The 288,358-nt window shown below is 37.5% G+C and overlaps 11 protein-coding genes and 1 long non-coding RNA gene across 20 annotated transcripts; 7 read left to right on the top strand and 5 right to left on the bottom strand.

The window, feature by feature from the left end:
* The first annotated feature begins 8,581 nt into the window (after positions 1–8,581).
* LOC110677088 (zinc finger protein 583-like) lies at positions 8,582–10,656 on the top strand. The gene is made up of 5 exons (XM_021847752.1): positions 8,582–8,855; positions 8,918–9,243; positions 9,582–10,079; positions 10,143–10,349; positions 10,412–10,656. The coding sequence occupies exons 1-5, from the start codon at positions 8,709–8,711 to the stop codon at positions 10,500–10,502; spliced, it is 1,269 nt and encodes a 422-aa protein (XP_021703444.1). The 5' UTR covers positions 8,582–8,708; the 3' UTR covers positions 10,503–10,656.
* Positions 10,657–17,324: 6,668 nt separating this feature from the next.
* LOC110677087 (zinc finger protein 782-like) lies at positions 17,325–18,934 on the top strand. The gene is made up of 4 exons (XM_021847751.1): positions 17,325–17,786; positions 17,848–18,042; positions 18,109–18,339; positions 18,397–18,934. Exons 2-4 carry the CDS (start codon positions 17,867–17,869, stop codon positions 18,650–18,652), a joined length of 663 nt encoding a protein of 220 aa, XP_021703443.1. The 5' UTR covers positions 17,325–17,786; positions 17,848–17,866; the 3' UTR covers positions 18,653–18,934.
* Positions 18,935–25,712: 6,778 nt separating this feature from the next.
* On the bottom strand, positions 25,713–34,635 carry LOC5569876 (zinc finger protein 791). Its single transcript, XM_021847750.1, has 8 exons — positions 34,329–34,635; positions 33,952–34,257; positions 33,635–33,888; positions 29,904–30,359; positions 27,117–27,506; positions 26,422–26,628; positions 26,131–26,358; positions 25,713–26,063 (listed from the first exon to the last, which is right to left on the bottom strand). The coding sequence occupies exons 1-8, from the start codon at positions 34,473–34,475 to the stop codon at positions 25,886–25,888; spliced, it is 2,166 nt and encodes a 721-aa protein (XP_021703442.1). The 5' UTR covers positions 34,476–34,635; the 3' UTR covers positions 25,713–25,885.
* Positions 34,636–46,680: 12,045 nt separating this feature from the next.
* Positions 46,681–48,510, bottom strand: LOC5569877 (zinc finger protein 34). The gene is made up of 4 exons (XM_001658719.2): positions 48,260–48,510; positions 47,668–48,100; positions 47,170–47,392; positions 46,681–47,115 (listed from the first exon to the last, which is right to left on the bottom strand). The coding sequence occupies exons 1-4, from the start codon at positions 48,407–48,409 to the stop codon at positions 46,995–46,997; spliced, it is 927 nt and encodes a 308-aa protein (XP_001658769.2). The 5' UTR covers positions 48,410–48,510; the 3' UTR covers positions 46,681–46,994.
* Positions 48,511–58,215: 9,705 nt separating this feature from the next.
* LOC110677086 (zinc finger protein 121-like) lies at positions 58,216–62,344 on the top strand. The gene is made up of 4 exons (XM_021847749.1): positions 58,216–58,482; positions 60,629–61,181; positions 61,717–61,939; positions 62,006–62,344. The coding sequence occupies exons 1-4, from the start codon at positions 58,333–58,335 to the stop codon at positions 62,142–62,144; spliced, it is 1,065 nt and encodes a 354-aa protein (XP_021703441.1). The 5' UTR covers positions 58,216–58,332; the 3' UTR covers positions 62,145–62,344.
* Positions 62,345–69,103: 6,759 nt separating this feature from the next.
* LOC110677085 (zinc finger protein interacting with ribonucleoprotein K-like) lies at positions 69,104–70,774 on the top strand. Its single transcript, XM_021847748.1, has 4 exons — positions 69,104–69,360; positions 69,419–69,896; positions 70,212–70,434; positions 70,501–70,774. Exons 1-4 carry the CDS (start codon positions 69,211–69,213, stop codon positions 70,622–70,624), a joined length of 975 nt encoding a protein of 324 aa, XP_021703440.1. The 5' UTR covers positions 69,104–69,210; the 3' UTR covers positions 70,625–70,774.
* A 12,294-nt stretch (positions 70,775–83,068) lies between these two features.
* On the bottom strand, positions 83,069–93,235 carry LOC5569871 (EGF domain-specific O-linked N-acetylglucosamine transferase). The gene is made up of 3 exons (XM_001658718.2): positions 92,380–93,235; positions 84,355–84,853; positions 83,069–83,898 (listed from the first exon to the last, which is right to left on the bottom strand). The coding sequence occupies exons 1-3, from the start codon at positions 92,859–92,861 to the stop codon at positions 83,278–83,280; spliced, it is 1,602 nt and encodes a 533-aa protein (XP_001658768.2). The 5' UTR covers positions 92,862–93,235; the 3' UTR covers positions 83,069–83,277.
* A 1,336-nt stretch (positions 93,236–94,571) lies between these two features.
* LOC110676053 lies at positions 94,572–94,884 on the top strand. The gene is made up of 2 exons (XR_002500028.1): positions 94,572–94,683; positions 94,765–94,884. It is a non-coding gene; the product is annotated as an uncharacterized LOC110676053 (long non-coding RNA).
* A 17,610-nt stretch (positions 94,885–112,494) lies between these two features.
* On the bottom strand, positions 112,495–113,866 carry LOC110675237 (apolipoprotein D-like). Its single transcript, XM_021839686.1, has 4 exons — positions 113,589–113,866; positions 113,398–113,477; positions 113,156–113,248; positions 112,495–113,096 (listed from the first exon to the last, which is right to left on the bottom strand). The coding sequence occupies exons 1-4, from the start codon at positions 113,864–113,866 to the stop codon at positions 112,924–112,926; spliced, it is 624 nt and encodes a 207-aa protein (XP_021695378.1). The 3' UTR covers positions 112,495–112,923.
* A 6,627-nt stretch (positions 113,867–120,493) lies between these two features.
* On the top strand, positions 120,494–122,992 carry LOC110677084 (zinc finger protein 432-like). Its single transcript, XM_021847747.1, has 4 exons — positions 120,494–120,608; positions 120,670–121,773; positions 122,356–122,571; positions 122,632–122,992. Exons 1-4 carry the CDS (start codon positions 120,569–120,571, stop codon positions 122,877–122,879), a joined length of 1,608 nt encoding a protein of 535 aa, XP_021703439.1. The 5' UTR covers positions 120,494–120,568; the 3' UTR covers positions 122,880–122,992.
* An 11,812-nt stretch (positions 122,993–134,804) lies between these two features.
* On the bottom strand, positions 134,805–147,962 carry LOC5569872 (apolipoprotein D). The gene is made up of 3 exons (XM_021847746.1): positions 147,432–147,962; positions 136,264–136,451; positions 134,805–135,182 (listed from the first exon to the last, which is right to left on the bottom strand). Exons 1-3 carry the CDS (start codon positions 147,701–147,703, stop codon positions 134,863–134,865), a joined length of 780 nt encoding a protein of 259 aa, XP_021703438.1. The 5' UTR covers positions 147,704–147,962; the 3' UTR covers positions 134,805–134,862.
* A 14,755-nt stretch (positions 147,963–162,717) lies between these two features.
* LOC5569869 (P protein) lies at positions 162,718–281,442 on the top strand. Of its 9 annotated transcripts, XM_021847744.1 has the most exons (12): positions 162,718–163,144; positions 176,452–176,855; positions 252,191–252,303; positions 253,831–253,893; positions 268,630–268,798; positions 269,266–270,160; positions 270,222–270,337; positions 279,387–279,525; positions 279,587–280,074; positions 280,399–280,736; positions 280,794–280,887; positions 280,955–281,442. In XM_021847744.1, the coding sequence occupies exons 2-12, from the start codon at positions 176,782–176,784 to the stop codon at positions 281,037–281,039; spliced, it is 2,574 nt and encodes an 857-aa protein (XP_021703436.1). In that variant the 5' UTR covers positions 162,718–163,144; positions 176,452–176,781; the 3' UTR covers positions 281,040–281,442. The 9 variants fall into 9 exon arrangements, with proteins under 9 accessions (XP_021703436.1, XP_021703437.1, XP_021703434.1 ...); XM_021847745.1 differs by lacking the exon at positions 253,831–253,893 and having other exon boundaries at positions 162,788–163,144; XM_021847742.1 differs by lacking the exons at positions 162,718–163,144; positions 176,452–176,855 and adding an exon at positions 216,603–216,752 and having other exon boundaries at positions 251,831–252,303.
* Positions 281,443–288,358: the final 6,916 nt, after the last annotated feature.

The raw sequence follows: 288,358 nt of genomic DNA, 5'->3' as shown, positions 1-288,358 counted from the left end.
TGGTCCAGGAATCAGTTTTACGCGGAAAGATGCATTTTGAGCTTTATAATGAAACATTAGACAAAAACGGTCTTCTACAAAGTTGTTTGTATTAGTTAAGCCCTTTGTTTGGTGTTATTGAAAATTAGGGTGGACCACATTTTCATAGAAATTGTGTAACTAACTTTCTTATTTGTAGAAATTATATTATACATGCTTCAGCAAAGTTGTAGACCATTCAATTTCAAGCAACTTTGCCAAAAAAAGTTTTTTTGTATCTCTTAAATTGACCGATTTAGAGCATTTTTCCTACGGTGACATAGGGTGGTCCGAACAAAACTGGTTTTCTGGCTCTAGAGTTTTCAATTCAAATTTCTCATCAAAGTAGTCTATGAAACACTTATAGAGTGTAATTTGGTGAGTGAAGAAACTCACTATCTCCTTCCGTTTAGGAGTTATTGTTGTTTTTCTCTCAAAAACATGCCTATATTGATTGTGAATATCTCTGATTGGGGCAAACATAAAAAATATCTTTTCACGGCGTTCAAAAGACAAAATAAAATTGTATATTATATCAAAAATTTACAGATGTGTTATTTTTGTAACTCTAATAAAATGTCGTGAAAGTCAAATATTTTTTATCACAAAAACTTTAATAACTTTTGAACTAAAATAGATATCAACAATCTTTTTGCATGAAAATTTGCGTTTTGTTAAGTTCTAAAAGTCGTCGACTTTGACGAGAAAATAATAATTAAAAAAATAGAGTTGAAAAACTTATTTTTGTTGGACTACCCTGCGATGATTAGGAAAAAATGCTCTAGATTGGTGAAATTTTGAGCTTAGCTTAGCTTAGCTTAGCTTAGACTGACTACACATATCAATGGTTGCTATTCCGTGATTGACCGAAGTCAGTGAAAATGCACAAAGAATCAACTAGTAGTTCGGCTGGGATTGGCCATAATCTTCTTCATTGTGCATAATTCAGTGCCTCTATTTATACAGGGTCAATAACGGCGCCGGCCACGTCCTTGCAGTCAGGTGGGATTGGGGGAAGGAATGTTAGTGTGTAACCTTTGCTATTTGGAGACCGTGTTTGCCTCTGCATCTCCACAAAGATTACTGGGAGGGATGTTTGTTAATGGGGAGGATCGTTGGGTCACAGGATTCACTTTGATAAGCGATTAGACCATGATAAACGATTATTTGTGAGATATAAACATACTTAGAAATATAAAATTTTCGATTGACATGAAAAATTTTCAAGTATGAGAAAATAATGCCGTTACTTGAAGTGACGAACCATTCAAAGTTTGTTGAACAAATAGCTAAAAGCAACATTCCTATAGGATATTTTACTCAAATTGAAAAAAAAAATATCGATTGGCTAGACCATCACATAATATTCTTATGCCGACACTTACAGTGGCGAACCATTCAAAGTTTTTTGAATAAAATGAACGTTTTGCAAGTCTACACTTCTAGCACAGACCAAACCATTCAAAGCCTTTTTTTTCATGTATAAAAATAAAGGTAAGTGATTTAATACAAAAAATATAAAACAATAAAGTTATGAACAAGAGTTTATGCCGACACTTACAGTGACGAACCATTCATAGTTTGTTGAAAAATCATATTTATGTAACGATTAAATGTGCGGTCATACATATTTTATAGACTTGAAAAAAAAAGCATGAAACGAGCTCACCGATTGATCCTTCATCCTTGATTGAGCAGCCACAATCCACTTTCAGCTTCACTCGTGTGCTCGGCCATATAAAAGCACTCAGAAAAAAACGCGTCACCTGAGAGGAAAAAAAACTGACGACTTCTCGGACTTTCTCGACGCACTGCCCGGCAGAAAAGAACGCGTCACCCGAGAGGGAAAAAACTGACGACTTCTCGGACTTTCTCGACGCACTGCCCGGCCGAAAAGAACGCGTCATCCGAGAGGGAAAAAAACTGACGACTTCTCGGACTTTCTCGACGCACTGCCCGGCAGAAAAGAACGCGTCACTCGAGAGGGAAAAATAATGACGATTTCTCGGGCTTTCTCGACGCACTGCCCGGCAGAAAAGAACGCGTCACCCGAGAGGGAAAAAACTGACGACTTCTCGGGCGTTCTCGATGCACTGTCTCTAGATTGGTGAAATTTTGAGCTAAAGAAAAACTTTTTTTGGCAAAGTTGATCAAAATTTCAAGTTCTACCGCTTTGCCTAAGAGCATATACCAGTATTTTTGCAAATAAAAAAGTTGATTATATGATATGTGTGATATTGTGGACCACTCTAGTTTCAAATGACACAGTATGAAAGCTTACATTTTTAGAAACAATTTTGTAGAAGATCATTTTTGTCTAAAATTTCATTTTCATGCTCAAAATGCAAAAAAAAAAGAAATACATACTATGAGAATCTTCAAAATAGTTTTAGAGCCCTATCTTTCTTATTTAAGATTTATCGTCAAAGCGGTCTATGAACGACTTTAAGAACTTAACAAAACGCAAATTTTCATGCAAAAATATTGATGATATCTATTTTAGTTCAAAAGTTATTAAAGTTTTTCTGCTTAAAATCCTTTGTTTTTCAAGGCATTTTTTTAGAGTTACAAAAATAACACATCTGTAATTTTTTGATATAATATACAATTTTATTTTGTCTTTTGAATGCCGTCAAAAGATATTTTTTATGTTTGCCCCAATCAGAGATATTCACAATCAAAGTAGGCATGTTTTTGAGAGAAAAACAAAAATAAGTCCTAAACGGAAGGAGATAGTGAGTTTCTTCACTCACCAAATTACGCATTTTTCAAAGCTCTAAAAGTAGTCTATCTTTGATGAGAAATTTGAATTGAAAACTCTAGAGCCAGAAAACCAGTTTTGTTCGCACCACCCTATGTCACTGCAGGAAAAATGCTCTAAATCGGTCAATTTAAAAGATACAAAAAAACTTTTTTTGGTAAAGTTGCTTGAAATTGAATAGTCTATAACTTTGCTGAAGCATGTATAATATAATTTCTACAAATAAGAAAGTTAGTTACACAATTTCTATGAAAATGTGGTCCATCCTAATTTTCAATAACACCAAACAAAGGGCTTAACTAATACAAACAACTTTGTGGAACAAAAGTTTCATTCTAACGCTCAAAATGCATCTTTCCGCATAAAACTGATTCCTGGACCATAGTGCAGTGGTGCTCCTGGCGGGAAGAATAGATCAAAGTAATCCAGGCTACTATGTTCTACAGCAAAAAAGCAGTGTTGCTCTGAAAGTAATTGAATTGATCATCTCAGCATGGTTTAGACTTTGAAATCAAGAATAACAAATTTTCCTTGCGTCCCAACAAAATGTGGTCTACGGCAAAGTTGTAGCTGGGAAGATTTTACATCGGAAGAGTGTGTTCACTTTTTCATATAATTTCATGGCGAGCAGATAGACGACTTTTCCATAGTAATTTCCATATAAACTTCAAATGGCGTGTGCACAACCAAATTTATTCCAAATCGCTTCAAATTTTGAGAGAATGATTTTCCATCAACGGTGTCAATTATCCGTTTAAGCATAGGGGAGCAAAAACTTCAAAATTTGCATCATTCTAATGTACAAGCTTTATACCGTTCCAAAGCACAAGCAGTTGCAATAGAATGTATTATGTATCCGGTAGAAATCAAGACCAACATTTATTTATAATTATTTTTTTCTCGGGCACCGTGCATCGCAGCTAATATTTGAATAGTGCGCTGTGTTAATAAAAATCGTAAGAATGCAGCGCCACACTAAAAAACTTATTTCAAAATGGGGCGAGTTGAGGCGCGTCGCGAGTCTCACTGGCGCGATCCGGTTTGGTGGCGGTGCGACAATATATGAGGTAAAAATGGGGAACTTAGAAGATCAGAATCGAAGAAAGTGTTGTGGTACCGGAAAATGCAGCCAGCAACAATGCTGCATGAAACGATACAAACAGGTAGACAATCATCACCTGATGACGATTGTCTACCTGATTGTATCGGTTGTACTGCTATCTTTCCCGATACCACAATATTTAATATATTATTTCATCGGAATCACTAACAACTTCCAACTTTTTGAAAGTTTAGAAGTTTGTTGTGATTTTATTCAGAATATCTCTGATTCATGGAGAAAATTACCCCTTCAAGTAATGTGTATCTTAATTTTTTTTTCCCACCATTTTAGCTCAAAACAGTTGAAAAAAGTGACCTTTTGACAAAACAAGTGACTTTAGTTAAAATGAGTTAAAAAAAAAGACTTTAAAGTGACTGCCCTAAAAAAGTGACCAAGTCACTAAAAAGTGACTCTCTACCAGTCCTGCCGAAAGCTGATTGAACGATAGCTAGAAGCTTCTGCAGGATTTTTGTCTGGTTTTGAAATTGGTACAACCATTTGTCAGGAAAATATGCCAACTGAAAACATTTGTTAAATATATCAACTAAGAATGATAAGCTACTGGAAGTTTCTTGACGAGGATGTAGAATCAAGATTAGAGTCAATATATGTTTCATATATATTCCAGTCGGCTCGAAAATAATTGAAAGTGGAGCTGATAGAATTGAGAATTGCTTCATGGGATATTTGAAATGTAACAGGTACATGATCAGAATCAAAATCAGCATGAGTAACTAATTGGCTACAAAGATGACTTCAAAGTCCATTTGACAAAGAGTCGGTTAAGACCAAATCAATCGTAGATAGATTTCTAGAAGAGGAAAAACATGTAGGGCTATCAGGGTATTGAATTGAGAAATATCCTGAAAAGCACTTATCACACAAAATTCTGCGGTTGGAATTACTTTGATAATGTTTGGCATTAAAGTCACCAATGACAAAAAAATTGACTTATTCTGAGTCAATTTTTGCAAGTTAGTTTGGAGCAAATTAACTTTCTGTCCAGAGCATTGAAAAAGCAAATAGGCAGCTATGAAAGTATATTTACCAAGCTGTGTTTCAACAGAAACACCTAAAGTTTCAAAAACTTTAGTTTCAAATGACGAAAACAGTTGATGTTTTATGCGCCTATGAATGATGATTGCAACTCCCCCACATAGGGCTATCAAGTCGATCATTACGATAAACAAAAAAGTAAGGATCTTTTTTAGTTTGGATCCAGGTTTAAAATAGGTTTTATTAGATCCATTAGCAAAACATAATCCAATAACAAATTGATTAGTAAATTTTACACCAACTTAGACTGCGTCAGGCATAGGGTGGCTTTGAACATTGCATCAATCATTTGATTCAATTGTTCAGTTAGAAAATTAAAATCAAAGGCAGACATATCACTTGAAGTGGGTACACTAGGGTCGATGTACCAATAGCCACATAGCTAAGAACAAATATTCATATAAAATCGAAAAATAACGCTAGCGTCATTATTTTTACATCATCTGAATGCTTTTTGTCTTGGTTTTGAGGGAAAAATATGAAAACTACGAAAACTCATATGTTTGTATTTATTATCGCTTGTGCCACTATAGGAATACATGTGCCTATAGCAGTACTATTTCTAGTTTTTGTTCCTATAGTAGCACTAGCATCACGGCGTTGGTAAAATACTAATCAAAAGCGTATTTTTACAAAGCTTCTATATCTTTTCTTCAAAGTGTGGATCAAAAGCTTTCGTTTGATGTAAACAAAGTTCTTAATTCATTAATTACTTCGTATAATAAAAAATAGTTTCTCTCAGTACTGCTACTATAGGAACAATAAGTTAACTATAGGCGCAAAGGAGCTCAAATTTTAAGCAAAACTAATTATTTCGATCATTTTTTGAACAAAATCCAGCTATGTATCAATGGTACTTAGATAAAGAGCTCCTGACCTCAATGTCAAAAAATATTTTGAAAGGATTTATAGCAAAACGGCCGTAAAAAGCCACTAGTGCGACTATAGGGGACTGTCCACTAAGGGAACACTGACCCTATCTGATGATTTCCCATTAGAATTTTCGGTAGACGAAGAGGCAGAGTAGAAGTTTCCTGTTGCGACAGGATTCATTTGATTTGAAATAATTAGAACTGTTACTCGTAGTATGAAAAGGAGACGAATTCAAATTACCTGCTACGATATCGGCATAGGATTTTCCTTGGGTAGATCCATTCGAAATAAAAAATATTCAAACGATCGGAGCTATAGGGTGCCGGTGCCATTAGTGGACTACCTAAGCTATAAAAAATCATAACAACATAACGAAAAGCCTTAACAGAGATCTTTTGGCGTCAACAGAAAGATTCTAACCTCTACTATATGGGAAAATACAAAGAGAGTGATAAAACTATTTTTTAACATAAAATCGCTTGAGCCACTATTGGTACACGTGTTCCAGTAGTTGCGCTAGTGCTCCAGTAGTAGACTTTCGGGAATGATACAAGGAATTTCAAACAAAATGCTAAATTTCTACACAGGTTTAACATTTTTCCCTCGGAACTTCAACTAATATCATTCGAATGAAGCATAAAGATCATCTCTGGAACTGTTATTCATTTTTACACATCCATTTTAAAATCTACTTCCACCAGTTGATCCACTACTGGAACACAACGGAAACTACTGGTGCAAGGGAGCAAATTTTTTGCATAAACTTAATTATTTATATGACTTTTTGATAAATTAAAGAGCTGAAATTTGGCAAATCGACTAAACTAGAGACGATCTATCCACCAAAAATAGCACATGTCAATTTTATCGAAAAATGTTCGTTTTATTCCATAGTCCATTCTACTGGTACATTACTACCATTGATACCGGCACGGCACCCTAACGTTGGAATAAAATTAGTTTGCGAATGAGCATGATTATAATCTTCCTGTTGGGTATGATTCTTAATCAAGCGATCGTTAACTGAAAAATGAGCATTGTTCGATACTTTACCAAGGGAATTCCGGAAACGACCGTTATCGTAACGGACATTACCGTTCGTAGCCTGGCACTAGGCTACACGTTCACAGGACAGACGTCTAGCGTGAGAAGAACCTCAGCAAATCATGCATTTAGCATTCATGCGGTAATGTTTTGTTCCATGACCCCACTTTTGGCACCGACGGCACTGAGTGGAGTTCTGGAAATTAGCTCCAGTTGTCTGGAAATGTTCCCATGTCACACAGACATCGAACATAAGTTTTGCTTTTTCTAATGCATCAATATTATTCAGATTACTTTTGATAAAGTGAACTAATATTATTCTTGAGAAAGTCCCTTCCGAATAATACCAGGGTTCTCTTTTTCATAATGATTACTTGGACTGGGGTTCCAAGTAAATTATTTATTCCATATTGGATCTCTTCAGGTGACTTAAAGTCACTTGAGAGACCTTTCAAGACGACTTTGAACAAACAGTTTTGTCTTTGTGATTTGGAAGGAGACCTTGACTCCCATACTGGAATCATCTCCCGCCTACACACTTAGATTAAATTACTGGGGTCGGTAAAATTTTACTGGGTTTTGGAACTACCGAAAAAGTCAGTAAAATGAAAACTGTTGCCACGCGTAATTGAAAAGCAAATTTCACCATGTTTTATTTTTTATCGATATATGATATAAAAAGAAAGCTCTCTGCAAAATTTCAGCGAAGAATCTATGATTTTCTATTTCTGACATTTTTTTTAGTTCACTGACTTTTTCGGTAGTTCAAAAACCCAGTTATATTTACCGAACAGATTGAGTGCGTACATCCCGCAAATTCGGAACAACTGACCACGATAGGCGGCACTCTTTGCTTCCTCACTTGAATCAAAGAGCCTGGGCTAGAGACTGCTTCGATTTGGTGTTCGAAAAATTTGTCTAGAGCATCCAACTGATTGGTCATTTCGATGCAATTATCAACATTACCCATTTTACCCTTTGAAGAAAGTTTGTAGTTGCAACCTTCTTTAGTGGATAAACGAAAGATGACGTGACATTCGAGAGGTTTTTTTTCCCAAGACGGTGTCCAAGAAGGATTACAATTGCTAGCTTTAACTAACGGGTCCAACGAAAAATCGAAAGCGGGTCCAAACAAGGATCGTACAGGGATCAATAGTAGGAAAAAAAGTACTGAAATGTAATGTTTTAGTAGCACTGAAAAGTACCGCTTTTTTTTTGAGTACAGAAAAGCACTGTTTTTGTAGCACTGAGAGAGTGAGAAGTACTGTTTTTCAGGTAGTGTAGTTTAAAAAACTTCCAAGAGCAGAGAGAATTCGTGTACGTAAAGCACGAAGGTACGATGCACGAACATCGTTATTATGATGATCAGCTTTTCAAAGCATTTCCGTTCCATGAGTCGATGGTTCCTTCAAATATCGATTCATGGATTGCCTGTATGGATAAATAAGAAGCCATTAATAGTAATTCTGGGAAATTAGCAATCCAAATCTTACTTTATTTTGTTCTCATTCCTGCTCGGGTAATCTGTACACAGCAAAAAAATCGCTTCACGAGTCGACATAGATATTTATAGCAAAATGAACGAGACGGTTCATCTTGAGAGCCGGCATAGGCCAGGGGAAATGGTTCACCTAGAGTGAATTTATGTCAAAGAAAAAGTAGATTTTGTATGAGATTTGACAGAAAAATGAATGACAAGTTCATCCACTTCTCCTGGCCTATTGCACATATACAACTGAAGCATCTTGTTTATAAGAAACAGCTGTGTTCTGTGAGATATCGAAAGAAAATTAATAGGACGATAAACAAGTTGGATACAAATCAGATGTGATAACAAATTACAACTCGAAGAATATGGCAAAATTTACCATTGAAACTAAAGGCAACATTTTCAACAACTCATCTCAGATTTGTCGTCTGTGCATGAGTAAAGAATCACTGAGTGATATGTATAAGGAATATGGGCTACATCAATGGATAGAGGACTATCTCTCGATCATGGTGAATATAGCACTCGAATGGTACCAACATATTGAACGATTTTCAAAAATATTTTTTATCAGGTGTCTGTTGAGGATAACATGAGCAAACTAATATGCGCTATCTGTCGAACTCGGTTGACTGAATTTCATCAATTTCGGAGTCGTTGTCAAGATGTACAGGGTATTCTGCTATCCATGAATCGCACTAGTGGCATTGAAACGGAACATACTGGCGAACAACCTGTGAAAGACCCGGTCATGAGCAAAGTCGAGCAAAGCGATCTACCAGTCCAGTGTGAAGTGTGCTATAAGGTGTTCAAGACCAATAAGCAACTGTTTAATCACAACAGAATTCATCGGCCGAAGAAGCACAAATGCATACAATGTGGGAAGTCGTTTGTTAGACGGTGAGAAGCCTAAAATATATTATACACTCAACTCTATATGACTCGGTATTAGAAGGTACTTTCGAGTTAGGGAGATATTTAACGAGCTATAAAACACAAAATCAGAATTCACATTTGTGGTTCAAGGGATCATAGGATTTTCATGGCTACGAAAACTAACTTTTGCAATTCTGCTGCATATTATCCTACTTAATTATCGTAACTCTTTCATGACGACAATTTTAGTAATTGCATAACTATTAATCGAAATCGAGAATTTGTGTTCCATAACTCGAGTATACCTTCAATATCGAGTTATGGAGAGTTGACTGTAATTACATATCTTATATAAATTTCAGTGAACATTTGGATAAACATATAAAGATACATGTGGAAAAAATAGAGGAAAAGTCTGAGCAAACGGATTCGACCAAAATCTGTGTAGCGATTCCAACTGCTGATATAGAACTCTCTGCTGAAGAACCTTATCATCCTCGGTTACCTGTACTGCAACCAAATGCTGTAAAACTAGAGCCACCTGATAATGATTCAACTGATGTAGCTCATCTAGATCACCAAGAAATCCATACTGAAGGCAGACTAGTGGAAGACCTTGAGGATATGATTGACATAGAGGAAATGAAAGTAGAAAATCGTTCAGATTCCGATGAAGTAACACCGAGTGACGCGCCAAAAGATACAATTTCAACTAAGGGAAAAAGCGTTGAAAAGTTGTTCAAGTGCGATTTATGCCCAAAGTCGTTTAGGCTCAAATGTAGACTAGGATTCCACAAACAGTACACACACGGCACAAAGCAACACGAGTGTCCTATTTGTGGAAGGCCGTTTGGATTTCGGTATGCAAGACAAGAAATGGTATTGTATCATATGTTGAATTAACGATATCTTGACAATTACAGGCACCATATGGAACAGCACATCCGAACGCACGAATCAATTCAAGAACGCCAACGACTTGATACAGAACAGGGCAATTCCAGACCATTCCAGTGCGATTTGTGTCAGAAGACATTCAAAGCCCAGAAAGCACTAGCGCACCATAAGCGATACAGGCATGGACCGAAAACGCACGAGTGTCACATCTGCGGTTTCCAGTTCACGTTGGCGTGAGTATCGATTCCCGAATGATGTCATTCAGTTGGGTAAGGTTTTTTTTTTCTCATTTCAGGTGTCGCTTGGCAAAGCATTTACGAAGTCACAGTCGAAGACGCGAGAGCAAAGAAGATTTCCAAAAGGATACAGCAATAAAACTAAAATAAAACCGAGGAACAGGTTAATGGAAACATCTTTTATTGGCGGTTCGATAATATGCTAACTAGTTAGACATATGAAACTAACAACACTCATGTAACATGATATGAAGGCCATACTGTGTACTATGTATTGCGCTAAAGTAAATGTCCACTTTAACGACATCTAGAAACAAATTCTCTCTATGGCGGAATTTCCGGTCCCTTGAAAAAAAAAAATACGTGCTAGGTACAGTAAACTCTTTTAAACTCGAAATTGAAACGATCTTTGGGAGGGATTATCGAGAGGGAAAATTTGAGAGATATCGAATTGTAGAACACTAAATCAATGCAAATGCGGTTCAAGGGATCGCCGAAAGTAGCCATGAAAACCAACTTTTATTATGGTTCTGTACCTCGATAACGAAATATGGAATAGCGAGTTATAGAGAGTTGCCAGTATTTCTCCTACCGACTTTGACATCAACAGTCAACTCTCCAAAACTCGATATTCCATATTTCAAGTTAGAGAGGTTTCAAGTTTTAGAACATAAAACTTGCTTTGCTTTGTGAATGCTCAGCACTATTTGCGCAAAGAAGACAGTATTTCAACAAGGGCATACTGAGTCCTTTTGAAATTTGGCAAGGAAATCCCAATAAGGTAGTTGAATTCATTTTAAGAATCATACCAGATTGGGGTACGTCGCACTATTAGTCAACGGGAGTTACTCTTAATAGTAACTTGTCGTCCTGAAAATATGCGAAAAATAAACAGGGGTAAGGTACCGCGGGGTAAGTGGGTAAATGGGGTAAGTGAAAACAATTGATATATTTTACTGAATATGTGAATTAACGTTTTAAACTCATGCGTAAACCTTCGAGGCCATTGAGAACATTACGATAGGTAAGAGATTTCTGAGATTTTTCAGCCATTTTTGCATAATAGAGCGAAAAATTGTTAACCTGTCAATTATCACTCCGTAACAAGTTGGCGACGTGCAATCTTATTTTAATATTTTCAGTGGAAAAAAGTTGCGGAAAATAATTTCCTGTACCACTTCTTAGTTGTCCTCTGTGACAGTTTCAAACTGCAATAAAAAAAGTTTTAGAATTAATTCGACGTAGACCTAAAAATAACTAAATTTAAACACCGTCAATTTTCTTATCAGGTGGGGCAAGTGAAAAATTTATCATTAAAGATTGAATTTGAGTTTTCTCTTTAAGTAGCCATAAGTAAACATGATTCGCAATTATCATAGAAAAACATAACGTGCTGATAATTCAAGAAACACTATACTCATACGTTAAAAGCTATTAGAAATCATGGAACTTCTCTAAAAGATGTTGCTAAACATTACAATATTAATATGTCTACTTCGGGCAGCCAATTAAAAGGAAGACGTTGACTGAAAAGTGTTGGCTAGTCACGGTAGTAATTAAACAGTTTCTGCCTAAAACAATCTACTTTATTTAAGTCTGCTCTTCAGATCAGTCACAAAAACAACAATGAAAAAACATATCTCGAAGGACTTCTCACATAAAAAAACATTCGAACGTGCGAAACACACTGCACGAAAACAACACTAGCGTTTCTTGATCATCTCTCAACACTCCTCCTCAAGGAAACGATTGTGCTCCTCCTGTTTCAGAACACCATTCAGCAATTCAATCTGTAGTAATGGCCATCCTTCACTCCAACAGCAATTGTCATACCATCCTTCGAAATACAACAACTATGTCCATCAAAGTTTACAGTATATCCCATTCTCGTAATAACTTGCACCGAAATCAAGTTTATTGTTAATCCATCCACTACAATCACATCCTTTAACGAAATTTCCACCGTTTCTCCTCTTCCATTACTAGCTCTGATGCCTTTTGTTCCCATTCGTCTGGATGATAAGATTTTTCCATCTGCCAGTATTATTGCTTCTTCTTTGATACGATCGCTCCAATCCAAGTTTTCAGCAGATCCAGTCATGTGTTTTGATGCCCCAGAGTCCAGATACCACCCTTGATCCGACGCGTCTTGAACGGTTGCGAAACAGATGTGCCCTCCAGGCTCACCAGTAGCTGATTTTGCCGTATGTGCATTCTTTCCGCTGCTGTTTGTGGATGCTTCACTTCGAACTCTCCGAAGCAGTTCACAATTTCTCATAAAATGATTCGGACTCCCGCAGGCATAACATACTCGGGTACCTTCAGTATCTTCTCTAACCTTCCGTGCATTCCTTGTGAACATCGCCTTTTGCTCCTCCAAAGAATTGTTTTCTCGCCTTCGCTCGAATTCATCCAAAAGTTTGGCTTTCACAAAATTGATGGTAAATACTTCCATTCGTCCTTGTATTGCTGACACAGTAGCCTCATAAGAAGATGGTAAACTTGCAAGCACAAACGCAGCCTTTATGTCCTCATCCAAACGGCATCCTGCATTTTCTAATTTCTCGAACAAGTTCTCGAACTCTGTTAGGTGTTGATGCATGTTTCCTCCTTCAGGCAGTTCCAGTTTCGAAAGTTTCTTCACCAAAGCTACTTTGCTAACAGACGAGTCCTTGACATAGTATTCTCTTAGATTTTTCCACGCCTCTTTAGCAGATCCGGAATCTTGGATGATCCTTAGTTGAGAATCCTCTACCAGATACCCGATAGTCTGCAAAGCAAGCTCATTCTTGTTCTTCCATTCTTCCGTTTGATTTTTCGTCGACGGCAAATCATCATTGATTAACGGCCACAGTCCTTCCCTCGTCAACACTTGCCTGGCGCGCACCTTCCAGATCTCGTAGTTGTCGTAGCTCAATCGTTTGAAGCTAACTTTAGATAAATCCATTCTGCAGCACTTTAGTATACGCTTCCAACTCACCGAGGCAACCGAAATAAGCAGCAAACTGTGGCTGGGCCCATAATCTGTTGGCTAGTCACGGTAGTAATTAAACAGTTTCTGCCTAAAACAATCTACTTTATTTAAGTCTGCTCTTCAGATCAGTCACAAAAACAACAATGAAAAAACATATCTCGAAGGACTTCTCACATAAAAAAAACATTCGAACGTGCGAAACACACTGCACGAAAACAACACTAGCGTTTCTTGATCATCTCTCAACAAAAAGTTGCAATATTAGAGAACACACGGAAATCTCGTGGAATGTCTACGTAAGCTAGTTCAAAACATAAAAATGGGGTATAGGTCTATCCACATATAAAAAAACAAGATTCGAAGTACGATATTGAAGGGTTCCGTTTGATTTCTCCCGAAGAGTTATCCGACGTCATATTCGACTTTCTCAAAAACAAATAACGAGCGGTGGAAATTCTACCGAGCAGAAATGCATTTGCTGTCCTATAATGTAAGAACTAACATTGGAAATGTTGCAGTTATAATGTTGTCGAATCATTTCAACTAACATAACTGAACAGAAGAAAATTCAAGTGAAAAGAATAACATTTTCTTTGTTTACATGTTACTTATGTTATTGTTCATTGGGAAGCCTTAACAAATGTTAAAGCTAATAGAAATCGCGAATATAACTGTTTGTTTTTAAAATTATTGTTCAAAACGGTAAACTTTTCACTTGCCCCACTTTTGGGGCAAGTGAAAAGTAAGAAGACATTTTTCAAAAGCTTTTTCTGTATTTTTTTCTTTAATTTTTCATAAAAATCAATTTCAGCATGCTGCTTATACTTGGTGTGAGTCAAGCTAAAAAATATACACGACCTCATTTGTTTCAATTTAAAGTCTCTAGAATTTGAAGAATCTCTACTATGCGAATTCCATTACCCACTTGCCCCACGGTACCTTATACCACAATAGATCAACTTAATGGTCGCAGTGGAACAAAAGAAAAAAAAACATAAAACTAGTCCAAATTCGATCCAATTAGACTATCGAGGTAGCCATGAAAACAAACTTTTACTATGGTTCTGTAACTCGATATCGAAATACTGAATATCGATTAAAGGCTGGTTTGCTGATGAAAAGCAAAGTAATGGCCTATATGCCTATGCGTGGGAAATTTATTTCTAGAAATGCTCAAGAAAAATAAATTGAAAAGAAATGTCAGTTCAAATAGGGCGCTATGTAGAAAATTTCCTGACCCATTCAGTGCAGGTCGTAAGGCCGAAAGGGTCGTTAGGCCGAAATGACATTTGGTCATTTACTACTATGTCAAATGGCTAACACATTCATCAGCGTTTTTTCCTTCTTTTTATCAATAGCTGTTCTTTCTAGTTATGTTTCACAGCGGATATTGTGGGCCTCTAGGTTATACAAATTATCCTGATCTAACAACTAACAATCCATTCGACCATTCGACCTGCATATCGGCCATTTTCAGCCTAAAGACCCTTTCGGCCTAACGGGATATTAGATTGTTCTAATCTTTATAAAATCTCAGAATAAGATACTATACTATGGCATAAAGCCTGTCCACGTTAAATTTCGGACACCCAAATAATGGCAGCAAAAAAAAGTTACTCATAATTCAACAAAAACAATTGTTTATTTCAGAATAAAAGAGTTATATCTACAAAATAAACAGTTGACAAGGATGTTAATCCTTCTTTCTGTAAAATTCTCGAACTTTCTGTGGTACACCCGCCATCAGTGTCCGAAATTTATCGTGGACAGGCTTTAGTATAGTATCATCTGAATCGATATGTCTCGCGTTCGTCTAAAATCAATGAAGCTCTGGAGCTATTCATCATGGGAAAGAGATTTTTAATTGTGCTTATAAAACAGATCCTACTCTAGACACAACAGGGGTTTGATCCGAATGCTATTTGAATCATATATTTACCGACAATATGCACTTTCACCCAAACTTCGAATTTTCAAGTTCAAGTTTAAAGATCTAGAGAACCTGGCAACCGTTCGCATTGAAAATTTGATGCATTGGTTGCATTATGGTGATGATGAAATGATCAAAATTTCATCTCAGAGCTCTGTTTGGTTCTCTAAAATCGTGTTCTTGAATATTAGAGGTTTGGCTTTGGTTTATAATTATCTTAAGTGCATCCTAATGCTGAATTTGAGATAATTTGGCCGACAAAAGCCCATGGTGATTAAGTAAATCATCAAGATGCCCATATAGTTCTTTACCGGAACTATTTCAATTCGTAATCCTTTGAATTTTCTGCATAAAAATAAAGAGTTCTCTAAAGCAAGTAAGTTTTAGGTATGGATGCAATAAAGCCACACATGTAGAAGAAATTACTTAGGGCTCACTCAATGTCTCCGGATCCAGATGATCAATAATCAAAATCGACACAGATTCTAAAAGTGGAGAAGGTTTTTGAGAACCTATGAAAAAATTGTGCAAACATAGCGAAAAACGAGATATTGCGATTTAAAATGTATTGTTGTAAAAAATGAAACTGCTTGTAGAAGGGTTATCTTGATGAATTTGAGCGTGATAGATTAATCTGTTTAGAATATATACAATTATCAGTAATCCTGTCTGCTTTAGTACAGCTTTTCAAAAAAAAATGTTTCGAAAATAATAGGCAAGCTGTCCATAAGCCACATGAACATCTACGAGGGGGAAGGGAAGACGGAGTTGTTTCTGGCCAAATACAACGGTCCACCATTATTTTTGTGGCTTTTTCATTATCACAATATTGTACAACACTATTCGATCGATCATTGATAAATTTAAAAGATACTTACAAGATGTCCATTTTATAAAATGAACAGTCCTTATTGACGCGTATTTAGACTACCAACTAATCTTTTTCAGTGTTAATTACTAGCATCCCCTCAAGTCTTAGTTTTTTGTGAGTCAATGAATTAACTGCTCTCCAAATTAGCACAGAGAAAAAAAATGCCTTATTTTTTAAGCTATAATACCTACAATTGGGTTGTTTAATGATGAAAAAGTCAATCTTGAAAATTGAGCCAAATTGGATTATTTGCTTAACTGCGGAATTTGTGTTGAAACAGCTCAGATGTGAGTAAAACTGCATTTACGTGCAGTACTAAAATTTCAACATCTATTGTTTGCAAACAGATGTTTTGAGTTAAGTGAGGATAAGTCAATAGCGCTCAAGGAAAAAAAAAACAATGGAAGAAATTTGCTAAAGTGTAAAGCGAATCGGTAGATAATAAATAGTTCAATAGTTAAAAAGTTCAACTGAGCTATTGCATTACATCGAAGTTAATCAAAAATTCAGAACATTCATTCGAAACTGAATGTGTTCCGAAAGTTGTTGTTAACTGTAGGCTAATCAGCTTGAGAGTAAGTAAAAAATCGATTAAATCTCGCTTTCCTCGTGGGTAGCTCTAGAGTTCCAATGATTGTCGACGAATTTAAGGTAAACCGAATCAGATGTATACTATGCAATAGTTACTGGAATATAATTCCATACTAAACGAATTAATATAACAACTAACTGAACTTCATATTGAAAAACAACTCCTTTTGGAAGAATTAGATAGGATTGTAAATCCCACGCACAGTGCAACAAAGACTGGCTCGTGAGATTCATATAGTGTGAGACCTCCATCAGATCCATATTATAGTGTGAGGCAACAACGTTCTCAAACGGCTGGTACGGAGACGTGATTTCGGTTATTAACAAAAAAGGCGCGTAAAAGTTAAACGTCTTTTTTATAATAACCGAAATCACGTCTCCGTAAAGTTACTGTCCAAAATTTCAACTATATTTGTTGAACCTTTATTGTATGTAGTATCTGCAATGTATGATACGGAGGGCAACAATAAGCAAACAGATCTACCAGACAACGTTGAAAGTGAAAAACTAATGTCGTTTTCGTTTTTAGGAACTGGGTCGGTGATCAACACATAAACAAACAAACGTCAAGCAAATTGTAGTTCGGTCGAACCTGAATCGGGTTGGGGTTGAAACTGTGATTCAGAACGGGTTGCGCCAGTTCCAACCTAGGTTCAAAAACGAATTCGACATAAGTCACGTTAAAGAGCTTCCAATTGTTGATGTAAAATTGATTATTCAACAAAATGAAAAAACCGATGAGCCGGGAGGACGATCAGACAACGAAGAGTACAGCGAGATTGGAGAATTTCTTTTGGACAACAGATTTACTGGCCACTTACAAGACCAGCATGATATACACCACAAGGTGCTGCCTCCAAACAAAAAGGAGTCAAAAGAGTGGTGCAAGCTCAAAGAAAATGGATCGAATAGACATGACGATGTGACAAAAAGTAAAGACAGACTATTCAAATGCGACATATGCTCTAAGACGTACAAGTACAATCGAACCTTGTACGCCCACAAGAGGTTTACACATGGAGCAAAAGAACATTTTTGTCCCATTTGCGAAAAACCAATCGCTTTTAGGTAAGCTGTTGAAGAAATTTCGTAATTAGGAGAAGTACCTAATAAATACCGCTCTTTGCAGGCATCAGATTGAACGGCATATGCGAACGCATAATCCCATTCACGAACGCCAAGAGGAAATCACTGGCGATACGTTCAAGTGTGACGTGTGTCAAAAAGCGTTCAGCAACAAAAATGCTTTAGGCAATCACAAGATTTACGTTCACGGACCGAGGAAGTACAAGTGCGAAATTTGCGGGTTTGCCTTCCGAGTACGGTATGGAAATCATTTTGCGATTGTCCTAAATAGAAATCATTGTTTGAATTTGATTTTTTCGTACAGATGCAGATTGATGAAGCATATGCAGGGACACGAACGAAAGAGACAGAAGAGTCAACCACAGAACACATCTCGGGAAATTTATGAGGACATTTCCTTCAAACCTGATCAAGCGGAACATTCAGATAACAACCTCCAACCTTCAAAGGAACTTGCCAAATTGAGTTCTATAAGATCTTCTCAGCGGATTGAAAAGAAACAGTCGCGCAATTATCAACTTGATAAGTCTGGAAGGTAAGCGCACTTCCCGTGCGATATATTTTTATGATTTCCAACTATGAAAATTTTCAGAAACTGTTCGAAGAAAAGCATCAACGGAAATCGTCAGATTCGTAGGACCCATTCCTGCTCGAAATGCGACAAACAATTCACATCAGAAGCGAAACTGAAGCAGCATGCCAGGGCAAAGCATCTGGAGGACAACACAAAGAATGAACATCTTGAACTAGATGGTGAAGCGTCCAACGTGGTAGATGGTACTTGGTCGGAGGAAGAGGAAGTCATTATCAAGTTCGAAGTAGAAGAGATAAAACTTGAGCCAGAATGAAATGAATAACAAAAATGCAGCCCCAATTTGCAGTTAGTATTTTTGATGTATCTTTTTCACAGATTAGAAAGATTTCACCATCTAATTGATTATCGCACGTGACTGTAACAATGTATTATTGCTAGAATTTCTTAAAATACCTTCGTAAAATATCTTAGTAAGTTTTTTTATCTCTTCAGGTATAATGACACAAGATACGCCTTAAATCCACCATAGAAAAAGATAGAATGCTACTTTACCTATTGACTTCACAGTATTAAAATCAGTCCAAGAATTTCAAAATTTAGCTTTTTTATTTTTAGGAATGTCTTTTTCATTGCCTTCTCGTCTGATGGTGGCGAACATTCGTTGAAAATGACGCTTTCCAGCACTACTGTATTTTAAAGACTTTCTTTTCTTTTCCCATATGAATACTGCTAGAAATTTCTCCGAGATTTTCATTAGGAATTCTGCGATGTAAAGAATTCCGCCATCCCTAGCGAATTCTATCATAAGGAGTTTGTCAGAACTTCCAGGATTCCTACTGGAGCTCCAAGCTATCTTTAGCAAAAAATACAGAAATCATGCTAGAAATTCCTCAGAGGATTTTGTGGAATTCTTTCACTAATTCCAAAATGGGATTTCCGGAAAATCTTCCAACAATTCTTTTAAGAATGCTTCTATTGATTTCTTCAGTAATTATTCCTGGATTCCTGGAACGGGAACACCAGCCATTTCCAGGTATTTTTTGAATGATTCTCTCTCCTAGTCCTAGTTTTTCCACCAATAATTTCTCCAGAACTGTTCAATGGATTGATTCTGTAATTTTTCCAGAAAATTCTACAAACCTCTCTCAAAAGATCTTTTAAAAATTCTTCCAGAGATCATTGCATGACCTCATGAGATTTCCCCAAGTATCTTTTTAGAAAATCCATCAATGATTCCTTCCAGAGATACACTAAAGCTATGAATTTCTTCAGAGGTTTCTTTCCAGCTTGCAAGAGCCTCATTCAATAATTTTCTTAGAATGCATCAAGATATATCGCTTGTAATTTTAACAAGATTTCATCATCAAGGACATCAAACTATTGAAAGATTAAAATACAACTTTCCTACAATTGATTCTTCCAGAAAATCATCCAGTGATTTTCACAGGGCTCCATAAAAAATCCCTCCCAACGATTATTTCAGGAATTTCAACCGAGATTTCTGCAGAAAGCCGTCTAGTGTTTTCTAAGGTATTGCCTAGGCCTCGAGAAAATATTCCAACAGTTTCTATCTATCCAGTGGATCAGCTAAATCTCTAGATGTGGTAGTCTTTTGATTCCGTTGCATGCTCCTGTGGAGTAAGCTACGGAATCAAAATCAATCGTGCCCGGTACGCGTTGTGCGAGTGCGAAAAGATATTCGAGTTCAGTCGGAAATGGATTGCCAACTGGTGATTTCGTTTCATGCTTTTGATATCGTGGTAACATTACGTTTATGTAATTTTCAAACAAATTATGAAATGTTTGTTACTACAAGTGTTGACATAAAACTTTATACATGATGCATAAAATTTGAATAAACACAAATCTTTCTTTTTTGTCATTACTAAAAATAGCCTTTGAATAGTTCGACATTATGAATGTAGACGTACTTCTACTAATATCTTTTCACAGCGGAACAAAAATGAACTGTTACTAGTTTTAAGTAACAGTCGTATTTTTCCTTCTTATCCATGGATTACATCACCGACCAGTTTCCCAGTTTTGACTTGGCCGGCGCCATTATTGATCAATAATATGAGAGCTACTAAAATGTGCGCTTCGAGAGTAAGAGTCCTTTATTTATTTGGATCAAAATGCAATTCTTACCAGTTCCAATCAATCATTGAGTAAAGTGTGTACGGAATGAAATTGCACCACTTTTAAATGGCTGTAACTTTTTACCCGTTTGATATTTTCTATTGAAATTTTGGGTGTAATTTGTTCAATGTGTATTTGTTTACGCTATGTCAGTTTCACTAGCCTATAAGCTATTTTATGAGACGTTTCGAATTATATGTTTCCCGTTTATTTACCAATTTTGAAACTTCCTGGCGGGCCCATTTATTTCTTATTTATATAGAGCCTCCTCCTGATTTTTTCTAAAGGACTCTTCATCAGAAACTCCTCCACGAATTCGTTCTTGCGTTCCTTTAAAAATTTCTCTAGAAAAATCTACAGGGAACCTACTAGAAATTCCTTTAGGTATTCTTCTAAGGATTTTTGCAGAAATTTATACACAGGATTCCTATTAAAATTTTTACAGAGGTTCCTCTACGATTCTTCTCAACTAATCTAGAGATTTTTACAGAATTTGCTCGAAGATTTTCTTCAGCAGTTCCTCTAGAAATTCATCATATTACATCTCTATGATATTAATAACTAATTCTTTCAGGTTAATTTCCATGAACTTCTTTATGATTTGCTTCAGGAATTTCTGTATGAATTACTGTAGAAATACGTCCTAAAGTATTCCCAGAAGGTATTCCTACAGAGATTGCTTTTGAAATTTTATAATCTTTCCTCTAAAAAGCAAATTTCTCTCAGAAGTTTATGCATTGATTCCGTCAGTATTCTTTCGGTATTCGATCAGTAACTATTTCTAGAATTCTCAAAGGAATTCCTTCAAAAATTTTCGTGATGAATAATTCAGGAATATCGACAAGAATTCCCATGTAACATTAATAACTGAACAATAGTTTATGCTTAATGCTACTTTTCAGCAAAATTGTTCATTGGATTGCTTCAGAAATTTCTCCAGATAATGAGGATGCACCTACCCACAGCAGAAAATCCCTCAATAAAAAAAGCAACCAAATAAATCTCCAGATATTTCCCCAGGAAATCATCCAGGAATATTTCCATGTTTTTTTCCCTGCAAAATTGCCAAAAATACTTCATGATTTTCACCGGGAATTCCTACAGATATTTTTCCAGCGATTACTCAGAAATTATTTCAGATATGTATAAAATTCATCTGGAGGTACGATGGGAATTCTCTCTTGGATTTCTTCCAACGATTTCTCCAGGAATTGCTCCGAAAATTCTTCAAGGGATTTCAGAGTCTTTCAGAAATTCCTCCAGAAACTCCTCTCAAAATATTTGCAATATTTGCAATATTTGCGAAGTTCTCCAATAAATGTATTCAAAAATTACTTTAAAAATGAATCATGAATTTTTATATAGAATCCTCCAGGTATTCCTCCACGAATGCCTACTGATTTTTTCATGGATTCCACTACAAATTCTCCAGCGATTTTAAGAAATCCCTCTATGATTAACTTTGTTTTTTTTTTCAAATCACTCAAATCAATTTATTTAATGATTTCTTCACTAACTTCTCTAGGCATTTCTTCCGGAATTTCTTCAATGATTCCATCAGGAATTTCTCATAAAAACTTTTCCGGATGAATTTCTGTGAGATTCCATCGAACTATTGTTCTGAATTGTTAAAGAAAGGACTGAAGAATTACTTGAAGATATTCTTTGTGGAATCGCTTGAGATACTTCTCTGAAGGAATTTCTTCAAGAACAACATAAGAAATCCCTGCAAATATTTCTGGAGGATTTTCTGAAAGACTTTCTAGATGAATCCCTTGCGGAATTCATGAAGGAATTTCCAAACGGAGAATCCCAAGAAGAATGGCAGGAAGAAACCCTGAAGGGATCCCAATAATAATTCTAGGTGAAAAAATCCCTAGAGGAATTCCCAGAGGAAATCTTCTAGGAATTCCAAAATAAATGCTGTAGAACAATTGTACAAACTTCTGAAGTAGTTTGTGGTACGATCTCTAAAGAAAACCCCGGTTCCTTGAAGGAATATCTGAATGAAATTCCGTAGGAAGTTTTAGGAGAACTTTGGAAATTATTCTGAAAGAATAACTGAAGAAATTTCTAAATGAAACCCTGACGTCATTTCTTAAAGAATCTCTACAGGAATTTTTCAAACTTTCCTTAGCGATTCCTAAAAAACCCTAGAGCATTTTTGGGAGAAATCCCTGGAGTAGTTTTTGGAAAAAAAGTGGAATTTATAAAACATCAGCCATTTCTGAATCCCTGTATAAAATTCCGAAGTGATCACTGGAGGAAATCCTGCCGGAATTTATCGAACAACCCCTGGAGACACGTTTGTAGGAAGCCCTGGAATGATTTCTGAATAAATTTCTTATGGATTTTCTAAAAAAATCCCGATAGTATTTTTTGGCGGAAAACTGTAGAAATTCTTGAATAAATCTCTAGGCAAAACCTTACGCTTTGAGGAATCCCTGAAGTAATATCTGGGAGAAATTCTTCAACAATAAAATTGAATCCTTGGAAAAATATCTGAAGGAATACTGGAGAAACTTCTAGAGAAATTTCCCAAGAAAAGACAGGAGGAATACACGGAGTAATCTTTGCAAATATCTCTGTCCAGAATGTCCAGACGAATATCTGAAAATCTCTGGAGAATGTTCTGGATAAATCCCTGACGGATTTTTTGAGGAATATCTGGAGAAATTTCTGGAGGAGTTTCTGAGGGAATATTTTCAGGATCTCTGGAGGATTTTTTAAAGAAATGTTTGAAAGAATTTCAAGAGAGAAAAGCTTGAAAGAATTTCAAGAGACATTTCTGATAGCAACAAGATAGTGTACTTTCTAGAGAATTTCATAGAGAAATAGATGTTTTCTAAATTTTCGAACAATTGCTTGGACGACTTCCGAGTTATTCTACATCAATTTCTGAAGGAAAGAAATACATAAACAGTCTAGTACACGACACTGAAGACGGCCTTACAGTTGAGGTCGAAATACGCGTATCTGTCAAAGGATACAAACTCTAGTGGAATTACATGGTATAGTACTAAATTCGGTTTTTTCATCTACTTATAAACAGTCTGTTTAGACTCATACATGATCATTGAGTGATTACTATTTATCAATTAAATAAAATATTCATGTTTTATTTTACTCCCTGATATTTTGAAGATGATTGGTTGAATGTGCGAATTTTGCCACATATTTGTGTGTGTCGCAATTTGATTCCGACTACCCTTTATGGATTACTTCAAGGTTTTCTCAAGTGAAACCTTTAAAAAAATCTTCTAACGATCTTTGCATGAACACTTTTAGGGATTTTCCCATGTATGATTTCAGAAATTCCTTATCCTTACTTCCGGAGACACACTATGAGGCTATGAATTCCTCCAGAAGTTTTTTTTTTTTCTAGATTTATCCATGTTCTTTGATTTCTTTTGGAATTGATCCACAGTTTCTTTTCATGATTTCCCTGGAATGCGCATCTGGAGATACCTCTTGTAATTTAACCAACGATTTATCCAGATAATCTCCAAGGAATCGTTCTAAGCATTTTTCTACTATATCTAACCATTGAAAGATTTGAGAAAAAACGTCTTTCCTACAACATTGATTCGCCCAGAAGTTCATCCAGCAAATTTCACAGCGGATTCCCCAGGGATTTTTCCTGAAATTATTTTACAGATTCTTTCAATACTTGCTTCAAAGATTTCTTCAGAATTTTGATATGGAATTATGACAGAAATTAATGTAAAAAGCGCTCTTGTGATTTCTTCAAATATTTCTTTTACTTAAAGATTCATTCAGAAATTATTCTAGCAGTTTCGATGTTTGCAGGGAATCAGCTAAATGTCTTCAAGAGTCAAAAATTTCCTCCAGAGATTTATGCGAAACTTTCAAAAATAAATTTCTAATCGGTTTCTCTGAAACAATGTAACCATTCCTGGTATAATCCTAGAAAGTATCCAGAAGATTACGATGAACTGAGGAATCTCTGAACACTTCCTGGACGAATCCATGTATGCAATCTTAGAAAAATTCAAGGGAAACATCGAATCGCTTGAATTTCTTGTTCGATATCCAGATCGATTAAAGAAGAAATATAATGAAACATACTTGGATAATAAATCTTCGAACTGTACGTGTATAAAAAAAAAACTTCAGAGTCGAAGCTAGTCTAGTACCGTAATCCGGGGTAACATTGATCATTTTTTGAATTTTTCTTAAATATTTCGTTTGAAAATGCAAATGTTGCAAATTTTATATTTTTAAAACAAGTACTGCCACTCATAGCTCGGGACTATATACTGCATTTTATTTTTTGAAAGATTTAAGCATGTTTAAAAAAATGTTTTAAGCGATTTTTTTATATGGCTGATATGGGGTAACATTGATCACCTATGGAAACAACGTTCGGTAATATTGAAAATATCGTTACTCACTTAAAACATGGCCCCTGAAGCCGAATATGAAGGCCAAACGCTTACAAGTCATTTACTTTTTGAGTTATTTTAAAATTAAAAACACCTCAAACCACGGAATACTCCTAAAGGTAGGCAATTTCCCAAGGGATTTCGATATTCTTTACAGTAATTCGTTAATATTGCCAAATTGAGCACACTTATGAAATTTTTGACAACGGAATCGTTTTCGGCGATGCCATTTTTAGTAAGAGCCGCATTTTCCTTGCTCATATCGTTTGCAGAACCTATGTGAGACATGAATCTTCGGTAGTGTCATCCTTTCTCATTGAAAACATTGTTTCGAAAAGATGACAAATTTACGCATAAAGTAAACTCAATTTTAGCAAAAATCCTCATTTACATTAGCTTATGAATATAAGAAATGGAAGCACCATTCGTGATTTGGAAATATTCTATCAATAAATGATGATACAAACTTTTTGCGAGATGAGTCATTCCGATTAATATTACCCCGCTGATCAATGATACCCCGGATTACGGTACACGACACTGAAAACAACCTTAGAGTTGAGGTCGAATTAAGCGTGTCTGTCAAAGGATACAAATTATTTTTGTAATTAAATGGTATAGTACTATATTCGATGTTTTTTGCAATCCCTAAAGATGTGTGGGAATTTTGGTCGAATCCATGGAATATTCCAGTTATTGCTGGAACGACAATTTCTTTACGGCATCAGATAATTTCTTGCAGAAATCCAAGGTTTAATGTTTGTCCCTACCCCTACACAAGACACTAAAAAATGCAGTGATATTTGTTTTATTTCAATAGACTGATAGTTTGTTTGAATAGTGTCCGTTTGTTTAAATATTTAAAATAATGTACCTTACTAATGCGAATTCAATAATTTAGTGTAAGCTAATGAACAAATAATAGATTCGAATCAACGAAAAACGTATTACTCTTACCGACCATTTTTTCCCCGAGAAATAAAACATCCACGTCGGATTGGTTATTCGACATTGGATTCATCCTCAGCCTGGCCACATTCCTCTGTCTGAATTTTAGAACTTCTAGCCCTGGTCAACGGTCCATCACCTTCAACACGAATGACTACTTCAGACTTCTCTGCCCGTATTTTTCGTTTTCGTGGATTTTCGTGACTTTTCATGTGCACCCTGAGCTGACACCTGAAAGTATAAAACGAACTTCTTAACCTACTCAACGGAAGATGATGAGAGCCATTTTTGTGCGTACTGAAAGGCATACGGCTTGTCGCAGACGGAGCACGCGTGAGGTTTTTCCTCGTGTTTCATTTTCTGGTGAGCATATAGTGAACCTTCGCGTTTGAACAACTTCTGGCAGATGGCGCACTTGAATCGTATGTCAAGGTCTTCGCTGTCTGTTTCAGATCTCTTGACTCCCTGTTGACGACGAGCGACACGATTGTGATCATTTTGATCCATATGCTCCTTCAGTTGGTACCTAAAATTTTAAAATTGATTCATCAACATTGATTCCTGAAATGTTTTGAAAATCTATACTTACGGATAAGCGAACGGCTTTCCACAAATATTGCAAACGATTTCAGTTAGTCCATGCTTTTGCCTTCGGTGGTAATTGAAGGTCTTCTTGAGACGGAATTCCATCTCGCATACTTCACACTTGAACGGTTTGGCAAGATGATCTTGGTCTTTCCGCTTTCCTCGATGGCGCGGACCATCATGCGTACGTATATGATCTAGCATTCGATGTCTACGAATGGAAGAAAAGATTCTATTATCTTACCAAGAACGCCATTCTCCCATTCCATTGAATTTCATGTCTAACTAAACACCCTTCTTGCGATGATTGTGAAGATGCAGAGGTATTCTCGGGCTCTAGAAGCAACAATCATTACACACTACACATCTAACTGACTGTAAGAACTTGGCCGGCGCCATTATTAATCAACAATATGAAATCGGCTAAAACGTGCACTTCGAGAATAAGAGGAAAGTCCTATTACCTTATTCATTTGGATCGAAGTGCAATTGAGCTGAAAACTTAATAGATTGTTCACACGCTGGTGGTGACCAGGTGGTTTACCCTCGCTGTTTTTCAATAATGAATTTTTGAAACTTATAACGACATATAGCTTTCTGGAAAACATAATTCTCGGGAATAGGGAGAATATTGTAGAATCGAAAAATATAATACCTATAAAGGTGAAATGAGCAATTAAATTTCAAACGATTACATACCGCAACGAAAAGGGCCTTCCGCATATGGGACACTCATATTCGTTGTACCCGTGGACGTACCACTTGTGGTCCAACAATTTCTTTCTGTCCATGGCGAACATTTTATGGCAGATATCACACTGCAGCTGTTTCTCATCATTGTGCCCTTCGATTGTTTGCAAAGATTCATCACCAATAGGCCCTTTACGCTCTGGGGAAGGTTCTTCAGTAGTACAAGTGTCCCCATCTTCCTTACCAACCGATTGATCATTCTCTACCTTCACGTTGGGTTTGTCTGCAGTTTCGCTTTCTTTTTTGCTGCCTACCGGAACTGTGAAAGCATCGTTTCCGAGTGAAGCATGCAGTTTGTTGAAATGTTGCTTGGTGCGTAAATGCTTTCTCAGATCCCTACTGCAAATGGAGAAGAGAAATTTATAACGCATTCGAAGATGACATTTCTCAAAGAAAAAGCTACACTACCCGTCATAAATACGGACTCACTAAAATAAGTATTGCAACACTCAGCTGAATATTGAATCACCCTGAAAAGTTTAGCATCACCTAGAAAGTTCGGGTATTTGGCAAAGTTGCTCAGGGGTTCAAGGACATACGGAAAGCGATCAGTTTAGTTCGCGATTTTGCCACTAGGTGGCGCAAATGAGCATGTAAAATTAAGCATTTCAAACTAGTTCTAGCTTGTGATCCATAAGAGATAGAAAGTTCAAGTCTTCGGCAAAGTTGCTCAGGGGTTCAAGGACATCCGGAAAGCGACCATTTTAGTTCTTGATTTTGCCACTAGGTGGCGCTACTGAGCATGCAAAATTAAGCATTTCAAACTAGTTCTAGCTTGTGATCCATAAGAGATAGAAAGTTCAAGTCTTCGGCTAAGTTGCTCAGGGGTTCAAGGACATCCGGAAAGAGAACAGTTTAGTTCGCGATTTTGTCGCTAGGTGGTGCTAGTGAGCATGCAAAATTGAGCATTTTGAACTAGTTCTAGCTTGTGATCCATAAGAGATAGAAAGTTCGGGTCTTCGGCAAAGTTGCTCAGGGGTTCAAGGACATCCGGAAAGCGATCAGTTTAATTCGCGATTTTTCCGCTAGGTGGCGCTAGTGATCATGTAAAATTAAGCATTTCAAACAAGTTCTAGCTTGTGATCCATAAGAGATAGAAAGTTCAAGTCTTCGGCTAAGTTGCTCAGGGGTTCAAGGACATCCGGAAAGAGAACAGTTTAGTTCGCGATTTTGTCGCTAGGTGGTGCTAGTGAGCATGCAAAATTAAGCATTTCAAACTAGTTCTAGCTTGTGATCCATAAGAGATAGAAAGTTCAAGTCTTCGGCTAAGTTGCTCAGGGGTTCAAGGACATCCGGAAAGAGAACAGTTTAGTTCGCGATTTTGTCGCTAGGTGGTGCTAGTGAGCATGCAAAATTGAGCATTTTGAACTAGTTCTAGCTTGTGATCCATAAGAGATAGAAAGTTCGGGTCTTCGGCAAAGTTGCTCAGGGGTTCAAGGACATCCGGAAAGCGATCAGTTTAATTCGCGATTTTTCCGCTAGGTGGCGCTAGTGATCATGTAAAATTAAGCATTTCAAACAAGTTCTAGCTTGTGATCCATAAGAGATAGAAAGTTCAAGTCTTCGGCTAAGTTGCTCAGGGGTTCAAGGACATCCGGAAAGAGAACAGTTTAGTTCGCGATTTTGTCGCTAGGTGGTGCTAGTGAGCATGCAAAATTGAGCATTTTGAACTAGTTCTAGCTTGTGATCCATAAGAGATAGAAAGTTCGGGTCTTCAGCAAAGTTGCTCAGGGGTTCAAGGACATCCGGAAAGCGAACAGTTTAGTTCGTGATTTTGCCACTTGGTGGCGCTAGTGAGCATGCATGAACATGTCATGAATCATTTGGACATAAAGCGAATCATCATCAAATGTCAAAGGATTTCTGAACAGCATTCTGAAAATTCTATCTTATCAAATTCATAGTGTTTAGGTACAGTCATCCCTCCAGAGTAAACTGTTTCCTGGATGCCCTTGACTTTCCGAACAACTTTGCCGAAGACTCAAACTTTCTATCTCATCTGGCTCGAATGATAGAATTTGTTTCATATATTTAATAAAATATGCGTACTAGTGTAACCTAGTGGCAAAATTAGGAACCAAAAAAATTGATATTTGGATGTCCTTTACTTTATTTCTGTACTTTACTTACCGAAGACTCGAACTTTCTATCTCTTGTGGATCGCAAGCTAGAACCAGTTCAAAATGCTCAGTTTTATATGCTCACTAGCGCCACCTAGCGGCAAAATCTTAAGCCAAACTATCTGTCTTCCGGATGTCCTTGACTTTCTGAACAACTTTGCCGAAGACTCGAACTTTCTATCTCATGTGGATCAAAAGCTAGAACTAGTTTGAAATGCTCAATTTTGCATCCTCACTAGCACCACCTAGCGGCGAAATTTACATTCTAACTGTTTGTCTTCCGGATGTACTTGGCCTTCTTAACAACTTCGCCGAAGACGATCTCTTATGGATCACAAGCTAGAACTAGTTTAAAATGCTCAATTTTACATGCTCACTAGCGCCACATAGCGGCAAAATCGCGAACTAAACTGTTCGCTTTCCGGATGTCCTGTTCAGGGGATAACAACTTTGCTGAAGATCGCTTCTTTGTAAGTCGTAAGGATTTCGAGATATAGCAATGTGAATTAACCTGTTTTGAGGTGATGCTAAACTTTTTGGGGGTGATTCATTATTCAGCTGAGTGTTGCAATACTTATTTCTGTGAGTCCGTATTTATGACGGGTAGCGTACTTACTGTAAGGATGCTTTGAAGTTGCAAATCTCGCACGCGTGAACCCTCGGTCCGTGAACTATCTGTTTGTGACGCTTGAGCTTATTCTTGGAGGTGCACACCCTATCGCATAGATTGCACGGAAATTGCTGAACTTTTGGTATGGGTGCATCCTCTTTTTCGTGTGGCTCAACCTTTACTTCCTCTATGACAATCGCATCTTGCGGCTCATTTGGTTGTTCAGTTTCATAATTTATCGTTGTAGGGGTCCTTCTTTCGTGCTTTTGTATGATGTCCAGTGGAATTTGTACCATAGCTGATTGCATTTCTGTTTCGTATTCTTGTTCATCGGAACAAGAGTTGTCTTCCTCGGGTGGTTCACTTTTCAAGTTTACGTGTTCAATAGGCATTGGTTCTTCCACGAAACACATACTTTGTTCTTGCTTCGGGATATTTTTCATGGTTGGTTCCAAATGGTCACTGGAATTGGTGAATAATTCGATATTAACAAAGCGTGAGTTTTAAGTTTTCATTTTTTTTTTTTTCAAAATGTGTACATGTAAGGTGGTTTATTTTTATATGAAGAAAAACTGAATAACTTCCCAATGTTAGTTCTTACATCATGAGACAGCAATTGCATTTCTGCTCTGTAGAATTTTCATCGCTCGTTATTTGTTTTTAAGAAAATCGGATATGACGTCGGATAACTCTTCAAGAGAAATCAAACGGAATCCTTCAATAAAGTATTTAGAAACTTTTTTATGTGGATACACCTATACCCCATTTTTTATGTTTTGAACTAGCTTTACATAGACATTCCACAAGATTTCCTCTTATATTGGAACTTTTCAATCAACTTATTTCTTTTAATCGGTTGTCCGAAGTAAACATATTAATATCGTAAGCACGTTCTGTTGTTCTATGATAATTGCGATCCTTTTATACTTATAGCTACCTAAAGAGAAAACATAAATTCAATCTCTAATGAGAAACTTTTCACTTGCCCCACGTGATTAGAAAATTGATAGTGTTTCAATTTAGTTATTTTTAGGTCTATGTCTAAAACTTTTTTTTATTGCAGTTTAAAACTGTCAGAGGGGACAACTTAGAAGCGGTTCAAAAAATTATTTTCCGCAACTTTTTTCCACTGAAAAAATAAATAAGATTGCACGCCGCCAACTTGTTACGGAGTGATAGTTGACAGGTTAACAATATTTTGCTCTATTATGCAATAATGGCTGAAAAATCTCAGAAATCTTTTACCTATTGTAATGTTCTCAATGGCCTCAAAGGCTTAAATCGTTAATTCACATATTCAGTAAAATATACCAATTATTTTCACTTACCCCATTTACCCTCTTGCCCCGCGGTACCTTACTCCAAGAGTTTTCATAAAGATTCCACTGAGAATCCGATCAGACATTCCTCATGACGGTTGTCCGACATTTGGCGGTAAACCATTCCGCGGTCAATCAATTCGCGGTGTACCATTTCGCGGTTAGTATCATTTTGCGGTTTACCGTTTCGCGGTTTTTACCATTTCGTGGTATGTCGTTTTACGGCCTATACCATTTCGCGGTATAAGCGCTTATTAACCCTTCTAACGGCAGCTTCATTTTTTAACATCAAAAAATTTTCATATCGCGATAACTTTTTTGTTTCTCGATATTTTTGCACCATTTTTTCACAAGATCACAAAAAACTCTTCTAGTTTAAGAACCCGTGTCGATATTAATCATTGGTGATCTGGTTTTGAAGATATTCCGATGTTCCTTGGGGAACCGACATTTTCCATATTAAATGTCATTGGCGGCCATTTTGTTTTTGGTATCATTTCAAGGAGTGAATATCCGAATACGATACAAATTCTGCAGCCTGAGATATTCGGTCCCCCAAGGATTTTTGCAATATCTCCGGATTCCGATGACCAATTATCAATATCGACACATATTCTAAAACTAGAAGAGTTTTTTGAGAACTTGTGAAAGAATGGTGCAAAAATATCGAAAAACTGTGTAATGTGTTTCTGTGCTTGTAATGTCACAGACAAACAGACGTCACACTCTCATCATTGTCCATCGACCACCTTTTTAACGGTCGATTCAAAAATATGGTAGGTGGCCAATCCGCCACCCGCAGCGCTCGCATCGCTTTGTTCGCGTTTGACGTTTACCCACTAGCGCCATCTGTTGGCCCGTCGGCCAAATACACTAATTTTAGCATTGGGCGTACATGTCCTCGTGACTATGATTTGGATCGAGATTTGTTCTAAGTGTTATGTCTGTTTGTCTGTGGTAATGTGTTTCTATGCTTTTAAAGATATTTTCTCTTGGTGACCCATATTGCCCCTATCGACTCTACAACCAAGTGAGCTCGTTTCATATGTTTGTCACATTTTACTTTCAGTTACGTTTCTCAACAGGGGGTCCGCGGACCCCTGACCATACAAAAAGCACGGTGAAACGAACACTTCACAGCGTGCCGTTTTTTCGCCGTCACCAAGGTTGAGAAACAGTGAGTTAGAGAGTGTCATTTTTGTGAGAAATGTCTTTAGTAATTCAAAACCGATTCATTAGGGTTTCGTTCAACTTCGTCGTAAGCGCTATTACTCGTCGTATCAAACTTAAAATGTTCCACTACGGTGGATATTCTAACTTGCCTGCAATATAGATTCATTTTTTTTTGTAATTTTTGAAAGCTGTTATGATTTGTACACTTGCACATCAAAAATGCAATAAAAGTACTGTATTCCGCTTGGTATTCCGTTAAATAACTTCAGTTCAATTATCCACTTTGCAGTTTTTCACCGAAATCGCATGGACGAACACGATTTGAGAGAAATGCTTAACGATCGACACCAGCCACACCACTTAGGGCCTTCACCTTCGCTTAAGCCGTAAACCACGTTTACCCATACGATTAAACCAGGTTTAAGGCCTAAGCGGTGGTGAAGAAACCGCTTATTAATGATACAAGTTTCTTCCCGCCCCCCTGTGTGACTTACTTCATCGGGAACTTATTTTCAATATGGAAAATCTTCGTACTTTTTTACTGAAGGATTTCATTCCAATAACATGCCGTAAAAATTCAATAATTCACGAAATTGTATGAAATTTCCTTAACGACCGCGTAAAACTGAGAATGTAAACAAAGTTCAATCCGTCGTACTGAGAAAAAAAAGCTTGTTCGCATCAATGTGTGCGCGATGCTCGACGTAAAAATATGGTTCCTTTGATTGTGTTGTTTTCGCTGCACTGTGAGCAAATGTCATAATTTTTCGGTCAAAAGGAATTGTGTTCATAAGTTTGGGTTGAATGTTGCTGACGAACAATGAGTTTTAAAGGAAATTAGTATATTCCATCATGCTGAAGGTATGTAGGGAGATGCCCGTTGAACTATATATTCTAGTAAAACAATTTATTAAAGCGTTGATATGTTGTGTTCTGACCACTCACTATATCACAGTGAGCCGTAGGTTGTGAGACGAATCTGAAATGTGAAATGAAAACGATACGACGTATTGAGAATACGGCAAGATGCATTTTCTTTGCATTCTTTCCAATAAGAGATCAAGATTTATCAAAATCTTATTATACAATGCTAAAGCCGTTTTGAGAAAGAATTGTTTGGCATCGGTTTGTGCTCAGCATCATTCACTGCAATACTGGGAATATTGCAGTTCTCACTGATCAATGCTTAATACGATGGATACTAGCACATCATCCTACCGTTAAATTCTGTTAAATATCACTTACCACTTCTCAATTATTGGTTTGGTTCCAAGTTCGTTCCCTCCTGCAACGAGATCCAACCCAAATGAAGGTTCATACTCAAGTTTCGAACAACTACTGATAGGCTGGACTAGTTCCTCACATTCATCTTCACCCAACATCATGGAGTGCAAAACGTTCTGCACATCCTGACAACGGATTCGGAACTGGTGGAACTCTGTAAGCTGTAATCTACAGAGAGCGCAGATGGCTTGACTGATGCCATCTTCCCGGGATACCTGGAAAATATGTTTCATGTGTTATTTATTTATTTAAAACTTAAACTACCAAGAAATCCTTACCACAATCATAAGGTAGTCTAATATCAATTGATGAAGACCCTCTTGCTTGAATATGCAGCCAAGCGATTCTACGCCCATACATAGTCGACAAACTGCACGGAAGCTTTCCCAAGTTTTCGGCTCGGTTTTGATTACGACTCGCGTCCCGTCTCTAGTAACTTGTTGACCATCATTGTTTCGTGCCAGGATCATGGATTGCAATACGCTTTGCACATCCTGGCAACGAATTCGGAACCGATGGAACTCTGCCAGCTGTATTCGACAGATATCGCAAATAGCTTGACTAATACGATCTTGGCGGGATACCTGGAATAGGAAATAGACGTTTGTGAGTTACACCAGTTAAAGAATACAGAGATCCCCCGGTCGAGAATTACCGCAATCACGAGATAATCCAATATCCACTGGAGAAGGCCTTCCTCCATAAATATATCGCCGAGAGATTCTTGGCTCATGCACAGTCGACACTCTGGAGGATAGTTTTCCCATGATTTTGGTTCGCTTTTCACCACAATCGAAGCCATATTTTCACACTTTGGGAAACCCTTGAACTTATTACCGCATTGGAATCACAAAATTTGTAAAATTGTTGTGAAAACTTTGATAATCGCCACAGATTGATTTCACTAGCAAAAATCGAATGTTTTGACAATGTCAACTTGTCAGCCGACCACTGCAACAACATCAACAACATTTTGATGCTCTCTTGCGCTCTCTCTAATCCGATGCACCCCACACTCGCTCAAACTGTTCGACCAACGAATCAATATATATAATCAATATATAAATATATATAAAGTTAGTCAAACCATTCACAAACCACACTGAAATGAATTTTATTGTAGAAACTACTGAATCCATGGTAAAATTAAGAACTGCACCAACGATTTTCAACCGACTACATTAATCTGTTAACTCTACCAAAACATAGTCAACATCACTACACAAGAAAATTTCTTCTGTTGATTTAACCAGAGTTGTAGTATTTTTGACTAGAAACATTCTTAATTTGAGAAGTTTAGCATCATACTTTTGACCACACTTTGTTGTACGGTGGGTGTCACGGATTGAAATACAATGCTGTGTAGTGGATGCTACTATGGACATAGTCAAATTTACTGCACTGCTCAGTGATTTTCACCAGATCATAGTAAACTTAACAAATTTTTGTAGTCGGTTGAAAGGCGTTTTTTCAATATTTTTTTTCTTTCGTTGAGTTTTTCATAACTGCACCCCTGAAAAAATAAAAGAAGAACCTGGAATAAATAAAGCTGGAATATATGGAGACAGTCCCAGAATACTCTCTGGATAAACTTAAGAAGAAATTCTTGGAGGAATCCTTATAGAAATTCCAGAAGACATCCGAAAAAAAATAAAAAATTTTGTGGAATTGTTGGAGCATTTGGAAAAATAGATTGCTGGATTATTGCTTAAAGGAATGCTTTAAATCCTTGGAAAAATCCTTGGAGGATTCATACAAATTCATGAACAATTTTCCATGGAAAAGTTGTTGAACTTATACTCGATGGAATTACTGGCGGTATTTTGGGAAAAAATAGAATCTCTTGATAAATACCATGACCCCACAGTTATGGATCAAATAGTGTGGAGTTCAACCTATAAAATTCAATAAAACAACATGGAAAACGAAAAATGGTGATTTAAAAGCACGAATCGAATCGTTTCAAATTGGAACTTCGGTTAGTAAACTATTTTGAGTATAATATTTACATAGGATTGCATAAAAATTAAAAATTGTATCGGTTTCTGAAAACCATGTTATGGATCAACGTTCATATTATGGATCAAATTGTGACATATTACGGATCAATGCGCAAAATCAAGAGATTTTCAACTCAATGCATATGTATTGCATGTTTTGACGAAACTTAACAATGCGTTCTATATTACTGCAAAAGATAGCAGAGTTCGAGCTGGAAACAAGGGTAAAATGCCTTTTGTTTGTGATGCTGCAATGTAATAACTGAGACATGAACTGTTTTCGCTCCACACCGAGTTTTTCACCCATTTTTGTCGGCTAAAAAATGAAATTCACAAACCTTGATATTTTATTAGTTTTATCCTTAGTGCTATTGTCTGAAAATGTCGAATCAAATGCCTAAAATGGCAGAAATCTAGATTCTTTGGAAGTGATCCATAACCGTGGTAAACAATCATTTCCTGATCCATATTATGGATCACTAGTTAGAAGTGCTAATATTCGATATTTAGAATCAACAATCGAGAAAAATGTTTTCCAAAGATGAATTCATACTCAATCGAAACGAATGAGTATGTTTTATGCTATATCATTTGAATTTTACCACCTGTGCACAGCTGTGGGAGCTTATGAATGCTGACGGCACTTCTTACAGAAAACGAACATATGATGATAGCTGTGTGGTACCAACTAAACATTTGTCAAATACACCGCTATTTAGCGGTTCAACGTTGTGCTTAACACTACAAATGGTAGAAGACAAATAGTATAACATGGAAAAAATATGTTGTGCGTCAACTTTTATGTTTTGAGCGAGTTATCCGATGTTGAACGCCAAAGTGATCCGTCACTGTGGGTGATCCGTAACTGTGTGGGCATGGTATTTGATAAATTTTGAGATATAATTCTTGTAATGAAAAAAAATAAAAAATTAAAAATCCCTAGATGAATAAATAATGATGATGATGATTATTTAGCCACCATCAGCGCAAGGATTACCTATGGCTGCAGAATCATACCGGGATGGAATGATCTACCTGACGGTTTGTTGTAGCAGGGCTAGTTAATATCTTTGAAGACCTTTGGAAGACAACACTTAGGCTGTTTTCTCATGACAAAAGGCTGGCGACCCCACGCACTTTCATCCAGTCAACAGTTCAATTAACTCCCTTAGGCTACCCCTCCCCAATACCCAATATATAGTTATATATCATATATAGTGTTATTATCTTACCTCTTTGTACCCATGTTCGTTGGCTTCGTATTTAGATTCATCATCCGTGGGATGACCCAATGTATTTGAGTATACGAATAAAATATAATTATGCAACTTACTCAAGTGTCTTCAACAGACAAGAATTCATGATATTGTTCATTGAGACAAATTCTCTATATATTTATATACAGCATACAGCAACCCATCTTCGATACTTACAGGAATTATCATTCAAGTTTTCCACTTTATTTTCTCTATACACAGTTTTTGTCACCACACCATATCCCTCTCTTCCTCCTTTCGCTAAAAAATGCGTTGAAAAAAAAAATCCCTAGATGAATAAATAAACATTTTCTTGGAGAAATCGATGGAGACCCTAACGAAAGGCGGAAACACGAAAGGCGGAATCACAAAAGGCGGAAACTCAAAAGGCAGACTAACTTAGACGTGTAACAAAAGGCGGAAAATAACATAAGGCATAATCTAAAAAGGCGGAATCATTCAAAAACGATTTAAAAATGATTACTTTAGCTTCCAAACCATAATTAGACTGAGCTGTTTAGGTTCCTATTCATATCAGCGTTTTCAAAATCACTAAGCGGACTTAGAATTTCTTTTGAAAAACGGTTTTTTTTGTTTTTCAATTTATATGTAGGTATTATACATAGATGGTAGGTAAATACCATCAAATGCCCCCCATTACGCTACGGTGCCACTATAACCGAGAAATATCTTCTCGCACCAGGTTGATGTTAGGTGAAATAACCGTCGCCTGTTTCTATTTATTTTATGTATTGTCGCCTGTTTCAGCCTTAGGTTTGCGCTAAATTTTTGATAAATCTAGTCAATTTTGTTTGTTTTTTCTTCTTGGCACTACGCCCCCACTGAGACGCAGTCTGCTTCTCAGCTTAGAGTTCAATGAGCACTTCCACCATTATTAACTGAGAGCTTTCTTTGTCAATGTTGTCATTTTCGCATTCGTATATCGTGTAATTCTACGTCACTAGCTCGAAAGGCACTTGCTCGAAAGTGACATTAGCCCGAATGATGGACAGTCTATTCTTTGAAAAAAAATCTAATATATCATCAGTGATTTGTCCTTCTTTTAATCATCGGCTATTCTTTCTGGACTTATCACCTTTAATATGTTTGGCGCCACGAGCCACTAAAGAGCCAGTTCAAATTGATTCGTCTTTGAAACATATATTGTTTCTTCGCCCAATTACTGCTGCTAGTGATATTCAAGCTGCTCATATTCGCGGTTATGTTATGGTACAGAAAAACAGACGGAACAGCTAGAACAATCACCCGTTTGAAACTTTGTCTCGCAAATGTTACTGTCCAATGCTAAAATTGCTGTGTTTGGCAAACCAAGAATCAGGTGGCAGTAGTGCGCAAAAGCGATACGAGCGCTACGACTGGCCAGTCGGCCAACCATAAAATATTAGAATTGTGCACAATTTTGCTGTACGATGCACATAATTCGAGTATTCGTCTGTTTGTCAGTGGTTATAGAATCCTCGCATTCCTAAATGCTTCATAGAAGTGCCTCCAATACGGTGCTATAATAGAAACTCTATAATTCGGACCATCGCATTGGCTCATGGAACATCGAGTCATGGAACAGAAATGCTTTGGAGAGTTGTACAGAATACAAAACTGTTAAGTCATATTCTTTACTAGTGTGAAAATCAAATTTGATTTGTTCATTCCTATCGTAGCATTAGCATCCAAACAACTAGATCATTTTTTTAACAAATTTGTTCGAGGTGGATAGGAATGACCTAGGGAAAGTGTAACAGTTATGGCCATAGTGGTTCCCTATTTGGCCATATGATAAATTTCGAAATCATTCACATTTGGAATCTTTTTGAATGGTTTACCGTGACGGCATTTTTAATACCTCACAACTGAGACACACAAAAAAAAAATCAAAATTTTAAAACAATTAAATTAACACGTATAGCGAAATAGGGAACCATTACGTCCATCGCTGGTAGACCTACTCTATATAACCTTTTTAATATTGTACACCGTAAAAAACTGTTTGAGGGCACCATCATATTAACCATGAAATTTTAGTTTTAGTATGATATCGTGAGTCGTTATAAAGTCATGGAACATCGACACATGGAAGTTTCACTGTAAAAGCAAACCACAGAATCACATAAGGCTAATTTAAATTTGACGGACTTTTTGAACCAGCAGAGCAAACGGCCGGCCGTTTGCTCTGCTGGTTCAAAAAGTCCGCCAAATTTAAATTAGCCTTATGTTGACCAAGCTGAGGGTCGTGGGTTCGAATCCCACCGGTCGAGGATCTTTTCGGGTTGGAAATTTTCTCGACTTCCCAGGGCATAGAGTATCTTCGTACCTGCCACACGATATACACATGCAAAAATGGTCATTGGCATAGTAAGCTCTCAGTTAATAACTGTGGAAGTGCTCATAAGAACACTAAGCTGAGAAGCAGGCTCTGTCCCAGTGGGGACGTAACGCCAGAAAGAAGAAGAAGATGTGATTCCGCCTTTCGTGTTTCCGCCTTGCGTGTTTCTGCCTTTCGTGATTCCGCCTTTTGTGCGTAGTCGCCTTTTGTTAGTTCTGCCTTTCGAAATTCCGCCTTATGTGTTTCCGCCTTTCGTGTTTCTGCCTAACGTAGGACACCCATCCCTCACTTCCTCCTTTCGCTAAAAAATGCGTTGAAAAAAAAATCCCTAGATGAATAAATAAACATTTTCTTGGAGAAATCAATGGAAGAACCTAATGAGGGCTTTCTTAAAAAATCCTAGTGAAAGTAGTAAAAGAAGAGAAAATTCTTGACAAAATTCAAGCATTTCGTGAAATAAATTTCAAAAATTAATAATGAAATTTCTGAAGATATTCTTAGCAGTTGTTTTTTATTAGATTTTCGTATGAATCTCTGCAAGTTTTTTGAAAAAATCCTTTTTTCATGGAAAAATTCCTGTAGTAATTCACGTAGGAATCTCCGGGAGCTTTTTGAAGATATTGTACGCACTTAAATTAATTTACAAGAATTCGTGAATTTCACCGTAATCTCAACAGCTCTATTGAAACAGAGCCTATTTTTCTGTATACTATAATCATTTCCACAGTTGGAAAATGAGTGTCGATAGTCCTTTAACTTTTCGTAATAGAAATTTCATGGACTTCCCTGACATAACAGCATTCCTGACTTCTTCCAGACAGCTTTGACAAAGAGCTCTCAGTAAGCAACTGTGGAAGTGTTCATAGCATAATACACTGAGAAGCACGCCCAGGTAACCAACAAGCATTTGAATAAGCCACGCAGCAGACTGCTACCAGCATTTTAACTGCTTGCAGCTCTTATAAAGCAGTACGATTGCTTAGCTGTCTTTCATCAGCAGAAGCACTGCTGCTCAAAATCTCATGGTTGTAAAAGAGCATTTCTACTGCACGTGCTGTTTTCGGCTTGAAACATTAATGTCGAATTCGAAATGCTTTTTTGATGCTGTATGAATGCCACGAAAGGGAAGTGCAGGGAATATGTTACTAATTTGTAGCACATTTTGTCTCTTTCATGCCAAGATTATGTGAGCTATTTTGACACGGGTTTCCTATCGAGTTAAAAACACTTCCAAAACAAACACGATTACAGGGGCATAGAGTATGCTAGTTCCACAAAATAACACATACTCTTTTTTGGTTTAGCACCTGGGAAACCAATGACTCAACTACATAATTGATATTTATGTCATTTGCCCACATCTTGGTCGTTTGCTGCTACATTCTGCATCAGAGATAAAAATAAAACGATCGTACATGAAATGCCATATATAAAAATGCAGCAAAACGTTTTTTAAGAAGGGCATAAATTCAACGCTTGGCGCTCAAACATCTTTAGCTTATTCTGCAGCCAGTTGGGATGGGAAAGGAATGTTAGGGTGTAATGATTGTAGCCTCTAGAGACCGAGAATACCTCTGGATCTCCACAATCACCACGGGAAGGGTGTTTATTAGTGAGGGAGGAAAAGTTCTGGGAGTCACCTCTGGTCGATGATGCGATCCATGGACAAAGGGGAAATATACGACTTATATTTAAAGCTAGTTTTGTATTTTTGTCTCGAGAAGTTTTTGGTAGAAGCTTTAAAAAATACGTCAACATCTATAATGTCGAACAATTCAAAAGATATTTTTATTAATGACGAAAACTGAAAATTACATGTATATATTTTAAATTATATGAAACAGGAATAATGCCGACACTTGTAGTGACGATCTATACATAGTTTGTTTGAAAATTACATATGAGTATTCCTGTGCATTTTGTCTCGATATGATAGAAGTTTTAAAAAATACGTCAACATTCACAATGTCGAACAATTCAAAAGATAATTTTTGATAATGTCAAAAAGAGAAAAATATATGGAAATTTCGTAATAAATTTCTGGACGAAATCCCCAAAGAAATTCCTGGTGCAAATCCCCAGAGATATTTCTAGAAGAAATCTTCCAATAAATTCTCTGAAAAAGTCTCCGAAGGAATTTCTGTAGAAAATCCTCGAAGGAACTTCGTAATAAAATTCTAGTCGAAATCCCAAGAGGAAATCCCTGAAGGAGCTCCCGGAAAAAATTCCGGAGGAAATCTTCGGAGGAATTTCTGGCGAAATCCACGGAGAAATTTCTAAAGGAAATACATACCCGAAGAAATTCCTGGAGCGAATCCCCGGATAAATTCCTGCATCAAATCCCCGGATGAATGCCTGAAAGAAATTCCTGGAGAAAATCCCCGGAGTAAAAGTTGGGGGATATCCCTGGAATAATCCTTGAAATCCTCAGAGGACTTCTTGGAAGAAATCTCCGGAGAAATTCTTGGTGTAATCTCCAAAGAGCTTCACGGAGATATTCCCGTTTTAAATTCTCTGAGAAATCTCCTAATGAATTTGTGGAGAAAATCCTCGAAGGATTTTTTATAATTGAATCCTTGGAGATTTTTATTAATGAATTCTTTGGGGATGCTTCTAGAGTAAATCCTCGGAAGAATATCTAGATGAAATCCACTGAGGAATTCCTGGATGGTATCCCCGAAAGAATTGCTGTTGGAAATTCCCTTTAAAATTCCCGGAAGAATTCTTGGAAAAAACTCTGGCGAGATTTCTGGAAAAAATCTCCGGAGGAATACCTGGAGCAAATCGTCAGAGGAGTTTCTGGAGGAAATTCTAGGAGAAATTGCTGGACGAAATCCCCAAAAGAATTCTAGGAGAAAATCCCCGGAGAAATTCCTGGTTTAAATCCCAAGAGAAATTCCTGGAGGAAATCTCTGGGAAAAATCTTTAAAAAATCCCCGAAAGAATTTCTGAAGAAATTCCTCACAGGATTTTTTAAATAAATTTTCTCGACAAAATTCCCAGAGAAAATCCTGAATGAAATCTCATTAGTAATTACTGCTGGAAATCCCATGAGAAATTCTGGGAAATCCCACAGGGGGAAATCTCCGGGGGAATTCTCGAAAAAAATCTCCCGAAGAATTTCTGGACGGCTCCACCGGGAATTCCTTTCGAGCTCCACTGGAAAATCCTCCGGAGATTGCTCTGGACCTCCACCGGGAATTCCTTTGGATTTTTGCCATAGTTCCTCCAAGAATTTAATCGGAGTTTCTTTAGGAATCCGCCAATAATTCCTCGGAAATCCTCTGGAATCTTTATGGAGTTGCTCGGATAATCCCCTAGATTAACTCCGGGAAATCCTCCAAAGTTCTTCCGGGAATTTCTCATGAGTTTTTCCTAGAATTATTATTATCTTTATTTATGAGTTTTTCAGCCCTAGGCTGGTTCATCTCAAGAAAAAGTTTTCCTAGAATTTCTTCAGAGTTCCCCGGAATTCTTCTGAAATTTATTACTTCCAAAATTTCCTACTTCCTTAATTTCCTCCGGAATTCCTCCACCAATTCCTCTGTATTTCATACAGCAATTCCTCGGAAGTTCCTCCGGAGTTCCACCTGAAGTTGCTGCAAAGTTCTTCCATAGCTTCCTCCGAAGTTCCTTCGGATCTTTCTCATAAGCTATACGAATGCGAACAATATTTCACTGATATGTATTCTATTCAAAATTTGTTACATTATTGAACAGGTTATTTTTAAAGAAATACCTACCTGGAAAAATCGCAAATCGATGTTTTAAGGAAATCACTGATGGTGTTTCCGAAGGAAATTTAGGAAGAATCGTGCATGGAATTTTTGAAGAGAAATGAACAAATCTCTGGTAAGGTTTTTCCACAAGACATTTGAAGAAATTCCAGAAAAGATATTTCAAGAAATTACAGTCAACTCTCCACAACTGAATTAATTTTGGTTTCGGGACCAGCTCCATGGTCCGGCAAGCTGCAATTGTATTGATTTTCTGTTTTATAATTCGATATCTCTCCATAACTCGATGATCAATTCAATATGGAGTTATACAAAGTTGACTGAATTGAAAAAGGCTAAAAAAAAAATGTGAATTCATGGTGGAAAACATGAAGATAATTTTGAAGAATTCTTGGTGGAGCACCTGAAGAAAAAATTCCAAGGAGTTCTTGTAATAATTCAGTCATCTTTCTATAACTCGATGTTGAAGGTCACTTCAAGGAGTAAGGGAGGTATCGAGTTATAGTACACAAAACCAGTATAAATGCGATGTAAGGGGGACCATCGCGATAGCAATGTAAATGTTGGTACTATGGTTTTTCAACTCGATCAAGATTCGGAATATCGAGTAAGGGAGAGTTGAGTGTATCTGATTTTTTTTATTAAATGTTCGGAAAGTATCTAACAGAGATTCGTTAGCAAGAAATTGCTTCAGGAATATGTAGTTCTAAGAATTTCTTTAGGAATTCTCACAGATGAGTAACTTCTACAAGAGAACATACATACTTTCAGGTAAATATTACCACTTAATAAATGTACACAAACTTTTACGGAAATGTCCACCGATTCTGATAGTAAATTCTGTAGTAGTTCGTTAATGAAATTCTCTAAGGATTATTCAAGGCATTTTTTCACGAATTCCGCCAAATATTTCTTAGAAAGTTCTTTGAGCGATTTTTCCTTGAAATATTTCAAGAATCATTCCTTTTGGATTAAGGTGAATACTGCAGAAATTCTTCAAACGAATCTTCTATTAGAAAACTAAGTATTTTTTCAGATATTTTCAAAGGAATTCGAAATCCTCAGGAATTCTTCTAGAAACTTCTCCACAGAATCTTTCTCCTAATTTTCTTACAAGTCTCTGAAGGATTGTCACATACATTTCTCGAGATTTGTTTAACCCTCTAATACCCAAATTTTTATTTTCGATTTAAGTATTATTTTTCGTTATCTAAAATCGTTCTAAACACGTTCTGGGCATTTATTTATTTTTATTCACAAATTTTTAAATTTTGGTTTTTGATTTTTATAATTTTTATTTTTGAACATCCCTAGCTTTTTTCATTTTTTCTTGAAGCCTTTTCTAGTTGTTGATTTTTTGCAATAATAAAAATTTTAATTGTTACGGTATTTTTAAAAATATTAAATTTTTAATTTTTTTTTTGGAGCGTATTTTATTTTCCGTGTAACTAACGGAAAAAACAGGTTTGAAATGATTTTGATACCACCAGGCTCTTCATTTGTGATAGGTTAATCGTAGAAAAATATAAAAGGTACGATTTTTTATATTACACGTTAAATGAAGCCCAGCATTTGTAGGTTATATAAGAATGCAATTTTTCAAACAATTTCTAAAAATACAAAAAAGTTTCAAAAGTCATAAAAAACTTTTCTTATATGCGTGTTATGAGTCAAGGTATAAGCCAAAAATAAAATCATTTTGATTTCCGAGCTACGAAAAAATACACAGAATTCCAAAGTGTACCCCGTCTAAAGACGGGGTTGGGTATTAGAGGGTTAAGGTGAAATCGAAATAAATCAAAGCCATACCTGGAATTACCTATAGCACAAATCTGAAGAACCGAATTGCCGACCACATTGATAAAATGAACGATTGCTTATTGGTGGATGATGACCGATCGAATAAATTTTCAGCATGATCGGCTTTTTTGTTTTCAGGATTTGTGCTTTTGGAGATTCTAAGTGTGAGTTTAATTCATCTTCAGCTTAATGTTTTTCTCATGATTACCATCGAAAGTCCTTCAAAACCCCCGAGATTTCTCTAAGTATTCTTAAGGAGATACCAACAAAGATCCTTCCAATTTTTTTTTAGAAATTCTGCGATGTAATTCTGTAAAAGTTTCACTATTATTCTATTGCTATGTTATTGAAATCTCTAAACAAATTCTTCAGGAAATAAGTGCAGCTTTTTCTAAAATAAATTGCAGAAGAATTATTTAAGGAATACCCGAAACAATAAATTAAAAAATCAATGATAAAGTTTGTAAGAAAGCATTTGAACGAATTCCAGGAAAGACATTTCAAAAAATTACAGCTAAATCGCTATAACTCGATGGTCCGTATGGACCATGGAGCTACAGAAACATAGTAAAAGTTTGTTTCATGGCAAACTTGATGATCCCGTGAACCGCAATTGTATTGGTTCACATGAAGTTCTAGGGGAAGGGGTGGTAAAATGAACACCTTAAGGAAATCATCTTGTTTCTGATAGAAAAACGAGGAATTTGTATAGTTCAATTGCACAACATCAAAAATGGGGATGTAATCTATGGCATCTATAGCATCTATAACATGAATTCAGACTAAAATAGCTAAATTTTCACATATTTTCATCGATATCAAAAAGCGATGCAAATGTTCATTTTACCTGCACTATGTGGGTAAAATGAACAGCGGTTGGTGGTAAAATGAACACCATGCAAAAAAAGTGAGCAAAACAAATATTTCTGGAAATTTTCATTGCCTCACCGAAAATATATCCAATAATGAGTGTAACCCATTTAATAAGAATTCGAAAGTTATCAGATTTGGCATCATATCATGACGATATTCACCTCACTAAAAGACCTCAAGTCTTCCGAGCTAAAAGTTACGTCAGTTCTAATTTTCAAACGTGGTTTTCTAAAATCTCAGTTTTTGTTGATATTTTCACTTCAATTGACCTCCTTATCAACTCGAACACTCAGATTTATGCTCTAAATTGTTCGTGCGTGATAAAAATTCATTGAAATTTTTTTCTCGGTAAAAGGTGTTTATTTTACCACCCCTGTTCATTTTACCACCACTTCCCCTACATAAAAATTCATTACGAAACATTTTCAAAAAGTTCAAAACAAGGAATCGAAAATTTCGTCTAGGCATTCTTTTATAAATTCTTAAATTGGTTTCTAAAAATATTTAAATTTTGTTTTCCATTAAAATAGTTTTCAGATTCCAATATGAAATCTTTCAGAATGAAAGCTCTGTTACCTTCATGCATTACTTTAGGTTTTCTTTGGGATCTTTTTGCCATGTTGCCTACTTTTCTAGGATTTCGTATTAATTCTTTAGTCATTTTTTAAAAGGAAATTCTAAGAAATTCTAGATAAGTAGTAGAATGGTATGGCATTTAAATTTGAGAAGCATTTCTTTGTTAATTCATGAATTGAGCCTTCATACGCTCTTACTAGAATTGTATGTGATATTTCACAAATTTTCACAACCTTCTTTATTCTCAAGTTGCTTGTGTTTCTGAACAATAAGTATGTACTACTTTTTTGGATAAGCCTCTCGCCTTACAGTTTCTTTCAAGTCATGTTGTGGATGAAATAACGTGGAATTGAACTTTTTGTCGTATACACTTTATTTTTTACACCTAATTCATTTTTTACGCCTAAAATGAAAAAAGTTGAGGAACTTTATTGAAATTGCTGTTGAAGCAGTATTTTATTAAAAATTTGAAAATGTTACTTATAATATCGTTTCATCCAAGGTTTCCATATTACTAATATTTTGCACCATTTTTTTTCGTTTATAGTACCGTAAAAAGCAGAAACAAAGTCGGAACATGGATCTAACATTAATAAGCAAAATCATCGCACTATTTAAAAACAATTATGATTAAGTTCTTTCGACATAAAGAATAATTGTTTTAAATGATGCGAATGGCGCATTTGGTTTACAATCTTAAATTTACTGTACCCAAAAAATATTTCGCTCTTTTTCCTGTTATCTATCACTGTTAGTTTTCCCTAAGTTCTCATTCTCGTACGTCAGCGTTGAATCCGAGGATAACGGGGAAGCAGCGGAGGACGCCTGATGTGTCTTGCTGTGTCGCTTCAGAAGGTTCCTAAAAGATATTTTCGTTTGAATTTCAAATAAAATAAGTCTTAAGTGTCCTTACTCCGATGAGAACATCTGGTGACAAATATTACATTTGTGTGTGCTCGTCGTGTGATGCCGCCGCTTGTGACTGAACAGACCTTGCCTCGTTCCGAAGGACCGATCACAAAAGCCACATAGGTGTTTTACACCATCGTGAACTTTCCGGTAGTGTCCCTGGCGCTTGTACTTGCAAGCGAAATACTCTGCCTTGCAGCCCCGTTCACATTTGTAGGGCCTTAGACCTGTCGCAGTGTTTAACAAAATGTCATTACAATAAATACTAGTTACGATTATTTTTGTTTCGGGAAAAGTTAAATGTAGCATAAATTTATTCCAGTCCAAAAACGGGCAATCATTTTTTTAATTTATCAGTCTGTGCAGAAATGGGATTGTTGATCATAATGCCTTTCAATCACAGACATCGAAGTGTTAATGTCAAATAGATCAATTCCGTTGAATGGGTGCTGTTGAACTTGAAATTCTACATCAAATTTTTGCTATGAAAATTGCTGCTTACCAAGATGGCCATTCATGTGGTTGTCGAAGCGAAGCCTTTGCACTTCTTTTCCGCAAATATTGCACGTTATATGTCGCCCTTTATAACCCTTTTTATCGCTTCCTTCAGTGTTCGTTGTCCTCACTATTTCTGGATTATCCGGAGTATTCAGGCAAACGATTTGTTCTTTTTGTGGACTTATGTTGTATAGATTATTCTCTACTTCATCAATGTCTTCATCTGAGAAGCTTCCGACTTCAAACAAGTCATCTACTGAAATTTCGTCTTTCTGAATATTGAGTGGAAAAGTACCAATTTCATCATCATTCGTAGCAATCTCGTTCATCAGAACTTCCTGGACCTCCCAGCATCGTGTCTGATAGTCTCGAAATTCTTGCATACGTATCCGACAGAGAACGCAAATCCAATGGCTGATTCTGTCACTTTGGGAAACCTAAAACAGAGATCGTGAACCAATATCTCTAATCTAATGCCAACAATCAAGATATCTATTCATCTTGGGTGGAGACTATAGGGCTTAGATGCAAGATATTTCCCACATAGATAAGCATTACAACGAAATTGAAAAGGCGATAGATAATCTGATACCTACCACAATTGAGAGAAGTTCCGAAATCCATCCGGATAGTCCATTCTGGTGGAAAATGTCTTCCAGTGATTCTTCACTCAGGCACAATCGGCACACCTTCTGAAGGCTTTGACTGGCTTTGGGATCTTCTTCGATGATCCGCGAAACACTCATTGTCAGCTAGTTTTTGTATTTATGTATCTAAATTGTGATACTTGAAGCAACCGCAACTTGTGTGTTGTGATTTTCTAATTTATGTACAAATTTGACAGACATAAATTACACTTTTATATCGGCATACTCGTTAATGACAAAATATAACCCATTTCAGAGCGACTATAGAATTTTGTGTAATGCGTTACGAACGAATAATTCGAACGAATTATTATGAAACGCAAAAATTTTCTTTGTCAGGAAATAATCTCTCTCCTCAAAAGGCTAAAGTGGTTCACCTAGAATGAACTTATCGTCAAGAAAAAGTAGATTTTGTATGAAAATTGACAATTCTCCTAGCATATGGCCGGTACGCTAATCATAAGTACTGTACAAAAGGATGGGACTATTGGAAATGTCTTTCAATAACGGAAACTAGTACACGAGAATTACTGTAGAAACAAACATTAACTTTATTAATCGGAAATAAAACGAGAATGAATTCTAAACGATGTTCACACTTCAATGGCGCTTTCACTTTTGAATGAGAGTGGGGATGAATGGCGCGCTGGATGCGCTTAACAAGCTTTTCGCCATCACAGTAGGTGATGCTTTCGCGTGTTGCCTGATGTGCGTCACAGTTGACAGCACAGCCTTGGTAAGAGCATCTCGATCGTTGCTCCTTCTCAACGATCACCACCGGCCAAACCGAGCATACTAGCAAACTTCCGAAGCTTCACCTGCCCAAGTGCCTTGGTGAGTATATCCGCAACCATCTCCTCTGTGGAACAGTAAAGCAGCTCCAAAACTCTTGCTTCACACAGCTCCTTCACGAAGCACTGACGAGTCTCGATGTGCCTCGATCGCTTCGTTGTCCGTTCCGAACTGACGAACTTGATGCAGCTCTGGTTATCTTCCCAGAGTGTCACCGGCTTGAACGTTGGCTCACCGAAATCCTCAAACAAATGCAGAAGCCAAACAGCCTCTTGGCTCGCCTCGCTCAACGCCACGTATTCCGATTCCATCGACGAGAGTGTGACAAAATCTTGCAGACGGCTTGTCCACGAAATCGCTCCTCCGGCATACATGAACACGATACCACTTGTAGACTTGCGAGACTTCAAATCGCCCGCCCAGTCCGCGTCCGAGTATCCAACAAGCTTACCTTCTGAGTCTCCGTATCTTAACTGCCAATCTTTCGTCCCTTTCAGGTAGCGCACCACACGTTTGGCTGCCACCCAATCGGCTTCAGTCGGTGCACATACGCATCGTCCCAAAATCGACACACTAGCAGCAATATCGGGTCTCGCACAGACGGCGATATACAGCAACGCTCCCACTAGACTCCTGTACTGGCCATTCGATTTCAGTGGTGGACTCTCCTCTCTGGTCTTGACGAATCCATCTTCCATCGGGGTTTTCGCGCACTTGGCATCGATCAAACCAAATCTCCCAGCAACGCGGTCTATGTAGTTCTCCAGCGAAATACCGTACTTATCACCTTCTTTCCGGATTTCCATTCCCAGGAAATAGTTGGCATCTCCCAGGTTGGCCATCTCGAACTCCTTGCTCAGGGCAGCATAGATCTTTTCGATCTCCTCCTCGCTTTCGCAGCCCAGCAAAATATCGTCGACGTAGACAAGCAAATACAATCGCTTTCCGTTGACCACTTTCGTGTAAAAACACGGATCAGCTCGGCTCTGTTTGAACTTCAAACTTTGGAGGAAGGCGTGAAGACGATGATTCCAACAACGAGCAGATTGTTTCAACCCGTAAATGCTTTTCACCAGCTTACACACCTGCTGCTCCTTGCCTTCAATCACGAAGCCACTTGGTTGCCGCATATAGAGCTCCTCTTCCAGCTTTCCGTACAAATATGCGGTCTTCACATCGAAATGCTTCAGCACCAGGTTCCGTTTCGAAGCGATGGCAAGAAGTGTACGCAAAGTTGTTTGCTTTACAACCGGTGCGAACACTTCATCATAGTCTTGCCCATACTTCTGATTGAATCCTTGGGCGACCAGACGTGCCTTGTACTTCACAGCTTCCCCAGCAGCGTTTCGCTTGATTTTGTACACCCACTTGCAGCCTACTGGTTTTCGCCCAGCAGGCGGGTCTACCAGCTCCCACGTTCCGTTCTCCTCGTGAGATCGCAGCTCTTCAACCATTGCTTTTCTCCACTCAGCACTCTTTTCACAGCTCAAAGCCTCCTGTAGCGTTCTCGGCTCCATCTCCTCCTCTGGGGGAAGAGTGCCTGCCACGAAAATTTCCTCAATGAGCCGCCGTGGAGGTACACCTTTTGTTGACCTTCGAGACCTTCTTGCGATTTCTTCCATCGGAAAACCATGGAACGAACTTGTACTTGATGCCACTGAATAGTCCGAAATGTCCAACTCTTCCACGTTTTCTTCTTCTTCTTCATCGCTACTTTCTTCTGCTTCAGGTACTGGATCGATTTCTTCAATCTTATTCCCCAACGATATAACGACTTCTTCTTTCTCCTTTTCAGGAACTACCGATGCTTCGTTTTCTTCCCCAGGAAACTCCTCCTGACGCCCGCGGGGCACCTCTTCTTCACGCACTTCAACGAACTTCGCATCGCGGCTTATCAAAATTGTATCGTTTTCAGGGTTCAGGAAACGATATGCTTTCCTTCCTTCCGCGTACCCGACAAAGACCAACTTCACTGCCTTCGAATCCAACTTTCTCCGTTTCTCCTTCGGCACATGAACGTACGCCTCCGAACCGAAAATACGGATATGGACATACGACGGTTTCTTACCGTGCCACAATTCATACGGTGTCTTTTCCTTACCCGACGACGGAAGACGATTTTGCAAATAGTTCGCCGTGTTCAACGCTTCACCCCAATACTTTTTGCTCAAACCGGACTCAAGAAGCAAACACCGAACCATTTCAACTTCGTACCGATTCTTCCTCTCCGCTTTACCGTTTTGTTGCGGAGAATACGGTGCCGTTTGTTGCAAGACGATACCACTTTCAGCCAAGAAACGCTTGAACGCCGTGCTCGAATATTCTCCTCCTCCATCCGTACGAATGATTCGTGGATACCGGCCGAACTGGTTCTTCACCAAACTACAATACTCGCGCACTTTTTGTTCAACTTCCGACTTCGCCTTCAGCAGGTATACCACCGTGTAACCACTGAAATCGTCCACTAGAGTCACAAAGAACCGATTGCCGCTGGGTGTGGCAACTTCCATCGGTCCACCAACGTCCGAATGCACTAAATCGCCAACCGCTGACGAATTACTTTCGGATCGCTTCGGAAACGAAATCCGACTCATCTTCCCTTTCAAACAAACTCCACACACGCAATTTACATTACATTTCTGTAATTTCAGACCGAAACCCAAATCGTGTCGCACTATTTTCGCTATTGCTTCCGGATCGCGATGACCCAGCCGACGATGCCACAGATGCTCACACGATTCTGGATGGTTCTCAGTCGTTGCCAGTGCTTGCTCAGGGAACTGCTTCAAACGATATAACCCCCCGCTTCGCTCGCCTACCAGCATCACTTCCTTGTCACGTAGGACTCGACAGCCGGATTTCTCGAATACAACGCTGTATCCAAGATCACAAATCTTACCTACGGACAGCAGATTACCAGCGAGGGACGGCACGTGGTACACATCGTTGAGCGTAACGTTCATCTGGATTCCACTTCCCGTTAACGATGCCACTTTTCCGGTTCCGGAACCACCAGACTTGATGCGGGTACCATCGGCCAAGCATATTTCCACGCTTTTACTGCGATCCACATCACTCAGTAGCTTCACGTCACTCGTCATATGCGACGTCGCTCCGGAATCCAAATACCACTTTCCGGGGGCACACGGACTCGCTGCTACCAGACACATTTCCATCACACCGCTCGAAACTTCCGCGGCCATGTTCACTTTCCCAGTATCTTTCTTCACTTTGTCCGACTTTTCTTTCAACTTCGGACAGTCTCGCCGGAAGTGTCCGGATTGATGGCAATGATGGCACACAACACTTTTCTTCTTTTCGAATTTGCTTTTGCCACTCATCGTCTTCAGAGCCTTTTCACTGCTCTCCACACCACCCCCACACGCTTGTCGACGACGCCACTCTTCGCGCAATTTGCTTTTCACAAAGTCCACAGTCACTTCCGCCTCCGGTCGGCTCTCAATCACATTGATGAGGCTACCATACGACATCGGGAGGCTCGAAAGAATTAACGCCATGAACACTCTGTCCTTTAATCCCTCTCCCATCACTTCCAGCTTGTTGTGCAATGCCGTCATGCCATTCAGATGCTCCAGCAGGTTGTCTTCTTCTGCTAACCGCACCGAGCACAACTTCCGCAACACGTGCAAAGTCGAAGAAAGAGACGACTCCTCATGAATTTTCTTCAATGAGTCCCACATCTCCTTCGCAGTCGTCTTCCTGATGATGTGGACCAGTTGCGTGTCTTCCACAGCCAAACCGATCATGGCACGAGCTTTTCCATCCTTCAGGATCCAGTCGGCCGACGGCTCGTCAGGCTTGTCTTCCACCACAACCGCGAATAGCTCTTCTTTCACCAGGAAAAGTTCCATCTTGAACTTCCACACCGCGAAATTATTGTCATTCAACTTTTCGAACGATACCTTCACGTCCGCCATGTTGTTGCACACACACACACGCGACGCCTCAACCGAACCAAAAAATATCTTCGAAATTGAAGCACAACTTTACCGGAAATACCGTTCTACAGTTTTCAGTATACTGCCGGGACCATAACCTATTGGAAATGTCTTTCAATAACGGAAACTAGTACACGAGAATTACTGTAGAAACAAACATTAACTTTATTAATCGGAAATAAAACGAGAATGAATTCTAAACGATGTTCACACTTCAATGGCGCTTTCACTTTTGAATGAGAGTGGGGATGAATGGCGCGCTGGATGCGCTTAACAAGCTTTTCGCCATCACATTAGGTGATGCTTTCGCGTGTTGCCTGATGTGCGTCACAGTTGACAGCACAGCCTTGTTGGTAAGAGCATCTCGATCGTTGCTCCTTCCAATAGGGACAAGAAACGGTCAAGGAATGATTCCGCTATTGAACAATCGATAGAACCGGGTAGAATAATGAACAGATAAAAAGTTGTACGGAATTTGAACAACGATCCTGCGAATGAGAGCCAAGATTGTTATCTGTTGGTCATCTCATCATATTGCAGAAGGATTGATAAATTCGAAACAAGTTGTGCGTTGTTAGTCGAGAGGGGTTTGTTGGCATTTACATTGATGTCGTTCATTTACATTTGAAGTGGAATATTGTAGAAAATTGTATGTGAAAATTATATCGGCCAATATTACTTTTTATGCTGCGTAAAATATCTGCCTACAAGGCTAAGGAGTATAATTTCGTGCCGAAGGATCTCAACCCCCCGAGTGCACCGGAACTACGCGCAGCTATTCAGCATGATCACGCTGAGGGTTGTGGGTTTTAATCCCACCGGTCGAGGATCTTTTCGGGTTGGAAATTTTCTTGACTTTCCAGGGCATAGAATATCTTTGTACCTGCTACACGATATACACATGCAAAAATGGACATTGGCATAGTAAGCTCTCAGTTAATAACTGTGGAAGTGCTCAGAACAACACTAAGCTGAGAAGCAGGCTCTGTCCCAGTGGGGACGTAACGCCAGAAAGAAGAAAAAGAAATGAAGAAAAAATGGACTACCACGTAAAAAAATTGGTCCAAGTGTTGTACAGGATCTTATGAGTAGTGTGAAGAGAAAAGTTCGTGCATTTGGATAAGGAATTGAAATTGAATAACACAAACATGGGACAATATTCATAATATGTTTGATTTTACTCCCTGAAATTTTGAAGATGATTGGTTGAACGTGCGAATTTTGCCAAATATTTGTGTGTGTCGCAATTTGATTCCGTACGCCCTTTAATCTTTCGAGAATTTAATTTCTGTGGTTCTTCTTTGCTTTGGAAAATCCTAGCTGAATGTTTAAGATATCCTGAAACAAATTCTTGGATAAATTCCCTAGGAAAATTCGTAAAGAAATTCCTTGGGAAATAATCACGAAATGAATCACTAAGTGATATCTGAAAATTTGGTCAAAAACCCTGAATAAATTTCTGATAAAATTCCCAAAGAAAATCATGAAAAAACACACACATTTAAACTGTGACGGATTTCACGCCAATCGACACGCGATTGGCAGCACCCCTCCAGAATTCAATGAAACTTTCTGAATGCAGTGGCGTCTCGTCCTAAGGAGCACTCGGTGCACTGCACAGTCAAAGATTTCAAACTAACAAATTAAAAATCTATATTATAATTCTCAATACTTGCAACATTCATAATGTGCAGTTTTTTGAAAATGTTATTTGGTTTCAGCACCTCTAATTGGTGCATCGCCCTCAGTGAACAAAGCCAGTCTCCACAGTTTGATTCTCCCTCCCATGGTCTCGCTTAACCAGCAAGCGAAAACAGCAAAACAAACAAGACAAATTGCCATGCGTTTTGCAGAGAATGTCCACTTCAGCCGTGCACTCTCTCTTGTGCACAAAAATAGCGTGTATGGACACAACAGGAATGTGCATTTGTATTGGCATTTCTAGACCAACAGTTGCGTTGTATAGGTAAAATCTGGTTCACTCCATTTTGTGCACCCGAGAGAGAAATAATTATTGCCCATGGCGTGGTTGGTGAGAATTGAGAAAGCGCGCGCAACTGGCGTCACGACGTCTGCTGTTGGAAGAGATAGCGTCAACGCCAAACATGCGTATGAATATGTTGCATGGAGCATTTCGCTTGTAATATTTGATTCTGAACGAAAAAGTTTTGTTATGCTGAGCCTCGAGAACAGTTTGATGAAATGGAACATTATTATTGATATAATTTGGCCAAAGTGAGTAATTACTCGTGGGTTTGATGCTCACTACAAAAACATGGCTACTCAGCAGTGGGCTGACATATACTCATTGCGTAATAGGAGGGTTTCAGCATTCAACAGTCATCATTTAATTTAAGAGCCTTTATGTACACACCTAGATTTTTTTCACGAGCTCGGCTGTGCGATTCTCGGTTTCCCGATTTTAACCGAGACTCAGCTAACAATTTGTCCGGTTGCTTAGCAACGAAGCATGATTTACTGATACTCGGCTTTTATTTACTGAGATCCCAGGAAATTTGTTTTCCGACTTCTCGGCTGTGCGGATCTCGGTTAAAATTAGCCGAGATTCGGCATTCTAATTTAAGTGTGTAGATCTCAAAAAAACAGTGTACAAGGATATGTCCCAACTCCGGACATCGTCCAAAAATTAAGATATCGTGATAAAAATAACAAGCCATAAAAACAAGAACTATCATTTAGAACAACATCGTTAGATACAATGGAAATTCGCAATTTCGCGGAAGCCTAAGAATCTACGATTATTGGTCTTCACCGCAAAACGAGACGAGGTTTTATCAAAATTGTTATAATCATTTAGTTTCAAGTTGGACGTATTTCTGGCTTGTATCGTATAAGACGTTATCCAAAATGCTTAAAAATGACAACTAGGGATTAAAACAAATGAAATAAAAATGTTCAATGAGCAACAAGTATAATAACTACCTGGAAGGGAGAAACCGATACGAAATTTATGTACGTCAAGGTGAGCCGAGATTCTGCTGTCACGAACTGTCACTGTGAGCCCAGATCTTAAACAATGGACAAACATGATAAAAGCGCGTAATTCATCAAAACATATTTTTGCATTTTATCAAATGTGACAAATAATCGATTGAAAAGCTATTCATGCTGATTCAAAAGTATTGTCACGATAGCACCTTTTATTCTGATTGAATATAAAGTATTCAAATACTCATAATTTTACTTTTTCCAATAAAAACGAAAATTAACTGCATGGAAAACTTTGGCCCTTTTTCCATGTTTGTCCAGAAAGATCGAAAGTACACATCAAAAGAAAGCTAGCGATTTTCATCAAGTCTGCCTTGATTGTCGTTGGCAAGTTGGAGTTTTCTTGCAGTTTGAAATAACTTTGTGTCATATTTCGTGTGTAGTATCGGTGCCTCCCTCCCAGATAACTACGAGACACTTGAAGATTGCGTCCAATATTAGAAATTACATTATAAGAAGGATCATTTTTTTACTGAAATACATTTTAAAACACAATTGCAAAATTCGTATTCATAATTAATTTTAACAGTTTGTGCAAATCAGTGCACATGTAATCAAATTACTCACGGGACGCCTCTGTCTGAATGTCAAAAGTATGTGAAACTAAGATACTTTGCATATTTTGTTTTTTTTTTTTTAAATCGATCTAGATTAACATTTGGAAAGGGTCAAACTTTTTTTTTTATTTTTTTTATAAACCCGTATAATTCAAAAACGGTAAGACCTACAAAAAAGTGTTGTATAGGGGACTGCCGTGAAATTTCCTGACGTTTAAGAAAAAAAGTCGAATTAAAAAAACGGCCACTTCAGATTTTGATCATCCTTAAGCAAAAAGTTTCGTAATTAATTCGTAATTAATAATAAAAAAAATATCAGTAATGATCAATTCAATGAAGTGCAAATCGACTCAACAACAATCAACTCATTTCGTGACGTATGTACTGCAGTTATCCTGAAGATAAAGTAATATAAGGTAATATTTCGTTCATTTGAAAACATAATAGTGATCTAAACTTTTTTTTATGATTTTAGATAGCAGCAGAACACTTTGTGAAGAAGTAATCTGTTCGTCAAAATAAATTCTGAACGTTCAAATACAGAGGACATATGTATGTATATACTTCATGGCCGAAGCGACAGTTTAAAATGTGCATAAATGTACCCAAGATTAACAAATATTACGGTTATTAAGAAAATTTTCCGGTTTACGGTAGCCGCAGAGTTCTACCGCAGCTGTCAAAGTTCTACCGCAGACTTCGAAATCATTCTATCATTAAAGAAAACGATTCAATCATAGTATGCTTGAAAGAGAAAATGCTATGAAAAAGAACAACAAACAACAATCATCAAGACGGTATCCAAGGTATCATTGAAGCCTACTGATGATTTACAAGTGCAAATCAGTGACACAGTGCAGTCACTGTGGTAACTTTTCGTTGAACCGTAAAACGGAAAGTTTTCCCTAAAATTGCAATATAACAGATTAAAACTGGTTCGATTGATATTCTATTTATTTTTTATCGTTTATTTTTGTATAAGAAATATTCTATGAAAAAACATTGAGAAATAATATTATATTATAAAATGAATACCGTTAGAGAATCTAATACGTTCAATATGCGCGTACAATAAAATTCATCTGATTTGGTATATGAATGCAATTTGCATGGATTCCGATTTCCATATACGATTCAGATAGAAGTTATCTGATACAAATGTATGTCTATATATGTATGTTTATTTATTTGTGACGATAACCTATTAGTTTTAAACTTTTTACAAGGTCAAGGAAGCTAATATATTGAAATATTGAACTCTATCTATAGGATATTAATATGAATGTTGTGTGAAAAACAATATGGAAAATAGCTATATGTTTTTGTTAATGATTTGAATCTGACGACTTCTCAGAGTGCATAATTCTTATACCGCAATAATAGGGAATACTCCAATAATGGGTAAAATACCCTATTTTTAAAACAGCGAAGGAGATATTTTGCTGTAGAGAACGGACTGTACTCAAAAAGGGTCAACTCCAAATTACATAAATTTCTGTGGCGAATGAGAATTTTTGCTTTTTGCCGGTCAATGAGTAACTCGAAATAACAGTGCAAGGCATCAACAGACGTCAAGATCCAATGTAAACAGATGTAAACAAATCATATTCAAAACAAAGTGCGCTGTTTTAGGATCGAATGATGCAGCGTCGATCATTCCAAAGAAATTGTTCTGCTTGTAATATCGTAGTTTGTACTTAAAAAAATGTCCTCAGTCGTCCGTGATATTTCGCCTCAGGGTTCAAACAAGGGCCTTCTGCAAGTTTGCCGATTATGTTTGAGCGAAGAATTCCTCGAGGATATTTTCAACCAGAATGACCTGCGTACGTGGATCTCTGATTTACTCTCGATCAAGGTATGTGTTGTGTTTGTTGCGTTAATTATTGTGTTATTTCTATGAGTTTGTATACCGTAATACGGGGTAACATTGATCGAAATGACCTCGCCAAAAGTTCGAATCAACATTTATCCCATTTATCGATAGAACATTTTCAATGGATGAATGAATGGTGCTGCCTTTCTTATATGCACGATAATTAAGACTATTGGGGCTCTAAGCCCTTTTAGAAATTATCTAAAATTTTTAAAAAATCTCAGAAGCCAATACCGGCATTGAAAGAGGAAAAATTATTACTAATTAATAGCGAAAAAGCTTAAAAACTAGCTGTGCAGTTTGAAAGCGCTCACAATTTTAATTTAGGACTTACTAATCCAATAGAAAATTAAGTTATTCAGAATTTCAAAAACATTCTCAATCAAGAGAACATTTTCGAAAATCCCTTAAAGACTGATTTAGAAGATAAGAGAACTATCTAAAAAAAAAAAATCAAAAATATAAAAGCCCCTGGCGACGACGGAATTTTTTTCATCCGCATCAAGAAACATACAGAAAGTAGCTTATCATTCATAGTTGATATGTTTAACAAATGCTTGCAGTTGGCATATTTTCCTGACAAATGGAAAAATGCTAAGGTTGTACCAATTTAAAAACCAGACAAAAATCTTGCAGAAGCTTCTAGCTATCGTCCAATCAGTTTGCTTTCCTTCATCAGTAAACTTTTTGAAAAGGTCATGTTGAACAGAATGATGGTCCACATCAATGAAAATTCAATGTATGCCAATGAACAGCTTGGATTCCGACATGGACATTCGACAACTCACCAACTTCAACGTGTAACAAATTTGATACGTTCCAACAAATCTGAAGGCTATTCTACTGGTCTTGCGTCCTAGTTTTGAACGAAAAAATCCAATGAGTAACGTGGCTGTCATATGAATCCCCGAAAATATGCCACCGATCGATAGAACTGTAACATCTGCCTAACAATATAGTTAACAGGTCGAGGCGACAAATTTTTGCCTGTCTAGTGTTAGTAGTGACCAACGCTACAACATCTAGCCGTTCAAAACCAGGACGTTAGGCAATAATTTGTCGTTTCGATTGTGTTGTTCATATATGGCCCTCTGTTAGTTTTCAACTTCTATTCATTTCTCTCATCGCTCGCTTGCGATTCTATCCATCATATTTCTTTCATTACTTCCCTTGCTCCCTTCCACTTTGAATAGTATCGCGTTCACCGAGAAAAGCCAATAAATGCTCATTTTGGTCCACTAGAGTTTGTCCCTTCGACAGATACGCGTACCTATTTAGATCTCAACTGTAAGGCCGTCTTCAGTGCCATGTACTAGGCTCGATTTCTAGTACACGACACTGAAGACAACCTTACAGTTGAGGTCGAGCTACGCGTATCTGTCAAAGGATACAAACTCTAGTGGAAATCAATGGTTTAGTACTAAATTCGGTTTTCATTTATTTATAGGTATTCCACTAAACAGCTTGAACATTTTTTATAATATAGAAGTTTGTCCAGAAATTCAAACCGGTATTTTTCTAGGCGTTTGCTATCAATTCATGTAAAATACTTCAGTAAATATGTCTAATTTATCTCTCTAAATTTCATTAGAAACAGATCTATAAATTCCCTAAAACAATTATGCCAGATTTTGCAGTCCGATCTTTCAGGAATAACCTACGAAAAAAACTGATTTCACAAACAATTTTTTAAAACCTACGGCTAAAATATCAATGGATTCCTCCGAAAATTGATGAGGAAACTTTTCAGAGATTTATTTAACAATTTCCTCCCGTGAATTCATTTAAGAACCGAGGCTACTCCATAAATTCTAAATAAAAAATCCTCAAAAACTTTGGAAATTCATACAAGTATCAACTGTTTCATTTTTTAAGGGGTAACGTAAATCCATTTAAAAGATTTTCTTAAAATTCCTTCTAATGTTCAGCCAACAAAATCGCTGCGACAATCCACCAAAGAATTCAGAACATTTCTCAAGCATTTTGTTGCAAATTGCTTGAGGAATTCCATGAATAACTCCGCAAAAGAGATTCTTCTTGGGGTTACTTAACGACTTCGATAAAAAAAGAGATCGTATTTAAAAAAATCAAATTGAATTTTTCATTTAATTTTAATATTTCATCCCAGGTAACCCAGAACGATTCAATCAGCCATAGTATTTGCGCTGTTTGTAAGATACGCTTGAATGACTTCCGAGAGTATCAGTTACGATGTTTGGAAGTGCAGGATGTGTTGCGAAGTGAACCCATTGTGATCAAAGATGAGAAAATCTCACCGAAAGAGGAACTGGAGGAAAATTCACCGTCTTTCGAGTCTAGTCCATTGCCAATGCTTGAACCATTGGAGGAAACAGTATTGGAAGCAAATTCAGATCAAGAAATGATGGTTAACAATGCATCCCAAAACCAAGATGGGTTTATTGAGGAGTCTAATTTGAACGACGCTGAAAATTATCCAGACGATAAACTGCCCGAGAACAGTCAAGCGGAAGAACCTCATGACTCGTCGACAGTCGAAGTTCTACGGGTGGTAGGATCGAGTGCTGACGAAGACGACACAGAATCGGAGATCCCCTATAGCCAAGAAACGAAGACGAGTGCAAAACAGATCATGGCTTGCGGAATGTGCGGAGAAAACCTTCCGAAGGCTCGCATGGAATCGCATATGAACAAACATTTGGGTAAGTGCTGTCTGTGGAGTACACTGTTCTTAACACGTGGTCTACGCATAAGTCAATAGTTTTTAATAGAAAGTTAGGGATCGCTTCACTATTAGTTGTAGTTTCATGAGTGATAGGAATGTGTAGATTTTTTTTTTCTATCTTTATTAACGAGATTTTTAGCCCTGGCCTAGTACATCTCGGGACCAACGGCTTTACTTCCCTTCCGAAGGAAGTCGTCACTATAACTGGTTGCGTCATAAGTGACTAATGTCGGGGATGGGATTCGATCCCAGGTCCTCGGCGTGATAGGCGAGTGTTCTAACCACTACAGCAGGTCCGTCCCCTGTAGAATGTGTAGAAGCGAAGTATTGTGGACAAAGTTATTCCAGGATATTTCTAGGTCAGGTTGAGTGATAATCACATAAACTTCCTTTTAAAACTGTTCAATCATTTAGAAACGAAATGTTTTCGTACAAAAAGTGAACAGACACGTATTTTATGATAAGTTTGGGATTTCGATAAGTTTTTTTTTCCAAAAACTTTTTTTTTACAGGTTTGAAACCATTCAAATGTGAGCGAGGTTGCATCAGTGTTTGTTTCACGAGCGAATACAATCGTGTCTGGCACTACCGACATATCCACGATGCGCCCCAATACTGGTGCTTTAGTTGTAAGCGAACGTTTGGATCGAGACAAGGACTATTCGGCCACAAACAGAGATTCCACTCAACGAAGTCGCATAGATGTACGATTTGCGCCCAAGCATTTGTGACGGAGTAAGAATACTGATCAAACATTTTTCTATGAATCATTTCTAAACGTTCACTGACTGTCCATTCCAGGTATCGTCTGAACAAACACATGCTGGGCCATGGCATAACGGACCGGCAGTTCTCGTGCCCCACGTGCGACGCTTCTTTCCCCACGGATTACGCTCTGAAGCGCCATGTAGCCAGGAAACATGTCCAGCTGTGGCGATGACTTTGGTAAAAACTGGCTGCAGGCCATTGCAAACCAATCGGACGCTTTATGTGAGGGCGAAGCCATACTGCCGGATGTGGAACCAGGTGTGCCTGAAACGGAAGCCGTTGAAATCGATTCCGATCCAGAGGACTTAATGATTGTTTAATAAACGGTTATGTCAGAAATCGAGTTTTAATAGATTTTTATCCGAATGAAAACGGGGATTTTTATGCTTTATGTGGAAAAAGTCTTCGAATCATCTTAGATCACAGCCGAACTTCTTCAGTTTTCCCGTAGGTTTAGTTTAAGTAGCAATTGTTTTAATTGGCTTGTTCTATAAAAGACATAATATAATCCAGAAAGACAAATCTACAACAAGCGAATTGATTTTACGCATACATATTCGAAATTGGGACAACGATAGGAAAGTCGAATCTTGGAACGTAAGAACTTTGAATGGGCTCCTGGCTTGTAAACTGCGACATGTTGACGTGAATGTGGTATATACCAGTAGGAAGATTCAAAATTTGAAAATGTTTGAAAGTTCAATCTCCCATATCTTCCTTACCATCCTAACCATAAAAATAGTGTTCTGTTAAATTTTCAGCTTTCTAGGTGGTGTTTCAAACACGTCAGTACTGTAATGTAAGTACAAACTTATCATCCCATAGTGAATCTAAGAAGGAGTCACGTATCAACCTTTGGAGCCTCTAGGATACCTGGATTGAATAGATAAAAAATCACGAATCCCCGCTGAACTTCCATCTATTTTAGTCAAGGGATTGTTTTAGGTATTGCTACGAAATTCTTCTATAATTTCTCCAAGATTTCAAACAGCGATAGTATATTCAAAAAAATATATGAGACGAAAAATGTGCGGATTTTATTCCAGACACCCTACCAGGAATTCTTCAATGATATTAGCAGAATTTATTCATTTAATTTATCTCCAAGAATTTTACGAGAAATTTCTATAAAATAATGACAGTAACTTCCCAGCAGTGGAAACCTGTTGATGGCACAAGAAATTTATCCAGAGATTTATTGTGCAATATGTTCAACAATTTTATTCCAATCTTCCAAGAACATTCGTTTATGAGTTATTGCTAGGTAACTTTCTGACACATCTGTAAGAATCTCTGTATGAGATCCTGGAAGTTTTCTTGCAACTAAATTTGGTGAAATCATTCAACTCTATGGACAAAGGGAGAATTTTGGAGAAAATAGAAAATTCATCTCTTAGTATATAAAGCTGTGATATCCATACCGTAGGTTGTTACATTCGATACAAAAATTTACCATAAAAAAGCTGTTGAGTTTGTAATGTGTCAAAACAGGTAACTCGGGAACTTCGTGAAAATGCCTTTCTCGTTGTTTTGCTTATCAAATATCTAGTCCAGATTACTCTCCATAACTCGATATTCCGTTTCTCGATATCGAGTAATGGAACCATAGTAAAAGTTGGTTTCCATGTCTACTTCAATTGTCCCTTGGACCGCAGTTGAACGGATTTTGTGTTATATTATTCAATCTCTTGCTCCCTTCAATGTCGAATATTAGAGATTGGAGACTGTATAAGTCCTCCGGAAAATTAAAAATAAAAAAGACATTGGAGATTTTTCTGATTGAAAATGAGACTTTCCATTAAAAACAGAGGATTTCTTTTAGTGAACAAAACGGACACGTGGTTTTAGCCAAACTTGTGTTGTTTTAAAGCAATTTTGTAGTTGATCCCAATGATCCGATATCGACTGAATTCACTTCGAGAAATTTGCCTAATTTTGTTGTAAGTAGTTGGTAATTTATCTAGAATTTGTTGTATTGTTTTCCTAATAGCTGTAGTGGAACTTAGTAGAGAAATCAAATGAGGTTTCTGCACAGACTCTCCAGTAAACATGTTTTACATGATCATTAATTACGAGGTGATTCTAATATGTGATTAAGGTATTCGAAACTAAGCTTTTCAAATAGCACATCTCACTAAGCATTTCAAAAAACTTTCGAGACACTCGATCCCCTTTTAGATACATGTACTGATGAAAGAGTAATTGCATTAGAAAAAAATATGTGTAAAATTTTGTTTGGATATTGTTTACCCAAACCTCAACTGAAATGCGTTTGTTTAAAATCACATCGGCCAAAATTTTATAGAAAATACACTGAATCGTGAATCACAAGTCAGTTCCATCTGCATTTTGGTCCAAATTGAGTTGAAATCAGTTTTCAACATATTTTTCTAAGCTCTTTCAGCTACCTCAATGAGATAACATGATTTGTTTTGAAAAGTTAGGAAAAAACAGCAAGTCAAATTGTCCCATAATGAAAAGTAACCGCATATTAGTCCCACTACAGATTTCCGCACCCTATAACACAAAAATGCACCATGTTTCCATCATTTTTATATTTTTCTCGGAAAGATATCATAGTGAAAAGCAAATTGAGAAATTTTCATTAAGATTGGAACATTTTTCAATCCTGTGGAATTTTTTTAATAGCGTTTTGACTCATATTCCGCACACTTAAGGCCAACAGTGACTTCAAATGCATCTGATTGGCATAAATTGGCTGTTATTTGTGTAAATTTTTGTTTCTTCGCAAAGTCTAACTGTTAGCTGTGGGGTATACCAATAATAATGTTGATTTAATTAGTTTTAGTATTGTATTAACGTAAAAGTATGGCACAACATTGTGTTTATTCTGTCTCATATTCCGAACACCTTGATTCAAATTCCTAACAGCACGTATGAATAATTTCACAAATAAATTTATCTAAGTTCTACTGGTCTCATACTATAGAATCATCACTACTCCCACGGTATAAATTATATTTGAGACGTTAAAATTGAATTGCAATTGACTGCCATTTCCTTGTTATTTGGTGACATATTTCAGTGAAACATTTCAACCAAATCGCCAAACAAAACAGAGTGTTTGGAATATGAGTCTGTTTGGAATTTGAGACAAAACGGTATTCGTAAGGTACCGCGGGGTAAGTGGGTAAATGGGGTAAGTGAAAACAATTGATATATTTTACTGAATATGTGAATTAACGTTTTAAACTCATGCGTAAACCTTTGAGGCCATTAAGAACATTACGATAGGTAACAGATTTCTGAGATTTTTCAGCCATTTTTGCATAATAGAGTGAAAAATTGTTAACCTGTCAACTGTTACTCCGTAACAAGTTGGCGGCGCACAATCTTATTCTAATATTTTCAGTGGAAAAAAGTTGCGGAAAATAATTTCCTGTACCACTTCTTAGTTGTCCTCTGTGACAGTTTCAAACTGCAATAAAAAAAGTTTTAGAATTAATTCGACGTAGACCTAAAAATAACTAAAATTAAACACTGTCAATTTTCTTATCAGGTGGGGCAAGTGAAAAGTTTATCATTGGAGATTGAATTTGAGTTTTCTCTTTAAGTAGCCATAAGTAACCATGGTTCGCAATTATCATAGAAAAACATAACGTGCTGATAATTCAAGAAACACTATACTCTAGGGTTAAAAGCTATTAGAAATCATGGAACTTCTCTAAAAGATGTTGCTAAACATTACAATATTAATATGTCTACTTCGGGCAGCCAATTAAAAGGAAGACGTTGACTGAAAAGTTGCAATAATAGAGAACACACGGAAATCTCGTGGAATGTCTATGTAAGCTAGTTCAAAACATAAAAATGGGGTAGAGGTCTATCCACATAAAAAAGATTCTAAATACGTTATTGAAGGATTTCTCCCGAAGAGTTATCCGACATCATATTCGACTTTCTCAAAAACAAATAACGAGCGGTGGAAATTCTACCGAGCAGAAATGCATTTGCTGTCCTATAATGTAAGAACTAACATTGGAAATGTTGTCGAATCACTTCAACTAACATAACTGAACAGAAGAAAATTCAAGTGAAAAGAATAACATTTTCTTTGTTTACATGTTACTTATGTTATTGTTCATTGGGAAGCCTTAACAAATGTTAAAGCTAATAGAAATCGTGAATATAACTGTTTGTTTTCGAAATTATTGTTCAAAACGGTAAACTTTTCACTTGCCCCACTTTTGGGGCAAGTGAAAAGTAAGGAGACATTTTTCAAAAACTTTTTCTGTATTTTTTTCTTCAACTTTTCATAAAAATCAATTTCAGCATGCTGCTTATATTTGGTGGGAGTCAAGCTAAAAAATATACACGATCTCATTTGTTTCAATTTAAAGTCTCTAGAATTTGAAGAATCTCAACTATGCGAATTCCATTACCCACTTGCCCCACGGTACCTTATAGAAAACGAGTTTGGAAACTTCAAAGCTCATTTTCTCAATGCCTACTTTTTACAGATGGGACTGACTTGCGATTCACGGCAGTACATATGTGTAAAATTGGGGTGACTTAGCAAAGCAATTATTTTATTATATTTTTCATCATCAGAAAAATCATAATTCTACGAAATTTCCACGATATAACTGTACTACACTAAAGTTCCCAAATATAATAGTACTACACCACATATATACCTAATATCGGTATATTAAACGAGGAATCAAGTATATCTATACGATAATTTCCAGCCTATATGTTTCAAATCATACTAAACAGACACACATCTCAAATAAGTGAATTCCAAATTGCGTGTTTTTTTTTAATTATTTAAATCTTAAAGTTGTAAAAATTTGAGCCTCTAGAACAGGTCTGCACAACCATTTGGCTGAAGGGATTGCACAAAAGTTTTGGCTGAAGGAATTGAAAGAGAGATGATTGCTGCATAGCATCATGCTCAGGATTATGCGATTTAGTAAAAATTGTATGAAATTAAACTTCAAGTTGCATCGTACTCTAGCGCAGGATCCGTTTGAAAATCCAGCCCAGGACTCCGTGAGATGATATTCAGGATTTAGTAAGAATCATACTCAGAGTTCCGTCAGAAATTCTCAACGGATTTTGTCATAAATTTAACTTAGTTTATAAGATCTCTGCACTAGATGTTGCGAGAATCTTACCCAGAATTCTGAGAGAAGTCTATCTAGGGTTTTGAGAAAACCCTTCACAAAATTATTTGAACCCTTGCCCAGTGTTTTGTGAGATGTTTGTGCCAGATTTGTTGGTAATGTTGGTGAGAATTCTGTGGAATCATGCAATTCGCAATTATTCCGTAAAAATAATGTCAAAGATTTTGCCCATGAGTTCGTAAATGATTCTATATCGCTTACTGAATTTTGTGAATTTCTGGGAAAACGCAGCATACGATTGCGTAACATAGTATTTGATGAATTTAGGCTTTTTTTTCTAGGAATTCAGTTTTGTCTTTAAAACAGTACAGGCAAACATAGAAGATAAATTGATCTTGAAATTCCATTAACATAATTCTCTCGTAAAAAAATCACAGTTTGTTCTTATAATGAACTTCCAACAAATCGTAAAATATATCTAACGGTTATTCAATCTTCTACTGAAGGCATACCTAGCCAAATGAAGAATTACCAAGCTAAAATATTGCCATGAAATTAAACCATAAATTTAATTAGTTTGCCTTGGTATATTCTGAATTCAAGTCAGCGAGTCGTACGTTGGACAGCTTTGCTCTAGAATATAGGCATAGTTATAACGTAATTTTGAACAAATACCCATTAAATAGTTATTCGTCATTTTGAACAAACACCTATTAAAGTAAACATGCCTTTCGCTCAAAATGTTACAATTATTTGGTAATATCGATTTTATTTAACCAACTACCGTGACCGTCCCTTATTCCGCGCAGATCCTAACTCTACGCACTATCACACAAATCATCAAAATCTAGTGAGATATTGAAAGGAATATCGAGATATGGAACAGAAATGATTCGAAAAGCAGCTTAAGTAGACTATCTGAATTCAATAAATTAAGTTTGATTTTCCGTATGATGAGTAAGAACATCTATTGATAGAGTTTTCATTGAATTTGGATCTCCTTGTTACTGGATCTCCGACTTATCTATTTTCTTCAAACCCGGACTCGACCCGAACCCGAGACATTAATCTAATACCAAACTAGCTGATTGAAATTTGAAAATCCTTAAGTACGCAGAATATGGGACCTTCATGGTACAATAAATTTAATTTGAATTTACTACTCTTTAATTAATGTTCGAATCCTCTGAGCAGAATCTCAATAGAGAAACTTAAAAGTAGATGGAGTATCGTATACCTTTTAATTCCACTCCCAAATGCTTATCTTTGACAGATACGCGTATTTCGACTACCACTTGCAGTCTTCTTCAGTGTCAGTTAATCGTATCCACTCAGTATCCACAGAGTGGATACGAGTAACTGACACTGAAGAAGACTGCACTGCCCATAACTGCAAAACAGTCACATTCGACATTTTTGACAAAATGGAGTTAATACCGGGTAGAGTCATCAAATGGCAAATACTTTCGATCAACTTACTGAAATCTGTGAGATTGTTCTAGAAAATTCGAAAAAATACCAAGTTGTTTTGTCACATTGGCAATTGTAACCGCATAACAGTCACATTGAGATTGTACATGAGCCTCATAATGCAGTAGCAACGAAATTTCTATCAGAATTTTTTTCTGACTATGCACCTTATATGCGATATGAGTTGTACAAAATTTCAGTCTCAAATAAGCACTTTTGAATTTTTAGTGATTTTTTGAAATATTAGTTTCCTCCCATACTGCGATAAAATGCAAACTTGGTATCCCATTTACTCAATGCCTACTTTTGTCGAATGTTACAAATATGCAGTTATGGGCAGTGCAAGTGGTAGTCGAAATACGCGTATCTGTCAAAGATAAGCATTTAGGAGTGGAATTAAAAGGTATACGGTACTCCATCTACTTTTAAGTTTCTCTATTGAATTTACTGAAAGAAAATGTACGGTGATAATGCAAGGTGCTCACTTTGCCTTGCCTACACCTACATATAAAAAGTAAAGAGCGAAAATAGCGTCTCTCAAGCATATGGCTCATCAGCTGTTCGTGCACCATGTATAGCTGAAATACGGAGCACCTTCTGTCAGGTGTAAAATTGGTTCTGTTATTAAATTTAAGAAATTTTCGTAAACTCTTAAACAAAATTAAAATTTGTGTTAACATGAGTGTAAAAATTGTTGAAATAGTTCCTAAATCTACCGATAGCTGCACTTCGTCAGTCTGTCGGTTGTGTTTGAGTGAAGAATCGCATGAGGATATCTTCGAGCAGGAAGATCTTGTCATACTAATTGCGGATTTCCTCTCCATTGTGGTAAGTATTGTATTGCAAATCAACTAGGGATATATTTTCAAAAAGTTCATTTTATTAGATATCTGAGGATGACACATTTAGTCGTTCCATCTGCACCAGGTGTCGGGCACGACTAATCGAGTTCCGGGACTTCAAATGGCGTTGCCTCGAAGTGCAGGAACTGCTTCAGGGAGAACTGTTCGCGGTTGTTGATGAAGAAGTGCCTTTGTTGGAACAGGAGTACGAGGATGTGCAAATCCCTACAGAGGAAGAGGATTTCGATACAGTTGAAGTGGTAGATGTAGTGGATACAGCGGAACCATTCGATAACGAAACGAAAGATGTTGAGCCTGAACATAAGTTTGAATCTATGGAAAATCGGCCAAAAAGGAAAAAGAAGCAACATCAGCTCAAAAGGATCGAATATACAAAATCCGGAAAGAAACGTTACGTTTACGATCTCACCGAAGTCTACCGAAATCAGTTGGAAGAATGCTCGACTTGTGGCAAAATGATCTCGAAAGTTCGCATGGAAGGCCACCAAAATATGCATCAAGGTTCGTGTTTTCAGAAGTTGCATATCAACATACAGTTCTGCTCAAATTCTGAACTTCAGAATAATAGGAGTGAAAGCCAAATTCCATACAAAATGCTCAACTTTGGCATGCACAGCTGTAAGTTTGTTTTTGTGTGAGCAATTGACATGGAATTTTGGCGGAGAAATACAAATATGCTAAATTATATTATCGACATGTTATTTTGAGCGACTTTACACGGTGCTTTACTATTTCAAAATTTTGATCGGCTTTCACTGCTATTATTCCGAACATAACTGTTTCGAAAGTTTATTACGAATTCTCGTTCATCAACAGGCATTCGACCGTTCAAATGTGAGCGGGGTTGCGATGATCGGGATTTTCACTGTCAGCAGCTTCGGTTGCACCACTACCGGAACGTCCACGATGGGGAACGGCACGAGTGTGACGTTTGCCTCAAAGTGTATCGATCCCGTCGAAGTCTAAACTACCACAAGAAGGACGTCCACTCGGTGAAGCCGTTCCAATGCCCGAAATGTTCTCAGGCATTTTCCTCAAAGTATGGAAAATTTTGAATGAATGTTCAAAGTAGGTTCAATAACGTTTTGTATACATTTTTTTTCAGTGCTCGCTTGAGACAACATTTGAAATATCACAATCGTGAGAAGAATCATCCCTGCTCGCAGTGTACCTATTCGTTCTATTCGAAAAATGACTTGAAGAAGCACCTGAAAAGGCATGAACAGTAGGACGAAGAACGTGGGGGTAGTCAGACAACCCGTGCCGAAATTTATTCTCATGATATTATAATGAAACTGAAATACAGTAATTTATTTTAAAAATAGTTCTCACAATTTGTACACAATTAAGGTGAAAATAAACCGACATCACATCTCAAATTTTCTAGAGCTCTAATCTGAAGAACCTTACATTTGAACTCATTTTTTTCATTTATGTTCTAGATTTTTATGACAAATAGGTATTTACCAATTCAAGTTTAAAGCGTTGAAATGGCTTGAGAATCATAAGTTTACCAAAAACTAACAAAGAGCAGTGAGAAAGTGCAAGTGTTGTCTATCAGCTGTATATTCCTCGTTATTAATTTTTGGAAAGTGAAAAAAGTTTTCCCGAAGCTGTTGAAATGGACAAAGTTCAATATTACGAATACAATTCTTTATGCTGTAACCCCTTCGGACTGGACGGCCACAAATCAGTAAGGACAAATCTACGATCGATCAGCCAAGGCCTCATCAGCAAGCTTCATTCGAATGGAGTTCGGTGGATTACGGAAAAGATGAAAATTTGCGTGAAGTGCTCCATTACCGGTGACCAGAAGGCTCTCGTAACGGATTTTCCAGAAGCAATGGCGTTTGAGGAACAAGTTTCACCACTATCTTCGTTGGCGTCGCCAAAGGAAACTCCTTCCTCGGGTGAGTCAGTTGATTCTATAAATAATGTACAAACAATACAAGAGCTTGCTAAATTCTTGGAAATTTCTTTTCAAGTAAAATCTTCACGTTTGGATGCTTCTAGTAGTAACTATCGCAATGCTTCTATGGACGGAATGTTCAATCAAATTTTGAGTAAAATAAAGACTTGGTTTCCGCCTAATATTGTCGATGTTACAGAGGATTTTAATTCCGTTTTATTAAATTTGAACTCAGCTGTTACAAAAGCCGAACCTGACAAGCAAATTTAACTTCTAAAATTACTTCCTAGGAATTGGTCATATGCCAAAGTTAAAGCTCATTTTGACGTGTCTCAACACGTTATAACTAGGGGGGTCCGTAGCTTTGAGGTTACGCTTTCGCTTCATAAGCGGAAGGTCATGGATTCAATTCCCAGCCCCTCCACAAAAAAACCCGTCCAGCCACCAGAAGACACCGCACGGAGGAGCGTGCTTTGGGGAGCACATTCATCCTCCGTCAGTATCAGATGGTGACTGAGACAAACTGACCCTCTTCGCAGGCAGCTAGCCTCACTAACAGCAGAGCTCTCTCCTACCTGCTCGGTGTGAGAGTGAAAGAGTAGGAGAGAGTGAAAGTTGATGTAAATATAGATAAGTTAAAAATAGATCTGTATCGATAAAGAAGCTACAGATCAACTGATTTCGGCACAGTAGTGGCCACAAGCACGGAGTGCCTTAATAAAAAAAAAAAAATAAAAAAATAAAAAAAACACGTTATAACTGAATCAAAAAAATACAATTTAGGGATTCAACTACTTTCAAAAGTAGGACGACCCTCGGATGGATCAGATGTCCAAGACATAGTTTCAAATTTTTACCTAAGGGATGATATCAGTCGGCCATTTCCTGGCTTTAAAGATACCATATCTATTAAGTTACCCAATGGAGTGCGCCAAAATGTTCAAAAACGCCTTTTGCTTGACCCTTTGGATACTTTATATAAACAATATTTGGAAACCTGTAAGGGTGAACAGGAATCTGTCTCATTCACATCGTTCTGGAAACTTAAACCAAAACAATGTGTTTATACAAAGGATTCATCGGCCATGAATGTTTGTGTTTGCATGATACATGAGAATATGAAATTCATGGTTGATGCATTGAAAAAAACTAATTGCTTTGAAGTTCATAATACAGAAAAAAAACTTAACACCTTTTTGACTAGTCAAATGATATGTCCAGACAGTACAGATGATTGTTACTTGAGGTCCTGTGAGGATTGTAAATTAAAGAAATTAGATTTTGTTGCCAATTGCTTAGATGAAAACAACGTTGAAGAAGTTAAGTATTGTTTTTGGATTATTTCTCCTCGTTGTGAAATTATCAACAAAGAGGAAAATGTAAATGATTTTATAGAAAACTTGAAAAATCTCACAGAGAAGTTTCTTGTGCATCAATTCAAAGTAGATAAACAAAATAAATTTATAAGAGCTAAAAAGGAATCACTAGTTGAAAACAAAGAAATAAGATGGATTTCGCGGAAAATTATTCGTGCGTGATACAAGATTCCATTCAAAGACATTACTTTGTACGACCTCAAGTAACAATACATCCATTTGTAATTTATTACAAAGACAAATCTTCGATCAAAGTCTTAAATTTTGTTGTAATTGCTGACATAAAAAAGCATAACACGACATCAGTTTATGCTTTTCAAACAAAACTAATTTCAAGATTGAAAAATAAATTTCCTGAGCTTGAAAAAATCATTTATCTTTCTGATGGTTGCGGAGAGCAGTACAAAAATAAATCAAATTTCAAAAATGTATGCAACCATGAAAATGATTTTAAAATTAGAGCAGAATGGCACTTTTTCCCAACCTCACATGGAAAAGGTCCATGTGATGGTATCGGTGGCAATATTAAGCGAATGGCTAGAGATGCTAGTATTAGAAAGTCAGCGGAAATTAATTACGCCAAACAATTTTTTGACTGGGCTGTGTCGCAAAAGGTGAAAGACCAATTTAAAAAAGATTGGGAATTCATCTATGCAACTGAAAATGACTATTCAGAGGCTGAAAAATTACTTCAGGAGAGATTTTCTAACCTTGTTCCAATTCCTGGAACAAAAAAATATCATTCATTTATTCCAAAAGACGAACGAAGCATTTTTGCGAGTGAATTCTCAGATGCACATTAAAACCAAGAAAATACAGCATGCTTTGTTCTTAATACTACAAAGAAACGAAAATCTTCTGGTGGTAGCAACCAAAGGTAATCTTCCCGGTTGAAAAAATAGATAGTTTTAAGACAAAATGTAAGTTATGTACTGAATAATTGAATAAATAAAATTAAAGAAAAATATAAAAAGAATCTTATTTGTTCCATAGAAAAGAAAGAATCCCTTGGAATGGAGAAGAAACAGTTTTTTCAGCTTTGCTTAACGGTGTAATGTTTCATGAAAAATATAATCCAATCCGACTTATACTTCATTAAAACCAATCCCATATCGTTTCTTTCAGATCTTTTAGAAAAAAAACCTTGTTTTTCTGATGCTTCGATTGAAATATGGGTTTTCAAAGAAAAGGCCAATATGGTCATTTTTCACAAAATTGACCATAACTCAGGAACAAAAAAAAAGTACATCCTAAAAGTTACTAGAATTGAAGTTTATAAAGTTTCCTTCTCAAAAATATTTTAATAAAAATTTTCCGCGAGTTCGGTCACATTTTCCAGCTTTTCTTTATCAATTTCCCTGACGGTGGAAAATTTTGTGGAAAACTTTTTCCAGTTCATATTTTTTTTTTGGATTTCTGAGAAAATTTGCTTAAATTTTCATATAAAAACTTTGTTTCTACAATGTTTCGTTCTTGAGTTATGATTTTTCAAAGAAAAGTCTTAGGGGAAGGGATGGTAAAATGAACACCTTAAGGAAATCATCTTGTTTCTGATAGAAAAACGAGGAATTTGTTTAGTTCTATCGCACAACATCAAAAATAGGGATGTAATCTATAGCAGCGACATGGATTCAGACTAAAATAGCTAAATTTTCACATGTTTTCATCGCTATCAAAAAGCGATGCAAATGTTCATTTTACCTGCACTATGTGGGTAAAATGAACAGGGGTTGGTGGTAAAATGAACACCATGCAAAAAACGTGGACAAAACAAATATTTCTGAAAATTTTCATTGCCCCACCGAAAATACATCCATTAATGATTGTAACCCATTCAAAAATAATTCTAAAGGTATCAGATTTGACATCATATCATAACGATATTATCCTCACTGAAAAACCTCAAGTCGTCCGAGCTAAAAGTTATGCCAGTACTAATTTTTAAACATGGTTTTCTAAAATCTTAGATTTCGTTGATATTTTCACTTCAATTGACCTACGTATCAACTTGAACACTGAGATTTATGCTCTAAATCGTCCGTGCGTGATAAAAATTCATCAAAATTTGTTTTTTCTCGGTAAAAGGCACGGTGTTCATTTTACCACCCCTGTTCATTTTACCACCACTTCCCCTATATGGCACATCTGGACATTTTTCACAAAATTGGCCATAACTCAAAAACGAAAAAAAAAGTGCATTCCAAAAATTTCAGTGATTAAAGCTTATAAAACTACCTTCTCGAAAATATTATTTGAAAATTTTCCACGAGTTCGGGCATAGTTTTTCCGGCTTTTCTTTACGAATTTTCCCAACGGTGAAAAATTTTGTGGAAAACTTTTTCCAGTTCATTTTTTTTGAATTTTTGAGAAAATTTGCTTAAATTTTCATATAAAAACTTTGTTTCTACGATGCTTCGTTCTTGAGTTATGATTTTTCAAAGTAAGTAGCACAGACAAACAGACGTAACACTTGGAACAAATCTCGATCAAAATCATAGTCATGATGACATGTACGCCCAATGCTAAAATCGGTGTGTTTGGCCGATGGACCAACAGATGGCGGTAGTGTGTAAACGTCAAACGCGAACAATAACGATGCGAGCGCTGCGGGTGGTGGATTGGCCACCTACCATGTATTTGAATCGGCCGTTAAAAAGGTGGTCGATGGACTTCAGTGAGAGTGTGACGTCTGTTTGTCTGTGTAAGTAGTGTCAAGGGAAAACAAAAAATTTCCACCTGAGTTTTCCGGAAAAATAGGCGACCCTGAATTTTTCTCAATTTTTTTTATTCATATATCCATGGGCCCTGCCTGTGGAAAAAGTTTCATGAAAATCTGAGACCCTTCGGCCCAATTTGTACGATAATAAAAAAAAAATCCCCTATAGGATGTTTTTTTTTGCCTAATTCTGCATCCTTGATTGACCCTGTAGCTATTTAAATTAAGTAATCTCTAGCTAGTAAGAGTACCGTAAAATGGGGTGTTAAGGGCGTGTGGGGTTTTAAGGGATTGAACTTCTCCATCAAGTTTGACAAGTCACAAAAACGTCGAAAGTCGATATATCAGTCATCTGAAATGCTTGATTTGTTCAGAAAATTGTGAGCTGCATTATGTGATAGGGGCTGTCTATTAATGTCAATTATTGTGGATTCTAGACATTGAACACATTTCAAAATATTTTTGTTGGAATTTTATTAGCTCAAAACATTTATCAAAAAAACTGTGAAATATTATTGAGAGAAATATGTGAGTAACTTAGAATATAGGTATCATAACACAGACAAAAACTTTTGAAAATTCTATCTTGATTTCGATTTGTAACATTTTTTATGAGAAAAGTCTCTTTTTGAAAATAAGTGGTGTGTTTAGGGATCATTTGTTACACTTTTTCTAAGTTACTAAATTTATTTGATTTATGCCGTAATACATTTTAATATATTTTTGGCTTGTTCCGTGAAGTAAAATTGCATTCTAAAGGTTATAGGTTCTTTTTTATTAGCCTCCGAATATCAATAAAAAAATACTAATCTCGAAATTCGGAAAAAACTGGTAAAAAATCTTGATAAGAACATATTAATGTGAATATTGGATTTTTCTTAATACAATTTAAAATTTCAAATTCGTTCAATCACAATGATAAATTGTTTGGAAAAAGGAATGATTTTTTTATTTGGAAATGATTTTTGAAGCCATTGATCCTTTCAAGCACTACATAGGTTAACAAAAATAATATCATGACATTTCTGAACTCTTTTTGAAAAACATTTAAGACGCATTATGCTATAGAGTGAGCGCTAGTTTTATGTTTCATACTGGAAAACTTTTCGTTAGGATTTTTTCTACCATACCTTTGAGTGTTGCTAATATGTTGTTTAGTGAACTTTATTTAAAAGGAAAATTGGCAATTTCTCCTATTAAAACTAAAAACTTGGTGAAATTATCCTTGCTCCGAACAGCTACTAAGATACGTTAAATATATAGGTTATGATCCTGTTGCATATAGGTATGAAAATCGTTTCAAGATAATAATACAGTACATTCATATGGCTTCCAAATAGGAATAATAAGTGTGAAGGATTAATCAATCAAAATAAAACGGTTTGCGTTTGCAGCAGAACCAACTTGAACAATGTTGATTTAATATCAGATTTTGATTGAACAAAACTTATGGAATTAAATGAAAACATAAAGGTTATTGACCAAAGAGATAATGTTTTCCTGTTGGTAAAAAATGGTTTTATTTACAAAACTCCAATCCCTTAACACCCTATTTTGCACTTCCGTCAAAAATCACACATTTCCATGATTATCTCAGAAATCTGTCGTAGGATCGTAGTCATTGCTATTGGCTTTTGATATACACGACGGGAGAAAGGTAGGGCTGTATTTTGTTCATTCATTGGCATACTAGAAGTTGCTCGAATATTGAGTTGATTTTTTTTAATCCCTTAACACCCCATTTTACGGTAAGTAAAAATCGAGTTCAGTACTATACCATTTAATACCACTAAAATTTATATCGTTCGACAGATACAGACAGATATCGATATCAACTGTAAGGCCGTTTTCAGTGTTGTGTACTAGACTCGACCTAACACTGGATAATATACTGCAGGATTTTCTAAAGGAATTCGAAAGTAAATTTGAACAGGAAACTTTGGTGAAAGAAATATAATAACTGTTGTAGTATTTCCTGAAAGTAACTCATAAAAAAATGTAGCATTTTAGGAAAATTTACTTAATAAAATATTTGAGAGTCGAGAAATCTTTCAAAATTTGTTAAAATACATAAATACATAGACCACATGATTTCGTCAGCCCTTTTTTCAAAAAGTTCTTCAGCTCTCTTCCAGAAGGAAAACAAGTTGTAAGGATTTTTTCTACACTATGTTATGCATATTCAGAAATACCCTCATTCTTGATTAACTTAACAATTCATTTTAGAAAATTGTTCATTATGCTTCATTATCATTTACATGTAAATGATGACCAAACAATAATTTTACAAAAAAAAAAAAACAATACCTTTAAATTTCAACTTTTTGGTTTGAGAAAAAAACATGCGGAATTCGCAGCGGAATTTCTTGGCAAAATTCATAGAGTATCTCTGACGGATTTTTATGAGCAATCACTGTGGAAATCGTTGAAGTTGTCAGCGTTTAACTGCTGAAGGATTTCCTGGAGAAATTTCTTTGAGCATCACTCGGGAGTTCGACGGAATAAATACTTGACAAAACTCTGGGAAAATTGCTGGAAGAATTTCAAGTTGTGCAAGAATTCCAAGTGCTCAAGATTTGAAGGAATTAACGAAGAGGTCGCAAATGGAATTTCGGAGGCAATCTCTGAAGCTTCTATGATTCGCACCATGATTCTATACAAGGATCCCTCCACGAATACGTTAGCAAATCTAACACTTCAGTCGTCGCACAACAGCAGCGTGGTGGTTCTGACGGTGACAAACCGCGCAACGACTAGAAGGTTAAAGTGGTGTAAGCGACAAAACTTTGTTATGAGCAACTCAACTTTGTTTTAATTAATTATTTTTACGGCTAACCAGCCTAGTGGATGTTTGACAACACGTTTCACATCAATTTGTCCATTTAATCCAATTACAAAGTATATTTAATGTTTAGTTTTTTGGTAGTTGTCAACTTTGAATAATAAACATGCTTATACATAAAATATTTTCAAGTGATATGAAAAACTACTAAGTAGAAGAAAATAATGTCGACACTTGAAGTGACGAACCATTCAAAGTTTGCTGAACCATACAAAAAGTATGTGATACAAAAATAAGCTTGTTTTATACAAATTATGTTTTTCTTTTCTGTTGGACGGAAAAATTACCAAAAAATACTCTTGCAAAGGTTTGAAAATAGAATATTTGTTCGACATACTTTATTCAAAACTGACCAAAATGTCATTTGCATTTGGGCCCCTCATTTAATCTTGATTACTCAACTTTTTTTTCGAGAGTTTTCCATAAAGCTCTTGTCGAACTCCCCTGGATTTCACGTAGCAATTACGCCGGGTTTATCTCGGAAACCATTTCTATCTGAAATTACGAACGAAATTCCTTGGTGGATTTTTATCAATTCATTTCCAAGGATTTAACATTCATCCAGAGATTTCTTTAAAAACTTAACCAAGATCAAACAACAAATTTCATTTAGATCTAGATGTTGCTGGAGTTATTTGAAGAACATAATACATAAATTGTACAGACTTCCGGTTGGTTATCCTTAGTAAAACATGAAACGAAAATTCAATGAAAAATTAAAGAATCTCTGGAAATACTTTTAGCAAATTCTCCGAAAATATTCTTATATGATTCTTGTGTATATTCCAGTACAGTATGATACTCAGCTTGATCTACAAGAATTCCTTCATGGATTACTTAGTCGAGTAATTTCATCAAAAAATCGAGCTACAGTTCTTTAGGAGTCATTTAGTGATTCTTTTACGAACTTCTTAAGGAATTCCTACAAGAATTTCATTCAAGATACGGTCTAGAACTCAACCTGGATTTTTCTAGCGACAACCCTAATAAAATCTAGATATTGAATGTCTACAGGAATTCTTCAAAAGTTCTTTCACAATTCTCAAGAAGGCCCTAGGTACTTCTGGAATTTATCTGATGATTCTGCCATCGATAGCCTTTTCAGGACTTCTTCCAGAATTCAAACAGTGAGCCTCAGTGGATTTTTTAGTACCCACAAAATTGTTATTCAGGATTATTTCAATGATTCCTTCAGCGATTACCTCATAGCAGTGGCGATTCCCTAACCTCAAATCTACCTGTTCCACGAATAGACATTCATGACTTTACGCAACCAACTTGCATCTATCAAGTGAAGATTTGCTAGAAAGGAAGATTCCAATAATTTACTATTTGCTTTATAATCTCAATTTGCCAATTTTGCTCGCCATACAAGTGATTTTAGTATTTTATTTTTTTGCAAAAGTGAAGTATTAAAGTTCAATTTGTAGTTTTAATTATATTGAGTTTGAAATATGAATCTTTGAAATTTTACTTGAGAAGAATAGCCAGGAGAAATTTCAAAAACAATTTCTGTAGGAGCTTAGTGAGGAAACCCTAGTGTCCCTTTTGTTTAGGAAAAAGAATTCCGTATACCATCAGTGTACCAGTATCCGCTCATGTTCCAGTAGCCCGCTCACACTGAAAAAAGATAAGTTAACAAAAAGTAAATTTTTTTTTTATTTTTTTCTTTATTATTGAGATTTTCAGCCCTAGGCTGGTTCATCTCATGTGCATAAAAAGAGGGGGAGGTTTTTAGGAAAAAAGGAAACCTGGCTAAAAACCAGGGGGTGGGAACTGGCAGTTTTCGACAATACATAATTGTTTTTCTGTTATGACGAATTTCAAATTTGTGCTGTTGTATCGATTTCCGTCTCATATCCGGGTACTTGCGAGGTCTGTGTCTATTTGTTTCCGTGTTGCTTTTTCGGCATTCATTGTTGCAGTTGAGGATATCTCTCGGGGCTCCGCGTCCTGCAGATTTTGAAAGTAGGACAAAGTAAATTTGAAAACTATAGCCGCTATACGGTTCAAATCGACGAATTGAATTATACTGTGGACATTTTCTTGCTTATTTACTCATATTACCTTACTTTTTAAACTCGTGATCGGGCTACTGGAACATGAGCGGGTACTGGTACGTTGACGGTAGATTTCCAGGAAAAAAAACATTTTTTAGGGTATTTAATTAGAGCTGAATTACAGCTAATTTGTCAACACTAAACCCAATGGTTGCAAATTTGACCTCTACTAAGACTTAATAGACTATGTCCCAATACTTAGACGGAATAGGCTATGTTATCCCATTTATCATTATTTTTTGAGTATTGTGCGGAAGTAGTTTTATAAAAATGGCTTTTTGCTCTTGTCCTCCCACATTTATACTCAGCATCTCTCGGAACTAGCCCTAATGATCAATTTCAGCGTTGCATCATTACTGTCTTACTTTTCATAGTCATTAAGTAACTTTAGGCTAAAACATAAATCGTAGTCTCCTACAAGATTCATTTTTCTATGACAAATGCATTGCATCACAACGCCTGCTCCCTCCCGTATTTTAGCGAAAATGAACAGAAGTTAGATTTTTTAGAAAAGGTTTTCCTTATTATGGTTTTCAATTGAAATGAAAAAACCAAAATATTATAAAATTGTCGCCACATACTTCTACTTAGTGAATCTACTAGTCATTTTTCTGATGTTGTGTCTATCTAACTAATAGTAAGAGTGGCCGCATCGTTCTGGTTAACACAAAGGAAACTGATCGTCGCCAATAGTGTTAATGTCTACTTCGAATGAGCTGATAGTTTAAAATGGGCATCAACGCTATCAATCACGCAGAACGTTAATCGAATCGCATCCGAAAGATTATGCCTTTGGTTTCCATCTAATGGGCCAATGGATTATGCCCTCCCATCGCAGCAAGGTCGCATAATCAAGGAGAGGGTGTGGTATGGAGGCATTTTTGGAGCAATTCCTGGAAAATGGATTAATTCTTGGAGGAATCCATATGAAAACGGCTGGAAGAATAACTGGAAAAATCGGCGTAGGAAGCCTAAAGAAATTCTTCTTCTCTGAATTTTTTTTTAAACTATGACAATTTACCAGGAAGAAAACCTGTCGAAAATTTTGGAAAGTTCTATTAGAGCATATCCAGTATTTGCTCGGTGTCGGTGGAAAAATTAATGGCAAAATCTCTAGAGGAAATTCTGGGATAGTCTTCGGGAAAATTTTCAGAGTAATCCCTGTGGAAATTACTGAAAGTAGTTACGTTACATATCTTTGAACATCTTCTCTGGAGGAATTAGAATTTCTGGAGGCATGTATAAAGGAGTCATTGAATACTTTCAAGAAGAAATGTCTGTAAAAATCACTACAAGCATTCGTGAACCTTTTCCCCGAGTAATCCAAGAAAAAATCTCTAGAAAAATCTTTTATAGTGATTTTTCTATTAATGAAACATTTCCTCGAGAAATCTGAGGTGAAATCCCTTAGGAACTTGTGAAATACTCGCGTAAGAGTATGTGAAGTATTAACTGGAGTCTTTTATCGAATACCCGATTTTTTCCAGAAGCACAGGAATAAGAAATTCCTCAATCGCAATTTTATAGGAATATTGTAAATGTGTTATGGAACCCTTCTAGGAAATTATTACAGCTATTTTTACAGAAGCTAATCCAGTTATATGTTTAGGAATCCGTGTTGCAGTGTTGCATTCAAGAATAGGTATCTAACTAAAGCATAGTTTCTACTATACAATAGGAAACAAATTGAAAGATTCAATTCTCAAGGAATTATTCTCAGCATTCCTCCAGAAATCCTAATTACCGTGAGGACGCCATTCACCGCTCATTTAACAGCATTTCAACACATTAAATTCTGTCAAAAATCGGTTTTTCGATATTTTTCGCAACTTTTTGCGCTAGACGCAAGATAAAACATTTGTTTTTGTAGGAAAGAATTTGGAATGTGAACAACGCATAATGGTACCGAATGACATGTATGCCAATGATACATGTGTGGGCGCCATTCACCGCTCATCCTAAGTATGAGGCTCTATATACACAACTAGTTGGAATTAATTTACTTTCATTAGCTGGTTGTTATCTTTGAACTATAGTACAACAACACATTAAAGCGTGGCAGCTATGAAGCATTTATCGATCTGCCATAATAAAATCATTGTTCAACTCATCTTTACCGCCTTAAACAGCCTAAAATTATTTCTAATAAATAGTATATAAAATGAAATCATATGTATTTCATTCTGATACAATCCATTCTGGTATACTAATACATGTTGATGACTTTTATTGCGAAAATTTGTTCAGAATTTTTAAAATAATTCGATGAGCGGTGAATGGAGCATGAGCGGTGAATGGCGTCCTTACGGTATCAACTTTCAATTTGATCTGGATCTGTGGGTGATGCATTCGCCAACCTATTTGCTGCATAAGGATAATTTCTTTTGGTTCTACGGAAGAAAATCCCTGAAGAAAATCTGACTAAAAATGTATTTACAGTAATTTCTTCAGAAGTTTAGAACCTAGATTCTCCAGGAATTTCCCTAGAAACATCTCCAGCTATGTCTACAGTAATTAGTCTAGAAATTACTAATCCGATCTTCACAAGAATATCTTCTAGCACTCCCTTCGGAATCCTTTCAGAAATTCTTTCTCTATTTCCGTGAAGAATTGCCCCAGTGTAGAATTCGTATAGGAATTTCTGCATATTTTGTTCAGGCAATAGAATTCAAAGAACTTTTCCTCCAGCAAATACAATTATCTAGTAGATCAAAATCGTTGCATAAGGATATTTTCTTTTAGTCCTATCAGATAAACATCACGCGCTATGTACGTTAATATTGAAAAATATATAATACTATTATTCGAGTAACGTTTGAGTAGCTTCGATTAGAGGAATCATCAATTGCATATGTAATGAGTAATTTCGTTGTATTTGAACAACAAGGCAACATTGGTTAACTTTACCGTTACGGTTAGGAATAGATGTAAAAAAGTCTTCTTTAGCATTTCCAAGTAGCGTCTTTAAGTTCTCTTACCTTACAGCTCATCCTTACCCGAGAGCTTCTCCTGCTTCCGTCGTGAGCGCTCCAGAAACTGCTGGTACTCCTCGTGGTTCCACACGTGCTCCGCCCCAATGGCAACCAGCCGAGCGAACTCTTTGGCGTCGAAGGCATAGTTTGTAAATTTAGCATGCCGGCCTCCGCCGTCCGGGTGATGACCTTCGTCCTCCGGATAAACCAGATCATCCCGTTCCCACGACAGGTACCGAACGCCTTTTAGGCGAGCCAGATCCTTGTAACAGTTCGGATCCTCGCAGTGGTACAGTTCGAACAGCACGGCCCACTTGGGAAGGAAGAGCAAATGCGTCAGGCCAGCTCCGTGCATGCCGATGAAGATGTCCGTGTTACGAGTGATCTTCAGCTGCTCTCGGAAATCGGTTTTGTAGGTAAAGCTGGCCCGATTCACCAGGTAATCCTCGTTCTCGGAGATCTCCTCTAGGAGTGCGTTCTCGTTCAGCACCCGTCGGAATTTGGTTTGACGCGATAGGAACGTTATCCGCAGTTTCCGATCGCTTCGGCTCCGCTGGGGAACTTTTAGCCGATGCAACACGTGCTCGGAGAAGGCTTGGAAGAAGCCACTGTTTTCACAGCCGGTGATCTGAAATTGAGGGTTCATGAATTTGAATATGGTCCAGCCGCGATGAGCCAGCTTCGGGCTGCATATCTCGTCGATAAAGATAATAATAATCTCCACATGAGAATTTCTAAAACTAGACATGTGTTCTTTCGTTTTGCAGAACAGAACTAAAATCGTTCAACAGTGAATCAACACACTGTTGTTACGAACAAAAAAATTAAGTCTGAGTCATTTGGCGTAAAGCAATTTGACATAAGATCATTTGGCATAGCGATCATTTGCCATAATGGACATTTGGCACAACATTTTATCATCTAGAACAAGCATATTGTGAAAGAAGGAATATAATTCTGCTTATGCCAAACGACCGTTATGTCAAATGGCCCACTCCCTCAATTTTTCGGATCACATACGACCCAAGGTCCTAGTTTGTAGCTTTTTGTTACTTAACAATGAAGGTTAATTGCACAAACTTACAATTGGAGTATTGTAGTACAGGCCGAAGATCATTCTAGGCAGCAATGGAAGCACGAGATTCTTAAAACAGACGACCTTTCCCGCGTAGGTCTTGAGATCTGCAATCGGGTGCTTCGTGAACACCTTGAACGTTTCCGCAAACGGTGAATCATAGGTGTAGGACTCCCACACCAGGATCTGCACATCCGTGGAGAATCCGTACGGATCAGAGAGGTTCGCATGCAAAGACCCGTACAGATTGATGAAATCACAGAAATGATGATACATGTTGATGGTTGCATCGATTTTCATTATAAACGCCGGTCGGTCAATGGTAACGTCACAGGTTCCTCCTTGGGAAAGTGGTTTGTCCACGGTGTCGAAGAACCGAAGTTCCGGGCCCCACGATTGCAAAGGACTGATGTGCTCTAATTCGTCTTCCAAGCGCTTCCGGTGAAGCTTGCAGTGACCTCCGATCTGACCATGGGACAGCACGTCCATTTTGTACCGAAGAGGTTCCCTAGAATTCAAAGAAGCATTACAATCATTCCCCCTTCAGTCATTATCATTTGGATGTCCCAAAATTTCACTTTGTCAGACAACTTTGGAGCTCAACCTTCAAATGGTAGCTAAGAACGCTACAATGAAACTTTTGTATAGTGGAAACTCTGAGAAATGAAGTTCAAAGGGTACACCGTTGAGATTTTTAAAAGAAGCCCAAGTTTCGTGACTATCATGATCTATCATTTCTAGTTAGGCCATTTTTTTCTATCTTTAGAGATTTTTAGCCTTAGGCTAGTTCATCTCGAGACCAACGGCTTTACTTCAATTCCGAAGAAAGCCGTCACTGAAAGTGTTTTTAGTGTCTATCTCGAGGATGGAATTCAATCCCAGGTCCTCGGCGAAGCAAAATTTCGTGATACCCTTATTTTATATTTGTTGCTGATGCATCGGGGTCCAAACTATACTCTCGTGTGAAAATTTGGGTTACCCCCAAAAAAAAAACATTTAAAACTATTTTGTCCACATCTATGTGATTACAAGTCTAATTGGAACTCTATACGGCACATTTGAATAGCTTGTTCTGATTTTTGTTTATTATGTTTTTACTTGAAGTTGTGGCATTTTTGAAAAACCACACTGAAAAGAATATGGCTAATTTTATCAGCTTTGGCTCAAACTAAATTTCAAATCAATGCGTCAATAGAACCCTAATCTTATATTCTTTGAAGAGCACCTGCGAAATTTTTGGTAGATTAATCTGAAAACTATTTAATTATAATAAAATAATCATGCAAGTCATCGTGCATATAATGTTATGATTCTGATGAAATTTTTGGTCGAGACAATGCTGATCAAATTAATCATGTATTTTCAGTAGGCCGCCATTTTGTGTTAGTAAGTACTTGTAGTAATTGGCTCAGTATTAGTTGATTTCCGTTAAAATTTCGAATTCAAAGTGAGACGATTCCCTCATAATTAGCTAGTCCAAAAATGATAGTTTATTATCCTTTTCCTCTTCATGGGTTAATTTAATATATTTGTGTTTACTGTTAATAACTTCCAATTTTTTTTTTGGCAAATATTCCTTTTTGATAATGCTAAACATATCATCCACATACCTTCAACAACGCTTTGGCAACAAATCTTTCTTTTTCATTATTTTAGACATTTCTGCTGATCATTATCTTTATTGACGAGATTCGTAGCCCGAAGATCTTCTTTCTTTTTTAAACTGCCCTCAAGATTGGTCATAAACAAATCGCTCAAAACGGAAACTAAGAATTAACCCCCCCCCCCCCTTTTTGTACATTTATAAAAATTACCACGGACGCTACAACAATTTGATATAATACAGAACTTTTTTTTCCAATTTGACTCATAGTGTTGGTTGAGTAACCATTTTTCTGAAAAGTTTATGGCTTCTTTGACTGGAACACCAGGAAATAATGGTTTAACATCAGATGAAACCATAATTGCATCGTCTTGAATATCACCAGAGGCCTGAAGTTGGCTTGCAAACTCCTGAGTACTATTACCTGAACGACTTTCAAAAGGTTTGGGCATAGTATGGAACTCCTTAATCAGCAAATTTATGTGTAGGAGATAAGGGGCCAGGTAGCCGTAGCGGTAAACGCGCAGCTATTCAGCAAGACCAAGCTGAGGGTCGTGGGTTCGAATCCCACCGGTCGAGGATCTTTTCGTAAAGGAAATTTTCTCGATTCCCAGGGCATAGAGTATCATCGTACCTGCCACACGATATACACATGCAAAAATGGTCATTGGCATAGAAAGCTCTCAGTTAATAACTGTGGAAGTGCTCATAGGACGAAACGCCAGAAAGAAGAAGATGTGTAGGAGATCCTTCCGCTGATATAATTTCTCTCATTCCATTGCCAAGTTTGTGGATTTTTGGTAAGCCTTAGATTCTTGGTAGAACTGGATTAGGAATTTTGAGCCGGCTAGTGTCTTATCTACATGTCTCACCATTATAGGTAGTGGATCGAATTATAAATGCTTATTGGGGCCAGTAGTTATTTTTTCATTCATTTGATTATCATAGTCCTGTTTATCCTCGCATAGTAAACAATTTTATAGCGCTCACAACCTAATAGGAACAAAAAAAACAAGAAGAAACAAGGAGATAAGATTTTTATTCATCAGATAATCTTACCACGCATTTTTCGAAGAATATTTGAAAGTCATCTTGACTGTCTTTTGATATCTTTCGGGAATTCCTCATGACATTGCGGCAGGTACAACTTCCCGTATTTCTGTACATCTTTTTTTTATAATTTTATCCAGCTATTGATTCAGGTATTTTCCCAAATTTCCTTTAGGATTACATTTAGTGATTGTACGGACTTTCTACGGAATTCCTCTAAAAGTTTAGGTTTAGATACCTTCAGAAAATCTTCTAAGGATAACCGCAGAAGTAACCTCAGAGATTCCTCGGGAAGCCCTCCAAATAATCATTCAGAAATAAAAAATCCTAAGTCCTCCAGAAATGTATTCGATGATTCCACCATCGTTTTCTATGGGAATTCCTCCAGGATTATTGTTTACAACATCTGCAAGAATTCAGTCAGTATTTTCACTAGAAATTTGATAGAATTTCCTAAAAAAAAAGTCATTCAAAATGCCTTTAGGAATTACTCTAGAAATATTTTTTTATGATTCGTTTAGGAATTGTTCCAGAAATTTTTAAACAAATTTCCCACAGCTTCAAATATTTTTACACTCATTTTTTCAGGAATGTCTCAAGATAAGTGTCAAAGATTTTTTTCAGAAATTATTGGATTTTTTATTAATTTAGGAGGTATTTCAGAAAAAAATCCTTTGATGAAACTTGATTAAGTTCTAAAGTAACCCTTGATAATGTCCCACTACAGGGTTTAGATTCGATATTGAAAATAAAATTCCCTGTCTTTTCCTTCCAGAATTTCAGAACGAATAATTTGAATCGAAATAAGTACAATATTTGAAGATACATAATCGACTAGTTGCATGTTATAGGCCGTATGAATAATCAGAACAGCAACTTTTGCTCTACTCAAGTTGTCTTACAAACTTTCTTGATAGTTTATTCTAGTTTTTTAAGGTAAAATTCCAGCCATTGCTGAAGAACCCGGAGAATTGGTTAACAAAATTTAATTTACTTTTTTTCGTAATATTTTTTTAATATTACATAGAATTATTTCATTTACTGTTTTGAGAACTTTTACATTATTCCCCCATAAACCAATACAAATGTTTCTTTAAGAATTTCTCTAACCTAAGAAATCACCTCCAGAGCTTTCTTTAAAAAAATGTTGAGAATTTCTTTCAGTCATTCCGCTTCAAAGTTCTCCAAGAATATTATTTGGAATTCATGATAATACTTCAGGAACATTGCCGATTTTTTCCAGGAATCACATAGAATATTTTTTACAATATATTTTTTTTAAATAGTTATTTTTAATAATTAGAAAAAAAAAACCTGCAACGAATCATTGTGAAGAGTTCTTAACGATGATTTATTACAGGTAATTTATTTAAGTTAATATTTGAGGATTTCGATATGAATTATTTCTAGGTTTTCTGCCTAGGAAAAAAAAAAGAAAAAGTTTGTCTCTTGCATTGCATGCAAAAACTGTACATATGTTTTACAGGCACTTTAAAGAACAGAAATCAATTTTATATGGTCAAAACCGTTAAAACCATCTCCAATCGGCATACAGTGTTCCCAAAAGTTGTAAAGTACTTATAATACGTTCAACTAGTGGTATTTATTTTGATTTTTTTTTTCAAATTCTCGTTAGAATATTTTGATTGTAAAAAATAGACAAAAAACATAAATTTGACTTGATGCACCTACTAATCTTCTCCAAATTGGATGAAAATTTGTCTGGTAGTTTGTTTTAGTATTGTAAATAGGCCTAGGAGGTGACTGGTTGAGTCCCAGACATTTCGATTTTTGTGGAATCGTCTAGTGCGCATACACACGGATGAGCGATACCGATAGTGTGTGTTGAGGACAGCGAATACCCCTCGGCTCGGTGCAATGTAACCCCTTATGGGGCGAGATGTCAATTTGAAGTTAACATTAATGAATTGTCAGGCAGGATGATAGGCAAAACTGAAGTAGCTATAAACAATTTATTCTCAAGTGAAGCAGAAGATATTTATCAAAGTATATTTTTTTGAATTTTCCTTTTTATAACATTATATGCAACTCATTATTTAGATTTAGACTCCCTATATTTATTCATTCTACTGGTGTTCTGTATGTTGTGGTATATTATTCGGACACTAAGTTGTAAGTAATACTGAAATCGACTAGAATTGCATTGAACTAATAAACAATGATTGCAGCTTTAGCGATACTCTGCGGAAAAAGCGAGTTGCTCAAAGGCATCCGAAATCACACCAACAGTGTGGTTACTAAGCGAACTGGTCACTACTTACACTCTGTTTTTTTAATTATTTTTTCACCCGAATAACGCAAACCGGGCACGATTGATCCGGATTCCGTAGCTCGTTCACAAAGGAGCATGCAACAGATTGAACGGATCAAACATTACTCCCTTAGTCACTATTTCAATGCAAGTTTATTGAAAGTCTATCTTTGATGTAAGTTCTCTAAAGTCTATTTTAGTCTATTGTAGAATTCTGGTGCAAAATTCTAAAGGCTCCAGAATGATTTTTGAGTTATCATACTAATATATTAGGAAAATCCTAAAAAGAATTTCATCAAAAATCCAGGAGTGGTTTCACAAACCATCATAATCTTTAGAAATTCCTTGTGGATTTTTTCAAAATTTTCCCCAAAAAATCCCCGACATTTCCCTGTAAACGTCCCATGATGAATGATTAGAAAAATTCTTTGAATACTACCATGTAAAATTTAAAAAAAAAATGAGGAATTTCTGAAGTAATTTTGAATTCTTGAAGATGCTCTTAACTAAAACGTTGCAGAAAGCCATAGGGAAATCTATGGAAGAATCAATGGATAAATTTCTAGATAACTTGAAACTTTCTTGTAAAATGAAACAATCTTTGGATCCCGATCCTTAAAATAATACAGATTGAACTCATAAAGGCATTTGAAATAAAATTTTTTGGTTTAATCAGGTAAAAGATTTCTAAAGTTGTTACATATTTCCAAGACGATCAGTCAGTACCAGCCCCTGATTTTCATTTTCATAGATGATAATATGAAAATATACAAAACGACTTTCAGAGGAATTTTCTTGGTACGTCGCTGATGTCCATAAATCTGAATCCCATTTCAGGGGAAATACTTTTTTTTCTTATGCTCGAACAGGGTATTTTCTTTATGCATGACTTCGTTGATTAAAGGCACTTCGGAATTTAATTTATGTAAATGAGTAGACACCCTGTTAGATTTTGGGCAAAACGTGCGAAGTTATGTAATGCGTTGATCTAGAGCAAAGGATACAAACTCTAGTGGAATTAAATTGTATTGTAATACTAAATTCAGATTTTCATTTATTTACAGGTATTCCACTAAACAGCTTGAAAATGTATTATACAGTAGTGTTAGCTGATATGAAACCTTAAATTAATTTTTGAAAACTCCATGAAGATTTTACTTGCAAAGTTTTCTCGAAAAATTGTGTGACTGAACAATCATCCTTGAATGAATTTATAACTAAATTTCTTGAGGACAAATTTCTTCAAAAGCTCTGGAATGAAACTTTGTAGATTTCCTCGGAAACACTCCTGTAGGAATCTTCGGAAGATTTCCTATAGTAATAAATGGAGAAATTAATGGAAGATTTAGTAAAAAAAATCTGGAGGAAATCTTGATAGTTTCTTTGTAATTTTTGCGGAAATCCTTGTAAAAATTACTGAAGGTAGAAGCGTTGGATTACTCAAGGATTTACTGGAGGACATTTTTCAAAAAATACTTCACAGAGTTTCCCCAATAGTAAGTAAGAGGGAGCATGGAGAAGAAAGCAATGAATACTAGATGGATAGGTACCGTAAGGGAACGGCGAGAGAAATTGGATTAGATGTTGAAGAGGGCATACCATATGAAACAGTATTACTTGAAACGTCACTTCCTTGTGGCTAACGTCCCCTATGGGAACGGCTTGGATGTGTTTTGAGAATGACACTACCAAGACAGCCAAAAGGAAGGAGGTTTCAAGCGCCCTAATACTGTTTGGCGATCAAGCAGGTTCTATCGATCGATGGCTTATATTATTGGGGAATCATTACACAATCATGGATGGTTTGTCCATATCTTGTGTATTTCTCCCCGATAAGCCACACACATGATCATTATTTTATGAACTGCGTTTTTTTCTTTTTTTAGCCGTTTGTTATTTTACATACAAAGGTATTGACCGTTGCAAAAATTTTTAGATTCTAATGAAATTGTTTAAGAGTAAGATACAATTTGCACACCCACTAACATCAGCAGGCGTATGCTTTGAAAGCTGTTTATGACGTTTAAAAATAATTCAAAGCAGTCAAACAGATTGCATCAAGCGACCAGCATTGGAGTAAAAAATTATCTACCGTAGTGCCAGCTACACCCCACTAAAAGACTTCTTTTCCTGATGAATGTTCCTTGAAATCGTGAACGGCAACCAATAGCCAGCAGCCGTTAGGCTCATCGGGAAGTTTTTCCTTTAAGAATCTATTGTTTGCTCGATCCAGAATCATGATCATCATCAAAATCGTCTTCGGAATCAGATTCGTTTCCCGCAGATTCAGAGCGATTCAATATTCTTCCTAATGGAAGATCTTTGGACCCATTCATAAATTTCTCAACGCTGAAGGGGGTGGGCAACTGCCCCCAAATGTTGCAGTTATTACAAAAATTACAAAAAGTGGAGGGTGGTGGGTCTCAAAAAAGGGCAATTTTGGCGTTATAAAATTTGAGAATAAACCCTTTCAGCACCTTGACCTTAGTCGCTGTCTATCGGTTCACCCAAGTTCTCCACGTTGAGGGATGAACTAAAACACCTTCATCGTTATGTATAATCAGTACTGGGCCCTGGAGCATTCCTCCGGTAGCGTTTATGGCAATGTTTGGATTGCATTCGAGGACCGAGTGAATTTCGTTAATCGGTAAAAGTCAACTATGTTATGCTAACCGTTCGCGCAAAATCAAAACAAAGATAGAAAATTTAGTATCCAAGCATGCTGCCAAACTGTAATGTGAGTACATATATGTGTGAGGTGTGCAAATGTTCACTGTGCAAATATGTTCTGCACAGTAGTCTAACAAGGTGCAAAATGCTCAATATCGACCGTGATGATTATATTTTGAATTTGTTTATCGGCATATCGGTCTATTTTGCTCGAAGTAAGAGGGAGCATGGAGAAGAAAGCAATGAATACTAGATGGATAGGTACCGTAAGGGAACGGCGAGAGAAATTGGATTAGATGTTGAAGAGGGCATACCATATGAAACAGTAATACAAAAGTTTGATTGTAACACGCTCTGCTATCGTTTGGCGATTGAGCCTGCAAGTTTTCCAACAAAGTTCTTGGACATTCTGGGATGCCCCAATAATCATTCAACTTACGTTCGATGGATCAGATCCGTGAAATTAACCATAATGTTCCGCCCCCGGCAGAATCGCAAATACTTCGAGCATTCCAGGGCCGAATCGTGCGGGAAAGTTGGCTCGCACATGATCCTCGTCTCCCGGATCTGATCGCGTACGAATCCGAAATCCGCCTGCGCATAAAACGTTTCCAGCTGCGCTTCTTTCGACTTTACGTATCCGTGGAAATCTCCCGGGCATTCCGGTTTGGAGAAACGATTCTTCTTCCGGCAGTCATCCTCGTAGCCCCAGCAGGTATCCTTCTTCGCCTTAAACGCCTCGCTCTTCAACAGCTTTCGATACTCACAAGACTCGTCCTCCAGACAGCGTTCCTCCAAGCGAGGAAACCTCCGGAAGAACAACGGTAGATGCGATTTGGGCAGGTTAATGAACTCATAATCGCTTTTGCTACCACCGGCAAAGGCACCGAAAGTTAACACCACGAGTAGCACGCGAATCATTTCCCATTCACAGCCAAACGCCCCCACTTCCGAAGGGGACACACGCGCGTGGGATGAGTATTACACAATACGAAAACCGGTCCCGGCACTGGTAAGGCAAAAGATCAACTCTCTGGAACTGGAAGATGATGACTGATCGTTGTGTTGTTCGATGGTGAAGACTTCATTCCATCTTCTCGGTTGAAAAATTGAATAAATTAACACACACACTCTGAACACGCAACACTATTAAACAATTTCTTAAGGAATATTTGCATTGGAATTACGGTTTCTGTAACAATTTAATATTGAATCAATGAGATTACTAAAATTTTGTACGATTATCGCGAGAAAACCGCTTCGCGTGTTGTTTGTTGATGCGACGACGTGTTTTGTTTATGAGTGGTTAATGACGTCATATCTGCCCCTGTGGCTGGATAGCATAGTGGTGTCAAAAGCTGTCAAGGGATATCCAAAAATTACGTTCTTCATTTTTAGAAATTGGGTCCTGAAATGTTTAATGAATTCTTGTTTTTATTTAATAATACGAAAGAGCATGTTATTGCAACTACTTAAGCAAGTTTTCCAGCTCAAATAACGGCTATAACATTTTTAAATTTCAATTTTAAAAATGGTTCCAAATATGAACCTTGACACTTGTGATCTTGTTTGACATTCACTTTTTCGACAAAAATGCCACAGGGCATATAGTTTTACACTGGGGCTAAGAAGACGTGCCAGGTCAAAGTGCAAAAACGAAACCAATTGGCTGTCAAAAAAGACCACTTCTGATTGATCGTTTTGACAAAGGCCTACTTCCACATTGCTGGGTTGGATTGCAACAGGGCACTTTGTTGCTAGTCTGGCCTTGTTGCCAGTTCATAAATTTGAGTTCCTACAAAAAGTTTGGAAAATTTGCAGGAAACCTTGTTGTTTAAAATCTATTTATATTCGATGTTAAGTTGATTGCATGTGCTCCTCCAATGCTAAAATAAATAACAATACTTTATTGAGAGCAATGTAATGGAAATTATGTCAATTTGATCTAAAAATATCATCGATTTCGGAAATAAATCTGAATTTTTCAAAAGCTAGCATCCTTTATTGCACTAAATTAATGAAGCGTGTAAGAACCCGCATAGAAAAATCCAATTTGTCTTATAGTCAAAACCACAAATGTCTTCCAACTGAAATGGTTAGAGTATCGCGAACAGTTGTTATGTTATAAAACAATAAGGAACCCAAAGCTGTATACTGTAAAGAACAGCTTGACTAAATCAAATCAAATAGTGACAATATGTTTGAAAGCTCAGATATTGTTGAACAATACGGGGTGTAAATTGGTGGAAAATAGTGGAAACGTCTATGCAATGTTCGTCGAATGGTTTTTGTGTTTATGAGGCGAACATCACTTACACACTTGCATTTAACTATATTTTACTATTTTTTAACAGTTTGGCAAACTGTTGAACGCATTGATATGTGTGAGAAAATTTTCATCAATTTGTTAGGCACGCTTAAAAATTTACACACATGCTATTTAGCTTTCACGCATTTTTTAATTAAAAGTTATTTCATGGCATCACACATTTCTATGAAAAATGTGGAACAAAGATTTTTTTTATGGTGGTCTTATATGTTTTTTTATGTTTTAAATCAAATGAATTGAATAATATATGTATATATTTTAAAAGCCAAATGAAACTTAAATGTGTGTAAATGGTTTTTAGCGTGTTTTATTTCTGTTTATGTTTTGCTAGCAGAAACTAGAGTGAAAAGAATCCGTTGTTAATCCAGCGATCTGAACGAATCTTCAAAATCTGTGCTTGATCGTAATCCATTGGTAAGTGTTTCATGTTTTAATATTTCCTCTATATCTTAAAATTTCTTTCTGTTTTATAAAAGCTTTTATTCTCTCCCGTAGCAGTCATTTTCCGTTGACGAAGGGCCGGAATGGAAGTTTCGGCAAGTTCCCGGACAGCAGAAGACGAACATTTATTCTCCAATGTTCGCAAGGACTAGACTCAAGCCAGAACCAGGGAGAGTAGGCGAATTAGACGAATCCGATGTTTTCTTCGGTTTTCATTTCGAACGCCCACATCCGTGAGGATGATGATTCGGGAGCATGTTAGCGGTTATCAGTATAATAGTGACAAAGTGCAAAAGATGAAAAGCGCATGAAAATCTAACAAGGGTTCATTCACAAATTTCATAACGTCGAAAATGGTCATTTTCGACACCTTACCACCCCCTCGTAACGCATTTTGTACGAATATTCTACGAATTTTGTATGACCTGTAACATTCCAAGGACACCAATACATCTCCTTTAGCGTTATGAAATTTGTGAACAGGCCCTAAAATCAATTTATGTAACTTCCTCAGTTATTCAGGTCATGGATGAATAATATGTGTATGCCAAAGTAAAATAATAAAAAATAAAACAAAATTTGCAATACTATTTTTCATTGCTTATAATATAAACATAAAGGAACAGTATCATTTGCGGTAAAAATATCATATCACACTGTAAACATACTATTACACATACATTATTTAGTTTCATTCAAACTTTATAGTTGCACTATTTTGAAACTGTTTCCTTTACAGTAAATTGATCAAAAAATGGATGGTATATGGACAATTGGGCAAATTGTAACGGAAAAAAATTGTTCGGGAAAATCGGCGTTTTTGAATGGTTACATAACTTAACCGCCTATTCCCCATACTGTGCTTTGTCCAATAACCATTCCCCAAACTGTTAAAACCATTCATGATACGGTAGGCATATTGTTATTTTTGGCGTTATATGAAATTGTTTAGATATTGTTATAAATTGCTGGGGAGAGTTTCGGATACAGTACCAATATGGTTCATATTTATGCGGGAAATTAAATTGTGATCCTTGATATATTACTTTTTTCACAGGATTTGCCTTAAAAGGATTCTGGTAACACTGGATTTTGTATCGTCAAGGTTATCGACTGAAAAACAACGGGACAGTCTTAGTTGAGCTGTCACGTCCTGTCCTAGCACTGCACGCTCGTTCAAATCTACTCAAAAGTGAGTAGATTTCGACTCACTTCGGAACAAAGTGGAACTGCTCAAAAGTGAGTAAAGCCATCGTTACTCACTTTAGAGTAACACTGTCAAATGTCAAAATTAGAGTAACACTTACTCACTTCGTTTAATTTGAAATTTGTGAAAGTGAGTAGATGTCACTCATTTCAGAAGGAATATTTTGGGAAATAAATTATTAATAGATTCAGAAAAAATATTCGAAAGACATAACATTTATTTCATTATCTCCTGGATAAATATATAAGTAGTAGGTACATGATATTACAAGTAATAAAATTGTGATATTTGTGTCCAAATTTTCGATTCTCCGGAATGGGTCCCCGGAAGATATAAATCTCTGGGGGATCAATTTACGATGACGTCACGCGGCAACTTCCAGCGGGAAGAAAACATGAGGGTTGGCAGTAAACTGCGGGCCGTGTTCACCAAAAATGAACGATTTTGCTGCGCATTCTTCCACTCAATGTTTATCCGGTGAACATTCATTCACTGGATTTTGATCCGGATGTATGACCAAGCCAGTAGCATTTCCGGAAAGACTGTAAAGAATTGATGATTAGTTCAATAAAAATAAAGTATGACGGTAAAACTTACCTATATAATTTTTTTTCTTGCGATTGTTCGATCAAAATCAGGACTTGGTTACTTTCAAAACCTCCGATCTCGCTTCACCTGATATCAGGATTCATAATAACAGTAACAATTGGGTCCTAAAATGTTTAATGAAATCTTGTTTTTATTCAATAACACGAAAGAGCACCTTACTGCAACTACTTTAGCAATTTTTTCCACTCAAATAACGGCTATATCATGTTTAAACTTTAATTTAAAAATTGGGTCCATAAATGAACCTTCACACTTAAGATCATGTTTGACGTTCGCTTAGTCGACAAAAACACCACAGGGGTTTTAGTTCGACCACTGGGGTTGTTCCTATCTGTCATTTCGGAAGAGACACGGAAAACAAAATACACCCAAAATTTGAGTTTAAGCCAAGGGGTGTGACAAAATCTAAAAAAAATGTTTTTTGGGCTCAAACCAACGGAAAACATTAGAAAATTGAGTAAACATGTGTTATTGGCCTAAACTTAAGCGTTTGGCACTAAAATTGGGACAGGGCTTTAGGACCCTATTAATCATCTATTGCACAACTTGCATGATTCGTTTTAGGTGATTCTACACATTTAAAGCTAAGTATGCTGTTTCGCTCAAGAAAAGTAAAGAAATTCCTTGACTGAAAGGGTCAAGAAATTTCCTACAGAGAGCCCCCTTTGAAGTGACATTTCTTCTCAACTGCGTACTGCGATCAGAAAAAAAGTGATTTTCTTGACCATTTCTTGGGAGAAATTTTCCACGCATCGAGATAGGCGATTCCTTTTCTTGTCAGTAGCAAACCGGCCTTAAGCATTGTTTTACTACTAATACATATTCTTACAACGATATTTACTAGTAAACTTGGAAGCCGAAATTTTCACAAGTATTTGACAGTTCCAAAGTGAGTCAAATATGTTAGTGTTTACTCAAAAGTGAGTAAGGTCGTTTTCTTTCATGATTGAGTAACAAGCTACTCACTTTGAAAAAATAAAGCTACTCACTTTTGACAACTATTATGAAAGTTCAAAAGTGAGTCAAAGATACTCTCTTTTGAGTAGATTTGAACGAGCGTGTGGGGTTGTTCCTATCTGACATTTCAGAAGGGACACGGAAAACAAAATATATCCAACATTTGAGTTCAAACCAAAGGGTGTGACAAAATCTCAAAAATCATAGAAAAATGTTTTTTGTACTTAAACCAATAAAAATCATTTAAAAATTGAGTAAACATGTGTTTCTGTCCAAAAGTGAAGCGTTTGGTACTAAAATTGAGACAGGGATTTATGACCCTATTAGCTCATAATCAATTAATTATAAAACTATTTTCAATAGGGTAACGACTGTTTATTTCGTTCTTAATCGCTAACAGTTGGCGCCAGCGGCAAAAAGTACAGGCAACAACCTTTCGAACATTCAGTTTATTTCACCGGCCGCCGAGCAACGACACTGTTGTTTGTATAGACCATTTCCGTCAGAACTTACCCCCAATTTTTATATTTTTCTTCGAAAGACGGTAATTTTTAATGATTATTGACGCTTTTCGATTTTATTTATATGCAGTCCTGATTTTCTTACAATTTTTTAAAAACTTGAGAATTCACCACATTTTGAGCTGAAAATCGTCGTGCGGCACAGTTGTTTCAACCCTATGGGTATACAAAGTGGAGATTTTTCCACAATGTCCAATAACACCCCTGCATTGAATGTTTGTACACTGAAAATAATACTGTGGTATTTCTAACTATGGTAGTGTGTTTGATTTTACCATTTCTGAATATGGTATAGCTACCAATATGCTTTGTTATGTTTACCATGTTTCAATTATTGACACCATGTTTTGATGGTAGCTTTAACTATTCATCAAAGTAATATAGTTGGCTACGCAATCCTAAGAGATATTTATTTATCGTTAATGTTTTCGCAAAAAAACCTAACATGGAAGCTGACAACATCTTGGAATTTTTTCTTCAAAGAGCCGCAGTTGCAGTAAGTTTTTATCATCTGTTTTGAAATCTTATTCAAAATTGCTCAAGCATTCACTTTTTTCAGAAAAACCATTAAGTGAAGGAAGGTACGTGGAGTTTTGAGGAACATTTTGAGATAAGTTCAGACGCCGCAATCATCAACTCCTGCGAAAAGGTACTGCCGGATGCTGATATGTCCTTACGGAAGCATCCAAATATCAAGCTTACGATGCCACTACGGGGGTTTGACGAGCTACCAGCGCGCGAATGCTGTTTTAATCACAGGAGGACGAAACCAAGCGGGGAAGTTCCGGATGGTCCCGGTATAGTCAGATAGGTTTGATTGTTATTGAGGACCCTCTGTCAAATTCATGACTATTTATAATAATTTCGATGTTGTTAAATGATCAACGCTAGCTAATTGTAAACTTTAATACGAATATTACGCAAATAAATATAATGGTAACGAAATGACATCATTAGATTTCAATGTTTTCAACCAAAATCTGACAACAAATGGCTATTACTTTTTATTCTCGTTGCAACCATGAAGATAGTATGTATTACTATGCCGCTTTGCTGTCAGAACATAGTAATCATAACCACCGTTTTGTCGTTCTAAGTACGGTACATGTTCTGCAAAAATCAAGTGGTAAAGCGGTTTTAATTTGACCCTCGATACAGTCAGCGTTACCATGCCTTTTTTATCAGTGTAGACATAATGAAATGTCAAATCCCAGCTCACAACAAAACTGGCTCGCTCGCACATTTAAAAAAATGATCAACAATTTTCGTTTGTTTTATAAAACTGCTAGGTATTTATAGCCTCAAACTCCGTGCTCAAACCATCACCGGAATCATCAAATCAAAGGCTTCTCGCCCTGGCCAGGTTGTATCTCGGAGCCCCAGGCATGTTGGGATAGAGGTAGTGTCGCACCTCAGGTAGAATAATCGTCGGTTGAGAAGCATGCGTCGTCGTAGGTAAAAGTGTGGAAGATTTATCGAGAGGTATGATATTTGGATAAGTGTGATTGAATTGTAAATATATACCTGGAATGAATAAAGAGAGTTGCAGCTGCTGATTGAGGCATCAGTCAGTTAGCTGCCCAGTTGAAGGAAACATCTACTGCATTGTATTTCTTTATGATTTGCAATCGGATGTGGACGGGCTAGCCTCGCTAGGATCTGCGTGGTCTTAGCGGACTAGCTCTTCAACAAGGCAGAGCTCCGCCGTATTACCGCCAAGAAAAACATTCCCGTTCGATGCATTTTCTTCTTTGGTTCCAACAACTATGCATGGATCGAGGAAACACAAAGCCATACCAGGAGTTCAAAGAGAAGCTGCTCTCGTCGTGCAAGTCGACCGGCTTCAAGGAGGCCGTCCAGCAAATCGAAGAGTTCTTCGCCTCGCCGGAAAACTTCCAGCATCTGTTCGCCTCGGAGTAAGACAACCGCCCCGATCCGGACGTCGAGTTCAACAAACTGCGCGAAGGTGGCGCCGAAAGCGGCGAGGAAACGACCGTCAACAACACGTCCACCCCGGCAGCGCTGGAATCGGTCGAAACGAAACCCGTAACCCGTAGAAGTGCTGGAACTGACAAGCATGTCGTCAGAGCTGGTCATGCAGAAGGGAAATGCAATCATCAAGGGCGAATTCCCGCCCCAGCAGGAACTGAAGCACATGCAGAAGGACCTCAAGCTGGAACTGAACATGACCGAAGGTCTGGAGCATCCCCTGCCCATCACGGCCGCCTCCAACGAGGTGTACAAGCACGCGAAACGCCTCAGCTACGGTTCCCACGATTCCAGCGCAGTTAACGTGCGGGCAAGGTTTTAACAGCTACTCGGTCTATCGCTGAAAGGAGGAGATGTGAGCTTGAAGAATTGAACGGCGACGACGAAGAAGTAATGCATAGAGGAGCGCGGGGATGGACCAAGATGGACTGAATAACGCATCCCTGCTGGGCACCCCCGAAATGTTGGGGTGGGCAGGGACGGCGTGGACGTTTGGAAAAAGGTTGAAGGATTATTTTTAGTAGCTATTTTTTGTTTTCTTTTAGTAGCAAAATACAAATAAATGTCAACGAGTCCTGCAGTGAAGGTCAACTCCATATAAAAGTGAAAACAATTCCTGCACGAAATGTCAAAGAGCAGGACCGTCAATTGAATATAATGAGAGAGCAACAGAGATAGCAAATTCTCCGTCACCAGGCAACAAAGTGGAGACGGCGGAGGAACAGCTGATCAATATTCACCACAACGTGGAGATAAATTCATAGGAGAAAAAGGGGTTCCCAAAACCTTCGGAGAGATATAAATTGTAGGGGACCGTGGGGTGAACTGGTGTGCCGCCAGTTTTTCGTTGTTTTTCAATAGTTAGAGGCTTGAAAACATATGGGTTCCTTGGGAAAGTTTGTTCAGTAAATTAAAAGAAAGCTTATGAGCAATTAACAAAATTTCACGGAAATGGTCTATTCCTCCCACTGATCACGCTACGCTGGATTCTCAAATTTCTCAAACTTTCAACACAAGCGCATGGAAGAATGGTAGTCGGAGAACCAGGTCCGTCACACTCGGGCCCAGATTAGGTACCACTTCTAGTACTGCATTTCGTCCCTCGGTAGTGCAAAAGGTACCCAAGTTTGACAGGTCGCAGTACACTTTTTACGGCATTCTAGATTACCTTATGAGCCATAAAATTTTGGGCAACTGCAAGGGACATGGAGGTCTTTGATTTGTCTTTGGGAGAACTGTCAAAACGTATGGAAAATAATGAAAAACGTAAATTACTTGCAATTTGGAAACTGGATCAAAAAAGTAGTGATTAGAAATCAAGTGTAAAGTGAATACATAACTTTTTGTGTTTAGTTCATCTTCCGTAGAGCTATTTTTGCTTTAGGATTTCGTTTTAACTACCACTGAAAAAGAGCCATCTATTGCCTTTTCAGTTTTGAATATCGGCCCATTGGCATAATCATTTCGACCCTTTATTCTTGCGATACGCGTGATTTCATAACAAATTTAACCACAAACAAAGAATCCAAACACCAATTTTCCAATTTTATCCCACTAATCGTAAATGAGCACTGACCGGATCTGTACATTTTCGAAGGAAAAAAAGTTTATCATGTTTTTCAATGCTCTCTGATCGTCTACAACATAACTATTCCAAGAAAAAGTGTAATATGTGTGCTCTTTCCTATGCTGCACACGGTGCGTTCTCAACCCAACCTCTTTTATGACGGTTCTCCTACTAGCCACTAGATGTCGAAGTGATCGTTCAGCTTTGAAAATATTAGCCTATTACAATACGCTGTATTGTATCCAATACTGTGTGGTATTGATTCGCTGTATTGTAACCCTTTGTTCCCACCCAGCCAACAAATGTGTTCACATAACAGAAATCTAACTTAACAAAGTGAACGCTTAAATGGAAATAAAAGATTGTTTAAAATGCATAGAATCCCTCTATTCGAACTAATATGGAGGCCATATACGTACATCAAAGAAATTCAATGTGGTATATACAACTTAAGATGAATTCGTTTGGTGCTCTCTATGATTTCGTATGTAATATTGTTATGCATTTTATATGACTTTGCTTTAACAAACAAACAAAAAATTAAAAAGATAAAATGAGTAGGTGTTAGCCCCCATGCAATAATCTTCAGATCGCTAATCATATATTCCACCACTGTGCCGTTCAGTCACTGTTGAATGGCTCGGATATTTGGCAAATATAAATCCAACAAAATAGCTCAACTGCACGCGGTACTCCTACCTCATCCATATTGCCACCCATGTTCAAGATAATTTGTCTTTGGTACATTTTGTAAATACATTAGTTAGCTTAAATGCAAAACACTGCTGGAACACAATAAACTTTATTGAATAAAGTTATCGCTAATACTTAAAAAAAATGTTACATTGAAAATGCATCAATTCTCTATTTGCACAAACATGATAGCATTCATTCAATTTAGACAATTCATCATGGTCAATATAATTCCAAACAACTTGATTTAGCGTTTACAATAACCAACGTGCATGACTGTGTGTTGCAGTTTATATGACTTCATTTTTACAAACATTACGAAGTGAAAAATCGTGAGTTGAGCCGCGAATTTCTGTCCATCAGATTTCAAAGTAATATAAAAAGTGTTCTTACTAGACATTAAAACGCTGGAGGATCTTTTTCTGTGTTATTTAATATATTCAACGAAGAAAGGTAGGCAACCTAGTATGCAGCTGTAACAGCAGTATTAGACTGGGAAACAAATACAGTTCGATTTGTGACTTCAGTTGCTCCTCCAGTACATCCAATTCGAAGTGAAGTAATTATTACAGCAGCTAAACAGAAATGCTTATACCAAGTGATTTCATTGTGTTTCTGTAAGATTTTCATGTTTCAACATCCAGTATATCAATTTATTCATGAACAGGTGTCTCAATTACGGTCTGTGTCTGGTTTTGAGATGCATCCGACGATGTGTAATCTCCCCCTGTATGATTTTATATTTACATGAGATGAACTCATATCCAATATCACATTAAAGATTACATTAGAATCAAATCAAGTAAAGGAGAAATCGTAAGGGAATGACAATATGAAGTTACATATTTTGTCAAATGACATTTCAATTAGACAAGATGCAAATTCTAATCAAATCAAATTACTGGCTCTATAAACAATTTCAATCAATTACATTTTGCATCATATCCAATTCCAACTTAAACTTCACATTTGTACAATTTCATATTAACTTTCTTATATAATCTCTGGTTTGCTGGGCAGTGGCATTATGATAAATCTTAGCGACAACATAGTAGCCAAAGAATGTGCAGATGACACCCAATCGTAAATCAGGCAATCTAGTAGGCATATCGTAAACCAACACGCCACTCTTTCAGTAACGTCAAAAGCAGCGCGTCGATCTTTAGGTGATGCTCCCGTCTGCCAACATCCATTCTTAACCCCACAAAAACTTTATATTGTACATTAATTGTTAACGGAGTAGTCCGTGAGTTTTTGAAACGATCGTCATGTCAAATATTTTCAGTAGTATTGTGCTCTGCAAGATAAATCCACGTAATGCGATTATCTGGAAATGTCGATATACCGTCGCAGTGATAATAAAAATCACCAAATGTTTCAGATTTAGTAAATTTGAAACATTTGCGTCCTTGAAGAATGAAAAAATCCAAGCCTACTTGAATTTTGACATTGCGATTAAATTGCGCGCATATCTTCTGCGCGTTACCGCCGCCGCTGGATGTGGATTTAAAATGAGCGCCGCAATACTTAACAACCACTTGTAGCGACCAGTCGCATTTAGCACAATAAACCAGTTTTCTTAATTCTCGTTCATTCGGCGTTTAACTGCTTTTCCGTTTGCCGGTCGACCTATTCCTTTAGGTTATGGGCTCCACAGTAAAGGAAGGCGCTGGAATACCCCAGCTGGATGGAACTAATTTTGAAAATTGGAAGTTCAGAGTGAAGCTGTTTTTGGAAGCTGCTGAGGTTGCGGAAGTACTCGAAGCGGATGTTCCTGCCGAAGGCGTTGCTGGAAGAGCAAGTTTCCTGAAGATGGACCGTAGAGCAAAATCCATGCTGGTCGGATTCGTAGGAGACGAATGCCTAGGAGTCGTTCGGGACAAGGAAACCGCTAAGGGTATGTGGAACGCCTTGGAATCTACGTTTGCGAAGAAATCTGTGGCAAGCCAGACTCTCTTGCGTAAGCAACTAGCAAGGCTTCGTATGAAAGATGGAACGTCGATGAGATGTCATTTCACCGTTTTCGATGACCTGGTGCGTCAGTTAAAGACGGCGGGAGCAAAGCTGGAGGAGAGTGACCTGATTTCGCAGCTGTTCCTTACACTTCCGGACAGCTATGATCCCCTCGTGACTGCTCTGGAAAACATTGGTGAAAATGAACTCAACTTGGAAACAGTCAAACAACGGTTGCTAGGTGAAGAATCGAAGCGTGCTGATCGATCTGATGACTACTACGATGACAGTGCAGCGTTTCTTGGAGGATGGAAAAAATCGAGGAAATTTTTCGGTAAGTGTCACCGATGTGGACAATCTGGACACATGAAAAAAGATTGCGATGTGAGCGATTCTGATAGTGAACAAGAGCTGGCTAGTAGTAGAAAAGCAGTAACCTTTAAGGCAAACAGAAGTAACGGTAATACGAGGCGGAAAATTGTTTTCTATGTCGATTCGGGATGCAGTGATCATTTAATTAATGACAGGCGATTTTTGCAATATGCTCGGAAATTGGAAGATCCGTTTATAGTAGATGTAGTCAAGGACGGAGTGTCGCTAGAAGGAAAAATAGAAGGTCAAGTAACAGGAGTGACGAAGCAAGGTACTCAATTTGAAATGAAGAGCGTGGTGTACCTACCCGAGCTAAGAGGTAACTTGTTATCGGTGAAAAGATTATCGAAGGCAGGAATAGATGTTTTGTTCACCAACGATGGTAGAGAAAAAGCAGTTTTGATGATTAAGGGCAGTGTAATTGCTGTGGCCTATCTCAAAAACAATCTGTATGAACTGGAACTGAACGTTAACATCGAGGCGAAACCAAAGTTCAAATCAATCAGAAATGGTGAAAATAAGTGTGAACCTTTGATGATACCGGTTCGTTATCAGCAAGAGAGGGAAGATGAAGATGATTATGCTGACAATGGAATTAAAGCCGACAATGAAGATTCCAATGATGGTGCAGTAGGCGGTACGTTAACAGAGAAGTCCTTTCCGTTCGGCCGGCGTAATTTGAAGGCTACAAAGAGAAGAGAAATCGAGCACGGTGCTGCAACGAAATGCAACAGTGATGACGATGATTGTGGATCGCAGTTGAACACTGATGACAACAGTGAAGTTGTGAGACCTAAGGTGATGTTAGCAGTTAATATCTCGAAGAGAGCTGGAAGACAATTTTTATGTAAACATAAGGAGCAGCATGAACGAAATCGAAGCAAACTTTCTCGTGGAATAACGCTTGTGGCTTTCGCGAAACAATTCAAGAACTCAAAACGCATAGTAGGATATGTCGATCGAGAGAGGGTGTTAACGGAGTAGTCCGTGAGTTTTTGAAACGATCGTCATGTCAAATATTTTCAGTAGTACTTAACAACCACTTGTAGCGACCAGTCGCATTTAGCACAATAAACCAGTTTTCTTAATTCTCGTTCATTCGGCGTTTAACTGCTTTTCCGTTTGCCGGTCGACCTATTCCTTTATTAATGCTAAGTATGCTGTTTCGCTCAAGAAAAGTAAATATTTCTGCTCAAGAAATGTTCAAGAAATTTCCTACAGTGAGCTCCATTTGAATTGACATTTCTTTTCAACTGCGTACTGCGATCAAAGAAAAATGCTTTTCTTGAGCATTTCTTGCAAGAAATTTCCCACGCATCGAGATTCGTGATCAAACGTCAACATCCCACCGCAAAATCGCTAGTGTTTGGAGGTGATTTTAACCTCCAACTTTCCAAATAACCTCCAAATTATCACCTCCAAGTTAGTTCTAATAGCCTCCGTTATATGAAATATGGTGGCGCGTCGATCGTCGCAAGTTTATCGTTAAACAGTCAATAGGCGATTACTTTTCTGTTGAAGTGCATACTTCGCTTAATGGTTTATTCCTGAGAGAGACTCGCGAAGAGGAAAAATATCAACGTCATATGCAGCCCAGATTCCCCTCTCACGAAACGTCAAATGCAGCCCACCGTTTTTATGGCTGAAAAAGTGGAAAGTATTGTGTTCAAAGTAAACTGTTATTAAAACCCTCAGTCGGCGGAGCAGTTTTTTCCAAAGTTGCTGATAAATCTAAGCAGAAGATTAATTATTTCAAATGTCTGCTACGTTTGCTGTCACGAAATTTCACTCAAACGGCTATTTATGATTCAATGTGTTGCAAACTCATTCATATTTTGCTGAGAGGTTCATGTGAGGATTTGAACAGCATGCGCATAATTGGTATAAACACAAAGTGGAATAAGAAAAAACTCAGCAATCACAGAAAAAGAAGACCGTCTTCGCGAGTCTCGTCTCAGGTTTATTCCATTCACTGAATGATACGTTTTTATCCGGGATGCTCCACTACGGCTGTAGTTTTCTGCTGCGATCAAACTGAGAGGCTAAATGGGGAAAAATTGCGCATTTCTTTCATCACTGGACTATCGCAGAAGTTTTTACAAGTGCGGAAACGCTAATAAAAGTGCGCAATTAGATCAAATCGGGTAGGTGTCTTCGGGGGACTTATTCTTCGTAAATCAAAGAATAAGTGCTCTGAAGACACCAACAGGATTCAATGCAATCCCGCATTGGTTGTCGCGCGCAGACATCAATTGAGGAGTTACACCAATTTCATAAATAGATTGATGTCTAAGCGTTAGGGGGCAGGATCCGTCATTGATTTCGAAAATTTCAATCCGCTTGACATTATTTCGGTGAAAGTTGTTTTGCAAAGAGCAAAAAATATGAAATATTTTCCTTTTTTGAACTTTTGTCATTGTGATATTTTCTTGTTGATTTTTTTCTGTTGTTTGTTTGTTTGGAAATGTAGCTCAAAGATCTATAACGAAACAAAATATACTTTTGGCATTGAAGTCATGTCCGTATTACAATATTATTCTCAACGCCAGGCATACTCAGCACTGCTGGTCTGAAGCCAAATTATTGCATTTTACTGCCGCTTATCTCTCATATAAAGAATCATTAATGAAGATTTCAATGCGACGGTGCTCAGACGTCAAAGTCAGTTTGACATCTACTCTTGACATTCGACTGCTTTTTAGTTAAGCGAAGTATGCACTTCATCAGAAAAGTAATCGCCTATCTCTATGCGTGGAAAATTTCTTGCAAGAAATGGTCAAGAAAAGCATTTTTCTTTGATCGCAGTACGCAATTGAAAAGAAAAGTCATTTCAAATGGAGCTCACTGTAGAAAATTTCTTGACCATTTCTTCCGCAGAAATTTTTACTTTTCTTGAGCGGAACAGCATACTTAGCTTTAGGATATTTTCCAAACATCAGATCGTTCCATGCAGTGGAGCTCCAACGAGTGAATTCTGTATTTTTAATTCACTGTATTCTATTCTACAATCGAAACGCAGTGAACACATTTTCATCGAAGTTTTTAGCACAGACAAACAGACCTCACACTCTCATCGCTGTTCATCGACCAACTTTTTAACGATCGATTCGAATATCTTGTGGGTGGTCAATCGACCATCCGCAGCGCTCGCGTCGTTTTTGTTCGTGTTTGACGTTTACACATTACCGCCACCTGTTGGTCCATCGGTCAACTACAGTGTTTTAGCATTGGCCGTACATGTTTTCGTGACTATGATTTTGATCGTGATTTGTTCTAAGTGTTACGTCTGTTTCTCTGTGTTTTTAGTTTTGAACAGAAAAACTGATTTTGAAGTTTCGATAATGACGATGATTACGATGACGGAGCGTTGAACGTCTAATTAATCTCCCTGCTCGACGCATTTCAGTTTTAGAAAAAAATTGAGAGATGACTATTTGAAATTTATGAATGAACGTCTTTACCGAAATGATCTGATCACCAACACAAGCTAAAAACAATATTTCTCTTCAAGAAAAAAGTATCGTTATCCTCCACATAGAATTTGCGATAATATTATGAATGTTTATCCAAAATATTTGATATTTACAAGCTCCACTATTGTTTAAAAAAAGTTACATTTCGTTATTCATATCCCCTATATACAACTATCTTAAACACCATGCATGTTCAACGTAAACCACTCAGTATTTCACATAAGATATATTCACAAATTTCATAACGCTAAAAATGGCCATTTAAGACACCCACCCACCCCGTCGTAACGCATTTTGCATGGATATTTTTTAAATTTTGTATGAGCTGTAACATCTTAAGGTTACCCACCCACCCCCTCCAGCGTTTTGAAATTTGTGAATGGGTCCTAATGCTATTTGATGATCGCATGCAAAAGCACACAAAATCTCGTCCAAATAATTTTAGTAAATTGTTGTATGAATTGCAAATGTAAACAAAAATTATGTACAAATACCCTGTCTATACATCAGACAAATTCATATATAATCTTACATCGCGCTAGAAGGTGTCATGCGGAGAGCCGGGTTCAATAACCGAGGTACGATTTTCACAAGATCCAGCCAATTTGTTTGCTTCGCGGATGATATGGATATTGTCGGCAGAACATTTGGAACGGTGGCAGACCTCTACGCCCGCCTGAAACGTGAAGCAACAAAAATCGGCCTGGTGATGAATGCGTCAAAAACAAAGTACATGCTGATAGGCGGAACCGAGCGCGACAGAGCCCGCCTGGGAAGCAGTGTTACGATAGACGGGGATACTTTTGAGGTGGTTGATGAGTTCGTGTACCTCGGATCCTTGTTAACGGCTGATAACAACGTAAGTCGTGAAATACGGAGACGCATCATCAGTGGAAGTCGCATCTACTATGGGCTCCAGAAGAAGCTGCGGTTGAGAAAGATTCACCCCGCACCAAATGTACTATGTACAAAACGCTTATAAGACCGGTGGTCCTCTATGGACATGAAGCATGGACCATGCTGGAAGAGGACCTGCAAGCACTTGGAGTGTTCGAACGAAGGGTGCTTAGGACGATCTTTGGCGGAGTGCAGGAGAACGGTGTGTGGCGGTGGAGAATGAACCACGAGCTCGCTAGGCTCTACGGCGAACCAAGTATCCAGAAGGTTGCGAAAGCCGGAAGGGTGCGCTGGGCAGGGCATGTTGCAAGACTACCGGACAACAATCCTGCAAAGATGGTGTTCGCGTTGAATCCGGTTGGCACAAGAAGACGGGGAGCACAGCGAGCGAGGTGGCTTGATCAGGTGCAACAAGATCTGGAGAACGTGGGCCAAAATCGAGGTTGGAGAGACACAGCCTTGGACCGAGTATATTGGCGTAACATCGTTAACGAGGTTTTATCAAATTAATTGATGTAACACCAACTAAATAAAAATAAAATAAATAATAATATAATCTTACATTGATGATTTTAATTGAGTCATACCAACGAGATAGGCGATTACTTTTCTTTTCATGTTCGAAGTGCATTTTAAGTGCAAACTAAAACTACCCGCATAATCAAGAACTGTATTTCTACTTTTTCACTAACTGTTCATAACCATTTACGACAATTTCAGAATAATTCCTTTTAACATCCAAAATAACAATAAACCAACTGTACCCCGAACCGTTTTGACAGTTTGGTGAATGGTAATCGAGGAAATCACAATATGGGAAATAGGCGGTTAAGTTATGTAACCATTTGAAAACGTCGATTTTCTCGAACAAATTTTTTTGTTTACAGTTTCCCAAATGATGGATATGTTGTTCATTTTTGCACCCATTTCACTATAACGCAAACAGTTATGAAATAGTTGACCTATACAATTGGAATGAAAACGGAGAATGTATGTGTAATTATTTATATATGGTTTGTTACAGTAATTTGACCGTATCCTGTACTGTACTGATATGTTTATATTTAGGTAAAATCATTTTAGATTGAATCAAAATAATGAAACAATTAGATACGTGTAGAAAAATCAACTTCAATTGAAACGTACACAAATCACGCAATTTAATCACAATTTCAACTATTTCTCTTCTGAAGTAGATTTATGCTACATGTTCTATTTGTTCCATTATTTCTGATTTGAAATAATTAAACATTAATAACTTAACTTTTTTCAATTCATGCTTTTATTATTTACGTATTAAGCAACGAGTCTTTAAATTCAAAATAATCTCAATAATAAAAATAATTATCAGTCGGAATTCAGAATTATTTAGGTGCCGTCCCAATATTGGGGGTGAAATAGGCTCGAGCGTTATGACTTATCCAGCTTTTTACGCTAGACATGCCATAAACTTTGAATCACCCCTATATGACATTCCTTGCCCACACTATAATTTTTTATAGTTGGATCGTAGCAATCTTTGTAGTGAAGCAATTTTTTGATGTTGTCGAACAACAAATATATTCGTGTTTCCAGGATATAGAATCCCAAAAGAGTTTCATATATTATATTCTTGTTATATTTTGTGGTTTACTCTTATGCTAATGTTATTTATTTTAGGCGGAAAAACAGGATCAATTGATGCAAAATTTATAAAGTGAAAAAGGATTTTAAAATACAAAATCAAGTCTGAACCTGAATATATGCCAGTGATTCCTTTTAATCGACCAAAACAAACTAATTCGAAATGTCATTAGTTGTCCCGTTTTTACTGTATATTATGTATATTATTAATCTAAAACTCATTCACACCAGAAGAATTGTGTTGAAGCCTAATAATTGAATACTTAAAATGATACAAAATAATTAATAATTATAAGAAAACGGGTCATAATATCAAATTGAATACGAAGATGTTGTAAATACACACATCATCAAGAGAAAATGAATGACAGTTCAATCAACAAAATAAAATCATGAGCCTATGCATGCTAAAAAGCGTTTGACTTTTACTGTGCGCCCTGTTTTCAAGTTGCCCGTAAGAGCGAGTGAGACAGCACCAACACACGGCGCACAGTAAAAGTCAAGAGAACAAAAGAATTTATGGCACGTACAGAGGCTCATTGCCTGCTAAGACCTCGCTATAAAACCTGTGGGCAAAACATGTCAAAATTAAATCATCCCTTGTTGTTTTATAGCCAGCGTAAAAAGCTGGATACAAAATTTTCGTACAAAAGCCGTCACGAAGCGAAGGGAGGGGGTTGTCCCGGAAGTGGTACACCACATCACGATCATATCTCTCATCGCTTTCCGGTTAGGTTTCATATGTTGCCGAAGTTTTCCCGGTGCAGCTCTGCATTATCGCTTGCACCTCCGGTGATTTAGTAAAAAATGGCGCTTGGATGACCTTCTGCTGGTGCTTGATTTTTCCTTGTGCGTAGATAAAAATCCGTTTCATTGGTTCGATTTCACAGCAACTTCAACATAAAAAATCAGGTTTCACAATTGGAAATAACAATGTTCTCAAAACTTACTCTAGAGTATAGAAACTATCGATGGTTCCATGGCTGTAGACTGTGGTTTGGCCGCGGCTCAGGGGGCCTGTTTTTCGTGCGGCACCAGACTGCTGGGGGGGTTGTAGAGTTGCAACGGAAAAAGAAAAAATGTGTATATGGTTTTAAACTTAACTTACGTTTAAAAACTTACAATATTTCTTCTGCCAATTATGGAATCTCATCACTTTTTCTCTGGAACAACGAAGACGACAAAACGAAGAAAACTGGCCGAAACAAAAATTCAATTTGTTTTTATTTTGATGGTTTCGGAAACGCTGCGGAAAAATGCACGCTTAAAAACATACATACAGTGTCTGCATATTCATTAAAAAAAAAATAAATAAAAAAGATTTTTGTTCTTTTTTTTCCTTTTTTGATACAAAAGTTTTGTAGAAATAGACACGCGCATGCATCTTTTAGTTAAAAAAAAGAAAATTCCGTTATGTTTGACTAAAAGTTTCATTAATTCACAGATCCAGTCATTGATATTTTTCAAGCGTGCATAATGAAGATGAATACGTAAAACAGTTTATCAAACTGTTCCTAAATATTAATGTATAGTGAAATGCTCATGTGTATCTTTGTTGCGCAAAACAATTTTGGGTACAGTTGTGTTATATTTCCACCATAACCCAGGAGTTGTCATTCCCATATAATTCAACAATTTCTGTACACTTTGATGTTATGTTACTGTTTGGTGTAGATTACATAAACAGCTTTTAATGGTGTTTGGCATCAGGCTTCATACTGTTCAATACAATAGCGACAGTTTGTGATACAGTAACCGTTACAGATAAATGAAGATTACTGTTGGGAATGTGTGGCAAATTGTATTTTTCTATGCGGGTAGGTAAAAATAAATCAATAAAACACATAATCATTGATCACACATTATTTTGTTTACATTCTATTTGTTAATTCAAGGAGCAACTATAATATAAATAAATCATCCTTCTCGTCTTCCATGCCCATACTTTCTTTGGCAATATATCAAATCTCATTTTATTTTTTTTAGAATACTGATGGAACTGGAATAAATAATTTACCCGCGTTTGCAGATGTTAGCTCTGCAAGTGATCTAATTCTCGATAAAACTGAGACCCATCACTTTAGCCTAACATCAAAACTTAAAAACTATTTCACTTCAAACAGTTTGAGAGGTTTTCCAACGCATCTACCTTTACCATCCACTGATAGCGCATTTGTAAAATTCATGCGGGTTTTTCTGAAAAAGTGAAAATCTGTATCATTCGCATTTTTACACGGAAAACATCATGATATTTTCACGAGCTGTTGCTTTGTTTTCTAAAGGCTTTAGCAACCTGTAATTTTAGGCAAATGTACGTTTGTAAACTTTGCAGCAACAGCATCAAACTGGTTATCAATGCTTTCCAGTGATATATTTATTCACAGATGGTCTCACAACATCGCAATGCTTTTGATCGGTTTTCTCGAGGAACACCAGTGACAAATTAGCGTGTTCTATGTCTCGGTAAGCCTTTTTCATATGAACCAGACGTGGATGGCGATCTCGGGTGAGAATCCACACGGTCTCTGAAAGTAAAATTGAAACATCTTCATTTTGAAACGATGATTTTTTTTAAGATACTCACTTCCATGCAGGAGACCAAACTCTTTGCAGCTAACTACCACAGCATAGTGAATGTAGTCGGTTCCAATGATATAATAAGGGGCGTCACCTTTCCCTAGAAAGCGATAGTTAGTTGTTAGATTTTTTTTAGTAGATTCAAAGTGATACACTGCTCAGAACTTTTATATTATAATAATAATAATTTAATAATTTCTTCAAAGATATGCGTTTGAGATTGAGGGTTACGTATATGAAATTACTCACATGGTTGTGGAAACCTGACGTGCATACTTCCGGGAAACAGCTGCTTACCATAGCCTCGGATTCCAGTTTCGATCCCAGTTCTAGAACGAGCGTAATGACGTGCGGTGATACGCCACAGAACATTGAAATTATTAGACAGCCACGTCAACAGTTTTAGGAATCGAGCTTAAAATAAAAAAAAAAATTCTTACAACTGATTCTCGTGCCGATTTATGATAGAGAGCGTTCCATCGATTTTCTTGTTGTACTCAACTGTGTTGCATTTTCCGCCGATTTGAAACAGATTGGGATATTTCTCCTGTTCATACCATAAACCAAGGAAGGGTCCGGCTTTGAAGTTCGGTTCCACAGGAAAGTATGGACATTTTCCCAGCGATAAGACCTGGCAGTTGGTAAGCCGTGAGCAGAGAAATAGAAGCACAAGTGTTCTTGTGAGATGCCTGAAATTATTCAATGAGACAATGACCATTAGTTCCGGAGCTCGAAAGTTGTTATAAATTTAGTATTGGAGTCACTTTTCAATGACGAGTCTGAAAATGAATTCTAATATCTCAACATCGAAGGGTATTGAGTATTGTCAAATATATTGAATGGCTTGAAAACGATTATAGTTGTCCAAAGTTACACAAAATCTGATTAATGATTTCTGTTCTAGGGAAAATCTAAGTATGCTGCTTTGCTCAAGAAAGGTGAAAATAAATCATAACCGATTGAGTCAAGAAATTTTTACAGAAGGGATTAAAGCCCCAAGCACAATGTGAGCGGCAGCGCGGTACAGCGGCAAAACGACAAGCCCATCTTGAGCTATTCTCTACTTGTCAAGTCAATGTTGAAAAGGATTTAGTCAACACTGCATTGATAAGTAAAGTGTAGCTCAAGATGGGCTTGCCGTTTTGCCGTTGTACCGCGCTGCCGCTCACATTGTGCTTGTGGCTTAAGGGTTCATTCACAAATTTCATAACGCCGAAAATGGCCATTTTTTTACCCACCCACCCCCTCATAACGCTTTTTGTATGAACATCTTACAAATTTTGTATGAGCTGTAACATCTTAAGGACACCCACCCACCCCTTTCAGCGTTATGAAATTTGTGAATAAGCCCTAATTTGAAATATGTTAAATTTTATATTTCTCACCTGCGTATTACTATAAAAAACGATTTTCTTGACCATTTCAGACAAGTAACTTCCCACGCACAATTATTGACGTCGCAGCACCAAATCCCCAAAAATAACGCGGACCCTTTTCATAACCCACATTCATTCATCTCATATGTATATACTACACACGCGCACAGAGCGAGTGCGATTTATTTTGTGTTGAAGCTGTTTTCCTATCATACCCTCATCGCTTTTACAACAACTGTATTGAAGGAAAGGCCATCAACGTGTCATTTGCGTCATTTGCAATCAAGTGACGCCATGATTACTACAGAGAGGCAGTCACTCTAATATATAGAAACACATATTGACCGTTCAGTTCCTAACTGTTCACGACCGTTTGAAACAGTCGTCGTTTCAAACGGTCGGTGAAACATTCGCTGTCAGATTTGGCAGCAACAACGAGCGAGAAGATTTTCGCGTGCAAACGAGCAGTCCTACTCTTTCAAGTAGAGCAACAAGGACAGCAGAGTGGGCGTCGAGTCTGATTTCCGAAACAGCTGTTGTTGACACTCAGCTACACTTCACTCTTGGAAGTTGAGGGGTGGTCTGATGGGATGTTTATAAAAGAATGTTTCACTAAACATAATTCATCCTGCGATAAGTGTTTCTAACGCTCAAAATACGCGTTTATTGAAGCAATACAATAAGTGGTAGGCTGACCATAAACCAACCAGATAAAAACGGGACAAATAAAAAACAAAAACGGGACAATTTTAAAAGACAAAGTTTATGCGATTGTGCTACTTTTCCCCGAATTCCAGTTCCCCGAATGGCCCGTTTCTCCGGAGCCGTTTCCCCGAATGACCCGTTTCCTTGCCGTTTCCTTGTAAAGCAATGCAGCTCAAAAAAAGTGCAATAATAGTCTTTCTTTGAATTAGAAAGATCGATAAGCTACCAAAGAAGGAGATATCGCGTCTCCAGTTGAAAGCCGGAATCACCGACACGCGAAAACCGATTTTTTTTTCTAAATCTATGCGTTGAACCCAACGTCGTGCATAGTGCGCTGGATAGCGGACGTTGTGTGCTACACAGCGCACCTTGCCCGACGTAGCTCCGACGCATGGTCTTGGAGAAAATCCGTTTTTCGCGTGTCGAAAATTCCGGTTTTCAACTGTGAAATTTTTGATCATTCTCGACTAAATACATATAGCCAAGAATACATATTGTTCACAACCTTGAAATGCAAAAGGTTATGACAATTATGAGTTTTAGAACTTTTCGGAGAACTGAGCTATTCGGGGAAACGGGGTTTTCGGGGAACTAACTTTCTGAGAACTGGCGTTGGGAGAACGAAATTCGGGAAACCGCCATTCGAGGGAAAGTAGCAGAGCCAGATTATGCAATTTCAAGCTACATGTCTGTATGATTCAATAAAAATCTTTTAAGAACCTTGAAGCTCATTCTTTGATTTCCGAAAAGCAGCGTTTTTGAGAATTTCCTAAAAAAATCATTACACCAAAGACAAATTAAAGACCCCCATGTTCCTTTCAGTTGCCCAAAATTTTATGGCTCATAAGGTAATCTAGAATGCCGTGAAAAGTGTACTGTGATCTGTCAAACTTGGGTACCTTTTGTACTACCGAGGGACCAAATGCAGTACTAGAAGTAGTACTCAATCTGAGCCCGAGTGTAACGGACCTGATTACACTTTTCAATTTTTCAAAATCAAACGTAATTTTTTCTAATATTTCATTACTTTTTTGAAATATCCACTTTTTAAACAGTTAATCCAATCAATTGCGTATCAGAAGTACACATAGTTGTTCTTTTTCATTTAAGGTATTATGTGAATAATTATCTTATGAAGATCCGTTTTATGATAATTCACCAAATTTTGGCATAAATATGAGTAAATAAACGCAAAAAGTTAAGCAGAAGCATTTATGGATCGAGTTTAACTCTGTTCGAGAAACTTATAATTGCTTGGAAAATAGATGAGTAAGACAATAAACTCTGAAATATTTCTATAAGGGCTCATTCATTTATTTCATGACGCCAAAAATGGCCATTTTTGACACCCACCTACCCCCTTGTAACGCTTTTTGTATGAAATTTGACAAATTTTGTATGGGCGGTAACATCATGAGGACACCCACCCACCCCCTAAAGCGTTATGAAATTTGTGAATTAAGCTAAGTATGCTGTTTCGCTCAAGAAAAGTAAAGAAATTCCTTGACTGAAAGGGTCAAGAAATTTCCTACAGAGAGCCCCCTTTGAAGTGACATTTCTTCTCAACTGCGTACTGCGATCAGAAAAAAGTGATTTTCTTGACCATTTCTTGGGAGAAATTTTCCACGCATCGAGATAGGCGATTCCTTTTCTTGTCAGTAGCAAACCGGCCATTAGCCCTAAACCGTGTTGAAAATTATGTGGACTTTAATGGACGGCGGAGAAGTCTTAGCATTCCACTTAATAATCAATTCAATTCAACTACAAAAAATGATTTGTGTGAAGAAAACAATAAAATACAAATAAAAAACTATTATTATTATTATTATTACTATAATATTTACTCATTTCCCTCTAACATCGCACCAGCACAATACGAGATAGAGTTTTAGTACCGTAAACACCGTAAACCAACAATTACTCTTACATTACATGTTCTTAATGCAACTTAAAGCGAAGTATGCACTTTGACAGAAAAGTAATCGCCTATCTCGATGCGTGGGAAATTTCTTGCAAGAAATGCTCTATTCGGTCGCCAGTGGGCTTCGTGGCCTTGCGGTTAGCGGCGTCAGTCGTCTAGGCGTATTGTGCCACGGGGTGTGGGTTCGATTCCCGCTCCAGTCGGTGAAAACTTTTCGTCAAACGACAAATTCATCGCTGGGCTACTGGGTGTTTCGTGTTGTCCGTTGTCTAATGTTAGTGATCGTTCAGTCTGTGCGGCCTTTGTGCTGAAGACGGTGTAAATTGTCTTTTAAAAAAAAGCATTTTTCTTTGATTGCAGTACGCAGTAGAAAAGAAATGTCAATTCAAATGGAGCTCACTGTAGAAAATTTCTTGGTAACATAACTTAACCGCCTATTTCCCATACTGTCATTTGACCAATCACCATCAACCAAACTGTCAAACCCGTTTATGGTAGGGTTGTTTTATTCTTTTTAATGAATGATCGAATCCTCTGAGCAGAATCTCAAATAGAGAAACTTAAAAGTAGATGGAGTACCGTGTACCTTTTAATTCCGCTCCTAAATGCTTATCTTTGACAGATACGCGTATTTCGACTACCACTTGCAGTCTTCTTCAGTGTCAGTTACTCGTATCCACTCAGTGGATACGTGGTTGGTTCACCCATTTTGAGTCGCGAAGCAGTATATAATTTCTTGGAAAATAGATGAGTAAGACAATAAACTCTGAAATATTTCTATAAACCGTTTGTTGTGTTGTTATTTTTTTACTGGTGTTGAAAATTATGTGGACTTAATGGACGGTGGAGAAGTTTTAGCATTTCACTTAATAATCATTTCAATTCAACTACAAAAAATGATTTGTGTGAAGAAAACAATAAAATACAAATAAAAAATTATTATTATTATTATTATTATTATTATAATTATTACTATAGTATTTACTCATTTCCCTCTAACATCGCACCAGCACAATACGAGATAGAGTTTTACAGTTAACTCTCCCTTACTCGATATTCCGTACCTCGATATCGAGTTAGAGAACCATAGTAAAAGTTAGTTTTCATGGCTTACTCGATGGTCCCTTGGATAGCAATTGCACTGTTTTTGTGTTCTGTAACTCGATACCTCCCTAACTCGATGGTCCCTTCAATATCGAGTAAGGGAGAGATGACTGTAGTACAAGGGGTGGATCACTTGTTCAATGTGCATCAAATGTACATTCATTTGCATCAAATGCATTTTTTCGACATTCGCATCAACTTAGCATTGGTGTTAGCAACACCACCTTATCAACGTAGCCTTCTATAGCAACGCGTATTTGTTTGTTGTGCATGTTTCAAAATGTTTGTTCTTTATTATGCTAAAAAATATTTCTTTCAGATAATCAAGCAAATATTTTCATCGGATCTTTGTGCGTGCATATACAAATGGAACTACTTGGGAGCAGGAGTAGTTAGAAACTCTTTCGTGGTAATCGTAGTATTCAGTAATGCGACTCAGTGGAGGTGGACCGGAACACCTTTATTCGATTGGGCGGATCGGGTTGCAAATCTCACATGCAGGTAAATTGAAAAGAACAAGAATAGACATAGAAAAAACATATAATTTTTTGACCAAATAAATAACTCATTTTATTATCTAAATTGGTAGTAATCTCTCCGGACCGAGCCATGCCTTGAACTTGCCACATATATTGCTTTGTTGAGTCAACGCAGTTAGTGTACTACTGTCAGTGGAAAAGGTTCTTGGCTGGAAATAGTGTATGGTCATCCAGATGACGGAATTAGTGTATGGTCATGCAGAAACTTTTGAACCAAGTGAACTCAATTCACCATTCTACTGTTCTGGACTAATTTTCTTCCTCGTTGAGCACGCAGACAACCCACAATCACGGTGACTATCTTAAGCTTGATCTTGTTACAGAAATCCTCCTTGTTCAATTTCGTACCTACAGTAATCCCGAAAGGATGGCAAACCAGAAGAACATGGCTGATGACTCTGAAACTTAACATCTGCGCTTACGAACAGAATACGGGGAATTAGTCTGACAAAAAAATAAAAAAAATAAAGTACTTTACATATTACCTTACACACTCACACCTCTAGTTCAATATGTTCTCGGGCTTAACTGTCCACGAAAAGGTTTGGAACATCGTTATCTACGTATTCGAAATCCAATTGCCGTCCATCAGGAAGCGCTGTAAAACTTTTGATTCAATATGTTTTGGATGAGGCTGCAGTCTTGTCGAGTTTGTGGAATGACAAGTTTGACACTTTGACAAAGACAAACGTTTGAGCAAGCCATGATTTGCAAATTTGCTAGAAGTGTACATTTAAATGCATTTGAATGCATCAAATTTTCTCGAAATATCAGATGCATCAGAAGTGATCCACCCCTTGCTGTAGTACCATAAACACCGGTAACCAACAATTACTCTTACAATACATGTTCTTAATGCAACTTAAAGCAAAATATGCACTTCGACAGAAAAGTAATCGCCTATCTCGATGCGTGGGAAATTTCTTGCAAGAAATGCTCAAGAAAGCATTTATCTTTGATCGCAGTATTTATGTGGTTTGTATGCAATTTTTCAAGCTTCATTAGGACAGCTGTCCGTGGTAGCAAAAAACGTCGAGATGGTTGGCAGATAGCATAACGATGGAGTATTCTGTTGTTCAGAGAAGTTTGCCTTTGTAATATTTACTTCTTTCACAAGCTTCGGGATTTTTATGGTGCCTAAAATTGTACTATATAGGCCAAGAGAAGTGGATGAACTTGTCATTCATTTTCCTGTCAATTTTCATACAAAATCTACTTTTTCTCTGCTATAAATTCACTCTGGGTGAACCACTTCCCCTGGCCTATTAGTAATTTAGAAATATATTATGAATTTTAAAGAATTAAACTTAGCTGCAAAACAAATGTTGTGGAAACACGAGTGAAATTTTTTGACAGCCGAATCAACAATCTCAATTCATAGCCTACTTTGACCAAACTATAACATTAGTACGTAAGAAATGTAGAAATTGAATCACCAAATATGGAGGTCTTTAATGTGTCTTTGTGGATATCGTTGAAATATAAATCGCTAAACAAATTTCTCGCCGATTCCTTCTTGGTTACCAATGGCTTTTGGGGCGAGATCACAAGTTATGCGCGAAATTATCTCTCATTGCTTTATTCGGGGAGATTGGATCTGGACACGTTCCTTTAATTAGACGACGTCCGTCTTACCCAAGTTTCCCCTTGTATGTATCGCATTATAATAATTTCAGTCACAGGCATCTTTGTTCTGACGGTTCGTAATGTAAATAAAACAACTCAGTCAAAAGTTTGCATGTTACGTTCCTGTTCAGCCGATTTTACGTAAAATAATGGCCAACAACGTTGATATTTCCATAATTTCTACCACTGGTGAGTCATATTTCACTGAATTTCAATGGTTTCATTCAAAGAACCAGTTCGTTTCTTGTAGAACTCGAAAACCCCTTTGAATGCGCCGACATCAAGAGCGAACCGCCGGATGACTTGATACCGGAACCGGAAGTGGCTTTCCCGCACCTATTGGACCACAGCACGGTCGAAGTCGCAGTGCAAACAACTCGCCGCAAGATTATGAGCCGTGGCGTGCAGGTGGATTTGCAGCTGATTCCCAAGGAAGCCCTGGGAACCGTTCATTCCGGGAGCTTTGTGGATGAACCGCTCGGACCGCTTCTGGCGAAAGAAGCTTTCGAGAAGCAGTGCCGCATTTGCTTGAGGCAGCTGCCTAGTTCAAGCTTGGCCTATATCATGTTTGCCCAAAAGACGAAAATCCTGGCAGCCCTGGGGATCAAGGTTTACCTAGGGGATACTTATCCGTTTATTTGCCGGACCTGCGCCAAGCTGGTGGACATGGTTTACGATTTTAGGAACACTTGTTTGAGAGCGCGAAACATGTTGGCAAACGAGCGGAAATCTATTCCGGGCAAGAGTTGGGACAGCGACGAGAATCTGGAGGTTATTGAAAGATGTCGAATTCTGCTCGATTCCCACCGGATGGACATTGATGCTGCATATGAGGAATCGTCTACTTTTGGCAAATCAGGGACATCCGAGGATGTTAAAGTTAAGCGGGAGTCATTGACCATGGTTATGGTAGACCATGTGGAAGAACCGGAACCGTTTAGCGATGAGATCGATACTTTTCCCGCCGAAATTAAGCGATGCGGAAGTAGTCGAATGATGGCTTTGAAAGTTGAACCGGATCTTTCGGATCAAAGCGAAAGCCCTGAGGAATATAATGGCGACGCAGAGGATGACGTTTACCTTCCTCCGTCCGAAGAGGACCATGCTCGTAGTCCGTCTCCACCTCCGAAAAAGAAGAGAATCAGAATAGTAACGAAACCGTACAAAAAGCGTCAGAAAAAGGAGAAGCATCCGGAGCTTAGCGACGAGCTATCATTGGAAGATGCCCAACAGGAGAAGAAACGTAGGAAAAAGACAAAAGATCCAAATCGGTCACGACGAGGAGCTCTGTGTGATTTTTGTGGCGAGTGGGTTGAGTACCATACCGTGGAAAGCCATCAGAACCAGCATTTGGGTGAGTAGTATTAGAATTACTTGGGAGCCTTCCTTAGCCGAGGGATTGGAGTTCGCGGCTACAAAGCAAAGCCATGCTGAAGGTGTCCGGGTTCGATTCCCGGTTGGTCCAGGATTTTTCCGTAATGGAAATTTCTTTGTCTTCCCGGGATATTGAGTATCATCGTACTTGCTACATGATGACCTCTCTTCCGACATTTCCGAAATTTCACAAAACAAGTACGAAAGAATATACTGAGTTAATTTGAAACATTCGAAAATCTCCTATTCCTTGAACGGATCGCACTTTCTGTTTCTTATGTTGTAGAACATTATCAATTAAATTCAATGTTTTTCAAATTTTTCTTCAAAATTCTGTTGATAGTCAATAAGTTACTATTGTTTTATGCATAATGTTTACATTATTCAAATTCTGGTAGTAAAAAAAAATATACTCGACTTGGTATTGACTTTAAACGGGTTACAAATAATTCAAATTCTTAATTTTTATCATCGCTTGCCTTCAACCTAAGAGCCCAAACAAACAAAAATGCTCTAGTTCCTGAGTTCCATGTATAAGCAATACTCATTGAATTCATTCCAGGCCTTAAACCGTACGCTTGTCAAATGGCAGATTGCAACATGTCCTTCTACTGCCGGAATTTGCTAATGAAGCACATCCGAAGACAGCACAATGCAGACGGCCCCGAGTATCAGTATTGCGATATTTGCAAACAACGAATAAAAGGACCAAAAGCGGCACTGACCAAGCATCAGAGGATCCATACCGAAGAGAAGAACTACGTTTGTGTCGTTTGTAGTAAGTTACCGAGAGTAGATATCAAATGCCATTTCAATTCAATGCGGGCAATTATTCCAGGGAAAGGATTCACCACACCCGGATATCTGCGGCAGCACTCCAACATCCACACGGATCTGATGCCGTACGAGTGCAGCGTTTGCCATAGGAAGTTCAACAATAAGTACAACATGCTGACGCACGAAAAGAAGCACTTTATGAGGGGTGAAACGACGGAATCCGGCAATATATCGAACATATCGCCACAGCTACAGGAATCTAGCCATCCGCCGGACATGTCACATTATCAAGGTTATCCCATGGCCTGAACATATGGTAGCAACGGCGGTCAGGGTTCTATGCATGACTATTTTTAGGGTAAGTAGAGTTTATAATTAGCAGTCAGTTTTTTATTTTTAAATAGACAATGTCAAAGTTTTAATGGAGTGTTCCTTGCATATCAGTTGAGAAATTCCTATCGCCAATAGCGTAATAAGAAATTTGTGCTGCATGAGGTGGCACGACGGCAAATTCGCGGTCGTGTGCCAAAACTGCCACTGTAAATGTATCGCTTCCGTTTTAACCCCAATGAAACGGTAAGAGGAATTTGTTAACCCTCGCTTTCCCATGGTGTTTTCAGAGCTCCATTGATTTTCGACGGACTCAAGACAAACCGGATTATTATAACCGTTTGCCAGATAACTTTAATTGTGATGAAAGTGTAGAAAACATGTTTTTTATTAGAATATTGACCAATTTTCCATCGTTTAGGCGACAGCAAGTCAGAATTAGCTTATTCAATTTCCAAATTTTCAGAAACATAACCCAACTTTTATTCGTCAATTCAGTTGCTTGAAAAATTTTTTTGCCTAGTTGGTGCATCGCCCTCAGTGAACAAACCCAGTTTGATTTTCCCTCCCATGGCCTCGCTCAACCAGCAAAGCAAACATGACAAACTGCCATGCGTCTCTCCATCGTATTGCAGAGAATATCCAGTCCAGCCGTGTACTCTCTCTTGTGCACGAGAATAGCATGTATGAACACAGCAGGAATGTGCATTTGTATTGGCATTTCAAGACCAACAGTGGGTTGTACTGTTGGAAATTGCCAGAGTAATAAGCAAACACGTCTTGCTTTAATAACGGTTTATTTGAGAATAATAAAAATGAACTCCTGTTTGACACCTTCGGTTCTAAGCCTCCTTGATTGGTCGTCAGTGGATCGGCCTACTCCAACGCTCCTCCTCGATCTGCTGCTTCCAATCCGCTAGCCGCTGCCAGTCTTGTGATTCGAACTCCAGTAAATGGCTTCGTCAAAAGACCTGCCACCATATATTCTGAAGGGCAGTATACAAACTTCATCTCTTCATCTTCTCGCTGATGTCTCGAACAAAGTTGTACTTGATAGAAATATGCTTTGTTCGATTGCTGAATTCTCTCCTTCTAACATCTTGAGACAACTCTGATTATTTTCAAAGATTGTCAAGCTTGTTGGTTCATCCAGGTCCATCAGCAACTGTTTGATCCAAAGTGCTTCTTGTGTTGCTTCTGCTAATGCAATGAATTCAGCTTCGGCAGTAGAAAGTGAAACACTTGTTTGTTTACGGCAGTTCCAACTGATAGTTCTGCCATTGAATTTGAAAATTTGTCCGCTATTCGATTTTCTGTCAGTAGAACACTCCGCCCAATCCGCGTCTGCAAAACCGATCAGCCCTTCATGGTCCTTGCACCTACTAATCCGCAGACGATAACCGCTGGTTCCTTTCAGGTAGCGTATGACACGTTTCAGTTCGGTCCAGTCCATCTGTGTCGGCGCACTCGTTTTCCTGCTGAGAATCGATACTGCTGCGGAGATATCTGGTCTTGTGTTGACAGACAGATAGAGTAGCTGACCTATCACCTTCTGATATTCGTGATTATCTGGAAGTGGTTCTCCTTGGTTTTCGAACTTCTGGTAGTTAGGGTCTAATGGAAACTTCGATTCTTGTATTTCCGTTGATTAATGAAAAAATCTCCTTCCGCGTCGCGCTCCACTTCAATGCCGAGGTAGAAACGGATGTCGCCCAAACTGTTGATCTCGAAGTTTTGCTCCAACACCTCCACAAGATTTTTGATCATCCGGTCATCTTCGCTTGCCACGATCAAATCATCGACGTAGCACTTCTTGCTTTTCCTCGTCTTGCTGTATAGGAACGGATCAGCGTCGCACCGCTTGAATCCCTGCTGCTCCAATACCGCGTTCAGTTTTTGATTCCAGGCTCGCGCTGCTTGCTTCAATCCATATAAGCTACGCTTCAGCTTGCACACCTTGCGTTCGGTGCCTTTCACGATGAAACCTGGTGATTGACGCATATAAATCTCCTCGTTCGCCGTTTAGGAAGGCGGTCTTGACGTCGTATTGCTTCACTACCATGTTTCGTTTCGCAGCTACAGCCAGCAGCGTCCTGAAGGTCGTCTGTCTTACAACTGGAGCGAATACTTCGTCGTAATCACATCCGAACTTTTGTGTAAAACCTTGAGCGACGAGTCGAGCTTCATGACGGACAACCGCACCATTTTCATCACGCTTCGATTTAAAAAATCAATTGCATCCGACGACTTTTCGTTCCGGTGGTGGATCGACTAGCTCCCAGGTCCCGTTCTTCATGAGCGCTGAATACTCCTCTTCCATCGCAACCTTCCATTGATCAGCCTTGCCACTGCTCAAAGCTTCAGCCGGTGTCAGGGGATCATCTGAAGTTCGCTTGGTGCTCAACTGCTTCTTACGCTTCTTTGCCACCAGGCTCTGCTGTGCCGTTCCCATCTCGGTATCGGTGTCCACATTCGATTCAGAATCATAATTGGTAGACGGCTCTGAAAAGTTTGGGAAGAGTATTCCTTTGCCACTCATAATGAAGTCAGTCAACTTGCCTGGTATGGCGCGCTCCCTACCGCTTCGCCTCAACACCTGTGACACGGGTGGATTTGAAGTTGTGCGCGGTGGGAGCGCCGGGGAATTTGTCACGTCACCGGTGGCATCTGCAAAGTGTTCATCGGCTTCGTCATCTTCAACTTCTTGAATCTCGTCATGGTTTGGTTCAGGGGGACGTAATGACCCTTGTCCGTTGGCCTCCCCAACAAACATTTTTGCTGAATAAGAGCTGGACAAATCACTCTAGAGCTTATTGAAGCTTAATAAATTATTCTTCAGCTACTAATGTTACTTGGGTCTTCATGTTCGATTTCGGGATTTTCGCAACGAATTGGTTCAGCGGGCCGGGTTGCACCTTGTCCGTTGGTCACTTCGATGAGGTCTAACTTCACATATACAGGCCCTACGTCGACACTGACTTGACCTACATCAACCGGTGACTTCTTGTTGATTCTGCCTTCATGCAGGAAATTCACATCACGGCTCTTGATAATCATCCGCGACCTCTTGTTATACAGTCTATAGCCTTTCGAATCTTCCTCGTAACCAACCAGTATGCATTCTTCCGCTTTTCTATCCCACTTCTGTCGCTTCTGCCGGGGAACGTGTGCCATGACGGTTGTACCGAAAATCCTCAAATGCGCCAGATCCGGTTTCCTATTTGACCACATTTCTTCCGGTGTCATGTTGTGTCCTTTTGTCGGAGAAAGGTTCAGTAAATAGACCGACGTAACCACCGCTTCTCCCCAGAATTGCTTCGAATAACATACACCTTGCCCGTTCAACGATTGATCTGTATTCTTGAAATGCCTTGACGACCTCCTCAGCCGACTTCGTCTTCAAAAAATATACGTAGATTCTTCGGGTTTTGTCATCAGTGAAGGTAATGAAGAAACGGTTGCCGCCGATTGACGACTCCTCCATAGGTCCACCGATATCCGTATGAACAGTTTCTAGGACTTCCTTCGCTCGATGTCCTTGCTTGTTGAACGGTAATCTTGATTGCTTCCCTAGAGCACAAATCTTGCACGCCTCGAACATCTTCTCTTCAAACGATATTCCGGTGACTAAATCCTTCCGGAGTTGCTTGAGACCATTCAGATGTAGATGTCCCATTCTTCTATGCCACAGCTCCAGATTTGTCATTTCGGAACATGCGAGGACCGTCGATGCACCGGCTTGGTTGAACTTGAACAATCCATTCTTCCGAGATCCGGTAGCGAAAATTTCTCCAGCAGCGTTCACCACTCGGCAGCCATCCTTTTTGAAAATCACCTCGTTACCGTTTTCAACTATCTGACTTACGGACAACAAATTCGTTGAGAGTTCGGGAATCAGTTGAACGTTGCGCACATCTATTTCCGGTTCTTCTGAACAGCATTCGGATTTCAACTTCGTGTCACCGACCGCTTGCACCTGCATGGTACCTTTGTTCGCTGCAACTACGGTTCCACTTCCAGGCCGAAAATTGTTCAATAGCTTCCGGTTCTTGGTCAGGTGTGTGGTTGCTCCTGAGTCAAAATACCACTCATCTCCAGCGTCTTCGATTGTTGAAAGCACGGTGCAGAAAGCATTTCCCCGCTTCTCACCTTGACGAAATTTGCTTGAACAATTCTTCGCAATGTGTCCGAATTTGTAGCAGCAACGACATTTCGGTCCTTTCGATGAAGACTGTTCTCCGGGCTGTTTTCCACCTTGATACTGTTGATGCTTTTGATAGTTCTTCGTCGCGTACGCCGAACTGATCGATGGTTCTTCCATCTCTTGGAGTAATTTAGTCTTGATCAGGTCTCCTTTAATCGCTACGCTGGAACTTGAGATCGCCATCACCATCGGTTTGTACTCTGGAGGAAGGCCAGCAAGTAGTAAGGCTCCTACCCACTCTTCGCTCACGTCGAATCCGATTCCTCGCAACTGGTGTGACGTTGAAACGATCCGGTTGACGTAGTCGACCATTGACGAACAGTTCACCAATCGGGTATTGATCAACTTACTCAGCAGCCCTACTTTCCGTTCAGTTCCTGAATCTTCAAAAGCATTTTCCAGACACGTCCAAGCTTCGCGGGCAGACTTCGCTTCTTGAACATGGACGTAATTTACAGGTTCGAGCAGCAAAATAAGCTTCGCTTTCGCTCTTCTGTCCTTCTTCGCATCCAGCTCCGGCAACGCTCCAGCAGCACCCGGTGTAGGCTTGACTACGTCCCATAGCTCTTCCAGCTCGAACAGTGACTGTACTGCAAATTTCCAGGTCGTCCAGTTTTCCCTTCCTTGCAGACGTTGTATTGCAGGCAGACTTGATACGCTGTAGCTCGTAGGGTTCGCCCAAGCTCCATCTCCGTTTCCGCCGCTACCAGAACTTCCGGGGTTTACCGTTTCGTTAGGCATTTGTTCGTGATCTTGCTATTCTTCTGTTGTAATCCAAATAAGGCCCATAACCTGTTGGAAATGGTCAGAGTAATACGCAAACACGTCTTGCTTTAATAACGGTTTATTTGAGAATGGACCGATGCACGAGTTCACTATTTTGACGTTTGAGCGTTGCCGAATTCACTCGTTGCCATGGTCACGTAAATAACACGGCACCGCTCAAACGTCAAAAAATGAACTCGTGCATAGGTCCATAATAAAAATGAACTCCTGTTTGACACCTTCGGTTCTAAGCCTCCTTGATTGGTCGTCAGTGGATCGGCCTACTCCAACATGTACTTCACTTTGTGCACCAGAGAGAGAAATTGCCCATGGCGCGGTTTGCGAGAATCGAGAAAGCGCGCGCAACTGGCGTCGCGATGTCTGCTGTTGAAAGAGAAAGCTACTACGCCATTCATGCGTATGAATATGTTGCATGGACCTTTCAGGTGTCGCGCGATAATGATTGGAACAAAATCTAGATGTACCGTAAAATGGGGCGAAAAAATATAAACAAAACGTCTTATTCATTGAAATACTTCTGTTATGCTAGGAGTGTTTTAAAAAAGCATACGGAAATATTTTTCCTTATTACCTAGATGCTGATCAAGCTCATTCGTGTGTTTGTTAAGCTGGCAACACAGCTGTCATTTTTCTGAAAATTTCTGTAAATAAACATTGTGAACACGCAGTTTTTGCGACCATCCAAAATGTTGTCTGTAAAAATACATTAGTTTTGATTTTCAGCTTGTCTACTTAGTGTGTTCCTTAGTTTATTAACTTTCCCCAAGTTTTTTTTTCTATCTTTATTAACGAGATTTTTAGCCCTGGGCTAGTACATCTCGGGACCAACGGCTTTACTTCCCTTCCGAAGCAAGTCGTCACTGATTTTTTTAGTGACTATCTTGGGGATGAGATTCGATTCCAGGTCCTCGGCGTGAGTTTCCCTAAGTTTCACATTGAAATTCCGAGGTAATTATGATGTTATCGTCAAAATTGCAATAATCGGTTCCCATTCGCACTCTTATGGGGCGAATAGAAACATTGATCTTATCTTTAACTAAACTATGTGAAGACCTGAAATTTAAGTTACTAATCGCTTGCAGAATACTAAAAAATAACTCTGTTGTTTACAGGACGAAAATGGTGAGGAATTACAAGCCAGAAGGCTCAAAATCGTATAAAAAAGCAGATCCGCAAAATTTAAAAAAGCCGTACAGCCGTAGAGGATTTTTCCGCAAAAAAAAAATAACACTACTGGGGTCGGATTTACTGTATTCATTCCTTAAAAGACACAAGCAAGATTTTTCGTACAGGATGTGCCAGAACATTAAAAGAAATCGCTCGGCTGTGACCCCCAAAATTATTTTTGGATTTTCTCATCGTAATAGGCTGTTTTTCATCAAGTCAATCTGTTATGAAACGGTCTACTTCCATGCACTGATGTATGTAGTACGGGATAGTCATTACGCAACTGAAACCAGTGCTGTAATGATTCATTATTCAACGCTTCCTCATTACGCAACTGTTTTGAGTTGCGTAATGAATCATACCAAACAATTTTTCAGAAATTGTAAAATAATGGTGAATGCATTCCGATATAAATTCTGATACCCTCAAGTGGTCTTCTACGTAATTGCAAAAAACGTTATACGTGACTCGATTTTCACAGCACTCGTCGTAATTATCCTACGAGGCTTGTCGACTCGTGCTGTAAAAATCATCATTCTGCAACTTGTTCTATAAACTACTACTTTGATAGGTTGTACGAAGAGCTTCAAAATATTCCTGCTTTCAATTTCGTAAACTACGATGAAACCAACTTGTGCGACGATCCGGCGAAAAAGAAGGTTATTGCTCGACGGGTGATGAATAGCACAAAGGCATCTGTATCGGTATTGTTTATCGCTGCCAGAGATGGAACCCCTAGATCAAGCTTTCAGGAATCCTAACAGTACAGTTGGAGATGTGGCGAAGAAACTGAATCTACCCAAAACTTTCGTGCAAGATGCGATAAGTCCAAAGGCCAAAAGTTCGTCCAAGTATTCTAGATTGCATGAAATTTTTGGCAATTGCAAGGGACATGAAGGTCTCTATTTGTCTCTGATTGTACAGGACGTTATAAGTAGTGTGAAGAGAAAATTTCGTGCATTATTGGATATGGAATCGAAATTGAATAAAACAAGCATGGGAAAATATTCATAACATGTTTTTTTTACTCCCTAAAAGTTTTAAGATGATTGGTTAAACGTGCGAATTTTTCCAAATGTTTTTGTGTTTTTCGCAATATGGTCCCGTACACCCTTGGGCCAAAGATGCCAAGAGTAAGATAAGATCCATCTTCCAATGCAGTTTATTGTGAAGTATATGTATGTAGTAGGGTTAGGCGAGTCATAGTGAGCACTATTCAAAATATAGATTTTGATCCATACAGCTCATTCGATTCTATTTATTTTTTGATTAGTTGAATTCCAACAGAGTACCGCTAAACCATTCGAAAAAAAAAAAATTGGCGGGAGGTTTCATACAAAAAATTAAACAAATTGTTAAAATTTCAAGGGTTTTTGATCAAAAATTTAAATTATTTTTAATTGTTTAAATTTGTTCATTCATCAAGTGAGTACATTTAGATTTTTCTGCAAGATCAACTCAAAAAGTATTTGATTAATTTGTCATTAATTTGATACAAAACAAATTAACTCTGGAATACGTCAGAATCTAGCCCGGGAACTAAATTTCTGCCCTAGATTCTGTGAGAATAATGCCTAAGATATGATGTAAAAATTTCTGCATAGCTCCCTGGCCACGATCACAGAGTTTGACGGTGCCAAAGTAGAAGGTGCACCATAATAATATTCGTCTGTGAAACATATCACCTTCCCAATACTTTGGCACACCTCTAACGGTTCATGATTTTCATGAAACGGCTGCATTCAGGCGGAGGATCTGTTAATATGTTTCGGCATATTATCAGGTCCTCTTCAAACGGAGGGACCGCCAGGGCTTAGTAGTTACTTATAAACCAGTGCTGGTTGTTGATGGTTCAGTTCGTTTACACGAGTTGAAAGGGCTGGCCCAATAACCCCCATATATGTCAACATATGAGAGTGGTTTTAAAAAATTTGAGCTGTCTGTTGGGGAGCTCTGATCTAAACTATCATTTAATAGATCTTATACAAGGATTTGCATTGATGTTATAGACAGATTTTTTTTTTTCTATATATCAACTTACCAAAATAGTTTCACCATTTCAACAATGTCTTGTCTTCTATCTACAGATCAACAACCCAATATACGATCAATCTGTTTCTAATTGCTCCTTTAATAATCCAATTTCCTTGCACTGTTCGTCGTTTTTCTTCGCACACAATTTAAAAACACGTCTGAGTCCGTTGTTACAGTCCACGTGGGTTATGAAATGCACAACGCAACCCGCTGCCACACTTCAATCACAGAGGAAATAGCTATATTGGAAAAGCAATATCACACTTTAATCACAACACACGCTTCGATGTTTCGCACGCGTCACCGCTCCGAAAGTCTTGGACGAGAAGAAGATTAATTTCTGAGATGTACGTCTTGATCGCTTGACGGCCCGTCGACAATTGATCTCCGGCTTCGGCGGGCCAGTTGGTCCAGCGAAGAAGATTTGGGTTGGGCACTGAGGTGAAAAATGCGTTGGTGCGGATTTTCCTCAGAGACAGGTGGTGAATCGACGAGCGAAGGTGAAAGCACCACGTATGAGATAAGTGCGATTACGAGATCGATGGTTCGGATTACCCAGTAGCATGATTTTTGTTTTCCATGGGTGTTCATACGGAAATGGAGCGAATGAAAAACGAAGGCATGGGGGTGGAGACGCAGTTTAACCCTTTGTCTGTGTTCTTGGGTCAATATGGCCAAAGAGCAATTTAAAGGGCTGGTACATCTTGAAAACATTTAGAGAAATTTTCTTTAAAATAGTACGTTGGCTGTACCTTGGGCCACCATTTTCTTCTTGCGATGAATTCTTGTAAAACATTCTAGAGGCTCCAGTGAAAACTTCAGAGGCTCTTACGCGATAATACAAGTCTCTTAAAACTCTTTATTTTAATGGAAGGTCTCTAAGGTCACCAAACTTATCTATGAAACCTTTTTTTCTCCGGGTGTAAAATTCCAGAAGCTCCAAAAAACCTTTTCAACAGACTATTATGCGACTATTTCAAAGGTTCTTCAGGATTTCTTTTTAGTTTCTTCTGTCATATTTTAGATCCTCTTTCATAGATTCTTCCAAAATTTCTCGAGCGATTCATTCATATAAATTTATTCAGAAACTCTATCTGTGGTTTTTTAAGGGATGCTGAGAGGAATCCGCTTCAGAACATTTTTGAGCTTTTCAACGTACTACTTTCAATAATTTCCACAGACATTTTTTCCAGAAACTATTGTTGAATATTCTCCAAAATTTTCCAGTTATTCTTCCAAGCACTTTTATATGAATTCTTTTACAAATTCATCAACCTTCATTCCTAGGAATCGCTGAATTCTTTAAGTATCCTAATCGAAATTCTGGCAAGAAATCTTTAGAGTGTTTGTGAAAAACTACCAAATGAACTCTTAAAGATATGTTTGTAGTAATTTTTGAAGAAGTCTTTGGGAAAATATCCGAAATAATTTACAGCAATAAGGGCTGTAATATCGCAAAAAAGTCTTAAACATATTCTTAGACAAATGACTGATAAGATTTCCTGATGACTCCCACTTGGAATCTTTTAGTTTGTTTTTTTCTTCTAACTCTTGTTTGACGTCTTTTTAGATTAGGTCTCTTGTTGGTCTATTTTTGCAGCCAAGAGATCTCTATATTTCCTGTCAGCCCTATCCGCGATATTCTATGACACTTTTAAATATTTTTTAGTATAACTTAATTAAGTATTATTTCTAAAAGGCATTCGAAAATTAAATTAAATTACAGTGGGATTCCGTTTTTGGCAACAAAGTTTAAATTTTCAGTTGCCAAAAACGGAACCGTGCCAAAATCGGAATCCATATTTCAAATTTTATTTTTCAATTATTGGTTTTGAAAACATCATTACAATGTTAATACATCATTTTTATGGAATCATAAGGCTTTGAGACTTCGAAAAGGTTCACTTTGAAGTATTTTTCCGAGGGGGTATACTATGCTTTGAACCTATAGCCCCGTAATGTTAAATCTGGCAAACGTTTTTCTGGTGGCGTTTTTACGCCTCAACGTCTTCAATTATATTTAGAAGCTTTATTTAATTTTTGTATAAAAGGGCCTTGTAAAACTAATAATCGCATAAGTGACCATTATTCAAGAACTAGACATTTTCCTAAAACTATAAAAGAACACGAAAAAATATTTTTGTTTTCTTATAAAGACGTATTTACGAATCAAAAGCGCTGGGTATTGCAAAACGGCATTAGCTTTTTTTAATTGAATGAACATTTAAAATCAGTTTAACTTTTGGACTTAAGCGTAAAATTTGAAAAATTCGGTAAGTTTAGAATTGTTCTTTCAATTTATGTTTCTGATAAAGTAAAGAATTTTATAATGAACGGTTGACTGCAATCAAAAGGGCAAACATAAAGATGAGATGATGCATAAATTCTTCTTCTTCTTCTTTCTGGCGTTACGTCCCCACTGGGACAAAGCCTGCTTCTCAGCTTAGTGTTCTTATGAGCACTTCCACAGTTATTAACTGAGAGCTTACTTTGCCAATGACCATTTTTACATGTGTATATCGTGTGGCAGGTACGAAGATACTCTATGCCCTGGGAAGTCGAGAAAATTTCCAACCCGAAAAGATCCTCGACCGGTGGGATTCGAACCCACGACCCTCAGCTTGGTCTTGCTGAATAGCTGTGCGTTTACCGCTACGGCTATCTGATGCATAAATGTGACTTGTAATTCTGTAGAATTTATTTTTTACTTGAAATAATTTTTCATTGAGCTTGATATATGTTTTACACCTACCTTATGAAATCAACTGAAATTTACACGAACCTGTTATGAAACCTCAAGAACCTTATAGGAATCGTCAGGTCCTCATAAGAAATATACGGGAAAATGCTTGAGCTCTGAAGCATCTTGCCAAGCATCCGCAGGATCTTGCATAAAGTTCTCAGGATCTTGCTAAGGATTTTGCTAGGAGTTAATATCTTGGAATTGCGCTGCGATGTTGCTGAAAATTCTCAAGTCTCTGATGAAAAAACATTTTAAGTTTATTATTATTAGGCTACCACAGTGACAGTGAGCCAAAAAGATGAGACAAGATTTATGATTGTAACTCTGTGTGAGTCATAGATTATGCTCTTATGTCGGTGCTGGTGCTTTGTTCAAACAAGCTGTTCCAAATCTGAAGAAAAGTGTTTTTTATTGTATCACCTACTGGCAGACTCAAGTGGGCTGGACACTCAATATGAATGCCTAAGAAAAGAGTCTTTATTTGAAATACTGGTGGAGATTATTGGCCTCATGAAACGTTGTCAATGTATGACCAATGACCATTCTGAAGTAAATAAGCGCGTACGCGAGTCCTTAGTAGTTGGTGAGATTTGGGGAAATATCGACGAAAATGGAGCTTTGGAATGTAATCGGTGTGGAGGTGACATGCTATTCAAATGACTAAAGCAACAGACACGATAATATTTACAAAAAAATACAAATTTTAATGGTATTGAAAAATGTTGCCAAAAACGGATCCATTTTGTTGCCAAAATCGGGGGGTGCCAAAATCGGAGCATGCCAAAAACGGAGCATGCCAAAAACGGAATCCCACTGTATTCCAATTTGAATTTGGGGTCAATATGACCCAAACGCACAGACAACGTAACTTTTTCGTGGCACAGACATAAGGTTAATCGAATGATTGGTGGCGTTGTGGTCAACGTCTATTACAACCGGGGGGTGGGTCATCTCAATTACACAAAACTGGTTCAAATACAGTTCTTTTAATTTTGAAAATAAATTATTCGTCTGATGCGGCGGCGGTTTCATTCATTGTCGTCGTTGTCCACCGGTTCAATTTGTATGTCTTGGTAGTTCAGACTCGGAACGGCAAACAGATCTTTCCTCAACTGGATGAGTTGTTCTTCAGTCTCAATCTGATCGCTGGGGGCGTGGTTCCGATTACGGGAAACGCTGGGTTCGGTCGGATCGATGGCCGGCTGAGGCGGTGGTCTCACAACGCAGTCTTCCTGGATGGTTTTGACGAAGAACGTGCGATTGATGCGGTATTTGTCGAGCACTCCGTACGCTCGCTGAAGAGTTGGGCCGGGAGGGAGACGTTCACGGGCCAGTACCCAGGCGGAAACTGTGGAAGGTGATTGAAAGAAAATTAATGACGAAATCTACCTCCTTCTTCTTCTTCTTGGTTTTACGCCCTCACTGGCACAGAGCCTGCTTTCTCAGTTTAGTGTTCTTATGAGCACCTTCACAGTTAGAAACTGAGAGCTTTCTTTGCCAAAGCTGCATTCGTATATCGTGTGGCAAGTACGAGATACTCTACACTCAAAAAAATCCAAACGTCATTGTTACGTGAAAACATACGTGATTTTTTTCCATCGCACTTTTCACGTAGCTCCTACGCAAATCATAGGTAGCCCAGAATGAACGCATGAACTTTGGAAGTTCGTCCATTCCACCGTCGCGAAACGTAAGAGCTACGTGGATTTTCCGGTAGCCTTCACGAAGCGTTTCAATAGAACCTAGATGGTTTTGCATTAAAGTTAACTGTAATAAAGAACAATCTTATTTTTAATAGGATTTGGAAGAACACTAATTCCCAATTGAAAGATGCAAACAAACTTAAAAAATTGTGATATTTTTATTGTCAATCTGAGCATTTTGAATCCTATTTCCCCAATTTTGTGAGTATGGTCTGTCTTGTTGTTGCCTTCGCGTGCTATAATTGATAGAGGTTAGAAATCACGTGTAAAATATGAAGTAATGCAGGGATTCTTCGGTATTCAAAGTATATTCACCTTGAAATCAATCTTACACAATGTTTAAAGCAGCAGCAACTTCTGAAGTTCTTCAACAATCAAGCGGGCGCCATCTTAGGATTTGAGCTCAACACCGAATGTACGTACAATATACAAATGTCAAAATGAACTTAGGCACCTACGTGACTTCCACGTAAGTGCGATAGGTAACCTCAGTAAACATTACCGAGTCACTATTTGGTGGTTATGAATGGTTTAGTGATCTTTATCTTAGTCAGGTGAAGTGGAGGTAAAATGAATTTGGAATGGTCTACGTGATTTTTCACGTAGCAATGACGTTTGGATTTTTTTGAGTGTATGCCCAGTGAAATCACAAGTGCTTTGTAGCCGCGGACTCTAACCACTCGGCAAAGAAAAACCCCATCTACCACCTAAAATGTGTTATTTTACCTGTATGACCGACGGGGCCGATGGTGCTGCAAGAGTAGATCACCGCAAAATTGTCGTAGTCGGTATCCAGGACCATGAACGACGCGTTGTAGTTGTATGGGAACGACTGGTAAAGGACGTCGTATTGGCCGATTTTAGACTTTCCCGCCGGTTGCATAACGCCGGAAATGATACGTTCGACGTTGTTGCTGGAAGTAGAATTAGAATTTATATAAATTAATGCAATAAGCAGACCAAGCTGATTTCCACCGATTTAGGACTGCTATGGTTTGTTTCGGATTGCGAGGATTGTGTTGAAGTATGTGAATGTAGAGGTGATAAATGTTTTGGAGCTGTTTTGGAGCGTCTTGCTGGGTAGTGCTTCGTGAAGCCCAAGCAGGACAGTTTTTACATTCAGAAATGGAATAGTGAAAAGTGAAAAAGTGATTTGTTTGATTTGTGTCCTCAGTACTGTTGGTTTTTGGCTGCCCTAAGTTCACCGAACCATCCGGAAGTGACAGGCAGCACATACATTTAGAGAATCAATCCGGTGAGTTTGTTCCAGTATGATACTTTTTCTTTTGTGAGCCTTCCGGATCGTTTTTGTCCGCGTCGTAGAACTTCTGATCGTTTCTTGAACGGAAAATGTTATTTTCGGAGTTTGATAATTATGCTCAGATTGCGCATTCTGTCCGGGCGGATGTTACGCAACTAACAATCGGTTGTGGATGCTTTTTAACCGTTCGATGACCCTGGAGGGATCGATTCTGCTTTTCGTATAATTTTGAGCAGAAAAACCGACTGTGTTATCCTAGGGTGTTTAGTTCGAACGCGCTTCCTTTCGTTTTTCGATTATCTGAAAATACAGTACCACCCAGTACAGTTTTTCAATGGGCACAGTACAGTTTTTCAATAGGCGTGATTTTTTTTTTTTTTACGTGTATCGTTGTTTTATACAATCCGATGACCCTGGAGGGATCGGTTTTGCTTTTTACTGGTTATTGAGCAAAAATATTACTGCACAATCGACAAGCATTTCGCGAAATACTATTTATACTATAAATAAGCTATTGTTTTCTCTTTTGATTGCCGGCATTCAAAAGATTAATTTGAAAACGCTTAAACAACAAATATTTATGGTCTATCGCCAGCTTTCTAGGCGAATCCTGACAATATACCTTCCCCAACCTCCAACTCCGTAGCACTTATGAGGGTGTCGCTGAGTCGGTGGCCTCTCATTAAGTAAGTGCTACATCAACATTTCCTTCCCCTATCCCAAGTTACGGTAAAGATGGGCGTGGCCGGGAATAGCGATATTCATGCTTTTAGTATTCTTGTTTATGATTTGAACAAGGTATACTCCCCTGCCTTGTTCTTGAAAGTAGTCAGGATGAGATTATTAAAAAGAAACATGAATGTTGCTAGTATCCAATCTACGAAGTATACCGTAACTACGCTAACGCTAACGCTAACGCTAAGAGGTGATAAATGTTTGCTACAGTACTTTGCCCATACCTGGTCTCTTGGCCTGGTGGTTTTCTTCGCCGAATTGTCTGAAACTTTGCAATAAGAAACGCTTCAGTACGACGCATCCCGACCAACCAGACTTCATAATTCTTTATAGACCTTTGACCAACGATGGCGATCGCTAACGGTTCAACACGAATCTATATCGATCGCTATCGAAAATCACTGACTGGTTGACCGGGATATTGTGGCCAAATATGAGCTCTGTTGGTTTCAAAAAATCAAAGCCAAAGTGAATTAAAAGCGCTAAGAATAGGATCCGGCTTCCTATATCCTGTGGAGGTACGAATATACTCTATGCCCTGAAAGTTAAGAAAAATTCCAATCCGAAAAGATCCACGACAAACAAACAGACGTAACGCTTAGAGCAAATTACACTGCGGAACACGGTCTTGTCTCAAGCACCATAATATCACTATTTGCTAAACTAAGGGTTGCTGAATCCATTACCGTTTTCAAAAATATCGTAGCACGTCTAATTTTTGAGATATTGACTGTTTAAAATGCAAAATATGACAATTTTAGCCAACTTGTATGCAAGTTTGTCAGATTGTATGGCATTTTTTTGTTTAATTTGTCAAAGAATTTAAATTTCATGTGTATAACAATACTTACGAACAAAGTTCAAAATATTTGCGATGCTCAAAAGTTATTTTTTGATGGTTTAGAAAAGCTTTGTATTTTGCCATATATTAGAAACGAAGAATTTTGCATGGAGACTGCAAGCAATTTGGAAAAATCAATTGAATCAAAATTAAATCGTGAAATTTCAACCAAATTATATCTGAAATAAAAGTTAAAGTCATATTTTGCGTGCTTGATGAATAAGATCACAAAAAAGTTAAAAAAAATCATACTTTAAAATGTATGTAACTGTGCTGTATACAACTTTGGCGACCTGTAGCTAAAAATTGTGACATGCTGGAGCATTTCTGAGAACGGCATCAGATAAAGCAACCCCATATCTACTAGAGACACGTATTTTGATCCTTGAGACACGCGAAAGCGTAATTTTTGTTCCGCTGTGTTATGATTAAAACCATCATCACGAAAGTCAGTGCGCATCGTACCTTCGTGCTGTGCGTACATGAATTCTCTCAGCTCTTGGAAGTTTTCTTAAAAACTACCTGAAGCAATAACACAGTACTTTTCAGTGCTAAACTTAAAAACGGTACTTTTCAGTGCTACTAAAACAGTACTTTTCAGTACTATTTTTTCTACTATTGATCCCTTTACGATCCTTGTTTGGGCCCATGCCTTCGATTTTTCGTTGGACCCGTTGGCGAAAGCTAGCGGTGGTAATCCTTCTTGGACACCGTCTTGGGAAAAAACCTCTCGAAGACCACGTCTACTTTCGTTTATTAACTAAACATGGTATCAACAACAAACAAAAGGAAGGGTGAATCTCTGAATTCACAACTTCCTTCCAAAAAGTGTGATTTAAAACTGTCACTAAACGTGGCAAGAATGGAAGAAAGGACGTTTTCCCGGAATGCGAACTTTCTTCCAAGGGTGAAATGAATAATTGCATCGAAATGAGCAATCAGTTCGATGCTTTAGAAAAATTTTCTGAACACCAAATCGAAGCAGCCTCTAGCCCAGGCTCTTTGATTCAAGTGAGGAAGCAAAGAGCGCCGCCTATCGTGGTCAATTGTTCCGAATTTGGGGGATTTAGGCAGGAGATCTTGAACTCCATTAGGGGAATCAAGGTTTACTTCCAAATCGCAAAGAAAGGAGACTGTCGCGTTTTGCCGGAAACTCTTAAAGATCGCGAACTTCTTCTCAAACGTCTTGAAGAGAAGAAGCACAATTTTTTTACTTATGACGACAAAACTGAACGTTTGTTCAAAGTCGTCTTGAAAGGTCTCTCAAGTGACTATAAGTCACCTGAAGAGATCAAAAATGGAATTAATGATTTACTTGGATTTTCCCCAGTCCAAGTAATCATTATGAAAAAGATAACCCAATCTGGTATTGTTCGGAAAGGGCTTTCTCATGAATATTATTTAGTTCGCTTTAACAAAAAAGAACTAAATAATATTAAAGCTTTAGAAAAAGCAAAACTTATGTTCGATGTCCGTGTGACGTGGGAGCATTTCCAGAAACCTGGAGGAAATTACCAGAACCCCACTCAGTGCCGTCGGTGCCAAAAGTGGGGTCATGGTACAAAAAATTGTCGCATGGATGCTAAATGCATGATTTGTGGAGGTTCTTCTCACGCCAAGGACGTCTGTCCAGTGAAGGAAGATACCACCAAGTTCATATGCTCTAATTGCGGGGCTAATCATAAGTCATTTTTTTGGAATTGCCCTTCACGCAAGAGAGTCATTGAGGCTCGTGCCAGGCAGATGAAAGATAATATCCGTTACGATAACGGTCGTTTCCGGAATTTGCCTGGTAAGGTAACGAACAATACTCATTTTTCAGTTAACGATCGCTTGATTAGGAATCATACCAATCAGGAAGATCATAATCATGCTCATTCACAAACTAATTTTAATCCGTCGGGTAGCCGTTCGAATCTTTCAATTTCGAATGTATCTATCCACGGTAAATCCTTTGCCGATATCGTAGCAGGTAATTTGAACTCCTCCCCTATTCGTACTATGAGTACCCATTCTACTTGTTTCAAATCAAATGGAAAAAACCCTACCGCCACAGGTAACTCCTACTCCGCTTCTTCGTCTACCGAAAATTCTAATGGGAAATCATCAGATGTACCCACTTCAAGTGATATGTCTGCCTCTGATTTTAATTTTCGAACTGAACAATTGAATCTAATGATTGATGCAATGTTCAAAGCCACCACTATGACTGAAGCAGTAGGTGTAGGTTTAGGTGTAAAATTTACAAATCAAATTGTTATTGGATTACGTTTTTCTAATGCATCCAAACAATAATTTAAATATTTTAAATTGGAATGCTCGTTTTCTGAATGGTAAAGAGGACGAGCTGTTTAATTTCCTTACAGCTAACAACGTGCATATAGCAGTTATTACCGAAACTTATTTAAAACCTGTATCCAAACTAAAAAAAGATCCTAACTTTTTTGTTTATCGTAATGATCGACTTGATTGGGGGATTGCAATCATCATTCATAGGCGTATAAAACATCAACTGTTTTCGTCATTTGAAACTAAAGTTTTTGAAACTTTGGGTGTTTCTGTTGAAACACAGCTTGGTAAATATACTTTCATAGCTGCCTATTTGCCTTTTCAATGCTCTGGACAGAAAGTTAATTTGCTCCAAACTGACTTGCGAAAATTGACTCGCAATAAGTCCAAATTTTTTGTCATTGGTGACTTTAATGCCAAACATCGGTCATGGAATAATTCTCAAAGTGATTCCAACGGCAGAATTTTATTTGATGAGTGCTCTTCAGGATATTTCTCAATTAAATACCCTGATAGCCCCACATGTTTTTCCTCTTCTAGAAATCCATCTACAATTGATTTGGTCTTAACCGACTCTAGTCATCTTTGAAGCCAACTGATTACTCATGCTGATTTTGATTCTGATCATGTCCCTGTTACATTTCAAATATCCCATGAAGCGACTCTCCATCCTATCAGCTCCACTTTCAATTATTTACGAGCCGACTGGAATATATATATGAAACGTATGTTGACTCTAATCTTGATGTTAACATTTCTTTAGAAACTAAACTTGATATTGACAATGCCCTTGAAACTTTAACAAATTCCATTGTTGAAGCCAGAAGCATTGCAATTCCAAAATGTGAAGTAAAATTTGAATCCGTGATTATAGACGATGATCTTGAACTCTTGATCCGTCTTAAAAACGTGAGGAGAAGGCAATTTCAACGCACTCGCGATCCTGCTATGAAAATTATATGGCAGGATTTGCAGAAAGAAATCAAGAAACGTTTTGTTCAATTAAGAAACAAAAATTTTGAAAATAAAATTTCTCAATTGGACCCCGGCTCTAAGCCCTTTTGGAAATTATCTAAAATCTTGAAAAAACCTCTGAAGCCAATACCGGCATTGAAAGAGGAAAACAAATTATTACTAACTAATTGCGAAAAAGCTCAAAAACTTGCTATGCAGTTTGAAAGTGCGCACAATTTTAATTTAGGACTTACTAGTCCAATTGAAAATGAAGTTACTCAGGAATTCGAAAATATTCTCAATCAAGAGAACGTTTTCGAAAATGCCTGGGAGACTGATTTGGAAGAAGTGAGAACTATTATTAAAAAAAAAATAAAAAACATGAAAGCTCCTGGCAATGATGGAATTTTATACATCCTCATCAAGAAACTTCCAGAAAGTAGCTTACCATTTTTAGTTGATATATTTAACAAATGTTTTCAATTAGCATATTTTCCTGACAAATGGAAAAATGCTAAGGTTGTTCCAATTTTAAAACCAGACAAAAATCCTGCAGAAGCTTCTAGCTATCGTCCAATCAGTTTGCTTTCCTCCATCAGTAAACTTTTTGAAAAGGTTATTTTGAACAGAATGATGGCCCACATCAACGAAAATTCAATTTTTGCCAATGAACAGTTCGGATTCCGCCATGGACATTCGACCACTCATCAACTTTAACGTGTAATAAATTTGATCCGTTCCAACAAATCTGAAGGCTATTCTACTGGTCTTGCTCTTCTAGACATAGAAAAAGCATTCGACAGTGTTTGGCATGAAGGTTTGATTGTAAAATTGAAAAACTTTTATTTTCCAACATACATTGTTAGAATAATTCAAAGTTATCTGTCAAATCGTACACTTCAGGTTAATTATCAGAACTCCAGATCTGAAAGACTTCCTGTAAGAGCTGGTGTTCCTCAAGGCAGCATTTTGGGACCAATATTATACAATATTTTCACATCTGACTTACGGGCATTTTTTTAAATTATCGGACAGGTTTGGGCCGGAGGTTCTCCGATTTGCATGAAATTTTCACCAGAGGTAAAGCTCGTGGATACATGACCAAAAGTGAAATTCAAAAAAATTATAGTGGCCTATTTTCTCGGAAAACTCTAGATGAATTTTCACGATTTCTCTATATACCTCAAACTTTGAAAATTCATATCTCCTGAACTATGCATCGTAGAACAAAAGTGTTTTAGTGAAATCGATAGGAAATTTTCTCAGCAATCTATTAAAAATATAAAAAGAAAAACATTTCTCGGAAAATTTTTCACCATGGAGAAAATTGTCGGAAAAATAGCGAAAAAAATATCGTCTGTATCATGAAAAATTTTCAAAAAAATATTTTTTGTTTCATCAATCCATACTCTAACTTTCGTCCATAGAGGCCAAAGTGGTATCTTTTACCGTTTAGGCGACAGAACTGAAAAACCGATGACCACCCGCACGCTTCCCATAGGAAAATGTGTTCTATTTTGGGTAAGTGTAACACAGTAAACCATCCTTTCCTTTCCAGTCAGAAGAAGCTTTTCGTCAATCGGAGCACTCTCCTTTGGTCTGTTGGGTGTTTTGTGTGCCCTTCATCAGCAACGTTATTTAGTATTAAAGCTAACAGCCTCTATGAAAGCCGCACGGGAAGTTCTTGTTACAATCAATCATTATGGTAACGTTTGAAGGATCACATCTCAAGATCCACTTTCTTTGAAAACTTATGAATATGTTGTTTCGGCCAGGACGTCTTTCCTACGTTGTGTCTTTTACGATACAACGGACGGCAAATCAAGCGAACGGCTCCACTTTAACAGATTAATTACCACTGAGATGCAGCATGCCTACTCGGTGGAGAAACGAAAGAAACTACATTCTTACAAGTTCAATGGGTGCGCCTTATATAGGCGCACGATACGGCCAGACAAAACATACAATAATTATTCATTACGCGCGTACGCTTCTCAATACAGTTTGGCGCGCTGTTCGATTGGCGCCAACTGTAGAGGCTGCACGCTGACTGGCAGTGGAATATTCCACAGCAGCCATCAATGGAACAATAGATAGCGTCCCTGAGTGTTATACAGTTGATTGATATTATATACATGCAAATACTATACTATATTCTTCCAAGGAACAATCAGAATTTCTATCAAATATATCACTTTGTATAGAAAACAAAACTGAAAATTTATTCGCGCGCTTTTAGTTAATTATCTAATCATATGATAAATTGAACAAAATTTGAAAAAAGCAAGAAAATTACAAATAGCACTTTATGTATGCATAAATATCCTTTTTGCTTGGCAACTATATGATTCTGAGGGTCAAGCATGGGAAACACTCACTCAGTTATTGTGTTTCCCTCACTCGCTTCCACGCACAGTCGGGAGCGAGAAAGCCGTTTTTTAACCAAGCCGAACGTTTCAATTTCCAGTGCCCATTCTGCTTCTTCGGCGAGCACTAAGCGAAACAAAAAACGGCATCTGATCAGTCGAATGCAATACCAAAATACGGACAAAAGACAAACATTTGAAAAGGACCCAAGAGGTCTTGAGCCTTTTTCAAAAACGTTGCTGTTGAGCCCTTTTTAGCCCGCCCACGCAAACTAACCCCACTATCAGAAAGATTGGTGTTAGCTCTTCCTGATAGTGGTATTGGTGAGCGTGATCGAGTTGAATTGGGTTCAACAGCGGCTTGCAAAACCAATGTTTACCAATGTCGATGTGCCCTTTTGAAATGTTTGTCCAGGAATGATTGTTTACATTCTGATTCCGTTCGAATGGCATTCGAGTTTGAGTGCTAATGAGCGTTCACTGACTGGCAGTCCACACCACGAAATGATTCAGTGAGTAGTCTCAGTCAGTTCAATGCATTCGGCGAATGGATGCTAAGTGCATTAACTCGTGCCTCGCAGATACAAGTGTATTGGTATTCACTTCTCTTCGCGTTCCTTCCGATTGTCGCTTTTACACAATCGGTTTCGACGCTACACTCCGCCTAGGACGGTTCAGCTATTACTGAATTTTTGCTATTTTTCATCGGTGGCGTTTGGGTGAGTGTGTGAATTTTCCCATGCTTGCTGAGGGTCAGTTCCTATTACCTATATTATTAAATGTTAGGATCGTTTTCAATTCAAGACTGTTGGTCTCAATAGTAAAGGTTACGAATAAAGGACATACAAAAAACCCAACAGACCAAAGGAGAGTGCTCCGATTGACGAAAAGCTTCTTCTGACTGGAAAGGAAAGGATGGTTTACTATGTTACACTTACAATGCGTGTAAATTACTGTCGCCGTTAGCGCACGGTTATGAGGTCCACAATAGAACACATTTTTCTATGGGAAGCGTGCGGGTGGTCATCGGTTTTTCAGTTCTGTCGCCTAAACGGTAAAAGATACCACTTTGGCGTCTATGGACGAAAGTTAGAGTATGGATTGATGAAACAAAAAATATTTTTTTGAAAATTTTTCATGATACAGACGATAGTTTTTTCGCTATTTTTCCGACAATTTTCTCCATGGTGAAAAATTTTCTTAAAAATGTTTTTCTTTTTATATTTTTAATAGATTGCTGAGAAAATTTCCTATCGATTTCACTAAAAAACTTTTGTTCTACGATGCATAGTTCAGGAGATATGAATTTTCAAAGTTTGAGGTATATAGAGAAATTGTGAAAATTCATCTAGAGTTTTCCGGGAAAATAGGCCACTATAATTTTTTTGAATTTCACTTTTGGTCATGTATCCACGAGCTCTACCTCTGATGAAAATTTCATGCAAATCGGAGAACCTCCGGCCCAAATTGTCCGTTAATAAAAAAAATCCCCTTACCTGAGTTACCCCAGGGATGTCAAAAATCTTTGTTTGCGGATGACACAGGCCTCTCAGCCAAAGGACGAAGCCTGCGTGTCATCTGTAGTCGATTGCAAAAAAGTTTGGATATTTTTTCTTCATACTTGTAAAAATGGAAGATTTCTCCTAATGCTTCCAAAATTCAACTAATAATATTCCCACATAAACCAAAAGCTCTTTATATGAAACCTTCAAGTAGACATGTTGTCACGATGAGAGGGGTTCCAATAAATTGGTCAGATGAAGTTAAGTATCTAGGGCTCATGCTAGATAAGAATTTAACTTTCAAAAATCACATTGAGGGCATTCAAGCCAAATGTAATAAATATGTAAAATGTCTCTATCCCCTTATTAATAGAAAATCAAAACTTTGTCTTAAGAACAAGCTTTTGATATTCAAACAAATTTTCATGCCAGCCATGTTGTATGCTGTACCAATATGGACTAGCTGTTGTAATACCAGGAAGAAAGCTTTGCAGAGAATTCAAAATAAAATTTTGAAAATGATTCTGAGGCTTCCTCCCTGGTATAGTACCAATGAGTTACATAGAATATCCAATATTGCAACATTGGAACAAATGTCAAATACAATCATTAATAATTTCAGGCAAAAATCGTTACAATCTTCTATTGCCACGATTAATGAGTTATATGTTTAGGTTAAGTTAGATTAAGTATATTAAAAACGTTTTTTTTTCTCTTATAAGCAGGTGAAATCAACTCACCTGTAAAAAAACTGAACTGCTACGGCAAATGAAACGTAATATGTTGTTAACAAAATGTTAATTAAATCTTAAATTTATTTTACCAAATTAGGATGATCTGCCCATAACTGCAAAACAGTCACATTCGACATTTTTGACAAAATGGAGTTGATACCGGGGAGAGTCATTAAATGGCAAATACTTTCGATCAACTTACTGAAATCTGTGAGATTGTTCTAGAAAATTCGAAAAAAATACCAAGTTGTTTTGTCACATTGGCAATTGTAACCGCATAACAGTCACATTGAGATTGTACATGAGCCTCATAATGCAGTAGCAACGAAATTTCTATCAGATTTTTTTTCTGACTATGCACCTTATATGCGATATGAGTTGTACAAAATTTCAGCCTCAAATAAGCACTTTTGAATTCTTAGTGATTTTTTGAAATATTAGTTTCCTCCCATACTGCGATAAAATGCAAACTTGGTATCGCATTTACTCAATGCCTACTTTTGTCGTATGTTACAAATATGCAGTTATGGGCAGTGATGGTGTTGTCTGATAACACAGAACACCTAGATATAAGAAATGAATGTAATGTTTGGAATGATACTAATAAAAAAAATAAAAAAAAAAGCTTTTCAGAGAACTCAAAATAAATTTTTGAAAATGATTCTGTAGCTTCGTCCCTTATATAGTACAAATGAGTTACATAGAATATCCAATGTTGAAACATTGGAACAAATGTCAAATAAAATAATTAATAATTTCAGGCAAAAATCGTTACAATCTTCTATTGCCACGATTAATGCGTTATATATTTAGGTTAAGTTAGGTTAAGTAAATTGAAAACGTTTTTTTTCTTATAGGCAGGTGAAATCAACTCACCTGTGAAAAATCTGAACTGCTACGGTAAATGAAATGTAATATGTTGTTAACAAAATGTTAATAAAATCTTAAATTTGTTTTACCAAATTAGGATGATAGTGTTGTCAAATAACACATAACACCCAGATATAAGAAATGAATGTAATGTTTGAAATGATAAATAATTTAAAATATACAGATTCTACCGCCATGTTTTAGATAAATTATTTAATAATTACTATTGCATGAGAGATGGAATTGTGTATAGTAAACATAAAATTAGGGCTCCGTTAAGCGTTACACGTGTTTGAGCCTTAAATAAACGAAGTAGTTTAACAATGGATGGTAGATACTCACAATCGGTTGACAAGTGCATTGCGCACATAGACTTTTCCATCCGGCATCAACTCGTAGGTCGCCGAAACGCACTTTGCAGCCACTTCACTCACGGTAAAATATCGTTCCACTTCATACCACGTCCCGAGAAATCTATTCCTATCGAACTTGGTAATCGGGACGTAATCCGGACATCCTCCCAATCCTGGAATTTGCGAATCCACCAAACCCGCAAAGCCACACAACGATACAACCGTGAATAGCAACACTTTGTACTTGAAGTTTTCAACCATGTTCACTCGAGCGGATGAAACTGTTCAATCGAAAAAAGCGCACTCAATACTGATCACTAAACGAACCGTCACCTCGCAGGAATCGCCGATAAATAGTTGAACTAGTGTCACCAACCGGTACTTTTATAGGGGATAGAGTTTGTGGATGCGCGCGTGCCCGGAGGCGATAAAGAAAGGAGAAATTATGATCACCGAAGCACCACTAAGTATACGTAGCGGACTTGGTGTGTCGTCACTCCGTGGCTCGTTTCGAGGTTCTACCAATCCAGGCATCCCGCTTCATAGATAATGACATCGATTATGCAAAGATCTGTGCAGGGTGATATGACGGCGTCTCGGTATCTATCATTCCCTGTCCACTTGCCAACAACGTCTTCCGATGCTGTTAGAAAACGGGTACCGTAAAACGTGGTAACATTGATAGTTTTCCAGAAAAAAAATCTGTACTAGGGCGCCGGTGCCATTAGTGGACTACCTAAGCAATAAAAAATCAGAACATAATAACGAAAAGCCTTAACAGAGATCTTTTGGCGTTAACAGATAGATTTCAACTTCTTCTATAAGGTAAAAATATAAAAAGAGTTATACAATTATATTTTGAGCATGAAATCGTTTGAGTAGACGTTCGGGAATGATACAAGGAATTTCAAACAAAATGGTAAATTTTTACATAGGTTAAACATTTTTCCCTCGGAACAGCAACTAATGTCTTTCAGATGAAGCATAAAGATCATCTCTGGAGCTTTCCATTTTAAAAACTGCTCCCATCCGTTGATCCACTACTGGAACACGATGGCAACTACTGGTGCAAGGGAGCAAATTTTTTGCATAAACTTAATTAATTATATGACTTTTTGATAAAATAAAAAGCTAAAATTTGGCAAATCGGCTAAACTAGAGACGATCTTTCCACCAAAAATAGCACACGTCGTTTTTATCGAAAAATGAACGTTTTATTCCATAGCCAATTTACTGGTACATTACAACCATTGGTACCGGCACCCTATGTCCTACAGCTTTTCGTTCTATTTTCATGAAGCAAGTACCGTCGAAGGCTCCTCTTCCTTAGCCGAGTGGTTGAAGTTCGTGGCTACAAAGCAAAGCCATGCTGAAGGTGATCGGGTTCGAATCCCGGCCGGTCCATGATCTTTTCGTAATGGAAATTTCTTCAATTTCCCTGGGCATAGAGTATTATCGTACCAGCCACATGATATATGAATGCGAAAATGGCAACTTAGGCAAAGAAAGCTATCAGTTAATAACTGTGGAAATGCTCATAAGAAGAACACTAATCCCAGTGAGGACGTAAAAACAAGCTACACACTTGGTTACCAATGGCTTTTAGGCGGGAATAGTTTATGCTAAAGCTAGTGTGTCATTTTCAATTTTCAATATTTTAGAGATTTACAGAAATTTATTTACGTTAACTAATAGAAATATACGATAATTTTGTCTACAATAACAAAATTCCTAGAGATAATATGACAAAAACGTGTAAAATAGTGATCAATGTGTCCCCGGTTCACGGTACGAAGAAAGTCAGAACGTGATTTGAATCGCCCATTATGATCACAATGTCAATGATCGTGTTTCTTTTACCCTCGCTTCTATACCCCATGACGAGACCTGACGCCGCCCGATCCGACCAACGACCTGTTTGGGGTCTTCGTCATTGATTATGCGTTTATTGTGATTGGTTGAAGAGCAATGATCGGTCGGTGCGGTAGATGTGCGCCTTCGCACCGAGGCGGTGTGCCGGTGTCCTCATTTCGCGATCAGCTCAGCCCAACAATCAGCTTACTTATGATGCAAAGAGGAGAAATTATGGCGGAAGAAGTGCTTTGTTTACAAACAAGTTTCATACATTACCGGCTTTTTTTTAAATGGGTAGATCCGTTTCTGCGGGACACGAGCGGTTTGTTTTCTGGGTCGATACAGGAATAATCTTTCGTAATAAGCGTAAGTAAATATATTGCTTTGGAAGGCGATCGATGAGTGGAACTGATTGCGAAATCATAAAAGATTTTTTTTGTAAAAGGGTGTACATTAGGGCGATTCCAAATTTGAAAATGTTTGAAAATCCAATCTCCCATATGTTCCTTACCATCCTTACCATAAAAATAGTGTTCTGTGAAATTGTCAGCTTTTTCGGTGGTGATTTAAAGGTGGTCCGAAGCCATTGTAAGTTGATATGGAGATTACTATGGACAAATTTTGAGAAATGTTCCAAACAAGCATGAAACCCATTCTTCAATCCTTAATGAAGGATGTTGCTGAAGAAACAAATCTCTTTTGAGCTATTTTTGTTTGGGATTTTTGTATATGTTTGCACGGCTATAATCCCATATGAAGCTGAATAATAGCTAACAAACTCATAAATATCTCCTCTTCTATCTGTCGGATTGAATTTCTATCTTCAGCAAATATATTCATAATGGCTTCAAGAATGAGTTTTTACTATGGGATGATAAGTTTGTAATCACATTCCAGTACTAAAGTGTTTGGAACATTTTTCAAAATTTCTTCATAATCATTTCCATATAAACCTACTTTGTCTTTGGGCCACCTATAAATCATCACCTAGAAAAAAGAAAATTTCACAGAACACTTTTTTTTAAGGTAAGAATGGTAAGGAAGATATGGGAGATTGGATTATCAAACCTTTTTTTAAATTTTGAACCGCCCTAGTGTACATCTTTGAGTGCATTACATGGCATAAAGTCTGCTCAGCTCTGAATTTCACTTTCCTAAATGGTTTTTGAGCAATGCAAACCTTTTCAAATGCAAAGCAAAACTCGCTCGATATGAAGCATGATCAATGATCATACTGCTTTGCATGGTGGTTGAGTGGGAACTATCGTGGCAAATGATCTTGATTCGTATGTAGTTCTCCAAGAATTTTTTGTTTGATTGAAATCTCATATTTTCGAGAATTAACAGTTGCTGTTAATGTTGCTACATTGGGGCAACTGTAATCTAAAGTAACGTATATAATTTGAGCATGCAAATAATTTGGACAGGTTAGTCGTTCTATGTTCATTTGCAATGAGATAGTAAGGAAAATGAGTACGGGATACTATTTGTTACAGTTAGAGAATTTTTATAATAATTACAAATGGGCTAAAATAATAATAATACAATTATAAATGGTATCAACAAAACTGCTGTGAAACCTACGAATACAAGTGGATGTGCATTTTTAAGGCAAACATATACACTTCGGCCAATATTAAAATAAGTCTTCTATGCAGCGTATGAGTCGTATATTTATCCAACGAAGCGTTCCGAGTTTGATAATTACGACGAGTGCTGTGAAAATCGAGTTCTGCAACTAAGAACTGTTTTATAAAGTGGACACATTGTTTATGCTATAACTTTTTCATTTATTGATAAAATCGTAATCGGTTTTCTGTGCATCGTTCAACTATTATTCTACAATGCTATGAAAATATAAGATCTTAGAAAATGCTTTTGGTTGAAGAGCTATATAGTTTTTCCAAATACAGTAAGGACCCGATTTTGTCAGCCCCTCGGTGAATTTTGGGCTGACAAAATGGGGAACCTGACAAAATCGGGTCATTTTATTTTGTACCTGTTTTTCAAATTTTTATGTGTTACATGGTTACATTGACTTTTAAGAGGGCGATGAAAATGGGCGTAGCCAGTTTTTTTTTATCAGGGGCTCCCCCCTCCCTTATATTGGTAATATCGATTTTTAACACTTAATAAAAGGCATTGTCATTGCCCCCTCTGGCTACGCCCATGCGTGCATGACATCAAACATCATCGTCGTCAATTTGAATGTAAACGTGGTAAAACATGACTATAACAATTTTTTGACAAATTTTAAATAGGCTGACAAAATCGGGTCAAAAAGCTGACAAAATCGGGGGTAGACAAAATCGGGGGCAGACAAAATCGGGGGCTGACAAAATCGGGTCAGTACTGTACTCCTGAGGTAAGCTGTTCGTCAAAGTTTAACATTATTTTTCGCAAAACAAAAATCCTATATTTTTTTTTTTTTGAACAAATTGTATGTTTGTATCCTTTACTATTCTACTAAAGGTATAGCTTTAAAAAAATCAATTATATTCCACCATTCTCTGACTTTAGGTAACTTTAGTGATTTACCCATTTATGGCCAAATTAGCTGATACACATCATCCTTTCACTCCCAGCAAAAGAGAAAAGTAAAAGGCAAGTTCAAAACTAGTTTGGATTACTAAAGAAAATATATTTGTATAAACGAGACCTAAATCGTGAGTTTGAACCACAGTCTTAAGTATAAATTTCATTGTTTGAGGTAGGTTCTAAAAATTCCCATACTTTTAAAATCATGTACGCATATTTATCTATCTACAGCAAATTGTAAACGGTTTTCTTCGAATATTTCCATTGGTAATCCCAGAATAACATATTATGAAAATAATATGCAGAAAATAAAATCGATTTTGTTACAGCAGTGCTGCCAATTTTGATGATTGTCAATGTTCTTTGAAAGGTCTTCTAAGAATAAAGCATTAGTGTTTCTATTGTGCTTTATATGTGACGTGGGGACTAAATAAGTAATTCTCTGAAGGCGTATATTTCATATTAATACCATATTAGCACTTCCCTCAGGACTTACTTTTAATTCTACTTATATCAATTCCCTTCAAATTTAAAATATTTTTCTCTAAAAAATACAGGGGAAAAATGATTTTATTATAGTTGTAAAATTGTTGCTTCAAAAATAACTTGATTTTTTCCATCAGACTTCTAATTAATGATGCGTACGAAGAACAAGCCTTTTTTGAAAATAAAAAATAGGGTAAGTGTACCAGTTGTGGCCATAGTGGTTCCCTATTTCGCCATACGTGATAACTTGAACGTCTCCACATTTTGAAAAGTTTTGTGTGTCTTAGCAGTAAGATATAGGATATATCTTGATGTTAAAACATTCAAAAAGATTGAAAATGTAAAAGTTATTGAAATAATGCATATGGCCAACTAGAGAACCACTATGTCCATAACTGGTACACTTTTCCTATAAATTTTCGAATTTTCCAGCTAATTTTTAATAAAATGATTGAAATTTTGATAACCTCCAAAAATCAACCGTTTCAATCGTTGTTCCATATTCGTGTGAAATTTAATTGTTTTAGAGAATTTTTATTATCACAACATTGTACAATACTAGTCGAACGATGTGCAGAAAACCGATTGAAATTTCATTGGTAAATTAAAACGATACAGCATGCACAAGGTGTCCACTTTATAAAATGAACAGTCCTTAGTTGCATACAACATTTTTTTGCAATTTCGTAGAATACCACTTGAGGATATTAGAAATCATATCGAGATACATTCATCATACCTTTGCATTTTTTGAAAATTGTTTTGTAATGATGCATTAAGCTACTCCAAAACAGTTTCGTAAGGAAAAAGCGTTGTGCAATATTTATTACGCAACTGATTACAGCTGCATAATGAGTCTGTGTCGCGGTTCAATTCCCGGTCAGTCCAGGATCTTTTCGTAATGGAAATTTCATTGACTACCCTGGGCATAGAGTATAATCGTACCTGCCACACGATATACGAATGCGAAAATGGCAACTTAGGCAAAGAAAGCTATCAGTTGATAACTGTGGAAGTGCTCATAAGAACACTAAGCTGATAAGCAGGCTCTGTCCCAGTGAGGACGTTATGCCAAGAAGAAGAAGAGGAGAAGAATTACTCTTACCACACTGTATAATTCAGTGTAGGAAAGTAGGCCGTTTTATGACGGATCTGGCACGGTAAATGGCTGGGCATGGCGTACCATTGGTACCTCGCGTACCTACAGGAATAAAATAGACCCCATTGTGTGGTCCTTAGCCTCTTGCCCAGCAACTCCTATCCCTACCTCCTCGTGGTACTGGCCGGGGTACGAGTAACCTTGGGGAAGATCGGGTAACCAACCCCCGGTGGGAACTTTGGTCGTATGCTGACAGGGAAGGGGGGGTTTGCTTCTGCAAACCTTGAGCGTCTGTACTCCACGTTAGGAGCGGCTCACAACAGCGTCTGTTCCCCATATCAGGGGCGGCTGATCATCGTCCGAGTGCCAGAGAAGGGCTCTAAGCTAAACTACGCACTATGGCCCTCCGAACATATAGGGGGAATGGTCCTCCGGAAATCTAGGGGGTTGGTGTCAGGCCCTGCAAGCCGTAAAAATACACCAGCACAGGAACGTCAACGAGAGAATACGGACCGGAACAATCGGCAAAGACCACAGCGACGAAAATGGACTTGCGATTGGAAACTCGGTACGTGGAACTGCAAATCTCTCAACTTCATCGGAAGCACACGCATACTCTCCGATGTACTGAAGATCCGCGGTTTCGACATCGTAGCGCTGCAGGAGGTGTGCTGGACAGGTTCGATGGTGCGAACGTTTAGAGGTAATCATACCATCTACCAGAGCTGCGGCAACACACGTGAGCTGGGAACAGCTTTTATAGTGATGGGTGATATGCAGAGGCGCGTGATCGGGTGGTGGCCGATCAACGAAAGATTGTGCAAGTTGAGGCTCAAAGGCCGGTTCTTCAACTTCAGCATCATAAACGTGCATAGCCCTCACTCCGGAAGCACTGATGATGACAAGGACGCATTTTACGCGCAGCTCGAACGCGAGTACGACGGCTGCCCTAGCCACGACGTCAAGATCATCATAGGAGACTTAAACGCTCAGGTTGGCCAGGAGGAGGAGTTCAGACCGACGATTGGAAAGTTCAGCGCCCACCGGCTGACGAACGAGAACGGCCTACGACTGATAGATTTTGCCGCCTCCAAGAACATGGCCATTCGTAGCACCTACTTCCAGCACAGCCTCCCGTATCGATACACCTGGAGATCACCACTGCAGACGGAATCACAAATCGACCACGTTTTGATCGATGGACGCCACTTCTCCGATATTACCGACGTCAGAACCTATCGTGGCGCTAACATTGACTCCGACCAATACCTAGTGATGGTTAAACTGCGCCAAAAACTATCCGTCATTAACAATGTACGGTATCGACGCCCGCCTCGGTATAACTTAGCGCGACTGGCCCAACCGAACGTCGCTGCCGCATACGCGCAGCATCTCGAGGTAGCGTTGCCGGAAGAGGGCGAGCTTGACGAAGCCCCTCTTGAGGACCGCTGGAGCAACATAAAAGCAGCCATCAACAACGCAGCCGAGAACATCGTCGGGTATGTGGAAAGGAGGACATGTGACAATTGGTTCGACGATGAATGCAGGCAGGTTTTGGAGGAGAAGGATGCAGCGCGGGCTGCAATGCTGCAGCAAGGAACGCGATACAACGTGGAGCGATATAAAAGAAAACGAAAGCAGCAAACCCGCCTATTCCGGGACAAAAAGCGTCGCCTGGAAGAAGCGTAATGTGAAGAAATGGAACAGCTGCATCGTTCACAAGAAACGCGAAAGTTCAACGAGAAGCTTAACGCATCCCGAAAAGGCTTCGTGCCGCGAGCCGAAATGTGTAGGGATAAGGACGGAAGCATCTTGACGGACGGACGTGAGGTGATTGAAAGGTGGAGGCAGCACTACGATGAACACCTGAATGGCACGGAGAACACAGGCGCCGAGGGTCACGACAGCGGAGGAAGTGGCTACGTCAGCACGGCGGATGAAGGAAACCAACCTGCCCCCACATTGAGGGAAGTTAAGGATGCCATCAACCAGCTCAAGAATAACAAGGCCGCTGGTAAGGATGGTATTGGAGCTGAACTCATCAAAATGAACCCGGAGAGGTTGGCAGCCTGTCTGCACCGGCTGATTGTCAGAATCTGGGAAACGGAACAGCTGCCGGAGGAGTGGAAGCAAGGGGTCATATGCCCCATCTACAAGAAGGGCGACAAACTGGAATGTGAAAACTATCGTGCGATCACTATCCTGAATGCCGCCTACAAAGTGCTATCCCAGATTATCTTCCGTCGTCTATCACCAATAACAAATGAGTTTGTGGGAAGTTATCAAGCTGGTTTCATCAACGGCCGCTCGACAACGGACCAAATCTTCACTGTACGGCAAATCCTCCAGAAATGCCGTGAATACCAAGTCCCAACGCATCACTTGTTCATCGATTTCAAAGCGACTTATGATAGCATCGACCGCGAAGAGCTATGGAAAATAATGGACGAGTACAGCTTTCCCGGGAAGCTCACAAGACTAATAAGAGCAACGATGGACGGTGTGCAGAATAGCGTGAAGATTTCGGGTGAACATTCCAGTTCGTTCGAATCCCGGCGGGGACTTCGACAGGGTGATGGACTTTCGTGCCTGCTGTTCAACATCGCGCTAGAAGGTGTCATGCGGAGAGCCGGGTTCAATAACCGAGGTACGATTTTCACAAGATCCAGCCAATTTGTTTGCTTCGCGGATGATATGGATATTGTCGGCAGAACATTTGGAACGGTGGCAGACCTGTACACCCGCCTGAAACGTGAAGCGACAAAAGTCGGCCTGGTGGTGAATGCGTCAAAAACAAAGTACATGCTGATAGGCGGAACCGAGCGCGACAGAGCCCGCCTGGGAAGCAGTGTTACGATAGACGGGGATACTTTTGAGGAAGTTGATGAGTTCGTCTACCTCGGATCCTTGTTAACGGCTGATAACAACGTTAGTCGTGAAATACGGAGACGCATCATCAGTGGAATTCGCGCCTACTATGGGCTCCAGAAGAAGTTGCGGTCGAGAAAGATTCACCCTCGCACCAAATGTACCATGTACAAAACGCTTATAAGACCGGTGGTCCTCTATGGACATGAAGCATGGACCATGCTGGAAGAGGACCTGCAAGCACTTGGAGTGTTCGAACGAAGGGTGCTTAGGACGATCTTTGGCGGAGTACAGGAAAACGGTGTGTGGCGGCGGAGAATGAACCACGAGCTCGCTAGGCTCTTCGGCGAACCCAGTATCCAGAAGGTTGCGAAAGCCGGAAGGGTGCGCTGGGCAGGGCATGTTGCAAGACTACCGGGCAACAATCCTGCAAAGATGGTGTTCGCGTCGAATCCGGTTGGCACAAGAAGGCGAGGAGCACAGCGAGCGAGGTGGCTTGAGCAGGTGCAACAAGAACTGGACTCAAATCGAAGTTGGAGAGACACAGCCATGGATCGAGTAAATTGGCGTAACATCGTTAACGAGGTTTTATCAAATTAATTGATGTAATACCAATTAAATAAATAATAATGACGGATCGGCGTGATGAAAAACAGCCTATTACGATAAGAAATTGCAAAAATACTTTCTAACATTCTAGACGCTAGGCTTGCAATGTTCAACTTTTATAAGTTCACAAAGAATGAAACATTTTCATTAGAAAACAATTCCTGAAGGAAAATAATGGTGATAGTAGCAGGCAGCTTTACAATGGAAACTAATGCTCTCCTCAAATATAGCAAACACTTTGCACAATTCCCGAAAAACTTCAAGTCCCGGTAACTATCGTAAAACACTTGCGAAGTTTTTGAAAATAATTCAACAACGTAAATGACTAATACAAAGTTATATATTTTTTCGCAACCCCCCTGACATTCACTCACGACTCCCAGGGGGTGGCGACTCTATGCCATAAGCTTTAAACGCGTTTGAAGGTTTTTCCTTGTTCCCAATAACGATTTGCTTCGAGGTCAGCTAAGAAGAACATTGCTACAGCGTAACGCCAATTGGGTCCTAAAGTCCTGTCCCAATTTTAGTGCCAAACGCTTAAGTTTAGGCCAAAAACACATGTTTACTCAATTTTCTAATGTTTTTCGTTGGTTTAAGCCCAACATTTTTTTTTTAGATTTTGTCACATATTTTGGCTTAAACTCGAATTTTGGGTGTATTTTGTTTTCCGTGTCCCTTACGAAATGTCAGATAGGAACAACCCCAGTGGTCGAACTAAAACCCCTGTGGTGTTTTTGTCGACTAAGCGAACGTCAAACATGATCAAAAGTGTCAAGGTTCATTTATGGACCAAATTTTTAAATTAAAGTTTAAACATGATATAGCCATTATTTGAGCGGGAAAAATTGCTAAAGTAATTACAGTAACATGCTTTTTCGTGTTATTCAATAAAAACAAGATTTCATTACAAATTTTAGGACCCAATTGTATTGCGATTGTTCTCGATATTCAGAACAAACACCGTTCCTTGCAGCTTCAAAGCTGTAATTGATTGAATTAATGATTACAAAGTTCACAGTTACAGTATACAGTTTAATCACATTTTCAGTGTTCTATTTAAGATTCTTCGCTGAGATTCGTTCATCTGTCACACCGTCAAATACTATCCTACATGTTCAAATAATCAGTAACTGATACAATTAATTCACATGGGTATTTTAGGTTATCTCAACTTGGCAAAGAATAGATTAACAGTTCCTGACAAACATACCTCAGTTAACTACCGGCTCTTCACTTACTGCGTGGGATTTTCGAGATTAATTCACTGTGTTATCTAAAGTCAGCATCGGCAAATACTTCAACACCTAGCGGCGCCGAAACTCGTCCATGATATTCTTACCGATTGCCCAGCTGTCTCGGAGGGTGACCGACTGATCAACTGTACCTGTTGGTTGTTAAGGCGAAGTAGGCCGTCATTGAAATTGGAACGCGTCTTCGATGATGACGGAAAGTTTGTTTGTTTGACAGCTGGCGAGTTTGTTTTGGTTATAGACTGATACTGCCTAGCAACAACGTCCCATAATCATTCATTCTCTTCGAAAACTTTCGCTTATCAGGCACATCGCATGTATAGTTTTTGGTTCAATTTCATTGTTTTTATGATTCACTGATTTCAAGTGTAGTGTGCTGCAAAGTTAGAATGTTCTTTTTCACGCATACGGTTCACATTTCAATAATTTCTTCATAACTTTTTGAGTTAGTTTCAACACTGAAACGAGCAATGAATAGTCCTTGCTTAGCCTGTTCGTATTTTGTAACATATTGTACACAATGAAAACAGCTTCTGCTTCAAATCCTAACACCGAAATGTGTGTATTTCTACATAAGAGATGAGAATTTAAGTCCCACAAAGGCTAATGGACTGCTGTGTTTGTTGCAGTAAACAATTGCTAACAACCCCATAGAAACGGTAGAGTGAACACAAACCCGCCAACTCGCCAGCTGTCACTTCCACCTTCCCCGCAGCTAACCACACCGCGCATCCACTGAGAGCTTAGATCGGTAAACCTGTCATTTTAAAAATCTTGTATATCACCTTCTTAATATAGTACACCGTGCATTTGACGGTGACGATTGTCTAGCCTGCTTTGAAGGGCTTGTGCAATCTCAGTTTTCATCCAAATGCGCTCCAATTTTGATAGGACTCTCATGGTTTGATCTACAATCGAATGAGCGGTGTGGAGCAAAAACGATTTTTGAACCACCCTAATAAGTATATCAATTGACATTAATCTGTAAACTGTAAAAATGCTCAAAGAACTCTAAACTGAGAAGCTGGCTTTGTCCCAATCGGTGTGTAATACCAGACAGATTAAAAACAATAAAAAAACAGACATGAAAAGAAATACTGGTTTGTTCGTTTAGATACAGTATGGCCCAGAAAAAAAGCAAAAATTGTTTGAACGTGATCTTACCATCTACATGCCTTATTTTCATTGTTTTTGTTTGTTTATGTAATTTCTGATTACTGTTGTATATTCTGACATATCTTCGCTATTTTCGGCATATTTTTCTTACTGTCCTAAATAATGTAATAAAGCAAAGAAGTTTAATGGTTTTGTCCACTCAAAGTTAGAAACAGCGACTGATTGTCGTATACTCCACCTTCAGAAATCGCACTTTCTCGTTGAAAACATTAGTTTGTTTGATATCAGAGGATGGAGGATGTTTTCCATAGTCATAATAACATATTTTGCCAGGGTCATAGTTTTGAAGGCGTTTGCGTCTTATGGGTTTTGTATGGCTTTATTTATTGTTAAATTTCTATAAAAAATAAATACGAAGGTCCATAAACAGACTAGTCGAGTCTAGTACACGACAATGAAGACGGCCTTACAGTTGAGGTCGAAATACGCGTATCTGTCAAAGGATACAAACTCTAGTGGAATTAAATGGTATAGTACTAAATTCGTTTTTTTCATCTACTTACAAATAATGAATAAAATTTATGTTTCGTTCACATTTTCCTTATAAAACCTACCATAAAACATGACATGACGATTTTTGATTTTTTTTTATGGGCCATACTGTATACTTCCACTAGAATTGCTCTATGGTTTAATAAATCCTAAAAAATCATACCGGACAGTAATGTCTACTGCAACAGATAACCTAATATAACTTCATTGTACCAACTTTTATTTAAAGTTTTAGTCTCCATATTGCTTTATAGAAAAAAAAAACAGTCTTTTACCATGATTAAATTTCAAAATAAAGGCACAAAAACCTTGAATAAATACAATTAAAAAATCGTTCCGGATCCCTCGGAGGATTTTTTAGGGGAACACGTCAAATGAAAGCTTAAAACCAATATTTCCAATGGTGAAAGATTTTGCCATGCTTGGTTTTTGAAATATTAGTGATATTGCGCTTAGAAAAAAAAAGTTTTCTATGACAGTGTTGAAATTCCATAATTCAATCTCGTTGGTGATAACACACAATCTCTTAGCGTATTGCTCTGTCACCTGGCATCAATAACTGAAAGCACACGTGTGTTATTAAAGCTCTGCACTTATTACGTTTTCGACTCTCTTCAATTATTACAATGCAAATCGAAAAGCTCTCTCCCTCTTTACGAACATAAAACAAAGCCATCGTTGCTCACCACCGTGTGTTTAAAGCAATGTACAGTGACCCCACGCAGTTGAATCACCCACAATTTATGAATCAGCAGCCTCCAAAAGACAAAATTATTATCAAACTTGTCACAAAACATCACTGAATTATTTTTACTGATAAGAAACTAAGTGTAAAAGTAATTCTGTGATGTTTTGTGACAAGTTTGACAATAATTTTGTCTTTTGAAATCAGCTGATTCATAAATTGTGGGTGATTCAACTGCGTGGGGTCACTGTATCACAGAGAAGAGCAAAAGCTTTTCTATAGGTATCCCCCATCCAACTCAATGACGGTGAATCACACGACTCATAAATTCCAGCTGAGAGATTGAGTTCCCCTCGCTGGAAAATCTCACTCGCCTTTCGCCCCCATTGTTGTCATCGGCTGCTCTCCTCCGGATTTCCTTTTCACCTTCGTCGCTTTCCACCCTTCTTCAATCACACAATGGAGACGCATGGTGGTGGTTTCTTTCCGAGTTCCGGAGAAGCAACAACCGAACGCATGGTTGTTGCTTCTCCGATCCTGCTGGCGAAAAAGGACTCTCCCTCTCTTTCGAAGAGTGAAAGCGTATTTCGCCGTTCGCTTTTTCGAGCGATGAGTTTCTACGAATGGCGTCCGCAAGTTTGGACGATCGTTCGCTGATGTGGTGTCGAATTTGGGCTATATAATGGTCGCGGGGGTTGGTTGCTCGTAAAATGTGCCATTATCTCCATTTCGGATTGCAATTGGCGGCATCAACCAGCAGCAGGCTACCGCTCGGCTTGACATGGCGGCGGTTTAATGAAATTCCTGGGTTGGACTCGTTAGTAGTTGACGATAGAGATGTGCGCCGTCGCGCCAGTTACAGAAACGTTGTTGTTCAAACTTAAATAATCAAAAGCAAATTCAAAATGGCAACTTCGAGAATCTTGATTATTATTTGACTTGCCAAATATCAGATTACTGCACGGATAAAAATCTGATCCCCACACCATGATTTACAAATCATGAAATTCATAAATTGGTTAGGTCATGATATCAGGATCACAAATCATGATTCCTGGAGTCATAATCATGATTCCTCATAAGCGTAACATCCAGTGTGAAAACACTAAGCGGCGCACTTTGCTTCATCTCATTCGTATCGATCACTCACAATTCAAGATGACGAAGCGGTTGTGGGGTAGAGCACGTGACTCACAATCGGAAGGTTCTTGGATCGAATCTCAAAGAGTGTGCCATTTTTAACTTTTTTTTATTTTTCTCGATCATAAACGGATGCGCGACTCAGCATTTTTGGAATTTGAATCATGATTCCGAGCAATCAGCTACAAAAACCTAACGCGTGTGTTGCGTTACGGCAATCTGACTCATGATATCATGAGTCCAAATCATGGTGTATTTTCATAAGACGAAAACACGCTGGAATCATGATATCATGAGTCATTATCATGTTTTTGGATTCTGATTTCTACCCGTGTGGAAAGTGATAATTTAAAAAACACAAATTAGTGTGTAGTGGACACATTCAAATCGATTACCAAAATAGACATGACAAATAAACAAATTCAAAATGAGATTTCCTTGCGACCCACCAGAGACTGGTTCACGTTCACGAAAACTCCCGAGGGGGTCGCGACCCACATAATAATATAGACAATGCCAGTGGGGCAAATCTAGAATGACACGATAAGAAAACAACATTTATTTACAATGGCTTCGCGGACCTCTTGAGAAATCACCACGCCCCTTAGGAGTCTGCGGAACACTGGCTGGGAAACCCTGAACTATACCAACAACTATGGCGAAAGCAGAAAAAGTCGAAAGACATTTTTAACGGATTTCAACATGATTTTTTTTTACAACTTCGCCGATTAAACGACTGCAAACCCCACCATAATAAAATAAAATAATTTTCGGCGCGCACCTCTAGTTGAAGATGGCTTCGGGGTTGTAAAAGAGTGAGTGACTTGTTGGTCGGAGATGCGGTTTCCTTGTCACGCTTGACGAATGAGGGGTGGTGTTGGAATTTCGGCTGGATGGGATGTAAGTTCGGGTTTTGGTGTGGAGTTGTGGAGCGGGTTCTGTCTCATCGCCGACCGTCGTCTGTCCTTCTGCTGGTACGCTGGATTCGATGGCATGGTGTCTTGGATAGGCAGCTTGGTGAGCTTTGGTCGCGTTGTCTAGTCAGTCGATTCGCAGTTACTGCCTCGGTCGGAGTGTATCATCCGGTCTTTCCTGGTGCTGGTGCTGCTTCCGCTCGCTCGATTGATGAGTGGCGTGTGTCGTGCGTCGGGACCTGCAGTGCGTGAAAGTGTCTGAGAGTGTGTGCGCGCATCGACTGGGAAAAAGAAGAGCTGTCGTCCTTCCAAAAGGATATTTGTGTTATGTTTTACCTTTTGTGAAGTGTCATTATGAGTTAGAGTGCGGTCCTAATTGAAGGAATTTCCAGCTTTGTTCTGTTGGATTTGAAGATGAACTGTATGCTTTTCAAGAAGCATGAACATATTTCGGTTTCGCCAAGATAAATTCAACTACTTTGCTGTTATTGCTGCTACTTCTCTCAGTATATTCGTTTGCTAATGCTGATATCGGTTGTCCAACAAGGGTCTCATCAATGGAATTCTGAGAAGGAAGGTGAACTTGGGGCGGTAAGTGTTGCGATTGAAGACTGAGCTTTGTTTCTGCTTGTTGGGTTTGTAAGCCCTAGCTTGAGAGGATATCGACAACACTTAAAAAAGATGTTCCTACAAACAAAAAATATCAACAATATCATGCTAAAAATACCTCACAAATTTCGACACAACGTATTTCGGCTAAAGCAATGCGTCAGCTGATAGCTGATAATAGTTATGTTGTCGATGGAAAGCAATCAAGGGCGTAAAAATAACAGTTTGACGTAATTGGTAGTGGAGGCGAGATAATCGTAATAGTAAACTATCAGCAGCTTCTACTGGATGCTATATGCTGGGACGGTCGTGCATATGAAGAACAAACAAACTGTTTGAATGGAATAGTTTGTATGATAGCCATACGTTTGATAGGTACCGTGCTACAACAATTGTAAACTATGCATTATGTTTGTCTCTCAACGGTAACTAACCTTCGTTGATAAGGAGTGTCACATTGTTGTATCAAGCATGGGATCGTTAATAGCTTCTCTGAGGAGTTAGGCTGAAATAGTCAAAATAAACATTCGAAGAAGTGTGAACTATTATTGAAAAATTCAAAATATGAAAGCAACTGACGATGATGGAAATGTTTACCTTCTCATCAAGAATCTTCTAGAAAGTAGCTTATCAGTCTGGGTTGTTATATTGAACAAATGCTTTCAGGTGGCTTATTTTCCTGACAGTGCCAAGAAAATTGCCAAGATTGCACTAATTTATAGACGCGACAAACATATGTTCGGATGTCCTATTGAGCTTTTAGCTTACTTTCCTCTATCAGTAACGAATGGTTTATATGAATGAAAATTCAAATTTTGATAATGAACAGTAACGGATTCCGCAATCGACATTTAATCATCCATCAACTTTAACGAATTTGCTTCGCTCCAACAAATCTGAAAACTATTAATCTTTTTTTGCTTTTCTAGACATAGGAAAGGCATTCGACGGAGTTTGGCATGAGGTCTGTCCCAATGAGGACGTAATGCCAAGAAGAAGAAGAAGAAGTCATGTCAAAATACCTACGTAGTTGGGCAGCGTCGTAACGTAACGTAATGTAACGCTAAAATTGAAAATTTTTGCCACCTCCCCCCTCCGTATCGCTTTTTGTATGAAAAATTTCGAATTTTTGTATGAGCCGTAACGCTTGAGCCTACACCCCCCCTCCCTCTAGTGCGTTACGTAATTTGTGGATACCGCCTTAGATTATTTCATTGCCTTTCGATTGCGTCATAAATAGTTTGGACATTATACATTTGTATGTTTCTTAGGGGGTGAATCCAAACTTTTGAACAGGAGTGTAAGCATCTTTTTTTACTTTTCGTCGGTTAAATTCACCATTTTAATAATAGATTAATATAAAAATTTATTCATAAACTATAAAGGTATAAAGGTAAAGTCCTGGATCACTCATTTGGACTTCTTCAAAACGGTCAGAAGTTTTGTCCATACTTAAGAATCTTGGAAGAAGGCGTAAGGATGAAGATCACCACGACGATCTTCATAGTTTCTGCACAGAAAATTAATAGAGTTCATTACGGTCTTGTCATTTTCTCAGAATAATTACTTTATTCGTCAACAAATCGTTTGTTATTCAACAGAAAACTCTATACACAGTAGATCTGTTCACTTTTTCTAATGTACCCTTGTCACATCAAATTTCGAACTAATTTATCAAAATAAGTTATCTGTCCACAAATGAGCCAATTTGGTAAAGTTTTGGAGTTGTATCAAATAGATTCTGTGATTTTTTGGACCTTTCCACCGAAATGCGTTCCTGAAATCCATGTTTTTTAAATGATTCCATAGTCCATAATGACCACTAGTCTTTTCTTAACACAATGTTCTATCACAGGGGTTTTCAGCCTTCTTAGCCCGCGGAGCACATTTTGAAATAAAATTGTTGCGCGGAGCACCTGTTCTTCATCATTACTCCGTAAGAAATCTGGATATTTTTACACACTTTAACCGATCCTGTAATTCCTATAAAAAACGAAGTAAAATTTATGTTGCTCAATCCCTCGTTAATTTAGTTTAATTTTTTAAATTTTAAATTTGAAACTATGACAATTTTAAATCTATGTAAAAAAATCATGGTTAGGAAATGTTCCTACTTTTGTTATAAGTTCGAACTTTTTTTAAGGCCTTTCTCAATGTGTCTGAATGGCTTAACCACAAGTTCATCACAATCGGAATTATTCATAATTTTGATGAAACTCGTGAAATATTCCTTATTTTTTATCGCGGTGTCAGAAAAAATTGAATTTCTGAAACCTTCAATTTTCCATGTTAAATTAAAGAAACCCCTATTTTGCAGCAAAAAGTGATCCGTACAAAGAGTACGGGAAAAATTTCACCAACAGAATATTTTTAACCCTCCAATAATAAAATATTAGCCCAAAAACTTAGATTTTTCATAAAAATATCCGAGGCACGTGAAAGTTCAATAATGATCCAGATGTTGAATATGAGACTCGTAAAAACGATGCCTCGTCTTTCACCATAGCTTTTAAAACATCATAAGGAAAAGATGAATAAAAACATCTCTAAATTATCGAGAGCACAAACCTAGAGGAAAAAAAAAAATCAAAATGGTTGCAACCAACGGATCAATAATTGATCAAATATTCAGTGTTATCGGTTGTTTTGTTCTTTAAATTTGAAGGCTTAAAAGTTCTAGATATAATTTTGTTTGGTATAATTAAGAAGGTGTTTTCAAGCGAAAAGTTGAGATATTTTAAGTCATAAGTACACATTTTTAGAACTGTCGCGGAGCATCTGCCGCTGTTCTATCATTTTGCCGAAGACACTAGGGTGTTTTGACCGCTTCTTCATTACGCTTTTAACGTAATTAGTCAAACAATCTCGAAAAAAGCAATATATTTTTACAGTTTGCCATATAAATTCCGATACAAATCTTATTATATTCTGTATCCAATTCAATTACCTATTTCATCTAAGTGTTACGAACATATCGTTCATTTTCCATTTTTATGTGGGAGTTAATTTACACTGCAAAAAAATCTCATAGGATTGCTAATACGAATGTACTCTATGAAAACCACAGTTACCGTAAAATGGGGTGAAGTTGATTACTTTTGAGCGATTCTGTTCTGTAATCCCGAGTAGGATGCATGTATTGTTATCCAAATATTTTTAATACCTGTACTGGTTGGATGTTTATCGAATTATACAAATGAAATTTTTAAGAAATGTTATCAAAAACTCAATAACAAAAACATGTTTTAGAAATTAAAAAGTGGAATTTTTGATTCCGGAGTGAAGTTGATCAATCAGTGAGACAGGTTTTATAAAACAAAAATACATGCTATTTACTAAATGCGGGGTCACTGATTCTGAATCAAGTCTCAAAAATCTTAAAACTTGTTGATAAATTGTCAATTTTAGAATTGAATGTTGTTAATTACAGAATACACCTCATTAAACGCTCAAAGGTATGCAATTTTCCTCGAAATGGGCAACACGTTCACAGAAAGAACATATTTTTTTTCCTTAGAAACGATTTTTTTTATCATCAATGCAAACTTGAAACTGGATTCACAGAACATATCTGGAATGTATAAAACAGTTTATTTGAATGGTGTATTCATATAGCCTTGGCAATAGTCGAATGTTTGCAGTAGAACCCTTCAACAGTTTTTTGAACATTTCCTAAAAAACTGTTTTTTCCATGGTATTATTATCTTGAATGGCGAACCGAATTTAGAATTTAGGAAATGCGATATCACAGAAATTGTGAAAATTTTCCCTGAATTACGGTACCCATGATTTAGACGTCATATTAGACGTCATTCATATATTTCATAACGCCGAAAATGTTCATTTTCGGCACCCATCCCTGTGTCCTATGAGACGTAACATCAGCATTATGACATTTGTGAATAAGCTTTATAGGTTTGTAGATTATAATTATTAGCTTTAGGGGAAGAGCACTAATTTTCGACCCATTCATACGATTTTAGCCTTGTATGAAAATCCGAAAATTGGCACTGATTTCTTGTAGGTCGAAAATTAGTGCTTTTCCTTACTCCCAAAGACTACAAGACTCATCACGTAATTAGTACTCAATAAATGCTTCCTCGTTGCTGGGCATCTTGTGGTGGGCTCTAGTTGGGCTCATCTGAATCTCTAGATACCTACCAGCTAGAAGGTTGAAACCTTCGGCAAAGTTGTTCCGCAGATCAAGGACTATTTGGAGGTGAAAAATATGTTTGAGAATTTATCTGCTGGGTTGTGCTAGTGACAATTTTTTTTGAATTGTCTGTATCTTAAAATCCTTATTCGTTAGAGGTTGGCGTTTTCGGCAAAACTGTTCAGCAGTACAAGGGCTATCTTGCGGTGGACAATCTTATATGGAACTTTTTAACAACATTCTCTATCCCAAGATCTAAATAAGCTAGAAGATTGGTGCAGATGAAGGGTTTTCTAACAGGGAGAAATTTATTTTGAAATGCATCCGTTAAATAAATTTAATAATAATTCAATGTGAAGATCCTGATGAGCTGGAATGTTGATTTCTTCGCAATCTGTATCTCAATCAGCAGCTGCAACTCTTATGCAAACAAGGTATATATTCTTATTTGCCCTACAAAATATCATACCTCTTTTAATAACAAAATCCACACATCTACCGATGACGATACATGTTTCCCTTACCAATGACTACTGTACCTAGAGGGCGATACTGCATTTATTCCAACGGAATAATCACGGACATCGTCTTCAGCAACTTAGCTGCACAGTCTGTAACTTAACATTAGACAACAGACAAGCATGTTCCGATGCCATAGGCGAGAAACATTCCTCACGAATAGTTAGTGAAAAGTACAACCAGGTTCTTGAAATAGATTAGTTCCGTAAAAATGTCTACATCTAGAAAAAGATTTAATCTACTCATGATCAGATAGATATTGTTCATCTGAACTAAAAGTTGTTAGGATTGATCAAGATTATCTTAACACTCAGAGGTTTGAAAAAATATTAAACTGCAGTAAACTATCTATGACTCAATTTTGAAGAAACTAAATAAAATAAATGCCGAGATTATTAATTAAACTGCGCTTCAAGAGATTATTAGGGAAGCCATTTAAACCAATTTTTATATGGTTCTATACCTCAATATAAACATTCTGGATATAAAGCCATAGAGAGATGACTGTAGCGCCATCCATCGGTTCATTCCTCAATTAGATTCCACCGTTAGACACGAACCTTAATTTTTCCTGTATATCTAGATTAGACTGGCCCAGCTCAGTATGGGAGAAAAATAAAGTTGTATAATTCCACGGGGCACCCCCAGGATTATTCTTTAAGGTTAGAAGAAGACTTCCTGAAAGATTCAGCTCATTTGGTCGTTCCATGAGCTGGCGCAATTGAGTTGAAGTTGATATGGGATTTTCAGCTTAAACATATGGGAAACAGCACATTATCCCCTTTTTGGTTCACGAAAATTGTTGATCAAGTTCAATTGAACCCAGAATGTCAAAAACACTTCTTGATGCCATAGCAAATAAAAGTGTAGAAGGTTGTATCATGATTAAAATTGAGAAAGTTGGTGTTTTAACTATTTGCTAAACTGTTTAGTATTTCTTCAACATAGCTTGGTTCTAGCCACTAAGCGCATCATAGCCACCTATGACGCTGAGCGAGCTGCAGCACAAGGTGCATGCATATATGTGATTGTACGGGAGCTTGATCCAAGCCTAACATTCAACAACTGAATGGTTAATGAAAGCGAGCTTAAATCCAGTTACAACATTCTGCAACTATGTTCATTATGGTATCAACTAGTGAATTTGTCATTCTGGGCTGAATTGTATGCGATCAACTAGTATGCGGAACGAAAAAGTGACATGGGGTCAAGTTTCAATATATATGAAACGAATATTCCATACAAACTTCGAATTGAATGCGCCAGCTGGTGGAGCAACCAATTCAGTTGAAAGTTTGAGAGAGCTTTTTTCTTACCCTAAGGCACATATCTAAGGGGTGCCCCGTTGAGTTTTACAACTTTTTTGTTTAAGGGCCAGTCAGAATAATAGTAGTGAAAGCCGATTTTCATACAAAATGCTCAACTTTGGCATGCTGTAACTTTGTTTCCATATTAGCAATCGGCATGAAATTTTGGCAGTGAACTACAAATATACTCAATTTCAGTATCACAGGATTTGAAAATTTTCACACTACCGGCTGAAAAGTTAAGCACTAAGTGAAATCGCTCAAAATAATAGTAGTTTTAATAATTTGAATATCTGCTGTATTTTGAATTTTTGAATTTTTCTTTATTCATCATTTCAACCACTCCCACCCAAGTTATAAATGTATGAACAAGCCAGTTTTTTGTAAAATTGTTGCTGAACAAAAATTTACAAAAGAAAAACTACTATTATTTTGAGCGATTTCACCTGGTGCTTAAGTTTTTAGCCGGTAGTGTGAACATTTTCAAATCTTGTGATAATGAAATTGAGTATATTTGTAGTTCACTGCCAAAATTTCATGCCGATTGCTCATAAGGAAACAAAGTTACAGCATGCCAAAGTTGAGCATTTTGTATGAAAATCGGCTTTCACTACTATTATTCTGAACACAACTGTAGATAGTGGAGATTGAAGAAAAATTGTTCCTAGCGTTTTTACTCCCAATAAGATTTTTCCTGACCAGATAGCCCTCGATCAACTGCTCCTGAGATACAAAAGATTGGAGATTTGTTTTACTAGCACCACCTAGGGGATGTGTTTTCAATCAGATTTTCTTCCACAATCTGTTGAGCGGCTTGGTTGAAGACACCAACCTTCTAGCTGATAAGGATCTTGAGATACATTGAGACATTGAAGAAAATTTGTTACTAGCAACGCCTAGCGAATAAATTTTCAATTTGATTTTTCACGTCCAGATAGCCTTCAACCTCAATATTTGCCGAAGACACCAACCTTCTAGCAGACAAGGATATTGGTGTAGAGAAGATTGAAGATTTTTTTTCACTAGCGCCATCTAGCGGATGAATTCTCATTAATACTCTTCGTCGCCAGATAGCCCTAATCTACTAAACAGCTTTGCCGAAGACACCCACCTACATCTAATTGAAGAAAATTTGTCACTAGCACCACCTAGCGGATAAATCCTCAATTAGATTTTTCACCTTCAGCTAGCTCTCAATCTGTTGCATATCTTTGCCGATAACACTAGCCTTCTAGCTGATAAGGATCTTGATGGAACAATTTTAGTTTTACGAATTACTTCCAGGGTGCCATAAATAAAGGACCATAAAACTACAGTCAAGACACTGTTGCCAATACAGGCAATTCCCCAATGGAAGCTATTTTGAGGCCACCTGTTTTGGATGAATGTCGCTTCATCTTGAAAATGATTTTATAATAACGTCGATCTTGCCGGATACATTCCAACGTAAACAAAACAAAATAAGATTGAAAACACATCTGTAATAATTTAATTCGAAGTGCTTATTAAATATTTCAAGTAATTTATTTTGATATAGTGCTCAAATCTCCGGTGGCGAGTTATATTTACTGTGAAATGTAATGAAAAAGAAGTTAAATTGCGTGTGACCCCTCTGAAAATGGTATATTTCTAGTTGTTTAGCATTTGCTAAAAGAAACCGCCAGGTTTGATTGGGCAGTAAATGTGCTTCTAATTATATTTAGTCAGTTTCATCATCATACCATAGCATCTTACGGGCAAATTCATGGAGATAATTTGATTTAAAATTAATGAAATTGTGGCAACCGGAGTGAAATCAATATGGCGGAACCATAATTGGTAGATTGTAAGCGAAAAATGCTATTTTGTCATCATAAATACACAAATAAGAGCACACCGTTATGATTCGGCATTTGTGGATGTAAAATTGCCTTAATAAATGCTGATTGAACATGATTCAGCTTTTTTTCACTTTTTATGGTAATTAAGCAGCATTCGACAAAGTTTGACAGTTTGGGAATGCTGTTTTGAAGAATAAGATGTGGCGCATTTAGAATTGGAACATACACAATTTGGAATAATTTGAATATAATTAAAAAAAAATGAATTCTGTTTTAACTCAGATGTTGCTTTGCTTGTAAGCTTCAAAGTAAAAATAATTAAAAAAAAAATCATCCCCTTTTGTAAGAAATTGTCGGACTTTTCCCGGAATACTGTTAATTAATTTGCGCACACTATTTTCATCCGTATTTTTGACAAGTTCATCCAATTTAGTTTACAGTTTGTCGTTGTTTTGGTGATACATTGATTCGCTCTTAGCTTCCGCTTTATAATAGCCCAAAATTTCTTAATTGGGCTGAGTTGGGGTCAATTACTTGAGTATCACCTATCATGAAAAAATCCTTAAATTCCGTTTACTGTTGATCAAACAACTTCATGGTACGGAATTTGGCCACATTGCTCTAATTTTGTTCCCCATTTGGTTGTCTGCAGACATGGTATCATCGGAGGCTTCAATATCCGAAGTCGAATCCATTGCACGGTACTGGACGGCAAAAAGTTCGGGTTTGGCCAAATCGCAGACTAAAATATTTAGATTTGAATCAATGGTCCTGATTTCAATCCACCGCTGATGGTGAACAGTAACTGCCCGACGCTTCCTTTGTGGCTTGCGATTTGTCAAAATAGTTACTTCATACTTTTTCAGTACAAGCCACACAGTATTTATTGAAAAACCTAACACTTTTGCAATTTCTGTTCCTGATCAAGACGTTTTTTTTTTCAAATTTTCGAGCACAATTATTTCCCTTTTCTCTTCTTCCATGTTGAATTTCTCAGAAGTGCGTTCGAATTAAGCTGCGAAAAAAATCATGTGCCGTTATTATTGTTATAGAGCACACATGGACGGCTCAGCTTCTAAATTGGACCACTAGAGTCATTGTAAGAACCAAACATATTTGTTCCAATTCTAAGTGGGCCACACCTTATACGCAAAAACAATGAAAACGGATATGACTTTTGCATTATCCCATTAGGAATAAGTGTTCTTTAGTAATAACGCAATATTAGTGATGTTATGTTGGTGTGGCAAATATTAAATTTGCAATGCTAATGGTGTTTTTGCATCTTACAAGACCTAAATACTGATTTGAGAGGTATAAAATTTATATATATATATTTATTATATTGTTTTTTTTTTTTCTTATAGGCACTCCGTGCTCGTGGCTACTACTGTGCCGGACTCAGTTGATCTGTAGCTTCTTTATCGATACCGATCTATTTTCAACTTATCTATACACGCTAAGCCTGCTCAACGCAGTGCATGTGTAAAAACTACACAGAATGAGGAAACCAATGCAGGACTCTCTGGCTGAGTGAAAATTCTGTGTAAGTCGCACTCATGCTGTGTGTAGCCGATGTGTTGGCCTTCGGCTGTGCGGGGATCGATGGAAATGGAACTGTCAATCTCTCCCGCGCGGCAGCAAACAGTTAGCCGTTGGTAAGATGGGGAGTTTTCTGTGATTTTTTTCAGGCAAAAAGCCGGAAGATGGTCGAAAATGTGGATGTTTTTTCCCCATTTGCTTCCGCTTCGGCTATTCGAATGAAAAAATCTCTGAAAACTTGAAAATTTGAATGTTATTTTTAATGTTTTCAGAAGCAAAACAAAAATGGAAGCGAATTCCGCATTCCAAGCGTTCCTCCTCTGTGCGCATTTCACTCATTCGGTTTGTTTACCACCGTTTGCACAAAACTGTGTACAGCCCCCTTTGCACAGAATCTGTGCTGCATGAAGAGAGACTGATTTTGTGTACTAGGCACTCATTTTTGAACGTGACAAGTTTAGCGTGTATTTACACCTAGTTTCACTCTCTCCTACTCTTTTACTCTCACACCGAGCAGTTAGGAGAGAGCTCTGCTATTAGTGAGGCTAGCTGCCTGCGAAGAGGGTCAGTTTGTCTCAGTCATCATCTGATACTGACGGAGGATGGATGTGCTCCCCAAAACACAGTCCTCCGTGAGGTGTCTTCTGGTGGCTGGACGGGTTTTTTTTAGTGGAGGGGCTGGGAATCGAACCCATGACCTTCCGCTTATGAAGCGAAAGCGTAACCTCAAGGCTACAGACCCCCCTATTTATTATATTTATATACTATAAATAAGGTAAGTTATCAGAAGCTAAGTGGAAGTCATGAAGTTTAAATGCAGCTTTTATGACAACAAGGTGCATTATATGTGTCTTTCATCATAGTGGCAACAAATAAAAATCGTTCAGTCACGGCAAAGAGTTTAAATAAGGTATTGCATGCTGCAATAAAGCTGGTTTTGTAGCCACAAAATTTTGACCTTATATTTTGGCTCCAAAAGGTTTTGAAAACAGCCTCGAGCCGAATTACAAAATATCATCTTTTGGCAACGTTGAATGTCGCCTCTAACTATTTTAGCATTCACGTAACTGTGAAAAAATATTAATAAATCCACACGAAAGCCGAGTTGCTGTGGAATTGTTACTTGGGATGTCATCGTCAGATAGCCCTTGATCTGTTGAACAACAACTTTACACCAATTTTATAGCTCATTTGGATGTTGAGATACCCGTTTGAGGCCAATTTCGGACCCCTCGTGTTCTCGCTTTTTCCGTTACCTAGAAAAGAGGGAGGGTCTTAGCCAAGGAATGTAAGACCAACTAACTCCATTAACTTAAAAATTTATATCAAATTAATTGATCTTCTAGTCTCCGAATAGTAATCATTTAAAATTCAATGTTCGTCCCGAGATTTCAAGGGTTAACATGAAATTGAAACATTGTCTTAAGGCGAAACTGGAGGCTTTTCCGTTGGGATTAACATAGCCAGCTTTCAAATTCAAATTTTCTTGGTAGTAGTGAGCTCATCCAAGTACTGCTATGGGGAGTATTGTAATCGCGTGTAATTCAAATAACGGAAAATATAAGAATGCCATAATCGGGTTGACATTAACAAAACAATTACTCAAGGAACTGAAATAACTTACTTTAGGCTGAACGACCTTGGTAACCTGTCACAGTAGGGCAAAATATCATAATTTTCAGTCGATTTCTGAACCTTTCTCTATCTTTCGACGAAAACAGATTTTGAAAATAATGAACCAAAAAAATATGAAAAATCGTGAAAGCCGAACATGGAAATCCAATCCAGTTTCGCCTTAAGTACAATCTTTAGATTTTCAAGGAAAGCTGTACTACTCTTCCTGGAAAGAAAGCTCTGCAGAGGATGCAAAATAAAGTGTTGAATATGATTTCGTAGCTCACTACCTGGTATAGTACCAATGAGTTGCATAGCTTCATATAAGTAACTCTCTATACAGTGCCACTATCTTAATAAAAATAAATTTCAATCCATCAAAGCATATTCATTTCGCGAAATTTACCCATTTCCTACCCAGAATCCCTTCCTTGTTAACGCGGTCGATTGTACTTTCATCTTCGGAAGCTCATAACACGCCCTAATGGCATAATTATAACAAACGAGGTTTCCCAAACCCCATTCCGAACCACCACAAAAACGACGAAAACGACGATGACGATGATGACGATGCCGACGATGATTTTCCAGTGGTTAAGCAATGAACTGACGGAAGCAGAAAAAAAGGAATACCCTCGATGATGGATTAGAACGACGAGTACACTTTAATCCGCTTCGCCCAAGAGGGGCAAATATTTTCCTTCGACTTGGCTGGGTAAAACCCTCTCTAGAAGTGTACTCGTAGTACTTTCAGAAAATAGAGACAGTGCCTCTGTGTACAACAGTCAGCAAAGCGAGCGAAATAATCTGCTTCGACGAGTTTAGGGGTGAATATGCTCAAGCCAAAGCTTCCAGATCCGCGTCGAAAGCAGAAAGGGGATGGGTTCGACGTGCTTCTAAGGATTCACTGTATTGATCTAACTTTGTATTACCCATGTGTAATCAATGACTAAATGTCAAACATTGGAACACCATCCAAATCCATAAAGAAATGGATTGCGTTGATGCGTAGTACAGTAAATGAAGCAATTTATGAAGAGACTGTTTAGACTGAAGTTTCCCCGAAATAAATTGTATGTCACGGTTCAAGGAAATCTTCGGTTACTGAAATTAGAGTAGTATTAAGATAATTGCCAATTATATTGATGTTAAACATAATGTTGAACTTGATTGATAACAATACAAGTGATTTCGACTCTGTTACGCCCTATGGGGTTTGAAACTGCCTACCAAATAAACGGGATGGGTGAAAACAGTGGAAACTGCTTCGCATTTTTTTTTCAAAAATGTTGTCTTCAGCATTTATTTCAATTAAATAGTCGTGATACGAGATCCTTAATAAAAAATAATCTATAGATTTATGTAGAAAATGCCTTGAGCTTGGGGTCTTCCTTAGCCGAGTGGTTAAAGTCCGCGGCTACAAAGCAAAGCCATGCTGAAGGTGTCTGGATTCGATTCCCGGTCGGTTCAGAATCTGTTCGTAATGGAAATTTTCTTGACTTCCCTGGGCATAGAGAGTTCCTGCCACACAATATACGAATGCAAAATGGCAACTTTGGCAAAGAAAGCTCTTAGTTAATAACTGTGGAAGTGCTAATTGAACACTAAGCTAAAAAGCAGGTTTTGTCCCTGTGAGGACGTAATGCCAAGAAGAAGAAGCCTTGAGCTTGATTGGCCGTCCGTGGTTGCAACTCCAGTATCACTAGATCAGCTGCACTTACACAAGGAACCAACCAGATGACTGGCCCACAGTAGGTCAGATATACCTCTGCATCTACGCCAGTTCATGCGGGAAGGTGAATGGGTGAGGTAATTTTATTGCAGGAGGCTTACTTTGTGTTAGCAAACTGCCTATGTATCAGGCTTAAGGATAGGCGTGCTATAATGATGGAATAATGGAAGCGTTAGGAAACGGTTTTTTTTGTCCGTCTCTGGTTCTAGCAAATTCTATGAACGAATAAATTTATAAGCAAGTGATAAATACATTAACAAAGTACGAGGAAAGGGATAGGCCGGGGATTGAACCCATGGCTTTCTGCTTATGAAGCAGAAGCGGTGGTCATTAGACCTCGTCTGTCCTCCTTCGCTCATTAAATTATATTGGATATTCATTGAACTACAACAATTTTAGCTAGGTCAACTTTGAGCCCTAGTATCCTAGTAGGATAAATGTCGACTTGCGTTAAAATATTCTACATTTATAACATACATTACAATTAATAAATAGATGAAGATTTTTTGTAATCACAGTATCTACCTACACGATTGAGAAGAAATGTTATATTCATTTTGTATGAAGTTTTGAACCTTTACAAAATTCTCTTTATCTTCCAGATGTTACCTCAACAACTGATTATCAATTAAAACAACGAAATATTATAGGATAGATTTACACTCGCCATTCGTTTCGAAGAATGTCACCACAAGGGTTCACCTTCAATCACCCCCGTCGATTCATCTCATCGAGCGTGTGATTGAACCTTGAGCGGATTCCCCAACAACACACCCACACATACCATTCGACAGTTGATTTCATCGCTCGTATCTTATAACGAGGCGTCTGCCATTTTCCCCGCCGGGACCATTATCACCACACACGTCGTCAAGATAGCGGCCCCAGCAGCAGCTGCAACGGCCACAGTTGTCGTTTCGGGACCCATCAAGATGCGTCTGAAAAGCGCGCGAAAAAGCTTCAGCCGGCACAAACACAAGCACGGACTGGAGTTCCCTCAGCCCAGGTAAGCGACTCGACTTGTACTGAATTTGGCTTACCGACGTTTAGCACTTGGTTCACCCTGGACAACTCGACTGCCCCGAAGGTGTCTATCTCAATGAGTCGCGTCATCGTCGGAAGATCGTTTGATCGCGGAACTATAGTGTTGCTTACAATGTGCCATCAATAGGGTGGCCCATTAATATTATTTTCTTCAAATCTATTACAATCCTGTTGAATCTAATCTAAATACGCATAACATAGGAATAAAATAACATTGATAAATTGCTTACATTTTAAAAAGAACCCGAAAGCAGTTTTGAAAAGGGAGGTGATAAAATCGGGTCATCTATATAAAAAAAATCAAACTATAATAATCTTACGTTACATTTGTTCATTTAGACCCCAGACGCTTCCGTGAAAGTCCGACTGAAATCCACCCAATCTAGAGAAAAACTGTTCCAATTACTTTTTCGGTCATATGTGGCGCTGTGTACGGCGCGTCTCAGACCGTTATTATCAGAAAAAATATTCTAGCAATTCTGTTCTTCGATTGTACTGTGGTCGATTTCTGTAGCTAAACTGCATGTCTGGACAAACATTTCTAAAGCATCGTAAAGCCGGTATTGAAGTTATGCCCTATTGATGGCATAAGCTCATGAATTCATAGGAATTATACTTATTCGGGTTTTCATTTACCTTTATTTATTTATTTATTTAATCTGTCAAAACACGATTGTAAAATGCGTTAACGTGGGTTTTTATGAAGTTTTTGTAGAAATTCCCGTTAATTCAAAGGTTCGATGGTGTCCTAGAAGAACTTGGAAAAACTGTAACAGGAATATAAGCAGAAATCTCTTCAAACCTCTCTGCAAAAAATTTGGAGAAATTTTGGGAGAATCTCTAAACTACATAACTTGAAGTATTATTGAAAAAATCTAAATATTAAGGGCATACCTTAGAGGGATTCGTGGCAGTATTGCAGGTTAAACATTTGCAAGAATTTCTCTGAGAAATCTCTTGAAGATACCTGGAAAAATGAAAACTTACTCTTGATAAAATCCTTTGAATAATTACTAAAAAACACCTTGGAATAATTTTTCGTGCGATTTTTTTGGGGAAATATAAAAACAAATGCAGGTCTAGATATTTTATTAAGTCTTTTAAAAGGATACTTGAAGGAACACGTAGATAAATTGCCGACGGAACATGAAAGTATATTTGTACCTGACTGATTTTATAGAAAAATCTATCGGCTTGTACAGCTTCCTGCACAACAGTATTTTTTTTTATCTATGTTGACGGGACTTTTAGTCCTTAACTAGTTCATCTCAAGACCAACTGCTTCACATTACTTCCGAAGGAAATCACCATTCGGGGAAATCACCTATCTCGGGGATTGGATTTGATCCCAGTTTCTCAGAGTGAGAGGCGTGTGTTCTTATCATTACACCAAATTCGTCTCATCCTGTGAAAATTTTTGAAAGAACCCATTATTGATTTTCTGTAAAAAAAATGCTATTTACTATTTGGAGGATTTTCTTTCATTTTTTTTTTCAAAATATAGCAATTCCCCCGCAAAAGTTCTTGAAGGCTTTGGGGAAAAAATAATGAAAATCTCTGAAAAACTCTTGGCAGAATCACCGGGAGTATATTCAAAGTATAGGGGCCCAGATAGCCGTAGCGGTAAACGCGCAGCTATTCAGCATGACTAAGCTGAGGGTCGTGGGTTCGAATCCCACCGGTCGAGGATCTTTTCGGGTTGGAAATTTTCTCGACTTCCCAGGGCATAGAGTATCTTCGTACCTGCCACACGATATACTAGGGTGGGGCTTATTTCCAAAAATCTTCCGTAGTCAGGAATTACAAAGTGGAAAATGATCATCGGTCCCAAAATAACATCCTGTGAAAAAATGATAATTTTTGGTGAAGGTTTAGAGGTGGCGCAAAGGGCGTATGTGCAGTTTTCCCATTTTAGTAAACTCTGAAAACTTTTGGTATGCTTTTCAGCTTGTTTTGGTAATTTTAGGACCCTAAAGGGCAAAAAACCACCTCAAAATTGCGATATCTCCACTCCTTTAGATGATATTTGACGAAATATATTTTATGCATGTGATTTTTGGCCCTTAAATAGGTTACAATGACTGATTAGTATGAACCAAGCATATGAATAGCTGGGGAGGATTCCTATGCTAGTAGAATGGAACAAAAAGCAAAGAAGAATGAGAGAAAGAACAAAGAACACAGAAGAATGAAAGGTGGGGTGGGTTAAACAGGGGGGAGGGTGGAACTGATGATATTATATTAGAATCAACTACGAAGCCGTGAAAATATCTCGGTTGGATTTATGAGATGTGATTATATGCAAGTTAGTATTATAGAATGTCCGTTTGATATAACTCCAGCAATTGCAATTTTATAATCTGAAAGAAATTACAGAGGGGGCCCAAATCCATACAGGCTCATAATCCGTACACTTAGATTCATTCCTTAGGTGTTCGGATTTTGATCCCACACGATATATCCTTATTAGGTAAATCTATGAACGATTTTTGCTTTCTAGCAATAACACTTCTTGTTAGAATTTCCACAGGAATTTCTGGATTTCCATTTCAGCAATTAATTGCGTTTGGGCTTCCAATACTTCACTTTCGCCACAACACCTTCAACATAACTTCGGACAAACGAAAATGCAGATGAAGTTCAATACATCGTTCTACATCTGTATTTGAAATCGATGTATAGAAACAACAGCAGAAGGAAAAAAATCGGTAGTCAAAATTCAAATTAGTGCACGAGCTTTTATAGGGTGCAAAAGATAAAGCACTTCAGGTTGAAAACCCCTAAAAAAAAACAAAATTAAGTCGTCACAGAACTGAAACATATTTTTTAGGACAGACCTACATGAAGGAATTTTCACAGGATGTCCTATATTTATAAAAATAATTGTATAAATTGACCATGAATTTAATAGATACTGCGTGAGGCTGAATTTTCAGGATGTACATTTTGCAACGGTTTCTTTCGATAAATTGCTATCATCATTCAAAAAAAACCGAACGATTATTGAACTAAGTGTGCAGTAAAGTGGTGTATATCTACCAGGAGAATAATGATGAAACTTCTCATGGAATTAAGGACATTTCAGCCGTTACTGCAATTTTTCCATAAAGAGTAATCTAAAATCGTATGCATGGGTCGAAAACTAGAGATGGTTTAAATTTTTTTTGCTTTTCCCCTACTTGAAGAAAAATTGCTCGAAATATCTCTGAAGTATGTAATATTAAATAGAAGTCAAGGGGTCGGAGCTGGTGTAGTGGTTAGAACACACACCTCTCACGCTGAGGATCTGGGATCGAATTCCATCCCCGAGATAGTCAATAAAATTTTAGTAGCGACATCATTCGGAAGGGAAGTTAACCCGTTGGTCCCGAGATGAACTAGCTTAGAGCTAAAAATCTCGTTAATAAAGATTGAAAAAAAATGAAGTCAATAAATATAATCATCGTTTTCTACTGGAACTTTTCTTCATTGGGTAAAATCGAGATTTTTCAAGATTCCTCAGCTACGCTCACGACATCACTAGTTTCACCCACCTGTTTAACCCACCCCACCTTACATTCTCCTGTGTTCTTTGTTCTTCCTCTCATTCTTCTTTGCTCTTTGTTCTATTCTACTAGCATAGGAATTCTCCCCAGCTATTCATATGCTTATACGGGTTCATAGTAATCAGTCAGCGTAAACTATTTAAGGGCCAAAAATCGCACGGATAAAATATATTTTGTCAAATATCATCTAAAGGAGTGGAGATATCGCAATTTGATGATCATTTTCCACTTTGTAAATCCTGACTACGGAAGATTTTTGGAAATAAGCCCCACCCTAACGATATACGCATGCAAAAATGGTCATTGGCATAGTAAGCTCTCAGTTAATAACTGTGGAAGTGCTCATAAGAACACTAAGCTGAGAAGCAGGCTCTGTCCCAGTGGGGACGTAACGCCAGAAGGAAGGAATGATATCCAAAGGAATACCCTTTGAGGATTACTTAGAGAACTTCTTAGAAAAAAAAAATGTGGCGGAATCTCCCGAGAATTCTTTTCCCTTGAAAAATTCTTGGAGAGAATCCTGGAAGAATTCTCGAGATTTGGAGGAATATCAACAACATTTTTTTATAGCAATCCCTGGAGAAATTAAAGAAACAATTGTTGAGTTTCCTTTTTGAATTTAATATCGGAAGTATTCCTTTAAGTGATCTCTGGAAAAATGTCTGTAGGGAACTCGGATTTGAGGAATTCCTCAATGAGTTCATTGTGCAACGCTCTTGAAAACCCTTCTTTTAAATAACTCTCGCTCAGTGAAATTCTTTATTTGTGAAGCAGTTCATGGAAATAATCATTGGAGAAATCCTTGAAGAGAAACTCTTGTATAAAGTTCCTGGAGATACGACTGTATTTTTTGTTTTGGAAAATCTCATATTCGAATACTACTTAGAACAATTTCTTGAAGAAACTGCTGAAAAATATCTAGTAGGAAGTCCAGGAAAAAAATCTGCACGGATATAAATCAGAATCTCAAAATACTATTATAGGTCATGATATCATGATTCCAGTATGATTTGAACTCGTGATATCATGTTTAAATTGAAGTAAGTACAAGCTTTAAGAATCCATCATTTCTAGTCCATTCAACAATGTTTCACAGAAAACGTTATAAAAAGATGGAAATTTAGGGGATTATGGGGCCAAATGTTCAGTGAAATATTTTTGAAGAGGAATTTTTGTTTTAAATTTTTTCAACGAGTTTTTTATTGAAATAAATTCTAAAATAGTCAAATTATCATGAATATAGCTTGCAGAAATATGTTGTAGTAAAATTTGTAGAATATGTATGATAATTATGTATGCTCTATGCAACATATTGTGAATAATTTACCTTCTTATATCACGAATTCCAAACATTTCCAAACGATGTGCGATAGTTTGGGTAAACGATATTAATCTAAATGATCGATTACCGTTAGCCTCATTGATAGGAGATAGTGGGAGCATATAGTTTTTTGGCTATTTTTGCCCCAATTCCCCTAAACACGATTTCTTTCGTAATTAATCCAACTTTTTCTCGCAGATCAAATTTATTGTGTACTGAATTGTTTATTCTGTATCTGATACAATATTTAAATCATAAAACATAGGAGATTTTGAGGATCTTTTACACATAAACAAAAAAATAACCAAAAAAAAAAAAAAAAACAAAAATGAATCTATCAAGAAATCATCAGCCGTTTTTTTCTGATTGCAACAAATTGCTCAGGATCAGGTTAGTTACTCAATCATTACTGTAGCAATTTCGTGAAAGTCAAATTGCATTTTACAAGAAATTATTCGGGAAATAATTTTGTCTTTTTATGGATATTTGGTATTCAATATTCTAATTGCCATCATACACTACAGAAAAAGTTATCATAAAAGTGATAATGCAGTTCCCAGACAACCAGAAGTCGCATAACAGTTTACGAACAAAGTCGTTTATTTACACAAATTTCATCACATCCGCACAACATGGTGGATAATATCGTTTGATCGATGAGTTTCCTCGCATAAAACGCTATTTTATGAGTTCATATGTACATTTTGTTTCGTCCCGTATAGTCGTACAAAGTAAGTCGGATCAATCCGTAGCAGCTGTCAAATCAATTTTGTTATCATAAATTAAGTCGCATAAGAGTACAGACTAGTTCGCAATAAAATTTACACACTCGCATTACATGTTAGTTTTCATCATATAAAATAAGCACGTATATCGCCTCCACTTTTGTACACATAAAGCCTTTTCGCAACATCTTATATGTGAAACTTTGCGCACATAAGCATCGCATAACGCAAAAGGTGATTTCGTTATATGTACATTCTGGTTGTCTGGGTTGTTAATAATGCCCAATTCTAGATTTTTCCAAAATCGATCATTCATTTCAGTAGTATAATTTATAGTTACTATGTTTGTTATGTTGCCTCTACCTTCGCTGTTAACAGATTGCTTGTTGACATGCTCATGGTGAACCATACTTTGTTAATATTGTAAACAGTAATTATGGTTACATCTGTTTGACTGAATTTCAAGCAAGAGCTTTCTAAAATGCATAACATGAAGAAATTTAAATTAATTAACTCATTACGCGTAGTAAAGATGGACAAATCATGGGTGAAAATATGAAAAAATCCACGAGCTCGACTGGGATTTGAACCCAGGACTCTTGTATGCTAGACGAGCGCTTTACGGGCTCGGTAGCTTAGTTGGTAAAGCGCTCGTCTAGCATACAAGAGTCCTGGGTTCAAATCCCAGCCGAGCACGTGGATTTTTTTCATAATTTCACCCATGATTTGTCCATCTTTACTACGCGTAATGAGTTAATTAATTTAATAACCATGCGGATTGGATTACCGAACAGCTCAATATAAGCGTCAATTTATTTCGAATTAAGCATTATTAACTACTACATCTTCAATCAAAATGTGCCATATTGAAATATATGGAAGACTTTGTTTGTTTATGATAACTTTTTAGTAGTAGGGTGCAGGCAGAGCTACTTGGGCACTTCCACGCAATTTTATTCTCATGAAATTTCTTCAGGTATGATTGTGTAACTAATTTAATTCTGAGTGATTTGTTTCAATCAGAAAAAACTGCAGATGGTTACTTAATGGATCCATTTTTGAGTGTTTTTATTTGTTTTTTTTTATTTATGTTTAAAAGATCCCCATAATCTCCTATGTTTTAGGATTTAAATACTGTATCAACTACTGAATAAACAATTTAGTACATAATAAATTTAATTCGGAGATATCTGTTCAATTAGTTATGAAAGAAATCGTTGTTAGGAGAATTGGGGCAAACATAGCCAAAAAACTATATGCTCCCACCATCTCCTATCAATGAGGCTAACGGCAATCGATCATTTAGATCAATGTCGTTTACCCCAACTTTCGCACATCGTTTGGAAATGTTTGTAATTTGTGATATAAGAAGGTAAATTATTCACAATATTTTGCATATAGCATAAATAATGATCATACATATTCTAAAAATTTCAATACAACTTATTTCTGCAAGCTATATTCATGATTATTGGACTATTTTAAAATTTATTTCAATATAAAAACGCTTTAAAAAAATTTAAAACAAAAATTCCTCTTAAAATATTTCTTTGTACATTTGGCCCCATAATCCCCTAAATTTCCATCTTTTTATAACGTTTTCTGTGAAACATTGTTGAATGGACTAGAAATGATGGATTTCATGGGAAATAATCTCCACAATAAAACAGTTTTACTCAAAACAACATGAAAATCGAAAGTTTTCAAGGAATCGGGGCAAAACGGGCACCATAGCTTATCCCAGAGTGGCCCCACATTCATGAAACCATCACCAATCGATTCCTGAGAAAATTTCCTTTGGAATGAGCTATAAAACTTATTTTTTATCTTTATATTGTGAATGTTATCATTTTTTCCCCCTTTGGGTTCGGATTTCCCCAATGTGCACTGTTGATGGTGTAAACTTATTTAAAAGTTGTTACTACGTTGTACCTTACTATGCAAGTAAAATGAAATCAATTTTGTTAAAAAATAAATCCGCATATTTTCCTAAAATATGAGTGCTTCAAAGTTATGATATCTGAGTTTTTAGGATTATCTAACCGAAAAAATGATTGAACATCCAGTATTCGTAGAACTTTTTAGATAATTTCAAGAATTACAAGGATATGATTGTACATCGTGAGGGGGCGGTTTTACCTAGTTGCCTAAAATAATCAAAATAATTCAAGCTTCAAGAAATAAATAAATGTTTACAAATACAGTACCAGTGAAATTTTTTGATCATGCCTAAGGCTTCGAAACGACATGCTGCGTCTAAAAAGAATTGATTGATTCTTGATTTTGACATATGAATTAAATTGCTTAGGCGGGCGATCTTACTATGTCTTCCCATATCCTCGATAGAAGCCATATACTGCCCATATTTGCATAGCCGACCAGCATATGTTTTTCATTTTAACGACAATTCACAAATAATTTAAGATTATTTCCTCGCAAATATCTAGATGAGGGTTAGAATAAACGCACTATCGATATTGAATCTCAGTTTTTGCCATCATATGCTCAATAAGGTGGATAGGGTGGATAGAATGCTAAATAGGTCAACGGCGCTTACGATGACTATGCAAATATGGCCAGTATAGGCTCCTGAAGAAATCATTGCGTATTGGACCATGTTCCTCTATCTCTTAACAATATTGAAAAAACAACTTTGCAGGAGCTTTTGAAGTAATGCTTAAACATTAACAATCAACAGTGCGACGCTAAAAATAAAATCTCTCACTGTTGTTCGTCGATACGCTTAGGAGAGTCTAATTGGGCATCTAAGAGAGCAGAAAGAGATGTGAAGGAGAATGTTGGGCCGGGACGGACTTTGGTTTCAGGTTGATCAACGACAGAAATGCAGAATCGTTACCCGTTCTGTGGAGTAGTTGGTTAACGCACCCAGTCTCGTGTATTGGCAGTTGTGGGATCGAAGCTCACCAGAACGATTCCATTATTTTTCACAATTGTACATGTCAATTTATCCAAATTGACTTTTGTGTTTACGAACTTCAAGTTTTTTCTATGTTTAATTATTTTCTGTGAATTTCATTCGTAAAAATATGATGTACTTTCTTAGGATGAATTAATGTGAGAATCCGAAATCGGCGGCAAGATACTGATCGGTATACGACGCGCCTTTGAGTCTTTAAATAATCAGTTTTTTTTTATGAAATGCTTTTGTACAATGTAATTCTGCATATACTTTGAGCAAATCAAATTTTTTTAGCTTAGTGTTCTTATGAACATTTCCACAGTTATTAACTGAGAGCTTTCTTTGCCAAACTTGGCCATTTTCGCATTCGTATATCGTGTGGCAGGTACGAAGTCAAGGAAATTTCCATTACGAAAAGATCCTGGATCGACCGGGAATCGAACAGACACCTTCAGCATGGCTGTGCTATGTAGCCGCGGACTCTAACCACTCGGCTTAGGAAGGGGTACAATAAGGTTTTCCTGATGTTTGATAAATCTTGAAATATATTCTCATAAAACAAATTGATTCATTAAACAATTATTGACAGCATCCCTGGTATAATCCTCAGAGGAATTCCAGATGTGATTTCAGAAAGAATTCAAGATGAAATATAATAAAGTATCATTTGGACACTTCGTAGAGGAGTCATAGATGGAGTTATTAAATGAATGTTATGAATGTTTTTTTTTCAATCTCGGAGAAATGCTTAAAGTATTTCATGAAGAATATTAGCTGAATTTCATGGAAACACTTGTGCTTTTAAAAACATAACATGGAGACGAACCAGCCTCCGGCTGAAAGTCTCGATAATAAAAATAATAATAATAAAAACATAACTTTCAAAAGAATACCTAGTGAATTTTAGTTTTTTAAGAGCTTCAAGTTCCTGAAAAAATATCTAAAAAGATCCTTAAGAGTTTTCTACAAAAATCTTCAGTAAAATTCCTAAGAATTTATGACGAGTTCTTTAGAGAAATCCTTTGGATGCTTGTCGTAATTTATAGTGTTACGTTTCATGCAAAAGTTTAAAATAAACACACAAAAGGGATGCGGAAAGTGTGGAGAATCGTCATTTTGTGAAAATTGGTGAACAATGTTCTCTCTCTTACACATCATGGATTCCATTCAAAGCTTTTTAGGATCAAAATTAACAAATTTGGGGTGTAGCCTAAAATTTACACACATTGATGATAATGGGCCACCCTAGTCATCATGCAGGGGGCGTCCTCAATCAAATCACGATCCTATGTATCATGATTGTGATTCCATAGAATCATCATTGCTATTACTATTGTCTCGTCGTAACCTTACCCGGTGCAAACCGTCCCCCGATGGGAACCGAAAATGAATGCCATTATTATTCGTTTCGGCGATAAGCAAACGTGATAAAAACTGCAGTCAAATTGACCGTTGTGCGAGATACGGAAATTGACCGCTTCCAATCCAATCGTCGTCCGTCCCTTTTTCGACAAGGGGGTGTCGATAATGAGCTGCGGAACTTGATGGGACACTTGTTGTGCTTTGTGACTATCATCGTGGGCGATAGATGAGTTAGATGTGGGGAGCAGGATGGTAGCGTTCGAGTAATGTGATAATTAGTGTTTCTCTTCCGTTTCATATAGTTACGAAGTCGCTTGGCCGTCCAGCTGTCTCTCGTAGAGGATAGTTGACATCTACACTCCCGTGCAAAAGTCTCTAAAAATACAAAAGGTTTCCATCATAACAATCGTAAAAGCGGTATAGGGGATTGAATTTTTGAAATTTTTTGAATTTTGAATCGCCCTGGAGCATTTTCAAGTCTCGCGTATTTAATGTTAAATAATCATAAAAATCAAAACAATTACGATTTAAAGTATATTAGTAGCGCATTTGTTTGTTTGTTGCTCACCTATTAAAATAAGTTCAATTTACATTTTTCAAATTAGCTGAACAGTAAGGTGAAGTTATTTACGGATTTTTTTTGTATCCACTTACCCTGCCGTACTTTATCTTATAATTTTGTGGGCAATATTGCACAAGTAAAGGGACCCAGATAGCCGTAGCGGTAAACGCGCAGCTATTCAGCAAGACCAAGCTGAGGGTCGTGGGTTCGAATCCCACCGGTCGAGGATCTTTTCGGGTTGGAAATTTTCTCGACTTCCTAGGGCATAGAGTATATTCGTACCTGCCACACGATATACACATGCAAAAATGGTCATTGGCATAGAAAGCTCTCAGTTAATAACTGTGGAAGTGCTCATAAGAACACTAAGCTGAGAAGCAGGCTCTGTTCCAGTGGGGACGTAATGCCAGAAAAGAAGAAGAAGAATTGCACAAGTAAACGAACTTTTTTATAATCATTAACCATTTTAAGTAGAATGAAAAACATAGTTCAACACTCAACATATAATCGAAAGATATGTGAATGATTTGTCTCAGTCCTAATACAGTGCTAAAAAGAGGCCCGAGCCCTGCCGTTATATAGCATAATGAACCACTAATTCGAACAAACATACATCTGAACACGTGTCATGTTCCATCCATTCCTTGCATATTAACTTGATGCTCTGAATCAAATCACACTTTCACCGATTCAATCACATTGTACGTACGCCCTCGCCCTAATGCGAGCAAAAATAGAGATTGACATTTGTCAAGTCACATTTGTAAATTGATGCCGATGATTGCCATCTGAGAATCTGAGCAGTTCCCTCGCTCGCTCATTGTAGCTATAATTAGAAAATGGTCCATTATGGGAAAGCTTTCTCCCGTGTTGATTTCCTCCTGTCTTGGTACTTTTATATGGAGTTTTATGAACCACCGAGGGGTTTTTCGTCTTTACGGAATGCAAGGGTTGATAGGTCAGCTTCTGATGGGAAATTTTATCGCATGCTCAGTCGTCGATTGATAAGGGTAAGCAATAGTTGGGGGAAAAGAAAAATCGATACAATTCTTTTTGACTTTGAGGATTTCAATCAGCCGGAAATTACTTGGGAAGCAGCAAAAAAGGGGTCCCACTTAGGATCAATTACGTGATGTATTGTTGTATGAGAGCATTGTAGTATGTTTGTACAGTGACCCCACGCAGTTGAATCACTCACAATTTATGAATCAGCTGATTTCAAAAGACAAAATTATTATCAAACTTGTCACAAAACATCACATAATTATTTTTACACATAGTTTCTTATCAGTTAAAGTAATTCTGTGATGTTTTGTGACAAGTTTGATAATAATTTTGTCTTTTGAAGTCAGCTGATTCATAAATTGTGGGTGATTCAACTGCGTGGGGTGACTGTACCACAAATCAAACTTTTGTTAAAATAGGGTCTATGTAATGGTAATGGTTTAATTTGAAACTATTACTTTTGGTCTGGGCATGTTCACACAATGCCTTTCTCATAACCACTGAACAACAATAATTCTAATTCGTTTAATAGTCAAAATATTCACTTTTTGCAAGTAAACAACATTTCCCGGAATCATTTCAATGTCATCATTTTCATCGTTTGTGTTCCATATCGGACACATGTAGACAGTGAACAAACGTCGGAAATCGATTTGTCCATCAGCAAACTCGGTACCCACCAAGCGATGTGAATACCCGAGCAGACTCGGTAACCTTATTGCTATCAAATAATGTTATCTAAAACATATGAATAGCATGTTTTGATATGACTTTCTCAAGTTCATATTAATTTGATATTATAACATGAAATTTCAATTAGCCCGAGCATAGAATGAGAACAAATTAAAAACTTATTTTGATGTTGCGATATCATCGTTTATGATAAATCAGTAGATAATATTATGATCGATTTTACAACAATCACAACAAATTATGGGATCGAAATTTTCTTTGGAATTGAACAGAATTATAACAAATTCTGATAGTTATTCGATATTTTAATCAAAATAAGTAATCGATGAGTTATTTTTTATATTGAGACAATACAAAACAATAATCAAAATTAGTAATCATCATGATGGTTAAATTAGAAAACAAATTCAGAATGGTAATATCTTGTTGAGTAATCTTTATTATTGACTATATATCCTGAAATATTAAGATTAAGTACTTAAATATTGAAGTCTGCCATTAGGTTACAGTTTTTGTAATATTTCGTAGCTGAAAAATCTGAATGGTTTTCATTTTGACTGATGGAAAGAATCATAACACAACTATAAGGATAATTTAAATTGGATAACTCAGTTTTTGGCCGGTAAATGGCTGGGCATGGTGTACCATTGGTACCTCACGTACCTGCAGGAATAAAATAGACCCCTTTGTGCGTTCCTTAGCCTCTTACCCAGCAACTCCTATCCCTACCTCCTCGCGGTACTAGCCGGGGTACGAGTAACCTTGGAGAAGATCGGGTAACCAACCCCCGGTGGGAACTTTGGTCGTATGCTGACAGGGAAGGGGGGGTTTGCTTTTGCTTTTACAAATCTGGAGCGTCTGTACTAGAGATGGGCAAAACGGCTCATTTCAGTGAACGGATCCAATCTGAATCACTCATTTTAGCGAACCGGATCTTTTGAACGGTTCACTGGCTCAGCGACTCGCAAAAGAAGAGCGAACGGAAAAAGAGCGGTTCACTCCCTCTTGCGCGACATGCACCTTTCGTATCTTTCTCTCTCTCTTCGTACATTCTTCCCCAGGAACTCACGATACACTCGGCCGATATCCCCCACCCGAAGCAAAAGAAAGAAGCACGATGCAGCAGAAAACTATGCTTACATGCGTGGCGTGGCGTGCAAAGCAAGGCACATGTCAAGCTTAATAATAAAGTCAAGAAACGAACGAAGGAGAATCGGGAAAGAGGATCCGTTCGTTCTTTTTCCGGGTCTCTATTTGTCTGATTCGTGTTGACCAAATGAACCGACTCTCGTCAAAAAGAGTCACGGATCACTCGTTCTTTTGAGTGATCCGGATCTTTTGAACGGCTCCGATTCTTTTTGCCCGTCTCTAGTCTGTACTCCATGTTAGGAGCGGCTCACAACAGCGTCTGTTCCCCATGTCAGGGGCGGCTGATCATCGTCCGAGTGCCAGAGAAGGACTCTAAGCTAAACTGCGCACTATGGCCCTCCGGAAATCTAGGGGGTTGTCAGGCCCAGCAAGCCAACCATAAAAACACATCAGCACAGGAACGTCAACGAGAGAATACGGACCGGAACAATCGGCAAAGACCACAGCGACGAAAATGGACTAGCGATTGGAAACTCGGTACGTGGAACTACAAATCTATCAACTTCATTGGAAGTACTCGCATACTCTCCGATGTACTGAAGACCCGCGGTTTCGACATCGTAGCGCTGTAGAAATCATGGACGGGAACAGCTTTCCCGGGAAGCTCACAAGATTGATCAGAGCAACGATGGACGGTGTGCAAAACTGCCTCGGACCCTTGTTGACGGCTGATAACAATGTTAGTCGGGAAATACGAAGGCGCATCATCAGCGTGCCTACTATGGGCTCCAGAAGAAACTGCGGTCAAGACAGATTCACCCCCGCACCAAATGCACGATGTACAATACGCTCATAAGACCAGTAGTTCTCTATGGGCATGAGACGTGGACTATGCTCGAGGAGGACTTGCAAGCTCTTGGGGTTTTCGCACGCCGAGTGCTAAGGACGATCTTCGGCGGCGTGCAGGAGAACGGCGTGTGGTGGCGAAGAATGAACCACGAGCTCGCTCAACTCTACGGCGAACCCAGTATCGTGAAGGTAACTATAGCTGAAAGGATACGCTGGGCAGGGCATGTTGCAAGAATGCCGGACAACAACCCTGTAAAGATGGTGTTCGCTGCGAATTCGGTCGAAACAAGAAGGCGTGGGGCGCAGCGAGCAAGGTTTTTTTTTTTTTTTGTTTTTTACAAGGGGGGAATCTGCAAACAGATCCCCTGAGAAGATAACTCAGGGAATGCGGGGATGACGCACCAACGACGACCCGCTAAAACCAGCCTATGCACTGTGCATGAGCAATTCATTTAGAATTGCTCAAGTGGTGAACAGTGCATCGACATGACCCTTGGAATCAGACCCTCATCTCCCCGGAACCACCTTACGGTATTTCTTCGGGAAGGGACCAGTGCATATAGCACAACACGTGTAGCAGAAGTAGCCTAGGCAAACTGCTTCTCCTAGCCGACTTAAACAATGTTACAAGGGACCAGCCTCGGCAGGGCTAATCCTCTGCAGCCAACTCTTGGTCGGCGCGCCATAGACGCTGCAATTCTAACATAATGTGAGTGACAGCCGTAGTTACTGCATTCCAGCACTCAGCATCCGCACACATTCTCTCTATAATATTGTCGGGGGACGTGTCCCCTCCGCATGTAGTGAGCATGCGACCTCTCACAACAATGAAACGGGGGCAATCGAACACGACATGCTCCGCTGTTTCCTCTACACCAGCACAATTGGGGCACGCAGGAGATTCTGAGTGCCCGAACCTATGCAGGTACTGTCTATAGCAACCATGTCCTGACAGAAACTGCGTCAGGTGGAAGTTCACTTCCCCATGGCTTTTACCATACCAATCTGACACATTTGGTATTAGTCGATGGGTCCATCTACCCTTAGTGGAGTTATCCCATTCCTGCTGCCAGCTTCTGAGCGTTTCCTCTTTACACGTGTCGCGGACTCCTCTGGTACCCCTTTGGTTGAAGCATTGAACATCTTCCTTGATGATGATGAGCAAGCAGCGAGCAAGGTAGATTGACAAGGTGCACCAGGACCTGGAGAGCGTGGGTCACAGTCGAGGATGGAGAGAAGCGGCCATGAACCGAATGAATTGGCGAAATATTCTTGGCGAGGCTTTATCAAGATAATTGATTTAAAGCCAAATAAGTAAGTAAGTAACTCAGTGTTATGCGTTCCTCTTTGATATTTAACGAACCAGATTCAACATAAAATGGAAAGGGACTTGGAACCTTACCATTCATGAGACTGCCTCACCATGAAAATTTGACAGTTGTAGCGCGCAGCAATACAGGAATAATACAGAAAGTATAAAAAATCGAATTTTGATGTAATTTTTCACACAGTGTGTTTAAGCATTTCTTTGAATTAAATAGCAGCCAATGGTGAAACATCGACACTGGAACTAATGAACGAATATCATCAGTTAGAATGATCAAAAAGAGTGGAAATTCACTGAAATATTCTTTTTCCAACACTTTCTCATTTCTAACCAAAGCTTGAGTTTTTTTAAAAACTAGTAAGATAATGGTCCAACTGATGTGGTTTTTCTATTGGAGATTTTGACAGAGATATTTTCGTTTTTTCTTGAGGAGGGTATATTATTCCGGGTTACCCTACCTTTTAAAATACGTTGTTTTGAAAACTTATCTAAAATTTATATTTTTATAACTCTCATTGATGTATACATATCATAACGAAAAAAAAAGGGTTGACCAAGATCGATAAATAAAATGTAATGGTTGAAATTAAACATTTGCGTATATCATAAAGGATTAACAAATGAAAATATTATCAGTTGGATGTCGATTCTTGAAAAATACTACTTCCGTTCTAAAATAATGAAACTAAATGGAACTACTTACTAAACTAAACGGCACTTCTCTGATAAGATTACCCAACCAATACTGGCCAACGAATCCATTTAAAAACCCGAGCTGTGCAGCACTGTTTAAAACACAGGCAAATTTGCATCTTCCAAAAACGGGGAGGGTTTCAGCAAGGCGCCACCAACGCCAAAAGCAACTCTCCCGTAAACAAACGGCATTTCAATTCGCTCTGCGTGCTAATATAGTGCCGTTGTATAGCTGACATGTCCTACATTAGCCGTACAATAGCCCTATGAGATCAAAAAGGCGAATTAGCGGACTAGTGGTTACTTGAGTTATTCCCCTTTTTTTCATTCTCGTTGCCGGTTGAACAGAAACGGAAAGGTCATTGCAATTTCCAAATAATGTTGTAACAAAAATATTTATACATGAGCATGAGCATAAGCATGATTGACTGCCCGCAATTGCTACTCCGTTATTGCAAGAATGCTGTACTTACACAGGGTACCAAGAGACGCTACACAGGATCATTAGCATCTTTAATGTATAGTTAGAAAATAACGAAGTTAATGTTAACTTCACTGTAGATAATTTTTTAAAACTTTAAAATTTACCATCAAGGCGCTTGCGCCAATTCTAAATCTTAGTAGTTTTAGCTCAAACTTTGAGGATTCTCCTTGTAATTTGAATTCTGATAAGGTCACGAATTTTTCGAGTATGTGAACTATTGAAAAAAAAAAAAATAGTCTGGATCGCAGCAAGCCGTACGTGCGGGCGGCTGCATTTTGAATTTTGTGTCACGTTAACCTCGCTCCGCGTTTTTTTTTCAATTTTGCTTGCGAAAATTTGGTTTCGGTTGATGATGCTATGTCACGTGCACATGTTCACATGTTTTGCATGTGAAAAGTATGTTGGCTGGATGAAAGTTAATACAGCATATAACATGGCAAACAAAATTTGGTTGAAATTCATTGTTCTTGAAACAAAAATTCCGATATTTTGTTAATTAGTGGATACAGACATTTTATATATTTGTTACATTTGGCTTGAATGCTCTCAATGTGATTTTTCATGTTTTATTTTGTATCTGGCATGAGCCTTGCTCAACTTTATCTGGCAAATTTATTGGAATCCCTCTCGTCGTGACAATATGTCTATTAGAATGTTTCAAATAAAGAGCTTTATGCTTTATCAAATAAAGGGTTTATGTTCGAGTATTATAAGTTGAGTTTAGGAGGTAGTAAGAGAAATCTTCCATTTTTGCAAAGTCTCAAAACAAAATTCCAAACTATTTTATAGGTCATCTACACAGGCTTTGTCCCTAGGCGGATAGGCTTGTGGCATTCGCAAACAAAGTTTTTTGACATCCCTTAGGTAAATCAGGTAAGTCAGATGTGAAGATATTGTATAATATTGGTGCAAAATGCAGCATTGAGGAACACCAGTTCTTACAGGAAGCCTTTCAGTCGTGGAATTACGATAACTAACGATTTGCCAAGTATACTTTTTATTATCCCAACAATGTATGTAGGAATTTTTTTTTCAATTTTACTTTCAAGCCTTCGTGTCAAACACTTTCGACTACTTTTTCTACGATCACGGATTCGAAGTTGAAGTTTCGAGAGCATTGTCAATATCAAATTTTGTGTGCAAAGAAATGTTAACATCAAAGTTACTCTCAATGTATGTTTCATATGTATTCCGATAGGCTCGAAAATAATTGAAGTGGAGCTGATAGGATTTAGAATCACTTCATGGGATATTTGAAATGCAACGGGGACATGATCAGAATCATTGTCAGTGTGGGTAACCAGTTGGCTACAAAGTCGACTAGAGCTGATTAAGACCAAATCAATCATAGAAGGGAAGAAAAAGCAAGGCTATATACAGGCTATATCGAGAAATACCATCAAGAGCACTCATCAAATAGAATCCTGCCGTTGGAATTGCTTTACGATTGTTGGAATTATTTAATTGCCTTAAAGTCACAGTGATAAAAAATTGAGTTATCGCTAGTCAGTTTGAAGCAAATTAATTTGCTGCCCAGTGTATTGACAAGGCAAACAGGCAGCTATGAAAGTTTATTTACCAAGCTTCAACGGAAACATCCAAAGTTTCAAAAACTTTGGTTTCAAATGATGAAAAAAGTTGTTATTTTATACTCATATGAATGATAATAGCAACTCCACCAACATGCTCCATCCAGGCGATCATTACGATAAATAAAAAAAAATCTTTTGATTTTATGAACTTGATCATAATATCATCAAATGCTCGAGATACCTTACGAACGATGATTCCATTGATTCCAAGCGTGTACAAACTTCGTTTCCATTTCAAATGAGCTGCCGTTAGATCTGATTCCCTTCGGAATGGTGACTTTCACTCGCGAAGTTCTATATTTCCGCGTCGTCCTTCACCTGTTTGTAGTTTGATTCCCGTTCGCGCTCTGGTCAGTTTATTCTTATACCTAACTTACGAAGTCTCGAGCACGTTGTTTATGTTATGGTTTAAATTTGGCGTGGTCGACCGAATACAACGAACGCCCGAGTCGGTCATCATCAAGGCGATAAATAATTCCCGAGAGGAGTTGGTTTACGCACACGGTTGATTATACGAGCGCTACTATGGATGGATACAATACATACCATTATCTGTCAGTGGGTTTGAAGTGTACAATGGCAGGTGATGTGTAGCAGATTGCAAGACTACCACAATTAAGTGGATTGGAATAATGGATTTTTCTGTGCGAGTGCATTGCGGTAGGGTGGTTTTTGGTGAAGTATTTAGAGAGAAAAATATTTGAAGTGTATCCATGTTACGTTTTCGACACAGATATGTTGTGAACACAAACATATCCTAATAAAAGAAAAAAACTTTTTTTAGATGACTGTATCAGTCTGGTAGTCAAAACATTTTTTTTCCCGACGTGTCTGCTGATAAGTATGAGCCTTTCTTCGTACTATCTATTGTCTCCCGTTATAAAAATACTAACTTGAAGAAATTCTCTTAAAAGAGCTATTGAAAAATCTTTGGAATAATATCTAAAGAAAAATTTAGGCACACACTTAAATTTGTTTCTGATGAAATTCATGGAGATAATTATCATAAATACATACAATATTATGCATGTTAGTTCACAAGAAATTCAAGAAATAGATCTTAAAAATATTCTTAGTGAAATGCTTGGTCAACTACTCTGATGATTTATTTGCTTAGTCCCTGTTTGAACCCGTTTAAAGTTCCAATATTTAAAACACTTTGTTGCTATCAGCTCTGCTTAGGATTGGATCCCTTATAAAATACTGAATTTTTATTCGATCAATAGGGGTATTCACTAAAAGTTGTATAAAACGTAAACTGCGTATTCATTGCAATGAAACATTTCATACGAAATATTACCTTTGAGAGCAGAGAAATGTCAGTTGAGTTTTGTCATGGATAGATTTCACATTTGTTTTATTGTTGATTCAATTCTCATAATGCTGGGGTACCTTAATGTAAATTATTTGCTGAAGCTGAATTTCTGTAATGTTTTACCCTGGGAGGGAGGCACCGATACTACACACGAAATATGACACAAAGTTATATCGAACTGCAAGAAAACTCCAGCTTGCCAACGACAATCAAGACAGACTTGATGAAAATCGTTAGTTTTCTTTTGTTGTGTTCCTTCGATCGTTCAGGACAAACATGGAAAAAGGGCCAAAATTTCCTATGCATTTCATTTTCGTTTTTATTGGAAAAAGTAAAATTATGCATATTTGAAAACTTTATATTCAATCAGAATAAAAGGTGCTATTGTGACATTACTTTTGAATAAGCATGAATAGCTTTTCAATCGATTTTTTGTTTTAGATCTGGGCTCACAGCGACAGTTCGTGACAGCAGAATCTCGGCTCACCTTGACGTACAAAAATTTCGTATTGGTTTCTCCCTCAAAGGTTTTACCTATGATCCAAAAGAGAAATAGGTGAAATTCAACTGGATAGGAGCTGGTAAAAAATTCCTTGAAGAGTTTTGTTCTAAAAACTGAGTATCCTGTTGTTTATAATCCTAACAATTCATAATGACTGCGTCGTTTTTGTAGTAGGCTTGTTTTACTTCGCTCTCTAGTGGAGCATCAACGACCAATTACCGCAGTATCCCAAAAGTTAGCCATCTGCAGTTATTCTTGCTGAATATATTCGGAAATCTCAATAAATCTCTCTTGAAATCAGTAAACCTCCAATAAAAGCTTTGACATCAAACCAAGCGGCCAGTACCTATGTATAATCGTTTTTGTATCTGTGAACTACACTGATCTGAGACTGCATGGAAGAGTCTTTCCGAGACGATGAAGGCACTCAGAGCCTGTATCTTCGGTAGTTTTGGTTTTGCCTCCAGCATCTTTCCATTTCATTTTAAATAAGTAGTGACGAACTTTTATCCTAAAACATCTAAATTTCTCCAGAAATTTCATCTTCTTCAAAAAGGTGAAAGCCTCGGAAAACTCGTAATTTTACACAATTTACTGAGGAAATTACGCTGTTAAGTGAATACCCTAATGTCTTATTCAAAGTTGATGTTACGAGCAGGTTCGTCTATACGTCACTTTGGAGCACTGGTCATTCATCAAAGTTACTTACTTATACGCTTTCACTGTGATGTAGTTGGCGTTCTGGAATCTAGTTCCTTCAGAAGAATCGTGGTTGGTTTACTTCGTACGAACGACTGTTTCGTTGAATTCACTAGAATTTCACCAGAATCTTTAATGATGATTCTGAAAGTCTGTACAACCGAATTTTGTACTTTTAGAACCACCTTAGTGTCTATAAGCCAAACTGTCTCTTTCCAAGAGTGTTTATTCAGTTTGGCGGTTTAGAAGCACTTTTTATGTCCTCCTTCATACACGTGAAAACTGCTAGACTTTTTTTTGAGAGTAAGTAATTATTATTGTTATTGCTTTGGCACTGCTCTTTCCTACCTACAGCAAACTTCGTCACGGAATACGAAATGGCACAGATGAATACGTTCGCTTACCATCATTCGGATTAATTTCGTTCGTCGTCCACAGCACTCGGTATGGCTCAGTGGTTTCCAAATTTTAGATAGTAGTCTATGAGTCGGTTATATGTTGGTCTTGAAATGAAACGCAAATTATTAATGTTAAGCTCTGAATTTGATAGATCTTAGAATATTGTTTTATGTAAAAACAATTTGTGTACTGTCGTTGGGGGTGAGAATGGATCAAAAAAGGATATATACGATTTATTTATTGAATAACTATCGCAATTTAACTCCAATAAACTTCAAATTTGGTGTGTATGTACTCTGAAGGTACTTAAAAAAGGGTTTTAAAAATTATAGAAAAATATTCATTTAATGCGGCACTACAAGTGAATGAAAACTGACCCAATCTCACCCCATAGAGGGGGTGATATTCGGTCACTGTAATTGAAATAACTTGTTTTTGAGAATATGACTGCAAAACCACAGCTGAAAAATATTGATGAAATACAATGCAAACAAAACAAAAAGACATCTAAGATGCTTCACAAGTATGATAAACCCACTTAAAAGGACAATTATAATAAAAAAAGATCTTTGAGAAAACCCAGCATTTATCGTCACATATCTTTTTTTTCCTCAAATTGTCTTCAAAGTCTCATCCCCATTGACAGAAAGCCTACTCAGTTTCCCCAAAGGTTTACAGAAACAGTGATTATTTTAAACCCTCGCAAATATATGATGATAATAAACCTTCGAGCTGTTTAGTAGAATACCTATAAGTAGATGAAAAAACGAATTCAGTACTATACCATTTAATTCCACTAGAGTTTGTATCCTTTGACAGATACGCGTATTTTGACCTCGAAATACGTGTATCTGTCAAATGATACAAACTCTAGTGGAATTAAATGGTATACAGTGATACCTCCATGAGTCGATGTTCCATGACTCGATATCGACTCATGGAACCATGCCAAAAACACAATTCCATGGTTACTATGATGCTCCCTAGAAACAGCTTTCCAAAGGATTGCTGTTCCATGACTCGATATTTCCATGAGTCGATGGTCCCTTCAATATCGACTCATGGAGGTTTCACTGTAGTACTAAATTCGGTTTTTTCATCTACCTCGCAAATAGTCAAATTTCGGTACGATATTCCACGATCTATACATTTCAGGCAGATGTTAACGTTATAATCCCAGTATTACAAAGATCCAACTGATTTGTGTTTCCGTGAGATGTTTTTATAATATGAAAACACTAATAAATAATTTCATTTAAAAAAAAATCGATAAAATATTACGAAGTTGTTAGGCACGAAAAACAGTTGCTGGTTTGAGAAGTTGTCAAAATGCGTTGCACTGTTATTCAATGCATGAAATCCTCAACTAGGCTTGTTTGATGTTTCAGCGATGCTAAATTTAGAAATAATAAACATGTCCTAAGTAGCCCGTCATTCGTTTTAGCAGCCATGTTGACACTGCAGCTCGCAATTGATATAACTTAGTCTGCATGATAAATATTGGTTCGAAAAAGTATCACTAAACGCGCTCACATGTGGATAGTATACTAATACTTTTTAAATTAAGGCAGTGCAAAATCAACTGATTTTTTTTACTTCCAAGTCGTGGGTTGATTTGAATCATCAACGACGTGTACAAATTTCAATGACGGCCTTAATGAGGAAAGAGTACATGGCACCGTAAAACGACAATGTGATTTCATTCATTGCCATTCTAGCATGATCCAATCTCACCCCCATTTTAGAAGTGGAAAAATCAAATACATTCCGGAAAACACATGTGAAGTCCATTGAAAAGACTTCCAACCTTCTACTAATATAACTTTAGTACATGCGTGATACTTTACATGAAAAAACTCAATAATTTCCGTTTTTTCTAGTTTTGAAGGCTTCGGGACCCAAAAAGCTATTGCTGTTCTCATTTTTTCTTGAAAGTTCAGAAAATTTTATGTGTGCTGTCAAATTTTCAGCGATGTTTGTTTTTTAGCTTTTGATATACAGTGAAATCTCCATGAGTCGATATTGAAGGGACCATCGACTCGTGGAAATATCGAATCATGGAACAGCAATCCTTTGGAAAGCTACTTCTAGGGATCCCCGGATAAAAAATACAATACAAAAACAATATAACGTATTGTAACAGTGCCATTCAATATATTGAAAATACAATACAGTATATTGCAAAATGACAATACAATTACAGTACAATATATTGCAAAATGACAATACAATTACAGTACAATATATTGTTTTGAACAGTTCACTGTATGGTATTTGAGATTTTTGCAATATAATGTATGGGTTGTTAAGTATCGTAACAATACAAATATAGATATTTTCTCATACATAAATTTTGAAAATTCAATACGATATTTGTTCATGTATTATCTTGATTAACAATTCGTGTATTGTTGTACAATACAAAAACAATTCAACGAACTGTATTTCAATTAGTGGTGAAAAGTATAGAATTTGTATTTTGTATGGATTGTCCCCCAACTTACCGGATATTTGTGCTAACAGTAGCAATATAATTTTAACTCCTATAGAAGTAAAGATATTTATCATGGTTGCATTCGTCGTTACAGCTAATGTCAAGTGACTTCTACAAAACTATTTATTTTTACTTTTTGAATATTTTTCACCCAATATTTCTTGCTTTCTGAACTTGTTTTGTTTATTTCTTTTAGTCAAGCTTCATAGAAAAAAGCAACAGTTGTTTTACGCGAAAATATGAATTTGATCAAAATTGTAAGCATAAGCATAAGCATAAGCATAGATGACCGTACAATTCGTAGTTGCTACTCCGTGATTGACCAGAACAATCGAAGTTGCACAGGGAATTAATGAATGGGGCTTGGGATTAGCTTACCATTCTTCAATGTGCACAAATCGAGAGCTCAAATTTTAAAAGTCAATAACGGCGCCGGCCACGTCCTTACGGTCATCGGGGAAGGGAAGGAATGTTAGTGTGACTACCGTTGTTACTAGAGACCGAGATCACCTCTGCATCTCCACGGTTGTCATGGAAAGGATATTGGGTTAGTGGGTAAGGTATAGATCTGGGAGTCACCAATGGTAGGTGATGCGATCCATGATATAATTACGCCTAACCGAATTCGCGAAATAATTCGATAATCGCATTGTACGCCGGACAAGTGTTCATCGCTCGCCCTCGCAAGAGCAAGCGATGCGATCAATAGATCAAACACAACTAACGGATCACGCCACTTTTCACTTCACCCGACCGACGCACGACATGTTTGATCCTGCCCTCATCACCCGCCCCCGCAGGAGCAAGCGTCAAGATCGAAGGATCAAACACAACTAACGGATCACGCCACTTTTCATTTCACCCGACCGACGCGCGACATGTTTGATCCTGCCCTCATCACCCGCCCCCGCAGGAGCAAGCGTCAAGGTCGAAGGATCAAACACAACTAACGGATCACGCCAATTTTCATTTCACCCGACCGACGCGCGACATGTTTGATCCTGCCATCATCACCCGCCCCCGCAGGAGCAAGCGTCAAGGTCGAAGGATCAAACACAACTAACGGATCACGCCACTTTTCATTTCACCCGACCGACGCGCGACATGTTTGATCCTGCCCTCATCACCCGCCCCCGCAGGAGCAAGCGTCAAGGTCGAAGGATCAAACACAACTAACGGATCACGCCACTTTTCATTTCACCCGACCGACGCGCGACATGTTTGATCCTGCCCTCATCACCCGCCCCCGCAGGAGCAAGCGTCAAGGTCGAAGGATCAAACACAACTAACGGATCACGTTACTTTTCACTTCACCCGACCGATGCCCTCATCACCCGCCCCCGCAGGAGCAAGCGTCAAGGTCGAAGGATCAAACACAACTAACGGATCACGTTACTTTTCACTTCACCCGACCGACGCGCGACATGTTTGATCCTGCCCTCATCACCCGCCCCCGCAGGAGCAAGCGTCAAGGTCGAAGGATCAAACACAACTAACGGATCACGCCACTTTTCATTTCACCCGACCGACGCGCGACATGTTTGATCCTGCCCTCATCACCCGCCCCCGCAGGAGCAAGCGTCAAGGTCGAAGGATCAAACACAACTAACGGATCACGCCACTTTTCATTTCACCCGACCGACGCGCGACATGTTTGATCCTGCCCCCATCACCCGCCCCCGCAGGAGCAAGCGTCAAGGTCGAAGGATCAAACACAACTCTATGAATTTGATCAAAATTGTAAGGTATAAATCCACTAAAAAACAATACAGTGTTCTGTTACAATATATTATATTGTTTTTGAATTGTATATTCAAACAAGAATAATGTTGCTTCGACATTCAATAACAATACGCTGTATTGTATCCAATACGTTATTTTGTTCATTAATGGTTTATTCCATTCACTGAATGGTACGTTTTTATCCGGGTCATCATAGTAACCATGAAATGTTGTTCTTAGTATGGTTCCCTGAGTCGATATCGAGTCATAGAACATCGACTCATGAAGGTATCACTGTATATTTTTTTGAAAATAAAAAATGTGTCATTTTTCATCGGCACACACTGTAGGTCTCAGCGCATTAGATTTTTAATTAAAAAAAAATCATAACTTTTGAACAGCTAAACCGATTTCCAATCTTTTTTTTATGGAATGAAAGCTTAAGATTTCAACTTTTCAGAAAAAAATATAAAACTTAAAAAAATATTTTTTTTACATTAAAATATATGAAAATTAAAAAAAAAAAACTAGACATTTTTATATTTTTTCACGTAAAACATTTTTTTATCAGTTTTTTAAATTTTGTCTGAAAAGTTGAAAGCTTTCATTCCATAAAAAGATGGTGAATGCGAAGAAATTAAAGACATTTCAAGTGATTTATCAGATTTTTTCAAATCCTATGATTCATCTACTTATCCATCAAAAGAAATTCATGAATATTACTTAATTCGATGCATTCCATTTTGATTTTTGACCATTTACCATATTTGGATGGGTGGTCAGAAATTTCAACTTTTTCTGTGCATACAGAGCGAACCATGTGTCAAAAATCAATGAACCGATTCATTATTGCATTTTTTGAGTTCATTTCAGATTCCAATAAATGTTTTTGGTAGTTCTACGGTGTCTGCATGGAGTGTCCTTGAACCCGCTCTTTGGACCAGCATATTTTGGCCGGCACACAAGATTTTCACTTAGTCCACTCTGACTAAACGCATATTTGAATATTTCTGGTCTTCTATGCCCTGACCCTGCAAAACTTTAATTTTCGTATTGCCACTGATTTAGGGATTGAAGGTATGGATTATTGAAGAATTCACGATACTGATGTTAAACGATGTTGATAATCTGGGTATCTTGCACCCAGTTTGTCAAACAAGCATTAAACGATTGTTATTTTTATAGAAATTGTTCAGTCAGAGTGAACCAAATTACTGAACGGTGGTCTTTAGTTCAGTCAGAGTGGACCAAGTGCACATAGTCCATTAAAAAATCGTTCTATTAGAGGTTTGCATTATGTATTTTCACTGTTCTCATTTCACATTATATTGTTTGAAAGTAACACAATGATGTGTAGAAATATGGAACTAAAATTTGAACGAGATAAAAAATTACGAAGTGTTAGACTTTAACCCATTTTTCTCAAAATATTTAAAATGTCATTTGGTCCACTCTGACTTAACGCCGACCAATTAGTGACTGACTAGCCAAGTAGCTTCCAAGCAATCAACGCTTTAAATTGGTGATATTGCACTTGTAAGTCATTCAATAGTTCTGTACAGTGCTGAGAAAAACCTGCTCCCGAAATACTAAACAACCTTAGAAAAACATAATGGATTCTTTATGAAACAATTCCAATGATGCGTCCAGATGATAGCAATTAATATTTAATAATGGGTGAGTGTCTTCATGGTATGACAGCTCATATAAAATTAATACATGTGCAAGATAACCTAAAATGGTCAATCTAATCCTCAGTTGAAGTATTCTTGAATCATTGACTTTAAAATATTGATGTGTCGCACGACATCGTTCTATCACATTTTTTGGGTCACTTTTCTGAGACTTACAAAAGTTGTTGCGGAATGTGCATAATACACAAATTATGTCATGCTCCAAGAGGGAGAGTTGGCGAGACAAGCCATACCAAATTTTTTGGAGGTCTCATACAAAAAGCGTGATGAAGGAGTGGGGAGTAGTAGGATGTTGAAAAAGTTCCAATTTCGCGTGACATAGTTTGTGTGCCATCTCTAGCGAGTCACTGTTTTCGAATATATTTGAAGCCATTTATAAAAACAAACGTGTAAATTTATGTCATATATGCCCAAAATATCAATTCCTCTACATAATTTTTATTATCACACAAAAATATTTAAATGGTAATACATTTTTTGTTTTAAAATAGTTTTGCTCGATTTTTTGACAACTTCTCGAATAAGTCTTCTATTTCAAGAATCTATGTCATTTTTGGTGATCTGGTTCAGTAGATATTCCGAAATTTCTTGGGGGACCAGGTTACAGAACTTTTCTCATGTACGATTACACGCTTCTCAAACCATTAGTTTGATAAGTCTGTTGTGAAAAACTGAAGCAAATTGGTGCAATCGTTTTTGAGTTAAAAGCTTTTATGTACTTTGCCACGGTCTAGAAGTTTAAAGATTTTGAAAACTTCAAAAAACATTATTTTATAATTTTTAATTTTTTGACGATAACTCAACCGATCTTTATGATTTTTCGAGAGAAACTCCTTAGATGCACAAATTACGTCACGCTCGAAGAGGGGGGAGGGGGTCGAGCCAAGCGTGACAAACCTTAAAAAAATTTCGGAGGACTCATACAAAAAGTGTGACAAAGGGGGGGAGGGGGTCGAAAAAGTTGAAATTTAGCGTGACATAATTTGTGTACCATCCCTTACCAGCTGACTTTGTTGAGTCCATGTTTTATTTTTTTTGATCAAAAGTTTAAAAAAATGGCGTTCAAAGGAGTTTCTTATTAGAAATATCGGTCCCCCAAGGAATTTTGGAATATCTTCTTTGAGATAGAAGGATGGTGTCTTCGGCAAAGTTATTCAGCCGATCGAAAAGTGTGACAAAGGGGGGAGGAGGGGGTAGAAAAAATTGAAATTTTGCGTGACATAATTTGTGTACCATCCCTATCTGCCGTTGATGAATCTGATTGAGAATTCATCCGCTAAGTGGCGCTAGTGACAATTTTGCTTCAAACATCTGTATCTCAAGATGCTTATCAGGCAGAAGGCTGGTTTCTTCGGCGAACCTGTTCAGCAGATCAAGGGTGAAGAGTCTGATTGAAAAATCATCCGCTAGGTGGCACTATTGAAAAAAAAAATCTTCAACCTTCTCTACCCCAAGATGCTTATCAGCTAGAAGGTTGGTGTCTTCGGCGAAGATATTCAGTAGATTGAGGGTTATCAGTGAGGTGAAAAATCTAATTGAGAATTTATTTGCTTGGTGCCCCTACAAAGGCTTGAACAAGGGAGAGAATTGAAAGAAAGTGAGAATTACTTGGAAGAATTATTTTATTTTTAAATATTAGTAATTCACTATGTGCCAAACTCTATCCAAAGCACATTTAATTGACTACAATGTGAAAAAAGATATCTGAAAAGGTTTAGGGACAAAATGTCGAAAGAATGTCAAAAAGTTGAATCCCAAAACGTCGAAAGCAGTCATTTTCAACACCGATGTGGAATTGTTTTCTAGATATCTTCTTAAACATTGTGGTCGAATCAATATTTTTTTCGACGTTTTGGCCGTCAACGTTTTGAAATTCGACGTTTTGCTACCCAACTATCTGGAACACAATTTGACATCGGTGTAGAAAAATAATTCCTTTCGACCTTTCATCCCTTTCAACGTTATGGGTTTCGACGTATCGGCATTCGACGTTTGGTCATTCGACGCACCCGTCAAAACGTGGAACGATACAAACAGAAGCGAAGACAGCAAACCCATCTATTTCGCCGCCTGAAAAAGTTGGAGTGCGAAGAGATGGAGCAGCTGTATCGCTTTGGGTGTTCTCAAGAAACGCGTAAGTTCTACAAGAAACTCAATGCATCCCGCGAAGGCTTTGTGCAGCGAGCCGAAATGTGCCGGGATAAGAATGGAGGTATCTTGATTGAAAGGTAGAAGTAACACTACGGTGAGCACCTTAATGGCGCAGAGGAGGAAGACCATAAGGCAGCAGGAGGAATGGCTTCATCAGTACGGCGGATGAGAGAGACGTGCCAACTCCCACAATAGGTGAAGCTAAGGATACTATCAAACAGCTCAAGAACAACAAAGCAGCTGGAAAGGATGTTATTAGAGCGGAAATTATTAAAATGGGCCCGGACAGGTTGGCCACTTGTTTGCACCGATTGATAGCCAGGATCTGGAATACAGAACAGCTACCGGAGGAGTGGAAGGAGGGAGTAATATACCCAATATACGAAAAGAGTGTCAAGTTAGAATGTGAGAACTACAGTCGCCTCTCCACATCTCGATATCGAAGGGACCATCGAGATAGGGAGAGATCGAAAAGAACAAAGAACATTAATTTAATGAACACTAGATTGAAAATCACTCCGTTACTAGGAAAAGGCAACGATGGATAGTGTACAGTGCTGTGTGAAGATATCGGATGCATTATTAAGGCCGGTTTGCTACTGACAAGAAAAGGAATCGCCTATCTCGATGCGTGGAAAATTTCTCCCAAGAAATGGTCAAGAAAATCACTTTTTTCTGATCGCAGTACGCAGTTGAGAAGAAATGTCACTTCAAAGGGGGCTTCCTGTAGGAAATTTCTTGACCCTTTCAGTCAAGGAATTTCTTTACTTTTCTTGAGCGAAACAGCATACTTAGCTTTACGCGTTGCAAGAAAAATTTGAATTCAAGGAAAATCCGGAGCTATTGATTGCTAAATTTTCTAATAAAATCATCATAGTCACCGGTGACTTTAAAATTTATCACAATGTCACAATGAATTCGATAATTTCGACAAATTTTGTTGAATCTCTCGCCCTCTCGGTTGTAACACGAGAGCTTGTGGAGAATAACTATGATTCCGTTAGTTCTAAACTCTAGAACGAATTGCGCCGTTTCACCATAAAACTAAATTGCCATATTTAGCTAAATCGAATGTTTAGCTTTCGATGCTAGAACATCTTTTACGAAAATGATTAATTTGTGAATACAGCTGCATGTGAGACGCTAACCAATATACCGCAGTACATACTTGATTAGAGACATCATTGGCAATCATTCTCAAAAATGAATAGTGACACAATTCACGATGTAGGAAACACTTTATCTACGGTTTTCAACTACGTTGGTCTTGAACGTGGTTATACATGGAAGACCGTAGTCTACGAGATTCGAGCAACTACGAACCATCATGAGATTAAATTTTCCAGGATCTCTCAAACAACATGCCGAATTGCACCTATCGATTTTCTGTAAATTGTCAACGATTTGAATCATGTTTAAAACCGCAATGATTGCTGTGGTTCATTTCCAATGTGCGGAGATTGCAAGCTGCGCGTTATTTCCGCGAAGCAATTCAAATTTTTGAATTTCCCCGCAATATCGGATCCGTTTGAAACACGCAAAGGACTTCGACAATGCGATGGTCTTTCCTGCCTCCTGTTCAATATTGCGCTAGAAGGTGCTATGAAACGGGCGGGCTTCAACATGTGGGGCACGATCTTCAATAAATCCAGCCAGTTCATCTGTTTTGCTGACGACGTGGACATTATCGGAGGAACGTTCCAGGTGGTTTCTGAACAGTATACCAGGCTGAAACGTGAAGCAGACCGGGTTGGATTGAAGGTAAATACGTCGGAGACGAAATATCTGCTAGCTGGAGGAACCGAGCGCGATAGAGCTTGCATTGGCAGACTCGTGATGATCGACGGGGATGAGTTCGAGGTGGTGGACGAATTTGTCTACCTCGGATCATTAATAACGTCGGATAATAACGGCAGCAGAGAAATTCGAAGACGTATCATTGCCGGAAGTCGTGCTTACTACGGACTCCACAAGTCCTTGCGGTCTGGTAAACTTCACTTCCGTACTAAGTGTACCATGTACAAGACGCTGATAAGACCGGTTGTACTCTACGGGCATGCGACGTGGACAATGCTTGAAGAGGACCTGCAAGCGCTATGAGTTTTTGCTCGACGTGTGCTTAGGACGATCTTTGGCGGAGTATGTGAGAACGCGTATGGAGGAGCTTGCGTAACTCTACGGTGAACCCAGTATCCAGAAAGTCGCCAAAGCTGGAAGGGTACGATGGGCGGGACACGTTGTGAGAATGCCGGACAACAATCCCGCAAAAATGGTGTTCACCTCGAGGTCTGCCGGTACAAGACGAAGAGGAGCGCAATGAGCTAGATGGTTTGACCAACTGGAGCAGGATCTTGGAATTGTGGGGCGATCGAGAAACTGAAGGTTAGAAGCCATGGATCGAGTTAGTTGGCGTAACATTGTGACGCAGGTCATGTCTTGAAGGACGTAGCGCCATCAAAAGTAAAGTAAAGTAAGTGAGTCTTGCGACGTTTTGTCCCTAAACCCAATTAGCAAAAGCATAAACTGAAATATCTCAGCAAATATTGAATATATTGACATGAACTTTTTATAAAGTACTCCTTGCAGTTATCAACAGCTACAGTCTATAGCCAGTAGTCTAATTTTAATAAATCATTCAAAAAAGGCTTCAGAATAAAACCTTTTCAAATTTTAATATGGCTCAAATTCAACGAAAATTAAACCAATTAGGTATTTATTCAGCATTACCTCTATGAGCCTATTCTCATCTTGCGAAGTAGGGGGAGATACCCCAGTTCCGGACACTTAGCCAATAAATTTATATATCAAAATATATTGGTATATTAATGAAATAAATGATCATGTTATCCATTTACGATAAATATTATCATTTTTGTAGCGTACAATAATAAAATTGAACATAAATATGGATTTTAACATTATATTTTCATGATGTATTCTAGTACCAAATTGCCCTAACATAAAAGATGGCTTCCAATACCGGACATAATCTGGAAATGGCTAGATAACAACAAAAACAAAACAACAAACAAATCAACATCATCGAATGTTTTTATTTGGGGAATAGAATATCATAGGCGTATCGATCGATTTCAGAAACATTTCACGGTTCAGTACGATGAAGAATGATGAATAGTTTCTTGTGAGTCAAAAATAGCAGTCGAATACAGTCTCTCAGCCAAGTAATTATCTAAAGAAAAAATCGATGAAGAGAAATCGAAACTGCACTCACGCCCTTATGATAATGAACGTAAAAGTTTCAAAAGTTCTCGTAAATAGAACAATTTGAGATTTATTTAGTTTTCAAGAGGTCCATCAAAAACTGTTTTCATATATGAACAGTTTACGATGCTGTTCAGAATGGACATTCTTCTTGTTTTTATTGCATGTTGGATACCATGATCGACGGAATCCATGAAAAATGAATGTTTTTTGAGACAATGGGCTAAAACTACAAATATATCTTTGTGAAGCTCGGAATCGATGTTGGCAAGCGGGAGCCCCACGAAAAACCTTTCATTCCATTCTGACGTTACTATAGGAGTGAGGCGTCAAAGTTGTGCCATGCCTACTAGATCGTTTGATGTTCGATCCGCTGCTACATTCTCGGATATCTTTCAACAGGCTTTTGATTGTTAGCCATCATAACAGGGTTGGAAGACAAGATCTCTGACATTGTTCATTCAGTACCACACATCCTCCCTCTTCTCAGGAAAAAAAAGTTTTAAGTGATGAGTTTTCACATCGTTTTCGTCATCACGAAAGCTTTTAGGAATTCAGGATATATCTTTCACATCGCTAAGAACTTCCCCGATGTATACTGTCTCATATCTCAACTGTTCACTTGTACATGCGACTTGGAAGCATTTTTCCGCTGTAGGATACGGTGTTGAACTTATTGATCGGTTGAATGTCGTTCCATTCATTAGAAACGGCAAGTTAATTCTATGCAATGACATCTCTAAGACGAACTAATTTTGGACAAAATATTGCTATTAATAAACTGACATATATATGTTGAACAGAGTAGCATCAGCGTTTGACTCTCATCTTGTTGTACATTCAAACCACCGTACTTTCACGGAAATACTCACTCGAAGACTTGTTCGGCTGTTGTTACTTGTTTTGATATAACATACCTTGATCTACTAAGTTACTAGACATCATTGGGCTTACATATATTATTCTATAGATACATTTTCGACCGCCAGTCGCGCATGCATGTGAGCATCACTTTTATTAGGAACCAATTTGTGACCACTAGTCGCGATAGCAATACACCACCATTGCTTAGAGCAAATATACGACCACTAGTCGAGCTTAAAACATCAAAAATACTTGATAGGAACAAGTATACGACCACCAGTCGCGTTAACAACATTAATAGCAGTTACTAAGAACAAGTATGCGACCACCAGTCGCGGTAGCAAGTGTACACCACCATTGCTTAGAACAAATATACGACCACCAGTCGAGTTAACAACATTAATAGCAGTTACTAAGAACAAGTATGCGACCACCAGTCGAGGTAGCAAGTGTACACCACAATTGCTTAGAACAAATATACGACCACCAGTCGAGCTTACAACATCAATAATACTTGCTAAGAACAAGCATACGACCACCAGTCGAGTTAACAACATTAATAGCAGTTACTAAGAACAAGTATGCGACCACCAGTCGAGGTAGCAAGTGTACACCACCATTGCTTAGAACAAATATACGACCACCAGTCGAGTTAACAACATTAATAGCAGTTACTAAGAACAAGTATGCGACCACCAGTCGAGGTAGCAAGTGTACACCACAATTGCTTAGAACAAATATACGACCACCAGTCGAGCTTACAACATCAATAATACTTGCTAAGAACAAGTATACGACCACCAGTCGAGTTAACAACATCAATAGCAGTTATTAAGAACAAATACGCGACCACCAGTCGCGGTAGCAAGTTTACACCACAATGGAACAAGTATGCGACCACCAGTCGAGTTAACAACATCAATAGCACTTCATAGAAACAATCATGCGACCACCCTGGGAGGGAGAAACCAATACAAAAACTTTCTGTACGTCATAGTGAGCCGAGATTCCGCTGTCACTGTGAGCCCAGATCTCAAACATTGGACTAACATGAAAAAAGCGCGTAACTGATTAAAACACATTTTCGTATTTCTTCAAAAGTGATAAAAATCGAATAAAAATCAATTCATGCACATAATGCAAGTAATGTCACGTGAGCACCATTTAATCTGATTGAACATAAAGCATTGAAAAACGCATCGTTCTACTCTTTCCAATGAAAATGAATATTTAGTGCATAGAAAACTGTGGCCCTTTTTTCATGTTTGTCAGGAAAGATCGAAGGTGCACAACAAAAGGAAACTACCGATTTTCTCGAAGCCTGCCTTGATTGTTGTTGGCATACTGGAGTTATCTTGCAGTTCAAAATAACGTTGTCTTATATTTCGTGTGTAGTATCGGTGCCTCCCTCCCAGCGACCACCAATCGCGGAGGCAAGTGTACACCACCATTGCTTAGAACAAATATGCGACCACCAGTCGCGCTAGCAATATCAATAACATTGATTGATAGGAACAAGTTTGCGACCAACAGTCGCGTTAAGGACATATTTTGCAATCATTTATCGCGTTAGACATTACTTTTATATTGCAACCACCAGTCGCTTTTAGGGACATTTTTTTTATTATTGCAAACTCCAATCGCGGCAAGAATATTTATTTTTATTGCAACCACCTGTCACGTTAAGGACATTTTTTTTTTGCATTGCAAACACCAGTTGTGTTAAGGACATTTTTTCCATTGCAACTACCAGTCGTGTTAAGGACATTTTTTTATGCATTCATACATGTTTTTTAACATGGCATTTATTTAGAACTAATAATGAATTGAAAAGATTTGAATAGTTTGGATCTCACCGATTATCGACACAAAATTCACAAAAAATTACCGATTCAGTATGCTTCACACTTAACTTGTAAACATTACTGGATACACAATGTACTGAAGCAAATAGGAAAGAAAACAATCATGTGCACTATTGGGCAAATTTGACCAAAACATCGATAATACTGAATCGATTCAAATTCGATATGTCGAATCGTTTCGTTTATTCAATCGAATCCTTTGTATCCATTTTTTTTTAAATCGATTCGATTTTTCCAATCGTAAGCAAATTTACAAGAACAACGGCTCAAATTAAGACCAAATCCCTTGAATTAGGATTTCATGTAGTTCTCAAAAAAAAAAATTCGATTAATTGGAACGAAAAATCTACTTTTGGAACATCAATTCAAAATCGCCCATGGCTAGGAAAATTTGCACACACTAACATTCAAATATTTTCATCGAAGTAATCTGTTTGAATTCAAAAGCAAAACAAAATATTCACTTCAAAGCCTGCATCGCGCAACTCAAATAGTTGAGGTGATGCTGGTGTTCAATAAGAACAACAACAAGCACAGAGAGAAACATTGCTGCTTCAACGAGTAGTGAAGCGGCTAATACATATTCATGTCATATTTCCTCTTCAATCAGTTTTCTCTTGTTCATAGAAAAATACCACATTGCTGTTTACTTACAGATATATGCCTTTTTTATCAGATTCAAACTTCACTCCACAATCACTCTGAACACATATTTTCACACGCGGTTTAAGAAGCACTCGACACAAACACATTTTCTAGTGGACACTCCCGCTTGTTAACGAATCCAGGCACTCCAGGAACACGAAATATTATTTAAAATTCTGGCAGGATCGCCAAATGTGAAGCTCGGAATCGATGTTGGCAAGCGGGAGCCCCACGAAAAACCTTTCATTCCATTCTGACGTTACTATAGGAGTGAGGCGTCAAAGTTGTGCCATGCCTACTAGATCGTTTGATGTTCGATCCGCTGCTACATTCTCGGATATCTTTCAACAGGCTTTTGATTGTTAGCCATCATAACAGGGTTGGAAGACAAGATCTATGACATTGTTCATTCAGTACCACACAATCTTCTAATAAATCAAGCTGTTTGAAACTGGGAGACAGGAGGTGCTTGACTTTATCGTTTGTCCACATTTAGATTAAATATGGTATAGAATACATAACTCATACTTTCAAATTATGATCATATTCGATCATGTTTGTGTGATCCAAACTTTTTTTGCCATGTTTAAAAAAATGCTAATTAGGTTCAAGTTTAAGGCGATACTTTTTCAAAAGGACATAAGACAGATTCCATGTCAACTCGGTCAGTCACAGAACTCGATTTGGATTAAATTTTGCACATGTTTATGGTATGGTAGAATAAGTGTTTTTCATAGAAAAATTGATCAATTGGACTCAAGTGTAATTTTTGAAAATGAGCTTGAGCTTGAGCTTGATTGGCCGCCCGTGGATGCACTCCAGTATCGCCAGATCAGCTGCACTTACACAAGGAACCAACCGAATGACTGCTTGGGACTAACAGGCATCCTCAGTGTATAAGTGCTGGTGATCTTCTATTTTTAGGCAACAATGGCACCTGCCACGTCAGAATGCAGACCAATGAGGGGAAGGGGGAGGAATTGATGATGCATTGAACTGACTCCCACGTAGACCGTATATTCCACTGCATCCACGTCAGTTCATGCGGGAGTGTATGGATTGGGGGAAAGGCATGGCAGAGAGGTTTGCTTTTGTGGTTAGCAGACTGCCTATGTATCAGGCGTAAGAAAGGCGTGCGCGTGGAAGTAGGAAGCGTTAGGGAAACGGTTTCTTGTCCGTCTCTGGTTCTAGCGTTTGCTATGAACGAATAGATTGAGTGTGATATATTTAGAATGGAAGATAGAAGCAAGTGAGAGATATACAACTACAAAGTACGAGGAAAGGGACGGGCCTGGGATTGAACCCATGACCTTCTGCATATGAAGCAGAAGCGGTAGCCATCAGACCACCAACCCCGTCCCAAGTGTAACTTTTGAAAATGGCCTATAAATTTTGGCATGCAACTTATTTGAAAAATTCTAACTCCGAAACTGTTGATTTAATAAAAAAAATGTTCTATGAAGAAGTTGTAGTGAACCGTTTGGACTATGAGAAAAAAATATACACTGAAAAATATTTTATTTATTTTCATGGAAAAATCAAAAATAAAACTTGAATTTCAAATTACACAAAAACCCCATTTTTAATATTTATTAAATTTTCACCATAGAATCTTGATTGTAAACAGATGTTTGGGACAAAGTTTCATGATGGAGAATTTTTTAATAAAAAAGTTTTACTAAGAACAACTTTTGGTCGATTTTCAAAATTTTGAATTTTTGTCAAAATTAAGTAAGCATCTTGAAATGATTCTGAGCTATAATGAACATATGCATAATTTCTCTAGAAGTAGCTGTTTTCGAATTATATCGAGTTTAATGCAAAAAATATTGTTAGGCCATTTTCATTAGTTATTCGCGTTTCTTTATTAATAATAATACGTTTTCGAGAGTAAAGACCCTATTTCTTTCCACCTACTTATTTTACTTGATGGAGAACTACCACGAATAACTAATATAAATGACCTATTTTAATATTTAAATAATATTTTTTGCATTGAACTCGATATAATTCAAAAATGGATGCTTCTAGAGAAATTATTCATATAATCAACATGGCTTAGAATCATTTCAAGATGCTTTCTGTATCATCAAAACGTATTAATTTTGACAAAAAATCAAAATTTTGAAAATCGACCAAAAGTTGTTCTTAGAAAAACTTTTTTATTAAAAAATTCTCCATCATGAAACTTTGTCCCAAACATCTGTTTACAATCAAGATTCTATGGTAAAAATTAAAAATATATTAAAAATGGGGTTTTTGTGTAATTTAAAATTCAAGTTTTATTTTTGAATTTTTAATGGAAATAAATATAATATTTTTTCCGTGTATATTTTTTTCTCTTAGTCCAAACGGTTCACTACAACTCCTTCATAGAACACTTTTCTCTTAAATCAACAGTTTCGGAGTTAGAATTTTTCAAATAAGTTACATGCAAAAATTTATAGGCCATTTTCAAAAGTTACACTTGAGTCAAAATTATCAATTTTTCTGTGGAAAACACTTATTCTACCATACCAAAAACATGTGCAAAATTTAATCCAAATCGAAGACTATCGAGCACGATTTTTATTTTTTTCGACTCATTCTGGATGGAATTCGTCATAATAAACCATCTTGATTAGACCATATATTATCATTATTATAATTTTTCATTTTTTCTACTTTGTCCGGTACTGGGGGATCTCCTCCTACATTTCAAGTCAAATTACGTAAGTTTGTTAAAAATCATTCAGAACTTCTTCTTCTTCTTTCTGGCGTTACGTCCCCACTGGGACAAAGCCTGCTTCTCAGCTCAGTGTTCTTATGAGCACTTCCACATTTATTAACTGAGAGCTTTCTCTGCCAATTGACCATTTTTGCACATGTATATCGTGTGGCAGGTACGAAGATACGCTATGCCCTGGGAGGTCGAGAAAATGTCCAACCCGAAAAGACCTCGACCGATGGGATTCGAACCCACGACCCTGAGCTTTGTCTTGCTGAATAGCTGCGCGTTTACCGCTACGGCTATCTGGGCCCCATTCAGAAGTTACGCGTTCCAATAATGCTTAACAAATGTGTTATTATGTTTCCGGCTCCATTGTTGCGTCCGTTAACAAATTTGGTAAAATAATCTGTACATTTGATAATAATTGAAGTACGAAAGTTGACTGGGGTTAATTACACAGCTAGAAAAATGTTGTAAATTAAAGTCAATTTCCATGTACATATTTGGAGCATCAAGATGAACGTAAATTTTCATGACCAATCTCTTATTTTCAATTGAAATCAATTATATTCAACACGATCCAGTAAAATACAAGCAATTTTATTGGAGAATTTAACATACACAGTACCAAAAAATAATGTGATTTACGTCTTTTGGGATGCACATAAAAGAAGCGAGCCGAATGACGTAAATTTGTGTCGAATTTCAAATACGTTAGTGTTTGATTCGGGAAATGACGATCACAGTTCCATCGTTTTCGTGTCCTTTAACATGTAAAATTACATTTTTTGTTCAATCCATCTTCATAGACGCGTTTTTGTGTCGTTTCATCAATTACATCATGTGTCATTCAGTCATAACCAGAATTACGTCCAGAGTAATTTTAAGAGTGTATATATTAATTTGATTTTACATGCTGATGTAACACTACATGTATTTGGTTTATTCTTACAGTAGTCTTCAGTTTACGCTACATGGAAATTTAAGTATTTTCTTCTGTGTAGAAGACCATAACAGAAAAGTACATAATTTGTTTGACAAACATGCTATGCGGTTCTAAGTAAAACCCGATCCGTTTTGGGTTGACCTGGAATTGCGTCCAAATCAGTTCGGGAACCTCTGCCGAAGGTAAACGAATTGTGGCAAATGAAATGAATATGAAAAATTCTATACTAATAATCCTCTGTGGTACTGAGCGAGTGCGACCGCGAGCGAATCTAGCTGTGTAGTAGACAGCAGTAGCAACTGAGAGTGAATTTCCATAAAGCGTAGTGTCTTAGTCAGTCTTGCGAGGAGCGCGAATCGCTGCGTACGCGATTTCCCGATTTTGTGTGAGACGGTCGAAGAAAGTGCGCGGCTGAACTTATCCAACCCGTGTCGTCGTGTGGAATAATTACGGGAATTTGGCCGGTCAGTGGTGTGGTTTTCGGGTTGCGGTAGGTTGGAAGTCCCGATTCGAAGGAGGGGAAATCTATCGACTGTCGGCTGATTGATGGATGTTTTGATTGGAACGGTCTACGTTTTTGGGTGGAGGGGTATAAATCAATCTCCAGTTAGTGGACCGTTTTTTGCGGGGGCAAACGGGGATTAGAGCGACCTATTGGGAATTAATGCAGATGACCGAACCTGTCTAATTTGGTTTTCACGCGGTTCGGAGTGGGGCCATAATGAGGCCGAAATGTCAGAAGTACCATTTAGCAGAAAATGTGTGAGGATGGACCTGAGTGTGGACTGTGGTGTTGTGCTTTTCATGACCGATAGCCAGTGGATGGGGATAAAGAAGAAGCCCCCTCGTGTGTTTTGACCGTTTGTCGACTCCGTGGCCGGTGAATAGCAGTCAGTGCACAGTGTTTTTGTCGTTAATTTCATTGTCGAAACTGAATAGCTCCAAAATCATCGATTTTATCAGTAAAGTTTATCCAGAAAAGTGTCTTTACAGTCACCGTCAAAACAAAGTGCTCAATTTTTGTAATCAACCAAATTGGCAAGAATCGCGTGTTAAAACGGCAAATTATTTTGTTGATTAACCATGTAAAACACACAAAAAATGTCTTATTTTTGAATAAAATTTTGGTTTTTACAAAGACGAATCAAATGTATCAACAATATTTTACTACTACTTGTACATTTTTTTTTGACAAACATTGCTGTTCTGGGAGTTTAACAACTCTCAAGTTTTGGAATTACGACTATACCTAGTTGAAATGTTTGATGTTTGCGTACACTGGATTTCTTCAAGTCGAGGCTAGTACACGACTCTGAAGACGGCCTTACAGTTGAGATCGAAATACGCATATCTGTCAAAACTAACAGAGTTAAATAGTACAGTATTAAATTCTGGTTTTAATTTATTTTTAGGTATTCCTCTAAACAGCTCGATATTTATTTGTTTTATTAAGTTATCTGTCAAATAGTTCATTTCAGTTTAATTATTAAAACTTCAAGTCTGAAAGATTTCCTGTAAGAGCTTGTGTGTCTCAAGGCAACATTTTGGGAGTAATGTTGTACAATATTTTTACATCTGACTTACCTGAGTTACCTCAGGGATGTCAAAAATCTTTGTTTGAGGATGACACAGGCCTCTCCATCAAAGGACGAAGCCTGCGTGTCATCTGTAATAGATTGCAAAAAAAGTTTGGATATTTTTTTTCTTCATACTTGCAAAAATGGAAGATTTCTTATAACACTTCCAAAACTCAACTAATAATATTCCCACACAAATCAATAGCTCTTTATTTGAAACCTTCAAGTAGATATGTTGTCACTATGAAAGGGGTACCAATCAATTGTCAGATGAAGTTAAGTACCTAGAGCTTACAAATATCACATTTAGGGCATTAAAGCCAAATGTAACAAATACATAAAATGTTTTTATCCACTCATTAGCATAAAATTAAAACTTTGTCTTAAGAACAAGCTTTTGTCTTCAAACAAGTTTTCAGGCTAGTAATGTTGTATGCTGTACCAATATGGTCAAGTTGTCGTAATCTGTATCTAATTTAATTGCAAGCGTTTCTTTCTCTTATAAGCAGGTGAAATCAACTCACCCGTAAACATTTTGAACTGCTATGACATAGGGTAACCAATATATTTTGGACCTCTATATATTTTGGACCCCCTGGGCCATTTTCCTGCAAATTTTCCAGTTTAAATCGAAAGACCAATGTAATCCGCATGCCATTTGGAAAAATAGGACCATTCCGCACTTGCATCAAGCGTTTGTGCATGGAAAATGTGTTTATTTTATCTGAAATTAATTTAATTTAATCGGTTCATCCATGCAACCGTTACAACACATTACACACAGAAATTGAAGACGTCAGAATTTTTTCAAATGTAAACAAAAACTTTTTTCTAATTTCTGAACTAAAAGCGTAGAATTTCCTCGTTTTTCCATTGTCAATCGTTTGATTAGACTATGGGCAAGCATATTATACAACCAGTGCCGTGGACTTTGTCACCAAACGATAAAAAATTGCCGGGGTACAAAATATATACTTTGAGGGTTCAAAATGTATTGGTGTGTCCAAAATAATGAAAAACAGTGCATCACAATTCAATTATTTTCGACGCCTTATGGATCCTACATGCCCGTATGGGCATTTTTATCTCGTAGAGGAAGTTTTTCTCTACATTTTGGTATGTTATTTGACTTGGTTACGCTGTGCTATTAATTAATTGGGACAAAAATGTAAAATCACTTCCTTAGGGGGTCCAAAATACGACTGTTACCCTAAAAAGTGTGATATGTCGTTAACAAATTAGGATAATAATGTTTTCTAACACAGAAAACCAGTTATAAAAAATGTATGTAATGTTTGAACTAATACTTATAAAAAATAAAAATGATATATTTTGAAATCAACGAAAAAGAGCACTGTGCGATGGCGGCAATGCGGAGATATTCGCAGAAAAATTGTACGCGCCCCAATTCATTCAGTGTTTTCTTTTTTCGGACTGAGTTTGGGCGAAAATCGTTTTTCTCCCCCCGTCTGGTGGAACGACAAGTTTTTATTAATAGACCTCGTTTTCGGACCGTTGTTGTTGTTGCTGTTGTTCGAAGTTGGATTTCCGACAGACGCACCAGCAGCAGGGCGGAGAGGTTTTTGACATTGAATTCTACTGTGGTTCGATTGCTGGTTAGGACTGAGTTGTGCACCGGTCCTTAACCGTGACATTGAAGCAATGTGGTTTGTGGCGAATCTAACTTCTAGACCTTCTTCAAAGGGTAGGTCAAAGGCTGAAAATGGGGATGGTTCTCAACAATCTGCTAGATCGAGTAGGGAAGAAAATACAAAATGTTGTTCTCGACACACGCTGATTTTTCCCAAATCATTTTACTTGGACATGTGCAACTAATAAAAGAGATACTGAAGGAATAGTGAGACATCGAGCGTAGAACACCTTGAACGGTTCGTCTCATTATGAGTCTCTTGTATCCAAAGTAGTATCATTGAAATAACAAATAGCGTGAATAAATCACGTAAAACGCCTCGTAAACTACAACCACGTATTTGAAACAACCTAGCGCATAAGTCATTTTAAGTGCTTTCAATTGTATTGAAACTAATATTTCATTTGGAATATCATTCATGGGGCCTTCCTTAGCCGAGTGGCTAGAGTCTGCGGCCACAAAGCACAGCCATGCTGAAGGTGTCTGGATTCGACTCCCGGTCGGTCCAAGATATTTTCATAAAGAAAATTTGACTTCCCTGGACATTGATTATAATCGTACCTGCAACACGATATACGGATGCGAAAATGGTAACAGGGGCAAAGAAAGCTCTCAGTTAACAACTGTGGAAGTGCTCATAAGAACACTAAGCTGAGAAGCAGTGGAGACATTAATGTCAAGAAGAAGAAGAAGAAGATTATTCATGAGTATCTGTGAATTTGTTCTACATGGACAATTATCAATTATTTTTTCTATCATCTCTAATTATTTGATATTTTTCCAGAAGAGATTACTTAACGGTGGATCATCAGTAAAATAGATCACTAACTTGATTTATGATTGAAGCTGTGCAACTTTGCGTGCGGCCAACATTTTGTCGAATGAATGTTTTTTTTATTTCAAATATATGATTCCATTGTATATATATCAGACATTTCACAATGGTCGGGATCTATATAAGAGGGCGGCCAAAACTACCAAAAAATTTTCGCTAGTTATGATTTTTTTAAACAAATAAATTAGGGTGGTACTGAAACATCAGTTTTTTCTTGATAACTTTTTATACGATAATACTTTTATTTGTCCAAGAAACTACTATTATATCTCTAATAGTTACAGAGTTATCACATGTTTTCTTCGCAAAAATGTTTGGTTTTAAATGCCGATAACTCTGAAAGGCGCAAACGGAATCTCAATCAATTTATCGTTATTAGAAAGATAATCTTTTTCTCTGTTTATGGTAAAAAAACTGTAGAAATGTTTTTTATTTGAAGAGATTAACAAAATTTTGAAAATAATATGGTTTTAAACGAAAATCGTTAATAATATGAAAAATTATCGAGTTAGCTCCTTGGTGCCTTCAGCAAAAATGTGCAAAATTGAATGTTGTCAAAGTGTTAGACTGACTACATATATCAATGGTTGCTATTCCGTGATTAACTGAAGTTATAATCTTCTTCAGAGTGCATAATTCAGTGTCTCTATTTAGACAAGGCGTCTCTATTTATACAACGGCGCCGGCCTTGTAGTCAGGTGAGATTGGGGCAATGAATGTCAATGTGTAACCTTTGCTGTTTGTAGACCGTGTTTACCTCTGCATCTCCACAAAGGTTACTGGGAGTATTGTTTGTTAATAGGTTGATAGGCGATTAGGCCTTGATGAACAATTGTTTGTGAAATATAAATAAGCTTATAAATATGATATTTTCAATTTATATGAAAAAAAAATCAAGTAGAAAGAAATAATGTCGACACTTGAAGTAACGAGCCATTCAAAGTTTGTTGAACAAATAGCTAAACGCAACATTCCTACAACTGTCAGAATGAAAGCATGTGTTATCATATTCTACTCATATGAAAAGGAAAAAAATCGATTAGCTGGACCATCACAGAACATTCTTATGTAGACACTTACGGTAGCGAGCCATTCAAAGTTTGTTGAAAAATAAATGAACCTTTTGCAAATCTACACTTATAGTGTCCAAGCATTCAAAGTTCTTTTTGATTATAAAAATAAAGGTAAAAGAAAAAAGGGTTTTCCGAAATAAAAATATGTAAAACATAAATAATTTACGAATAAGAGTTTATGACTGTGACGCACCATTCATAGTTTGTTGAAAATTCACATTCAGTGGCAGCAAATTCAATTTCGCATGTGAAAAAATTCATTTGCATCAAAATGCCTCATAAAACCATCCGCAAATTGCAAAAGTTGTATTTTTTTCTTGAAAACGATACATCATTTGAAGGCATCACATTGTCGTTTTCATACACCAGTAATATAAAATTCATTTGTAATTTTTTATATTCAATTTTCAGTTTCAGTGCCTCTAAGTGAAATTGAACTTCGAAATGATACCAACAGTGGGTGAAACTGAATGCGTGCGCGTGTCGCACCTACTCTCTTTCTCGTCGCATTCGCTCTCATAGTCAGATTGGCTTCGTGCTAGCGGAGTTTGTTTTTGTTCGTTTTCGTACTGATCGGGAATCATTCGGCTGATTTTTTACGACACTGCTCTGGAGACACGAGAAAATAAAACTTTCGCTCACCATGCAAGAAATCTCTCTGATGGCACAAAGCACGATCCGATTTCATCGTTCCGGATTTCATCGTTCGCCCACAAAGGAGCATGCAACAAATTCTACGGATCGAATACTACTCTCAAGTAACTGTAATTCATGCTAAGTAATCTGACATATTGTTAGCTGGATCACTATTGAAATTGAATATTAAAAAGATTTGCACAGCTGAACTCATGAAGAAAGAGTGAATTGTTTTCGAATTTTTAATATAAAAAACTGTTTTTGAGAGAAAAACCGTTCTATATTTTAAATTTGAAAATAAGTAGCATTGGCATATTTATTAAAATCTATGATCCAACTACAAAATATTATAGTGTAGGCAAGAAATATCAGAGAGGGGTGATCCAAAATATATGGCATACTAGCGTAAAAAGCTGGATATAGATTTTTAAAATTTGATGTTTACGATGGGGACAATGTTCTACAATGGACCTATGCACGAGTTCACTAATTTGACGTTTGAGCGGTGCCGAATTCACTAGTTGCCATGGTCACATAAATAACACGGCACCGCTCAAACGTCAAATAGTGAACTCGTGCAACGGTCCATATGATGTAAATAGTCAAAATACACAACTTTGTAAAAGAGAAAAGGGTTCTAAAACGAGAAAACAAGAAAAAATATTGTCAAGTTTTAGTAAAAAATAACAACTTTTCATGTTGTTCTGTTTTTATCATGGAGGCAAATGGATGCACATATTCTGTCGGTTTCACGTGTATTGATGAGTATCTAAACGAGGAAACTTGAATATCATAGGGCGCTATTGTAAGCTAAAAAATAACCTTATTTACTTTTCTAGGAACATAGAACCCCATATTGTTTAAAAAAGTGATGCTATACATACAAAAATCTATAATTTAATAAATAAATAAGAATAAGGTTTTTATGAGTCTGGAGAATCTAATGTTCCTACTTCCTCGTAGAGCAGCTAAAGAATCGCATCTCTGCTTTTGCCTGTATCTAATTAAAAAAAAAAGATCACTCACTTAAAATACCGCCCAATGGATTCTATAATTTTTAGAGAAAGTTCAAAAAATTGAATAGCTCTTCATATTTTAGTGCCTATATCCATCTGTATCTTATGCCATTTGAAATATTGTAGCAAAGCTGTAGCAACGGAATGCTGCTTAGTATATTAAGAAGTGCGATTAATCAATTGAGTATTAACAAATTATTTTCACCATAAAGACAAGTTATTTTTTCCAAAGGTGGGAAATTTTATATTTATGATAGATACAGTTTTTCTTCATATGGTGTAAATAGTTACAATGCACTACTGTTTTTTTTCAGCGTTATTCAGTTTTACAAAGTTGTGTGTTTTGAAAATAAATAAATGACAACCAAATTTAGAACTATGTCTCATAACTTCTCTAGAGTTTGTATCCTTTGACAAAAACGAATTGCAATGAATTTAATAAAATTTATGATAAACTTGGATAATACGAGGCATGTATAAATTAAAAACTTTTCTCGATTGCATGTTTTGGAAAATGGGACAATTATGCGTATAATAGCAGTACAAATTACCTAAATTTTTAATAACTGTTGAAAAAGTTGTGTTTAAGCTGTTGATTCAAAAGTTTTAGATGGGTTGAGTTTTTGCAAAGCAAAATTCCATGCTTAGAATCAATTTGGTCTTCAGCAGAAATTTGTTTATTGAGTGATAAGGAACAAATGCGCTGAAGACATTAAGATACTTCGGCCTATAGTTTTTCTGCTAGATCATGTTGCCCTGGTGCGTTTTTTTTTGTCAAAACATCAATCTATCTGTTACTTCTGAATCGATAGTTTTCGCATATTTTTTTCAATAGTTACCGTTTTGATTCATATTATGGACAGCTTCAAATTCCGGACACTCTTCTTTGTGTGAGAACGATTTCACACAAAATGTTTAAATTCTTGCCGTTGCCCACTTGAGAGGCTCGTTTTAATGAGCATATTCCATAAATATCTATGAGAATTTGTAATGCCTAACAACCTTGGACGTCTCTTTAGTGGTTTGACGATTCCAGCTGATGATTTGACTTTTCTATATATGATTTGATAGAGCTGTCTGGAATTCGAATCAAATTGTCCGAAATATGAGGCAAAAATAAGGAAGCGTCCGATATAAGAATCATGCAAAATCTACACATTTTTATTTATTAAAAATTGCAGAATGTTGCAGAATCAAAATCTTCACTAACCATTCGAAAGTTAAATGTTTTGAAGTCTCGATAACGCGAAGGAATCATACAGAATGATTTATTTTATATGTTTTTTGATGACTTATACTTCAATGAGGCCTTAAATGTCCGTAATATGAGTCAAAACGAGGAAATTTCTAGTTCGTCACAGAAAACATGGAAAATATTGGTTGAAAAACGGTGAAATTTTTAGTTATTTGAAGTTGACCATTTTGTACCATTTTGGCAATACAGCTTAAGTACCGTAAAACGGGGAAACTTTGATAGTTTTTTCGAAGAAATCTTGAATATTTATGCATGTTATTTCAAATAATCATAATTTATATTTTTAAAACAAGTACTGGTATCCTTACTATCGATTACAGTTGATAGATTGCCAAAAGATTTATTCTGAATGAATATATAATTTTCCATATAATCGAAAGTCGGTTTTCCGTTTTGGGGTAACTTTGATAATCGAACAAAATTGAATGAATTACGGAACATTTATAGGGCGATGCATACCTCTAGGCGTTTAACGCAATATGGAAATTTCTGACTTAGATTACAAAAATGGTCCCAGTTTGTAAAAATGGTTTTCGCTAAGAGATTTGAGACTGAATTCATGTTCTATTATAACTAGGCTGTCAAGTATCCAGCTTTTTACGCTCGCTATAAAACAACAAGGGGCTATTCACATTTGACTTTTGTTGGCAACCGATTTTATAGCTGTATCTTAGTAGGCAGTTATCTAGGGTTGTTGATTCAAACGTCAAAATTTTTTACCGATTGGTTCAACATATTTCCAGTACTGTGGCTTATGAGTCTTAATATATTTTTTTCATTTTAGGTACCTACAAAAATGCATATCTCGTCTTCAATCTCAGGGGGAAATTGGAACTCATTCTAAAATTTGATGGTTTTAAAAGTACAAATGAGAATAACGAGCAGAACAATAGTCACCGTGTCCTAGGTCTATCTGGCGGAAACATATCTAGTCTGGCACATAATATTTGTTGCAATCTTTGTATGCCCACTGATCAGCTTTCTTGAGTTTTCTTATGAAAACTTCAAAAAATTCGTAACGTAAAAAACGCTGAATTGACAAGAAAGATTTGATTGATTGAAAAGGTCCGGTAAAGAGTCTGTTAAAATGCTAAATATCATTATGTGCGAAGCTATTGTTTTGGCCAACATCTTACGGTGAAACGCTCTCCGGTTACGGCTAAAACGTACCAGTTATTAAATACTGCCAACATACATTATTGGACACTTATATTTGTCAGTGTCTGTATCTTATCAAGCACCAATATTTATAATTTTCATCCATTACAAAGTGATTTCTTCACCACCGCTTAAGCCTTAAACTCTGTTTAACTGTATGGATAAACGTGGTTTACGGCTCAAGCAAATGTGAAAAATTCTGCCGTTAGTCATTTTTGTAGTGTCGTAATTCTCCATACGCCTAAGACCATGGTTCAGCCTTCAGCTTTCCAGAAAAGGTTTTATATGCTTAACTCAATAGATAGCCCCAATCTTTGAACATCCATTTGGAACTTCTGGCAGTTCCCTTATGCAGCTGAGTGGTTCCGACGCCTAGATTCTGCTGAAATAGATTTTTTGGTTATAATCATTCGATAAATTTTAACAAAACTATTGAACGTTGAAAACAGTTGACATTTTCAATGTTTATGTAAATTTTTCAATCAGGCACGGTTTACTGAGATGCAACCATAAGAAATTATAGTGTTTGCAGCATGCGTCAAATGGGGATTATGACTTCATCAAATAGTGATCGTAGAACAGATTGTTTGTGAGCGTTGCAAAAATGCTAAATTTTTATAAATTTTTAATATTGCATATAAATACTCAAATGCACTTGATTCCAACGAAAACAGCTTTGATATGAAGTGTCATACTAATACTCTTCACTTTTGCATTCGTTTTGCTTAACTGATTAACAGAAACTTCGTTATTTCGTTTAATCCAGCTTTTTACGCTAGCTATAAAACAATAGAGGGTGATTCGATTTTGACATTCATTGCCAACAGTTTTTATAGTTCAGTCTTAGTAGGCTGTAATTAGAGTTTATTGATTCAAGTGTCAATAATTTTCACTTGTTTCAGAATTTCTTCGTATTCTTATTTATAACCTTACTATGTTTCATTTAATAGCGTTTCATTTATATAATTTTAGGTGCCCAATTGAAGGAATTTCTTGTCCTCATTGACTGGACTTCTAACTAATGATAGATCACTGGCGCTGCATTGGTAATCTCTAGAATATAGATACAGCCTTTTCCGTGGCCCTTGTAGTTTTTCCAAGACAGATGCTGTTTATCGTTACCACCCCAATGCGTAATCATTGCAGCTTAACCTTGGACAATTTTGGTATCGGAATTAAAGATTTTGGGAGGATTGAGCTCGTCGAAACAAAAATTAAGGGCAAAACAAAAGTTAATGATTGAATTTTATATGTAATTCGATATTGACTCTTAAAATAAGTTATTATGTAGTACTATTAAACGTACGGACTGTCATAATTGATTTAAGGCCTGATAACTTTTGACCAAGTTTAACTATAGAGAAATACCAAGGTAGAGGAAAACTGATCGGGATTAGCCTGCATCTATGGCTAATAAGCAGCGTATGGTTGAGCAGTGCTCGATGTGTCCTTGTCGTATTTTTCAGTGACAGTGTTCTCAAGAGTTATACTATATTTCGCTTCAATCAATCAATAGGCTTGTAGCACTATAAACCAATGCACGAGTTCACTAATTTGACGTTTGAGCGGTGCCGAATTCACTAGTTGCCATGGTCGCATAAATAACACGGCACCGCTCAAACGTCAAATAGTGAACTCGTGCATAGGTCCATTCTACACATTCGTTTTGTTTAAAATTATCAATTTTTGTTTTAACGGCATACTAAAACATGAGTGGATACCGACGCACTAGTTGTAATAATAATACAATCGGTATTAAGTCTGTCCGTAGATCCTATTTGATTCAATTTGCTGTTTCAAATTCCTCAATTATCAACCTAAAAATGAAGGAAAAGCGTGAAAGAAATGAAGAATACTTAAATACTTCTCTGATGATAAATGCCGGAAAATAAAAGTGAACATTTTTGACAACAAATTCGTTGTCAACATTGAAAGTTAACTACACAGCTTGCTTAGATTGAGCTATAAAGAAATTATAGTGTAGGCAAGCAATGTTAGAAAGGGGTGATTCAAAACTTATAGCACGCTAGCGTAAAAAGCTGGATATGTTGTGGGTCTCGCACCATCAAAGTTACCCGCGTTATCAAAGTTACCCCGTTTTACGGTACATATTATATGTTGAATACTGTAGATTTTAGATGATTTGCAAGCTTTTTCGGGAAAAATATATTATTCAAACTCAAAAATGGTTTCCAACCATACATGCAAAATCTTATAAACCATCTTTATAAAAGACCCAACCATGCCCTTAGCTACATAAAAATTTGAATAATTTGTTTTATGTTTACGTACAATGATAGTTCTACCGCTAAATAAAATTTTCTAAACTAATACCAAGAAATAACCAAAATTTTTCCAAATTTCGTTTGATTTCTATAATATTTGGAGTAAAAGTATCTTTTATCCCTCTACTCCTATTCGTTACTTTTTTGTTTTTTTTATATTTTTGCACCATTTTTTCACAAGTTTTCAAACAACTCTTCTAGTTTAGGAATCCGTGTGGATATTAATCATTTGTGATCTAATTTTAAAAATATTCCGATTTTCCTTAGGGGACCGACATTTTCCATATAAAATGTCTTTGGCGGCCATTTTGTTTTTGATCAATTTATCAAAAAAATAAAATTTGAGCTATATAATGCCAGATAATAAGGAGCTACTCTGAAAAAATCATACAAATCAATTAAGAATTCTTGGAGATATCTGAAAATTACGATATTATGTTTTTTGAAGTTTTAAGATCTTTATTTGGCCAGCGTGGTTCCAGAAACCTAAATGCTCATTACTTAAAAACGGCTGCACCAAATTGCTTCATTTTTTCACAACATACTCTTACTAATGTATTATTCTGAAGAGTGAATATCCGGATACGAATAAAATTCTTTAGCCTGAGAAATTAACGACCCAGTGAACCACGTATCGTATAAGAATGTGCATCCAAAATCACATATTCATGCGTCCAAAATCAGAATTGCACAAGATGCCATATTAAGCGTTATCAATGTCAACACAAGTTGTATATAAATCCCCAATACGATTCATAAACAACAATCTGTGTTGACAACAAAACATGTCGTAAATAGTGCAACATAGAATCACGTTATGTTATATAATTTGACAGATCATATATCAATCCAGTAAGCATAGTATGAAATCGCAATAACAAACTTTGTCTATCTGCTGACGATGGGCCTCAAAGAACAACAAAGTATGTGTCGCTGTACATGAAACATGTATTAACATTGGCAAATAATCGCTTTTCAAACAAGTAACCCTTTGTGGTACAGTGGTATGGTGCCTGATTCCGGATCCAGAGGTCCCGTGTTCGAGACTCGCTGGAAACTTATTTTTTATTTTCTTCCAAATTTTGTGGCATCGTATATCTGATCGCAGAAAGTCCGAAAAAGTCGTGCCAAGTACGCATATAGCCTCCACTTTGGTAGGTATATAGCCTTTTCGTGCATTCTATACGATTGAATTGATTCGTATAGAATGATGTACAGCAAAAGTTATACCAACCAAAATGTTCACTGGGGAGGGGTTCTGGTTACGGGTCGGTCCCCCATATGTGGGTGCTTGAATACGAGTCCCTGGGGCGCCCAAAATCAGCTAGAAGAAATTTCATTGGTTTGTTTACATATGTGGTTGTTCAAATTTGAGTCCCTGGGGCGCCCAAAATTAGCTAGAAGGAACCCCTTTGGTATTTGTTTACATATGTGGGCGCTCGAATACGAGTCCCTGGGGCGCCCAAAATCAGCTAGAAGGAATTTCATTGGTTTGTTTACACATGTGGTCGTTAAAATTTGAGTCCCTGGGACGCCCAAAATCAGCTAGAAGGAACCCCTTTGGTATGTTTACATTTGTGGGCGCTCGAATACGAGTCCCTGGGGCGCCCAAAATCAGCTAGAAGGAAATTCAATGGTTTGTTTACATTTGTGGTCGTTCAAATTTGAGTCCCTGGGGCGCCCAAAATTAGCTAGAAGGAACCCCTTTGGTATTTGTTTACATATGTGGGCGCTCGAATACGAGTCCCTGGGGCGCCCAAAATCAGCTAGAAGGAAATTCAATGGTTTGTTTACATTTGTGGTCGTTCAAATTTGAGTCCCTGGGGCACCCAAAATTAGCTAGAAGGAACCCCTTTTGTATGTTTACATTTGTGGGCGCTCGAATACGAGTCCCTGGGGCGCCCAAAATCAGCTAGAAGGAAATTCAATGGTTTGTTTACATTTGTGGTCGTTCAAATTTGAGTCCCTGGGGCGCCCAAAATCAGCTAGAAGGAACCCCTTTGGTATGTTTACATCTGTGGGCGCTCGAATACGAGTCCCTGGGGTGCCCAAAATCAGCTAGAAGAAATTTCATTGGTTTGTTTACATATGTGGTCGTTCAAATTTGAGTCCCTGGGGCGCCCAAAATTAGCTAGAAGGAACCCCTTTTGTATGTTTACATTTGTGGGCGCTCGAATACGAGTCCCTGGGGCGCCCAAAATCAGCTAGAAGGAACCCCTTTGGTATGTTTACATTTGTGGGCGCTCGAATACGAGTCCCTGGAGCGCTCAAAATCAGCTAGAAGAAATTTCATTGGTTTGTTTACATTAGTGGTCGTTAAAATTTGAGTCCCTGGGGCGCCCCATATCAGCTAGAAGAAACCCCTTTGGTATGTTTAAATATGTGGGCGCTCGAATACGAGTCCCTGGGGCGCCCAAAATCAGCTAGAAGGAATTTCATTGGTTTGTTTACATTTGTGGTCGTTCACATTTGAGTCCCTGGGGCGCCCAAAATCAGCTAGAAGGAACCCCTTTGGTATGTTTACATTTGTGGGCGCTCGAATACGAGTCCCTGGAGCGCTCAAAATCAGCTAGAAGAAATGTCATTGGTTTGTTTACATTTGTGGTCGTTCAAATTTGAGTCCCTGGGGCGCCCAAAATCAGCTGAAAGGAACCCCTTTGGTATGTTTACACATGTGGGCGCTCGAATACGAGTCCCTGGGGCGCCCAAAATTAGCTAGAAGAAATTTCATTGGTTTGTTTACATATGTGGTCGTTCAAATTTGAGTCCCTGGGGCGCCCAAAATTAGCTAGAAGGAACCCCTTTGGTATGTTTACATATGTGGGCGCTCGAATACGAGTGCCTGGGGCGCCCAAAATCAGCTAGAAGAAATTTCATTGGTTTGTTTACATATGTGGTCGTTCAAATTTGAGTCCCTGGGGCGCCCAAAATTAGCTAGAAGGAACCTCTTTGGTATGTTTACATCTGTGGGCGCTCGAATACGAGTCCCTGGGGCGCCCAAAATCAGCTAGAAGGAATTTCATTGGTTTGTTTACATTTATGGACGCTCGAATACGAGTCCCTGGGGCGCCTAAAATCAGCTAGAAGAAATTTCATTGGTTTGTTTACATATATGGTCGTTCAAATTTGAGTCCCTGGGGCGCCCAAAATTAGCTAGAAGGAACCTCTTTGGTATGTTTACATCTGTGGGCGCTCGAATACGAGTCCCTGGGGCGCCCAAAATCAGCTAGAAGGAATTTCATTGGTTTGTTTACATTTGTGGTCGTTCACATTTGAGTCCCTGGGGCGCCCAAAATCAGCTAGAAGGAACCCCTTTGGTATGTTTACACATGTGGGCGCTCGAATACGAGTCCCTGGGGCGCCCAAAATCAGCTAGAAGAAATTTCATTGGTTTGTTTACATTTGTGGTCGTTCAAATTTGAGTCCCTGGGGCGCCCAAAATTAGCTAGAAGGAACCCCTTTTGTATGTTTACATATGTGGGCGCTCGAATACGAGTGCCTGGGGCGCCCAAAATCAGCTAGAAGAAATTTCATTGGTTTGTTTACATATGTGGTCGTTCAAATTTGAGTCCCTGGGGCGCCCAAAATTAGCTAGAAGGAACCTCTTTGGTATGTTTACATCTGTGGGCGCTCGAATACGAGTCCCTGGGGCGCCCAAAATCAGCTAGAAGGAATTTCATTGGTTTGTTTACATTTGTGGTCGTTCACATTTGAGTCCTTGGGGCGCCCAAAATCAGCTAGAAGGAACCCCTTTGGTATGTTTACACATGTGGGCGCTCGAATACAAGTCCCTGGGGCGCCCAAAATCAGCTAGAAGAAATGTCATTGGTATGTTTACATTTGTGGTCGTTCAAATTTGAGTCCCTGGGGCGCCCAAAATTAGCTAGAAGGAACCCCTTTTGTATGTTTACATTTGTGGGCGCTCGAATACGAGTCCCTGGGGCGCCTAAAATCAGCTGGAAGAAATTTAATTGGTTTGTTTACATATGTGGTCGTTCAAATTTGAGTCCCTGGGGCGCCCAAAATTAGCTAGAAGGAACCCCTTTGGTATGTTTACATATGTGGGCGCTCGAATACGAGTCCCTGGGGCGCCCAAAATCAGCTAGAAGAAATTTCATTGGTTTGTTTACATTTGTGGTCGTTCAAATTTGAGTCCCTGGGGCGCCCAAAATCAGCTAGAAGGAATTCCTTTGGTATGTTTACATCTGTGGGCGCTCGGAATATCTTCAAAACCAGATGATCAATGATCAATATAGATACAAATCCTTAAACTAGAAGAGTTTGTGCAAAAATATTGAAAAACATGAAAGTTATAACGATTTAAATTTGAATTTTGCGGTAAAAAATGAAGCTGCCGGTAGAGGGGTTAATACCATTCGAACCACCATGACATTTATAATACAGTAGTTTCTCGATTCTATCACGGATCCAACAAATTTTGGAGTGATATACCTAAGTGTGATATAACGAAAATGTATTTTTCTACCATATAATTTTCATCATTCTTTGGGCTTTATGTTGAAGAAATAAAGCAAATGAAGTGAAAATCAAATAAGAGATTGGTCAAATCGATATATTTTGTTTGGGGTTATTTTTTAATGTTAAATGTATGAACTTCATATAATAATTGTGGCGTGATAAAATAGAATAGAAAATTGTGCTAAAATCGATAGTGTTATAACGATGAGATATTACTAGAACTACTGTATTTGTTAAGGTACCCCGGGGCAAGTGGGACATAAAAAAACGATAGTTCAAACAAATTGTTCAGAATAAATTTCAAATGTCAACATTTTGCAAATTCAACAGCACGGTCACATTTTGGCAACATATTTGCTGGTGTGTACATGAATTTGATCGAATAATTTCGAAATTGTGAAAATCTTAGAAGCAAGATGCACAATGAGCCATTAGAAGCAGTTGCCTCGCTAAACGGGGCAAGTGGGACACATCCAGTTTCGTGCGTAAAACCACTTCAGTAAGTCAACCGTTCCAATAATAGGATTGATAAATCATATATATTTTATTATGAGTACATATTTGATGTACATAAGGGATTAACCATAAAATACGTAACGTTTTAGGAAGAAACCCTACATTTAATAATATGTCACATCGCATTTAATTTTAACTGAAAATTTCTCACAAAAACCGTAAAGAAGTATAAAACATGTTCAAAATATATAATTTATAAGTTATCAATCGAAACGCAGCAAGTAAACTTGCTATTATCAATTTTATTTCTATCTTCGCTCAATTTTGAATTCGTATTTAAAAAAATAAAAAATAAATGAATATTCAGAAAAATTTGTCATTTTTTCGTCTTTTTCAGCAATTACGTAATATAAGATTGTTTTTTTTTATAAAAATCATTCGTTTGAATGTTTTAATGCTACTCTCCTAGGAAATGTTTGAAACGTATACGAAAAGCTTTAATTCTGGTGCTTTTTGTTGATAGGTCCCACTTACCCCGGGTATTAAGATATTTTGGATTAAGTTATACCAAAGAAATTTTCATATTAAATGAAAATAAAATACATGTTTATCGTAAGCAGCTTGTAATAATACTTAACGTTGTAACTTACCGATGGTAATTCGATTTATGACACAATTATTTTTGCGAGCCAATGCTGAACGTGAAACGTGTCACAATGTATCATGCAAGTTTAAAATGGCGCTGAGCTGACAACTGTTACAAGGAGCACATGGTAATAAAAATAACAATATTTTTTGTACTAAATACATCCCTTATTATTGTATCTTCAACTTTCTAGAAGAATACTCCCTTGGAAAACTTTTCCTAACCGAGCTATGGCGGAACGTCCCACTTACCCCGTATTCTCACTTGCCCCGGGATACCTTATGAATCTAGAAATCATAAAAAGAAACTTTTGTTTCACTTGAATTTTTGCCTTACTTTAATCTAGTTTCAAAGATTTAAATTTAATTAGTTGCCATTGCCTCATAAAGATTTTATTTTGCCATTTCCGAAAAAAAAGTTTGAGTATTTGAGTAGGGTGATAATTTAGTTTGAGTTTGAGAATTTCGGTTAGGTGAAATACCATAACGTCGAAACGAAATGACTAGAAGGAAGTGAAAAATTCTTGGAAGAATGATATTTCTCCGGAAGAATAAATAAGTCACATTATTCATAGCATGTTTAATTGATCAAGAAGTTGAAAAAATAAATCTGGAAACAACTCCAAATCGGTGTTGGAAATTGAATGCTTTCAACGTTTTGTCCTTTTCTAAATATTCGGATTCGACGCTTTATCATTCGACCACTCATTTTTCGACTTTATTTCCCAAAACCTGTTTGCTCAAACCATTAAAAACACAAAACATGAATTCTGCTTAACAAAAACATTTTTTTACATTTCAAACTTAAGCACGTTCCAATCTCTGGTTTCGGATTCTGGAGGTTGGGCCGTTATCACTGAACATGTGTCCACCCCTCCATCATGGAGGCCCGGCTCTGAGCTTGGCGATGGTATCAAACGCCACAGCAAGGAAAAAAACAGCCTCAGGAAAAGTTTTTCTTCTTCTTGGTTTGATGCGTGTAGATATCCGTTTCCGGACGGGGGATGTATCTGTTTACCCGCCCTCGATGAAGCACGACTTCAGCAGGGGAAGCTGGCTGCTTTTATTGTACCATTAACGTCGTAAAATTATTTAGTTATGATTAGGGGTTGTAATCGGGAATCCCATTTGCTTCGTGTGCAAAAAAGTTTTTGTTTCCCGAAGAGAAAGGAAAGGGGATTTTATGGCAAATTAATTAAATACAGATTGGAGCACCATCGTTTACCGTGAATTGATGACGTTAATTGATGTTGGGGGGATGGTGCTCTTTTGAAGCAGATAATGAAAAGGTTGGAAAAACGTTGACAAGTGTTTGATTAGATTTCGGGATGAGTTTTTACGTTATGAAATCGATAGACATTGAGGTATGTCAAATTAGCTTTTGATTAATTGAAGGGTTTTTCGGATTTCATGATTCAGATAGCAGCAGGATTCGAGTCTTAGGTCGGTCTTTGCGAGATGGAAGTTATCTCGAAATTATTATGAAAATAAAAACCAAATTCAGTACTTTACAATTTAAACCACTGTAAGGCCTTGTAGAAAAATTATCAGCCGAATATCCGTAAATGTCCCGCAACTTCCCATTCCCATAAAACACTAAGCTGAATAGCAGAGTTCGCACCAGTTGAGATATAACGCCTATGTCTTCTACAACGTCAAGTCTTTGTCACAGCCCACGATGACGCAAAATTTACTAATTCTCAATCAAAGGCAAGCTTTCCCAGTCGAGAAAATTGAATCCATGTCAAGAGTAGCACCTTTTGAACCTGATGTTACAATTCGCAATATACTCAAGGTAGCACCACCAATCAGAAAGTCGGGAAAAGTTTACAATCTATAATCTTCATCTATTTCCTATTACCTGATGCTTGCGCCCAGTAGCCCATACCTGTTGGACCGAAGCGTCGCTATCCTCGTGTACCCACTCGATTCGATTCGAATGGGAAACGGACTACCTACTATTTTTGTTCCGACGGTGCTATGATGAAAAGCCGACTTTACTGCCTGACGGAACAAAAAGCTAAAAGGACTCGGTAAAAGTTCGTCACGCAACAGCGAAGTGTTGCAGGGTGGTTCGAGAAACATCGGATAAAATTGCAAAATCTAACGATCAGATTCTGTAATTTAATATTGAAAATCATATCGAATTACAGGAGTTTCATAATCTGAGGCCCATACATTTTGAACGGGGCCCCGATAGTCGTAGCGATAAACGCACAGCTATTCAGCAAGGCCAAACTGAGGGACGTGGGTTTGAAGGATCGTTTCGGTTTGGAAATTTTCTCGACTTTTCAAAGCATAGAGTGTTTTCAAAAGTTGAAATTTAGCTTGACATAATTTGTGTACCATCCCAAAGAAAATAATATTCGAATCAACACGTTCGAACCAATTACAAGCTGAGAGAAAAACACTAATTGAACTTTAACACTTCACTTCATTTTTGAAAATGGAAAAAAGAAAATACAAAAAACTATGCTAAGTGAAGTGTTAAAGTTAAAGTAGTGTTTTTCTTAAACATACCCTTAAACATCCCTCCATAAATGAGCAATTTTCGCTGAAACCAGGCCGGCATCGGCACCCATCGTTAGAATTCCAATTGTATGTCACTGATTTTTAGTGTTCGATAAAACTTAAGGGTGGTCCTTTCGGTTTTCTCAAATTGGTGGACGCCTTGTACGCCAGCTAGCTAAACAGTTCGCGAAAAGCCCATTTTTTGAAAAATCTTGAGTATTTCATCACGTGATATGTCTTATATTTCCCTTGGAACACATAGCAAACTTAGTGGCATGGTATAAAGAAAGGATGTAGCTTTCATTTGAAGTAAAACAAATTTTGGCGGCCATTTTGAATTTAGCCTCCATTGTGAATTTTGTTAGAAAAATCGTTTTTTCACCATTAGCGCACCACTCGTTTTGAATTCTGAGATCACCATCAAAAACCTGAGAAAAAATTACGTAAGATAGGCTACAAAAACTAGGTGAGCAATGGTATTTATCGTATGAAATGAACGATTTTCTGAATCATGTTGTACGATTTTGACGTATATGGCGAGTGCAATCAATCCAAACATTATTTTTTGTACAACAAAGAAACAAGTTTTCAATCGTTGGTGTTTTATTCGAGTCGAATGAAGAATAAGAGTATGATTTTGAGTGTTAAAATTTGGCGACCATCTTGGATTTTGACGCCATGTTGATTTTAAGTAGTAGAATGATTTTTTCATCTTGATAGCACTCAACATGTCGAATTTAGAGGCTACCAACAAAAATAAGGTAACGTATATTCTTCTTCTTATTATTCTTCATTTTCTTGACGTTATGTTTCTACCGGAACTGAGCCTGCTACTTAGCTTTATTATAAATACAGGTTATGAAATAGGATATTTTTATAAAGAGATTATTGATAACAGAATATCTTTGAATTCAGGAATAATGAATAAATAAATTTATTTAATGGAAACCGTCCAAAAACATTGATTGAAATAAGAAAAACATTATTTTGAATCATATGCATATTGCGTGTTGGAACATTAGTAAGTCTTGTGGTAATATCTGTAGTTTTAACGTAAAACATTGCCAAAAGTACACTAACTTAGAATGGAAACCTTAAGTTTGTGAGCAAAAAAAAATCCTTAATTTTCTGAGCCATAAAGTATCGTTTTTATTACCGCCCAACATATGTACATGTGAAAAATAGCTACATTGAAAGATGAGAAGTAGGCTTAGTTCTAATGTGGACGTAATGCCGAAACGCAGGTGTATCATTTTGAGGTTGAAAAATCTGGCGGCCATCATGGATTTCGACGCCATCTTGGTTTTAAGCAGTTGAATGATTTTTTACCATCCCAGTGCTCATCATGTTGAATAATGAAGCCTCCGTTAAAAATAAAAAAAAATCAGATTCCTGTTTTATTATCTTATCTCGGCTGTTCAACTGATTGTTATTTTCTATCAATGATTTTAGACCAAATAAAAGAATCAATGCCATTTTTCAACTCGAAGATATGCAGAAGAATCATTCAGGTAGCAAATAAGTGTTAACAAATCCTATTTGATAATTTGTTCTTAAAGCTAGTTAAGCTGAGGGGCTGGCTCTGTTCCAGTAGGGACGTATTGTCAGGAAAAAGAAGAACAAGAAAAAGAGTAAGAGTAACGGTAGCATTAAGATTCAACATGTTGAGTGCTAACAAGGTGAAAACTTATTCTACTACTTAAAACCATGATGGTGTCAACATCCAAAATAACCGCCAGATTTTATCCCTCAAAATAATACTCCTATTCTTCACCTAACTCGCATAATACACCAACGATTGAAAACTTGTTTCTTTATTAGCGTTAGCGTAGTTACGGTATACTTCGTAGATTGGATACTAACAATATTCATGTTTTTTCTTTGATAATCTCATCTAGGATGCCTTCAGGAGCAAGGCTAGGGAATAAACCTTGATCCAATCTTAAACAAGAATACCAAAATCATGAATATTGATATTCCCGGCCACGCCCATCTTTACCGTAACTTGGGATTAGGGAAGGAAATGTTGATGTAACACTTACTTAACGAGAGGCCTCCGACTCAATGACACCCTCATAAGTGCTACGGAGTTGAGGGTTGGGAGGGGTATTAGGTCATCAGAATTCGCCTGAAAAGCTAGCGATGGACCCAGAGCATTTGTTGTTTAATTGTTTTCAATTTAATCTCTTGAATGCTGGCATTCAAAAGAGGAAAGATGTCTGATTCACAGAATGAAGAATTTTGTTTCGCGTAAAAATAGTCGATTACGCGTTCAACGGTATTAACGATCTGCTATTTACCGAGTAAAAGCGGAATAGATCCCTCCAGGGTCATCTAATAAAAAAAAGGTTTATGAACTTCGCGAAGCGAACGGTTGCAACAGGTAAAATGAGGTACGGCAATAAACGAGACAAAAATAAAAAAAAAAACAATAAAAAAAAGAAAAAAAAATATTTATAAAGCACCGTTAGTTTCATAATATCCATAAGCATAAACGGAAACGGATCTCAAAATCGTTACGTCTAATTGGGGGTTTCTGTATAAAAAGAACGGACTCACCAAATGCTTGCATCCTCCGGAAAAAAAGTTGCTTAATCCCCCTCCGTCACGCCGGTTAACGTTCACCACACGATTGATCGAAGTACTGGACTGGAGCAAAAGCTGCAAACCCCGCATCTACTATCCTTATTTTATTTTTATTTATTGGGGTTTGCAACCGGAAGATGTAAATTATTCTCACAGGTTCACAAACTGAATGCATTCGATTGTTTTCAACGCGACTCTGAACAACACAAAAACGCGGAAGAGGAATACTGCCGTTCTACGCATATTTGTCCCGCGGTTCATAAGGTTTACCTAGAACATGGGACAAGTAGGCGTAGAAGGGCAGAATAATTTAATGCCGGAAGAAAATTTCCACTCTTTTCCACTTTCACGAAGAACAATTCTAAAAATTTGAAACGATTGAAATATTCGCACTGTTTTTTACAGAAAAATTTTAAGTTGATATCGTTGAAATATTATAATTATTCCGCCCGATTTGCCCGATTCGAATTGATATGATATGCGGAAACGAAAACAAAAAACGTGACAGTAGATCTAAAACACAACCGCTCGTGGGCGTAGCTTGCTGCGATCTGTGATTGAAAACTTGTTTCTTTATTGTACAAAAATGATGTTTGCATTGATTGCTCTCGCCATATACGTCAAAATCGTAGAACATGAATTAGAAAATTGTTAATTTCATAGGGTAAATACCATTGCTCACCTAGTTTTTGTAGCCTATCTTACGCATTTTTTTCTCAGCTTTCTGAGGGTGATCTCAGAATTCAAAAGCGGTGCGCTAATGGTGAAAACACGATTTTTCTAACAAAATTAAAAAAGGCGGCCAAATTCAAAATGGCCGCCAAAATTTGTTTAACTTCAAATGAAAGCAGTATCCTTTCTCTATACCATGCAACCAGGTCCGTCACACTCGGGCTTAGATTGGATACCACTTCTAGTACTGCATTTCGTCCTTCGGTAGTACAAAAGGTACCCAAGTTTGACAGATCGCAGTACACTTTTCACGGCATTCTAGATTACCTTATTAGCCATAAAATTTTGGGCAACTGCAAGGGACATGGTGGTCTTTAATTTGTCTTTGATGCAACTAAGTTTGCTTTGTTCCAAGGGAAATATGAGACACACTATTCTATGCCATTTTGAAATATTTTTTTCATGTATTTCTCATCCGTATATCTGTAAAATCTTTTGAAAAGCTTAGTTATCTTTCAAATGTCATAATTTTTGTGTATATCAATTGCAACATATAATTCAAAGGAGCCATTTTCAACTTTTCGAATTTTATCTAAATTGACGCTGAGATGAATAATAAAAAATATTCGATATTGTGGTTACCCAGATTCAAAGCATTTTTCTTGTAAATAAGTCTTAGTAAAATACAGAAATACGTTTCACTGCAATTCTCTATTCATACACAGTTTTGAGAGAATTCTTGAATAAAAGGTCACTTATGCGTTTATTGTCCCTACATCACTCATACATACAAATTGTATACATTATGCTTATAAAAATTCACTGAAGACATTTGAGAAAAAATAAAAATAATTTTAAAAATGGTTCCAAATATGAAAATTGACACGTTTGATCATGTTTGACGTTCACTTAGTCGACAAAAACACCACAGGGGTTTTAGTTTTAACACTGGGGTTGTTCCTATCTGACATTTCGGAAGGGACACGGAAAACAAAATTTACCAAAAATTTGAGTTTAAGCCAATAGGTGTGACAAAATCTAAAAAACATAAAAACATTGTTTTGGACTTGAACAAACGAAAAACATTAAAGAATTGAGTGAACATGTGATTCTGGTTTTATGTTTTTGGCACTAAAATTGGGACAGGGCTTATTGCAAACAAGATCGATGCATTCAAATATGACATATTCTTGTGAACAAAGCACATTTGGATATATTACATTGCATTTCATTAAACTTTAGAGAGATTTGAATTCCAATACGTCGAATGACAAAGCGTCAAGAGGACAAAAGGGTCGAAATACAACAAAATACAACAAAAATATCTTAAAGGTGTAGATGCATCGAAACCAATCCTTGAATTTTAATAGCACAAATAAAAAGAATTAGATAACCGTTTGTACTGAAAATTTCATACACTAATTGCTCGCTGGTGGTGACTAGTAATTTAAATTTTCAGCATAATTGGTTGCCTAGTTCTCTAGAATTTTGCCCTTGAAAATTAGAGGTCTGGCTCGATTTTCTTCCGAAACAATAAATAATTCATCATGTGCTAAACGGCACATATTCAGACAAAATATGTTCAAACGTGAAAAAATATAAAAATTTCTAGTTTTTTTTTTTAGAAATTTTCATGTATTTAAATGTGATTTTTTTTTCAAAGTTTTCTATTCCATAAAAAAAGATTGGAAATCGGTTGAGCTGTTCAAAAGTTATGATTTTTTTTAAACATTACAAATCTAATGCGCTGAGATCTACAGTGTGTGCCGATGAAAAATGACTGATTTTTTATTTTCAAAAAAATATATCTCAAAAACTAAAAATCATACATCTCAGAAAATTTGACAGTTTACGTAAAATTTTCTGAACTTTTAAGAAAAAATGAGAGCAGCAATAGCCCCTTTGGTCCCGAGGCCTTCAAAACACGAAAAAACGGAAACTATTGAGTTTTGTCATGTAAAAAAACACAATTTTGGTGAAATTTTATATTTTTCCCGAAAAGTCAAAATCTTTAGCCTTTATTTCGTTCAAAAAGATTGAAAATCGGTCGAACGATTCAAAAGTTATAATTTTTTAAAAAATAAAAGTTTTGCAAAACCGCGATTTTTCTGGTCACCCTATTTCGGAAATGGTCACCCTAATCAAAAAATTTAAAAATACGTGTATCCTTATTTCGGATAAGGAACAAAATAGCAAATTTGCACGGAATTCGGAGACCCTCTAGAGCGGTTTTTTATGGAATGGCTGTTTATAAACATACTTTATGCAAAACGGTCATTACCTTAAACGTCTTTATGCGAAATGGGTCACTCCCGTACCAAACGAAAACAACTCCAAATAGCTGATAGAATTATACTGCTTTCGATGTTTTGGGATTAGACGTTTTGACTTTCGACATCTCTAAACCATTCTAAGTTATTCGTAATTACGATTCTCTCTGAAAAAAGTGCTTGTCTGCAAATTTAACTTAATTTGATGATATCATCTATAGGGGAAGTATATGTCGTATTGAGTTTTTCAGTAATTGGTAAAAATTCCAATAGGTTAACCTCTACGTTACCGACCTCCGGCATGGCATTTTCAAATAGCTGCCATTTGGGGGGTCCGTAGCCTTGAGGTTACGCTTTCGCTTCATAAGCGGAAGGTCATGGGTTCAATTCCCAGCCCCTCCACAAAAAAAAAACCGTCCTGCTACCAGAAGACGCCGCACGGAGGGCCGTGCTTTGGGGAGCACATCCATCCTCCGTCAGTATCAGACTGTGACTGAGACAAACTGACCCACTTCGCAGGCAGCTAGCCTCAAACGACTCAGGAACACGGCAAAACGAACCACCGCAAGAGCAATGGACTATGGCTTATGGAAATCGATTGGAATCCTCCTACCTGCTCGGTCACGCAGCGAACTGGACTATCGAATTTCATACATTTTGCCTTATGAAAGGTGGAACGATTATTGCAATACGAACGCTTTATGTTTCGTTTTAACATCCCTCCACTTCAAGACGTCGATAGGCGCGTGGTGTACGCTCGAGCCTCTCGATCGCAAGGTTCTTGGTTCGATTCCAGGTTGCCGCGTCAACGTTTTTTGTTTTCAAATTCTAGTTTCATAAGGCAAATTTATGAATTTCAACCCGATATCTTGTGGCGAATTTTCATAAGGGGTTCCTATGTTTATCGATAGTTAATTTGCCTGAGTTGTTGTGAGCAAAAGAGAGGGAAAGTAGATGTAAATATAGATTTGTTAAAAATAGATCTGTATCGGTAAAGAAGATACAGATGAATTGATTCCGGCACAGTAGTGGCCACGAGCAAAGAGTGCCTTAAAAAATATATATAGCTGCCATTTCATCAATTTCCATTCGATTTTTTTTAAGTTGGCTTTGAAGTAAGTGGTTCCCCAACGGCCCTGATGGTATTAGACGTAGTTAAGGGACGAATGACCTTCGGGTTAAAGTCCCTCTCAAACAACAACAACAATTAGGCGTAGATGACCCCGCGCGCAAAATCGAGCTCGCTGCTCTAGTGCACGCAGCATGAGTACAAAAAGCCAGCAGTAATATATTGTCCTGCGCAAATTGCTAATCAGCATAGAAGCTTGTTTTCTTTGGGATGATTCAAATATTAAGTAACTCACAATTTGCCAATTTTAGACCCCCTCTCTCCACCTTATAACAGCTTTCGTATGAAAAATTTAAAAAATTTGTATGAACCCTAACACTACGGAAGACCCCCTCCCCCTGTTGCGTTACGTACTATTTGAACGATCCCTTTGTAGTTATGAATTTTATTTCAACGTGCAGTGCTATGAAGATATCCACAGTATAACATAGCATTTTACTTAAAATTATATGCTGATTGTCAATTTGTTGTTGATTGCAATTTTCCAAAAAATTGTTCAGTCAGAGTAAACCAAAACACTAAATAGTGGTCTTTAGTTCAGTCAGAGTGGACCGAGTGCACATAGTCCTTCAAAAAATCGTTCTATCAGAGGTTTGGATTATGTTTTTTTTTCATGGTACAGATATTTGATGAATTCCTGGCTTGAATTCATGAAGATTGAAACATCGCACGGTATGATTTGGATATAAAACGGGAATGTCCTCAACGAGGCCCTTGTGGAACCTGTGCTAGGAGTTTTGAAATGGCCACTTCTATCGGTTTTTTTTTTTTAATTTCTGTATGAGTTATGTATGAGATTTTATTAACATTTTGTTAACAACATATTACATTTCATTTGCCGTAGCAGTTCAGATTTTTTACAGGTGAGTTTATTTCACCTGCTTATAAGAGAAAAAAAAACGTTTTCAATATAGGGTGCCGGTGCCATTAGTGGACTACCTAAGCTATATAAAATCATAACAAAATAATGAAAAGCCCTAACAGAGATATTTTGGCGTCAACAGAAAGATTTCAACCTCTACTATATGGGAAAAATATAAAAAGAGTGATAAAACTAATTTTTTAACATAAAATCGCTTGAGCCACTATTGGTACACGTGTTCCAGTAGTTGCGCTAGTGCTCCAGTAGTTGACGTTCGGGAATGATACAAGGAATTTAAAACAAAATGGTAAATTTTTACATAGGTTTAACATTTTTCCCTCGGAACAGCAATCAATATCTTTCGAATGAAGTATAAAGATCATCTCTAGGGCTTTTCTTCATTTTTATACATCTATTTTAAAAACTGCTTCCAACCGTTGATCCACTACAGGAACACGACGGCTACTATTGGTGCAAGGGAGCCAATTTTTTACGTAAACTTAATTATTTATATGACTTTTTGATAAGATAAAAAGCTGAAATTTAACTAATCGACTAAACTAGAGGCGATCTATCCACCAAAAATAGCACATGTCGTTTTTATCGAAAAATGTACGTTTTATTCCATAGTCCAATCTACTGGTACATTACAACCATTGGTACCGGCACCCTACTTAACCTAACTTTACCAAAACATATAACGCATTAATCGTGGCAATAGAAGATTGTAACGATTTTTGCCTGAAATTATTGATTATTTTATTTGACATTTGTTCCAATGTTTCAACATTGGATATTCTATGTAACTCATTGGTACTATACCAGGGAGGAAGCCTTAGAATCATTTTCAAAATTTTATTTTGAATTCTCTGCAGAGCTTTCTTCCTGGTATTACAACAGCTAGCCCATGTTGGTACAGCATACAACATGGCTGGCCTGAAAATTTGTTTGAATATCAAAAGCTTGTTCTTAAGTCAAAGTTTTGATTTTCTATTAATAAGTGGATAGAGACATTTTACATATTTGTTAGATTTGGCTTGAATGCCCTCAATGTGATTTTTGAAAGTTAAATTCTTATCTAGCATGAGCCCTAGATACTTAACTTCATCTGACCAATTTATTGGAACCCCTCTCAACATTTGTTAAATATATTAACTAAAAATGTTAAGCTACTTTCTGGAAGTTTCTTGATGAGGATGTAGAAAATTCCATCATCGCCAGGAGCTTTCATATTTTTGAATTTTTTAATAATAGTTCTCACTTCTTCCAAATCAGTCTCCCAGGCATTTTCGAAAACGTTCTTTTGATTGAGAATATTTTTGTAGTCCTGAGTAACTTGATTTTCAATTGGACTAGTAAGTCCTAATTTAAAATTGTACGCACTTTCAAACTGCATAGCAAGTTTTTGAGCTTTTTCGCAATTAGTTAGTAATAATTTGTTCTCCTCTTTCAATGCCGGTATTGTCTTCTGAGGTTTTTTCAAGATTTTAGATAATTTCCAAAAGGGCTTAGAGCCAGGGTCCAAATGAGAAATTTTATTTTCAAAATTTTTGTTTCTTAAATCTGCAAAACGTTTCTTGATTTCTTTCTGCAAATCCTGCCAAATAATTTTCATAGCAGGATCACGAGTGCGTCGAAATTGCCTTCTCCTCACGTTTTTAAGACGGATCAAGAGTTTAAGATCATCGTCTATAATCACGGATTCAAATTTTCAAATTTCACATTTTGGAATTGCAATGCTTCTGGCTTCGACAATGGAATTTGTTAAAGTTTCAAGAGCATTGTCAATATCAAGTTTAGTTTCTAAAGAAATGTTAACATCAAGATTGGAGTCAACATACGTTTCATTTATATTCCAGTCGGCTCGTAAATAATTAAAAGTGGAGCTGATAGGATTGAGAAGCACTCATCAAATAAAATTCTGCCGTTGGAATTACTTTGAGAATTATTCCATGACCGATGTTTGGCATTAAAGTCACCAATGACAAAAAATTTTGACTTATTGCGAGTCAATTTTCGCAAGTCAGTTTGGAGCAAATTAACTTGCTGCCCAGAGCATTGAAAAGGCAAATATGCAGCTATGAAAGTATATTTACCAAGCTGTGTTTCAACAGAAACACCTAAAGTTTCAAAAACTTTAGTTTCAAATGACGAAAACAGTTGATGTTTTATACGCCTATGAATGATGATTGCAACTCCCCCACATGCCCCATCAAGTCGATCATTACGATAAACAAAAAAGTTAGGATCTTTTTTTAGTTTGGATCCAGGTTTTAAATAAGTTTCGGTAATAACTGCTATATGTACGTTATTAGCTATAAGTAAATTAAACAGCTCGTCCTCTTTACTATTCAGACAACGAGCATTCCAATTTAAAATATTTAAATTATTATTTGGATCCATTAGAAAAACGTAATCCAATAACAATTTGATTTGTAAATTTTACACCTACTTGGACTGCTTCAGTCATAGTGGTGGCTTTGAACATTGCATCAATCATTAGATTCAATTGTTCAGTTAGAAAATTAAAATCAGAGGCAGACATATCACTTGAAGTGGGTACATCTGATGATTTCCCATTGGAATTTTCGGTAGACGAAGAAGCTGAGTAAGAATTACCTGTGGCGGTAGGGTTTTTTTTTCATTTGATTTGAAACAAGTAGAATGGGTACTCATAGTACGAACAGTGGAGGAGTTCAAATTACCTGCTACGATATCGGCAAAGGATTTACCGTAGGTAGATACATTCGAAATTGAAAGATTCGAACGACTACCCGACGAATTAAAATTAGTTTGTAAATGAGCATGATTATGATCTTCCTGGTGGGTATGATTCCTAATCAAGGGATCGTTAACTGAAAAATGTGCATTGTTCGATACTCTACCAGGCAAATTCCGGAAACGACCGTTATCATAACGGATATTATCTTTCATCTGCCTGGCACGAGCCTCAATGACTCTCTTGCGTGAAGGGCATTCCAAAACGTTAGCTTTATGAGGGCCTTGCAATTGGCGCATTCAAACTTTCTGGTATCTTCCTTCACAGGACAGACGTCCTTAGCGTGAGAAGAACCTCCGCAAATCATGCATTTAGCATCCATACGACAATTTTTTGTACCATGACCCCACTTTTGGCACCGACGGCACTGAGTGGGGTTCTGGTAATTTCCTCCAGGTTTCTGGAAATGTTCCCATGTTACACGGACATCGAACATAAGTTTTGCTTTTTTTAAAGCTTTAATATTATTTAGTTCTTTTTTGTTAAAGTGAACGAAACAATATTCTTGAGAAATCCCTTTCCGAACAATGCCAGATTGGGTTCTCTTTTTCATAATGATTACTTGGACTGGGGAAAATCCAAGTAAATCATTTATTCCATTTTTGATCTCTTCAGGTGACTTATAGTCACTTGAGAGACCTTTCAAGACAACTTTGAACAAACGTTAAGTTTTGTCGTCATAAGTAAAAAAATTGTGCTTCTTCTCTTCAAGATGTCTGAGAAGAAGTTCACGATCTTTAAGAGTTTCCGGCAAAATGCGACAGTCTCCTTTCTTTGCGATTTGGAAGGAAACCTTGATTCCCCTAATGGAGTTCAAGATCTCCTGCCTAAATCCCCCAAATTCGGAACAACTGACCACGATAGGCGGCGCTCTTTGCTTCCTCACTTGAATCAAAGAGCCTGGGCTAGAGGCTGCTTCGATTTGGTGTTCAGAAAATTTGTCTAAAGCATCGAACTGATTGCTCATTTCGATGCAATTATTCATTTCACCCTTGGAAGAAAGTTCGCATTCCGGGAAAACGTCCCTTCTTCCATTCTTGCCACGTTTAATGACAGTTTTAAATCACACTTTTTGGAAGGAAGTTGTGAATTCAGAGATTCACCCTTCCTTTTGTTAGTTGTTGATACCATGTTTAGTTGATAAACGAGAAAGACGTGACCTTCGAGAGGTTTTTTCCCAAGACGGTGTCCAAGAAGGATTACCACCGCTAGCTTTCGCCAACGGGTCCAACGAAAAATCGAAGGCACGGGTCCAAACAAGGATCGTAAAGGGATCAATAGTAGAAAAAATAGTACTGAAAAGTACTGTTTTAGTAGCACTAAAAAGTACCGTTATTAATTTTAGCACTGAAAAGTACTGTTTATGTAGCACTGAAAAGTACTGTTTAATTGCTTTAGGTAGTTTTTAAGAAAACTTCCAAGAGCAGAGAGAATTCGTGTACGCACAGCACGAAGGTACGATGCGCACTGCCGTTTTTTCTTCTTTTACTCACATGTTCTCTCGAATTCACGATGATTGAGACGTCGCACGGTATGTTTTGGACATGAAATGGAAATGTCCCCGAAGGGGCCCTGACGGAACTGACTACGCTGTTCTGGAACGGTCCACTAATTCAAATTATGTTTAAATGATGCCAATCGATCATTATCTTAAGTTTTACATAAAAATTTCGGTGCTGTGACTGCAATGAATTAAAATATAATAAAATTTACAAAATTTGGCACCCTCATGACCCCAGTACAATCCGGAATATCTGGTTCTGAATTCAGCATTGTCCATAAATGACAAATAACATGAACCTTTTAAAGTCAACTGAAGGTGGTTTCAAAAAAATCGAATGGAAATTGATGAAATGGCAGCTATTTGAAAATGCCATGTCGGTGGTCGGTAACGTAAAGGCTAATTAGCCTTGGACACTAAGCATATTATAAGTATTTGGTGAAGAGTGTTGGATAAGCTTCTGGAAGGTTTTTGACGAAATACTGTAGAAGTATTGAATCCTGAATTTCTCGAACTGTTTCTTCTGTGGATTTCTTAATGCATCTTTTAATACTCTTTGAATTCTTGGCAACTCTTGGGAAGATTGTATCGTCCTGACGAGATCATCGGGTTTTAAGTGTTCTTCACACTATTACAAAACCTTTTTTTGTTTCTTTATAATGCAGAAAGTGATCTCCCTTTAGATTCTAACCCTTTTTTGAAACCAGCTCCACAAAACATTTAGGGTAGATGTACCAATTATGGATGCAATTTGTTACAGTATGAATGAAAATAAAATTTTACCCGCGTTTTTGAAACGTGAGCATGATTTGGCATGTTTAGTTTTTGAGATATTGGCTGCTAGAAACGCGAAATTTGACTATTTCAGCCAACTTGCATACAAGTTTGACAGCTTGTATGGCAATTTATTTGCATAATTTGCCACAGAATTCAAACTTCACGTGTATAACAATACTTATCAATAAAGTTCATAATATTTTCGATGCTCAAAAGTTATTTTTTATAGTTTTGAAAAGTATTGTATTTTGTCATATAGAAGAAATCGAAGAATTTTGTGAATATCTAAAAAACTAGTGTTTTATACAACTTTGGCGACCTGTACTGCCCATAACTGCATAACAGTCACATTCGACATTTTTGTCAAATTGGAGTTAATAACATGGAGAGTCATCAAATGATAAATACTTTCGTCCAACTTATTGAAATATGTGAGATTGTTCTAGAAAATTCGAAAAAAATACCAAGTTGTTTTGTCACATTGCACTATGGTCCAGGAATCAGTTTTACGCGGAAAAATACATTTTGAGCTTTAGAATGAAACATTAGACAAAAACGGTCTTCTACAAAGTTGTTTGTATTAGCTGAGCCCTTTGTTTGGTTTTATTGAAAATTAGGGTGGACCACATTTTCATAGAAATTGTGTAACTAACTTTCTTATTTGTAGAAATTATATTATACATGCTTCAGCAAAGTTGTAGACCATTCAATTTCAAGCAACTTTGCCAAAAAAAGTTTTTTTTGTATCTCTTAAATTGACCGATTTAGAGCTTTTTTCCTACGGTGACATAGGGTGGTCCGAACAAAACTGGTTTTCTGGCTCTAGAGTTTTCAATTCACATTTCTCATCAAAGTAGTCTATGAAACACTTTTAGAGCTTTGAAAAATGCGTAATTTGGTGAGTGAAGAAACTCGCTATCTCCTTCCGTTTAGGAGTTATTGTTGTTTTTCTCTCAAAAACATGCCTACTTTGATTGTGAATATCTCTGATTGGGGCAAACATAAAAAATATCTTTTGACGGCATTGAAAAAACAAAATAAAATTGTATATTATATCAAAAAATTACAGATGTGTTATTTTTGTAACTCGAATAAAACGTCTTGAAAATTAATTATTTTTTATCACAAAAACTTTAATAACTTTTGAACTAAAAAAGATATCAACAATCTTTTTGCATGAAAATTTGCGTTTTGTTAAGTTTTAAAAGTCGTTCATAGACGACTTTGACGAGAAAATAATATTAAAAAAACTAGAGTTGAAAAACTTATTTTTGTTGGACCACCCTGCGATGATTAGGAAAAAATGCTCTGGATTTGTCAAATTTTGAGCTACAGAAAAACTTTTTTTGGCAAAGTTGATCAAAATTTCAAGTTCTACCGCTTTGCTTAAGAGCATATACCAGTATTTTTGCAAATAAAAAAGTTGATTATATGATATGTGTTATATTGTGGACCACCCTAGTTTCAAATGACACAGTATGTAAGCTTACATTTTTAGAAACTATTTTGTAGAAGATCATTTTTGTCTAAAATTTCATTTTCATGCCCAAAATGCAAAATAATAGAAAAATACATACTATGAAAATCTTCAAATAGTTTTAGAGCCCTATCTTTCTTATTTCGGATTTCTCGTCAAAGCGGTCTATGAACGACTTGGAGAACTTAATAAAACGCAAATTTTCATGCAAAAATATTGATAATATCTATTTTAGTTCAAAAGTTATTAAAGTTTTTCTGCTTAAAATCCTTTGTTTTTCAAGGCATTTTATTAGAGTTACAAAAATAACACATCTGTAATTTTTTGATATAATATACAATTTTATTTTGTCTTTTGAATGCCGTCAAAAGATATTTTTTATGTTTGCCCCAATCAGAGATATTCACAATCAAAGTAGGCATGTTTTTGAGAGAAAAACAACAATAACTCCTAAACGGAAGGAGATAGCGAGTTTCTTCACTCACCAAATTACGCATTTTTCAAAGCTCTAAAAGTGTTTCATAGACTACTTTGATGCGAAATTTGAATTGAAAACTCTAGAGCCAGAAAACCAGTTTTGTTCGGACCACCCTATGTCACCGTAGGAAAAAAGCTCTAAATCGGTCAATTCAAGAGATACAAAAAAACTTTTTTTGGCAAAGTTGCTTAAAATTGAATGGTCTACAACTTTGCTGAAGCATGTATAATATAATTTCTACAAATAAGAAAGTTAGTTACACAATTTCTATGAAAATGTGGTCCACCCTAATTTTCAATAACATCAAACAAAGGGCTTAACTAATACAAACAACTTTGTAGAAGACCGTTTTTGTCTAATGTTTCATTCTAAAGCTCAAAATGCATCTTTCCGCGTAAAACTGATTCCTGGACCACTGTGCATTGGTAATCATAACCGCATAACAGTCACATTGAGATTATAAATGAGCCTCGTAATGTAATAGCAATGAAATTTCTATCAGAATTATTTTCGGAATATTCACCTAGTAGGCGATATGAGTTGTACAAAATATCAGCCTCAAATAAGCAATTTTGAATTTCTGGTATTTTTTAGAAATTTTAGTTTCCTCCCATACTGCCATAAAATGCACACTTGGTATTCTATTTACTCAATGCCTACTATTGTCGAATGTTACAAATATGCAGTTATGGGCAGTGTAGCTGAAAATTGTAACATGCTTGAAAATTTCTGAGAACGTCATCAGATTCAGCAACCCCCAATCTACTAAAGACACATAATTTGATCCTTGAGATACGTCGAATTTAATTTTTGTTACGCTGTGTAATTGGTACTATAATCATAATTGGTGAATCTGTTAGGAAGTAAATTTAGAATTATATAAAATATTCAATGAGATGATTGTATGTTTACATATAGATTGAAAACATATTCTTCGATCTAGTTTGACCCCTTTTTGTATGCAAATTTCAGTTTCCAAATTGTATTTTCTGTTAGTAATGCACCAACTTATTTGATACCGCGCGAAAATGTAAGAAGTTCAACGCATATTATTGAATGTTCGCAAACGTAATCAAAAGGAGATACAGTAATGATTGTCATCTTCAAAACTGATTGCTAAGAATAATTCTACGTCTCAAATGTTCGACCCATCTTTGGCACACGAAGAACCGCCCTAATCAAAGCACTGCATCATCAGCCCCCCACCGACGTATCTGACTCCTTCCGAATCGTGGCCATCGCCATTCGCGTCGACGTCGGTTGGCTTCGCAATCACTTGAAGCAACAGTCCTTTTTCTTCGCCGCCCGTCATGCTCGTTATTTGCAAAGAAAATACCGCCTGTAATGGACGTGCGGAAGGAAAGCCGCTGTTGGCTTTTCCGTAGAAGCCATTTGTGTATTTAATTGAAAGTCATAGCAATATTTATTCAGCAGAGACCGTCCGCGAGTCGGAATGGTGTGTGCACCGTGAAGACTTTTAAATGCTGAAGTGTTGAAAAACTTTAAATCTAAGTGCTAAGAGTTAGAAGGTCGCACGGCCTTCACAGAAATGGACTACCTAGACAAGTTGAACCTCTTCCGGCGACGACGAAATCCGCCCTCGGACACAACCGAGACTTCTACGACCGGCGGATCGGTGTCGTCCCCGACCATAGTTCTGTCGCCGGCCAGTCCTTCGGCGGGGGAAATTTCCACGACCAGTTCGTCGGGTGAACCAAGTGGCGTCGGCGTTCCGGAAACGAAGCGCAAGAAGAAAAGTAAACGAAAGCGAACCGTTTCCGTTGTTCCCATTAGTGAGGTGACCGAGGCATCGCTGGAACTATGGCGAACTCTGCCCACGAAGATCCGGCAGGACCCGAGCATGGTGTCGTTCCAGCAGGTCGAACTCGAGCACGCCCGGCTGCATGGTGAGTATTGTTAACATTTGTTTATTGATTGTTATGTATGCAGCTATTCTATAACAAATGCTCCAAAAGCCATTTACCCGAACGTCGTTAATCCGAATGCAACATATACCCCAATGGGTAAGACAGGGTCATCAATGATTCTTAAAACATATAATTGGGATTCGCCATGACCATAAATCTTATCTAGTGTTTGACTTTCTGGACCACGATAATATCGCTCGAGATAAAACTTTTCCAAACTGCCGAAGAGTAAAATTTACTTTTAGAGTCACCTTCAACAAACCGTAGACTAGACCACATTGGGACCAACCATTTCAACGGTTCAGCATTTCTTATGAAAAGAGTATAATTTGGGGTCTGTAAGTAGCTGTATGAGGGATGGGATTCGAATGTCGTTTCCCCGAACGCCAGTTTCCCGAATATCCTGTTTCCCCGAATAACCCACTTCCCGTAAAAGTTTTTGGAACTCATAATTGTCATATCTTTATACATTTCAGGGTGGTGAACATACTGTTCATCTGCTTTGCACTCTTTTTATTTTATTGGCATTTCTTACAAGTTTTGCCGTCCTCAGCATTTTTGGCAAGAATGACCAAATACCTCCTTCATTTGATTGCTTATCGTTCTTTCTAATTCACCATCCTGCCACTGAAAACTATTATGGAGCTATTTGAACTGCTCCACTTTTCGGGGAAACGGATGATTCGGGGAATTGGCGATCGGGGAAGCGACATTCGGGGAAACGACATTCGAGGAAAAGAAGCACAATCCTATAAGACATAGGGTGTTTATGTCTCATTCGAGTAATTGTCGCATTCGGTTAAATGCGTTTCGGGTACTTGGTATAGAATCGTATGCAGCAATTCAATTTCCTTCTCGGTGGTGCAAGTTGATTGGAATTCCAGTCAGTTTGGAGACACATTCGATATGGGAGATGATATCTTCTGTTTCAAAACCCAGACCGTAATAAACTGTGTAACTTGATATCCTTGACGTTCGGAAACGTTTAGCACCGATGACAGTTACGAGCATGTGATACTGAGCTGACTTGCGCCGAGAATGCAAATCGTGCGTAGCTCAATATGTGACTGACTGCGAAGAAGTGGGTCACCGTTGCCATTTGGCGATGCATATTTATGTGATGTGCATTTCGTTGCGCATTGCAATGTTTGTGTTATTGTTAGTGCTATTTCTCTAGAATTTGTTTGGATGAAAGATAAACCGTTTCTAGAAAATTTCACTAGACCGTCCAGAGCTTTCTTCTGTTGTTCATTTGTTCATTGTCGTTTCATGTACATTTAAACAAAAATGATAAATTAATCGTTTAAAAGTTTTTTAGACAACAATCACATACTCTTTTTTGCTTCATCAATATTTTAGAAATCAAATTTCTTACAAATACTATTCGGCACTTCATATGATACTCGTCTGGAGTGTGAAAACATTACAATATATTTTGTTACACGCGTTGGTAATCTTCTGCTCAAATAGGTCCACTAACAAACAGATACTGTAATTTCATTTTAGCCAGCATACACGGTTATTCGAGAGGTCCCAGCCCCGTTGAGGCTAACTTTTGTAGACTTGCAGGTTTGTAGTAAACACATATTTTTGGTGGTCTAGATATCATTTCGGTTTTGTAAATATCCTTGAAATATGCGTTACGTAACCATGGGTTCAAATCCCATGAACCTGCGCTGATAGTTAGATAATTATCATTTATCCTATACCCGGCACGTTTGATATACCTTGATATGGGTGTTTTCTAAAAGGAAAGAGGGATGGCCCAGGTCTTAAAATCACCTAAGTAACATTATTGGTAGCTGAATATACAGCCTCTTTTCAGCTGAATAAGCTGTTATTGAGCTACCAATAATGTTACCTGGGCAGTCACAAGATTATTCGTGTAGATCGTTTTTATCTTATTCCAAATTCATAAATTTCATCCTCTGAATACCAATCGCTGTAGGTAGGGATTCTGCGGTCCAGATTACAGATTTTGCGATCTAAGAGAATGTCTGCAACATTGGAGTGCAGTAGAAGTTCAGGTTTTTATGGTGGGTGTTTTCAATTATAATACTGATTTTTCGTTTGTTCTTCTGGAATTTCCGGTAGAAATCCTGTGATTCTTATGTGAGTCTGAGTTTTAATGTGAATTCTTGAGTTTCACTTGAATCTATAGGAAATTCTATGAAAGTTTTAGTTTAGCACTCATTTAGCAACAGCACACAAAAAGTTTCAAAGACTGAAGCTGGAATCGAACCACACTCCCATGAGCGGTCATGCATTCAGCTATCGCGAGCACCAGCTCACTCGAGCTGTGTATGAAAAGTGAGCTTTTTTCAAGGTGCGTGTACTCAGTACACGCGTGCGACCGGTATTGGATTAACTACCAGACGACACTAACCAAACGGCTACGAGGCCCACGTGTTTCTGGTACTATGGTGTTTTTTTTAGAGTCAGGTGAGAATGGATCCCTATAGTAATTCTGGGGGTTTTAAAACTCTGATCAGAACTCTGTGAGAATTCGTGAACTTTGAATAAAATTCTTACATTTAGATAAGAAATTCGCAATTTTGGTGGACATGTTGGCAGAACTCCCGATAACTAAGATAACTGAGATAGGTAAAACAAATATTGGTAGAAGTTGTGATGGAGATTTTCTCGAATTTTGGAAGGATTTCTGGCTTCAAGGTCAAATAATAATTATTCGAGCTTAAAGCTAGAAAAAAAAAACAATTAAAAACAATTATTGTTTTTTTTTATGCTTTTTAACAAGATCTTCAACTCTGGACTAGTTCATTTCGGGACCAACGACTTCAGTTTCCTTCCGAAGGAAGTCGTCACGATAGCCTTTTTGTCATAAGGGACCATGTCGGAAATGGGATTCGGTCCTTAGCGTGAGAGGCGTGTGTTCTAACCACTACATCAGGTCCGTCTTCTCTCAAAATTATTGGATTCCAGTTATAATCCCGAGATTTCGATAGAAAGCCCATGACTTCGACCAGAATTTGCAAATTTTGCGAGGGATCCTAGTAAGAAAAGGAATTCTAAAGTTTCAATAAAAGATCTAAATATGAATGAGAGGGCTTGAAAAGAAATAACAGTTGGTGGTCTGAATCTATATTCATATTGGAATAGGATTTCTGGAATTTTGAAGTACGAATTCCTATATTTTGAAGTGAGCTTGGGGTTTGGATGGGAGTTCTAATATTTCAGTGAAACTTGGTTTTGAGTTATTCTATGTTTTAAATGAAATGCTTATATTTCGTACAGAATTAAAGGAATCCGTTAGTATGTATTTAGATTTTAGAAGGGAATTTTGAGATTCCTGAAAGAATGTTGGTTGCAAGTGGAATTCTAACATTTTTGAAAAATTTTCGGAATCAACTTGGAAATCGTAGATCCCGGAAGAAACTTTTTGTGTGTTCGACGCAGTTTGGTAATCCCAGTAGCAACATTCGGAGAATTCAATAGAAATCCTCCATTTCTTAGATTCTGGTAAAACTCGCATTTCTGGTGATTTTCGCAGAAATTCTTGGAATCTGACGGGAATTCTACAATTCCGATGGGAGATCTGGGGTTTTAGTAGAAATGCTGTGATTGCTGAAATTTTAAGATGGATTTCCTGAATAGGAGTCTGTGGGTTTCGGGTCGTTTGGCCGAATGTCGTTTGGTCAAATGACCGGACACCGAATCGGACAATCCTGAATAAGAATCATAGAACCTAGAAAGAACTCCTGGGATTGCAGCGGGATTCCGAAAGTTCCGCTTGGGTTTAAAATTTCCAAAATGTCGGTGAGAATCTATGGATTTAAAAGTAATTTTAGCATTTCGCTAAAAACTCTAGTACCAGTTATGATATGTGTTTGGAAGCTTCGGTTAGAGTGCTTCTGGAAATCCGATAAGCGTTCTATGATTCTATGTGATCCTGGAATTTTTAAGGGAATCCAGGGATTCTGATAGGATGTCATTGGATTTATTTTCATCGTACTTTCCACACAATATACGAATGCGAAAATGGCAACTTCGGCAAAGGAAGCTTTCAGTTAATAACTGTGGAAGTGCTCATTGAACACTAAGCTGAGAAGCAGACTCTGTGAGGATGTAATTCCAAGAAGAAGAAGAAGCTATTCAATGTTCACCAAAGTTGAAAGAAGTGTTGCATGCCAAAGTCTGCCGACGCACAAATGTTCGTATAGCTGGCAACAATGTTTAGGAAAAATAAAACAAAAAATACAAATTCTTTAAATTTCAGCATGATAGAAAACTGGAATGTTCAGCAAGGTTAGAATAAACTTCCACTGATATCTAAATTTCACGTAGGATTCAAAATTATTTGGTAGCGATAGCACTGTTCATGGAGAATTGAAGGGATTCTGGAATTCCAATTGTATTTATTCTGGGAGTCTAACAGGAACTCCCAAAACTTTGGTTATGATTCTTAAAATCCGATTGGAATCCTTGGATTGGAAGTTTTTGGTGGAATTTTTTGGATACTTATCGTTAATCTAAGATTTTCCACTGAGTTCCTTGTACTAAATTCAGTGGAAGATCCTGGATTCCAGTCAGAACTCTGGCATGTCGATGAGAGTTCTGATATTTATGCGGGATTTATGCGGGTTTTTGTAGATCTTGATGACGTTGTTGAACATTCAGGGTATTGGCGTGAAGCCATGAAATCCGTTGAGAATACTGAGATTTCTGGTTGAAATTTTCGAAGTACGATAAAGATATCTATACTTTCGGTTGGAAGCATGTGAACTTCAGTATTCTAGTGCTTGGAATCATATTGTTCCTATAGTTATCTGGTTTTTAGTTATCATCGAAATTCCAGTCATCCCTGATTTCAAATTTCTTTTTTTTTTAATTTGTTTATCGGCATATCGGTCTATTTTGCTCGAAGTAAGAGGGAGCATGGAGAAGAAAGCAATGAATACTAGATGGATAGGTACCGTAAGGGAACGACGTGAGAAATTGGATTAGATGTTGAAGAGGGTATACCATATTAAACAGTATTACTTGAAACGTCCTTCCTTGTGGATGAAGTCCCCTATGGGAACGGCTTGGGTGTGTTTTGAGAATGACACTACCAAGACAGCCAGCCTGATTTCAAACAATTAAAACCAGGGCCGGATATACAAATGTGGGGTCCCCGGATAATAACTTTAATTGTTAATGTTATGGGTAAGGTTTAGGGTGTCCATTTCTCTCCAACTCGAGAAGTGTCATAATAAGAGAGAACAAATAGGGAATTGTTTCCATGAAATACTAAACTACTAAACTAAGATTATTTTTTGCGTTTTTCTTCAATATTAGCCATATTCTTTTATAAGCCTATTCTGAGAAAGCTAATCTGAGAGTACATCTTAACTTAATTCGATAATTTTCAGTAATAAGACATCAGCTTGATCCACTACAATACCTCAAATAATATGGAAAGTTTTGATTATTTTTCAAAATTTTGACAACTTATTATGATTTCATACAACTTATTATAGTTTCATATATTATATAGAATTTGGAAAAAAATATAAAGAAAATCCATAATAAGTCAAGGTAAACTTTGTTTTTTGTATGACTAATTCATCTGAATAAAACGGTCATATAAAAATAATATGTTCAAATTAACTTTTTGTCTTTGAAAGTAACTTTATCGTCATATTTTATAGATACTATTGAATAAAAGTACGTTCAAAACATAGGAAAAATATACTTTTGAATTTAAGAAACTATCGTCTTCGTTTTTTTTGTAGATTGTGTTACACATTTAACTTCTTTCTTCGCCATATTCCTTGTTATTCATCATCGGTAACATTGATTCAAAGTTATTGTTCACTGTTCACTGTTCTTTCTATTTGTTGAAATAAAAAAAACATCTATATGATAAGCTAATGGCCGCTAAAGCAATATTCAAAATACAAAATGTGTTCATATTAAAATATTTAAGACCCAAAAATTTACAAATAAACTGTGTTCTTAAGTACTCATGCGTCTTAAGCTTTCTTAAACAGTGTTGTGCAAAACTCAATTTCTTATAACTCACGCTTGAGATTTTTTAATTTTTCACGCAACTCAGCAGTCACAAAAATCATGGATGAGTTGGCTCACCTTTTTAACTCATTGTCTCGTGTTTCCACAGTTCATTTTCTCACGACAATAATTTCTTGTAAGCCTGGTAAAATTATAGTAACGTAAACTACAACATTCGGGTTCCACGAGTTATTGACGGGTTTTGCGACTGAATCATTTTTTACGGTTTGAGTTGATTGACAAATTTTGCATTTTGCGTGAGATTTGCGAAGCAGATCTCTAATGAGTTTGCTCTCACGGGAGAGTGTATTGATTGAGATTTGAGTGTGAGTCTATCAACACTGTTCTTATCCCAAGCAGCACATATTGTTACAAGTAGCTTACAACAACGGCTACTTCACATATTCAATAGTTACAATATGATACATTTGCAACATGGAAAAATACTGCTATGTAACTGAAAAAGCGCAAAAAGTCGATCCTTGTGGAACTTGTTTGTTCGTTACTTAAGAAGTTTACAAGCGACTGCTATGTAATTTGTTGATTACGCATGGGTTTTCCTGCGACAAAATAAATGAAACGGCGTTGAACTTTCTGACAGTTTTGGAACCGAACAACTATTTTAGAATTAAATGTCAATAACAGTAATACGTATGATTTTCGAACGCGTAATTATGCACAAGTACATAATAGATTTAACATGCCGATTTGAATTTGTGGTGAAATCAATCATTTTACTTGCTCAAAATTGACGCGCTCATAAAATAGATAATAATTTTATATTGAATAACATATGATACCTGGATTGTTGAGATATTATTCCATTAGAACTGACATAAAAAAAAGGAAATTGACACTGTTACTCAAATCAGCAGTGTTTTTGATTTTAATTTAAGTGTTTGTGAAGATTGTGATTCTAAAATCAGGTTGTTTCGTGTCCCGTAGTTGGTTTTTCTGGGTTGCCCATCATAAATATCCATTTAATTTCATCTTGCTGCAGATACACTTCCGAATAACTGTTTGAGAACAGTCAATCGAAAACGATGACAACTATTAGAAAGCTGTTAGAGAGGCTGCAAATTGTAAATTCAACAATTTTAATTAATCACTGGAAAAATATCTATGAAAACAATAACTAGTCATAAAATAGTAAAGTTCTTATATCAAAATTCACAATACATATGAAAACTTTTGACATGTAGTGTTGACCACTGTCAGCAAGTTACTCGTTTGTTACACATTAGTTACCCAGAAACCTTATGTTATTTTGAAACTGATGTGTAACTATACTGAAACTGCCAATAAATTACACTGCTGTCAATAGGGGAAGGGGTATTAAAATGAACACCTAAACGATATCGTCTTGCTTTTAATGGGAAAAACGATGAATTTGCGATAAATCATCAAATAATGTGTAAAAATACTCTAAGCCAATTGACTGGAACCTTACAAAAGTATGAAAATTAAATGCTCCGTCCAAGAAAGCACATGGTTTGTGACGTGCTCAAATGGCTCAAATAGCTCGAAAGAAGGCAAATTCAAGCGTGTGCCATAATAAGGGCGCAAGTCGCATGATCGATTTCTCTTCATCGATCCTCTCTTCTGTGAATAAAGGTGACAAGATGCGGGTTTGTTAACAATTCTTCACTACAAGACGTTAGGAATGCAATCTTGCGTCCTGAGGTGATACAACGAATTGAATTTAAAAATTGATCAATTTGTGCCAATATAAGGGACTGAGGGTAATATGGCCATGATAAAGAAAATAGCGATTTAGATGTGAAAAATATGCTTTGTTTTTTTTTTACTATAATCGGATATACAAATATGTTCTCTATCAAATAGTAGAAACAACATCCATCCATTTGAGTATTTCTAGGGTTAATAAATCAATAAAAAATGCGTGATTATGGGTCATCCATAAACCACGTAGGGAGAGATTCTGCCCAATGACCACGGTCCATACAAATTGTAAATTTTGTGTATGGACAAATGACTACTAGGGGGAAGGTGGGTCTAAAATTGGGAAAAAAATTAACAGCGTTGCTAATGGTAGCCCCTTGTGCATTTCTGTACTGTCACTTCAATAGGGCCTAACTAACATGAGTGATTTCTCTTCATTCTGCATATATAATGCATACCTACAGGCGTTTGTTCTGATGTCAAGCGTGTGCTAGAATAAGGACGTAAGTCGCATAATCGATTTCTCTTCATCGATCCTCTCTTCTGTGAATAAAAGTGACAAGATATAAATTTGTCAGCATTTTTTAACCTCAGAACGCAAGATTGCATCGCTGCCTAGCGTCATGAAGTGAAAAAGTGCTAACAAACCAGCATCTTGTCACTTTTATTCACAGAAGAGAAAATCGATGAAGAGAAATCGATCATGCGACTTACGCCCTTATTCTAGCACACGCTTGAATTGTTATTGTTAAAAAAATGATACAATGTCATGCTGATGCGAAAAATTTACATTTTTAAGGTTCTAATTTGCGCGTTACTTCAAATTTAACATATTTATTGCACGTAATACAAACTATGTGGACCCTGTGGGAGTTGGAATCCAAGAACAAATTTCAACAAAGAAGACAGCCACTGACTGCTGTCGTCTTAAAGTAATTGAGCTTAACAAAACACAATCATTTACAGGATTGACTGTTTAACGAGAAACTTGCGACGATCGACGCGCCACAATAATTCGTGGACGGAGGTTATTAGAACTAAGTTGGAGATGTTGATTTCGAAATTTTGAAGTAAATATCACCTCCAAACACTAGCGATTTTCCGGTGGAATGTTGACGTTTGACACTCGTCATTCCGTGTCATCGGCTCAAAGATTGGCGTTCCCCACAAAAGTAGAACATTACAAATGTAACTCGATGTTCTGTGATATGTCTACTCGCAGAAATTGTCCTTCATTTATTAATTTGTTTATTAATTATGACTAGTTCTATCGCACAACATCAAAAATAGAGATGTTAATTAACGCAGCGACACGAATTGAGACTGAGACATCTAAATTTTGCACATACTTTGATCGTCGTTAAAATATTATGGAAATTTTCATTTTATGTTGGTGGTAAAACACACGAGCAAAACAAACATTTTTGAATTTTTTTATCACAGTCCTAAAAAACATCTATGCATGATTATAATCCCTTCGAAAACAGTTCTAAAAGTTTCTGCTTCGACATCATATCATTACGATATTCACCTCATTGTAAAACCTCAACATCTCCGTGCCTAAAATTACATCAGTTTTAATTTCTGAACGTGGTTCTGACTTCAATTCATCTCCGTATCAACAAAAGCACTCTTATTTATGCTCTAAATCATCCGTGCGTAATAAAAAATATTGAAATTTGTTGTTCATGCGTAACAAGTTCGGTGTTCATTTTACCATCCTGTTCATTTTTTCACCCCTTCCCCTATGACAAATGGTAAACAAACTTTATGCTGTTACACACATGTGACTTAGCAATCTGTATGTAACCTAGCGTGTTATTTGTTTCTTTGCAACCACAGATTCAATTTCAATGTAACTTATTCATTTTGACAGCTTTAGGTTAAGTTACATGCAAGTAAAAATGCAACACCTGTGTAATGTAAACAAAGCGTAAGTTACAATGTAATAATTTAGTAACCAAAATTGAAAATCATCAATAAGATATGCTACAAATTATCTGAAATGCAACGGCAATGTAATTTGTTTTATTTTTCTAAAATATTGCATTTGTTACCAGTGCTACTTGGGATGTGTATCTTCGTTACACTAAGAGAAGTTATTGGAGTACTCTGTTCATAGTGGTCATTCAAAAATAACATTATGTTTTTTTTAAACATCATTTATGTTTGCTCTCTTAACTATTCGGTGAATAAGTTCATTGCAATTCAAAGATAAGGTTCAAGAAATATGTTAAAGATTCAACAAATATGCTTTGAATTTTTTTTGATTTCGAGTAAAGGTTGACATATTTTGAATTGAAATGAGTGCCATGAATATGGATATTCATATTGTATGAATGGGGCTCTGCACTGTTTTGATTTTGCATGAGATTTTGACGTTTACTGGCTTTGTTGTTTACTTATTTCATGAAGGAGGGAAAGATAGAGACAGTTCTTTGTGCAGAGCCCCATAATATTCGTGGTTTGAGAAACACATTTTTACCCGTGTAGAATATTGACATGGGTATCTAACAGAACCGGGTTCCTACCGAAATTCCAAGATTTTCACTAATTTTCCATCGCACATTCTACCCATTTTGGCATGATTGACCAACAAAAAAAAATCTCGTTTTCGAATAGATTCATATTTCGAACACTCGGTTTTTGTATGGCGATTTGGTTGAAATGTTGCGCTGAAATATGTCATCAAAATTGCCAGGAAATGACAGTCAATTGTAATTCAATTTTCATGTATTTTAATCTATTTTATTCTTTGGTAGTTATAGTGCTACTCTAGTTTGAAGTCAGTAAGAGTGAATCTGTGAAGTTTTTGACTATTGGTACTGTATTGTGTTGGTGTAAGGCTGATTTTGAAGCTCTAATTTTGCGATTGTAATACTTAGGTGGTTCGGATGGTACTATGCCACTCGGATTCAATTAAGCTTCGCAGTGTTTAATGCTTTGAGCCAAATTGTGTATCACGTTTGATGTCTACCTCGATGTTTGGGAGTTAATCGCGACAAGATTCACACAGTAATACCGTTTGGGCCTGCAGTCTAGCGATGACCGAGTATCTTGTTTGAATAAGTGAAAATATGAAGGAAGTGCTTCGAATTATTGGGTCGACAGCGTCGTAGTCAAGAAACTTGGTGAGATTGTTCTGATCTGTATTGTTACCATTTGAATTTGTTTATCGGCATATCGGTCTATTTTGCTCGAAGTAAGAGGGAGCATGGAGAAGAAAGCAATGAATACTAGATGGATAGATACCGTAAGGGAACGGCGAGAGAAATTGGATTAGATGTTGAAGAGGGCATACCATATGAAACAGTATTACTTGAAACGTCCTTCCTTGTGGCTAACGTCCCCTATGGGAACGGCTTGGTGTGTTTTGAGAATGACACTACCACGACAGCCAACTAGTGCACAGATTGACTTGCATTTCAAAGTTTGTCCGTTTTGTGGATCATGCAGATCGTGCTTTTGAACATGTGGGTGAAAAGTACTGTAGATGGACTTTAAATGGAATCCTGTTTTGACTTAGATTGTGAAAAGAGTTTTCAAAACTTAATGAAAACATCTTTGATAAGAAGAGGTGTATTTCTTCTACTGCTTTGTGCTGCGCTTTTTAAGAAATGTATATGATTATGTTCGTCTATTAGTAGTGCAGCATTATAGTGTGTTGTATTTATTTAAGTACACATGTTATGATTTCTGTTGGTATGCTCCCACGCTTGAAGGCAATAGAATGCTACTACATACCATTGGATACATATGCACAATCCAATCAGCAATGAAATAATCCATTAGTCGTAGGCGCCATTCCCTACCATATCCCATCCAAGTACCGAACCTATGTACGTACATATCCATAATAATCGTCATCGTCATCATCAAGTGGCACCATTCAAGTGATGCAATTCCACAAGACCACACGACGCCCGGATGTTGGAGTGGTGCACTTTCTCTCTCACTAGCACAAATTGCTGCCAAGTACCCATCTATAGGGGGAGACTTGAAACCACCCTTTTTCCTCAGAATCTAAAGAAGTTATATTCTTCATAAGTTTATGCAGTACCTACTTCGAAACACAATGTTACACAAACATCTTTTCCTGAGAGTCTGTGTAAAATCTCGTCAAGAGAAGGGCTGCATTAAGAAAAAAAGATGAAGTCACCCCAGTCTTCCCTACTAGCAGAACGCACTCCTTGGTTACGTGAAACTGGGCTAAGTAGATGTTTGCGTGGTAAGCGCGCTAGAAATTGAGGACAATTTTGCAGGAAGGAAGTCGTTGACTTTTGCAATGTTGACAACGGGTCCAATAAATGCGCTCATCTCACTAATCCGTTGTTTATGGTATTTTTTTAGAACACGAATTACCAGCTCATAATCATAAGGCTGTAGCGTATCTTGCTCTGTTATACCCCAATCAGTTAATCAATTATGTTGCTTTTGTGATTCAATTCCGTTTCATCACCAATCCTATCTTCTATCAGACGCAATCGCGGGGTCGGTCAATGCCCACGATGATGGGTAGGTGGGATGAAGCAGCAAACACGCGCGCCCGCTTGAGAAAGGGCCAGATGTCGTCGAAAATAACGTATCCGACGTTATCTGCCTCTCGGATATTGTTGCGTTCGACATCGTGGTACACTGAACCATCTATTTACGTAAATTCTATTGAGTATTTTGTAAATTCGGCACAGCTCGCTTGTGATGGGCCAAGGAAACATCTTATAGGTAACTACATTCATATATCCTCGGTAATAATCTAAATATGTCTCGTTATCCTTTGAACTCTTTAGAGTACATTAAATCTACTAGCGTCACCAAAAAAAGATCTTTTTCTGATGCTAATGAGTTACACCCCAACAGACTCTATAAAATATGTCCTATTTATTTTCGTGCTCAATGATTGTTTGCGGTTATACAAGAACTTCATTGAACGAAGGCCTTTGCATTTACAGGCCACTATGGGCGATCAGGCGGCCAATAATCGAAAAAATGACTTGTTCTGATAGGTTTTTCTTGTACATCATTCCATAGTAAACACTTCCTGGAATATCAGGGCAAGATCTTTTATATTTTTATTGATACAGTGTGTCAAAGTTAGAGTTTTTAAGAAAAATGAAGAAATCATTGCAAACACAAGGTACACATTGAATACAATATACTGCATAATCGTAATATTTTATACAGATCTTTATACATTGTCCGAAAGCTTATTCAAAAAGCTATCTAACAAAAATAAAATGAAATAAAAATTCGTACTTTAGGTCGGAAAAATTCGGGGAGTGCACTGAAAAAAATATATTTGATTTTATATCGAAACTTTACACATCCCATACTTTTTTGTCCCGAGTTGTCCCAGGCTAAAATTTATTTCCAAGGGTACTTTGAGATGCAAACTAAAGGGTCGTGAAGAATTTAGCTGCACAAATTTGCACTTTTTTGATGTAGGGCTTTTTGAAATTTTCCAATACTTCTAACCATTTCCTATCAAAAACAGCCAAAAATTAATTCAGAAAATACATGAATATCGCTAAATCATTCATATCATCTTTTCTATGTAAGTTCTAACATTTATAATGGCTTGCACAACGTTTATCGCATAAATAGCTTATATGCATTATTAGTAACAAAACTTATTATTTCGCTATAGGCCCGTATGGAAACCGCCCATAGTGCAGGCGTAACCAGAGATCATTCGGAGGTTTATTAACACTAGGGGCACCGCGATCAAAAAAAGTTACGCAGAACTTCGGGATCAATAACATCTAAATGGATTCGGATACCAGCTTTTTACGCTAGCTATAAAACAACAAGGGGTGATTCGGATTTGACATTTCTTGCCAATAGATTTTATAGCTAGATCTTAGTAGGCAATCTTTTGCGTTTGTTGATTGTACTGTCAAGAATTTTCACTCAATTGTTATGATGTGTTTTTCGTTATTTGATTTTTTCATACTCATCATATATATTTGTTTAAAAATGTTTTTATCTCATTTTAGGCAATTATTTCAGATAATCTGCTTCCTCATGAGAACTACCTATGCATAATAATAAAACATATGTTTGACGCAGCAACGAAACTTTCAATATGTACCTATCAATATTGGACAAAACCAGCTGATTAATAATTTACTATCGGATTACCTTCATCAAGCTTCATCAAAAAATGAGTTAAAAGTGGATCAGACAAAACAGCTTATATTCCAGCTTTAGAAAAGTTGTTCTGAAAAGGTTATATTGGCTATACTAGTTCTCATGGCTACTAACAAGAGAATGGAATTCATAGAATTCTGAGCATTAATCTACCGTAATACTGCAACGTCTTGGGTCTTACGCAAAAATAGACAGGATTCTATAATAATATTGGGCATAAACTTTGGAAGCAATAAAGTGCAAAGTAGCTGAACTTTTATATAACCCCAGATTATGTAGTTTCATAAATATGTTGAAAACAAAAAACAGAATTGCTTATGTACTCAAATGTTTGACCCATCCGACAAATTCTGAAATTTATCCCGCGATTCAAAAACGTTTGCAGGTTTGTCCCGGCTATATAATGAAGTGGCTATCGCTAAATTCGAGACTTGAACTTGAAAGAAACTGTAATTTCATATCTTAATATTTTTTTATAAATTTGGTTTGTGGACTGAATCACTAATTTTAATGTAGATTGAATCACATCCATCAGTGTTGGCCTAATAATGAAACTAGCTTTGCACTGAATTGCTGAGCGGTCTACTGCACAGCGGCATCATCAACTAAAATCGATTACTTCATTTTTTTTATCTAAATCCAGTTAAGCTCGTAGTTGGTAGTAGTATCATCTGTCAGGCACTTATGCCCGCTTCATTTTAACCTAAAATAGATAGAAAAATCATTGGAATTATTGTAAAATATTATAATTTTGGTTTTCAGAAAACAAGAGTGGAAAAACTCCGACATCACATCGTCAACGTTAGAAATTTTTCTTTTTCACAAAGATTGCTAAGATTAAGCTATATAAATTAAAGTGTATGCTCGAAGTGTCAAAAAAGGGTGATTCAAATATTTTAGCAGGCTAGCGTAAAAAGCTGGATACAAATCTTCCTGATTTGGAATGCTTGAACTATTATTTTTTGCTCTACATGCATTATTTGTCTAGTTATCTAGGATAATTCAGGTTTGACAAACCTTGAATTAACATTTGTGGTGCAATTTGACACTAGAGTAACGCCGCTTCGATTAATTTGCTTTAGGGGAAATTGAAACACCCTTATGAACATTTGTTTCCTATTGTACTAAGCTATGGAATATGAACATGAGATATGTGTAAGAATTGTGAAAAACGGTTGCTGAAACATGGCTGATCAAAATATCAAAACAACTGATCCCGGGGCTCCTAGTGTTAACAAATAAACAAATTACATTTTCCCTGGAAAAGAAAGTGACCCAGTGTCGAAACGTTGATTTAAAATTAACTCGTTTTAATCATTCCAAGACTGCGTAGCCGTGAATTCACTATTAAACGATACATTTAATTCCTCCACAAAATTTATTTTTATTTCGTTCCATGAAATGAAAATTAGGTCAGAAATTTAAATTTTTACGTCAGAAATTAACAAATAGCCACAAATTGTAAATTGCACTTCCTTGTGTAAAGTGTCGTAAATACAAAAACAAACAAACAACAAATGGCCATAACATTACCAAAACTCTATCGATCTCTATTATTTTTGGAGTGAAAGTCTTTCATTTGAATACCATTTATAAGATTTATTTTGAGTTGAGCTTAAAATCTCAACAAAAACTTTTGTCCCACCTTAAAAACTTGACAAAATTTATTTTCACGAGCCATGTTATTCATATTGGTTGCGCTCGTAGATGTGAAGACCTATCTACAAAAGAGTTTTTAAAATTCGTAAAACCTAAAATTGGATAGAAATTAACTATATGGGTCTCTGTGGAAACTATCCATGCTTATAAGGTTCTGAGAGAACTCGTTGCGTTTGTAATTCTGATGATCTGTACTACAAGTTCTTGGATAAAACTAAGTAGTCGTTAATCCTTAAATCTAAGCAGAATATGTATGGGTTACAATGTTGTAAATCATTTTACAAAATATCATTGGGTGGGGATAAACCTGCATACGGCAGAAAATCCCTAAATTAAAAAAAAATGGATGGGCGTAAATGGAGGTTTCAATGTATTCTATACAAGCATTTGATAGCATCGACTGGTAGTCCGAACCCATGGATTCATACATCGGATAAGCAAACAAATGCCAACGCCGACGAGATGACCTTTCGTGTGGGATTGGGTTCGATTTGATCGTTTAGCATTAGTAAGCCCCCATCAAACCGATACCAAAGCTTCGGTGCAATAATGGCTCTACAAAAGTTTCGTTTCGGTTTGAAGAGGGTCCGAAAGCGTCATGATATGCGTCATAAATTTTGATGTATCGGCTCCATAGGAATCGATGATCCCAATATAATAGACATGTTTTTTTCCTTCTAGAATTTAGCTTCATATTTCTGTTGCTCACACGCAGTTCGAGCTTGTAGGCGTTTTGGAATCGTATTCATATTCGAATGGTGTTAACACAGTGCCCCATTTCTCTGTTTATCAATCGACCCACAGGCGATGACCACGAGGATTCCTTTCCGGATATACAACCGATGGATGACGACGAGGACGGGGAGGAAGAGGAGGATGAGGACGATGAGGATAACGGAAACGAGTTCATCACCATCAATGTCACCAACGAGCAGGGTGTCAACAAGGAGCTGGAGCACATTAAGGAGAAGAAGTAAGTGGGATTAGTGTCAGAATATAATTATTTACACTTGGTTGGCATTACGCGGGAACACATTTAAAATTTTTGTAAATATGTGTAACATCATTTAACATTTTGGTAAACTGTAACCCTCCACCACATTTCTCGGCTGTCATTTTAGCGATTGGGTGGGTAATAAGCTTTTACTGTCCATACTCGCACCAGGATGAAAAATTTTACTTATTGATTTCTGAAAGTTGTTTTCGTTAGTGTTATAACGTTTTGTCAAATTTCGTTTTCGCAGTTAGATAAAAATCTTACCATCACTGGTTTGAAAAATATTTGGATGACAAAATATGCATAGATTTTTGTGGGCTTTGCATCTTAAGAAGATATGTTTGCATCTTATAAAAGAAACCATAAACGTATCAAATACTGAATACTTGAGGCATTTATTTGAAATGGCAATTTTTGACATCCAACTTTTCTGATCCTATCAGGGAAATTCCGAAGCCGCACGTGCATCACCTGGCGGGGCACTACATCGGCAACATTACTCCACCGAAGCACGAGGACATCGACACCGGACAAAACCACCTGGACGAGGATCATCCCTTCCGCAAGTACTCCAAGATCATCTGCCTGTTCATCACGTGGATGGTGATCATCGCTTTCCTGGTGGTCAAGGACGAAAAACTGGTCCACGCCAAGCAACTGTCGATTCCGGCCGGCAAAACTAGGCCCTATATCCTGCCCAAGTTACCACTCAGTTCCAAGGTTAAGTTCTCCTTCGAGGGAACGTTTCTCGGTGAGCAATACACCAACATTACGGAGCACTATTTGACCATTTACTTGCAATCGCTCACGTCGACTCTGGAGGGTAATGATAGTGAACTGCTGAATTCGGATTCTGTGCACAATATTAGCGATCCCTGGCACGTACCCATCGTTCATCCATATCTGTTTGACAGTGCGCCAATCATTAAGAAGCAGCACAGCTTCGATATCAGCGATAACAATTTCGAGCGGATTCATGCGCAGAGTAGCGCGGTCCGGATGATGGTTAAGAGCAATATAAAGGCTAGTTTCCCAATTAGTGTAAAGTATGATCAGAGTCCCGTCAATCGAGACATAGGAGTGATCTACGCTGCATTTGTATTGATTTTCTTGTACGCTTTGATCATCTGGGAGGTGGTTCATCGGACGTTTGCGGCAGTGATCGCATCGACACTGGCCATCTCGATCCTGGCGGCTCTGGATGATCGGCCCACGATGGAGGACATTGTCGGCTGGATCGACGTGGAGACGATCCTGTTGCTGTTTTCGATGATGATCTTGGTGGCCATCCTGGCAGAGACGGGCATTTTTGACTTTTTGGCTGTTTATATCTATAAGGTGAGTGTTTGGGAAGTCTTGGCATCTAATGGGATAAACTGTATTGTGTCATTCGTTACAGATTACCAACGGTAAAATTTGGAACCTTATTCACTGTTTATGCATATGTACTACTCTGATCTCTTCTTTCCTGGACAATGTAACTACGGTGCTTCTGATGGCTCCAATAACTATAAGGTACGTGTTATACTGTATTTCTTCTCAATCTTTTTGATCAATTGTTCAACATTGGCGTAGTTAAGATTCTTTTTCTGGAGGGTCCCAGCATATTTCGGTGTCGGAGATTTAATTTCCACTGCAATAATCATAACTTCGTCGTTTTTGTGACAACTTCAGATCTATTATATTGTACATATCGTCGTGCACATTGAGCAGATTAAGAAACACTGTTTTTGATACGATTGCATATTATGGTGGTTTTCGCTCCGCACCTGTGTACCTGTGTTCCTCCACCGCAAACTGAGATTGCACAAGCCATTCAAAGTTTGTATGGGAGTTACCATGAGAGAAGCAAGCAATTTATTCAATCGGTTATAGTGTTTGCAGAACAATGCTGATATTGTTGGATACATTGATCAACTACAACTTTACCGAAGACCGTTTTTAAATCGTAATTTGTTATTGATTTTTGTTTGAGTTGGAAATCTTTGGCTATAATAATTGAGCTGCTCTGCAGGCATGACTGGATATATGCAGTAAAACATAGCCATAATTTGTCTGTGCTGTCTTTTGCGCCAGGTGCAGTAATGTTGCCTGTTCAAAAGATAAATGAGCACTGTTAAAAAAATCCGGTTGAATATAATTCAATAACTAATTACGGAGACATCCGATTAGAAAACGGTCTTCGGCAAAGTTGTAGCTGATAAATGTATCTAACAGTATCAGCGTTGCTCTAACCCTTAATTGCACATGGGCAAACACTATAACCGATTAAATAAATTGTTTGCTTTCCTCATAGTAATTCCCATACAAACTTTTAAGGGTTTGTGCAGTCTCAGTTTTCATCCAAATGAGCAAAAACGATTTTTTGAACCACCTTAGTGCATATAGCACAACACATGTAGCAGAAGTAGCCTAGGCAAACTGCTTCTCCTAGCCGACTTTAACAATGTTACGAGGGATCTGCCTCGTTAGGGCCAATCTTCTGCAGTCAACTCTTGATCGGTTCTGATTCTGCAGCCAATTCTAACATAATGTGAGTGATAGCCGTAGATACTGCATTACAGCACTCGGCATCCGCACACATTTTCTCTATTATGTTGTCGGGGGACATGCCTTCGCATGTAGCGAGCATACGACCCAGTCAACATTTTGGTTGGTATAACTTTTGTTATACATCATTCTATATGATCCAATTCAATCGTATATAATGCATGAAAAGGCTATATACCTACAAAAGTGGAGGCTATATGCGTACTTGGCACGACTTTTTCAGACTTTCTGCGATCAGATATACGGAGTTCGGTTTTGCGTCGTCCGATTGATTTAGCTGACGGATTCGCGCGTTTTCGTTGCCGGAGAATTTTTTCCCCCTGTTTTGGAGCGTCTTGCTGGGTAGTGCTTCGAGAAGCCCAAGCAGGACAGTTCGGTTTTGCGTCGTCCGATTGATTTAGCTGACGGATTCGCGCGTTTTCGTTGCCGGAGAATTTTTTTCCCCCTGTTTTGGAGCGTCTTGCTGGGTAGTGCTTTGTGAAGCCCAAGCAGGACAGTTCGGTTTTGCGTCGTCCGATTGATTTAGCTGACGGATTCGCGCGTTTTCGTTGCCGGAGAATTTTTTCCCCCTGTTTTGGAGCGTCTTGCTGGGTAGTGCTTCGAGAAGCCCAAGCAGGACGGTTCGGTTTTGCGTCGTCCGATAGAGTTTGTTGACGGTTTCGCGCGTGTTTTCGTCGCCGGAGATTTTTTTTTTCCCTTTGTTTTGGAGCGTCTTGCTGGGTACGTATTTGGGAAGGCCCAAGCAAGACGGTTTATTTTCGGGACGCCAAGAAGTTTTGCTGTCAGTGTCAGTTTTGTGTTCAGTCGAGAATGGATGGCCAACTGGTGAGTTCGTTTCATGCTTATGATAACACATATTTTCTTGAAAGCGTAACTTTTATGTAATATTAAAACAAACTTTGTATGGTTTGTCACTATAGGTGTCGGCATTATGCTTTTTTCTTATACAATTTGAATATACATATATTTTTCTCTTTTTGACATTATTAAAAATTATCCTTTGAATTGTTCGACATTGTGAATGTTGACGTATTTTCTAAAACTTCTACCATATCGAGACAAAATGCACAGTAATACTCATATGTAATTTTCAAACAAACTATGTATGGTTCGTCACTACAAGTGTCGGCATTATTCCTGTTTCATATAAGTTAAAATATATACATGTAATTTTCAGTTTTCGTCATTAATAAAAACGTCTTTTGAATTGTTCGACATTATAGATGTTGACGTAATTTTTCCAAAAACTTCTCGAGACAAAAATACAAAACTAGCTTTAAATACAAGTCGTATATTTCCCCCTTGTCCATGGATCGCATCACCGACCAGAGGTGACTCCCAGATCTTTTCCTTCCTCACTAATAAACACCCTTCCCGTGGTGATTGTGGAGATGCAGAGGTATTCTCGGTCTCTAGAAGCAACAATCATTACACCCTAACATTCCTTCCCCATCCCAACTGACTGTAAGGACTTGGCCGGCGCCGTTATTGATCAATAATATTAGATCTGCTAAAATTGCACTTCGAGAGTAAGCGGAAACTCCCATCCCTTATTCATTTGGATCGTAGTGCAATTCTTACCAGTTCCGATCAATCACGGAGTAGCAACCATTGACATGTACAGTCAGTTTATGCTATGCTATGCTATGCTATGCAAAACACCCCTTTCTTTTTACCTTTATTTTTGTAATAAAAAAAACTTTGAATGGTTGGACACTACAAGTGTAGACTTCCGAAAGGTTCACTTTATTCAACAAACTTTGGATGGTTCGTCACTGTAAGTGTCGGCATAAGAATAGGAGTGTTAGGAATGTTTCATTTAGGTATTTGTTCAACAAACTTTGAATGGTTCGTCACCCCAAGTGTCGGCATAATCATGTTTATATCTCACAAATAATTATTTATCATGGTCTAATTGCTTATCAAAGTGAATCCTGTGACCCAACGATCCTCCCCATTAACAAACATCCCTCCCAGTAACCTTTGTGGAGATGCAGAGGCAAACACGGTCTCCAAATAGCAAAGGTTACACACTAACATTCCTTCCCTCAATCCCACCTGACTGCAAGGACGTGGCCGGCGCCGTTATTGACCCTGTATAAATAGAGGCACTGAATTATGCACACTGAAGAAGATTATGGCCAATCCCAGTCAAACTTCTAGTTGATTCTTTGTGCATTTTCACTGACTTCGGTCAATCACGGAATAGCAACCATTGATATGTGTAGTCAGTCTAAGCTAAGCTAAGCTAAGCTAAGCTTTCTGCGATCAGATATACGATCCCACAAAATGTTGATGAAAACAAACAAAACTTGTTTCCAGCAAGCCTCGAACGCGAGACCTTCGGGTTATAAACCGCACACCACTGTACCACCTAGGATTATTTGTCAATGTTTAAGCAAGTGCCCCACTCAACATTTTGGTTGGTATAACTTTTGTTATACATCATTCTATATGATTCAATTCAATCGTAAATAAAGCATGAAAAGGCTATATACCTACCAAAGTGGAGGCTATATGCGTACTTGGCACGACTTTTTCAGACTTTCTGCGATCAGATATACCATGTCACAAAATTTGGATGAAAATAAAAAAAGGCTCGAACGCGGGACCTCTGAATTACCACTGTACCACCAAGAGATACATATAAGAGCAGTGATTTTTTGCCAATATTAATGCATATTTCTTGTACAGCGACAATTGCTTTGTTGTTTTTTGAGGCCCATCGTCAGCAGATATCAAGTTTTGGTGGCAATTTTTGCTAAGTTATTGCGATTTCATACGATGCTTTCTGGTTTGATATAAGATCTGTCAGTTTATACAACTTAACGCTATTCTATGTTGCACCATTTACGATATGTTTTGCTGTCAACACAGATTGTCGTTAGTGAATCGTATTGGGGATTTATATACAACTTGTGTTGATATTGATAACGTTTTATCTGACATCTTGTGCGATTCTGATTTTTGACGTACGAATATGTGATTTTGGATACACATTCTTATGCGATACGTGGTTCACTGGGGATCTATCACAACAATGAAACGCGGGCAATCGAACACGACATGCTCCGCTGTTTCCTCCACACCCGCACAATTGGGGCACACAGGAGATTTTGAGTGCCCGAACCTATGCAGGTACTGTTCATATCATGGATCTATCACCAGTCATAGGTGACTCCCAGATCCTTACCTTATCCCACTAACCCAAAATCCTTTCCATGACAACTATTACAGTGGATATGCAAAAGACTTTTCGGTCTCTAGTAACAATGGTTGTCTTACTAGGATGATTCAGAATTTACAAAAGCTTTAAAATCCAATCTCCCACTTCTTTGAACCATCTTTTCTATGCAAATTTTTTGAGTTGCTCTCTTCAGCAAATTTCTTTATTATGATTTGAAGAATGAGTTTTCACTTTAGGATGATGAGTTTAAACTTCGAGCACTCACGTGTTTGGTGCATTTTTTTTAAACTTCTCCATAGCCATGAAAATTTCACAGAACACTATTTTTATGGTAAAGATGGTGAGAAAGATATGGGAGATTGGATTTTCAAACGTTTTTGTTTTTGAACCGTCCTATTGTTTTACTAACATTCCTTGCCTTCCCGGATGGCCGTGAGGCCGTGGCCGGCGTTGGTATAGACTTTTGAATTTAAATCTTTCGATCTGTGCACATTGACAATGGTAAGCTAATCCCAAGCCCGATTCATTAAATCTCTGTGCAACTATTTTCCATTTATTGATTAATATTGTCACTTGTACATTTCTCCCACAAGATATCAGAATTATCTGGGATTCCTAAACAAATGTTCTACAAGCATAGAAATAAGTACACAGTGAGGATATTTTAAGAGGTTTAATAGGTGATTATTTCAAAAATGGGTAATTGTTTTCCTGGTGTCTTCTGAAATTTTAAAGATTCATGAATTCAACAAAAATAGCACAGAAAAAAAACGAGATGCCCCATTCGTTCGTGTATATTTTTTTCTCGGAATTCCTGTATAGATAATATCACACATTCCTTAAGTTTTCCTTGGAGGCTTTTCCAAAATATTTGTCTAAGATGTCTCTACATGTTATCGCTTAGAACTTTCTTTTACATTTTTTTTAGAAACTTCCTAAATAAAATTTACAAAGAATCATTGTAAAATTTTCCCAGGGATTCGAACAAGAACTCTTCAAAAGATTCCTCCAGAAACTACACAACATATCTGCTAAGATATTTCGCCGGGATTTTTCTTTTTAGGAAACTTCTTTGGAGTTTTTAGATTCGGAAAATTCCATGAGATACTATTCCAAAACTATATTGTGGGAATTGTCCATACATTCCTTCAAAATTCCTCAATTGCCCTTCCATGAAAAACATATCATCGAGAAATATTTTTTTTTTACAATTTTTCAGATATTTTTTTTTTAATTTTTCTACTCTTTCAGTAATTTATCCAGGGACTCCAGCACTCATTCATATTTTTTTCTGGGAATTGATATGGGTTCCTATATTTCCTTTAGTTATCAAAAAATTATCTAACACTCCAGGGATTACTTAAGAAATTCTTAAAGGGATTTAAAAATTACTCTAGGAATCATTTTATCAATATTTGCAGGTAGCTCCCCAAGTCACCATGGAGCATTATATCATTGCTTATATAGAGCAGCTGCATTCCGTAAGTCTACCATTAAAGTAGTTTAAAAGTGACTTATAAACTACTTTAATGGTAGACTTACAGCCGTTAGTCGAACTAATGCAAGAATGTTTATAAAGCAACCAAGCAATTCATAAAGTAATATTAGTGCATTGATAGATTTGTAATGTAGCGTGAATGCTCTTTTGCTTGACAGCTCTTGTAATTTATCGAATAAAAGTAATGTCGCATCAGTATTGTTGATATGCAGTAGAATACGTGCAATGTTATAATGTTTGGTGTTACTTGGGTCTATAGAGATCTTTGCAGAGATTTCTCAGTGAATTCCTATTTGGTATTATTCAGAGATTTTTCTTCAAGGAAATCGTGTAGAATTCCTCCAGGATTTTTAAACAACTATTCGCTCAGGGATTTTCATAAATGGAATACGATCAAATGCCAGATATGAACCACGAGACAAAAATGCGAAACTAGTTTTAAGCTGAGACGAGACTCGCGAAGACGGTCTTCTTTTTCTGTGATTGCTGAGTTTTTTTTCTTATTCCACTTTGTGTTTATACCAATTATGCGCATGCTGTTCAAACTCTCACATGCACCTCTCAGCAAAATATGATTGAGTTTGCATGACATCGAATCATAAATAGCCGTTTGAGTGAAATTTCACGCCAGCAAACGTAGCAGACATTAGAAATATTTAATCTTCTGCTTAGATTTATCAGCAACTTTGGAAAAAACTGCTCCGCCGACTGAGGTTTTTAATAACAGTTTATTTTGAACACAATACTTTTCACTTTTTCAGCCATAAAAACGGTGGGCTGCATTTGACTTTTCGTGAGAGGGGAATCTGGGCTGCATATGACGTTGATATTTTTCCTCTTCGCGAGTCTCTCTCAGGTTTTAAGTAACAATTGTCTTGTCCATGGCTCACCCCACCGATCAAATATGATTCCCAGATCTATTTCCTTTTTCACTAATAAACACCCCTTCCTTGGTGATTGTGGAGATGCAGAGGTATTCTCGGTCCTTAGAAACAACAATCTTTACACACTAATATTCCATCACCATCCCATCTATCACGTATCATGCATCAGAAGGCCGGCTCTAAAGGCACGTTCCTCGCCAATTGGGAGATTTTTGCCATTGCCATATTTGAGCTTACACGGTAAAAAATCAACACGTTCGATTGAATGGATTGATCACTTGACTCAATTCAAAACACCAATCACCATGATTTGAAAAGTTATAATTTTGGATTTGCTCTACTGTCTCTCGCACTAGACTCTGAAGTGAAAAGTCGTTGATTTTGAACATAATGTTTTTGTATGAAAGCACTCATTGACAGCTCGTTGTAGAAACTGATTGCGATCAATTCACCATCTTTCAACAGATGCGAGTTGGTGTCGAGGTAAGATACAAGATTTGCGATTCGAAGATTGAAGGGCTTCGTGGCCTTGCGGTTAGCGGCGTCAGTCGTTTAGGCGTACTGTGCCACGAAGTGGGGGTTCGATTCCCGCTCCAGTCGGTGGAAACTTTTCGTCAAACAAAAAATCCATCATTGGACTACTGGGTATTTCGTGTTGTCCGTTGCCTAATGTTAGTGATCGTTCAGTCTGTGCAGCCTATGTGCTGAAGACGGTGTAAATTGTCTTCTTTCAAAATCTGGGTTAGGCGGAAACGTTTATTTTATTTCAAATCAAAACATACAACGTTGAATTCAGGTGCTGTTACCTTGATATTGTCATGATTTAACAGTAGTGCAAATCCAGGTGCAGAACTATTGATAGCATCGTGCTTATTTTTTACCGTGTATTCAATCAATTACCCGATGGGAGAGGAAAGGGAAGGGAATGATGGGAGGAAATAGGAATGGGGTCTCTTGAAGAGGGAAAATCGCATAAGCTAAATGAGAGCATCATACCACAGCGCCTATAAACGGTGCTGCAATACGCATGAGTCAAAAGTGATCCTATAGCTCATTACCACAGCGGGTAAAGAATAACAGAATGTCCTGAAGATTCAGGCTTCTGAAAGCTATTTAATGTAATAAGTGTTTTACAAGTAATTGAAATCGCAGTTGCGCAAAAACTGTACAGTAACATAATACGATGTCCCAAAATCGGAATCATAACTATCACACACAAATGAGTCAGCACGCTGAATATTTGCCATGTTATAGTTGAGTCGGCAAAGGCCTGTCAATGCTCTGACCAAGAGCCTGCCATTCTGCTTTGACAGACTTGTTAAATACTTTTTGCAAATTCTCATCGTAATATGCTGTTTTTCATCACGCCAATCTGTCATGATACGGCCCACTTTCCTGCACTGAAGTTGCAGTACGGGAATAGTCATTACGCAACTGAAACCAGTTGCGTAATGAATCATAGCAAAACATTTTTTTCAGAAATTGTAAAACAATGGTGAATGTATTGCGATATGATTTCTGATAGCCTCAAGTGATCTTCTAAGAAATTGCAAAAAATGTTGTACGTAACTCGTTGCAGAACTCGATGTTTACAGCACTCGTCGGAATTATCCTACTCGGCAAGCCTCGTTGGACAAATTTACAACTCGTGCTGTAAAAATCATCATTCTGCAACTTGTTCCGTAAACTACTATTGCCACCCTTTGAGATGGATCAGTAATGTACAATTTTGTTTGACGACACGACTCCAAACTATTCCAATAGTTGCCGCCCAATAATTGTGAGTACAAGAATACAAGAATGAAGCTTCACCCAGCACATCGAAATTGGAACAGCTGGCTCAGGGCCAATGAAGTCATGCGATGCTCCATCGCGAGCTAGCTCATCTACCAATTCATTTCCAGCGATGGAAGAATGGCCAGGCACCCATGCATGGTTTACAGTGTTGACTGAATTCGGTTCCTCAATTTGATTTCGACATGGAATAACAAGCTTCGACCTTGAGTTGGCTGAAGCAAGAGCTTTTATGGCAGCCTGACTATCTGAACAGAAGTATTTGACTTTGCTCAATACGTGCTGTTGAAGTGCTGATATGTCTATGCTGCAGCAATGATAGAGCAAATATGTCTGCCTGAAAAACAGTGCAGTGTCTTCCAAGTGAGTAAAACTGATTCAGCTTTAGCTCACTAGAATATACACCAGCACCAGCTCTACCTTCAGCCATCAGCCATCAGTGTGTTCGATATACTTCTTTCCAAATAGTCAGATATCCACTCTTCCCATGAAGGGAATTGGTTGGTAAATGTCCTGTAAGGAAAGTGACAAGCAATTGTGAGTTTAACATCATGAAAAAATCTGGGGATAACCTACATCATTATGGGGGAGGTTCTGCTCTCTTCCCTTCTATTTCTATGCTAATTATAAGCAATATCTACATCATTCCAGATTATGCGAGGTCATGGACATGAATCCGGTACCGGTGCTGATGGCCATTACCGTCCACGCCAATATCGGAGGAACGATGACCCCGGTAGGCGATCCACCAAACATCATCATCACGTCGAACCAGTACATTTTGAAACACGTGAGTTGCCTAGTCGTATCAAACCTCCAATACTTCGACCTAATCAATCTTTTCTCTTCAGGGTGTTACATTTTTGACCTTTACTGCTCACATGATGGTCGGCGTGATCATAGTCGTAATTGCAACAAACATCCATCTGCGACTGAAGTACAAGAACATCAATAACCTTCGAATGCACGAGCCTAAGGAACTGAAGGAGCTGAGACGCAACATCAAGGTTTGGGAACGGGCTGCTGGCAAGATTCCCCCGTATTCGAAGGATGCCAACATCGTGCGGGAAACGTTGATGAAGAAGGTTCGGCTGCTGCGGCATGAGCTGAAGAAGAAAATGACCAAAGGCAGCGTGCCGGAGGATCTGTACCGAACGACCTTGGAGGAACTGCAGAAGGAACACCCCATCAAGAACAAGGGACTGCTGATAAAGTCCGGAGTGGTGTGTGCCTTCATCATTTCGCTGTTCTTCCTCGAGTCCATTCCGGAACTTCGGCGAATGTCTTCTGGGTGGGCAGCGTTGCTGGGTGTGATGCTCTTGCTGATCATCTCCGATAAGTACGTCATATAGATGAAATCATGCGGCTGGTAGCGACTGGGTGTTTTGAAAATGGATCTTTAGAGACCTTTTGCCTGAAAAGAAACAGGCAAACAGGAATCATGTAAAGAAAAAGTAACCTAAACCAGAAGATAAAAATTTAATACCTCGTAGAATCTGACTAGACATTTTTCCAAGAATATTTTTAACACTGTTACATTATGAAAAGTAGGGTGGACGGTTTGGTTCCTGCAGAACCTATAGCATAGTCACGTAATAGAGTCGACCTACTACCAGCACCGAATCAAGGTATTAGACTAGAATAAACATTTCTGTTTTTGCAGAAACGACATGGACGCCGTTCTGTCGCGTATCGAATGGCCAACACTGCTCTTCTTTGCTGCCATGTTCACACTGATGGAGGCCGTTGAACGGATGGGACTGATCGACTGGATCGGTCATGCTACGGAGTCAATTATCCAATCGGTATCGGAGGATTTAAGGCTGGCGGTGGCCATAATAATTATTCTGTGGATTTCGGCCCTGACTTCGGCGTTCGTAGACAGCATACCGGTGACGGCCATGATGGTCAAGATCGTGGTGGCTCTGTCGGAGAAGTCGACCCTAGGCCTTCCTCTGCAACCGCTGGTTTGGGCTTTGGCTTTCGGTCCTTGTTTGGGAGGTAGGTTCAGACATTCAATATCCCATACCTTCTATACTAAGCTTGATTCTATTGTAGGCAACGGAACACTGGTTGGTGCTTCAGCCAACGTGATTTGCGCTGGAATAGCGGAACAGCACGGCTATCGGTTCAGTTTCATGGACTATTTTAAGTGAGTTTCGTCATCTAAATTTCCAATCTCCAAGAATTCAATGTTAATCGCATTTCCTTTTTCCCAGACTTGGATTCCCCATCATGTTGGTTAGTGTGATAGTAACGACAGGATATCTTATCATGGCTCACGTAGTGTTCGCCTGGCATTGAGAATGCACCCCTCTGAACCTGTTGGACCCGGTTTGAAACCAATAACAACACATCTAAGCCAAAACGCTCCAAAAAACCCACACCGTTTGTACGTCGCTAAAAGTGAACCAAAATCCATCCCTGGGATGACAAGTCATTTGTATTTATAACTGCATTATTAACCACTTTATAGGAAGTAAGTAAGCAGAAACAACAGTGCTGTTAAGTGTTCTAGTGCTACTTTTCTATGTTGTCATAAGCTTAGTTTCACGTACATATGTTATCGAAAATGTCCGGTTTTCGAATTGCCTCTCTGAAATATTTTTCTCTCTGTCCGTGTAGTCACCTATGTTTGTCAGTCAGAGTAAGTGAAAGTTTTAGTATGATACGAAAGTTGTAGTTCAATAAATTATGCCAATCAATAGGTGGACAAAATACAGTTAATACATCCGAAATCCTTTTCTGGTGTTTTGCTTATTTCAAGCATGCGATATTTTGGAATGCAGTCTCATCATATCAGCACCTATGCCACTAGGTTTTCCTCTATATCAATAGTCCGTATATCGATTCCAATGAGGTCCACCAATCCAATGGCTCGACCATTTTATACATTCATCCTGTGGCACGCAGAGCTGGGAAGTGTCATGGTATTCACACAACAGTAACCCAACCAGGCAAATCACAATCAGCAAAGTTAGCGAAATTCATTCGTTATTTTCGTAGAAATGTATAAAATACTCATTTCCACGGAAATATTCAAGCCATGAAAAAACAACATTACTAAATGAAATTCTAATGTTTGGGATATTACATTAAGAATTACAAAATGAAAACCATACTTAGTACTACACCTTTTAATTCCACCATTTGTATCATTTGACGCGTATTTCGACCTTTACTGTTTGACCGTCATCAGTGTAGTGTACTAGAATCGACACAGTTTAAGTAAATTGATAAACCCTAAACAAAATTTTTGATTTAACTTCTTGTATGAATTTCATTATGGATCTTCAAAGAAATTCCTCAGGAAAAAGATCGATGGAAGATTCATTCATTTATTTAAACAGATAACACTGAATCAACAATTTCATCTCTCCTTCCTCTGTATTGCTCCTCCACGTTCGCAAAATCACTGCGCACTTATCCACCCACCTAGCTCGATGTGCTCCACGCCTTCTTGTACCAACTGGATCCAAAGCGAACGTCTTTTTTGCAGGGTTGCTGTCCGGCATTCTTGCAACATGCTCTGCCCATCGTATCCTCCCAGCTTTGGCCACCTTCTGGATACTGGGTTCGACGTAGAGTTGGGTGAGCTCGTTGTTCATCCTCCGCCGCCACGCACCGTTTTCCTGCACACCGCCAAAGATCGCCCTGAGCAAGCGTTCGAAGACTCCAAGTGCTTGTAGGTCCTGAGTTCCCACCGGGGCTGGTTATCCGATCTTTCCTAAGGTTACTCGTACCCCGGCCAGTACTTTGAGGAGATATATAACTTGAAAAATTTAAGAGATAGGGTTTTGGTGTCTTCTGAACATTTGTTTGTCTGGTCAAGGCGCGTTATACGCAAAAGTGTCCTAAGCGCCAAATTTCATAGCTTTCGAAATTCACACTCAAACTTTTTTATTTCAAAAGATAGCGCAACAAAATGTTCTACAATATTGAAGATTATAGAAAATATGAAAACTTTGTAGAACATCATTGTTTTCTATATCTGATAAATTTAGAGATATAGGTCACTTTAGAACTTTACGGTCAAAAATCGGGTTTTTCCTCAATAGACCGATGCACGAGTTCATCATTTGACTTTTTAGCGGTGCCGTGTTATATACGTGACCATAGCAACGAGTGAATTCGGCACCGCTCAAACGTCAAATTAGTGAACTCGTGCATTGGTCCATGGACCGATGCACGAGTTCACTAATTTGACGTTTGAGCGGTGCCGAATTCACTCGTTGCTATGATCACGTAAATAACACGGCACCGCTAAAAAGTCAAATGGTGAACTCGTGCATCGGTCCATACTAACGTTAATATCAATTTTTCAGGCCTACTATGTTCTGAAGAGTTTTAGATATGAGCAAAATACACATTTTCTCTGAAGACGTCATACCTCTAAAATTTTCATATGATATAAGATATAAGCGTTTTTGTAGTTTTTTCACCCACTTTTCCAAGCGTAACATTTTCAAAATGGCGCAAGTGAAATCAAAAACTTTTCCTGTTACTTGAATAAGCATATCTTAAAGTGCATTTTAAGAAAATTTGGTGATAGTATATTTTGATTTTCTCTAATAAATGTGTTTTGAATTATCCCTTAATTTTACTTAGAAATCAGATTTTTTCAACTTCTTGAGATTCTTATTCAATTACAGTCGAACATTTTTAATACATAAATAAATACTGAATCATTCTTGGTATGAACAAGTAGTTTAGTATTAGTATTTTTATTCATATCTATATAAATAAAAATGGAATGGTGTTTGTATGTCACGAAATGGCTTACGAACGGGTCAACGGATTTGAAAGTTTCCTACTCACTTTTGTTCGTCAGGGGTTCCGACGTGTTTGTATGTACATCCACGTGTTTGTATGTACATCCCAGGATATTCACCGGGAAAGTTGAAAAAACGAGCGCGAACGAAACTGTCATTTTATATGAGACGATCATAAACGTTTTTCAACAGCCTACTTGAAGGCAAGACGAAGTTTGCCGGGACCGCTAGTCGTTAATAATTACAGAAATATACGGTATAAAATACCGTCAATGGAAGGAACACTCGACGAATTTAAACAAATTTAAAAGAAGTCCTGCCAATATAAGCTGAAGCTTTCACTAGATTGGACAATGCAAATGCAGTTGCATTCCCTTTTTTTAAGTTTGTATAAGTGTTTTTTCAACTAGAAAATACTTAACTATGTCAATTATATGCACTCGGCCTCCGTATGGTTCTATTGGAAAATGAAACTTTGATCAAAATCTCAAAAATATTAAAAACTACTTATTTTCGATACCTTTTCAAGTTTATATATAACCTTTACTTATCCCTCATTTAAGGTGATTATAGAACGAAGTCACACCTCAAATTTTCAAGAGCACAAGTCTTGAGAGCCAAACAGCACTCCACGTTGAAAACTTATCCCATTGCTGGTCACCACCAGCAAGGAAGTAATTTGATTGATTTTCAACGCGAACTGTTGTCAGATTCTCCTGTCTTGTGCACTTGAAAATTCGAAGTTTGGCTTTTAATAAGTAGCATTTAATTCCACTAGAGTTTGTATCCTTTGACAGATACGCGTATTTCGACCTCAACTGCCGTCTTCAGTGTCGTGTACTAGACTCGACTAGTCTAATTAAATGGAATACTACTAAATTCCGTTTTTTATCTATTTAACTAAACAGCTCGAAGATTTATTATCATTTAAATATTAACTTTCGAATATGACCGATACAAGCAAATAATGATAGATTTTGAATATTTTTGAGCTTATATGATTAAAAAGTGAAATAAAAATTTTAAAACTCACATTTTATTTTCTTTACCAATAAATAATTTATAAAACGTGACATCAAAAGTGTGGTTTAAGTGCATGTTTGCGAATTTAAGTGCGGGATAATGACGTTTAGTGTATAAACTGTATTTATCCAACATGAAAAGAAGCAGTTTTATTTATGGTTCCACTCATATGTATTAGAGAAGTGGGAGAGGATCAAAATAGCAATTTATATTCTAATAGATACAATTTTACACCATTCAGCCAAAAAAGTTTAAGACTGATGATGTTGATTGAAATCACGATGATTCCAGTAGAATATTTTTTAACTTGAAATTTATAGGCAGCGGCACGATACTTACAAATCAGTAATTTATTGATAAATGATCGTGATTGTACAAATTATTGCGTACTTCCCCGTCGTACGGTGGACGGTCACACAATTTGCAGGGTGTAGAAAAGTGTGATATAATTATTCCGATTCATTCGCTGCACTTGTTACATTACCTTACAAGGAATAATTGCACCGAATACACCATAAGGATTAGATGACACACACGGTATGGGACGATTCAAATATTACGTCCATCGTTTTTCGGGATTTCCGGACCCCTCTCCGTCCGCTGTCACGCTTTTTTCAATACCTTATGCATGCACTGTTACACTTTCATAGATCCCCTCCATCCCCCCAATTGATGGACGTCATTTTTGGATGACCCTTATGCTATCACACTTTGAAGGTGCGTGCATATGCAATATGCATAATTTGGACCGCATTTGTGGCGTTACCATGAAACTTAGTGTAAACAGAGTTCTGTAATGAAAAGTCAAGGTAAGGACTGTTCATTTAAGAAAGTGGACACGTGTTTTTTACGGTAAACTGTTTATTTTCGAACAAATTCATGAGTTTACCTAAAATACATGGAAATCAACGTAATTTCGATCAAATTCACATTAATTTGAACATTTATTGAGCATTGCTGGAGAATGCTTTTACTTTTCATTTGATACCTCCCATAAAATTCTGCACAACTTTTTTCGGAACTTTTCGAACTGCTGACCACATTTTCTTGAATAAATCGATGGAGCTTGCTTCTCTTCCATCCTTCTTAAGATATCGTTTGATTATTGCCCAATATTTTTCAATGAGGCGTAGTTCTGAGCAATTTGATGGATTCGATCATTTTTCTACAAATTCGACTTATTCCTTCTTGAGCATCTCCAAAGTAGCTGAAGCATAGTGAGCCGATGCTAGGTCTGGAAAAAACAATGGAGGCATGGTATGCTTTCAGTAGATGGGCAGAAGCCATTTTTTAATGCATTCAGTTCTGTAATTTTCGCCGTTGATTGAACCCGTAGTGAAATATGTAGTACTTTCATACCGCAGGAGCAAATTGCTTGCCAAACCAAATCATTTTTCCCAAATTGTTCTGTTGAGATGTACGTCGTCAGGAATATCTGTTTTGGCCACAGCGTTGCAAAAAATCAATTTGGGCACTTCGCGATTTAAGCCAAATCTCGGAACGGCAGTTTTTCTGTACACCATTTGTGCAGAAAAAAATTGAGAGTTGCCATGTCAATTCGACCCATCGTTTAGAATTTGTAATTTTTTTATGTCAACTTTTGTCTGCTGTCAAAATAAACACCTGAGAGCACACTGAAACAAAATTTTATTTGTTTTTAAGGAATTTTACAGCAAAATGCTAATATTAAGGTGTCCACTTTCTTAAATGAACAGTCCTTAATTAACAGGCCGAACTTTTCTGTAAAGTTAAATTATTACCGATATTTATAAAAAATTGGCATGATAAACATCTACATTATTCTTGTTTGCGCCTAAAATAATTCATTTTTTATGAATATATTATAAAATATTCTACTGTAAATCCATAAGTATCATCAAACGTCAGAAAAAAATAATGTTTTCTAGGTAAAATTGAGGAATAATTCAAAACGCATTTATTAGAGAAAATCAAAATATACTATCACCGAAGTTTCTTAAAATTTACTTGAAGATATTCTTATTCAAGTAACGGGAAAAGTTTTTGATTCCACTTGCGCCATTTTGAAATGTTACGCTTGGAAATGTGGGTGAAAAAACTGCAAAAACGCTTATATCTTTTCATATGAAAATTTTAGAGGTATGACGTCTTCAGAGAAAATGTGTATTTTGCTCATATCTAAAACTCTTCAGAACATAGTAGGCTTGAAAAATTGATATTTTCGTTAGTATTGAGAAAAATCCGATTTTTGACCAAAAAGTTCTAAAGTGACCTATATCTCTAAATTTATCAGATATAGAAAAAAAATGATGTTCTACGAAGTTTTCATATTTTCTATAATCTTCAATATTGTAGAACATTTTGTTGCGCTATCTTTTGAAATAAAAAAGTTTGAGTGTGAATTTCGAAAGCTATGAAATTTGGCGCTTATGACACTTTTGCATATAACGCGCCATGACCAGACAAACAAATGTTCAAAAGACACTAAAACTCTATCTCTTATATTTTTCAAGTTATTAATTTATTCCACTTAATTTCGTTCCGTGGACCAATATGCAATGGTACGCCATGCCCAGCAAATTACCGTGATCAAAGTATCGATATATTGATGCCAAATATAGATATATCGAAATATCATATAATATATTTGAACGATTGTAACCCGTTTGACATAAAGTCGTTTGGCATAACGCCGTTTGGCATAAAGTAGTTTGGCATAATGGTCGTTTGGCAGAATGGCCGTTTGGCATTATTGTCATTTGGCATGATGGCCGTTTGACATAATGATTGACTTAGAATGAATATCGGCATTTTCGAAGCTTTTGTCGAGATCAACACCACCGAGCTCATAGCAAATTTTTTTCGTAGGTTCCCAACAAGCGTGGTAGTCGTTCAGAGATATTCCAAGTTATGAATAAATAAAACTCGTGACTTGTCTGGTGGAAGATCTTTTCGGAATAATAATTTTCTCCACATCCTAGAACATAGAGTATCTTTGAGCTTTTTGCGGTATACATATTAGAAAATGATAAATTGCCAAAGAAAGTTCGCAGTTATTAATAAAGGGAACGCTCATAGAATATTTTGTTTAAAATATTTAAGGCTCTAACGCAAACAAATCTTCTCACGGCCTAACTCAAATGAATATCACATTTTTTAAAGAAAATATTTGTGGCAAAACTTTTGAACGATTCAATAAAAATTTTAATTTTGAAGTGTTGATGTACATTTCTAAAATTAAAATGTGTTGTGAATATTGGCAGGTTTAAAAGCAATTATCATTCGAACAGGACGTTTTGCAAGAATTGATATAACAACAAAATATAAAAATGGTTGACATTTAGCTTAACTAATTAATTAAATTTTAAACAGTACAAATATAAAGAACAGCCTATTTTTAAAAGAAGGCAAAATTTATGATTAAACAGATATAAGAAAAAATAATGCGGCATAATAAAACTAAAAGACATAAAAAATTGCGTTCAGAATCATCGAAATGATTATGCTACTTTTCCCCGAATGTCAGTTCCCTGAATGCCAATTCTCCGAATGACCCCTTTCCCTGAATGATATTTCCCCGAATGACCCGTTTCCCCGAGAAGTGGTGCAGTTTAAATAGGTGCTATAATAGTCTTCAGTGGCTGGATGGTAAACGAGAAAGAACGATAAGCAATCAAAGGAGGAGGTATTCTGTCATTATCGACTATACACATGTTGGCAAAAATGCTGATGACGGTAAAATTCGAAAGAACCACCAATTAAATAAAGAAGGGTGCATATCAGATAGCCAGTTCGTTCACCACCCTGCAATGTATAATGTTACGACAATTATGAATGCCAAAAACTTGT

Source organism: Aedes aegypti, chromosome 2, assembly GCF_002204515.2.
Source record: "Aedes aegypti strain LVP_AGWG chromosome 2, AaegL5.0 Primary Assembly, whole genome shotgun sequence".
NCBI lineage: Eukaryota > Metazoa > Arthropoda > Insecta > Diptera > Culicidae > Aedes > Aedes aegypti.
Note: the sequence above shows the minus strand (reverse complement) of the source record. Positions and strands in the feature narration are given on the sequence as shown.

What these genes read in the sequence shown, in the direction of transcription:
- LOC110677085 (XM_021847748.1), top strand. Translation starts at nt 69,211, where the DNA reads ATGAGTGTAAAAATTGTTGAAATAGTTCCTAAATCTACCGATAGCTGC. An exon ending in CGGATTTCCTCTCCATTGTG is followed by an intron (nt 69,361 to 69,418) that starts GTAAGTATTGTA and finishes TCATTTTATTAG; the next exon opens with ATATCTGAGGATGACACATT. An exon ending in CCACCAAAATATGCATCAAG is followed by an intron (nt 69,897 to 70,211) that starts GTTCGTGTTTTC and finishes GTTCATCAACAG; the next exon opens with GCATTCGACCGTTCAAATGT.
- LOC5569872 (XM_021847746.1), bottom strand. Translation starts at nt 147,703, where the DNA reads ATGGTTGAAAACTTCAAGTACAAAGTGTTGCTATTCACGGTTGTATCG. An exon ending in AATGCACTTGTCAACCGATT is followed by an intron (nt 136,452 to 147,431) that starts GTGAGTATCTAC and finishes TTCTACTTCCAG; the next exon opens with CAACAACGTCGAACGTATCA. An exon ending in CGGCCCCGTCGGTCATACAG is followed by an intron (nt 135,183 to 136,263) that starts GTAAAATAACAC and finishes CACCTTCCACAG; the next exon opens with TTTCCGCCTGGGTACTGGCC.
- LOC5569871 (XM_001658718.2), bottom strand. Translation starts at nt 92,861, where the DNA reads ATGATTCGCGTGCTACTCGTGGTGTTAACTTTCGGTGCCTTTGCCGGT. An exon ending in ACGGATCTGATCCATCGAAC is followed by an intron (nt 84,854 to 92,379) that starts GTAAGTTGAATG and finishes TTTGAATTCTAG; the next exon opens with GGAACCTCTTCGGTACAAAA. An exon ending in TGTACTACAATACTCCAATT is followed by an intron (nt 83,899 to 84,354) that starts GTAAGTTTGTGC and finishes CCTCAATTTCAG; the next exon opens with ATCACCGGCTGTGAAAACAG.
- LOC5569876 (XM_021847750.1), bottom strand. Translation starts at nt 34,475, where the DNA reads ATGGCTTCGATTGTGGTGAAAAGCGAACCAAAATCATGGGAAAACTAT. An exon ending in TGGATTATCTCGTGATTGCG is followed by an intron (nt 34,258 to 34,328) that starts GTAATTCTCGAC and finishes TTCCTATTCCAG; the next exon opens with GTATCCCGCCAAGATCGTAT. An exon ending in TAGACTACCTTATGATTGTG is followed by an intron (nt 33,889 to 33,951) that starts GTAAGGATTTCT and finishes CATATTTTCCAG; the next exon opens with GTATCCCGGGAAGATGGCAT.
- LOC5569877 (XM_001658719.2), bottom strand. Translation starts at nt 48,409, where the DNA reads ATGAGTGTTTCGCGGATCATCGAAGAAGATCCCAAAGCCAGTCAAAGC. An exon ending in CCACATGAATGGCCATCTTG is followed by an intron (nt 47,393 to 47,667) that starts GTAAGCAGCAAT and finishes ACACTGCGACAG; the next exon opens with GTCTAAGGCCCTACAAATGT. An exon ending in CACCAGATGTTCTCATCGGA is followed by an intron (nt 47,116 to 47,169) that starts GTAAGGACACTT and finishes AATATCTTTTAG; the next exon opens with GAACCTTCTGAAGCGACACA.
- LOC110677088 (XM_021847752.1), top strand. Translation starts at nt 8,709, where the DNA reads ATGGCAAAATTTACCATTGAAACTAAAGGCAACATTTTCAACAACTCA. An exon ending in AGGACTATCTCTCGATCATG is followed by an intron (nt 8,856 to 8,917) that starts GTGAATATAGCA and finishes ATTTTTTATCAG; the next exon opens with GTGTCTGTTGAGGATAACAT. An exon ending in GGGAAGTCGTTTGTTAGACG is followed by an intron (nt 9,244 to 9,581) that starts GTGAGAAGCCTA and finishes TATAAATTTCAG; the next exon opens with TGAACATTTGGATAAACATA.
- LOC110677086 (XM_021847749.1), top strand. Translation starts at nt 58,333, where the DNA reads ATGTCCTCAGTCGTCCGTGATATTTCGCCTCAGGGTTCAAACAAGGGC. An exon ending in GCATATGAACAAACATTTGG is followed by an intron (nt 61,182 to 61,716) that starts GTAAGTGCTGTC and finishes TTTTTTTTACAG; the next exon opens with GTTTGAAACCATTCAAATGT. An exon ending in GCCCAAGCATTTGTGACGGA is followed by an intron (nt 61,940 to 62,005) that starts GTAAGAATACTG and finishes TGTCCATTCCAG; the next exon opens with GTATCGTCTGAACAAACACA.
- LOC110677084 (XM_021847747.1), top strand. Translation starts at nt 120,569, where the DNA reads ATGGCCAACAACGTTGATATTTCCATAATTTCTACCACTG. An exon ending in TTCCATAATTTCTACCACTG is followed by an intron (nt 120,609 to 120,669) that starts GTGAGTCATATT and finishes CGTTTCTTGTAG; the next exon opens with AACTCGAAAACCCCTTTGAA. An exon ending in CTACGTTTGTGTCGTTTGTA is followed by an intron (nt 122,572 to 122,631) that starts GTAAGTTACCGA and finishes CAATTATTCCAG; the next exon opens with GGAAAGGATTCACCACACCC.
- LOC110677087 (XM_021847751.1), top strand. Translation starts at nt 17,867, where the DNA reads ATGCGAACGCATAATCCCATTCACGAACGCCAAGAGGAAATCACTGGC. An exon ending in GGGTTTGCCTTCCGAGTACG is followed by an intron (nt 18,043 to 18,108) that starts GTATGGAAATCA and finishes TTTTTCGTACAG; the next exon opens with ATGCAGATTGATGAAGCATA. An exon ending in CAACTTGATAAGTCTGGAAG is followed by an intron (nt 18,340 to 18,396) that starts GTAAGCGCACTT and finishes GAAAATTTTCAG; the next exon opens with AAACTGTTCGAAGAAAAGCA.
- LOC5569869 (XM_021847742.1), top strand. Translation starts at nt 251,946, where the DNA reads ATGGACTACCTAGACAAGTTGAACCTCTTCCGGCGACGACGAAATCCG. An exon ending in GAGCACATTAAGGAGAAGAA is followed by an intron (nt 268,799 to 269,265) that starts GTAAGTGGGATT and finishes TGATCCTATCAG; the next exon opens with GGAAATTCCGAAGCCGCACG. An exon ending in TGGCTGTTTATATCTATAAG is followed by an intron (nt 270,161 to 270,221) that starts GTGAGTGTTTGG and finishes CATTCGTTACAG; the next exon opens with ATTACCAACGGTAAAATTTG.
- LOC110675237 (XM_021839686.1), bottom strand. Translation starts at nt 113,866, where the DNA reads ATGGTCATTGTCTCATTGAATAATTTCAGGCATCTCACAAGAACACTT. An exon ending in AATCGGCACGAGAATCAGTT is followed by an intron (nt 113,478 to 113,588) that starts GTAAGAATTTTT and finishes CGCTCGTTCTAG; the next exon opens with AACTGGGATCGAAACTGGAA. An exon ending in CGTCAGGTTTCCACAACCAT is followed by an intron (nt 113,249 to 113,397) that starts GTGAGTAATTTC and finishes ATCGCTTTCTAG; the next exon opens with GGAAAGGTGACGCCCCTTAT.